Source organism: Lichenostomus cassidix, chromosome 2 (assembly GCF_008360975.1).
Source record: "Lichenostomus cassidix isolate B80296 chromosome 2, HeHo_3.0, whole genome shotgun sequence".
Lineage (NCBI taxonomy): Eukaryota > Metazoa > Chordata > Aves > Passeriformes > Meliphagidae > Lichenostomus > Lichenostomus cassidix.
Window position 1 is genome coordinate 15394487 of NC_139482.1, and position 209624 is coordinate 15604110.

A 209624-nucleotide genomic window follows, 5' to 3' on the forward strand; every position below is an offset into this window, starting at 1 on the left:
GATACAACTTGGATACCCATTCTGATTTGGCATGTCTTTCAATTTCTTTCAAAATCCTCTTCATATTCTGCAAGCTTACATTTTTTTAAAGCCTGTTTTTCCTTATACAGTAAAAGCACTTTAAGCTGAATATCAGCATGGGAGACTCAGTGAATATTTTTTTTTAATATAGTTAGTATTCAGGGCTGAATCATACACTGTCAGGTGTTTGAAAACAAAAAACTAGCAATAATTCTTACATGGTTATGCTGTTCAGTAACAGAAATCCTGCTATACATTTGTACTTCTCACTGCCTCATAGTAAGTGAGATTAATTGCTGTAACTGATGAACCCAAGGTACTTTTTGTTAAATACTGGTCCTTCTTCAAATATTGTTGCTAGCATGAGTGGAATGGATACTCCATTCCGGGGGAGCACAGGGCAAAAGAGGAGCTGCCTTTTTAGTAGAGACCACCATCTGTGGGAAGAGAGAAACACCCTTGTTAGCTTTGTCCGGGTAAAGTGATGTGAGACAGTTCAAACAAAGTAGTTAGAATGGTCATGGTTCCCTGCTGTAAGGTCGACTGAAGCAAGCTGAAAAAAAGAAAACCCAGTCCGTGCTGTCAGTCACAAGGAATGTGGTACTTGATTGCAGCCAGGTTATCTTTAATTGCAGGAGCTCAGGTGCAGCTGGAAGCAGTGTAGCTGCTGCACTACTGCCCTCAGTGAGGGTTGTTTTGCCCTGCCAAGAAGCAGTTGACCCTGTGGACACACTTAAAAAATCTGATATATTCTGGAGTCACTGGACTTGTTGGAAAAGTGTAACCTTATCCTGTTCTTGAAATTCAGTGAATTCTGTGTTTTAGTGACATGTTAGCTATGACTCCATGAGAAGGATATTTATTTAAAATCCTGTTCCCTTTAGTGGTTTTTCTCTGAAGCCTAAAGTGTTCTTACTTTAGATTCAAGTTGTTCAAGTTCAAATACCTGTGACCAAAAATAGAGATGCCCAAGTTCCACTGAAGCCCACAAGCCTGTAAGTTGTTGGTATTCATTGTGTAGTATACCAAGTTCCTGGTCAAATGCAGTCGTAATCCTTCAGTCAAGTTGCAAACTTTGTGGCTCCTCTTATTAGTTTAAGTGATTTTCATGAAGTGTTGCTTGCTCAGTTTGGAATGTACTTTCGGTTTTTTGTTTGTTTGTTTTTTAATGAAGTATTCCATTGAGGCTTCCTGTGGCACTCTGCCATACACATTCATGGTGTGCATGTGAGAATGTTTTCTTTGGAAATGTCAGAAGGAAACTACCTGTACAGCAGCAATTTAACTGAAACAAGATTTGGTTTTATGCCATTCTGGTTTTGCTTTTAAAAGTGTTTAAAAATGACACATATATAAATATATATATTTATATAGGATATATAAACAAGTGCTTCCAGTGAATTGATCACAAAGTACCTTACAAAGAATATCTTTATCCCCCTTGATTGACAGTGACACTTAGTAGTAATCTGTCCCAAATCAGGGACAGATCTGGGAATGGAGGTTTTGCTTTTTCAGCCTCAATTGAATGCTCTGACTTGGACTGGTTCCCAGGGATTCATGTCCTCTTGGGTGTTTTGACATAAACCGACAGGATTATGCATTCTCAACCTGTGTGTTGGGGGAAGGGATAGATATAACTGATTAGAGACACACTCTTTTGCTGTTACTTACTCCACATTGCACACAGCCTGCTGATGATGTTTAACCGTGTTACTTCTTACTCCATGGATATACCCTGCATGACAAAGTATCCCAAATAATGAGCAGCCACTCTCACTTTCCAGACCTGCTCTCTCCAAGCCTCTGCTCATGGGTGTTTGGGACCTGACTTTAGGAGATGGGGCAGAGGAACAGGAAGAACTTTTAATGATAGTTAAAATTCATAGATAGATTCATTACCTTTCAAAGCCTAAACTTTTTCAGAGATCTTGCTTTTATGGACCCTACTGTTTTATCAGGCTGCTTATTACCTCATACTAGTCCATGTAAGACTACCAGGTTTTCTAGACATGGAGGGTCCTTGATGTTTAAAGGTAGTGGGAGGTCTGAATTCTAGTCCATTTATAACAGCATACAGAACACATACAACAGCAGCAGGTTGTGAGGCAACCGTATTCCACCACAGCTTGTTTTGGATTAATGGATTGAAGTAGTATGGCAAGTGAGGAACTCCAGATATCTGCATGGATGGGGCTCTTCTAGAGTGAAAATAAGCTGGCTGGATGAATTCAGATTAAGAACTACTTTAACCTAGGACAGGTGGCACCTGACAGCAGTATTCTTATGTTTCACGTATCAAATATAAATATACACACTCATACATACATTAAAATGTATATATACATATCCTCAGCATTTTAATAAGTATAGAGAGTTCTTGGTAGAAAGCTGTCTAATACTGCAGTATTATCTGCCATTAGAAATGGCAGATAATTTAAACAGGTTGGATATTAACAACTTGTGTAAGGTTGTGTACCCTGTTTTTTCAGTAGCCCCCAGTCTTGCTTTCACATAAGCCATCATTTTTATCACCATCCTCATCTTCCTCCTGCAACAGCTTTTGTAGCCTTTATTTACTAGCTTCTTGCTTACTGTGTTTTTAGTTATTCTAAGCTGCTGACCAGGAACATGCTGGTCTTCTGACATGTGGTGGGTCAGAGATACTTTCGGTATCTTGATATTGTCCAGACAAGTTCTGGCACACTTGGGAAAATTGTTTGCAAAGATAAACAGATTTCATTCAGTTTGATAGCGCCCCAAAAATTATGGTTAGATGGGGTGATAATACTATATTGTAGAGAAACAACAGACACCTGATCTGAGACAAGTTTCAGGTTTTTTCCTAGAAAAAACCCATCCTAAAAAGACATGTAGGTCAAAGTGATGGATGGGAATGTCATCTTCCTGATATGCTATGGAGATTAAAGAACAGAAGTTTGTTTGTCAGTGAGAATAAATGCTGACTTTGCTTATAGTCTTCTGCAGATAAAGGTCTATATGAGATGCTGTAATTTAATTAGCATTAAGGCTATGTTTGGAGTGATATGAGTTTGTTCCAGAAATGTTTACTCTATGTTTGAGAAAAGATTATAACTTGAAACTAGGAAGAGGAAAAGGAGTAGAGTGCTGGATCTTGCAGATAATGATCTCATAGAGGAAGCTGTTACAGGTCACCTGTGCCTTCTTCAAAGCTCTGAGTGTGACCTGTGTTGCAAAATAATAAATATGTGCTAACACAGAGTGGAGTATGGCACAGTAAAGCTACTTGTAGAAAGTTATGTCAAGGCATTGTATGTATTCAGCAATTTTCTTTGCAATCCTGTTCCATGTAACAAACTAATCTATTCCCCACTAAGGTGTGCTAGAGATAAACAATGCAGATGCCTTTTTGTGCAGAGAGGAAGGAGAGGCAATTAAAAGTCTGCATGCTGTGAAATCTCTGAGTACCAATAGTGTCTGCCCAGACCTTTAGAATGTTTTAGGGAACAATTGGGTTTCCTACTGTCTGGGGTGACTGAACGCAAATAGTTTTTGAAAGAGGACAGTAGCTCAGTTCTTTTCACACTGGCTGAAGTCCTGCTGGTTTGCATAAAGGTTTCTATTTTTATTTACTGATAGCAAAGCCTTGGTGACAAAGTGGCTCCTCCAGATCAGACGCTGTTTTATTAGAGCCCATCATTTAATCTCTGACAAAGAAAGGGCAAACTTCTGATAATGTAGTGAAAGAACCTGGGGCAGGGCAGTATCTGGTATTGGCCTCCATCAAAGACAAGGAAAAGCACAAAAGGACAAAATTGCTGGCCATGGTCTGAATCAAATGGGGTTGCCTCAAAAAGTAGCAAGTGAGGGCTTTTCTTTCTTTTAACTTGCTCCTGCCTACATCATTATTGGGCTAAGTAAGAATTTTCTTTGAATAATAATAAATGGGATAATTTGCTTCAAGAAACACTAGTTCCACATGGGAGGCAGCTAAAGCTGCCCCATGGGAGCTTTATTTATTTTCTTCAACAAATTTTCATAATGCAAGTTCTAAAAGCGAGCAGCCATTTTAAGGAAAGGAGAAACAACAAAATGTTGTGTTTGCTTGTTATTCCAGACCTTTTATACTTCAGTAACTTTACTCCTATGTGCAGTTTCTTGGCTGCAAGCACTGCTTGTTCTAAACCTGGATTTTTGGTCTCAAACCTGTTCAGTCTAAAATTCTTCTTTTATTTTAGATAAGATTAGTAAAGCAGTATACATTGTTATTTATATTGTATGTATATTATATACATATTGAATATTACTTATATAAGTATGTTGTTACTTAGGTATGAAATTTATCTATAACTCTTAAGTAAAAGTTCTTTTCTATGGCTTAGTATGCCATGTATTATTTCATGTGTTATCACACCATTGTAGCTGGAGTGAGGCTTGGTTCTCAGACATTAAGATGGCCTTTGAACTTAGATTAGCTGATAAGCATTTTATAGTTTCAGGTGTTGGCAAAGTCAGAAGCAACCAAACATCAGGAATTGTAAGTTGACTTTGTAGATTTAAATTAAAACTTGCATATTGCCTTATATGAAACATGCCTTTGTTTCAAGTAACTTCTGCATCTGGTTGTGTGGTGGGACAGCACAGCCAAATGTTTTAAAGAGGTATCAAAAGCCATAGAACCATTTAAATTGGAAAGAACCTTCCAGATGGTCAAGTCCAACCATTAAGACAGAACTGCCAAGCCCACCACTAAACCATGTCCCTAAGTGCCACATCTGCATGTCTTTTAAATAAATATTAGCTGCTTGAGCTACTTGATGCTACCTCTGCTACATTGGGATTGTTACATTGGGAAGCTATGAGGTAATTTATAGTTAAAATAATCTCATTAGATCGAGCACATACCCCCTTAAACTAACCAAAGAAATTGTGCAGTGTTACTGGATTTCAAAATGTAAACTTCTGATTCTAGTGCTGTGGCCTGTATAAGAGCAAAGAAGGCAACAAAAAATAATTTAAAAATTCTGGAATGAGTTTTGAGATACTACTTAAATTTTAATAGGTACCCAAGGATTTTATACCACAAGACTCAGTGAAAGTTAATAGGTCTTGTACTGTGCTTGCTGTTTGCTCTGGTTTTTAAGATTCAGGATTCTTCATGCATTCTCAAAGGCCTGGCTCCTGAAATCAAGGCATTTTCTTTGTCCTTCTTCCTCCTACCTTCTGAAGTTACATTTCTGTTCCTTGTAAATAAAAGGCTGAAAGCACAAAAGCAACTAGAAAGGCTCAGAAATGCAAATACAAATAATTCTAAATATTTTTCATGATTTCACAAGCCTCACATGTTGTGCTTGGCCTGATGTGTGTCTTTTTCAGTGCCTGAAGATGATTAGGTCAAAGTCCTATTGAAAATTTCACACCATGTTATACTTCAATCAAGTCAGATGCAATGATAGCTTTAAGGAAGGCACTCATAATCCATGGCTATGGGATACGTCCTACTGGCTTCCTGTACATGAATATTTAAATTCCTCTATTAGTACTTTTAGCAACTACACCCAGCTTTCCACAGTCATTAAGGGTTACTCAGAATGGTCAGGGAAGCCCCTTCTGGTCCAGCCTCAACATGATCTGCAGATGTCAGGGAACAAGGTCTGGTTTGGAGACAGAACTCTGGAGCTTCCAGGCCAGCAGAAGCTGGAAGCCCTATGGGATGGCAGGGGAAGGAGGGCTACTGACACTTGGGAAAGAGTGCATGCAGCAGCAGTACATGGCCTGTCTTCTGCCAGAAGTATCAACCTGATGTGATGCTTCCCAGAATCAGGAATGTTAGAGGAACAAGCAATTTCAGGGCTGAAAGAGCGTCCAGGGGATCTCCAAACATCACAATAGATTTATCCCCTGCAAGTGAATACAGGAAAGGTAAATGGGAAGATTACTGAACAGAAGGGTTTTGTAGTGCTTGCAGAGCTTGCTTTGGAGTCTGAAAGGCCAAAAATATGATCATAACATCTAGCTGAAGACTGAAGATGGGATTTAGAAATGGAACAATTTATCAGACTGAAGCTAAAGATAGAAGTAAGTATGCTGTATAAAGGGTAAGATGAAGACATTTTAGTAAAACTAACCCTGAATGAGAGAAAATAAGCAGCTGACAACATCCAGAGGAATTTTCCCGAGAGGAGAACATCAGAAATGCCAGAATCGTCTAATTTTTCAAATTTTTCTGTTAAAACATATAAATTTAGTATCTAACATGAAGAATAATTTATCACAATAGAAATAATGAAATCCTCAGCAAAATGAGCATGAATTTTGATGCCATTCCACAATTATTTTTGACAAATGCTTTTAATTTGGCCCAAACAATAGCAAGGAGGCTTTGTGGGTATCATAATATGCAATCTAGACCTGAATGATTTGTTTCAGTCATCACAGAGAGAGGACAATAGAGGAAACATGACAAAAATATAGAAAACAATGAGTAGGGCTGCACATAATTTTGACTTTCCTATTTTTATAATAAATCTCTTTGTGGTTTGCTTAAAGTCTCAACTCCCAGATTCCTGTAGTAAATAATCTAAGATTTCATTACACAAAAACAAGTTTCTAATTTTAGCGATTGCAAAAAAAAGCTTATACAAAGCAAGAAGAGGAGCCAAAACACATCTTTTTAGGAGACAAATTTGTAAAGTTTTAACTCAAAAAGTAAAATCCACCTTTATTCTCAAAAAAATCCAAAGGCCTAAAGATTTGATATTGCTATTAGAGCTCAGGTCAGTATTTATAGTGTGTTGGTTGCTCAGACAGACATTGCAAAGCCTTGTATCTCATCCTTTTTCTTTCCTTAGCAACATTCTCTCAGAGTCTGGAAAATAACATGCCTCTGCCCTCTGTTTTATGTGCTTTTTCCTGCAGCAGATGCTGCCAAGCCCAGCGTCTGATTTCAGTTCTGATCTGGAATAACTCCAGGGGTGTGCACAAAGCCATCCTGCTTCTTCCCTCCTAACGGGGTGGTGGCAGGGAGGAGACTCCAGACTATTGTTCTCCCTCCTTGTGTCCCTCCTGCAGCAGCAGCCAACATTGTTCCTTTTTATTTACTTCCCCCTCTCTGTAAACCAGCAGGGCTTGCAGCAGAGGGATGCAGCTTTCCTCATTAGAGTAATTAGGCTGATTTATGAGAGAATGGCACAGTGAAGGAGAGCTTTCCTAATACAGTGTTCCCCACGGGAGGCTGGGCACCCACCCAGCTGCTGGCAGTGCAGTGCTGGGCCTCCCTGCCAGCTCGGACTGAGGCCCTCATCAACCTTTAATATCAGTGAAAATGGACAAATGCATGCAATAAACTTTTTTCCTTCTCGTGGTATTCTTCACAAGTTGTACGTTTGAAGTTAATATTAAAAGTCTAATTAAAGTAATAGAGGAGAGGGATCCTTCCTTAGTGTTAATCAAGTGGAAATTTTGGCTTATAAAATACTCCTCAAGCAGGTTTGCTGTCATTGGAACAGCAAGAGCTGGTAGGGCTTTGTTTCTCTCCTGCTCTGTGGAAGTTCTGTGTTACTTTTAAGAAAGGCTGATGTATGATAAGTTAGGAAATTTCCTTCTTCCAGGGAAAATGTTATGAATATCCTTTGTTCATCACATTTCCTTGGTATCTTCATGGCAAAATACAGTGTGTCCCTGGGAAGTCCTGCTGCACTTTGGAAGTCGCATTTAAAATGTACATAGACCTGTTTAAAAACACATTTAAGCCTTTAAAAATGTATTATACAAGCAAACAAAGAAAATATCATGGGCAACTCTGCCTGTTGCTTTTCTGCCAGGCACCAGGATCAAACTTGCAAAAGTTGCCAGCTGCCTGCATTTTCCAGTGCATTATTTGCAACCTTTATGAAAGAAATGTACCCATCACTTGTCTTCACTAACAGGATGGTATTTGTAGTGCCTGAAGGGCAATTAAATAATTTTGTAATCACCTCCAAAGTCTGTAAGGGTATATTTTGCCCAGAGCAGATTGATGGTGCTAGAGGCATGTTCAATAGCCCTTCACATTGCAAACTATGTAAAAATCCTTAGTGAACCCAAGGAACTGCCAGCAGAACCAAGCCAGAGAAGTGAAAACAGTAAAAGAATGTATTGCAGGTTACAAACTGACATGAAAAATCTTACTGCAATTGTAATCACCTCAAAATGCCTCATACCAGGAAAAAGCCCATAAGCATCCAACATTTTCTGCCACCTTCATGTTGTCTCAAATGCTCTCAAAACACTCTCAGCTGGAGTGTATTGCCTCTGTCTTTTGCATACATGGAAAAGCAGTGCAAGCCTGAGTTTCATTCATCCCATTCCCTCATGTAAGGCTTCACTGTATTTTTGGCTTACCAGACTGGCAATTCTGACTGGCACAAAGTTGATCTGTGTGGAAATATACCCTCCTTTTACAGACTTGCATTCCAGAAACCGAGCAAGAACATTCCTCTTCATTTTGTAAGATGGGAGAGAGGTGGGGAGGGCAACCCCTGAGACCTTTACAGCCAGAAGAAAAACTTTGGTGCTTATTGATACCTCATTACTCTGTGTTCATTACAAAACAGCATCTAAAACTGTATCGAAACCACAACTTTATTGCTCAGAGGTCACTGTTTTGAGAGGTAAATATGCAACCTGATTTTTCATGCCTCCAGACACAGTGATATCTCTGATGGTTATGGGGCATTGCCATGGGAAGAGCTCATGGTGTTGCTGTATGCAAGGGCAATCCATGGGGAAGAGACACAGCTATAAAATGGAGAAATGGTTAAAACACTGTGCAGTGTGCCTCTCCTAGACAATCATACTGTACTTGCTTTCCTTCTCAGAATTGCTGCCTTGGGGAGGTACCGAATTACCATTGCTATAAACTGTAATCAAGATCAGATGTGCAAAGAGAAAGGCCTTGCTCAAATATCAAAGGGGTATTAAACTGCCAAAACAGAGCAAGAGAGAGAAATCCTGAGGGAATCAGAGATGTAATTTATGACTGACCTTCATTTTAACTGGGAAACGTGTGCTCTTGAATGGCAATGCTCCCATGAATGCATGTTTTGTTTTGTTTCAGCTTACTGGGAATCTTTGCTGCAGCAGTATTGATCTAAGCTCCCAAACAATGAGGCAGGGACAAGGAATCACATATGCATTCCAGAAACATTTTTCTGCACTAAACCCGTCTCAGCAGTGACAGTGCCAGGCTTTGTCATCCCCTCTGCCACAGCGCTGCCTTCCGGGGCTCACTTCTTTGTGTTTGCATCATCGCTTGCCCAAATGACTCCACATTTTCTGCATTCTCATAACCCAGTTGTCTGGGAAAAAAAGCAAAATAACAACTCTTCAAGGGGATTTTTGCTGCCACAGGAGCAGTTGATGTCTGGATGAGCTCTCAGTCATTCAGAGTCCAAGCAATACCAGGAAAAACATATATTAAATCTTTGCAGTCAAATATAAAACACAGCACCACCATGCCTCAGCTTCCCGCATGCTGCCTCCCTTTTTGAATTTCACAGGGTAACATTTGGGGACCCAAATGCTTAAAAAAAGTTAGACTAAAATTTAGTTCCAAACTTGGCTTTGCAATGGACCCAAACTGCACACCAAACACTGGGGAAATTTAGATCCCCATTTCCATCTGTATTCTGTATTTCATGGCCCAGTTCCAGCCATAGTTTGAAACAAAGATGCTTAGCTGCTGTCAGTTGAAGTACAGTACTGGGTTCCCCTAGCTTCCCATCGGATATGCTGTATTAAAGCAAATACTCATTCACAACATCTCAGAATTATACTCTGAATTCTTTTTATGTTCCAGTTAAACATTTTGATGAAAAAGCATATTTTCTAAATTCTACCTTACAGTGAACTTGAGCTACAAGCAACAGGAGTGCTTAGAAGGAAAGGTGAAAAGAACAAGTTGTGAGGAAAGCCTGTAGAGTTGTCCATTCTGAAGAAACCTCACCAAGGTGTTAGCTAGTTGGAAGTTACACTTCTTGTCTGATAATCAGAAAAAGATATCTGTCATAAATGTCATAACTCCTTCACAGTTTCCCCTCTCAGCTTCCTCTGTGAACAGCTGTCAATATGTGTATGAAACGAAGTAAAAAACCCCCTACAGACAGGTTTGATGGGTGATTTAAACAAAGTGATCTTTTAAATGGAGCTTTTTCAGGTAAACCCCCTTTGGAGTTAATTGGATGAGAGTATTTGGGTTATTTTTCATCACTGCAAGATGTTGTTCTGCCACACAAAATATGTCCATTTTCAGTAAATACAGAGATGTCTGCAGCAAATTAACTTTGGAGTTTTGGAAACACAGATGGTATTTGTTGCACTTTCCCAAAGGGCTACATTTGCTCTAAAGAAAGCAGAGATTTTAGCTATTTTGTTATTTTTAGGGGTTTGTTCATCCCCATAATTTCCACTTCACTAAGAAGAGAGAAAATCTGATTTGCCGTTTATCTTCTACCAAGCAGGCAGATTAAACAATTCATTTTGTCACCCGCGCTGTGTTTCTGCCGCCTCAGGCATTTAATTCCAAGACTCAGTATGTTTGTAAGGGGGGCCAAGAAGATTCTGTACTCGACAGGGAAGTCTCGACGTTCGGCACATCCTGGGTAGACAGAAATCCCCTCGGCACGGTGTTTTTGTGCGCTTTGGCCCGGCCCGCCAGGAGGGGGCGGTCCTGGATTTGGGAAAAGGAACGTGAAACGTTTCATAGCAGCTTTTGCTAGAGCTCATGTTCATGATTGTCTTCATTCTTGGAATTTTCATCCCCATCATGTTGTAAGGCATTTAATTTAGGACACTCCCGGGAGGGCAGAATTCCTGCGACCTTTAGACAGAACGGGCAATGGAAGGGCAGAGCGTGCAGCAGGGCCTGCATCCATCCCACTTCATCACAGGAATTTAAGGGAGAGGGCTAGCTGGGAAGCCAGCTTCTCTTTGCTTCCCTCTAGAGTCGATGGACAGAGCCAGCTCCTCCGAAGAGTAATTCAGCATACACAGCTATCAAAAGTACCCCTCAGTTCATCATCCCCTGCTTCCAGGGGGAAAAGATTCAGATTTTTCAGGCAATAAAACACAACATGTTTTTTGTATATCCTTCACTGTGATGCTTAAGTCATTCAAAGCGAACACTGTGAAGTAAATCACTACTTTTTCACTTATCGTGTTAAAATACACACAAGATGGCTTAAAGATGTAACTTGCCAGTGACCACCTGTTAAGAAGTGAGAGAAACACTCTTGTGGCAGAACTGTCATTGATTGACTGGTAAAACATGCAAATTAATCCAGGGAGGAATTCAGAAACCTCTCAAGTGACAAATTCTTACTGAAAGTAGATCAAGTTCTTCTCTCCTGAATTACACATTTGACTTAACAGTGTTTATAATAAGCAAATGATGAGTTTGAGACAAATATGGGGGCAGAGCAGCAAACTGCTTCTGCTTGGCAGAGCAGCGGGACTTCCCTCCATGCCCTGAAGATTCCTTTGCTGTCTGGGATTCCTCTGGCCTTCCTGATTTGACACTTTCCTTGCTGTTTCTGGGATCATAGAAAACACATGTTAAATATTAATCTTTTACAACTCAGTTCCTGTAATACTGTATATGGCTTTAGGAACATTCATGGCCATAATCCTAACGGTGTTCAGCAGCCCAGTGAAATTGGTCTCTACTGCACAGGAAGTTTTAAAGTCCTGATGGGTGCCTACCTGCATGTGAAGGCACCTAAAATCCTTTCACAGTCTGGTTTTTGCTTTGGCCACTACCTATTTCATTCCTCCATCTGACTGATGACAGTGAAAAAGCATGAGTCAAATCAGGTTTTAAACCTGCAGACAGCCTTACTGCAGTATCTTGTGTTGTTCAAAGGATGGTCTTTTTCCACAGGTCCAGCATTCTTTTTCATTTGAGATTTTTCTACCTGTTATATCTTGTCTTCTTTTGTTATTTCTCTTTCTGAACAAATAAAGAGAACAACTGCTGACTTAGAGTCATTTTTAGTGACATCCTCAAAGAGCGGCATGGCATCCCTCAAATCCTTATCAATAACAACTCAGGGAGGCAATGCAGTAATCCACATGGATAGGAGAGAAAATGAGCTATCCCCAGAGCTGGTCCCAAAAACCATCAGCATCTCCCACTTCCTCCCCTGGAAAGCCACAGAGCAGCAGCTGTGAGACTGGCTGCAAGAACACAACCTACAGCTTCCAGTCAGCAAGAACGGGGCAGATCATCAGAAGTTAAACACAATTCTGAGCCAGTTCAGAAATGCTCTATTAGTGGAGCCTACACTGCAGATTTAGCTGTGAGCACCATTCAGGGGTCACACCAGAGGAGAGGAAGTCATGGACAAAAGGCCACTGCACAGAAATAGTCTAGACTCACATGCAAGTCCAAACATGCACAGAATATTCCATACTTGTTGCATCTGTCCTCTGCCTACCAAGATGGTGAGTTCAGCCACTTCCACATGGTTGCTCTTGAGGCCTCATGACAGTTTGCACAGCAGCCTCATTGTAGGTTCAGGCTTTCTTCCTACAGGCAGCACAACTCCAGGGGGAAGGGGTGGCTTCCAAGACATACTTGTGCCAGGCTTGATCTGTTAGTGCCATGATTTGTTTGGAATGATTGATGTTCACACAAAACTGAGCACTGCTGTCCTTTGTGGAGATGTAAATTACAAACCATTTTTCACTTGCCAGAGAGCTCTTCTGTCATACTGCATGTGACCCACAGTAGCACATACAGACACAAACTTTCTTTCCAAGGCAACTGGCAAGGAGTGCAACATCCTCATCCTGTTGTTCTGGACCTGTCCAGTTGTATCTTACACTTGTAAAACACCTCTTTTACAGATGTTTGCAGCTAAGCCACAAACTTCCATCTCTGCTGTATATCTCCTGCAAAACTGGATGGGTCTTCTGTTGGGTTGATCAGCAGTGTGTGGTGTATCAGGTAACAGTGAACTGCTCAGCAGGAAGGGGCTGTGCATGTTTCAACCCCAGGCAGCTCCCATACCTCCCAGCTGTAGCACAGATTCCCTGCCATGGGAGCAAAGCCATCCCATGTCACAAGGTCTCATCTCTCCTGGTGTCAGATTTCATTGTGTCCCACTGCAGAATAAACTGAAGCACTGCTGGTGTAGACTTGACTCTTGAGGAGGGTGGTTTCCTGTCTGATACTTACCTCGTGGGTAAGGTAAGTGTGCATTTGCCACCAGAAGCATTCATAAGAAAAAGAAAGCAGCACTTGGGCAAAATGACAATGGGAATTCAAAGAGGAAGCAGTCACTATTTGCTCATAACATCTGCAGAGCTTATTTTCTCTTTGTTGCCCAAATCAGGAAAATCTATTACAGTAGTTAGGAAAGGGAAATATTTCTTTCTGTTTCTAAGCATGTGAATCAGACTCCCCACTGGCAAAAGCTGCCCAGCATATTGTGTTCACTGATGTGTAGAGCCTCCAACTGTACACTGCACCAGAAGCAAAATGTGTGGCAGTACAGGAACCTGGGAAAGGGCCTAACAGGACAGGAACCTGAGCTACCTAAGCCCCAGCAAGCCCCTGCTTTGTGTAAGCCTTTGTTTTCCTTTTAAAAAAGGTGAATTGCAACAGTATTTCATTTCCTTTTTTACAAATGAAAGGTTTGGTGTTTTGAGGATGTGGCCAACTTCTGATGAATAATGTTTTGATGATGAGTGCAACCATTTGGGAACTGATAGAGATGGACAGAGAGATGGCAGGTATGGTGTCACGCCCTACTCCTTTCCAGGGAAGCAAGGGAATTTGAACAGAACAAATCTGAACAGAACAAAAATTGGCTGCAGTGACTTGTCAGGACTGCCCATGTTTCCTGGCCGGTTATGAAGGCTCTTGCAGCTCAGTGTGTAGCCACACTGGAATAGTGTTTGATGGAGCTCCAGCCTGTTCATGTCAAATGAGCTCAAGATAAATGCCAGCTCATGACAAGTATGAGTCTTTAATTTACTTCTTCACTTTGAAGTTAGTGGAAAAGACCTTCAAGGGATATTGGCAATTAACAAATTTATGTTAAAAGCATTTTACTTCTACAGCAGCATCTCTAAAGAAGCACTAATTGAAAAGAAGAGGGTTTGGGGTTTTTTTCTTTTCTCCTGGTCACTTCTGAGCATTTATAATATTCTTTCCACTTCCACTGTTTCCACCTTAACTTTGGGGGTTTTTTTGTTCTTGTGGTATGAGTCCATGACAGTAAGTATTGGACATAGCTAGGGGAATCTAAATTCACAGGGAATGCCAAATGAATTTCATATTTCACACTGAAGTCCTCCTTTAGGTATGCTTTGCCAATGTTTTACAGCTTTAAACCTGCCAGTCTCCACACCACAATAATCTCATCATATACCTTTAGGAATACTTTTGCCTACTGACCATAGGATAAAAGCTTCCTTTCATGAAGCTTGATATACATTGCCACAGATCTAGAAAGGATAAGCAATTTCACAAATTCTCATTTGAAAAATTCCTTTTTCTGCTTGTCTGTAAAGATCAAAGACACTAAAGCATGAGGCCACAGCCTCCAGCATTTAAAGGACCCACGGAAGTTTTTGATGCCAGAAATCCTATACCAAGGTGGAGTTACCTTTGCAATTACTTTCCATCCCCATAAAGGACTTTAAGCTTTGTCCTTTCAAGGAAAAAAAGCCTCTCTTGGTCCTTCTTCCTAGAGATCGTTCCAGGGAGAATTAATGTTTACATCTGTTTCTGACAAGTCTTCAAATCTGGTGGTGGGAAATACGGAAAGAGCAGCTCCCAGTACCACCATCATCAGATGGTCTCAGCAGACCAGGCATCCAGCCCTGAGCTTTGGCATGCAGTAGAGGACAACAAAAGGAAGTTGTTACAGTTGAGGCCAGAACTACCCAGTCCTGTTTGCAGGGGTAGAGAGGACTCTCAGGCTCACTACTTGGGTGGCAGGACAACTTCAGTGGGAGGGGTCCAAGAAAAACCTCTACATTTCTGAAACAAGCCCTGGGAGGAATCATAATGCATTAGCCCAAGAGACCAATCACAAAAGCCTGTTTATGTGCCTGAGTTTATGTGCACCTAAGCATCATTTGTATCCAAACTTCTATTACCACACTTGTCCAGAGATGCAGCCACCTTACCTAACTGAGCAGCTCCATGCTTTTTCCCACCTAAGACAGCAGCAACTGTGGCAACTTTCATTTCAAAACACACAGGTTTGTGTAACAGCATAGAGGCTGGGGCTCTTGCTCTGGAAATAAGCCACCACTTTAACTCCCTTCTCAGATGAAAAAAAACTAAGTCAACAGTTTCAATGACTGTAAGTCAGTAGGCTACAAAATTAGGTGGGAAGGGAACAAAGTCCATCTCCTTTTGAAACTAGGTCAGTGCAAGTCCAAGGGTGACATGGCTAGGAAGAGAGGAAATGTAATGAAGCCATTCTGTAGTCCATAAATTTGGAATTTAGCTAAGTGCAATCTCAAAGCAGAAGAGGTGTGTTAGTCACTGAGATGGCAGAGTAATATCAAGGCAAAAGAGGTATGGGAACTAGTCCCATAAGAATATATGAGGTCTTTGGTGACCAGAGTTCACCAACTCCTGACCTGAGTTCATTTTTCACTGACTGCATCCCCCTCCTGTTGCTTGTGGGCTCTGTTCGCAGCCCATTGTAACACTTTCAAGAAGAGTTAATGAAAATTTTCAGGTTACTAAAAACAAAGCCTGAGGCCAGATGTAAAATGAGCAAATAGATTTTCTAGGTCACATTGATCTTCATTTGCAGCTCTCAAATCTTAAAAATGAAATGCCTGAGAACTTGTCTCCAAAAAAAACATAATTAAGGAGGAAAAGTCTAAATGGCTTGTTATGGGGAAAATACTTAAAACGTCCTTCATGGAGCACTGCTGTATCTTTGGAATTTGAATGGTGTATTTCTTGCAAAAAAAGACTTATATTGTCAATGAGAAATCCTCTCCCAACCTGTACCTTCGTGGCACCAACATTCTTCAGCTGCTCCATTAGTTCTCATTCATGTGCTACTCATGAGTATGGAAAAGCGAAAAGGAGGCATGACAGATTTTCATCTTTTTTAGTCCCTGCTTGACTTCATATAACTATGAGCCCTGTCAGACCTTATTCTTCCTGGGAGCCTCTGGGTAATTCTGAAAAACTTTACAGTCCTCTCTTTGAACTTCTGCAATCATTTATGCTTCATTTTCTTTTAAAAACAGCAAATGGGAAATGAGTTGTCCTGTTCTGATTTCCTCCTGCCTGTTGTTTCTGAGGGAGGAGGCCCCTTTTCAGGGGGATGCAAAGTATGAGCTCCAAAACTGCCACTGCTTCTAATGGAGTGGAAGGACTGAGATCCAGGGAATCCTAGGAATATGCAGAATGCTCACTGTGAGGGTATTTGATGCAACATTCAGTACTCATACTGCTCAGAACAGTAGGTCTACTTTTCAAACACAGGTTTCTGAAGTACAGGGTTCACAAGTAATGCAGTAGAAACACTGCCTGCCTGTTATTTGCTCTGAAATTCTCAATTGCAGTTAGCCTGTGTCTTGAAAAATTCATTCTAGCTGAGACTGGGGTGTCAGATAAGGGATATGTTGCTTCAGTGCTGTGAGTCTGAGGCTCTTTCAGTCTTTATCTGTGGCAATGGGAGCACAGACAATGAAAGCTGTATCTATGACAGTTCCCTTATTGAAGTGCCAGGCTTGTTGTACCACCTGTAAAGTCATAGGGAAGAAACTCCCCATGTTTCTTTTTCTTTCCCTTCCTTTTAAGTACAGACATGTTTGAACCAAGACATTCCTGCTTCTCGTAGCTGCCAGCTGCTGAGCACAAGATTCAATGTTTTTCTTTTACTTGCTATAAAATGCTTAATCAAAGCCTTCCCTGCTCTGGTATAGCTGTTTCATTATTTATTAATGTGAAAATATGAATTACTGAACTTCAGCCTTGGCAGATAAGTGAAATTGGAATGAACTTTCAGCTCTTTGGTTTCAGAAGGTGAGTAAATCTCTGGTGGAGTATGCACACATGGTTGGAATAGTTCCCCTCGTTTACCCTGGCACAGCTCCACCGACTGCTGCTGCACTGCCCTGATTCACACTTCCAGCAGCAGGCAGTTAGAAACTCAGGGGCCTAAGACAGCTGTAACTTTTTCATATTACTTGTCCAGCGTACCTTTTAAAACAGAAAATTTAAAATAGTACGTGAAGAAAATGGTTGTTTTTCTCCTTGGCTATTAAGGGGGACTTGAGAGAGAGAGAGGGGAAGGAGCTATAAGTGGCGCGCTGAGGCTGACCCTGGAAGAAGAAATTAAATAACAGCATAAATATCCTTTGCCTCTTGAACCAAGTCACACACAGCATTTCTCATCTCTTACATAATGCCCTGGCAATAAGGAGCTCCTTTTAACCTGGTTTCCCTAGGAAATGGAGCATGTATGTTCACACCATCTGCCCATCACCTCTCCCCAGCCTTCCTCCTGCCACCTGCCACTTGTCCACTTCCTGGCTTGTTACAGAGAAAGTCCCAAAGTGAAACCTGGCAGCTGTGTCCGGGAGAGATTAATGCCTGGCCTCCTCAGCAGGACAAAGGGAACAGCACCCACTGGAGAGAAGGCTCCATCAACTGTAGCTGCACCAGGATGCCTCCAGCCTGCCAGAGGGGACCCCCAGGCACTTGCAGATGCCACAGGAAGGAGCCATGGCACTGGGGTGCAGGAAGGAACTGGGAGGGTAAGCGGGATGGGGGAGAGAAATCCATAGGAAACTGGCTTCTGTGAGCTTCACTGCACACAGCAGTGAAGCCTGACACCTGACAGGGGCTAAACTAAAGAGAATCCCTTAAATAGGCAGATGTGTTCTTTCCAAAATATCTGCTGGTAAAATAAATGAAGCCAGTTAAATTAAGCTTCCACGTTAGCATCCAGCAGTACAGCTCACTCTGATTTAGCAATCTGTTTAACTCCAGTCAGCAATGTAAAGCTAGCATTTTATAACTTAGGACGGCTGATTTAAGTGTTGTTTGACATACTGTCTGCTTTTAAAAACCAGGGAACACGAAGGTGTCTGCTCGCCTTTGGAAAAGGAAATAAATATTAACTTATCTGCACAATGTGTGAGCGGATCTAGCCCTGTTGCAGGAAACTCATTAATCTCACATGGAAAATAAATAAACCAGGAGAGAAAAGGATGGGTGGGATTTCAACTTCCTCTATTTCCGTAAATCGTTATTTTATATGAACAAGTGCACGCCAAAGGTTTTAAAGAGGAAAATTACTGCAGAGAACAAATAAGTTCATTGAATCTTTTAATAGCTTTGCAATGGAGGGATAATTTAGGGTGGCATTGGGAAAACTCACCTGTTAAATGCTGCCTGATAGTTCCTGCTATTAGACCACATTTTCCATTGCTGATGCCATTGTCAGTCTTGAGCCACCAGGGCTCACATTTTCCATGGCAGGTGTCTCCTTAAGGCTGGATATGTGTGATGCATGTGTGCTTGTATCAAGAATTGTCTCAGACTGTATATAAAAATTTCAGCCAAAATGGTTTTGCTCTTCAATAAGTATGAGAAAAAATGTGCTGTTTCCCTCACATTAAAAAGAATGGCAGCCTCATCTTTAGACAGTCCCAAAGGCCCCATACTTTGGAGGAAAAGCATGAAATTTGGCAGGAGTGCTTTAGCCACCCTGGAAATCCAGCTCAGCCTGGATGAATTAGGAGCCTCAGCAAGATCAGTTTGGTCTTGATAGAGTTTCACAGCTTGGTGTTTCAAAGATTCTGCCTTCAGTGATTCTGTGCTAGTCTGGGGTTGACTGAGGTGGTTTTCTTCACAAGTTTCTGGTTTACTCCTTTGGACCCTGCTGCTGCTTTGGGGAAACCCAGCAGAAATAATCACCCAAGGAAGAAATAGGCTGGAGAGGAGTCTGGACAGAGAGCACAGGGTAAGGGAAGAAGGCTGAGATGAGAAGCCAAAGATGGTGATACAGCACAGCTGCTGCAGGACAGGAATGTAGCAAAAGAGACGCTGAATGGGAGAAAGTGATCAGAGGGTCTGTGGCCACCATACCCACAGCCAATGACCAACATATGTGCCATAAGGTAAGACAGAGGTAGTTTTGTTTGCTGACAGGGATCAGCTGACAGAGTTTGACAGGAGCACTGACAGAGAATGACACAGTTTTGAGAGTTGCAGAAAGCATAGCTCAAGCTCATTTTCAATCATGGAAGGGTTGGACTTTTAAGAGAATTGGGAAATGGGTGTTTCACCCTTTACTTCCATAAAAATATGACTCTGCACCTGGAAAGAGCCGCTTGGTCAGTGGTGTTCTTGCACTCTCTTCACAGGTGGGAGATATTGTTGCTTAATGCCTTGGAAATTCAAATACTCACTGAGGTGCCTTTATATGGCTTTTTAAATGTTGGCCTTTCCCAAAGACAGACTTCTGTGACTAGAGTAGCCAGCACTTCCACACTCATCCATGTATTAGTCAACACCTTTCTGTATCTGCTCTCACATCATTTGCAAACTTAGAAAGGGGAAAAACAGAGCACTGAGTGACCACCAGTTCTCTCTCTGAGCCCAGCGGTTTATTCTCTGATCACTAAAGCAGTTTAAAACTGAGTAATTTGTATGACATTCACTGCCAAGAGGCACCTGTTTCTTCAGATTAATCCATATTCTTTGGTAATCTGGGATTACTAATAGCAGTAATTTCTAAATTCAAAATATTGCTATAAATATTCTTCTCTCAGGTTTTATGACAGCCAGACCATTATGTGCTAAGGACCCCGAAAGCCTTTCATCACAATCCAGAGTTATATTTCTATAAAGATGTAAAGCTTGGAAAAGCAGGTTTAGAATATTTATGAGAAACAAAGAATTTTTAATTTAACCTAAGAACTAGTGAGAATGCCAATTTATGGCCATAGGATGGGTGTGCCACTAATTCAGACAAATGTCTTCCTGATATGAATACAGGCTGGAAAAGCAAATTAAAGCCAAGCATGAAAGAGACACAGCTAGTCTTAGGAGAGTGCAGGAACATCTGCAATCAAATTAAAATAGCAAATAGCATATGACCACAGGACAGCTTTTTTACAGTATGTATTTGGCAGAGCAGGCAGGAGGTAGTTGAAATGCTGGTTTGGATGGCAAATACACAAAATTCAAATCTGAATCCATAAACTCCTGGTTTGTTAGTTGGCAGGCAGGAATTATATTTCAGGAATGCAGCTTGGGGGACATTGGGACAGCACAACACAGAAAGGAATGGACAGCACAACACAGAAAGGAAAGGACAGCACACATCATATGTAATAGTTCATCCCTGCTTTCACACTGGACAAAGAAATGGCAATGATACAACACTTTCTATGCCAAGTGTCTGTACTCTGATTCCCCCATTTTCTATCCATACAAAATTTTGATGGAAGCTTTTATAATGGTTTGGGTGCTGACAGACATTACTCTCTCCCCTGAACAGACTCCCTGACACCGAAGAGCTGAGCTCATATAGCTTTTCAGTGTGGGGTCACCAATTTTGATTTCTTTCTTCTCTCAGCTGCCTGTTTTTACAAAATTGAACTCACTTTTGATTATATTCAAATATCTTTGAGACCTGAGTCAATTCTGATTCAAACTTGGCAATAAATCCAACAATTCTTGGGAAGAGACAGACATCTAAGTCTTGGCTCTTTAGAAACTAAACAGAAAGGAAAAAAACAAACACAAAAAAGGGGGGGAAGAGGAAAGAAACTAGACATAAAAAGATCTCCTAATATTTTGTATGTACTGAGAATGTGAATTGGGTTAACCCAAGCACATCAAAGGCTAAAAGTCATTAGGATACCTTCAGATGTCTCTGCAAAATCCTCCTCCTCCGCATAGCTATTTCAAAAGCTTCAGCATACTGGAGGTTCTGCAGCTGTGGAGAGCAGTCCTTACACACACCGCATTTGTTTCCTGCATGCTGATGGGAGTGGAACTGCAAGAAGTAGTTTTGAAGTCTGAAGTACTGCAAACAGTGAATCATGGCTTCAATGGATCATCTGTCTGAAAGCCCTGTCTCAGCAATTTGTAGCTGTTTCTGACACTAGTGGACCATTACGAGCTTCTACTGCAATGAAACCTACCTCCCCAAAATACCACACAAGTCAGCCTAAACTCACATACTTGGATTTTGCAAACTGCAAAAAGGAGTCTTCTCCTTAATGCCTGGATATGCAGCATGAGCATGTAACATTCTCTGGATGTAGTTTAAATTAAGTGATATGGTTTCATTTACCAACTATTTTGGGGCAGGAAAAGGGATAAAAAAAGTTACTTATCTAGCTGGTTGTATATTACTACATTGGAATTAAGTTTTCTGTCTTTAATTTAGATGTTAAAAAATTAACTGAAATTAACTATACTCATTTTTGATCTCTCTCTTAAGGATCTCTGTGAACAATACATGATAGATGCATTGTGCTGACACCCACAACAGAAGAACTGAAAATTTTACTCAGGCGTGCATAACTCTTTGATTCAGACGTAAATGTTTCCTTATTTATTAAAAGTTGGCCAGGGGAAATCAAGAATTCTGGAGAAGAAATTATACATGTTTCTGATCATCTTGATATATGCCTGAAGAAGAAACTACTATTCCCCAAACAAAAAAAGGGTAATTAAAAGTTATGCTTTGTGACTTCAGAATTTGAAAAAAAAAATCATATGGTGTCTAATTAATGTCTATGTAAGTACTTTCATGTCTTTTCTCAGGAGTAAGATATTTATAGCCACATACAAAAACAAGAAAAAGACCTAAGGGAACACAAACAAAACCCCACCACCCAGCACCTTAACTGCAGCATCTGCAAGCCAGCAGTCATGGAATACTTGATGAAGTGCTTAAGGCTAGGAAGGCTGATAATGAGATTTCTTTTAAGTTCACAGCGCTGCACATTAAAGAGACATTGCCAACCTGATTCTGAAAGGGAATAACATTACATAGCAGAAACAGGCTGGTTTTTTTTTAATGGAAGAGCCCTTTTCATCACCTTTGGCTGGTGTCTTGAAAGACAAACAGGTTTAGTAAGCAGCATACTTGGTCCACAAGTTTTCCCTCACTATTTTTGCATTTTATTTGTATATTTGGTAACAATGCAGTTCTGATGCTGTGTCTGGAAAGTGCTCCAGAGTGGTTCTGAGCTCCCACTCGCTCAGTGGGCAAAAAGTTGTGATTCCCCAAGATAGTAACTTACACAGGATATACCAAAGTCCACCTGCACACAGTGACACTGACTGCACACAAAGTGCTGACACACGTACAGCATAAACAACCTGGAACCAGATAGTTCCACCTCTCTCTTTCTCTGGTCTGTTCAGTGGTAGAAACTACCACACTATTTGCTGCCAGATTAGATCTGGTATTTCTAGAACTACACAGGAATCATCACGTTGAAAAAAAAAAGTCAATCACTTTCTTTGTCTACCTTTCAAGTATTTTTATAAAACCAAAACATATTTTCTGGTGCAGAAGCCTTATACAGAGGGACTATAATGTTTCTTATAAAACAGTGTATGTGTAGTCCTATGCTTATCCCAACATAATTGCTTCCAGGAGTTTGTCTGCAAAAATGTCCTTGAACCCTTTCTGCTGGCCTTTCCCATTCTAGATGGCAGTGAAGTGGTAATGCCAGCATGTTCCAGATGCCTGCATGGACTAGGCCAAATTAACTTCCCTGTTTTTCTTATCTCCTGTAACTTTTTCTCAGCACCCCCTGTGAGGAGAAAGACTGTGAGCTGACAAACAGGTAGAACACATAAATGGATCTGTATTCAGAAAAAAATATATTCCAACAATATTAATATTGCACAATCAACCACTAAAACTTGACAAAGCTAATTTTGTAATTCTAACTTTTAGCATAGTTTTACTTACAACACTGCATATTTATTTTTTGGGCCTGGTGTGGGTATGAAACAATTTCTGAACCAAAAGTATCTCTTGTCTGCCAGATCCTTGTTCCCATTGTTGCAGAAGATGGAAAATGAATGGTGAATGACGACACAGGAGATTGCATGAAGAAATAGGATTGCTTTAGAACTATGGTAGCAGAATGCTGTCACTGGGGGAATGGACTCTGCTTCTGCTAGAGGGTTTCAACAGAGGAGCTCTTACTGTGCTAGCCCTTAATTTCATATCCCTTATTTTGGGTGCTGACTTGATAGCCTAGGATTTGATTTGCAGACATGCTGAACCCTGCTGAACCCATGCTGAACATGCTGAGGATGCAGAAACTGTGCTTTGAACATAAAAAGTGATATATAGCATTAGGTACTACCAGGAAAAAGATGGTAAAAATCACAAACTGAAATTAGAGGATACTTTTAATCTAGCCTAATATGCAGGTTTTACATCGTAATGCTGTAAACACTACAGAAACTGGAAAAGAAGTGTTATCCCTCTCTGTTCATCTCCACACCTATTTGATACTGCAAGGCTTGATGTCCACAACATGGCAAAACGCTGCTGAAGACAAAGGTGGCACTTCAAGAGCACTGCCCAGCACTCTCCTGAGCTGCAGCCATCAGTGTCTGGAAACAGCTCTTCTGGCAGGACAGGTGCCATCCACAGCACGCCCTGGTAAGGTCTCATGAGGGACATTTTGTCAGACTTCCAGATGGAACAAAACACCAACACCATCCCAATCACTATGTTAAAAAGGATTGTCAAGAGAATGAGAGAAATGTGGCTGACTTCAGCTCAGAGTAACCCCTGGTACCATTTTACCAGAGTTAGATCAGTCCATGGATGAAGCCTCCTATCATCCTTCCTCAAAGAGCATCAATGGCAACTGAGGTATTACTCTGTGGTAAACATTTCCAGTGGGCTGTGTGCAATAAAATAAGAGACTTTTGAATGCTGATGTAACCTGGTTGATCTTAAGTGACAGTAGATTGGCTCAGCCCAAATGGTGACATGTTGCTGCACAGAGACATGAGGACCAGGACCATGCATGGACCTGTGTGCCATCTGTGTGGCATAACAACCTTCTGCACACAGAAGCCTGGAGAGAACTGGAGTTTTTATTAAACACAGCCCCAAGGAAGAGGATCAACCTACCTTGAATACTCACAGTCATGCCCATACACCTTGGTCAGAGGAGGAAGATCAGGAACTATTTCCAAAATAAGTGCAAGGATCTACTCAAGAAAGCCGCGCTAATTATAAAAGTCATTATCTGCTATTTATTTGATGAATATTGTGATACATTTAATCTACAGAAGATTTCAACATTTTTATCTTGCCATAATTTATGATTGATAGATGAAAATCAATAAAAGCCATATTGTTATTTGAGATAGCCAGAATCTCTGCTCCTAATATCTGGAGTCAGAATGCGGCCAACAGCCCAACCACCAAACTGTGGCAAATAGAGAGCAAGTAAAAATCGCATTAAAACGGTCTAGAGGGTCCACCCTGGAAAAGATACACACAGAGCTGGTGACTTTGTTGACTTGCCCTGCCTGCACCAGTGTCACTTCCAGGAATGCCCAGTGTCAGCAAACCTACCCACTGAGGGCTCCCACATCCCTGCTAGAGCCAGTTGAGCAGGCATGGCAGAGACCCCTCTGACATTAGCCAGTTCAGCAGGCAAGTAGTGCAAGGGTGGATCCTGTGTCCAAAAAAGGGAGCTGCTCATGTCCTGGGCTCCCTCTTTTCTTCTCAGAGTGTACATTTACAGGTCTTTCACAAGAAGATGATAATTTGGCCAGTTTTTGTTTTGTTGCAGCTGTTGACTTATACGTTTTGTTCACCAACACTCATTAAAAACAAGCCCTTGTATTCAAATTCCAAGCTGAACCAAGCATTTATTCCACATCTCCTTGTCGAGGTATTCTGAACTCCCTCCTGACTCTCAGTCCTAGCTCTCTCTCATCTGGGACTGCTCACTCTGTTCACTTGCCAACGCCACCCACATCCACTGGTTTCTAGAGCCAGTGTCTTCCCTGGGACTGCATTCTCAGAACCTCTCCCCTCTTAATAGCAACTTCTCTATCAGTTTCCTTTTCTTGTGCCTCAGTTTCTTGAGGAGTTTGTTTCCCCCATCTTGTATTCACCTCTTCAGCCTTCAACCCCAATATTCTTCTTCTGGATCTTCAGTCTCTGCCAGTTATCATTTTCTTTTGTGGCTTCAAAACAGTATTCCTATCCTGTCAATCCTGAGTTTCTGCCCTCTCTGCAAGTCCCAGTTTTCACCCCACATGCTCCTACTTCCAGTTCAGCCTGTTGGTTCTCCACAGAAAGGCCTCAGATCTGTCTCTTGCACTGTTTGCCTCTGAAACAGACAGTTTCTTCCTTCACATTGCCTAGATGCCAGCAGAAAGGTCACTGAAAGTGCAGGAAAGTGTCCCTGCTCTCCATTCGTTGCTTGGCTCCGGCTCAGCATGTGGCAGCTGGAAACAACCATTATTGGGAAATTCTGTCTCTGTCGTGTAATCCTGGGCTGCACCATGTGTAGTGGCTTTGTATGGAGTGTGTATGCCCAGGCTAGGAGCTGACAGGGGCTGGAGAGCCTGATTAGAACTGTGGGAATGATGCACAAACAGGACTCTAGCTGTGAGAGTCCTGCTTGCTCTGGGACAATCTTAACCCTTAAGCAGTAGCAAGTCTCTCCATAAACTGAGACTTGAACTATTCTAAAATTTGGGCAAATGAGAGTAGATTGCCTTTGGTGCATGAAAAATCATATGACAAAGGTCTGCCTTGATCAATTTCCAAGCAAACTTTCTCTGTAAAAAGTTTAATTTTTTTCCTATTGAAAACCAATATACCCTCCATAAATATAATTTCAGAAATTAGTAAACCCTTTGGTTGATATTTTCCCCAGGCAAGAAAAATACCCACGTGATGCAGACAACCAGTATTGACTTTTCCAGTCTGAATCAGGGTAGCCTGGCAGAAACAGCTGAAAGCTGGGTCCTGCATTGGAAATAAACCCTATGTAACAGGCTACGTGGGCTCTTTAAAAACTCAGCAGAGCTGCTCACCCTACCTTGTGCATGTGTTGGGAATCAGCTGAAGGGCTGATTCCCATCAAGCAGATTTAAATAGGTTTCCAGCTTAGGGAGAGAAATCAATGTTTGTGTCTTAAGGGAGCTGTTCCTTCCTCTCACCCTTCCCTTATATGTGCACATACATACACAAAATAAAAGTCAGAACGGGGATAAAGGTATTCTCCAGGCAGGAAAAACCAATCCCCTACAGAGATAGAACAGCACTTCTGGCAGACCTGGACAGTACTAGAGTTTAAGTGAGTTGAAAATAAAAGACTTATAATGAGATTTTGCATTAGATTGGCTGGCTTGTGCTGGCAGGCAACAAGCACAGCCAGCCTGCTTACAACTCACTCTAGATGAGATAAGCAAAAATAGAAACCAAAGAGCCACAATCTGTTATCCAGCCTAGAGAGGTAAAAATATTGACTTGAGAAGACCACCATTCTCAGACAAAGTGACAGCTCTAAGTTGCAGCCACTTGCCTTCCTCTCAGTCAGATTCAGAAAGCATTAATCTTCCATTTGCAAAAACAGTAGAGCTCCCAATTCAGCCCCTCTCCAGAGCTGCCAGAGAGGAGTGTGAGCAGAGAGGAGTGTGGCGTTTGCCAGCTCTAGTCAGACTCAAGGTCCCTATTTCTGCTGATCCTGAGTGGCTTATGGTCCTGTTGGGTCTAAATCACCTTTCCCAGGCAGGAGCTCATGCCCAAGCACAGAGAAGGAGGTCTAGGAAGGCTGAGAAGCAATGACTGCTTCACCCAGGAAGGAAGAACAGGTTTGCCAGTGGATTTATACAGAAGGCACACATTGTCCACTTCTTCCTGGATGTGAGCTTTGCTGCAGCCTGAGCTCAAAGCATCTCTGCTTCTACTTAGGAAGAAGTAAATCTGAGACCATCACGCTACCACCTGCAAGGGATTCGCCTGTGCTTGAGTCATCCAGAGACAATGAATGAGCACAGATCAAAAGTGTTTGGCACTTAGCAGGAAGCTCCAAAGCTTGAGCTGTTGAAGCACTTTGGTAAAGACTAAGAACAGCATATTAAGAGTACATTTTACCATACCTTGTTAGGTGCAAGAGGAAGGGGTAGATCTTGCTAGGTCCTGGAGGAAAATTTATATTAAATTCTGGTGTCTTTCCTGGTACCTGGAGGAGTACCTGGCTCTTAGTTTTTGTCAGGCAATCCTAGTAAAGAGTAGTTAAACTATCTGATAGAGAACAAGTATGCTTAATAATGACTGGTACTAGCCGGATAGATAAAGAGTATGTTTTATCTTATATTACTTATCAGTAATAGGTGCTCATTTTTCAGTCTAGAAAATTCTCTCTACTATTCAGTAAATGCACAAGTGCTGGTGGTGCATCTCAGGCACTATGGCTCCTGTTCTGATATTACCCAATTTGCAGCTCCATACTAGCAACACTTGTGAACTGGGAGGGCAAAGTTAGCTCCAAAGCAACCCTCTTTCTCTCTGGAATAGACTGCCAGAAGCACTCAGCATCAGCTGTCCCATGAGAGAATTTTAAACTCAAAACATGTCGCAAGTGTATGCCAATTTGTGAAAAAATGCATCTGGCTCCATCTTCTTCATTAGTTAATGTGCTTTAGTGAGAATAATGCAGTTGCATATTGCCTGTTAATCTTGGTGTCATGGGTGTACCTGAGCAATGGCCTCTTTTCTAATGCATTTCCTAAAGGTTTAGCTCAGTACTTCAGCTGCACGTGATGAAAACTTAGGATATACTAAAGGGAGATCTGTTTTCTGTTCAGTTCCATACACTGCCCAAAGGGAATGGAGCAGCAAACTCCTTGCCTTTGCTCTGGGGAGGATTAGACAGGACTTAGTGGAGAAAATGTAAGCAAATGAGATCAGGCAATCAGCTAGCAAATTAAAATGGAATAACTGCTTATCTGACTATATTCTATTTTTCTTCATACTTCTGCCTGCCATTCAAAAACACATGTGTGGATCCCACTCCCCAGATTTTGACTTTGATCTCTGACCATCAGACTTCTCTTTAGTCTGTGAGTGGAAAACTAAAATGCAGATGCAGGATCACACTCATGGAACAGCACATTCTTGGCTTCCAGCCACATCCAAATTCATTAATAATAGTAGTTTTTGGTAACTGCCAGGAAAGATAAAGAAAGCAGTGACATTTTAACTGTCTTGCGATGCAAACAGTACACATTCCCAGGAGTTCAGCAAAGTAAAGTGGAAGCTTAATTAGGGATGATACATTCTAAACTTTGCATTCATTATGTCTTTAATTCTTTCACAACTCCACAAATCCTGAAGTTGTTTTGTAAGACACTTTAGCATCAGCATTTAAGTCATAAATATACCTTTTTTTTAAAGTATTGTAAACAACTGTATGCTTTTCTGCTTTCCAAAAACCATTTTAAAATACAATACTAATATTAAGGAAGTGTGGAGGACATGTCTGCTTTTGGTACAGGGCAGTTTGGTGGTGGTAGGTGGCTTAGTTAAGCAAATCCATACCATTAAACAATATGAAATAAGATACCAGTAGGTATGCCAGGGATCAGGAGGTGGCAGCAAAACTCTGAGGAGATATTTGGTTTCTGCATGTCAATAATAGAAGTATTTTAACTGCACACCAGATTGATAAATCATGTGGAATTCTAGTAAAAAAAAACAAGGGATGGCCAGACACTGATCATGCAATGACGAATCAATGGAGCCTAACAATATCCACCCAAGGGTGTTACGAGAGCTGGTGCATGTTGTTATGAGGCCACTCTCCTTAAGCTTTGAGAAGTTGTGGAGACTGCGGGCAACCCAGAAGACTGGAAGAAGACTAATGTCACACCCATCTATATGAACAACTTAAAGGAGGCTCCAAGAAATTATAGGCCATCAGTCTTACTTCAGTCCCTGGGAAAGTTATGGAACAAATCCTCCTGGGGCTATCAGATGAAGCATGTGGTTCGGAAAAGCCAGTACAGGTTCAAAGGCAAATAATGTTTGACAAATCTGATCACCTCCTACAACAAAGTAAGCTGTTCAGTTGATGTGGGATGAGCAGTGGACACTATCTAGGTGCCTTTCTCCAAGGCTCTTGATAGGGTTTCCCTCAGCCTCCTCCGAGAGAACAGAGGTGTTATGGTCTAGATAAGAGTCCACGCAGTGTGTGGGGAGCTGGCTGAGAGGCTGCACCCAGAGTGGGGTGACAAACAGCTCCTTTCCAAACGGGCAACCTGCCACAAGCAGGGCTTCCCATGGATCAATACTGGGCCCAGCACTGTTTAATATCTTCCTAAGTGATCTGGATGATGGGGTCAAGTGCACCCTGATGAAGTTTGCTTCCCCAAAACTGGGTGGGAAAGTGGACACTTTGGAATGAGAGTCACCCTGCAGGAAAACCTGGATAAGCTGGAAGAGTGAGCTACCAAGAACCTTATGAAGTTAACAAGGAAATGGGAAAGCAGAATCCGTGAGTGCAGCACAGGCTACCTGGCTGCTGGGGAGAAGCTCTGTGGGAAAGAATCCAGCCCAGGTTGGCAACCAGTTGAATATGAGCTTACAGTCTGCTGCTGTGGCAAAGAAGCAACCAAGACCTTGGTCATCAACAAAGACATTACCAGCAGAGATAAAGATGTCATCTCACTCTACTCAGCACTTGCCAGACTACACCTGGAAAAGTGGGTTCAGTTTTTGTTCCCCCTACACAAAAAAGATGTGGGCAGCTGGAGAAGGTCCAGAAAAGGGCCGCAAAGATGATCTGCTGCAGTTCGGGGTCTCTCGGCGGATGGTATAGCAGACCTTACCAGAGAGTGTCTCTGCCCAGCCCGGTCAGCACCCCAGTGCACCAAACCCTCTCTCAGAGCGCTGGTCACTGCATTTCTGCAGGCTGGGGAGCCACAGGCTAGCTCTGGTTTTGTCTGCTGTTCGCAGTACGATGGCAGTAAAGGAGGCGAGAAGGGTTTATGCACAGTGACCACGGGAGCTGTTTATTCACATGGTCCACCAGAGGCCAAAGACCTCCCAAGGGCAGAGACACCGAGATGCAAAGACCTCATGCAAAGACATTCCTGGTGCAAAGACACATCATGGTGGAGGGTCAGAGGTTTTCTATAGAGCCAGGGGGGTGGGAACAGCACATTGGCCCAGTGATCTCTGGGCACGGGGGCAGCACATGGGCAGAGTTAGGGTACAGGAACCAATAGGGAAAACCTGAGGGAGTGGCCAGGGCCATGTGGGCAGGGAGGACACATAAGGAAGAAAAGGGGTGGGGAAATACAGAACTCAGTATCAGGGGGCAGACTGCCACAGTGATCCAAGGGCTTGAAGCCTGCTGTGTGAGGAAACACTGAGAGAACTGGGCTTGCTCAGCCTTGAGAAAAGAAGGCTCAGGGGAGACCTTCAACACGTTTCAGTATTCAAAGGGTGGCTACAAAGACGATGGAGAATCAAATTTTAAAATGAGACACATGGAAAAGACAAGAGCTAATGAGTACAAGTTACTCCTGCAGAGATTCCAACTGGACACAAGAGGAATATTTTTCATGAGAAGAATCAACCTTTGGAATAATCTCCCCAGGAAAGTGGTGGATTCCCTAACTTTGGACACTTTAAAGATTAGTCTGGGCAGGGTGCTGGACCATCTGGTCTGGATGATGCTTTAACCAAGAAATGTTGGACCAGATGATCCTTGAGGTCTCTTCCAACCTGGTATTCTATGACTAACTCTATGAACAGCAAAATTTTACAAGGTGAAGAGAAAAAAAATTATGTATTTTAAGACTTTTGTAAATATAACAAAAGAAGAAAGTTAAAATTACCTTATGAGAAGCTAGAAAAAATTCCTAACCTAAACAAAGAAAAATAATGTTCAACATATTTCAATATTTATTCATATTAACGTATTCAAGCTCCATATGCCCTACATAAACATGACCAATTTCTACTGTATCAGTCAGAAATTTGGAATCTCTAGAGCACTTCTTTTCTTTAACAAACTAGAATTTTACTACGAGTTGCATCTGTAATAAGAAGACCAGGCAAATAACGTGTACATGTGAATATGCATGTTCTTTCAATAAAATAATTTGCATAATTCATTTACTATACCTAGATATACTTCAGAGCTTTGCTGAACAAAAAAATTCAGAAGGTTCTGCAATTATAATAGGAAAAAATGAGAAAACAAACTAAGTATGCCTTTAATAAATGAAACCATTTTAACATATTTTCCAGGATCCTCAGTTTGCAATGACTGAAACAGATATTTTGCTGGTTCCAATTCCATTCAGCCAGACCTTTGTGCTAGCCACAAGCCTGTCTGCTGGAAGACTATGAAGATGAAACACTAACACACACACACAAAAAGAGCAAGTATTTAAAATGCAACAGAAAAAGAAAAAATCTATCACTATTTTTTTACTTTCACCAACAATGTTGGAATTTGAGATGAAAAAAAGAATAATATCATTTATACTCATATCAGAGAAAAATCAGGGAAATAAACTTGGCTGGAGACAGCTTTTATAAGTGTTTTTTGAGCCAATCAAATAAATGTGTTTAAAAAATAAAAACCCAACCTGTTCTCTAGAAAATTTTCTAAATAAGCAAGTCTGGTAAACTCTTCAGTAAGTGTGATGTAACACAAACTGTGTGCCACAATCCAGAGAACACAGCTTGAATGCTGGGAACAGAGTGGGAGACACCTGAGATGGCTCTGTTAAATTATGCAAGAATCTCAGCTATGCACGGCAAAAGTGTCAGTGTCAGGAGGTGAATAACACCAAAGCAGTTTCTAAACACAACTAGACATATTTGAAGCAGGAGTTCTCAAACTGTCCCATAGGGCTGGCCACACTTTGAAGAGAAACTGGCACAGTTTCACTTCCCATTAATGATCATATAATATCTTCATGCCAAATACAGCAATTGCCTGCATGGAAAAATAATTTTAGGAAAGTATTTAATATGTTTTTAACTGCCTTGTAACAACAACTTAGCAACTGAAAAGAGAGATGCCAACACCTTGTGATGGGCTAAATCTTTAGAGACAACCAGGAAAATTCTGTGGGTGGAATGTGTACAGTGATATACAGACATGGTACTACCTGAGATGTCTTTCTACTGCTGCATCCCCCTGTAAGAGATGTAGGATCCTGCCTTTGCAGATTTCCAACCATGTCAGCAAGACAGAAGAAAATAACCCAGACATATCAGTCATATCTCAACTGTTTTGGGGACTAGTGTGTCTCAACAGCTTCTGAAGTGTCATATTTTTTCCTGCCATTTTCCACCTGAAAAACCTCTGGGAGGAAATGAAAATGAGCAGGTCATCCAACCTGCCTAAATCTACCTCCCTAACCATCTTTTTCTAGTCTGGCTCGTAGACTTTCAGACTTGGACTGGTTTAATGATTTTGAGATGTTTAGCTCCTAACCAAAGTCATGCTGAAGAATGTTCTTTGAAGATGGTTTGGAAAAACCTCCTGGGTCTGGAAAACGCACTGACCTGTGGAAAGCTCTTCATTCTCTCCTTAGTTTCATCACGCTTGCTGTTACTGAGTGTTCAGCTCACAGGAGCTGCTTTGGTTTGGATTTGTGGAGAATACGCCCTTTTTCAAAACCAACAGAGGGCTCAACTCACTCTTGCCAAATCCTACAATAGGAAAGGAAGGATAATACATGGATGGGTACAATGGCAATTCATCTTTCTGGCTTGAAGCCTTGTTTTGGAATTTTGTTTCTCAGTGTCTGTCAGCAGTTTCATCCTGGGGAATTTAAATTTCTCCAACAACAGCCTGACCTCAACTAAAAGTTTGCATATAAAGTATCAGAATTCAGAATTAATTTTTTAAAATTAATTTTCCAAATGAAGTTAAGTCTTAGAATATGAAAAAGTACTTGGGTGGTACTCAGCATAAGAAGAAAGAAATTATTACCTTGGCATTTGTTTAATCTTGTGAAACATTCCTTTAAAAGGACAGTGAGACAAATATTTAAAATGTGATCTTAAAACCCACAAAAAATATGTATTCATCCGGGAACTGAGCAACATTTGCTGTGTCTAGCATTTCTAGGCACTGTAATTACTCTACTGGCTTTAAGAATAATTTATTCAAAAACTAACCATGTATGGTTCAACAGGTTTCCTCTCAGGAATGCTTCATCTGCTGATACATCACAAAAGGAAGCACCCTGTCTTGTCTTTGAAGATACGGATAAAAAGGAAGTAATTGTTAATGATTTGCATATCTAAACAAAAAATGATTGACAACATAATGAAATAATGTAATCCTGTAGTGTGCCAAATATTGCAATTTTAAACTGAACAGGAACAAATGTCAAAGGAAGCTGAACGAGAGTAGTTGCATTATACACTACAGAACCATATGCCTAGTAATAAAAGACATGAGAGGAAACTGTAAGAAACTAGTCTTCTGGAACTGCTTGAGTATTTAAATGAATTTTTGGCACAATTAAGAACTTCATTCAAATTGCTACTTGAAGACAATGCGAAAATGCCCCTCCAAGTGCAGAATTAGAGCTGTCCAAAACCAGCTGTAATGACATATTTTGAGGAGATTAACCGGGAACTACTATCAGGACAGCATGCTGTAGACTAGGGAGCCCTTCTTCAGGCTGACAGTCCAGCACACTGAATGCCGAGTGTTGTGCACATTGGACAACACTGCCGTTGCAAATGCATGTATTTATAATACCAGGGTATTCCTTTGCTTGGAAAACACCGGAAGAATCTTTGGCATATTTTATTACATGAAAAATAAACCCATCAAATATAGATTAATTGAACGAGTAAAGTCTCATTCTTTCACAAACAGACAGGACTGCAGCTTCTTCTTCTGGGGAAGCCACCACTGTTCCTGCCACCTGCAAGCCCCGTCCATCTCTCAACCCCATCCCAACAGCCTTACTCGTCCCGCTCCTCACCCTGGCTCCCTCCTGAGCTCACCTCCTTCAGAAATCATTTCCTCGGTGTGGCTCGGGAGCTCCCTGCGGCAGGAGGCCATCAGCAAGTGCAGGATCTCAGGTCTGAGGCCCTGGAGCAGCACGGTGTTCCCCGGGCACGCAGCCCCGGGAGGTCCCGCAGCAGGGCGGGGAGCACAGCAGAGGCACGCAGACCCAGCCCGAGGCATCGTACGTGATGTTAACTTGAGGATTCAGAGTGAAACAAAACCGGAGGAAATAAAACCCAGTAGGAGAAGCAAACTGTTTTTCCACCGTACCTTTTAAGGAAATTTTTAGTAAACACTAGAGGAACATCGTCGCATTCGCACTAGATTATTTGGATTGCAGTGAAATAATGTGTTCACTGAGAGCACTCCGTGCATTAAACAGAAGGCATGGAGCTGACGAATTAATTAATTAGCTTTGTCATTGCTGCTTTCCGGGCTTGGACAAACAGCTGCTGCAGGTCACTGATGTTTCCCTGAGCACAGCCCTGATCGATGGTTTGAAACCTTTGCCTGCAGGTCTGAGGGCTCTGCTGTTAAAAAGGTCCAAAGAAGCGAGTTCATGTGTCCAGCAAGCAATTTTAACCAATTTTTAGAGAGGAAAATACGTGCATGCAAAGGTGTTCCAACTCAAGCATGCAAAGGCTTGACATACATTAGCATAATAAACAAAAATAGGAAGAAGCTTAACAGCACAAATGATAACTGTGTGGTGAGTTTCGCACTCCCTTTCCTGCAGAGCCCTAATGAATTTTTCGCAGCCTCGGCTCGCCGCGCCGGGAGGGGAACCAGCCCCGCGCCGGGAAGGGAACCAGCCCTGCGCCCGGAGGGGAATCAGCCCCGCGCCGGGAGGGAGCTCAGCCCCGCGCCGGGAGGGAATCAGCCCCGCGCCGGGAGGGAATCAGCCCCGCGCCGGGAGGGAGCTCAGCCCCGCGCCCTGAGGGGAACCAGCCCCGCACGGTGCCGGCACGGCCGGAGCTGCAGCCCAGCCCAGCCCAGCCCAGCCCAGCCCAGCCCCGCCACACGGCGTCACGCGCCCCCCGCGGGCGGGCCCTCCCTCCGCCGCGCCCCAATGGCGGCCCTGCCCGCGCGGCCCCTCCCGCCGCCGGCCAATGGCGCTCGGGCCCCGCGAGCGGGCGGGCCGTGGGCGCGCGGCCGTTGGGCTCCTCGGGCCCGCCCCGGTGGGCGGTGCGCGGCGCGCCCGGCCCGGCCCAGCGCGGCGGCGGCGATGCGGAGCCGGGGCGAGCGGAGCCGCGGGTAGACGGAGCCGAGTCGCGCCCGCCCGTCAGGCCCGGCCGCAGGTACGAGCAGCAGCCCCGCGGAGGTCCGGGAGCCGGCGAGGGTCGCGGCGGGGGGCTCCGAGGCGCCCGCGGGGCTGCGGTGCGCCGGAGGGATTTCCCGCGGGAGGGCTCGGTCGGCGAGAGAGGGGATGCGGCAGGTGCCGGACTGTGGCCGCCCGGTCCCGGGGCGCGGGGGGGCGCCGGTCCCAAGATGGCCCCCGCCCCCCGCCGCCGCCCCGGGGAGCCCCGGGAGCCTCCCCGTGCCCCGGGCTGCCTCGGGCGGGCGGCTCCGTGCGGGAGCGCCGGGCGCGGGAACCCCCCCGCGGGCAGGCCGGCCGTGCGGAGCGGAGCAGAGCGGAGCGGGCGGGGGAGCTCACGGTGGATCTAATCACGGCGAGTGCTCCGGCTTTTAAAACCTGCCGGGCTGCCGGGATTCGTTGCGCAGAGCTCCTTCTGGCGAGTAATGGATGTGACTGAGCCATTAAGGGACACCGCGCTGCGCAGCCGGGCTCTGGAGACCTATCAACTTCAGTTTATGGGGTATCGGGAACAGGAGGCGTTTTGATGAATTGCCTGGTAATAACTTAATTCACCTGTGAACCCGGCTCCTGTTAATGCCTACATTTAATCTGTGTGGAGCAATAAATACTTATTAATTTGGTGTGCTGCGTGTGGAGAACGTAGATGACTCTTGATGCTGGGAAGAGCAGTAGGTGCCTTTGCATGCCACTTGAGTGCTTTCACTTCTGATCTCCTAGCTTCATTTTGTTTTTTCTGTATTTATAACAACCTGCCTTTCTTTCTGCATTTCCAGATCTTTTAAATTGATTTGATTCCTTAAACAATTTGCCACATCTTTGCCTTTCTTTCCCTCTAAATAAACTGTAGAATAACTTCAGGGGCAATAGCTTTCAATGATCATAGAAGCAGAGAATTGTGAAGGTTGGAAGAATCTGTCAACACTATCGCTGTAATCCCTAAAGCACTAAACCATGTCACCCAGCACCAGAATTCTTCCCTTTGAAGAAGACTGAACAGTCTGGACAGTGGTGGTCAGCATCATTAGACTTCATGGCTATCTTTGTTAGCTGGATTCAGAATTTGTTTTTTACAGGTTTGTTTTTATAGGTTTTTTGGATGAGGTCTAGGATTCTTATTTTAAGTTTACTTGGATCAAGAGCTATATTATAATGAGGGATGTTGTTTTGTAGATGTTCATTTTAAAATATAGCAATTAGAATTTTGATATGAGTTGTTACCATCCTTCAGGTCCCTTTTATGCAGGGATGTTTATATCTTGGCCATATTTATAGAAATAGCTTACTTAATTTACTACTAGGTTGTTCACTTACTTGAAGTATTGTTTGTCCATTGATGTGGATGATCAAATCTGTAATCTCACTTAGAATTAACATTAGGATTTTGCTAGATGTCACTGTTTGGATTGAGTAAGATTTTTTGCATTTAGGGTGTGTGATTGCATGTAGCTTCTAAAAGCTGTCTTAAAGCAACAGTTAATTTAGTGTTTGGGATTTAATCGTGCAGAGCTAGGAAATGAGAGTCATCCATTTCAACTGTGCCAGTTTGTTCATCTGTATGAAAATGAGTAAAGCAGTAACCTAAATGCTGAGGAGTTGATTTAAATTACTTCAGACGTGGAATAGCTTTGGACTTTATTATGAATGTGTTTATATTTACATGTGTATACTTAAAAGGAGACAGGAAATCCCAGAGCTGTGGATTGCTGTCAACTGGCAAAGTACATCAAGGAATAGTTGCTCTGTGTTTACTCTATTCGTGTTCTCTTCTTTAGGCATCCACTAGCAGTACTTATTAGAAACAGGATACTGTGTCAGATGGACCTTGAACTTGAGTTAGTATTGCATTTTTGTGTTCATAATAAAATGTTTTCTGTGTAGAAGCATGTCATTAGGAAGTTAAATTTTAGATCAGACAGGTATCAGAGCTGTAAGTTTTTAAGAGTACAGTATAAAAGTCAATACCAGATACAGAAAAAGGAGGATAAGGAATGCATTATTACTTTGGAAGTTTATTTGCATTTTTGTAAACATTTTTAGGACATCCCAACACCTGATAGGAAATGGTCACAAGTATGTTTTCTAAGTGGCAACTTCCAGTCCTTTCCTGAGTGCCTTGTAGGAGTACTGTGCTTCTCACGAAGAAGATACTGAATCTGCTGCAATTCCCATCTCACGATGTTGCAATGTTGCCTTTCACTGAAACTCCAGCCTTAGTTCTGCTTTCATGCACTGAATCTCCCTTTTCTGTGTGGCAAGCACCTGGGCCACCTGTGAGCCTTTATTTATCTCTAGCATATGGAAGGGAGCAGAAGGGATCTATAAAAACTTGTTCAGTAGCATCTTCCCTCCAAACTGGTTCTTCTGTGTTAAGTTTTACTGTGGAACTTGCTATGATAATGAGTAAAAGCAGGAAAAATCCAGTTTTGCTGCTAGCAAAGTGTCTGTTAGTTGCCTTCTAGAGTATCTTTTGGAAAGTTGTTGCAGTGAGTTAAGCAAGTTTGACCATCTAGAACTACATGAATTATGTGTAGGAGTGATGAAAGCTTCCCACGTAGTTGTGCTAATGCAGTTTAATCCCAGGCTGTGTTGTATATGTTCTTCCTGACCTCATCTCCTTCTTGCTGCTGGTTTTTGTTTGTTAAGGAAAAGATGGAGTATATTAAATTGTGTCCTCCTAATTTTAGTCTTTGAAGTATAATAATATAGCTGAATTTATTTATACCTGCTTTCAGTGGATTGTGGGCATTTCTATCACAAGTGATATCATATACTTATCTAATACAGTACCTTTCCCTGTATAACAGAAATAGACAGGGCACAAACATTACTTAATGTACTTCAAATAACTTTTACACTGCAGTATCCTTAAAAGCACTTGACAGCCCAGACTACTAGCTCTGTCCCATGTCATGTTGGCCATATGGCAGATCTGAGAACAGCTCTGATGTTTTTGTATTTTACTGAACCATTTTGTATTTTACTGAACCATTTTTGCGCATTACCACAAGGTATTCAGTAAAGTTCTTTGACACAAATGAGTTTTCAAAGACAGCAATAAATGATAGATACTTTGACATGCTCTTTATTTTAGCTGGCAGTCTTGTATTTAGGGGAAAAGCAGCAGAAATAAAAAATAAGGCATGTCTGAATATGCACAAAACCTTGATGATCTTGAATATCTGCTTTTGTTATGCTTAACTACCAAGAACACAACTTGAATTTTCCCTCCACTTTGGTAGGCTAACAGATTCCATGTGTTCTTAAGCAGTGACATTAAGCAGACAGACTAGTCTTTAGGACTCTAGGTTTTGTCCTGAAAATGGTTGATTAATATACATTATGAATCATGGCTAGAATCAATCTTATCTCCCAGTTGTAAGCTCTGATGAAAAGATGAGCTGCTAATATAAAAGGGTTTATAGTGTCTTTAGTCTCTTGGGATCACATCTTGCTACAGTGGCAACATCCTTTTTTTTTTTTTGTCAGTGATGTAATGAGCCTGCAGCAAAAAGCTCACAAAATGAACTCATTGTTTATATCCTCAGTGACATCAGTATTTAAAGATAATCATTGAATCAGTCCATAAACTATAACTACAAACTATATTAAAGTGGAGTTATATTAAATATAATATAAATTGGAGATACGAGCACTTGTAGTTTGCAATGTGCAGAGGAGATGGTGACATCTGAACACGGAAGGAATAGGTTGCCTTGACTTTGTTCTGACTGTCAGGTGCTTCCCATGCATGCACCAGGGCTGCCATGTCCTGTTCCCCACGTGTGTTTTGTGGTCTGCTGCTCCAGCTCTGCAGTTTATTGCCAGGAGGAGATGTTGGGTGTTCCCAGTTTGTAGGAGGCACAGGCAGTGCATAATGCAGTGTTGACACTTGCTGAATGTTGGTGTGCACAGCTGGTTATGGTCTGGAGGTTATTGCCGGCTTTCAGAGCACAGTAATTAGCTAGCATGAAGCAAAGAAATGAGCCTCTTTACTACAGTCAAGAAGTCATGAGTGCTTAAGGGCTTTTTAATGTGGACTCATTCAGTGCAGTGGTAGAAGGCTTACACCTAAAGTTTTGTACCAGAACTTGCATATTGTTCATGTATAAAACATAGTTACTTGTCTGAAGTCTTACAGATGTTTATATGTAAGATAATGCTTACCTCTACCGGTTTTCAGATCATTATTTTGCTGAATTATAATTTTAAGACCAGTTTATTTTGGACAGGTGTGGAAGCAGAACAAATACGCAATTTGAAATCCTCTCTCTCCCCAGCTAAAAAAAGTCTTTTGACTTTTCTTGTTTCTGCAGGGCTTTATAGAGAATCAGATATTTGGAAGTTAACTACTTTAAATTTATTTTTCTAACATTTAGAATGAAAATATGTAGTATTTAAAATACTGACTAGAATGTCATATTACTATTACCCTTTCCCTTTTTTTTCAGACTCCATAGATTCTCAGTTTGGCAATCTGGAAAATGTGTTCTCTTAAGCCCCTGTTGAAGTGAAAACAGTTTCCAGGTAGGACTCCCTTGTGATGACTCTTGCTCTTTGTTTTCTGATAGTGAACTAGGCTGTTGCTTGTTTTCTACAGTCCTGAGCAATATGTGGATTAATATTAAAGACCAAGAATTATTTCATATCGTGCTTAATATAAATAAAACTGTGAAAGTGTTGTACCATTGTGTGGTGTAAGTATTGTGTGTTGTCCAATTGTGTGTTGCTTTATTGTCTTGCAAAAACAGCCTCTTTTTTGAGGCACGAATGACTAAATTTTCTTATGGTATTTCATCATGTATGATTGTAGAAGTTTTGAAAAAGCAGGGAAGTATTGCAAATGCAGCCAACAGTGAAGACTGACTGCAAAACATGTTGCATTATAAATTGTGTAACAAATTTAATAGTACAGTAAAACTGCTTCAGAGCTACTAATTGTGTCTCAGAACTTGAAAACATACACATCCATTTATAGAAAGAGCATAGAAACCCTTTATTGCTTTCATAATATTGAGCTTGGTTTAGCTAGTGAAGCTGTTCTGAGAGGAACAATGTAGTTTCAGATCCAAAATGCAGAGCTGCTGTTTCACAGACAATACGCCATGAATGCTATCTAAAGAAACAGACTTGACATTGCTAATTATATGTGAAAGTGAAGTATATTTGTTTCACACATTCGATGTAACTGAATCAGAAGCTTCAACTGGCATATGGAGAGAGGTTTTTTGTGTTTTTAGAAAACACCTTACAAGTTCAGCTGATAAAAAGCCTTGCTTATTTATCACAGTCCAGAAGAGTTGCAAAACAAGAACTAAATCTGGTCTAATTCTAAATCTGAAGAAACAGTCCTGAATTTTTTTCAGATGTTTGACAGATACAGTAATGAAGATGTTTCAATGGCATAACAGATCCTGTGATAGATGTTTTCAATGAATAGCTGTTCATGAGCAGTTAATTATCTCATTGTAATCTGGGTCATTTGGGAAGCTGTGAACACAGTTCACTTCTGTGTTAGGATTGCATCGTAAGTGAAATGTGCATGTGGAAGGGGGAATGCCAAAGCTGCATCATCTTGAAACTAACAAGGCTGGAGAAGTGACCAAAACCAACCTCTCACTGAGCAGCTTGCTGCCTAGTTAAGGTGAATGAAGGCAAAAGCTTAACGAAGGTGTGAAATCTCTACTCTAAATCATATCTAAAAATCCTTGCTCCTCCCCTAATGCTTTCCCTCCTACCAGCCCAAGGCAGTTAGTGCTGCTCCCACCAGGACAAACAGCAGCCCTTTGTTAGCTGCCTTGCCTGGGGCACACCCTGTCCTCCCATCGCTGCTGCTCTCTTGCCATCTGGGAATCCCAGAAACCCTGAAAGGAGCCGTTTGCTGCATGGTCTCCAAGGTTAACTAATTCAGTAAATCTAGGTTACCAACAGTACACATTGAGCTAACCTGTAACTTCAGTCCCAGCATTTAATTTCCTATGGTGATAGCAGCATCCAGTCTGTACCACAGAGCTTGTAGGCTTATTCAGAGATTGCTTCTCCAAGGATCCAAATCTGTGACTTTATTAAAATCAAAATTATACATGCTAGAAACTTTGTCTTGGTATTGAGATGACACTACAAGTACTAGAGCCCAACAAGTCTGAAAGGGCCCTGCTTGAGCTGCAGTGCGTGACTCCCTGCTTGGAAAGCTTGAGTGTTTGAAATACGATACAGACAGTGACTTGGACCACCTTCCAGCTGCCTCCACCAGTCTAAGCAAGGGTATCGAAATGGCAAGCAAACCTCAGAGGATAAAACTGTGAATGGCATGCTTTGAGCAGAGTGCTGAAGGGTGCCTTTGGTCCCTCATCTGACTGCTGTGAGAGTCATGTGTCTGTGCCGTGGGACCTGGCGCGACACCCTGGGTGCTTCCCAGGGAAGACTGGCTGGCTTCAAGAAATCTTGATTGTTAAAATGGAGCGCAAAAATCACGTGCAGCAGCTGAGTGCTGAGGCAAGATAGAAGTCAGTTGTCCAGCAAACACATTTTTTGATTGGGTGTAGAAAAGACAGATGTTTTCCCTTGTTTAGAATTATGGCTACAACTTGCAAATGGAGATAGTTGAATGCTGTTGTAGTCTCCGTCTGTTTGGAGATGCTGGAAGACAATGTTTCTAGTGGATGGGTGGGCATGCTGGCAGCCAGACTGAGGGAGAAAAGAAACTCAGTGTCTGGAAAGAGCAGACTTCTGGACTGCAACAGTGTGTTCCTGGGCATTTAGATGTGCAAAGTTCTGCTGTGAGTGTACAAAGATTCACAAAGCAGTTACTGGAGGAGGGAAGTTAAAAGTGGCTTACTGGGAGTTAAACAACCGGATTGACAGCTGGAGAAAGGTTGACTTTATTATACCAGCGGTAAAGGCTTTTGCTTCCTAGAAGCTATGGAAACTGTTTTCTGACACCACATAATGTATTAAAACATTATTTTAGCTCCTGATTTCATGACATAGACATCTGTTACTTAATGATGATAATGAAGTATCACTAGCCCTTCTCACTAGGGCTTTTTATTGAACTTGTTCTGACTGAAAAAAGTACAGAGAAACCTAACCAATACGTGTAATATGAAGATGGGTCATCTCAACCCATTAACTCTATGCCAGTAGCTCACTTCTGGCTCAACAAACTAAAGGTGGTGCTAGTTTTTTCTTGTGGTCCCAAACTAAAGCATCCTGTTGGAAGATATGTAGGCAAATTTTCTTTTAAACTGCTCTATGAATAGAGGCAGACAGCAATTGTAACACAATGTTTAATTCTGTAGCTTTGTTGTGTAGGTGGACATGTGTAATTGCTGGTGGCTGTTGAGTAAATGTCATTTCATTAATATTGAATTTATATTTTACTCCTCAGACTTTCAGCTTTGCCACACTATTTAATGAATTCCAGATAGCTGTTTTGACTTCTTATGGGTGATAGCACTTATATTTTAAAGAAAACAAGACATTCTGGTTTCTTTATCCAAGGACTAAGCTCACCATTTTAAGTGCTGCTACTTACATTAGGGAGTTAAACATCCCACCTTATTAATACATTTACTCCGTCTTCTCTAAAGCTTTCATTTGGCTTTGACATAGCATTAATATTTAAAATGTATGTATCAGTTCAGTAGACACATGCATTACTTATCAGAACACTGCAGCTTATTAAAACAAACCTCCTGTCATCACATGTGAAAGTCTAGAGTGACACATAGTGCCAGCAGGTGCATTATACATTTTCACAAGCTGGTCAATTGAAATGGTGGGTACTTCAGGAAGAAAAATCAAAAGTTGTGGATGCCCCATCCCTGGCAGTGTTCAAGGCTGGGTCAGATGAGGTTTTAAATAACCTGATCTAGTGGGGGGTATGCCTGCCTATAGCAGTGGAGTTAGAACAAGGTGATCTTTAAGGTCCCTTCCAAGCTAAACCATTCTATGATTCTATGAAAAAAACCCACCATCTTGGTAATACAAATGGAGTATCTCCAGATTCCTGATACGAAAACATGCACGCATATTGATATAGTCTGAGACTAACAGACTGTAGTAACAGGAAAATGTTAAGTAATTGGACCTTCTGAATCTATTTAGTCTGTTGTAACAGTTTCTACTGTGTCAGAGCAGCTAGCTACATGTTTTAATTGAGATTTCTTACATTTTCCCTCATTGTAAAGATCTAAGTAATAAATTTAGTTATCCTCAGCTGTCTAAAAACAAATCTCGTCTTGTGTGCAATACTTACGGTTAGCCATTTGTTTAGCTGCTAATTTACAGCTTATAAGGTCGCTCAGCAGTGGGATAAAAATAAGAGTGTGTCTTTCTTCCCGTGCCTGCACAGGCATGGTTGGAGTTGCTGCAGTCTGTAGGATTCCAGCACGCTCCTGTTGCTCCTGGCTCCCAGGCTACGAGGACAGTGTCCTCACCACAGAGGCCAGACGTCTTCATCCCTGTCCTTGCACTGGGATGCTTCTCATTCACTGGCAGGTCAAATTCAGATGCTGATTTCCCTTATTTTTAGGTGTGTATTTGAGAGGACAGTGAGCAAAGGACTAAACCTTCCCTTTGTGCCCTCTAATTAGTGCAGGCCTTATGACCCACATGCTGGCCATCGCACATGAGTGAAAACCATAGTGACACCTTCTTCCTCTTTCAAGCAGGGCTGGCTTTTGATTCTGCCTTAACAACTGTTAATTCTGTTTTTCATTATATCATCCCTGAGTAGTGGAAATTAGGAGACTGTATATCTTCCCCTGTATATATTTTGCTGCCTTTAGAAAGAAATAGATTTCTCTGTAGTTCTTGGAATGCTTTTTAGAGGCATTAAATAATATATTGTTCTGACTTAGTAAGTAATAATATGACCTTTTCTTCTTGAAAACTCATTCTTGAGTAGTATGCCAAGATGTTATCTCCCCACTTGAATGCCTGACTTGAGATATGAGATTTGATATGGGTGTGTGTGACAGGCACACACAGCCTGCCTTCCCAGTGGAGAAGTAAGAACATGCCACAGCCTGACTGAAAGCCTAATGTCTAATTATCTTGTGCTAAATCTTGTGATGTTTTTCACTATGTTGTAATAGGAAAGGTAATCCAAAATCCAGTGTTTACATGTTGCAGATCCACTCACAAATCTAGAAACTAGAAGTTGCAAACACATGGGACACTGTATTTTTCTCTTCTTTGTAGTTAGATAATTTTTTTTCAGGGGGTTGGACGTTTTCACACATAAACTCTTTCTCATATGCATGTCTACGATACATAAAAATTCTTCCATGATGTATTTATTTAAGTATGAGACAGTCCTCGCTGCAGTGAGACTGTGTGTGGGTATATGTGTGCATCTGCAGCTGTTACCAAGGGAAACATTTGACCTTGAGTTTCAGATGATTGTTGCTTCAATCACCTCTCACTAATGAGTCTTCCCCACCTTCCTCTTCAGTGAAACCTTTCTCAGGCCAGGGAAAAAAGCAAAAAGAGTGATGAGGTGAAGAAAGGAAAATGTCAGATGCTTGCCATTCTTTTAGTAGAATCAGCACATTTACTGAGAAATTTTTCCTGGACTTTTACTGGAAGGGAACAGAATTGTAGTCCTGGAAATAGTAAATCTAAAGGAAAAGCTCATCTCATCCACTGGATCCTGCAGGAATCTTGTAACAAAAGATGGATGGTAAAAACTTGAAATAAAAGCCTCTTTCTAAGGGGTTGTTCAGTTACCAGGTAAGGAGCTGGCTTCAGCCCTGACATGAATTGGTGTAGTGGTACCACTGTCCAGGTAAGTGGTTCCCAATCAGTAAGTTACATTGTCATGGGGCATAGTGTTTATTGTGTTTCCTTTTCTTTGTTAGACAATGCTGAAGAGAGAACAAACAGTACTGTCAGGCTCGCTTGGACTTCTCCTGGTAGTAGTTCCCTAAGTGATGCTGAGACGTTTCTGCCATGTAGCTAAACTGGGCTGTGTTCTGGCAGTCAGTGTGAGGCAGATTTCTTTCTCTGTTGCTGATGTCTTATCAGAGGATTCCTGATCTGACCTATTTTCACGGGAGTCTTTGGCTTATGACTTGGCATGGGATTGAACCAGCTCCCAGAATGTCCTATGTAGTTTTACAAACTTGGAATTAAATATAAATTAAGAAGGAGGAACCTTGCCAACAAAAACTGCAAGTTTGTGTGACTTTATCAGTCTGAGGCCTAGCATACACAGCTATACCTGAGATGCTGAGATCCCCATGTCATATTTCCAAGATAGTATTTCAGAAAGTATGTTTGAAAATAATAGACTAAAAAATGTCTGTGCTACTTGGGACACAGAATTCCTTTGCAGTCATTGCAGTGGCATAGCAAAATAATTCAGACTGCCTGGAAACTGGCCAGGGGTGGGTGTAGGAGAGTAATCAGAATATCTGAAAGGGAATTCTGTAAATTGTTTGTGGGTGCAGCTTGGAAGAAGCAGAAGACACAAAGCAAGAGTATTTTGAGATGGGTGCAATTCTTAAAATCTGTGTGTTTTCTTAGTGCTCTAATAGAAAGCTTTTCTATTTGAATGCTTTGCAGTGCTTACAGTGTTTCTGAAGAGTTCAGTTGCCTTTTTTAATGCTTACCTTAAGGGAAAGACTTTCTGTGATACAAAATACCCTTGCTGACTTTATTCCAGTTTAAGGTAAGTTTCTGCAAAAATTTAAGCAATTTGTGTATTTACAATTATTTAGAGGAATGAAACCCAGCTCAAATAGATTTCATCCTACAATTTATCTACTTTTGTATCAGACTGCTGAATGTGAAAATTTAATTGTCAGAGAGCATATATATTATATTGTTGCGGTTTTGTATTTTGCTATCTAATGTGGCAAAATAACCAAAACTGTCTACAGACAGTTAACTGAAATTTATCTTAGTAGTATCCATTATATCCCTTTCTGTATGTGATGAAGAGAAATGTAGCTAAAGTTGAGATGAGTATTCTCACTTCGTGGTACAAGGGAGATCATGAGGTGCTTATGAGGAGGCTGTACAGAGGCCAAGAAGCTGAAATCCATTTGTTACTTCCAGATGAAAATGATCAAAGACTTGAAGTGGAGTTGCAGCAAAGATTTAAAGTGGTCATTTGAGCTTGGCATCTGCTGCTAAGGACCAGTGTGCTGAGATTAGTAGGGTAGGTCAAGTAAAATGTGTCTGCTTATTCTCAGCAGGACTAATGGGAAGCCTTTTGTGGTATCTTTCAGCACACCATTTTGCAAACCTGTCTCAATTATGCAGTCATATGTCTAGAATATACTGTAAATCAGACCTGTAGGCTCTCATAGTGAACAAAAGAGTGAATACTGTTTTGATGACAGGGTTAAAAAGCACTGGTATTCTGTTATAAGCAGATGAACTAAAATGGTTGGAAAAGGCTGTGGTGTGATATAAACAAACTGAAAACGGATTGTAATGCTGTTTTGCAGCTACCATGCTCTGTGCTTCACTAAGAGAATAAAGCTAAGAAAAATACAGATTGAGATTCATTTACATGAACTGTACAGCTCAGACACTAATTTTATTCTTGTTCTGAAGAAACTTTTCCGTGGGTTTAACCACAATAGTTTTGCAAGGGATATATATTTGAATGTCAAGCAAGTTGAAAGGCTGGTATGCCTGAAAGTCTGTCTGCTCCTTCAAATTGCAAAGGTTAGTCCAATAGAACGTGTTATTCCTAGGACTGTTTGTATATAACCAATTGTCTTAGAATTTCATGATTGCTGTAGTTGTTCTGGTTAATGCTGGGAGGGCAAAAGCAGCTGTTGAACCTTTCAACAGCAAAGCCATTTTTGACTCCTCCTGCCTGAGATGAAGATAGTAAGGACTGTAGCAAATAAAGGGCTGTTGAGCATACTAGATGTCATATTGTTTGGGGTAAGATGATCTGCTGTGTGTGTGCAGAATGCTGGGGGTGCAGATCATAGGATTGCCTGGTTGCATGGAGACCAAATAACCTGAGCTCTCAGATTTATAAGTACTGCATGAGAGGTGGCTTTCTGCAGAGGCAGCATGAAATCATGAGAGGTGAGGTTGTGGGTCTGAGACAGTTTATGAAAAGATGCTCTGTGAAGTTTATTCATGGCAGTTTGTCCTGCTGTGGTGTTAATACTGGTTTTGCTTTCTGTGGTGTAATTATTCCGGGGTATTGCCTGACAGATGGTTATATCTTAGAGTTGTATCAGAATGATGTTATTTGCTTGACAGTTATTGTTCTCTTAGGAACGTGGGACAGGAAAAGACCTGCCTATTCATCAAGTTTATTTTCATGCTCTTGTAGGCTTTATGTCATACAGACATAGACATATGGAGCGCTGTCTTCAAAGCAGCTGAGCCTTTTCCCCTCACCATTTTAATTAGAAGCCTCTTCCAGTGCTAAATTCCTCAACATGATGAAGCTACTTACAGTGTTCAACCTAAATTTATTCATCATCAGTTGCTAACAATCTTGTGCCAAGATTGTCCTTTTATTTTAAGTAGATTTTTCTTGCTGTTGTATAATTATTTCAGTGTGTTTATACACAGACCTTTCTTTTCTGCTCAGCTTTATTTTTGTTAGGCTGAGGCCAAGTCCTTGCAGCCTCCCTCAGTTCTGTTGAAAGTAGAGCAAAATGAAGGAATGGGTAGTTGGAGACTTTTCAGCTTTCATGTAGCAGGTTTTTCCAGTTCCCTGAGAAGGGTGTGTCTTATTCTTTGTACTATTGCTGATAAAAGAAGTGAATAGTAGCTTCCTTGTTATTGCAGTGCACCAACAGAAACACAGATAGAAAATTTTGTATTTTAAACTCTGAAAATTGTCTTCAAGTGGCAAGATTGTTCAAGCAGTAGGGACTTGTGGTGTATCTGGTTCGGGAATGCTGGCAGTCGTATGAAAGTGGTGTTGAAAGGCAGGCAGATGTTTGATTGCTTCAAGTGCGTGGGTTCCATTTTGTGTATTTTGTGTTTTTCCTTAGGCTGTTAAATGTTCAGATCAGTGTTCTCTGGCTGATGTGTGCACAGACAAATTCTTTGTGCATTTTTAATGACTTACTGCTAAAATATGTGATCAAAGGAAAATCAGACCTGTTACAAAGGAATCAAAAACTGGAATTATGTTTAAATATTTTTCTGACTAATATTTATAGACACTTGCTACTTGTAAGGCTCTCAGTAAATCAGTGTGCTCTTCAGACATTTATATTTGAAAGATATTAATGGAAGATGCAAAAGGCAGATACATTTTTCAGAATTTAGCTACAAAAAATTAAGAAAAAATAATTTTAAAAAGCTTCAGTAGGAAGACCTGGCCTACTTTCTTCCTATTTAAAATCCTAAAGGCTATTGTGTTGGAAAAAATAAATACTGTTTAAAATGCAGTGGAAGATTTTATGTCCCAGGTTTAACAAAGAACATAAGCCTTGTAATGTTCAACACCACAGCTCATAATGATCAGGCTCCTGGCTAAGACAGTATGGAGGCAGATATCTAGGGACTGTATGATGATGAGATTCTGATTTCCTGATTACAATTTGAAATCTGTTACATGGAACACTGGTACAGTGAAGCTGGTTGGTAGGAAACCAGGGTATACCTTAGACATTCATATGATCCTTAACATTTATCAGAAAATAAATCCCATACCCTTTCTGCACTTTTCTCTTAGGAAGATGCTTTTGGTAGCTATCTTATATGTAGTAGACTAGCAGTTAATTAGATGATGAGTCCAAGAAGTAGGAGGCCTTGTTCCTAGGTCCTTCTCAACTGGAGGGATTTCAAGCCCACATTTTTCTCTTCTTCCCAGAGTGCCATAAGCCACTGGTTTGTGTGTAGGTAAGGGATCTACCCACCAGACTGCAGATTCAGACTTCTTGCCCACTGTCTTTGAGCCATCAAAGTGTGATTCTGACTTTGCTACAGAATCACTGAGTTGTTAAGGTTAGAAAATACCTCTGTGGTCATTGAGTCCAACCATTGACTCAGCACCACTGTGCTCACCACAAAACAATGTCCCCAAGTGCCACAGTTAGCTTCCTCAGGGAGGATATGGCAGTGCTGTGCAAAGTATCCTGCAGGTGATGTGTCAGGTATTCTCTTGAAACATGGATTCAGTTCCTCCAGGAGAGCAAATTGTGCTACTGGAGAGCAGGAGAATCAACATCTAAACAATTTGGTTTTATTCTGATTTAATATTCTTAGCAATTGTTTGAGCACTGTTTTCTACTTAATGTTTGACCAGAAAAGTTTTTAACATCTTGAGATACTGTAATAAGGAAGTGGAATAGTAATGGCTGTCATTGATCATATCACTTCTGGACATCAAATTTGAGTTGTTTCAATTCAGGGCTTTTTTTCTTCTTCCCATTTTCCTTTTTTTTTTAAACCCTTGTATGTATCTCTTTTTTTTTTCAAAGACAGACATTGTGATTTTGAATCTTGATACAGGAAAACAAAAGGGAATTTATAGCTGTTATGGTTTAAAATAAATAAAAGCTTTATTTTTTTTTCTTTTTTGTTTTTGAGTAGTGACATAACACTTCTGCAAAAAAAATTCTGTCTCTGTTCAGTTAAAGAAGGCAAGATTACAGTGAATGGAAGACCTCAGAAGGGGGTAACCTAGCTGGGAAACTTTCTGTTAAACTTCAAAATCATCCAAAACTTTTTCTTTGCCTTTTTCTATGTTGTTTTGGTTCCCTGTGTGACAACCCTCAAAAGTTAGGTTTCTACCTGGGCAAAGCTGTAATATGATAAAATTTAATCAATGTTGTCTCATAATGAGTTGCTTAGCTTGAAAGTGAAAAAAAAAGAAAAGAGAAAAATTGTCCTCAATGAAAAAGACAAAAATAATCATACTAAGTGCTGCATTTTAGTTTCAACCTGCTAAATCTTCTGTGTTTCTCAGTGTGGGATGATGGTTGCCTTCATGCATGAGTGACTTCTTTAAAAATACAATTCCTGGGTGCTATAAAGTAGAATTAATGAAAAACCATGTTGAACACTGGTATGATTGCACACTTTCAGGGTTGGTTGTGAAGCAGAAGGAAGCAATGTGTGCCCAGATGGCCATCATGGGATTATTTTTTGTGTCCTGTATTGTCTGGAATAGCAGTCCATACGACTGATCTGCAAGACATCTTACCTTAAAGTGATTTAGTTTTCATAGCTGGCACGGTTCACTGCAAGGAGCACATGTGCAGTGTCTGAGATACCTCAACACGGCACCTTCTGCCAAATTTCACTCATGTTTCCAAATGTAATATTATGCTTATGTCCTATCCTGTCTCTGGCACTGAATTAAAACAGCACCTGTTAATATTAAGAATAAATGAAGTTACTGTAATGTTGAGGATAAAGAGGTTTTGGTGAAAGAAAATTGGATATGAGATTTAGATTTCCTGCCTAATTAAATATTTCAAGTGGAGGTGTCCTACTTCAGTTTTATTTAGAAGTCAGAAAGCAATATTACAATGTTAGCACCCGCCTTTTCACTTAAATCTTCTTTCATGAGCTGATATCCACTGATAATCAGTTCAAATGCTTTTAAGGAATAACCTAAAACACTCTGGAACATCATTTTTGTTTTTGAGATAAATGGGTTTTTTTCAGAAGCTTGTTATTCCTCTGCATGTTGGCTGATTCTCATTTGCATTTAAATCGGCTTTAGCGGAGTTGTGTAGCTTATTGGTGTTCCTCTTCAGTCTGACAGCTGAAGAATAGCAGATGTAAGTATGAACATTAGGCTAAGGCTTGCATTACACAACCAAAAATCATTTGTTCTGGTACTCTGGAGTAGAAAGTTAAAACACAGATTTCTTTCTGCTTCAACCAGTGTACATTGCTGAGTTTTCTGGCTTCAGTTCTGCTTTTGGGTAGCATTGAAATTACTAAAAGCAGTGAACATCTATACTGGGGAATTTACTGCTAAGGGTAGTGCTATTGATGCACAGCTGTTTTTCTAACACCATAGCTGTCTTTCAGAATATTGTTTCAAAATAATGTGTTTTCTTTAAGACTGAAGAGTATCTTGAAAAAAAAAATCTGTTCTGGACTCTATAACTGAATTTCTCTGAAGAGTTGTAGATAAAGGACCATGATCATCTAAGCACTGTTCTGTTTGTCACGGGAAGAGAGAAATGGGGCAAGAAGATGATAGTAGCTTTATTAGGGTGTAGGCAAGGATATGACTGGGTAAGAGAATCCTCTCTATTGCTGCTCAGAATGAATGGTGTGTGGGTCCTTGGATGGGAAAGCAGGAATAGCTGGTTGTTAAGGACCAAGAGATCCAGAAGGATCTTAAAGAAGCTGGGCAGTGTCTACCTTGCACTGAGAAATGTGATTAACATGACAGATTCTCCAAAAGATTAATTGTGGAGGAAGTTGCCTGGGGAGCACTGAGATAATAGGGGGATAATGGTTGTGTTCCTTGATATGACAGTTCAATACTTATATTTCCTAGTGTCCACGATGAAAAGCACTTGAAACTATCAGAAAAGGAGCAGGAGAACTAGTGATTTTAGTTGAAGAACTAAAGTTGTTTTAGAAGTTCTTGTGAATGTGCATTACTTTCAGTGGAATTAATGGAGTAGAAAAAACCTGCCTTCACAATTTTATGTGATGATAGAAGTACCTTTCTTGTCTTCTTGGAAAACCAGGCTTGCTTCAGTTTGATATACTTGTGCCTGGGTGTGTCTTGTTCAAATGTCAGTCCTAACTTAGAAGCTACAGAGGCATCCTCCTCAATAAATCATTACTTGAAAGTAACACACACTAGGATTTTTTTTAAATTGAAGTGGATATTTTTGGACAGATACTATTTTAAGATTATTTTAATGGAAGGGCTTCCTCTTCCTATTTTTTCAGTTGCTTACTCACGAGTGATAATAGTAGATGAAAGCATTGCATTAGTTGATCTGTTGGGGTACAGAAAAAACAAGATAATGAACTGTAGTTTAGAGGGAAGTAAAAGCCGTTGTTTATTTGCCATGTTGTTAAGCCCAATGAAAAGCTAAAAAATAGTATTAGTAATAATAATATTAATAATTATCATTATATTTTTGTGCACAAACCTAACTTTAATTTAGAAAGGCTGAATTATTTGTGTGTTGTTTTCCTGGATCATCACTAGCACTTTCACCTTTTTATGTGTTTGGGATGCAGATTGCACAATAATTTGTTCAAGACTGAATTTTATGCATTACCATTTTAAGATTAATTATTCTGGCATTGTGTCACTAGCTAAAACTGTGGTGACATCAATTACAAAAATGTAAATTAAATTTTTATTGCCTTCAATGTCTGAATATATGTTGTCAACTTTTTAAAAAATAGTAGTGTTAAATTGTGTTGGGAAGTATTTTATTAATAGTATTACTGGTTTTCAAGTACATTATTTGAAACTCTTAACTTGTAATTTTAAAAAGCACATTGCTTTTTTGAATTATACAATTCATTACATAATGTCATTACCATTTCTAAAATTCCTTTTATGTCCTTTCATGATTTTCTGTGAATGATACCATTGTATGTCACTCACTTGAGCTCATAAACAGGAAAATATTTTCCAAATTCAGCATCATGGCAAAGCTATATTTAAGTCTTAGTCTCAAATCCTGTAGTGATATCTGTAGGATATATTCTTTCTTATGGAATAATATGGCACAATCTCTTTCATCAATGGCTGCAATGTATGTCTCTGTTCTTGTAATAAACAGCATCTGGTTGTGCTTCTCTCTGAAACACAGATCTGCTGCAAAGAATTTAAAAGACTATTGATTGTATCATGGCACTTTTTTTTTGTTCTGCAGAATCCCTCTTTCTAGGTGAGTTCTATACAGGTACCAGACCTCCCTTCAGAGTCCTTCACTTGTCTGCTCCTGTCCTGTCTGTCATTAAGTCACCAGTAATCTGCTGATAGTAGAGATCCACCTCCAGCCAGCCCTTAGTGACTGCCTTCAAGTCTCCAAGTGAATGGCTTGAAGCTTTCTCTTACAGAGTATCCTAAACCAGCAGGCAGCTTCACTCCAGCTTAGTGGTGACTTGTTTTCTGCAGTGGGGTGCTGAGGGGAGATTTCTGCTGTCCCTCGGTCGGAGCACAGAGCTGGGTGGTTGTGTTCTGACTGCTCAGAGCGTGCAGATACTTCGGATTCAAAGTAACCTTGCACTGTTTCATGGTTGCAGTTAAAACCCTCTTAGCTTTTTAAAGGCGGGCAATGTGTAGTTTGTTAGCCTTGAATTAGGTCTTAATCACCAGTAAAATTGAGAAGGAGTTACCTTGAAACTGTTGGCCTGTCCCGGGTTAATGATAAGACTCTCTCTCTTCCGAGAGCGAAGGGCCCCGACACCCCCTCCCCCACCCACAACAGAACCTCTCAGATGAAAGTGAAGAAAAAACTATTTATTTAACAAAACCACGCAGAGTGCCCTACAAGGCACAGGGGAAGGGGAAAAACAAGGTGAAAGGCAGTTATTCAACCTGAATAAAAAGTCCTTTTCTCAGACGCAGTCCCTCTCCTCCTCGCCCCCCACCCGGGGCCGGGTGGAGCTCCCTGGAGAGCTCTGCTGTCCTCTGGCCCTCCTGGGTCTCCGGGTGGCAAAGCAGATCGAAGAGAAGGGGTCCAAACGAGGAAAAAAAAGAAGAAGAATGGAAAAAACGGGAACAGAGCTCACTCCGACCCCCGTCCAGCACGCAGTCTCTGCCGAGCGACGAATCCTCCCCCGGAGCGAGGCTTGGGGAAAATGTTTTCAAAAAACCCCGCGTTTCTCTCTGCGGCTGGGTGCAGTTAAAGAGACAGGACCACACATTTTTCTTTCTTGGGCATATAAGCCAACGATAGGGGATAAAGGATTATCATATCATCAATCCAAGACATTCCACCCCTTATTCCATAGCGTTGGCTTAAGGCCCACCTTAACATCTTCCAACTTCAAACACACACATATATATATACACATATATACATATATACATATATACATATATACATATATACATATATACACATAACTATGTACAAATAATGTCACGAACGGTGAACGGTGGTATGTTGCCATCCCAACCTTACATGTGGCCTTCACCCAAAATTAAATTTCCCTGAGGGACACATTGTGTTTTTCCATCTTCCTGCATTATCCTCCAAGTACACCCTGGTCCCTGAGCAAAGACAACCCCACGGATGGGTTTGTCTTTATGTGAGGCAGAATCAATCCAGACAGTTTTCCCTAACAAGCCTCTGGCATGTACTGCTGGGACCTTATCTCCATCCACTGTATGTAGAAGCTCAGATTGGGCAGGACCTGCTCGGTTGATGGAGCCTCGGGTATTGACTAACCAGGTGGCCTCTGCTAAATGTCGCTCCCAATTCTTATAAGTTCCCCCACCCAATGCCTTTAGGGTGGTTTTTAACAATCCATTATACCGTTCCACTTTGCCAGCGGCTGGTGCATGATAGGGAATGTGGTACACCCACTCCATGCCATGGTCTCTAGCCCAGTTGTTTATGAGGCTATTTTTAAAATGAGTTCCGTTATCTGACTCAATTCTCTCAGGGGTACCATGCCTCCACAGGACTTGGTTCTCAAGGCCCAGGATGGTGTTACGAGCAGTGGCATGAGGCACAGGGTAGGTTTCCAGCCACCCAGTGGTGGCTTCTACCATTGTGAGCACATAGCGCTTGCCATGGCGGGTTTGAGGCAGTATGATGTAATCAATCTGCCAGGCCTCTCCATACTTATATTTTGACCACCTTCCACCATACCACAGGGGTTTCACCCGCTTGGCTTGCTTGATGGCAGCACATGTTTCACAGTCATGGATAACTTGAGAGATGCAGTCCATGGTTAGATCCACCCCTCGGTCTCGTGCCCACTTATAGGTGGCATCTCTGCCCTGATGGCCTGAGGCATCATGGGCCCATCGAGCTAAGAATAAATCTCCTTTATGCTGCCAATCCAAGTCTACCTGGGACACCTTTATCTTTGCAGCCTGATCTACCTGTTCGTTGTTTCGGTGTTCCTCATTAGCTCGACTCTTGGGGACATGGGCGTCTACATGGCGGACCTTCACAGGTAGTCTCTCTGCCCGACTAGCGATGTCTTTCCACTCTTCAGCTGCCCAAATTGGTTTCCCCTACGCTGCCAACCAGCCTTCTTCCACTTTTCCAGCCAACCCCACAGAGCATTGGCTACCATCCATGAATCAGTATAAAGGTAGAGCTTTGGCCATTTCTCTCTTTCAGCAATGTCCAGGGCTAACTGAACGGCTTTGAGCTCAGCGAATTGGCTCGATCCCCCCTCTTCTTCCCTAGCTTCTGCAACCCGTCGTGTGGGGCTCCACACAGCTGCTTACCATTTTCTTTTTGTCCCTACAAGACGACAGGAACCATCAGTGAAAAGAGCGTAGCGTGTTTCATCTGCTGGCAGTTGGTTGTATGGTGGGGCTTCCTCTGCACGGGTCACCTGTTCCAGCTCCTCTTCCTCAGTCAGACTAAAATTTTCACCTTCCGGCCAATTTGTAATTATTTCCAAAATCCCAGGGCGATTCAGATTTCCCATACGGGCACGCTGTGTGATAAGGGCAATCCATTTGCTCCATGTGCCATTGGTGGCATGATGAGTAGAGGGAACCTCTGCTTTAAACATCCACCCCAGCACCGGTAGTCGAGGTGCCAGGAGTTGTGCTTCTGTGCCAATTACCTCTGAGGCAGCTTGGACTCCTTCATATGCTGCTAGGATTTCTTTCTCTGTTGGGGTGTAGTTGGCTTCAGACCCTCTGTAACTTCGGCTCCAAAATCCCAGTGGTCGACCTCGGGTCTCACCAGGCACCTTCTGCCAAAGGCTCCAGGACAGGCCATGGCTCCCAGCTGCAGAGTAAAGCACATTCTTTACTTCTGGCCCTGTCCTGACTGGGCCTAGGGCTACTGCATGAGCAATCTCCTGCTTGATCTGGGTGAAGGCTTGCTGCTGTTCAGGGCCCCAATGGAAATAGTTCTTCTTGCGGGTTATGAGGTAGAGAGGACTCACGATCTGGCTGTACTCAGGGATGTGCATTCTCCAAAAGCCTATGGCACCTAGGAAAGCTTGCGTCTCCTTCTTGTTGGTTGGGGGGACATTGTGATGATTTTATTGATAACCTCAGTAGGAATCTGACGCCGTCCATCTTGCCACTTCACTCCTAGGAACTGGATCTCTTTGGCAGGCCCTTTGACTTTGCTCTTTTTTATAGCGAAACCGGCTTCCAGGAGAATCTGGATTACTTCCTTTCCTTTCTCAAATACTTCTTCTGCTGTGTCCCCACACACAATGATGTCATCAATGTATTGCAAATGTTCTGGAGCCCCACCCTTTTCTAGTGCAGCCTGGATCAGTCCATGGCAGATGGTGGGACTGTGTTTCCACCCCTGGGGCAATCGGTTCTAGGTGTACTGCACGCCCCTCCAGGTGAAAGCAAACTGAGGTCTGCACTCTGCTGCCAGAGGAATGGAGAAAAATGCATTTGCAATGTCAATAGTAGCATACCACTTTGCTGCCTTGGACTCTAGCTCATACTGGAGCTCCAGCATGTCTGGCACAGCAGCACTCAGAGGTTGAGTCACCTCATTCAAGGCACGATAGTCCACAGTCAATCTCCATTCTCCTTCAGATTTTCGCACAGGCCAGATGGGGCTGTTAAAGGATGAATGGGTCCTGCTGACCACCACTTGGCTCTCCAGCTCACGGATTAGTTTGTGAATGGGAATCACGGCATCACGAGTTGTCCGGTACTGTCGGCGGTGCACAATCGTGGTTGCAATTGGTACTTGTTGCTCTTCCCCTTTCAGGAGTCCTACTGCAGATGGGTTCTCTGACAGTCCAGGCAAGGTGTTCAATTGTTTTATGCCCTCTGTCTCCACAGCAGCTATCCCAAATGCCCACTTGAGTCCCTTTGGGTCTTTGAAATATCCATTTCGGAGGAAGTCTATACCAAAAATACATGGAGCCTCTGGGCCAGTCACAATGGAATGTTCTTTCCACTCTCTTCCAGTCAGGCTCACCTCAGCTTTCACGAGGGTCAAGTCTTGTGATCCTCCTGTAACGCCGGAAATAGAAATAGGTTCTGTCCCCACATGTCTCGATGGGATTATCGTGCATTGTGCACCAGTGTCAACTAAAGCCTCGTATTCTTGTGGCTCTGATGTGCCAGGCCACCGAATCCACACTGTCCAAAAAATTCGGTTTTCCCTGGCCTCTACCTGGCTAGAGGCAGGGCCCCACTAACCATGGTGGGTATTTGTGTTAGAGGTTCCTTCAACGGAATCAGACATATTGAGTAGAGCTACTTCCCTTCTGGTGGAGTTCCTTCTCTGAGTCTTGCCCTCCTTCAATTCACGCACTCGTCGTGCCAGGACAGCAGTGGGTTGTCCATCCCACCTGTTCATGTTTTCTCCACTGTCACACAGGAAATACCACAACTCATGTCGAGGGATATATCCAGTTCTCATAGCTGAGGAGCGTCTGCGTGGGGTAGCAGAACCTCTGGTCTGTACTGCTGAGATTTGGAGAAGGCTGTCTTTAATCTCTTTACTGAGTTTCTCATGATTCTTCTCTATCTTATCTTCTAGTTTCTGCAGATTTGTTTCCACAGCTGAGATTCTTGCATTCATTGGGCTATGCACGACATCTGCATACGCTCGGAGTTTCCTTGTCATATCACGCACAGTCTCATGCCCGTCATCTTGCTTCATAATGGCTAAAGCAGAAGCATACCCTGATGGCCCAAGCTTTAGGAGTTTCCGCCACATCACAGGTGTACATTCTATCCTATCTGGGTCTATAATCGGGTCTGGGTTTGCTATGTCCTCTGGGAAGACAATTTCTACCACTGCCATTTCTCTCAAGCGTTGAATCCCTTGTTCTATGGTTCTCCACTGGGTTTGTTGCGAATAGAGATCGTCAGGATGTAGGTATCTGTCCCTCGCAGCTCTGATAGCTCGTCTCCAGAGGCTGCTGCAGTCAGGCCCATCTCGTATAGTTTGGTTGATATCTGGGTCACGTGACACAGTCCCTAAATGCCTTGCCTCAGTAGCATCTAGAAGTGTAACATCGCCTGCAGCATCCCAAAGACGGACTAACCAACTAATCACAGATTCATCATCTCGTTGGACATAATCTTTTCTTAGGCTGTGAAGGTCTCTCACATTCATGGATTCAACAATGACCTCTGACTCAGTTGCTGGCCTTGAGGGTCCCTCCCCACTGTCATCTGGGCGATCAGTCTTAAATTGGGCTTTCCTGCTCCTTGTAATAGGAGCAACTGCCATTGGCTTAGGCTCCCTTACTTCCTGTTCTATAATATCTGACAGTGTACGATAAGCATATGCCAGGGCCCAACATATTGCACTGCAGTTGTCTCTGCACTTCTCTTTCAGATACTTCCCCACCTCAGCTGGTCTCGGGATTTGTCCAGGGGGAAATTCCCAGTCTATTGGATCAGAGAATTTCTTTAAAGTTTTACCTATGTCCTCCCATACTCCACACCATTCAAATTTCCACACATCTGGATTAGGTGCCTGCTCCTGCTCAGCCCCTCTGGACTTCTCAGCCCTCATTCTGGTAACACTGAACATCATATACACGGAAACTCCTAGGTAAAGCACCTGTACTACCAAGTTAATGGTCTCTTTAACATCCAGGGGAAACTGAATATTCTCAAAAGCTGATATACCAGATTTAAAGGGAAAGAGATGGGTGAGGAGCCAGGAAGCTTCACCCTCTACTTCTCTAACAGGTTGAGTAATATTACTAACAAAACTCCAAAACAGGTTACTAAAACTAGAGGAGGAAACTAACAGAGCATGTACATCTTTAACTGTTTCCCATACCTTCTTACAGATCGTCAGTATCACACACATTACTATAACAAGCCGGAGTCGTGTCCCTGATTGGTGGAAATTATACATTAGGGACAGGATTGCCCCTACCTGTTGGTAGGGAAACAAACCTATGTGCCAAACAGACAGTATTACATCAAACAACCTCCCATCAAACAGCATAGTGACTACTGATGGCTGTAATTCAATACCAAGCGATTAAAACCAGAATGCAATTATTAGGGTTTTTTTCTTCACTTTCTCTAACCCCACAAAAGGTGTAGAACAAGTAATCGAGGCCCCGTAAGTTGGGCGCCAAATATGTCCCGGGTTAATGATAAGACTCTCTCTCTTCCGAGAGCGAAGGGCCCCGACACCCCCTCCCCCACCCACAACAGAACCTCTCAGATGAAAGTGAAGAAAAAACTATTTATTTAACAAAACCACGCAGAGTGCCCTACAAGGCACAGGGGAAGGGGAAAAACAAGGTGAAAGGCAGTTATTCAACCTGAATAAAAAGTCCTTCTCTCAGACGCAGCCCCTCTCCTCCTCGCCCCCCACCCGGGGCCGGGTGGAGCTCCCCGGAGAGCTCTGCTGTCCTCTGGCCCTCCTGGGTCTCCGGGTGGCAAAGCAGATCGAAGAGAAGGGGTCCAAACGAGGAAAAAAGAAGAAGAATGGAAAAAACGGGAACAAAGCTCACTCCGACCCCTGTCCAGCACGCAGTCTCTGCCGAGCGACGAATCCTCCCCCGGAGCGAGGCTTGGGGAAAATGTTTTCAAAAAAACCCGCGTTTCTCTCTGCGGCTGGGTGCAGTTAAAGAGACAGGACCACACATTTTTTTTCTTTCTTGGGCATATAAGCCAACGATAGGGGATAAAGGATTATCATATCATCAATCCAAGACATGGCCAAATACACGATGTGTCCAACCCAAATCTTTCCTATTGAGATCTAAAGTCACAAGCTGCAGTGATAGTTACAGATGCTAAGGACTTAAGTGCCTGAATGTTTTCTTACATAGCACATAATTACTTTAGCAATGCAAATAACTTCCAAATTGAAATTAACTTGCTTTTTTCAAATAGGCAGGTTGATCAGGTGTAGAGAAAATAAACGAAGACATGATTGTACTAGGAACTATGATCATATAAGGCACAAGAAACTAAAACCAAACACAGGAATTTTCTAATTTGTTTTTGAACAGTCATAGAAAAATATCTTTTAGAAAAATATTTTTTTAGTGTGTATAAATTTATACCAATTTATACAGGAATTGGTCACAAATCTGACATAGGTAAATGTGTTGGACAGGTGAAAGAAGATGCATCCAGAGAAAGGGAGAAATAATCGTGTTTCTGTGTCTCCATTAATAAATTGGCAAAGATGAGACATTCCTGTTCAAAACAGAATGAAAATGGATCCAAGTGCATGTGCAGACTTATTGTGTATCATGATGTCTGTATATTAATAGAATTCAGAGAAAAAAGGGCAAACTCAATTTGCTAGTTTCAGTGAATAGATTTATTCAGCTTCCTATTGAGTAACTGCAGAAGGCATTTTTCATTTTAATGAGTATTCTGAATTCTTTATCTCTTGGTTTTCTCTGTTTCTCATTAGAAATTTGCTGTATTAAATGTGTTTCTTAGCATTTTTGTCAATATTGTATTTATTTCTAGATCAATTAAGAAGTGATTGTAATGTGCAGCTAGTAATGACTAGCTTAAGGAGGTATTGAGTTTGAAGGACTTTATTATGTGATGGAGAGTTGTGGTTTAATATGTAAACTTATTAAAATCTTCTTTCCTAAATGGGAAAACAGCTTATAGGAAGTGTCAAATGGCAGCTCCAGGGTTTTAAGTTAGATAGATCTTACGTGTGTCAGAACATGGTTTGTTTCAAAATAGCAATTTCCTTGTTATGACAGGAATAAAAGTACTCTGAAGAGAACGATTTTTGTAATAAATGATCTTGGCTGTTGCATTCTAGGGTGTTCACAAGCTACAGGTAAAGGTCTTGCATTTTCTTTGCTTTATTCAACAGATGTGCCAGGGAAAATGGACTTAGACATCTCAGCTTAAACATAATACTAAAATACTGGGGGCTTATATGTTTGTTTCACAGCTGATGACTGATTGTGACAACCTGTATGTTGTTATTCACTTTACAGTTTTTCTGATTGTGATCACTTTCATATGTGGTTTGGAGTTACTGCACTTGGCACTGTGATGCCATCTCTCATCCAGCTGTAAATGGTTTTGTTTCACTTTTGTCTGCGATAAGCCCAGAAAAATATGTATATGCACATCTTAGGCTTTACAATCATTATTTTCTTTTAACATACATTACTATGAAAGCTTGTTTTTTAATTGCACCATGAAGAAAATGCTTACTTTCGAGGTTTTGGTGTTAGTAAAATGCTTGGCTTAAAAAAAAAAGAGAGACCAGGGTAACTGCAGCAGTGTGGTGAGGCTGTGTATTCATTCTTTTTCCCTGATCAAGAAAGACAAAAGAGATACAGCATCTTGTAATCAGAAGTGGAGCATGTGTCCCTGTTCCATCACCTGCTGCAAGTCTCATGATGAGATGGGTGTTGAATTCTGTGACCCAATTATTGTGTATGGGCAGGTTGGGCCCTGCCTCCTACATGCTTGCTGAAATGCTGCAATGTTTCTGAATGTCTGTACAGGAAAAATAGAAATTGAAAAATCTATAGCCTGTTTCCAAAATCCCAGGCAGAATTATTTCCCACCAAAATTTTGTGAATGCTTGAACTTTTGTTTCTTTTCTTGGACTGATGTAATTCTAAACCTTCTGGGATTTTTAGCGACTGTAATGAAATGAGAGGTAACGGGGAGCATAGTGAAATGGCTTCTCCATTAAAGGAGAAAAAGAAGTAAAGAAACCAGTTTTGGGTTGGAATAGAGGTGCTTGAAGGAGGACATGAAAGATAATTATAAGCAGTGGGAGAAAATTTATAGGAAATTATTTATTCACTATTTCTGAGAATTTGGGGTACTAAACACAATGAGAAAAAAAAAGCTTTACAGTTGACATAAGTTATAGAACTTATTTTCACAACATATTGTGAAGAGTCAAAACAAAAAAAATGGGTTCAACAAAGAGCTTTACAAATCTGTCAGTGTTAGTGGTGATAGTCCAGAGTCAGTCTGACCCAAATGGATACTGTGCTGCTGGTTGATGGGGGAGGAAATAATTTTTACTTTTGTCATTTTCCGTGTATAGCAGATACTCTGTGCTGGCTCTCCTATTCTGTACTTCGTGGACTGTCACTGTGGCTAAATATTGAGTGGTTTGGGTGTTTCCTTACTTACTGTTTTTGTCTCCTCTTTGAAGTCGGCTGAAGAGCAGGAGGGTGGTGTCATGCCTTTGCCAGCAGTGGGGAAATGTCAGTTGGTGGGCTCGGGTCACCAGACGATTTTAGATTGTCAGTGACTTGCTTTCACACTGAGGATACAAAGCTGACTTTCTGTCTGTGTGCACATTATTCACAAATGGATCAAAAAGCAGCAAAACAGAGACAGAGTGGTGGCAGTGATGGCAGATACATTCTGGATTAGTAGAAATTTAAGTGACTGAAAATAAGTGCTAGATACTAATAATTTTATACTACAATAGAAGTTTTATACTACACTCCCTGGTGTTTTACTTTTCTAAACTTTCTTTTCCATAAAGTATCACTTCAGAGTGGTCAAAGAACAATTGAGATCAAATATTTCTACGTGGAATGGAATGGAAAAGTCAGTCATTCCTGGGTTCCAATTTGCCCTGGTAGGACTGAAAAGGCAGTTGTTGAGCATGCAAGAGGGTGACAAGCTTTTGCTCAGCCTTTCTTCTGTACACACCCTGTGATGGGAATCGGGGCAGGTGATTCCCAGGAAAGACCAGTAATTGTTGTTTTATTAGCTGTGGTTCAGACTTGATGGTGGCTAATGAGTGCCTAAACAGACACTGTGCGTGTCTTACACTCACTAAAATAATATTTTAATTATTGTTTTAAGAAATTTTCATTCCTACAGGCCAATTATGCCACCGATTTGTGACAAATGAATTTGACCTGAATGACAGCTGAGCCTCTCTGAACACCCAAATAAAACTACGTAGATGAAAACATTTAGAAAGTGTGGAGAAGTCTGGTGGGATCATTGGGTGAGGTGTACGTTTTTAGGATCTCAGCAGAACATTCTGTGGTGTTTCTATCAAATGCTAAAGCAAAGTTTTTTATATCATTACCTGAAATTACATGGAGTACAGAAAATTGGGACAGCTGCTTCTAAGGTACTAAGCAAAGTTATACCCTCCGAAATACTGGAATATGCCTGTGTGTTAAATTGAGCAAAGGAGTATTTTAATGCCTGGCATAGCAGTGAGAATGAAAAAGGGAGACATCTTTTCAATAATCAATGTTTGTATCTATTTTGTAAGGGTGATCATTCATCATGTAAAATGTTTTTGAGTGTACTTGAGATTGTCCTGCAGTATAAACATTGTGTTGACAGAAAAATCTCATTGTTCTGTTTAAGTAGCCTGCCCTCAATGCAATGTAGGAATCTCTTATTGCAGCTGAATTCTGAGCTTCCTGATTCTGCAGAAGGGTTGTTGCCTTAGTGGGGAGATACTTGATTCATGGTAAAACAACCATAAGTTCTGTTTTCATTCTACTGCATCTTCAACATCAAATAAAAATGCAGTGGAACATATGAAACATATGAATGTGGTTGAATGTAGGAGCAAAAGACATGCAGTAATTCTGTTCATACCAGGTATTTCTGATAGCTGGGAAGTGTTATCATTTGGGGAGGGGCAAAGTGGCAAGATATTTGTTCCTTTTTTGTGATGTTTTTAGAGAATTATTTAAAACAGAAAAAGTGTTGTATAGGATTATTTTAAACAGGAACATGATACAATTATTTTAGGAATTGTTTGTCAGTATATTTGTAGACGTTTCTGTCCCATGTTTACATAAGTAGTCTGATCCCGTCTTTAGGATGTAAACTGATCTGTCTGCTTCTGAAGCTAGAAGTGGTGCCTTTCATTTCTCCCACAGTTAACTGTGAAAGTATTTTTAAAAAGTGGATGATTTCACTCTTCTCAGAGAGGCTGACAATTTTTTTTTTACTTGACATCAGCAGTTGACTGGAAAACAAAATGCTTTCATACGCATCTTTGAAGCCAGGAGTGAACAAGTATGTTTCCTTCCTTCTAGAGAATTCAGGCTTCCGCTGTTGGTATTAAAACATGGAAACTGTAGCTTGAATGGAAACTCAGAATAGGGCATGATTTTTTTGTCTCTGTTACACGCTGGTAATTTAAAAAAGAAAGTATTTGTTGTTTGGATCATGTGAACTTCATGAACACAATAAGACATTTTGGTCCCTAGAAGGTGCATGGTAGGGTATTCCAAAAGCACTTAGAAACAGGGGAATTCCTAGTTTTACTTTGAAGTTTCTGTTGCAAATTCCCATCCTGTGATGGGAATGGGGACTGCAATAGGATTCCCGGAGGAGCCTCTGTTTCTCTATTTGTTACATGGTTCCATCTGGTGAATTAAGGAGCTTTTGAAGTAATAGCATAGAGTAAATTCCGTTTCTTAGTATTTTCCTCTACGGTGTTTCTTTCAATGTGTAAATCCAGTGTTGCTCCCTCAGGTCATCGTTAACTTGTTTGTGTATTTGGATTAACTAACTTGGCAGCCTCCCAACACCTCCTGCTGATTAACAAGAGCAAGTTTCACCTTGGGGTTTTTTTTCGGTCCTTTCATGACTTTACATGTGACATTCTTTCTGCTGATTGTCCATGACTGTTTTTTTCTGAGTGGTATTTTAAAGATGTGGTTTCTTGAGAGTGGGGAGAACAAATAAGGCAGCAGTTTATTGTGCCTAAACAAACTTTGATACAGATCTCCCTCTCCCTCTGGTGTTAGGTTGATTTGTGTCTTCTCTCCTGGATATACAGGATTTTCTCCTTTAGTTTGAGAAGATTTGCCTTTTTAGTACAAGGAGAGCTGTGGAGACTGAGAGACGTGTAGTAAAGTTTTGGAATGTCTATGTATTGTTTAGGAGTAGGCCAGGGAAATTTTGGTTTTTTATGTTTCAGATTATTCTGTGTTTCCCATATTCTGCTGAGCTGGTTTTGCATCCATGGCCTGCCAAAAATCTATGAGCTGAGAAGGCTTTTAAGGATACATAGTGGAGCCGGTAGTGCCGGTTTTTGCAGGGTCCAAGTGCAGTGCCCTCTCGCTGCTGTCCCTGTTCGTGGTGGTAAATGATTGCTGCTGGTTACTGAGCAGCAGCCACCAGGATTTGTGCAGGATTTCAGAAAGCCCCACTTTGTTCAGCTCATGAGCCATGGAGGTGTTGATCACTTGCCATGATAATGTATGTGGGTTTTGTATTAAGACTGCAGGAAGCTGTTTCTTTGCAACCAAATTTGAAAGAATATCACTAGAATAGTTGTCAGGTGCTCTAAAACGGAGCAGTTCTGAGATTTTTCACTTACAGCTTAATTGAGTTCATTTTGCATAAATGTTTTGATGCTCCTGCATGACACAACATGTCTCAATCTCAGTTACTGTCAAAGTTTTCAGACTGTAGTAAGACCAGGTTATTACAGGTGTCAAAGGTGTCTGGAAAGGGAAGGCTGGCAATCATTAAGGCATCAAAAACTGGAATGGAGAACTGCATTATGCTCCTGCTGCAGCTGGGGTGTTCTAATGAGCTTAATCACATTTTAATTAGTGTTTCTAGGTAATTAAAATTTTTCAAGAGATGATACTAAATAGATACACTTGAGTTTGAGTTTCCAGTGCGAGTCCTTGGAAGCTGGCTTCCAAATATCCTCTCTGTTCCACAGAGGCTTAAGTTCATCATGACTGTGCTGTTGTACATATAGGTGTTCATTAAAGTGCCCTGAAATGTTAGATCATCTCAAAAAGGGCAGTACAGATTAATCAGCACTCTTGACCTAAGCCCATCTGTGCCTTCCTTTCAAACTTGGGTATTAAGTACAGTGATACTCTCTTGCATGAATATTTTGGAAATGTATGAAAACTGTAAAACTACAGAATAGTACAGAGAACTTATGTAAATCAAATTTTGTAGTAACCAGAATTTGTAACAACTTGTTAGTATTTACTTGAAAATAAATTTCTAGGTTCTTATTTGCCCTGAAACATCTTGACTTCTTCTGAAGACATTAATTCCTTTTAGTTAATACCTAATTCCTTTTAGTTAATACCACTTTTTTCTCACAGAACTATACAATGTACTTCCATACATTTTTATATAAGCAGTTGGATAGCTTAACATGAATTTTCTTATTTTTTTACTTTTACTGGTAAGAACAAAAGGAAACTGTTAATTTTTTAATACTCTAATATTTTTGCTCCTAATTTCAGTGGAAGTAGCTAGGAAATCATTATTGAATTGAAAGAATAAAGTAATAAATAATTCTATATTTCAGTTAAAATTCAGATATGCATTCCTATGCTAACACTTATTAGTAAATATGCATATAGTTTCATTAAAAAGAAGAAATACTAACCTCCACGCCAATTTAGAGTAATACATCAAATTTGCCATCTTTTGCAAAAGTAGAACTAGCAGAGCTTCCTATCATGCTAACTTTTTCATTTGTGTAGAGGAAAATGAAAACAGCCATTCCTGTGTTGACGTTCTACTCAGTCACTTAGAATTTAGGCTAGTTATTTGAATTGAACTAGTTGAGTAATCTGAAATCAAGAAAATATTCTCTGCGTCTGTAAAAAGGCTGTGATACTGTCCCAGGTAGTACTTTGGAAAACTTGGTCCATTGGAACCTATTTCAATTGATTCTGTTGTTAGACTTTGAAATTTAGGCAATTATATTGTATGAATGTATTTAAAGGTTCTTATTATTTTTTAATTTGGGCCATGATTAGGTACTTAAAATAACAAGTGTCTTTTTGAAATGCACTTATCTTTAGATGTTTTTAAAGTGAGAATTAACTTGTAATGTTTCAGTATCTTTTGGTATATTGAGCAAGTGGTGTGGAAATGTAGAAGAAGCAAAAGGTCATCTGTCTTCAGAGCTGCACTTGGATGGTTTGCAGCAAATAAGGCCAATATGTAAGACAGTAAAGACAAATTGAATACTCAGTGAGCATGGATTGTCCATGCAGCGAGTGAGATGGGCCATATTTTGGGCAGTGTGAAAACAGGGAATGATTTTATGACTGTAAAATATGGACTTAGATGCAAGATAACTCAATGCTAACACAGAATGTAGATTGTTTCAAGGTATATTTGCTAGATTTTTATAGGAAGAGCCACCTTCCACTTCCAAACTAGCTTTTACAGTGAGATTAGATATTGCAAGTGTCTTCCAGCAAGGTTTGGAAATAAACCTGATAGCCAATTCTTTAGTCATACTTGCTTGCGCCTTGTTTTCAGGGATTCTTTTAGCTCTCAGTGAGTGCCAGGACAATTTTTTTCCCCATTAGTCTCATACCCTTCTCCTCCCCCTTGCACACATAAAGACTATTTTGCAGATTGCCTGAAACCCACAGGCAAGCGTGGGTTTATTTGGAGTTGAAAGATAAGAGCAGTGAAACATACATAACTGCTCATCTCAGAAAGTCCTGCTGAGCCACTTCCAAGAAGTATCTGGTTAGGTGTAGCAGGGTGGCTGCTTTCTGGTGTGTCAACCTCAAGAAGTGGTGGTTGGGCTGGTCACTGCTGGCATCTGGCTTCAGGAATCAAGCTGACCAGTTTGACTGGTGGGTTGTCAAACTCCTTAGGGGCCAAAAAGAAAAGGGAGGAAGGAGAGTGGTGGCTGGGGTGGCTGGCTCAAATTCGACCTATCTGCATGTATATCCAGTGTAGGAACAGCACATTTTTGTGCTTTTCATGGTTATGAACAACTTACTGAGTGCCTAGTTGGTGTATTTTATTATTTTATTCAGAGTTAAATGTACGGCTAGAGGCTTTGTTATTTCTATAGGCACTTCCCTCCCCCATTTTTTTAAGTTCCTCTTCATGCAGCAGTAATTTATTTTTCGAGTACTTGTGCATTTGCACATTGATAACTATTCCACAATCGCCTGTGACAGTAAATAATTTTTGACATACTGTAGATGTGGTGCATTTTGTATTAATAGTGATAGTGTTATCACAGGGTGTTCAGTGAGTCAGGTATTCTGCAAAACCCTGTTGTTCCTGTTGCCTGTGACTGTGGGGAGGTTAGAGGCTGAGCATGCCCAATGTGGTTATTCAATATTACTCAAGCATAGCAGTACAAAAGAAATTTTTTTTTTTTTTTAAATCAACTATCAGTGCTCTGATTTTGGCATTGTTTTCTAAACTAGATGTTCTAGTTCTGATGATTCCTTCAGTAAGTTTGTGCTTCATGAGGGCCTGAAGGAGTTTTGTGAGTACCCAGAAGGGGAGGAAGATTAGCAACTCTAGTTCATCTTCTTTTGTGACAATATGTAAGATACTTATTCATCACAGAAGCACACTCTATTAATCTTCAAAAACGCTCTATTTAATTATTTACATGTGCTTACTTGTATATTTTGTGTGATTAACCCGTGCGGTGGAGGTTGTTTGTTTTAATTTGGTTATTACCATTAATCTGTTTATTTCTCTGTACACTCTGCTTGAAATGGTGTGATGTGGTACTGAAGAAAAAAAGCTATTTAGTAAGCTGCATTTGTATCTACAAGCTGTGAAGTTATGAGTCTCTTATTTCTACTTGTTTTCACACCAGACAACACTGTGAAAAGAGTTTTCTTTCTTCTCTTTGCCAGCTTACTTTCTTAGCTAGTAGGGGCAGAGCAGAGGTAAGGATTGTAGAAGAGACTTTGATGACCAGAGGAGCTGACCTCAGAGAAGCACAACTTGGGCTTCAAGGATGTCTTGAGTAACAACATACTTAAAATGGAGTTATTTCAAGAGAAAATACTTTTTTTTTTTTTTAAATTTTCCTTAATGTGTGCTTGACATTTAAATGAGGATAAATTTCCTATTGAAAAATTAACTTGAATCTCTAAAGTTTTGGTCCATTTGACTAACAATAAAGATGACTGGATGTGTGTTGTTGTTCTCTGTGTTCAGTTGTTTCTTCCATTGGGCTCTTGGATTCAATTTAGACCACACTGAAAAGCTCTTCTAGAGAGCTTATGTGCTTCTGTACTTCCATTTCCTTGCCACTCCCTGTGGCTGCTGCTGGCTATATTCCTTTCACTTGAAAGGTGGTATTTTGTTTTGTTTCAAACTGGTGGGCTACATAATGATGAAATATCTTCTGGTATCCACTTAATAACTTACAGGGAATTAACTTCCAGGTCCTAATGTTTGTTTAAGCTAGTTTATAATGTTATGAGTAACAATTACAGTATTTGTGAAAATTAAGTTACATGTCAAAGCCCCCTTAGTATTCTTTAATCATACTGCCATACCTGAAACGAGCTGTGACAGTGATACTTTGGCAAATAATATACCATGAAAAATAGAGTTATACTCTAATATTTTCCACAAATCTGAAGCCTACTGATGAGTGAGAAAAGAGTATTTATGAAACTGCATGAAATTTATACTACATAATTATATTGCTATATGTAAGAGCTGACAGTGATGTGAAATTTGGCAGCAAATACTACTGCTGCTTTTGTGCTTCCTTTGATCTTTATGACTTTTCTTCCTCTCCTCCTTCACCACCCTAGTTGAAGGTCATAGAAGATGGAAAGGGAAAATTTTGAGCATCATTTTTCTCTATCATGAGACCAAATTTCCAGATTTTGTAAAAGAGACTATTACAGTTAGACTGATTTTGTCATTGATGAGCAGATTCTGCTGTAAATCAATTCTGTTTTCAAGCACAGAGCATTAGTTCAAGAATATTACAGTTGTCAAATTAGAAGTTACATAGACCAGATGGCTAATTGGTTGCTGGAATATGATGATGTTAGGCTTTATATTTCTGATTAAGCTGAGAGCTGTGTGGGAAATGCTAATACAGTCATCAGTAAGGAGCGGAAGAAATTTGCTTCGTTTCCTTTGAAAAGAAACACAGAATGTTGTCACTTTCACCATATGGAAAATGAAACTGTATTTCAGGGTTGATATATATCAAAGGATTGGTCAGGGAACCTGGAAGGCTGAGAATTTTGATCAAAATAAAAGAAAGAGATGTGAATTGGGAAACAAGTGCTTACCTGGAACTCAAACCATTTGAAGAGGCAAATATGTGATTTCCTATATACACCAAATTGTGTGTAGCATTTTTGACATTCTTCCCCTTCAAGTTAGCATGTGCTTTCTAGTGAGAAGTTATCACAGACTGACTTATTTCAATGGGTACAAATGTCTTGGTCATTCTTTACAAGACTTAGCAATAAAAATAAGAGCCAGCTCAATCCTGGACATTTTAACTGAATGAGAAACACAAGTTATCTCCAGGATTAAGGTGTATTAGTTCTTCAAAATGAAAAAGTTTAGTTAGTTCTTCAAAATAAAAAAAATAAATAAACCAGGCATTTGTCTATGTATGTTTGGTTTGAATAGAAGTTATTTAGAAATTTGCTACAGTTGTATCTTTTAAATATGTAATCAATTTTATTCAATGAATTTCCCCTCAACCTAGAAAATGTAACTGGTATCACAGTGATGCATCTAGGAAAACAAATGTGTTCTGATAGAGCTCACTATGAAAACTTGTGTTTTGTCCCCTCTGACTTTTTTGTGGTCTGCTCTTACTTTGAGTAGATACTTCCTTTATAGTATGGAAACAGACCACAAAATCTGTGAAATATTTTTCTTTTATCATGGTCAGAAAAGGAGAAAAAGAAGCACTTCATTAATAGCTATTCTGTATTGAAATATTAAAAAAAACCACAACCTTCATAAAAAGATGGATTGACAAAATGCAACTGTGGCAACATTCTGCAGTAACAAATTTCAAATATTTGGTTTAGTTGGTAATTCTCCAGTTTCCTAACTTTCTTAAAATTATCAAAATCCAGTGTCTTATTTCTTATAATTCTAGATTATCCAGTTTAGAAATAGGAAGAACACCTCTTTGTTGTTAAGAAATTCAGTGCGTTTTCATACCCATTGTGTTTATAGATCATGGAACTTCACTTCTTAAACAGTTTGCAGACAGTTTTTTCAGTTATGTTGTTTATGCAATGTGAAAATTATCACTTTTATAAGGAGGGGAAATAAAACTAATTTTAACAATTTTTTTAAACAATATCAGTCATATATAGTTAGAGCATTATATATCCTCAAGTTTCGTGTTAGATGATTCTTCTTAAACAATCAAATGCAGACCTGTGTGTGGCATGAGATGAGAACAGCTTTGTTATTTCCAAAGACAAGATGAAATCCATATTGACTTACTTGAAAAGTGCAGGAGCTCCCTCTCCTGGCTTAGAGTGATGTAAGTTGCAAGTTTCTGGGAACGTTTTCAATTCATCACATTTAAAAAATACCTCATTTGGAATACTTACCTGCAGAGATGTTTTCCGGGCATCTTGGACGTCATGGTAAAATTTGGTTTTGATGCCCATTTGGATTCTGGTCCAAGTGCAGTATCTGTGTTTCTCCCAGCTGCCTCTGTACCCCCATAGGTAGCAGATGTTCTCTCTTGTTGGTGTGGTAACGCTGGAATGGTCACAACAGCAACACTTAATGTACTCTAAGTTACAAATCCAGTATGGTCTCTTCATTGAGACCCACTTGTGCTTTTCACAGCTTTTAAGAGCAATGTGAGTCCTTGATAGTCACTTTGTATGAAGCCTTATAAATCATCATAAGTTTAGAAAGGAGAAGTTTAAAAAAATTGTAAAAAGCTTTACAGTTGATGTATATATTGTGATTCCTCCCCTCCCATCCATCTAGGGAGCAGTAGGAGAGAGGAGGCTTCCTCACTGTTTATTCATTCTCATTTCATAGACTCTTCAATGTTGCAGATCCTCAGAAAAATCAGATGGTTCTGTAGATACTTAAATTTGGTAGGATCTTTTATGCAACATCATTTTCGAGGGTAGGAACCTGACTGGAAAAGGTAGCACTGGAGACACATCTCTTACCTTAGCTATTAAAAAAAACCAAACAACAAACCAACGAAAAAACTCAGTTAATTTCTGAATTCTGAAAATGCAGAATGATTAAAAAATAAGTATTTAACTCATCTCTATCAGTGTTGTACCTTAAATCATCTATCAAAATAGGAGCCAAGAGTGCCAGATGAGCCCTGGCTGCTGTTCTGTGCCATATCTTAACATCTCAAGGATGCTCATGCAAGGAACACACATCAATAGGCACTCACAGAGACCAGTTACTTTGAAGTGACTTCAATTTTTCTACAATATATGTGTTAACTGAAGTAGCTTCACTTAGCTGAATCCAGTTACCTGCCTCTGTTTTTTTGGACTTGGTAGGTATTTTTAGCTTTTCAATTTAGAGGGAAGGTTGACCTGTGGTTACACCCTGTTACAGGAGCATAAAGGACTATATGAACATGTGGGAACAGTGCACATTCCTGAATTAACTTCTTCAGTGCTTTTAGGGAATTTTCAATGACAGCATCTCAAAGAAACATTTTACTGTAGAATAGTTTTGCATTGCATCATCAAAACTTCTGCATTCACAACATTTTGCAAAGCATTAGATTTTTTTAAGGTGTTTATGCACTTTAATTGAGCTACACTTGCTGGCACAGGTATGCTTGCTGCTTCACACAGCACCTTTGTAATTTCCCAGTAAACTTCAGGATATGTAATTTGGAGAGGACCAGAGAATAACAAAAAATGTCAAAGGTTCACTATCAAATTGCTTATACAGTTTCAAGCAAGAAAAAAAAGAGAAAAAGTACTTTGGTATTTCTAGCAAATGCCAAAATAGAATCAATGCAGTATTGTTCCCCTAGTTAAAATTCCGAAATCCAGGAAATGCAAACATTGAGTTTCCAACAGCAACATTAACTTGGACTCTTTGCATGTTCTGTGTTTTCCTGGTATACATTAAGACTTAAAGCAATGTATTAAGCTGTGAGTTAAACAAGAAAAACAGAAAAAAATTCTTCATGTAGGTAGTACTGCCAAGTTTAGTTCGGTTAGCATTTGTGTTTATTGACTTTTTATAATTTTAAATTATTTTCTTCATAAAGATTGAATATGATTTTTTTGGCCAAATGAAGTGAAATATGAGAGCTTGTTTTCACTGCAGTGTGAACTTAACATACAGTTTACTCCCTGCCTTAAATCTGACTCTTCTTCATCCAGCAGTATCTCAGATTTGAATTAACTGACTTTTGATCTTGAAAATATGACTTGAACCTCAGAGGCACTCTGATTACTGTGGGAATATAACTTAGGCTATATAGGTTGGCAAGACAGAACTTAGAATTAATTCCAGGTGATATCTTTTTTGCTAATTAAATTTGCACATAACTAAAGTGTGTAGAGTGACTCGACTCATAGAGTAAATCAAACTTAAAGGTGGACTCTAACTGTATCTCCTTTGACTTCTAATATATAATTTTGGAAATTATATATACTATTGGTTCCAGAGTTTTCAGAGAATTGCGGTTGACTATAAGTAACTCAGGACACTTGAAAGTCCTGCTCTGAGGGTGGTTCCATCCTGGAGATGGTACTGAGCTGCAGGCAGACAAATCTCCCTGTCTGAATGTTCCTGTCTGTGACTGCTTACATGTGCCTTTAGGCTTCTTGCCTGTGTGAACTCGGCTAATCCATGTTCTAGAAGAAAGAGAAGAGCCTTAAAGGAGATACTCGGGGAGTAGTAAAGCAAGGCAAGGATTTGCTGGTTAAAAATAGATTGGGAAACTACTTCTAGGTTTTGAAAGTGGTGGTGTGAAAGTCATTCACATTTTCACATGTGAAAAATGGTGTAAAGGTCATTAGGGCTGTGACAGTGGTGGGGTGGGAGCGGAAATGGAGACAGGAGAAAGTGAATACTGTAAGGGAAGTAAAAGTGAAGTGTCAGGAGATGGGAATATTTATAAAGAGAGGGGGTAAAAACCAAGCTGATTACTGAAGGTTCTTGGATTCATGACAAGAATAGTGAGTAGATCGCAGTATCATACAGGGAAAAGGTAAAATGATATAGATGGGAAGCAAGAAACTGCAAGGTGGAATTTGGACAGCAGGGCCTGAGAGGGGGAAGTTTCACTCCTCACTCCTGGAAAGAGGGAAATGGAGAAAATGATGATAATGAAAATAAAAATGGAAGGAAGAATGTGCTGGGTGACAAGTCATACAGTAGCTTTGATTCAATGGTGCTGCCAGAGTTTGCCAGGAGGGAAGAGGGATGGGTATGCAGCAAGAAGAGAACTTTTCAGTGGCATTTGGGAGTTAGATGGAATTGGAGAATTCAAGAATGAAGGATGGTCACAGGGAGCTTTCAAAGAAGACAGAAGAGTGCAAGAAGTGTCTGGTATGCTTGATGTACCAGCAGTGCAGAGGTACTGGAATCTGTCATTGCTTGGCTATTCACCTTTACCTTTCTTTTCTTTTTCAAACTTAAATCACAGAGAAGTTTGGCTTGCAAAGCTTGTAAACTGGTGAAAGTCAAACACAGACTTCCTTTGATGAGTTCTCTGTCCATGTGCAGTACTCTGTTTTTACTATGCACGTGTACACATGAGGAATATTTTTTGTTACTTACGCTAAAGATGCAGCTAAAAAATTACCACTTAATAAATCAAAATGTTTTTCAAAATTAAGCTGAAGATGTACTTTCCAGATTGCTCGTTTAATTTTAAAACTTCAGATTAAAAAAAGCAACCTGAAACTGATTAAAATGAAAACTATTGTCGTGAGGGTTTTTTTTATAAAAACATATGTTAAGTGGGGTGTATTCTGAATTTGTTCTCACAACAGCCCCCCCACTGTTCATTCATCCCTTCTCTTTACCCATCCTTTCCTCTATCAAAAAAATAAATCATCATTTTGACAGAAGAGGATGATGGAAAATTATGCTGAACAAAGGAGAAGTGTTCTGAAAAACAGTTAATCTGAAAGAGAAGGAGTGATCCAAAGTTCTGTAATGAAGTATGGAAGCATTGTAAAATATCTGTGCCTTATTTGGCTCAAGATTTTGAATTTGAAAAATAACATTCTGACATTGGAGGGGATATTTCTGAGTTTGAAATAATAATTTGAATACTTACATAATTGTGAGGATGATTTTTGGATATGTCTGTTTAACAGACTTTAGAATTGGTACATACATGTTTTGTTGGACTGTGAGATAAATAATGCCAGTTATGCTAATATGTGGCTAAACTATTTAAATCAATTAGCTATTGACTAGTTTATTTAGGACCTCCTTAATCCTGATTTTATTTCTATCACAGATTTTCCATCTACTTTTGTAAGTGTGGGACTAAACTGCATTATAATACTATTAAAATAGGAAGTATATTTCTAAAATGGGGGTTGCGGAGCCCCTTGGTACAAAACATTTTTAATTGTTTGTTAGAGAGTGTTGAGGATACTGGATGACTCATTGCAGCAGGTTTTGCTGAACTCTCATTTACAGAAAAATTGCCAGTTTTTTTAGTATTTTGGGGGTCAGTAAGGTTTATAATTTACTGTAGTTACTTACATTTTTCAAACAGACTGTCAGGAAACCATGCCAGAACAAAACTGTTTGTGCAGGTAATTAATGGAGAGGCTGTGGTACCTGCTGACAGCTATTTTCCAAGGAAAGGAATGGTTTGCAGCTTGGGGAAAAGTGTTAAAAGTGTGCCCAAACCAGTAACTCAAACTGAAAGAGCAACCTTTGATCTGAGACATAGTTTAGGTCACATTTTAATGAATAGCTTTATTAAACTAGTATATTAAACTAATATTATTCTGTCAGTTGGTACATTTTATTTGCAGAAAATTGGATCTGTCTAAGGGTATTGGACATCTACAACAGTGATGCTGTTTAAAATTAAACTGGTAGCTTTAGTGTGTTTATTTAAAGGAATGTTTTCATGCATTTAAAGGAACGTGTTCAATTCAAACACTGACATTAAAAATCTGAATCTGGACAGAGCTCACATAGGGGTTTTTGTGTTAAAGACAGGGAAGGTGCAGGTTGCAAAAAGTCTTGCCTCTGTTGTAATATTGCTACTTATTGAACATATTTCCCATGTAGCATGGCAGTGTTTCAGGCTGCAAGGAACTGTCTAAAACTTAAATTGCAATACACCATAATATAAAAGTTAATAATATTACAAATTTTTTATATCTTAATATATTCTTTATTTTATTTCTATTTTTTCTATGTTATATTGACTCATTGAAAGAATGTACTTCACAGTTGTATTTAGAGATATACAACTGTTATCTAAACCAATGGTATCTAGATAAATGGTCCCTCTCTTGGTGAAGAAATATTATGGGGGAAAACAGTCTGCAAAAGGAAAATTTTGATACCAATTTCAGTGTTGCTGCTGGAGTTGTTTAGGTACATAAGATCTTTCCATTGACACAGGATTACTCTCTTTAGGAGGAGAAACGTGTTTATTGATGGAGTTTTGAAGGAAGAAAATTGTATGCTGTGCTCTGTTCCTTCTCCCGCCTGTCTTGTGAGCCCTTTGAATAAACTAAGTCAAACATGAGAGGATCTCCTCCGCATATGAGCTTCTGATATGTTCTTGGAAATGTGTGGGCAGGTAGTGATTAAAGTTGTGTGTTTTCTGTTAATGATCCAGTGAGGGAAGTGTCTAGTGGGTGCTCATCCTTGAAGAGGAAGAGAATAAAATGATAAAGGTCCAAACATGTAGCCTAGACACCAGTCAGGATGGCCACTCACTGGAAATCTGCTTTGCTTCATTCTGGTGTTGATCAAACTGCTGGAAATAACCACCACAGACTAATGCGGTATTAATTTCTACTGTCGTAATGTTTTTCAGCACATGACTTCTTAAATACTCTCTCTTTTTAATCCTTATAGTCAAGGATTTTATCATTTAGATAATCTCTTTTTTTTTTCCACCTTTAAAAATCTTCCCTTAAGTAGAAAACAGAGAGATCTCTCCTCCGATGCTCAAGGGCTTTGCAGTCAAACTTGAGCCATGGAAGTACAAGGCACACTACAAAATAAAATTATTTCAGAAATACTTCTTTTTTCTGCACTGCTGTTTGTTAAAGATGTAACCACAAATGTATAAATTAAATGTCAAGCAGTTACACATTTTCAGTGGATTCCTAAGAGTATCTCAATTATTATCTACTCTTCTCAAAGCCTTTTAACAAAGTGAGGCTTTTTCTTACATCCCTGGGGTGTAACCTAAACAAAATGGATAGAACATTATATAGAAAAATACACAGAAGCCTTTAATTCTTCTTATGGCTGAAGATTGATATGATGGCAAGACCATGAGAAAGCTAGTGATGAAGGCAGCTGTCGGCCTTTAGAATTTGGGACTGTTCATGTGTCCTGTGTTGGCATATTAGTTAGTAACCTTTGGTAGTTGCCATAGATATTCCTGGGTTTTTTAAGTGGACTTCATTCAGAGAGATTTTTGCCATTTTTAAAATTTTCATTACACACACAGCTGAGTGAGTCAGAGGTAGCTTCTTGCTTCTGCAGCATCTTTGAAGTCCCATGACGTTTGTGCACCGTGTCCTCTCTGCAGTAATTCAAGCTGAAGCTTTTTTGAAGGTTCCTGTTGCCAGCAAGTGTGTACTGCCTACAGGGGCGTCTGAGCGGCTTTGGAAGGCAGTCAGGAGCCACAGGCAAGTTCCAGTAGCCTGTCGGAGACTGGGTGATTGAGGAGGTGAAACCTTCTTCAGAAGAGTTTAAGAATTCTCTAGATCCCATTACATTACAACTTCCAAAAGGGTAGACCACCATTTTCAATTCCGATTTCGTCTACCAAAACAGATTTACTTCTCCCAGTCTAGAAAACCTCCCTTGGCAATTTCCTGTGCTCACTAGGTTTTGGAGACTTGTATACATGTCTGTAGTCACTCAATTACTTGAGGCCCCATAATGAATACAAGACTGACTGGCTGTCAAATTTCCTGTCTCCACATGAAATCTCTATCTGGTAGTTCAAATACCATTTGCAGGCATTCTGGTTTAGTCCCAGAGATCAAGGTTATAGTCATCATAATTGTAGTATCCTTTAGAAAAATAGGTTGAATGTTTCTTGTATCAAACAAGCTGGTTTTATGTGTGCCATCCCCACCCTGCCCACCTCCTGATTTGTAGCATGGTTCATATTTTTTATGTTTTTATCTGTCTTAAATTAATCTAAAGTCTTTAGTCTGCTTTTTAAATGTGAAGAAAATCAATTTGTATTCATTAAAGTGCCAAAATATTGAGTAACTTTTCAAATACCCTTTCAGAAATAAATATCATGGAGTTTATTGAGGTTTGTGTGGGGAGTCTGAGGCAGAACCGAGTCTTCATGTGTTCAGTCTCCAAATGCATGGTGCTTGCCATCAACACAAATTCGAATCAGCTTTCCTACCTCATCTTTTGTCAGAAAATGAACTTGACTGAAATGAAGTGTATGCATGACTAACAGAGTCACTTCAATTGCAAAGCAATAGCGGCTGCTAGAAAGGAGCTCCTAAAGCTGCAATGGCATGCAAGGCTGTTCATCTTGGCTCTCCAGCTGCCTCCCACCTGCTAGCTTCATCTGCCGGCCTCTGCCCTTTCCTACCAGCCCTGTATTGACAGCGTGGGTGATCGGGAGCAAGATTTATCCCCTTACCCTTGGTAAGGGGCCTCTGTTAGTGTGGGATGTGCAGAAAAACGGTTCCCTTGGAAAGCCTTATTTCTGTAATGTTGCAGTTTCGGAAGGTGCTTCTGGGAGGTTTCTGCCCCACTCCTCGCTTTGTGTACCCGGGGCATGTGTCACCCTGGTAAATTGTGTCACCCTGGTAGATTGTGTCACTGTGTCCGGTTTGGTGACCGTGAAGTGTCTGGGAGCTGTCGGAAGACAGGGGAGCATTTCTGTGCTTTTTGCAGCCATCGAGGCTTACTTTTTCCTTAATACCTGCCGTTCAACCAGAACGCCGTAAAATATAGATGTCTTCCATTATGCACACACAGGCAGAATTAATTAAAATTACCCATTTTGTTATTTAATTTTATTCCACTATTTACGTTTTTATGTAAACAATTCAAAGCAGAGGCAAGGCGGGCGCCTTGCGCGGAGCTGTTGCGCGGCGCGGCCGGCAGGGGGCAGGCGGGAGCCGCGCGGGAGGCGCAGTTTCGGCCGGCGGCTGCCAGCAGAACCCGATCCGGTGCGATCTATAGAAGCAAGGTACGGCTGGAATAATGAAATCTCAAAAATAAGCCCTTTTTAAAGGCTGCTTGTAACAGTCCTGCTGGGTATTGTAAATGCCTCAGGTGCACTTGATACTGCTGTTACGTTCCTGGCCCTGGCTCCTAATTTTTATGGAAAGATGGATTGAACTTCAATTTAGGAATATTCGGTAATCCCTCTCAGGACATACTGGAACAGCTGGTATTTCTGTGTTGCGGCAAATCGATTCCATACAGCAGTCAGCAATGCCTATGGCTGGGCTCCGGCAAAAACTTCCAAAGCATTTTAAACAAAGTGAGCCAAAGAAAATAGCATCATCACTGCAAAAATGTAGCTTAATTTGCACGTTAGGAAAAAAAAAAATCCCCATTCCAGCAAAATATTAAGCATTTTACTGGTAAGGATTTCATCAGGTCATTTATTTTTCATTAATATATATTTAGGATCTGGGGGGAATAACTTTATGCTGTGTATAAGTTTCTTAAATAATGAGGAGATTGATTTTTTTTTTGTACTGAATGATTTACTGTGAAATAAAAAAAAAATAAAGAAACTGATGGAGTTGAAATACATCGCATGTATGCAGATCAACAAGATTTTCCGCGTTTTGCAGTGAGTTCTTTTTAAGGAACCTGAATTTCTGATTACCAGTGATGTGCTTACAATGAGAATGCCTTGTTTGGTTGATTTTGGGGTTTTTTTCTTTTTTTTTTTCTTTTAATAGATGAAAGTACTCCATTAATAATCAATAATTTTGTTTTTTAATCAATTTATAACACATGTTAAAGCAAAAATGCCTCCATCCTTCGTAGGGCTGCCGTGGTGTGCTCACGCTGGGGACTGTCAGACTGTCACTGAGTTTGGGACAGGACTCCTCCTTTATGTGTTAAACAGAAAACAAGCAGAATTAATGTAAAGTGAATATGTTCCTTCTTAATTGGTACAATGTGTCCTTGGCTATGATGTCTTTTTTTTTTTTCTTTTTTAAACTGTACCCTGGCTAGCTTTGCATATAGATGTTTTACAGCTCTTGTCATCATAAGATGAGCTTTCACTATGGAATACCTAATTTCCTTATCCGTATTTTAAATTTCAAGGTAATGGATTTCTGTGCTGATTTGATGATTGTCAAAATATTTTTTTTACTGATTTTTTTTTTTACTGAAGACTTACTTTTTTCTTAATAAACTTCTATAACTAAAAAAACCCTAAACCCCATAACAATCTGAATAGATAGGCTTTTAAGTTTTTATTTAGTTCTTTTCATCATGGAGGAAGTTTTCCTGGGAGGTGACTTCTGCTGTAATTTGCCTTCTTAACAAAACCACCCAGATTCACTGGGTAAATGCTTAGGGGACATAAAAAACCCTATACTTAAAAAAGTTGCCAGACTATTTAAACTATAGGCTTAACAAGTAGCTTTTGTCTAATAATTGATTTTAAAAGTAATAAACAAAATCTTGTGGATCGCCCTTAATATGTTGCAATACTTTTAGCAATGTGGGGATTTTTTTTTTTTTTGAAAAACAAAGTTTTGAACAGCATACAGTGTTTACAGCACCTGTATATCACTCTTCCACAAGACTGTTGCCAAGTTAAAATGGGTCCAAAATATGCACTTTAAGAGCCAAGATGACTTCAAAAGTCATTCTGATTAATATGAATGTGTTTTAAAAAAACAACAAAAAGCAAACCAGCAACAGCAGCAGCAAAATGCTCTTCTATCTGTTTATTTTCTTTTTCTAAAGCAGAACTATGCTGCTTTCTTTCTTCAAGGGTCCTTTTTGTTTACTGAAATCTGGAAAAAGCCTCTTATTTTCTGCTAGCTTTTACTCCCCCCTCTCCCTTCCTTCTCCCTGCAAACACATCAGTCCCTATGTTGCTTTAAGTAGACATTTGCTGTCTTAACTCTGAATTTCTTTTCGTATGTTTGCGTTCCAGTTTCATATTTTAACTTAACTTGAATTCAAATGCATTCATTTATATTTGAAATTAGTTTTAGCTTTTATGTGCTCTGAATTTTCCTCTAGAAGTGGTTAAAAGAAAGACCCCAAATTTACTATCAGTAGACCTGTACAATTATTAAAAAACACTGACTTTGTAGTAATGAATCACAGAAAAATTCCTTACATGGTAATGGCTCCATCAACTCCACAAAGCAAACTGCTATTTACCTTAGAAAAGTATTTGTTCCAGTCCTACTTTCTACAGCTTCAGTTAAAATTTAGATTAGATTTCCAGATTACAAATAAAAATCTTAAATTACCTGAAAACAGTTGAAAGGAAGTTAAATAGAAACACTGAATAAATTACCGTGCTAGTAAGCAATTTTACTTTCCTGAGATAAGTAGTAGCAAAATTTGAATGACCTCAGTTATTCACAGTTTTAATAAAATACCCCTAGTCTTTCTTTTCAAAATGCCTGACATGCTGCAGTTAAAGAGTATAATTTACACAACCTAAATGTGTTAAACTATCCTCAGTGCAGAATGGGATTATAGGCTAGACTGAAGAAAACACAACTTGTTTCACCTGGGGAAACAAAAATCTTAACAGTCGTAAATATATGCAAAAGACTTTGTTTTAAGAATCTTTAATTAAAACTTATTTCATGTTAATTATTGGATTTGGTTACCTGCAGTAATTTATAGTTTAACCGTGTTCTTAATTGTAAAATTCTGTTTCTGTTCTTTCTAGAAGCTGAGAGATAACATAAATCTTTGTGGACAACTTGGCTGCAAGCAGTTAAACTGAAATAAACTTCTGCCTTCTGGCTGCAGTGCTGGTTTGGGGTTTCTGTGTGACGCTCTGCAGACTGAATCATGCCAGCGTTATCAACTGGATCTGGAAGTGACACAGGTACACCAGCCAAGGAGGGGGCCTGCTTCCTCCACAGCTTATTTGTTAAGTCTATATTTCAAGAAATCGTCAAATAAGAAAATTAATTATGGTCTCAACAGATTCTTAATTTAAGACTTAAAACACAGCTTTTTCTCTCTGAGCTTAATTTAGATGTATGAAACACCACAGATGAAATAGACTAATTTTGAAAAGTCCCTCCACAACCTTCTTCCCCTCCATCCCCAACCTCCAGAAAAGAACAGCTCCAAACATATATAATATATGGATCTGAAGAATTTGGATTCACCTCCGAGCATGGTTCCTACAATGTGAACTTGAAAAAGGCAGAGGAGGAGAAAAAAAAGATGATATCATGCATGCCTTAATATTTGCAGCAGTCTAGACTATCCCCTCTGTGAGTTACAGTTATCAGTAGAGTTATTTCTGAACACAGACTATTCGGTTTTGACAACTCTATAACAAATTAGGAGAAGAAAAATAGTGTCTCAAGTTCTGTTCCTTCACTTGCCTTCCACGTCAGAGCCCAGTTGCTGTCACTGACTACAGGCAGTGGGATTGCAGATATGTAGTTTTCCATAGTTTTCACCTTCTTTGTGGCAATATTAGGTTATATTCAGAGGTTGTATTTCATCTTCTTGTTATGCTGACATTCTCCCTCTCCAACAGTTTTTTTGTCCGTTTGGGATAAGTAAAGCTAGTATTTTTGCTTGAGAGTGTTCGTTAAAAAAGGGTGATCCAGCTGATGTTTCAATACAATACAGAAAGATCCCTGCTTTTCACCCCTGTGCCACACAGTTTTATGCACAAGAAGTAACAGCAGGATTTGGAAAATTAGGAGGGAGATTTCAAGTCAGGAATCCAAAAATACATGTATAAGTATGTATATAGGAAACTGCATTTGATTCTTATTTTTAATAGAGTGTACAGTGCAGTGATTTTGTTTTCCCCACACATAAAATTTATCTTAGATGACAATATTAATCTTTACAATTAGGGTGTCTCTTTGTTTATTTGTTGCCATGGGGAAGGAGGTTTGTGTTTGGTTTAATATGCTTTTTCGTCTCCCTATTCCTGTGTTTAAGGGATTTGACTACGACTTTGCCAAGCCCTATCTCTGCATACCTTTCTTTTCTCTCCCTCCCCTCATGAAAATAAGTGAGTTGAAGCTGTTCAGTGTGCTAAAGCTGATGTGTCAGGGTCTACTCTGGGCTAATTTTCCACTCTGGACCTTTGCTTTCTTTATCATGCTCCCTTTTGTGTCCTTTCAAAACCTGCCTTAATTTTTTTTTTAATTATTACTTGTTTTTTTTTAAAGGATTCTTAATATGTCCAAAAGTAATAGTCATGGTTTGTCCCATTTTATTAATACAGTCAGATAAAATGCAGCCTAACCTATTTTTGTGTCTGTTAGATGCTGGGTGAAATAAAAGTAAACCTGGATTTAAAAGGAAATGAAATAATTCCGTGAGGACTTGTAAATAGAAAAGGATCATCTGTGAATATTGGAAGCTGCCATGTCATAGACAGTTGTACACTCAGTCACTAGTATGGGAGCATTAATGATTTAAAATATTTTTTTATAAATTGGAAGCATCAGACTGCTGTCAAAAGCCAGTAAGAGCTCATGATGGGCCATATTTGATCAGACTAAATGGTTATCTGATTGTGTTCATTTTACTTTGCTTTTGCTTTGTCAACAGCCTTTACTAAAAGTGGCACCATGTACTTGCAGCTGCTTTGTTCATACATGTTCTTCATATACCTGCTTTTGTCATACCATGGTTTATCCTATAACTGCTTCTGAACAAAACCCGTGCCTCTTAAATCTGTTTTGAGGGGCATTTACCAGGCTGTAAGCTATGATAAATCAAAGTCGTGGCTACACTATTTTCAGTCTTTTAAAAAACTGTTTGTTTTAATTTATTCAGATTGATATAGTGCCTTTTAAATTAATCTTATACCTTACCACTTTGATCTGGCTTCACTAACTTAAAGACAGAGGACAAAGGCTTATGTGCAGATGCTTCTTTCTCTTCCACTCTCCATTAGCCACTTAGAAAACCTATTTTTATATATAATAATAATTTAAAAGCTGCTCATTATGTATAACGTCTGTGTGACTATAAACCCTTAAGGTTTATAGTTCTGACAGCGTCAAGTCAAAATTATTTTAAAGCAACCAGTGTGAATGGAAGGCTGAGCTCATGCCTCGGGCTGGGTCAGAAGCTTTCAATAGTTTCTGTTTTGCAAAGGTCTGCTTGCTTTCCCTCTGTGTGCAAGCCCATCAAATAGATTTTTTGAAGACTGAGCAAGAAGACTAGCATTTTTGCAGGTAAAGCAAAACTGTGAGATCTGGCATTCACTTATCTGGTATATTTAGGAAGGTGTAAAATTGCAGTTCTGGCTTCACTGTAGTAGATGGCAGCTTTGTTGCTGACTTTGGTGGAGCCAAGATGACATCATTATGCTTTAAGTGTTGTTCTAATGTGAAAAACATCGTAAACTTGTTGCAGATTTCTTTCCTCTGTATCAAGCTTGCTTAACTGAAAAGTTTAAAAAGGCTTTTCTGTTTATTCTCAAAAATCAGTGCATGAATGTGCAAAGCAGACTTCATGTTTTCGATTTGTGTATTGTCAGTAGGAAAATCACACTTATGGGCCAAGTTTAGGCACGAAGTAAAACTGTGTGAGATTGCTTATATACAGTGAAAGTCAGAAGCAGTTCATGGTTTTGAATATTGTAAATTATAGCAAATGTGCAAGGGTTTACATTTGTTTCTCCTTGAGGACATAAAGGAACAAGCAGTGTGCCAGATAGTGGAGTTTTCTCAGTATTACAAGCCTGCAAAACTGAATATAAAAATATATATATTTTTAATTAAAAAAAAAACCCAAGACATTTGTTACCAACCAACTCATAAGTTCACGTGACCTTTAAAATATTTCCGTTTTCTGTGTTTTCATCTCTGTTTGTAATAATACTAAATAGATATGTGAAATCTGTTCTAAATATTAGGTATTTTTTCAAACTGCATTTATAGTAGTGTATTCTGTGATTCTTTAAGAATTAATCTTGACGTCTGAAGGTGCATGCTGTTGATGTGGATATGGTGAATGCTGGTAGAAATACTTTGCTAGGATAGTCCGTATGGATTTACCTCCCAGAGTTGAGAGACCACGTGCAATGTGAAGTTCAAAGATGATTTTGCAGTCACCTGAACACAAAAAGATGCTATCTTGCTTTTATTGTTTTCATATAGATGTCTTCTCTTTATTTACTACTATATTAATGCATTTTAATCAGCTTGTCGGTTTCAACGTGATGTTTTCTAAGAAGGTTTGGTAATGAAAAGAATAAGAAGGTGGACGAAAGAATTAATAATATGAAGAAAAAGCTGAGTAGTTGGCTAAGCTGAAAGGGGGACATCAGAAACATCTATAATGGAAGAAGGACAAATTAATCTGAAGTACTAAAATTTTTATTTTAGCATTTTAACCCAGCTTTCAGTATTAGGGGGGAGATAGAAATCAGAGATTTCTATTTTTACAGCATGTTTAAAAAATGTAGCAAAATAAAATGAGGGCCAAAGACCTGGGCTCATTGTTACGAGATGAAGAGATAGGGAATTTAGGAGGGTGATGAAGGAAAGATTTTTGGGAGTAGCTCTTCTGTTGGAGGTTGCCAGGGCAGAGGCTTGCAGGGTCATCAGTTCCTGCTCCAAACTGCCTTTGCTTCCCCACTGGTGTCCTGTGGTGGAAACTGAGCACAGGGAAGGCTTTCACTCACCTGCTTTACTCCCTTGGTTATGACTGAGGCACAGGTGTGCTGCAGCCAGTGTAGTACGTAAATGCTTTGGCTGCTTCATAATTTCAAGGCTACTTAAATTCCTCAGCATGCTGAAATGCATAGATATGGTTAGATATTAATGAAAATTAATATGATAGCCGAGGCAAAATTTATACTGAATTAATAAATACAGCAAATATTTTTCCTTGTATTCTTCATTTTTCTCCGTCTCCATCTGCCAGAGGCATTAAATGGCTTCTAGGCTAGCATCAATTTGAAAGATTTGGGAAAGTTTGAGACATATGGCTAGCTTTAATTGCAATCTGATTTAATTTTAAAAAATATAACTTACTGGTGTTGGAAAGGGTATTTATTTTGGTATCAACATATTTATGGTGACTTGGAAAATTCGTTCGAAGTGAAATGAAATTTCTCTAAACTGTTCTGTTTTGTGTTAATATTTTATATTATGCTAGACTGATTCACCAGTGTGGAATTAGAAAATGTGTGTAAGTATATTTACTGATGGTAAACTCTTCAAAACTGTTACAGTTTTTGGACACAAGTTTACATTCAAATGGTCTGGCAGCCGAAACAGCTTTTACCCCCCTTGTTTTTTTTGGTGAGCAGTGTAGTTTTGTAGTAGCCTATAGTGTTTCTAACCAGAGGCTCCGTTACATATGGCTCTGTTTGTTGGACCAAAAGCTGTAGTTACACCAGTTATTGACAGTTTAGTGATGCCAGGTGTCCTTTTGCTGAGAGCAGACTGCCGTGCTGTCCTGCTCAAATGTAGCTCTGCCAGCATCCAGCTTAGCCAGCAGAGCCTACATATTGTGTGCATTTGGTGTCAGATGGAAGGTTCTGTGGCTTCTCAGCCCCATATCACATCAAGTCTTGGCTGATTTAAAGAGCTAAACCTGTTAATCGGAAGGCAGTTTATTACTGGTAATGAGAAGCTTCCCTGCGAACTGTTAGTTCCCTGTTGTGAAATCCAGGGGTTCAAAAATTATTTTCCTTTTTTAATAACACATTGGTTTAGAAAAAAACCACAACAATACACAAAAAACACCTCAAAGCAACATATTAGTCTTATAGATAAACCATGAAATAATTTAATTATTTCAAATAGTTTACTTTCCTAAAATTACTTTCAAGATAGGTGATCATCTAATCATGAGATCATCTAATTCCAAACCCCCTGCTGTGAGCATGAATATCTGTCACTAGACCAGGTTGCTTAGAGCCCCATCCAGCCTGGCCTTGGATGCTGCCAGGGTTGGAACAGCTGCAGCTTCTGGAAACAGCCTGTTCCAGTGCCTCACCAATCTCACCACAAAGAATGCCTTCCGTATACTAGCCTAAATTTCCCCTCTTTCAGTTTGAACCCATTACTCCTTGTCTTATCACTGCAGTTCCTTACAAAGAGTTCCTCTTTAGCCTTCCTTGTAGGCCCCCTTTAGATATTGGAAATTTGCTATGAGGTCTTTGTGCACACTTCTCCAGGCTGAACAGCCCCTACGTTCTGTCTGTCAATGCTCTTTAAATCTGTGTATATTCCTATATTTTTCTATAAACTTTTATACCAGGTGTATGTGGCTGTATATTTATGACTGATGTAATGGCATAATTTGCTTTTAGTGCTAATTTATAAATTAGAAGGTCCTGCAGTGAATCACAAGTCTGAAATAATAACTGACTTGATTTCAGGCATCAGTACTGCCTAGAATTGTAGGACCTTTTCTACTCTCATGACACGTATATCCTGTATCAGATACATGATTAGCATGTACCTAGACCATGAGAGGTTAAGATACATGGTAATCAAATGGTGTTTCCATTACTCTTCGACCCAACTGAGTTGAAAAGAGTCTTGATTTCTATTGTTAGAAGTCTTTATTCAGACCCTTAATGAGATACTGTGTCCTCCTTTCACAGATGTAAAATGCTATATTTAGTATTCCTTGCTGCCCTCCCCACTGCCAGGTCTCTTATAACCTCACAAACTGTGGCTGAAGAGTTAAACATGGCCAGTGTGCCCAGTGCCTTCCTAGTGCTGGAATGAGTTCTTTCCTGACTGCCTGCCAGGTACTTGCTATTGCCTTCTCTAGGGCTGGTGAAGATCTAGATAGAAATACTAAAGACTTGCCAAGGTGATGTCTATGGAAAGGACCAGTCAATTAGTCAAGGTTATTCAAGGTGCCATAGTATGCAAGCTTCATTGGAGAAGCCAGGATGGTTGTTTTTTTTAAAGGAATATCAAATTTTTGTATGAATTTTCCACAAGCTGCTTGTTAATTTGTCCTTGATGGGTCACTTTAAATCAGTTTTATGTGTGTGTTATTCTTGCAGATAATAGGTGAGCTTTTGAATACTCATAAGAGTACGTTTTATGAACTTTGAAAATATCCATGTTGACACAGTGTCTAGTAACTACATTTTTAAGGGGTTTGGATTTTGAAACAGCTTTGATGAGCCGTACAAGCAAGAACTTTGCAGCAACAGTCTTGCCCTGTATGGATGCAAATAGGGATCAACTCTTTAACTTGCATCAGAACGTTAACGGTATGTGGTATGTTAAATCTGAAATACACATGTTGAGACAAATCCTAAAAGACCAATAACTGTTTCAAACAACTGCGTATTCTTTAGCTCCAGGAGCCAAGTTCCAAAACTGAAGACTTTTCCATTTTGAAGGAAATAATATTTTTAAAAGTGATGGGTTTAAATGATTGCTTGTTCAACATTTTCTGTCATAACATTGTTTTAAGGTGGGCTAACAAATTTGCTGGAGCTTGGAGGAATAAAAATTAGGTACAACTTTTAAGTTAAAATAGTATTGTCCTTATGAATATGCAGTCTTGTTCTTTGAGGATACAGCAAAATTCTTTTTTTCATTAGAAAAAATATACAACATTGGTATTTCTATTGCTCTGCCATCTGTAAGGATTCCAGCATTTTACTTTTTTTGTGAATTAGCAAATAAATCAAAACAGATATTTTTCCCAAGATGCTGATTACTTGCATGTCGTGATCATCTAGTTACTCAGTGCTCTGTAACTTTGAAAATTAATTTTTTTTCATAGAAACAGTAAGCTGCAAAATTTTAAAAAAGTTGCTTACTGGAATGAGTTAATCCATCTTGCTCTGCAAAGAAAAATTATTAGTCTTTAACTTTTTGTAATGTCAGCAAGCTCATATATTCAGTGGAATTACTTAAGAGAGCGTAAAAAAGAATTATTTGTAGCACATAAATTTAAGTACGTAGTGGTCTTTTTACAGCTGGAGTCTGATAGGACAGTGCAGTGTGTCCATCCTAATACACAGACAAACTGCATACATTTTTATTTGAACCTGTGCATAAATACTAATCTCAGATTTCAGAGTGAAATAATTTTCAGTATTTGATGTTAGTGACTGATTTTGTTATTCACCAGCAAGGATGTCAGTATAAATGTTTCTACTGCAATGCTGTTTGCTTGCCTGTAAGGCAAATGTCTGAGCCTTCGTAGAACTGTAAAGTGCAGTTCAAATGTGAAAAATGTCAGCTTGTTATAAATGGCAGCAAATGGTGCTGATTATTTTACCTTTGACAAAGTGGAAAATTTAAAGGTTGGTTTGTCCCGTTTTATTAATACAATAAATTTTTACAGTGTTGTTCTGGGCCTTTAGGTATATGTTCTTTAGTGTTTATTATCCCTCAGTTGTTGTAAAAATTCTAGATTCGAAGTCTGGCATCATTGTTCAGAATGCTAATTCAGGAAATTAATTAGCATATGAAAGCAAAGGCACATCTATGTTTCCATTTCTTTCCTTACGCTAACCAAAACAAAGTTGGTGTTTTCTTGTAATATGCAAGAGTGATGGAACGCAGAGACCATATTTTTTATCATTTAGCACTAGTTTATAGCTTCCACAGACTTGTCCTAATAATGAAGCTATGAAGGATATGACAAGAATGGTGATATTAAATTTCTCTAGACTAACAGTAAATTTTTCCATTCTGATGTCAAGAATGTAGAGCATCTGGAATCTGCAGTGTGAGTGGTTCAGTACGGGAAAAGTTTCATCAATTGCTTAGCCATTTATTCTCCTCCTAGGAACAAGCAGTCTTCTATAGAATATAACACTACAAAGGAAGCAATTTTCTAAAACTGGAAAAATCTTTTATGTCCTGTTGTTTCTGATTTAAAAGGTTTCCATTGCTTCTTACTCTTAAATTGGATTGCACGTGCAAATCTAGCGTACACGTTTTTAAATTCTACATTTTGGTCTTCAGATCAAATAAAACTAAGTTGTATTACTTAAGTTTAGAAAAAACTGAAGATGCTCGGAAGACAGGAACTGCTTAAATGTGTTGAAAGAAAAAGTTGAAATTTATCTTTTACCCTGTTAAGCAGGGACAGTGCTGAGTTTTCAAACATAGCTGGATTTCCCCTTGAAATTACCGGAGTTTTTCCGGTAATTTTTGTAATGCTACAAGCCTTATTCTGCAGCCATTTTGTCTTATTTGTTCTTGCAACGAGTCCGAAAACTTCAGAGTAGTTTCTCTATACATGACAGACTGTTTTAAATTTTAGTTTTAGATTGTGTATATGGGTTTAGATTATATATATGTGTGTAGCTTATATGGAATATTTCTGTAGGTAAGGCTATCCAGTCAATGGATTTTAATTCCCTATGTCACTGTTCTTGAATGAACTAAATTCTACGAAAAATTTATTGTTTGTCCAGTGTTAATTTATTGCTTTTAAATTTCTTTATTCTTGAATAAGGTAATCAGATTTGATAGACTCTATAAGTACCTTCAAACAGCCTCCTCCTCCTTCCACTCTTACAACAATTTTATTATTATATTCCTATGGGCAATGCTTGTCTCCTTTTAGTAGGACTTTCATGCCATAGGGTTTTACTAAGTTCATGGAAGTGTTAGATACTGTACCTCATTTATATTGCATGAATATAAATAGCAGCATGCTGGTATCTAAAATAGGAGCTTCCTCATTTATCTAGAACTGACTCCTGCTACTGCCACTTGATTATGTGACCTTGTTTAACATGGCAAGGTGCCCTTTTTCCTCCTGTTCCACTAATTTGGGAATGTTCAGGTGTGATTACACTGTGATGGGGTTTGGGGTTCTTTTCCCCCCCAGAGCTATAGGAATGACCAGACTTACTTTCCCTCTTAAAATTGCATAATCATCTTGCATCTCCATGTTTAATTGCATTGTTAGGCTTTTTTTATGTATGCTTAGGTCTTCTGGGACCTTTGAATAAATGATCTACTTTTAAAAACCAAAATAAAGAAGTTTTTCGTGTGTAGGTCATGTTTACTTTACTGAATTTTGACACCTGAAATATTTTGATACTAGTAAATTCCAGTGGGTGCATGATTCCTTTTAAATACAAATGCTGGTTAAACTTAAGCAAACTAGACTAAAAAAAAAAAAACAAGAGCCTAAGTAGAATAACAACAGTGTATAATAAAAGCAATTTTTAATTTATTTTATTTTTTTTGCAAGACACTCCACAGAGTGCTGCCAACATCAGGCATTAAAAAACAACAGGATTTATTTTTTAAAAAAACAACTTCTTGATACAGTTTTTTAAAAGCTCTAGGTTATGTTTATTTACATTGTGGGCACCATTCAAAAAAATGTGAGTTCTGTGCATGTCATGTGACTCAAGAAGGTGGGACTTCAAGAAAAACATCAAAATTGAGACCAAGAGCACAATCAAGGCCTGGCAGGCAGTGGTAGCTTTCAGCTCAGAGGTGCTGATACACCTCATTCCAGGGCTTATGTGATGAATATGCATTTTTAATGTGCAAAACAATCTGTATTTTAGAGGGTATCACTGTGAATATACAAAAAGTTAAGTTTTGGTGTTAGAAGTAATCAGAAGTGTTCAGTATGGCATCACTTCAGACTACATAATTGCTACTGAAACAATTAAAAAAAATAAAAAAAAGTGGTTTTAACAGTCTGGCAGTACTAAAACCAGTGATAAACTTGCATTTTTTCCATGGCCTTTGGCTCTGACTTCTAGAACCACCTGAGATACTATTTGGAAGTTTTGGATGAGGTTTGAAGTTGACCTGAAGCACTCTACTATGGAATTCAAATTACTTCTATTGCTGCATGGCAGCACCCCTGTGAGATCTTACAGGGCTGCAGGGATTTGAGCTGCTGCCCTTCACGTGTAGGAAAGACACATGTGACAATTTGTCGGATTTGGTAATTAAAATTAGGCTAACATGTAGCTGCCAATGTGGTGGTGACAACTTCATTACCAGTAACTTGGCAAATTATTTTGTTGCTGTCCATATTACAAAAGCACTTTCCTTTATATGCCATTTTCTAGTAAAGTCACATGCCAGCCACAATTTTCACTGTTTCTTCACAATGCAATGACTAACAAAAACTCATTTCATGTAATTTAAAAACAAGTAAGAATCATGTTTTATTTAGAGATGTGTGCAGAAGATACACATACTGTATTTCTTAATATATAAAAATCAAAATGCCCATCTGAAAATTTTTGATTCTGTGGTGCTGCTGTGCACCACAGAAGGAACAAGAAAAAAGGTAAACCTTTACAGGTGCTACCACCTTCTTCTGCTATTACCTTCTGTAGCTGAATCAGGTGATCTGGAATGAAACAAATTTAACTTTAGACACGTTCTACATCTTTGTCTTCTGTTCTCCCCAGGTTAATACACTAAATCCTCCTTCTGCCTGATTTTTACTTGGCTCCTTGATTGAGTTGTTTTTTTTAATTCCTGGCTACACAGCGTTCAGTTTCAGGAGGAGTCTGAAGAGCAAGAGCGTGGTGTTCTCCAGCACGCTGCATGGCACAGTCCTCAGTTTCCACTGCTGCAGAGAAGGGCCAGATTCTCATTTCCTTCTGGCTGCAAGCTATAAACACTGGACTCTAGAGCCAAAGCAGGGAAGAACTAGAAACATGGCTATGATATTGGATAAAATCAGTCAGCACCTGTCTAACTGTCTCCACTTCCCCCGGAGAGTTGCACAGATTGGGTGCATTGCTGTTGAAGCTGTAGTAGTGCACTAGGGACATGGACACCCATTTCCCTGGAGGGGGCAATTCAGGGCTATAGAAATGAGTAAAACCTGCAGAAACTTTTGACCTGGATGTGGAAACCTTCATGTTTGTTAGCACCTGCAGGGTTCGGCAGTCCCGGAGTGCTGGCAGGCAGGGTTTTTCTCTGGGAGTTTTGTGTGTAAAACCCAAGTTTTATTATGGGCAGATTTGGTCTCCCCCTGTGTCACTAATAGTTAATCCATCAGGAAATGCAAACTTTCATTTTATTTTTCTCTAGGGATTTGATTATCAAAGCTTTGAGGAGCGAGTTACAAGGATAGAGTAATTTTATATTTGATTACATGTGCAATTTAAGCAGATCTGATGGATCAAGGAAAAGAAAGCTTACTCTGTTACATGTCTTTTATTTGAAGGAAGTGGCTGAAGTTGCTCTTTTTTTCTTTTGAATGACACACATGAATTGTTCCTAAGCAGTTATGCCATAGTGCAAGCTTACACTGAAAATTTCTATTCCATTTTCTGAAAACCTTCAGGTTATTTTGAGGTAAATAGTGGCCAAGTGTAAAGAATTTTTAAAATTTTCTAAATGAAAGAAATGAAGAAGTGTTTTCTAATTCTTAATTTTTTCTTTAATTTTCTAAAATTAAATAAAAGAAATTCTTTAATTTTCTAAATGAAAATGTTTTCATAAATTATGTAGTAAAGCTAACCATTTTTGCTAAGTTCTGAAGTTCTAATAGTCTGAGAAGTTGGAGCCACAAGTCCCATTCAGACCTCTTTTCTCTGGCTGTCAGCTCAATCACTGATTGTACCTTCTAGGCAAAGCTTTATAGTGTTTTTTTCTGCCTGCAAAGTTGCAGTGGTTTGAATTCTACCTTCTTTTGCAGTATTTCTGAAGTGGATGGATGAACAGATTTAGATAAAAGAAAAATTCTAAGAGAAATGAATGTGAACCACCAAAAAATGCTTGGAGCATAAAAAGAATGCATCTGGAAAAAGGTTTTTTTTTCCAGAATATTTTACCGAGAGGCAGTAAAAAGATGAAAATGTAAATAATCAGAACCCAAAGGTGCTGTATGTAATGTTGAAAGGGATATGTAATGCCTGGAAAGGTTGTGAAATTATGTTTACTAATAAATATTCTAAAGCAAAAGTTTTAGGGAGATAATGCGCATAATAAGAATAGGTAACCTGTAATTTACAACAATGTTCTTTTACCAGTAGAATATGTCGTAAATCTGTTCTTGTGATGAACAGCAGCACTTACCCAGACTAAAAATAATAACAGGACCGTGTATCTTGGATCCCAGGAGACTATTGGTGTTTTTGTAGACAGCAGACAGGAGAAAAAGGCATTTTGTCCTTTTTACCCCAAGTAATCCCACTGGAAAATTAAACATGTGCTATGAATTGATATCAACTCATGCCAGGTTACCTCCCTAAAGAGGACTGCTGCAAACACTGTTGCTACATTTCTTGGACAGCACTTTGATGGCCTGTGTGCACTATGGATATTTTATGCTGTACGCTACTGTGGAACAGTGTGCTACTGTCTGCCCCTCGGAGACTGCTGCTGAGGTGTGCCACAAATAACTGAGAACAGCAATTGCTTTAACCCTACAGAAAATATCAAATACCTGCAAATTAAAAATGTTACTGAAATATTTCTGTGTGCGTGTGTGTCTGGGAAAACTGTGTTGGCTTTGTTTTTAAAAGTTTAATCCTGCAAAACAGAGAAGTTGCTTTTGTATTCCTGTGGATACTTGCTGAACACGGGATTGAAAAAAATGTTAAGCAATATATTAGCAAGAAATATTTAGAGAAACCACGAACCTTTTTTTAATGGACCACCCTATCCAGTTTCTGTTCTTTTAAGGAAGTTTTTCCTATTCATGACTCATTTCACTCTTTGGCTAACATCAAGGGAAATGGAATAACGATTAAGCAAAGGAATGTATGTTTTTTTCTGGGTTTGTCCTTTTTTCAAAACCTTTATGAATTTTCTGCATAACCTTGTGTAAATATATATGGATGTAGAAGCTTGACAACTGTGACAAGGTAAAAAGTACACTGCTGATACTTTTTTCTTAGTAATTTTTTCTAAATGTTCCTTTTGGTTCTACAAGTTAATGTTACGCTGGATACTCCAGACTCCCTATTCAGTTAAAATGACATGCTCCAGGCAGCCAATTACACAGAACTGTTAAGTGAAATTAATGAGATCACCCTAGATTACACTTTGTGTTTTATTTTCATTTTATAGGTCTGTACGAGCTGCTGGCTGCATTGCCAGCCCAGCTGCAGCCACATGTGGACAGCCAGGAAGACCTGACCTTCCTCTGGGATATGTTTGGTGAAAAAAGCCTTCATTCACTGGTGAAGGTAAACCACATTTAAGTCAGATTCTCTTTGAGAAGAGCATATGGAAAAATGTTTTGAGCGCCATCTAGTAAACCAGTGACCAAACTGTTGCTCAGTGAAAACAAAACAGCCTTGTTTTAACTCTGTTTCTGTCAGGGTGGAAGTTGTTAAATAAGGTTTTACCAAAAATACATAGATGATTTCATTTAAGAGTGATGTTTTGGCAGTGTAATGCTAATGCAACAAACATATGTTGTTTGCCCTTGTTTAGAAAAAAAAAAGAGTACGGAATAGTAGCAGGAAATCTGACACTTCTTTATGGTCAACATTCAAGACCTGGAGTTTAGCTTAAATAAATAAATGTTCACAGCAAAAATTAGAAGGAATATATTTTCTGAGGTCAAGTATGGCAAGAGTTCAGTAGCCACATTAATTTAAAATAATTTCCTTTAACAAAGTCAACTGAAATTCTAGTAAGCTGTTTCTTTTATTGGCTTGTCTCCATTTAATATTGTGTTTTGCTCATAAATATGCTGGACTAAAGCACAGCCTAAAATAAATTGGATGAATACTTGAGTAAAGTATTGTGCTACAAAAAGGATCAGCAACAAGAAATCAAAGCATGACGTGGGAGTACGCAGAGCTACCCCAATAATCTTGAAATTGCGTATAGCAGAAAAATGGGACCAATCAGGTTAAAAATATTCCACTCCTTCAAAATGGTAAGTATGTCTTCAGTCCCCAGTACAGAGCTAATTCAAGCTGGAAGGAAATTCTGTGGTCTCAAATGAGTCAGTAGGTGGTAGTAACCCATGCCATGAATATATCCAGACTTGTACAGAATTTGTTACCCATGTCAATTACTGATCTAGAGGAAGCTTAAAATTGGGATTATTTTTAAGTAGGTTTGAAAGAATCACATTTTCCCATTTCTGTCAGCTATTTTACTCTGGAAAAAGATGTAATAATGTTGATACTTGGTGATACTTTTCAAAATATCTGAGAATTTACATATAAAAGTAAATATAAGCGCTTTCTGGCAGTTGACACACAAAAGCAACAAACAGTGGAACAGTGCTTGGCAGTACTTGCTTGCCTAAAGAATTTCATCAAAGCTTCTGAAGTTCCCAGACTGCTAGTGGCTTTGCTGCAGCTGTCTGTGCAGGTGGCTCAGAGGATCACTGTAAGGGGAATACCAGTCGTCTTTCTGATACAGGCTGACACTGCTGTGCATCTAAGCAAAATGTTAGGTCAGTTGCTAAATTAGTTTTCTTTCTGGTTTGGGAATTAAAGAAGCCTGGCTAGAAAATGAGTGTGGATCTGTGAAACATTGACACTTCAGCATTTGCTCTAATTTTCTACTGAGGTAAAACCTAAAACTTTTCAAACTCCTTCTCTTACTGCCTTTTGCCCCCTTGTTCCTTCCAAAAGAAGACAGCAGTAACTGGTTTACTCACTTGGAGAATGCTCTCTGTTTGGCTTTCCTAACGGCTGTCCTGGTTGCGTGCCCTGGTTACCATGTTGTTTGTTATTGCAGGGTGGATTGGACTTTCTGACTTTAACAGAAAAGAAATATGAGAAAAGGGATCAGTGAATGGTCACTTTATTTCAATTACAACAAAAAGGCAGTGAAATATTCCAACCATCTTCATTATTTGTCTTGTGCTCTGTAGGTCCAAATATTAAACATACATGTAACTGACCCTGTGGATGCTTCTTTTAATGTCCTATTAAGCCTCACACTATCTTAAAATAGATTTCATTCTTAAAATCTTGAAGCTACATCTTTAGTGTTCACTAGTTGCCCTTCTTTAATACAATATATTAATTCCATTTGAGAGACAAATTTTTTTACAAGAATTGAAACTATTGAGGGCATCCAGTCTGAGCCAGTGCATGTCACAGGCTATCAAACCTCACCTTTGACTTCTGTGGAGCTCAGGTATATAAAGCAGGGTATGAAGAGCTTTCAAAATGTTACCTAGTTCATATACCTGCCTCAAGATGGGCTTAACTGTATGTGAAACTCATGGTATTTGTTTGACCTTTAATGCATTTCTAGGATTGTTCAGTATCCTGTCAAGTTTCAGAGAAGACAGTCCATAGCTTTTGTGGAAGAGACCGTAGGAGCAGGAGAATGAACCCCATCTGCCATAGTTTTTCTCTGTTACAAAACTTCAGGAGTGCCAAATCTTTCTTTCTGCGTTCTGGTGTCTTACTTGAAAGACTGTTTTTCCTAGCAATAACTTCTTAAAGTTAACTGTACTTGCAAAGAAAAGTGCTTTTAATTCCACAGACGGAGAATGATGACACATATTTTGTAATAAAGAAAAGAATAAGAAGGGAAAAAATGTGTGCTGGCTTTGAGCCAAAGATGTTGCGGTCTTGGTATGTGGCAATTTAGGAAGAAAATGAGCATGGGTATACTACTAATTAACACTGATATTCTCTATTTTAACACAATGCTTAATAAAAATTGATACACTGATCTTCTTACTTTACTGTTTAATAATTTCATATATTATAAAAGAGCTATTTTCCTAAGTTATAAAATGGATAAAATGGTTCAAAATAATTGAAAGACTTAAGTCTAAAAGGAACTTTCTATTTTTTCTACAGATATTCTAAATTTTATGGGTATTTAATTACTCTGTTTTTTTCTTCATGGTTATATACTATAGCATATGGTTTGCTATTCTGGCTCTCTTAATATTGAAAAGAAAGAAAGAAGATTAAAAAAAAGCCCCAAACCTTGTCTTGGAGTTCACTTCATTCAGTATTTTTGGACAGAAATCTCTTTGAGAACTTGGATCAGCCTGAGCTGTTCTAAGAAGTCAGAAATGGAAAAGTTGTATTAGATCATCCAGTCCATTCCCCTGCAAATACTGGATTGTTCCCTACATTACATTCCTATTGTAGTAAGTAAAACCAGCAAACACTGATGCAACTGTTCTTGCTGTCCCTTTTCTCCACAAAGGAATCTGTTGATTAGATTTCAGTTTACAAAGTGCAGAGAAGAGGGAACCCACAACGGTTGTTGACAGTTTGGAAGAGAAAACTGGTTCTGGATAGTGTTTAAAATTTGTTTCTGCTTCCCTCAATTTGTTACTTCCTTGTCTGCTTACGTGATTCTCAAATTTTACCAAAACCCTTCAGCTCTCTCATTCCTTTTTATATAACAGAGATCCCATTAATTCCATGGAGATTTATAGAATAGAAACATGAAGGGAAGATCCTTCAGGGTAATTATGAGCACTGACGTAGCCGATACCTGAAATAGTACACATGTGCTCAGCTTGGATATTTTTTAGAAAGGATAAATAAAGATCTGCTCTAACTACTCCTTTGGATTATTTTTAGAGGAGCTGCAAGAATTTCCATGTGCATTTGCTTGCTGTTAGTGCACCAGACACGTTTTACTGTTTGTCTGTTTAGCTCCAGGATGAAGCTTCCACTCTCACTGTTGCCTTTAAACATTTCTGGTTGTGGATGTAATGCTCAAGAATTGAGTAAACTTTTCTGTTGCACAGCTACCAAAGTATTTCATAACCAATTGCAGTTTACTGATTGTTTTTGGCCAACTCAATACTGTACTTTCCGTTATGAAAAAGAACCCACAGCAAATGGTGTTGCTCTTTCTCTTGATAGGGAAGAGTTTGTACGTTCAAAAAGCTGTGAAAAAAGGCACTAGAAAAGAAAACTACTGCAAAAGTAAGGAACATTGGTGAATCAAGTCTGATTTTATTGTAACTGCATAGTCTTTTGGTAGCTGCCCCTGCAAAACTTTATTTTGTGCTAATTTTCTTAGTTTCACCTGGATAGGATTTGACTTGAAGTTCTAAGAAAGTGTCTTTTCTATGTGCTAGAGTTTGACCATGTATATTTCTAAGAACATATAAAAAATAAACTGGTCAAGTATATCCTGGTGAAATTTCTTTGGTGGGTAAATTGAATTACATGATTGGGTAGCCCAGATTTTACAGTCATTGTGGTATAGAAGCATTGGAAATTTTCGGGGTGTGTACTAAGATTTTTCAATATGTAAATGTACGCTGTTACAGTATACTGTGGTTCCTTTTTTGGCAATAAGAAAAATAAAAATAGTATTTACAAAAACTAAGTTGACTAAGGCAAATAAAAGAGATTGATTTGACACATCCTTGGTAATAAAATCAGCTACCTGCAGATTATATGCTTCAGTCTGGACTAGAATGTGGGAAGAGATGTGCAGGTTTTTTTGGTGTTTGTGAAAGCTGATTTGGTGCAGCTTACCCCGACCCTGTGATGTGTCAGCTGTTCTGCAGCCAGGATCCAGGTGTGTGCTGCCCAGATCATGTGCATTCACCTCCTGTGTCATACATCCAAATGGCGAATGCTCCTGTCTGGGCACAAGTGTAGGCATCCAAAGATTTAGATCTTCTTGCCATGAGAACATAGAGAAAATGGACTTCAGAGTACATCAGTTGTATGTCACAACTGATTGTTCTGAATGTATTGTTCTATATTTTTGGTGGGGATGACCCATAGTCCAAGGGAATGACATCTCTGAGTGTGCCTGAAAAGGTGATGGTGGCTGAGGAGGATGTATTAGATAGTGTGAGACCTGAGCATGATACGTGAGATAGAATGAAGGTTGGAAATCGTACTGAGAATAGAGGTGGCTTTCTGCATGGAAGGCTGACGATGGAATATGTTGACAACTTCTGCACTTCAGGTTTAAAACTGACATTGAAATACCTTTTACTGGACATACAAAATTTGCTCACTTTCTCATTGCTTTGTACTTCATGTATACTTTCTCTAGAACTATTTATACAATATTCACAATTTATTGTTCAATTTGTCTATTTTCTACAGGTCTCAAGACTTTTTCCCCCCTATTAATCATTATATAGAAAGGAAGAGAGCAGAGTGTGTTTGTGAGGGGATTTCGGTGGATGTTTGCCCTTGTTAAGGCAATGGTGAGAGCGGTTTCTGATCTCAGGGCAGACAAAACCAGCCACCTCAGGAGTTCTGAGGAGCTCCATCACCAAGAACAGCAAACCTGGAAAATGCGCTAGAAGAGAAAGCGGAACTGGGGTTTTGTACCTAACCTCAGTTATCTAACAGAGTGAGAGGGTTATGGTCTTGGGGGAAAGCATTGGAGAGATACATGGACCACCTTGGAGTGGGTGGAATCATTGAAACTGAGAGCTCAATTACAAAAATACTTCTTTGATACTTGAAGTCCTTAAGGTTCTTTATTGCTGAGTTCTTAACCATATTTATTTTTAAAAAGCCGTGCCTCCCCAGTAAAGGGAATAGGCTGCAGTTCTCTAAATTCATGTGGAGGTCTAAAGTGCTGTTTGCTTTGGAGATGGGAAAAATGAAGGAAAAGGCAGTTTGAGTAAGCATTTACCACCTGGACATCTGGAGGAGGAGGTGTGAGTGTGGAGGAGGTGGTTGACAGCCAGTAACAATTCATGGCCAATGAAAATTAGTTGTTCTTCATGCTCTAGAGGAGAATCAAGCCAGGTTGCTTCATGTGTTGTAGTTTACATCTTTCAGTCAGAGAAAGCAAGCAAAGCCTCCTCATGGCAGAAGTGATTCTTCTTGTAATGCAGACTGTCCATACAGCACACAGATGTGATCCCTTGTTCTAGTTTGGAAACTTTTGCTATTTCTGGCAAGAGGAGAAGGAATTTACTATACTTGAAGTAATTAATAATGATAAAGTACATAATAGGTGGCAGTTATTTGTCATTCTTTAAATCCAGATCATCAGAGATCGAGGAAATCTTTATTTTGTAAGGATGTCATTGTTCAGTGAAAGTCTTATTGAAACAGGTTTGGTCCAGTCTTCCCTTAATTCCTCTTGGTAAAACATGATACAGTTTTCAGCTCTACAGAACTACCTACCAGCTGGTAGTGGGGAGTATGTGACAGTATTAGGATCCTGAAGTTGCAAAGATGTATTAAAGCTGCACAGAAGAAATTTAAGACTTTTTTCTCATTATTTTTCTCATTTTCTGGAGAGAAGGTTGATCTCCAGTTAATTTTTGAAGCTTCCTGCTTGGGTTGTATATACAGAATATATATGAAGGAGTGCTAGAATTTCAGTATTCTAATCCAAAGTGTTTGTAGGTAGTGGTCTAATTCATATACCAAAATATGAACTTGCTCCATGCTTTCTGCTTACCTAAAGCTGAAAATTACTGGGAAAATAATGCTCTCTAAGAAAGCCTCTTGATGACTGACAATAGGTTGCATTTGAATTTAGAGTAATTAACACTGAAGCAATGAGTCATTTTGCTTCCATCAAAAGTACTACATTCAAAAAAAGTGTAATGCAAGGTGTTATTCCTCATGAAATACCACATAAACTTAAAGTGCTACTTTTGAAGCCAAAGGATTTTTTTGAGACTTGCTCAATTGCCAGCAACTGAAATCTGTAAGTAAAGAGATCACTCTTAGCTGGAGGCAGTCAGCTGCCTTTAAACTTAATTTCCATGGGAACAGTGATCAGATTAATCAAAATAAGGTAATTGAAGTTTTATAGAAAATAGTACAGGATCTTTATTCAGGCTGATATTGTTTCCATGAAAACATTAGGAAAAAAGGTAGCTAGCAGCCAGGCATTGAGCAAATGATTGCTTCTCTTGTTGAGATTGAGATAGTTTCTGGTCACTGTGTGTTGAACCCTTTGACTTGTTTCTGCTTTTGTAGTATAAAAATGCAGTGCATCAGGTAATAACCAGGCAAAAATAAGCAAAATAAAAATGGATTCCTTTTGAAATAATAGCTAAATCCCCCAACCTTTCACATTTCCTCTCTGAATAAAGACAAAGTTGCTTTTGCATGTGTGTTCACTCTTGTATACTTATGCTTATTTTTGCCTTCAATAAAGTGAAAAAATGCACCTCCATTTTATTCTGGCATAGCTTTGGATGGTGTAGCCTTGTTTGTAGGAGAATGCAAGTTAGGGCCAAGTGGATGGAATAATGCAGTTGTGAAATATGGATCCTATGTGATGGTTCAACTAAAAATATTTGTTATAATTGTAGCTAGTATATTGTTTACTTGGAAGCAGACAGCTGGTGGACATAAATAATAATTTTGTCCTTCTATTTGGAGTCTGTTGAATGGACTGTCCTGTGGTAAATACTTTGTTTGTGGGGTTTTTTTCATATATTTTCATTGTGTACTTTTTGGTAGAAGTTTAACCAAATATCTAGTGTTAACTTCTTTGTCAGGAGTTTAGACATTTGATGTCTCTGATGTAGTTTCTACATCAGAGCTGCTAATGTGTTTAGTAATAGGCACTTGCAACTTTTCCTCTAGATTTTTATGAGGAAGTCCTGTTCCTGTCAACTCCTCTTTCAGCCCACTTTCTTAAAAATAATAATAAAAAACCAAAGATCAGATCCCAAAAGGATCAAATTGTCTTGTTGACAGTTTAGTCTCATAAAAGCTGTAGAAATTAGGTTGGTATAAGAAGTCTCTACAGGTGGGTGTACCAACAAACTTTTGAAATTAAAAATAAAGCAGATAAGCTTATTAAATCAGGGGTGTGAAGTGTTTGTCTTTGAGTATTTCACTTGAAACTTGTGAATAAATCAGTGCTTTGGAATGTGAAAAAACTTTGGTTTAGGTTAAAGTCCAGACAGAGGCTTTTTTTTGGATCAGTGGTAATTGATTTAAAGTTTCTGCTGGGAAAGCTCCAAAGAGTAGCAGAAATCTAGCCAAAATGTACTCGACATAAAAGAAGTAAATCAATCCTTCTAAGATAAATAGTTTGTAATTTCATTGTTACCAAGGGGGCAGTGTACCAACCTGGTGACCAAACTGGTACAGCAGTTCAAAGAGAAGTTTTAGAACTGAAATCTATACTCGTACCCAGATTTTTCTTGTCTTACAAAGCTTGTGCAGTATTTACTTAACCAAAGTGATACATTTTTTGTCTATGATACTGAGACTAATGAAAGGTCTCATAAGCTACTCAGTAATAGTCTGATAAATCCAAGACATCCAAGGATAATGTAATTTTAAACTGTTTTTCTACAGTGTTCTTTTTCCTTGGACCAGAAGTTCTGTGGCAGTACATGTGAGGGAGTGCTTAAAACAATTTTTTTTGTTACTGTCTTGGACTGTTTTCCTTTTAAGAACAGAAAGTCGTAACTACCCAAACCAGCCTCTACAGTGTGAAAACATTGTAAGAGTTAAGAAGGATGGGATGTGATAATTACAAAATCTTTCTGAAGCATGGAAACTGATAAAATAAGATTTAATAAAAATCTTACTTTCAAGATTCGACAAAAATGCCTGCCAGTGTTTCCTACCAGCAGGTTTTGTTACTGCTTATATTAGCTTTCCTTTTTATTTTTGGAAGTCTTGGTTCTATCCTTTGTCCAGCTAATCCTTGTGAAGTTAATTTGTAGTGTTTACTAATATTTGTTAATGTTACACACATGTTCAGTGTTTTTCCTTGGTGTGAAATACAGGTATGCAAACATGGGTTTTACTCATCTTTTCTTTTTCTGTTCTTCAGTCTTGCTCTAAACACTTAAAAAAAACCCCAAACCAACCCTTTTTTCAGTTCTCTCTATTATAGTTTGTTTTTTCCTTTTTGAAGCATGGGAAGAAGAGAGCACCATAGTATGCTAGCTGTGCACTATTCCTTTAGACTTCCCTGTGGCACTGTTTGTATAGCAAACCCCAGTAGTGCAACAAGACAGGGAATGGGGGTTATGGTCAGTTCATCCCCTGAGGCTTCTCCTGCTGCTCAGGGAGAGGAGTTGTTCCCCTGCTGCACCGTGGGGTCCCTCCTATGGGAGACAGTTCTCCATGAACTTCTCCGACATGAGTCCATCTCACGGGAAACAGCTGCCTGTGAACTGCTGTAATGTGAGTCCCTCCCCCAGGCAACAGTCCTCCCAAAACTGCTGCAGCATGGGCACTCTTCCATGGGATGCTGTCCTCCTAAGACAGGCTGCTCCAGCCTGGAAGCAAGGGCCCCCTCTCTCCATGGGTCTCCCACTGGATCACAGCCTCCTACAGGCATCCACCTGCTCTGGCATGGGCTCCTCCATGGGCTGCAGGTGCATCACTGAGTCCCCTGTGGATCCCATGGGCTGCAGGGGCACAGCTGCTCCACCATGGTCTGCAACACAACCTGCAGAGAATTCTCAGCTCTGGCTCCTGGATTGCCTCCTGCCCCTCCTTCTGCACTGACCTTGGTGTCTGCATAGCTGTTCTTCTTACATGCTCTTCTCTGGCTGGAATTAAAACTGCACCACAGCCTTTGTTTTGATTTCTTCTTAAATCTGATATCACAGAGGCATTACCACCATCTCTCATTGGCCCAGCCTTGGCCAGTGGCATGTCCATCTTTGGAGCCATCAGGGATTGGCTCTGCTGGACACGGGGAAAGCTTCTGGCAGCTTCTCACAGAAGCCACCTCTGTGTCCCCCCCACTACCAAAGACCAGGCCATGCAAAACCAATACAGCAAGTCAAGGATGAGTAATTTATTATGGACAAGTGCTGTAACTTAACTGTGCCTTTAATGCAATAGCAAAACCTGAATGTACAGGTTCACTTTGACATAACATCTCCAGTATGGTGACATAGTCTGTTTCTGTGCTACAGAAAAAAGGGTTTCCTGCTTTCTTGCTCCACCTTTCTTTCTGAGGCACCAGTGGTGTAAAAAAAGTTTTCTTATTCCTGTGATGATGTTGAATCATCTGAAGTTAGAGCTGTCTTGGATTTGTTTTCAAAAACCTGGTGCCTCAGTGGGCCATTTAGAGTTGCACGTGAACACCTTGTGGTCTGGTATTTTGCATATCTTCCCCTGCTCCCTAAGACCAGTTTTTCCCTCAGTGTGTTCTCTCATTATGTCTGCAGGCTTCTTCTCTTTCTTATCTACTGAATGAGGATTGGATTAATTCCTTGTCTCAGGAAAATTAAGACAGTAAGTGTATGAAGAGGAAACATTTGTATGCCATGTTAACGTGGCTGTATAAATTTTTAGGGGAAACATTGCTTTCACCTAGTTTGCATGTATTTGCAAAGTTACACTATTTCATTACACGCAAACAAAGTGATACTCCATCAGTGCTGGAATTGAGGATGTTTTGAGGTTTGCCAAATGTAGCAAATACCAGGACAGAAAGACTCCTCTGTCTTGGCTGCAGAGGTGCAGTCTGGTGCACTGAGAAATGGATGTAGCCACTGCTGAGCACCTGCACCAGTAGCCAATTGACCAGAAAGGCAACCACAGACAGAGCAGTGCTTCAGCCAACACAAGCACCAATTGCACTTGTATGAAAAAAAAGCAGGCAGCCTGGTTCCATTTCTCCTCTCCAGCTGATCAAGGCACTGCTGAAATCACACACCTTTTTGCTCTCCAGATTTCTAATCGGATCTATGTTTGTAGATTCCTCAAATACCAGCCCAGGTGCTAAGTCTAGCACAATAGCCATGCCTGGGCCCCAGGCCATTTACCCAACCACCTGTTAACACTGTGAGCCCTTCCAGATAAAGGTCTCCTCTTATTTGCTGGCTATGCCATTAGGGAAATACAAACATACTCTTTTCATCGTTTTCTAGTCTTGGATCTCACACAGAGAGACATATACCTCTCTACATTATTATCAATAAAATAATATTTGATTTTGACTTCTGGATTCCATTGCATATTTTAATTTCATTATATGTGATTCACACACTGTACTAGATGCATCAGTATAACCCTCTTGATCCTTCTGCTAGTCAGTGCTTCAGAACTGTTTGTTTCAGAGAATGTTAATGCAAAGTAGGCACTTTGTGCTCCCTCCTTCAGTTTTAGGTTGTTTTCCCTCTGATTTCTGTCCTGCTGCTTTTCTCCTTCTCTCTGCTTCATAGAGCACTAAAATGAAATCATTACTCCTCAGAGGAGAAGGTTTTGGACCTTGGAGCCACTGACTCTTTTCTGCCCCAGTGGCTCAGGTACAGTGTCACTCTCTGTGTAGAACATGGTATTTACCAAGTGGTGAGCATGGTGGGGGGTGAACAGTCTTAATTTGTCCGTTGAAAATTAAATCTGTATTGTCTACCTATCTCTTTCTAATTTTTCTCGTTGACTTTTGCTAGCAATCATAACCTGCACAAGGTAATTCCAGTGATTTCAATTATTCTCAAACATGACTGCCTCGATTATTTTGATGAGTAAGAGTTAAGAAACACCCCAGTCCTGCCAGCTATAAATGCTAGGGATTATGTATGGAATAGCCTTGAGTACTGCTTTACATTTACTATGGATATCATCTTCATAAAGTATTTTCAATTTTAATGTGCTTTACAGATTGGGTTTCATGGAAAAGAGCAGTTTTTGTTGAGATTTAGTGATTAAATAAGCCAGTAATGACACTGCAGACATACACAGCTTTAATCAGGATCAAACCATAAATCAGGGTGCAATTTAGAATTTCAAAGTTTCAGACATTCTAGGAAAAAAGTAACCCATGATTGTCATCATGTTAATTGGCATCCGAAATACTAAGCTGATCACACTGAAGTTTAGTGTATCATTAAGGCTAACTACAAATCATACCATAGCACGTGCCAAGCAACAAAGCATTTGTAATTGTGTGCCTATGTGCTTTCATCTAGAAACATCCCTTTTCCACCAATTGCTAACTAATAATCTGACCACGTTTTATGATTATCTTCGCCCAAAGGGGAAGCAATATATTCCTTTTGTGGTATGTCAGGAAACCATTGAGGAACACCTATGTGTAGCTTGATCACATGTTCTGTTCTGCTTCTGCTCTTTCTCTCTGTGTTTTCTGAATATGTATATATTTTTTAAACTTATTAGAACTGGATTATTTTCTATTTATTTTTCTACTGCTAAATGAATTTCAGTATGAAAGCCCTTTAATTCCCTTTGTGTTATGTGCATTTATTATCCCTTCATAATCATTCTGTCATGGCTTCTCTGTGGGAATGCCATCCTAGTTTTTATTTATTTCAGCTTTTCTACCGATTTAATTATGTAGGCAAGAGTCACCTCTCGTACACTTGAGGTTGATCATGCAAAGATGTGTATGGTTAAAATGCTTCACTGTATTTTGATTGAGCTGGGGGAACTCAACTGAGTTAAGATGGATCATTATTTTTAATCTCTTATTCTGTCAAGGGTATATTGACCTTTTTGCACAATAGAAGAGGAAATGTGTTGCTTTTTGGTTTTGTTAATGTTATAATTCATGGCCTAAAAATGTAAAACAGAATATCCCTGGTTAATGATACTTCTTGCTGATATTATTTAAATTTTTGCTGGTTTCATATTCAAATGCAGTGTAAATCAGGATAGGTCATGCTACTTAATATTTTGGTCAAATCCTACTTGAAGAAAGGGGACTGGAGTTGGGGAACAGTTCCAGGTTGGAAACTGTCAGGAAATCTCTTGGCATCCCAGTAGTTAATATTTTTGTGTTGCTAGTCTGTATATTTATAGATCCTTATTCCAAGATTGAAATTGCTGAATTTATCCCTATATTCTTTTTTGATAATGGTAGGAGTATTAACGCAGCTGCCTTATCTTTGTTACTCTTGTCTCCTCATTAGGCAATTTCTGCTGTTTTCTACCAGCTTTCCAAAATTCAAAGATATGGTGTGGCTGTAATTTTGTACACCTGTGCAAATACATTTGTGTTACCCCTTCCAATATAAAAATAAATTTATATGTTTGCTTTGATTTGAAGCTTCCTGTGAAATGGGTTTGCATGTTTGGATGATTTAGTGCAAAACCTGAAGTGCACTGCTCTGAAAAGGTACAGGAAAATGGCAGTAAATCTCTCCTAAATTACTGCAGTTTTCTTCCAATATTTTGTCATTATTTTTCATATTTCTCTATATCATACAGCACACATTGCACTTAAGTGTTGGTGTTTCTCCATCCTCTACAGGGAAGGTTGAGAATTAGTTCTATCCTTTAACACTATTGTAATTTTCTGGTTGAACTTGGGACATTTTACTCCTAACATCTCTCTGTCCTTTAAACAAAATTCAGATGCTGTCTTAATGTCTTTTTAAATTAAAAGTCTTGCTTAAATCTTGCTTGTTGATATTAATTACTTTATTAGAATCTCTTTTCTCTTTGTTTTGATTTCCATGCAGTTTAAATTGTAGCCTGGTACCTGGCAGTGTGCAGACCTCAGCAGCTTCTCTTCTTACACTGTGTGCCTTCTGAAGTACTCACTGCAAGTCCTCCATTGCTGATTTTTATTGATCCTAACTTTGCCCCTCCTATTTACATATTTTCTCCATGTTTTTAAATTTTTCTTCACCTACTTTTGCTATTATTCCCAGGGAAAAAAAAAGTGTCTGTGTTTGTCCCTCATTGTCCAAGGCCTGTTTGATATGTTGTGATCTGCTTGGAAGGTTGTGCTACCAATCACCTCTTTTAGAAACAACAGATCATGTGCATGCAAAGCATGTCTTCATAGGCATTCTTTGCTTTCATGGCCATGGTTTCATTAAAAAACATGCAAGGAAATGTTTAATTTTACCCTGGTGACTTGTCCTAATACTCTTACGTAGGTACTTCATTTTACAAACAAAACAAAACTTAAAAAACTTAAAAAACAAAACAAAACTGTTTTGTTTTACTTTGTTTTTTAACATGGACTGTATGCAGGCAGGGGTAGAAGGGAATGGTGGTGCTTTTAGCTCTCTTGCCTGTTGGCAGAGGCTGTAGAGACTTTGCCTGGTGCATTTAAGCACCCTCATGTGTGGCTGCTTTCTGTTTGTCAGTCTGTCTTGCCTCAGGTTGATGTATGGGGGAGTCTGCCTCTGATGACTTTTACATTTGAAATTCTTCAGCGCTGTTTATTTGCATGACTTAAGTCTCCTGCAGTTTTAAATGCAGAATTGACTAAAAATCCATTTCTAGATTTCATATTTGAAAAATGGCATAAATGGGTAAGGTTAGTCCTTAGTATCTGCTTATGGTTGGCTTCTTTTAAATTAATTACTTTGAACATTTCAACAGTATTTAATCTGTTATTTCGTTAGTGTTGTGGGTCGGGATCCAGTGTTTGTGGGATTTTGATGGAGTTTTAGCAGAAGTTGTGTTTACAGCATAATTCTACTCAGATGATGGAGGCCCTAAATAAAAGGGTTTTTTTCATTTTTTGATGCTTCAGAATAGCTTACTTTAAAAAGCGTTTAAAGTAAGCGTTTAAAGTTGATTTTTCTTGAGGCATGTGATAGGGAAGCAAAAGAGTAAGAATAGAAAATGTAATTAAATTGTAATTGTGTTTTGCATGTGTATGAATGCCTAAAATATTGGGGTTTTTATTCCTATCAATAAATTTTCATATGTACAGACATGCAGTTTTCAATGTCAGCGTTTTTCTTAAAATGTAATTTATAGAGGAATTACATAGTGCTGTGAATTAAAATTCCAGAGTTCAGGTTGGCTTGTTTGGTGGCTTTTTAGTTGAGTTTGTTTTGGTGGTGGAGGTTTTTTTGTGTTGTTGTTGATTTTTGTCTTTACATCTGAGTTTTATTACTTACTTGACCTGTGCTGTATCATAACATGTTACACAGGATGTAGGAAAAGCAGAAGAGTGAGCTGCATATTTCTCACATCGCATAAATTGTACTGACCCCACTAGATGGTGCTAATTGATAAATGTATGTCTGTGTATATTTATATATATGTATTTCATTTTAGCTGTAAGCATAGCTATCCATGCCTGTGAATGAAGTTTGGGTTTTGAATGGGTTAATTCTGTACCAATGAGCTGTACAAGGAACCCGAATAGAATTCAGGATTGGATTAACTTGCATTGAGTGCAGACTGTAAGGATAATGTTTACTGTACTAAGCAGGAATAAACCAAATGTTTCATGATTTACAGTTAGCAGTCTCTGCTTGAATAGTAAAACTGAAAAAGCCCAATTCCATGTCAAAGTGTCTCAGCCTGTGTGCAGCAAATCCTGTCATCTTCAATTAATATTTAATTGGCATTTCTCTAGGATCTTAGTTCTGTGGAGAATGGAGTTTGCTGAAAAAAGCAAAGTCAGTTATCTGACAAACAGATAGTTTAGCTGTTGTTCCTGTTAGAGTTGTGTTTGCTTGGTGAGCTGGATTAAGAAAATTTTTTCCTTTAGATTTATATTGTTAACAGAACAGTGAAAATCAATTGCTTTTGGAAAAACGTCTGGAAATTTTATTTTGTATAATGACATAAAAATAAAAGCATCAGTTTGAATTTGTGATGTTTAAAAACAGTAGTATCAGAAGAAATGAAGTTTGCAAAGCAGAATGTTTACATGTAAAACATACTTGTGGGCAAATTAGATCCTTTAAACGTTTATGTAAGTGTAGGTGTTTTCTGAAAGAAAACATTGAGACATTTGAGGCATTATTGAGACAAGTATTAAGTCTAGGCACACATTTGTTTTGTTTCTAGCCTCTAAATCAAATCCTAAACTTAGCCTTCAAGGAAGTCTGTTAGCAGTGAACTGGGGACCTGCTCTTACAACATAGTGTTCGTATAATTTTTTAGCAGATTTCCAAAGACATTTCTAATCTTTCAGTTCTGTCTCACATTAAAGTTTGTTCTTCAGCTGCTTTTATTTGACAAAGCAGGACCATACAGTTGTTCATTTAAAACACGTCCTGTTACCTTTTTATTTGGAAAAGTGCTGTATTAATTTAATTTAGTTTAATTTTTTTAAACATGCTATCTCCATATTCTTAGCAAGTTACCTGTTCGGTCCTCTGATTTGAGCTTTGGGAGCAATGCAACATGAATGGGTATTAGTATTGGCACAGAAAGTATTGTAAATTTTTGTTTGAATTCACTTTATGGCTATTTCTTTGCTAATCAACATACCAGCATAAAGCAGGTATGGACATAACGGGCTATTGGTTTGAGTTTTTTTAAATTGCTGAATCAGATAATCAAATTCGATCACCAGTCATGAAACGTTCAGGATTGCCGTTTTCCCAGATGACCCTCAGCAATAAGATGACAGTTGTTGCTAGAATGTTTTCTGCTTATAAGGATTTCAGATAATGATAGTTTCTAAAACTCAGTGAGCTGTTGATGGGATCTTTGTTCTTTACATTCCAGCAGCACCCAGACCTTTTTCTCCTTTCTTTCTTTCCTTTTGTCAGACTTTCTCTTCCAGACTTTCTTTCCTTTTCTCATTCATATTTATTATGTATAATTATGTTTGTCTATTTTAGATAATTTTTTTCTTTGAACTATTCAAATCTGATATTAAAGATCAAAGAATTATTATATTCTTCTGATTTTTCTAAGGGAAAAATCCTCCTCTCAAATTCATAAAGATCTTTGTATTTAAATACTGGACCTCAAAGGGAGAAACAGAAACATTATATTTGTGCTGCTTAAAAAAAGTTTGCCGTAAAGCCAAAGAAATTTTTATATTTCTTCAAATCTGACCAATACCAAGACTTAGTTTTTAATTTCTGATGTAGATCAATGCTTTGAATTATTTTTATACATAACAATTCAAATTAGTTAGGCATACATTTTGCAGTTATGTTGCATTACTTAGACACACTGAGGGGATACCTAAAAAGGAAATATTTTAGTGAGAAAAAATGGAAGATTTCCTTAAAGAAAAAACAAAACCCCAAGTTTATTTTTAAAAAGTAGGGTTGAAATAATTGAGACGTGTATATATTTTTTCTGATAATTTTTAGTTCATTAGTGTCTCGAATTAAATGTTTTTCCTCAAGTTTTATATTTAGAGTCATAGTATAAACAGCTGTTTCATAATTGCAGTAAAGATTGTTTCCATTTCTGTTTCATTACAACTGCGTAACTTTACTGTGTTCTCTTTCTTGAAACTGAAGGGCTTCAGTGGGAGTTATAATTCTTTCTTGATTGTATTAAATATTCTGTAAGTAAAAGTATATTTTAAAGTAACAGAGAAATAAAGATTTCCTGATATATTTGACATATAAAAAAATATTGCAATTGGTCATAAGCATATCACTATCAGTAACTCAAATACCAAAAGATGTAAGCTTACAATACTTTTTTTCTGAAGACATGTCATTTTAGTGATATTGGTTTGAAAATCAAATACATTTTTTGTCTGTGATTAGTCATTGTCTTCACTTTGGTGATGAGGAAACTGATGCTTAGTTCCTTTGGTAATATGCTTTAAAATCTTTGGATAAAAAATGGTGTTATAATTCTGAGTATTGTTACCATTCACCCTTGCAGTCTTTTCATATGACTTTGACAGTTTTTCTGTATGCATGTTCAGTTTGCTGCATTTGCAGTACTGCACACAATTTCCTGAGAGTTGAGTCAGGATCTTTAAGGAAACATTTGGTATCTTGTGTTGTGAATGATGAACTCCTAATGTTTTCTTAATAAAAGGAGGAGAGAGAAATAGATACTTAGGTGAGCCCGCCTCAAATTCTGTCTTTCATTTAAATCTGAATGCTTCAGTTTGAGAAGTGTTTTTATTAAAGTAATAATACTGAGGAGAGGAGGAAGGAGGATCAAGGTGGGAATGTGTAGGAAGAAGGGCCTTAAACTGGAAAGAGCAGTTTGAGACCTGGAATCCTGAGCTCAGCATTGCTCTTATGAAATATTTCCCTCAAACTTGTACCAATTTTAACATGTGCTTACACAGCTCAGTGTGTGCTTTTGGAGAAAAGATTTGCTATACTTTTATCATATTCTGACTGGTGGTATTCAGACTGGGACACAATGGCTTTACTCCTCAGATTTTTTTTGAAAATGTATTTATGAAGGGTAGAGCATTAAAATTGTAGGGATCTTTCAGCATCCACAGACTGCAGTTTGAAGACTGCTTGTTTCAAAGAAAAAAAAGTGTGAAGTTCCGTTCTTTCTGTTCAAGGACTTCATGTCCTTAGCTCACACAAGAGAGTTTCATTCAAATTTGAAATTGTTCTGATGCTCCTTCCTTTGGAAATGGGGTTAAAAGTACAGAAAAACAATTTTGAAAATACTGTATACAGTAGCCATGTAGACTGTTTGGCTCTAAAGGGGCAGGGAAATTTATTTTGGAGCAAGTGCAACTTGTTGAGCTTTGGTCTGAACTTCCTCTGTCTATCTAGGGACCCTTTTCCTATAAGCAAAGTCATCAAAACCTTTGCTTATTACTGACAAAAAAAGGCCCATTTGAATGAAGTCTGTGAAATCTCGTATAATAGGACCTTTATTTTATTGTATAAGGAACAATGAATTCAAAGTGAATTTTTTTTAAAAGCAAAATAAACATTTTTAGAAACTCTGCATGAATAACTGGGTTTGTAGCCAGTATTTAATCTGTTTTGCTTAACATTGCAAAAATAAAATAGCAAATGCTATTACCATATTACCTCCTTTTAGCAACAAATGGAGAAGGAGAATTGCCATCCTTTATTGTGTGTGGGGGAAAACATAGTGACAAAGAACAAGGAAAAGGCTGAGGTATTCAATGCTTTCTTTGCCTCAGTCTTTACCAGTAAGACCAGTTGTGCTGGAAGACAGGCACAGGGATCAGAATGAACCCCCATAATCCTTGAGGAAATGGTGAGTGACCTGCTACAACACTTAGACACACACAAGTCTATGGGGCCAGAGGGGATCCACCCAAGAGTACTGAGGGAGCTGGCAGAGGTGCTCTCAAAGCCCCTTGTCATCAGTTGCCATCAGCCCTGGCTGACTGGAGAGGTCCCATTTGACTGAAAGTCCACAAATGTGACACCCATCTGCAAGAGGGGCTGGAAAGAAGATCTGTGGAACTACAGGCCTATTGGCCTGATCTCGGTGCTGAGGAAGGTCATGGAGCTGATTGTCATGAGTGCCCTCACGGGGCAGGTATAGGACAACCCAGGGGATAAGGCCCAACCAGCATGGGTTGAGGAAAGGCAGACCCTGGTTGACCAGCCTGATCTGCTGTGACAAGGGGACTCACATACTGGATGAGAGAGTCTGTGGATATGTCTACTTGAACATGAGTGAAACCTTTGGCACTATTTCCCACAGCATTTTCCTGGCTTGGATAGATGTGCTCTTTGCTGGGCAAAAAGCTGTCAGGATGGCCAGGCTCAGAGTGTTGGTGAATGGAGTGACATCCAGCTGTCACTGGTCACCAGTGGGGCTCCCCAGGGCTTAATATCAGGGCCAGTCCTGTTTAATATTTTAATCAATGATCTGGATGAGGGGATTGAGGGCACCCTCAGTCAGTTTGCAGAGACACCAAGCTGGGTGGGAGTGTTGATCTGCTGGAGTGCAAGAAGGCTCTGCAGAGGGATCTGGACAGGCTGAATCCATGGGCTGAGGCCAGTGGTACAAGGTTCAACAAGGCCGAGTGCCAGACCCTAGCCTTGGGTCACAACAACCCCTGCTGTGCTACAGGCTGGGGGAACAGTAGTTGGAAAACTGCCTGGCAGAAAAGGACCTGGGAGTGCTGGTTGACAGCAGCTGAACATGAGCCAGGGAGTGCCCAGGTGGCCAAGAGGCCGATGGCATCCTGGCCTGGCTCAGCAATAGAGTGGCCAGCAGGACTAGGGCAGTGATTGTCCCCCTGTACTGGGCACTGGTGAGGCCGTGTCTCAAATCCTGTATTCAGTTCTGGGCTCATCAGATCTGGAAGGACACTGAGGTGCTGGAGCATGTCTAGAGAAGGGCAGTGGAGCTGGTGAAGGGTCTGGAGCAGAAGTCTGATGAGGAGCAGCCGAGGGAGCTTGGGGGTGTTTAGCCTGGAGAAAAGGAGGCTCAGGGAAGACCTTATCACTCTCTACAACTGCTGGAGAGGAGGCTGTAGCCAGGTGGGGTCAGTCTTTTTTCCCAAGTATCAAGCAATAGGACAAGAGGAAATGGCCTCAGGTTATGCTAGGGGATGTTTAGATGGGATTTTAGAAAAATTGTCTTCACTGAAGGGGTGGTCCAGCATTGGAACAGGCTGCCCAGTGAAGTGGTTGAGTCACCATCCCTGAAGTATGTAAAATACACATAGATGTGGCACTTAGGGACATGGATTAGTGGTGGACTTGTCAGTGCTGGCTTAATGGTTGGACTTGGTTTTAATGGCTCTCTTTGATTTTCAGCTCAAGGGAAGTCATGGTATATGAACATAATAGAGGCATTTATTAATTTTCTTTTGTATTCTTTGGTGATTCTAGCATGAAGACAGGAAATTCTAAATTAGAGATACTAGACATAGATCTATGTGAATTATAGATTCTAATTACAAATCTATATTTCTATTATACAGAAATACTGTAAGACATAGATTGGCAGGCATATCCCATTGTTCATGAAGGACATGTTTGTTAAAAATGTCAGTAGTAGGTACTTAACAGATACTGAAGTACTTTTTCTAATAAAACCAAATGTGATGGGGAGGTAAAATTTAAGAACACAGTGTATATACCACGGAGAAGCAAAGGGCAGGATCACCATGTTTATCAGTTGGTCACTCAGTGTCTATCTTGATTTTCCCAACACAGAGAGAGTAGAAGAGATGCTTTTTCATTTCACAATGAAAATCAAGAGATGGGTCCTTACAGACTTGAGACTTCGATAAGACTTCTTTAGGACAAAATCAAATCTGACAATGCCCTTGTGACTGTGTCAGGTTAAGTCTCAGAGCTGCTTCATCTGTGAAACTGCTTCAAATAAACTCCTGAGTGCAGGTGTTCTTCCTGAAGCATTGAATTTTCTCTGTCTTCATCATCTTCTTTAGATGCTGCCCTGCTAATCAAGGTCAGTCAAGGGCAAGGGACAGACAAGTTACGTAATAAGGCACAGTGCTAAATGATTGACAAGAAAACCCTGAAACCACAGACTTAAAATCGACGGAGAATAGAATTTTACCATACAACTTACTGCAGTGTGCACAAGCATTTATTCTGTCTTGAAATTTCTGGCTAAACAATAGAAACCAGTTATTTATAAACTATTTATAAATGAGACTGGAATGACTAATAATTCATATTACCAGAATTTTAGCAAGGCTCATTTTTGTCCCTGACAAAATCAATACATAAGTTGAGTTTGCCAATTGAGAAAGTTGCCTCCTTTCCCCCAAGGTTCCTTTCTTTAATTTATAGCATGCTGTGCTTCTTTTATTGGCTTTAACAATATAATTCATAATAATCACATGATATTTGCCATCACTGTTAACTGGGCACTTCCGTTGTTACACCTCTGTCGCACATATAAGCACTTCATAACCAAGTTCTTGCTGAATCAAATTTCAAGCAGCAAGTGTTTGCTGAGAGTCTGACTTGAAGCTGTGGCCTCTCCAAGCATCACTGCTGATTTGCACTGATTGCACCTGATTTCAAATAATGTAACTTTGTACATCTGTTGATAGCACACTATTATATAATTTTTACAAAACATAACCTGACAAGAAAAATGCCCTTAAATGGGATCTATTATCACATTTTTAAACTTAGAAAATTACTGTAATTGTGCATACAGTTCCGAAAACTTAATTCTGAAAATGCAATGCTATTAGAAATTTCTGGAGGAATTCTGTTTTGAATATAGGCTGTTCTGATTGCTGGGTAAAGGACACTTTTTAAGTGTCATCCAGGACGTCCTGGTCTCTTAGCAACCTTATCTTTAAGGACTGAACAGTGCTAGTGTAGATTTAGATTGAACATAAGGAAGAAATTTTTTATGATGGACACGGTAAGACACTGAAACAGAGAAGTTGTAGATGCCCCTCTTTGTAAGTGTTCAGTGTAAGGCTGAATAAGACTGTAAGCAGCTTGATCTAGTGAAAGGTACCCCTGCCCATGGCAAGGGGTATAGACTAAACGATCTTTGAAGGTCAAACCATTCTGTGCTTGGAGTTTGGTTTGCATTCTTTTAACACAACTGCAGAAATTTTGGTAACCTCAAAGCACTTTGGTCCCAATATGCATGTTTAATTGTTGGCTTTTTTCAAATAATGGGCTTCAAGTACAGATATGATGGGTAGAAAGAGTGTTGGAGATTTTTTTTGTTTCCTGAGTTTTGCTGTAGCACAAAATTGAACTGACATTTTGTAGGATTTTGGTAACAGGCTTCTTTTCCTGTGATACCTCTAACGTTCCTTGCAGTGTTAACATGAGTGAGTTTAATCTTCAATGGATATAATGTTTTAAGATGACAGAAATTAACAAAATCCTGTCCAGTTTAGTCTTAGGCCTCCTTTTTCAAATGCTATTGAAATCTCCAGTTATGACCCTTGTCCACTCCTCAAAAAGTCAACCCTTGTCAATTGCTCAAACACCCTTTAGCAGCAGATGAGCTAAGGCTCCAGCTAAGGAGCTTGGGTTTCTATCCAATTTAGATGCCCTGTTGGTTATTTCCTTGTTCTAGGTAGTTGTGAGGGGTAGAAACAAGTGCTGCAGGGGGAATCACCACCACCAGCTGCCCAATGCCCATCCAGTCTCCAAACAATATCTGCTTTGGAAAAACATGACTCTATGTAGTGTGAAATATCCCTTTGGTCAGTTTGGGTCAGCTGTCCCAGCTGTGTCCTCTCCCAGACTCTTGGCCACCCCCAGCCTACTCCCTGCAGGGAACAGAGCAAGAGCAGAGGTGGCCTTGATACTGCACAAGCCCTGTGCAAAAATAGCTGAAGCCTTGCGCTGTCATCAGCACAGTTTTGGCCACAGATCTAGAGCACAGCACTCTACAGGCTGCTCTGAAGAAAATTAACTCTGTCCAACCAAGCCCCCTGCAGCAGTTTATACTTGACAGTCTGCAGGCTTTCTGATATATTAGTGATTTCATGCTATACTGACAAAAAAAACCTTTTAATTCTTTATTATAGTGCAAGTTTATAGTTCTTTCATTAGGGTTATCTGACATGTTCTGAATTTCTTCTAAATACTATTAGCTGTTCAGGCAGAAATATTTCCATGTCATTAGCCTGCATTTGAATTGTTAGGAAATTCATGATTCTGCTTTTTGGAAAAATGGCTTAAAGGGGAATTGCTCATCTGTTGTGCTAAACCTTTTTGCTGTGGAAAATTGGGCTAGATTTGAGATCTCTGAGTATCTGTTTTTAAGCCTTCAGAGGCTTGCTTTGATTCTTGTAACATTCTTTCAGAGGCCTTTCTGCACTGTGCAATCACTTAATTTATATTTGAGGCAATTTAATGTTACTGCAGGGATTGAAATACTCATTGCAAACTTTGAGTAGTTAGTGATGATTTACTCATTTCTATTTTGTCTTTTCTAAAATACATAATGCTATTTTCTTAACAGTATTCTATGTCTCTTAACTGCAATTCAATTGGTATGACTAGAATGTTATTTAAAGGCTGTGTTCTTAGTTTTCCTACACCTTGGGTTCATCATGGCATTATACTGCAGAGTTGTTCATGTATTTAAGTTCATTAGTGTACCAAAGCTGCAATAATAACTATAGGAAGGTTTGGAAACAAATGAGTAATTTTGCATTCAGTGTGTATTTCTGTGCAGTGTAAATAGGCTTACGGACAACCACTGAGTGATGAAGATAAAGAGTTGGCTAATTTTCCTGTTACTTTCGTCTGATACAGTAGGGTTCTGGAAGGAGAAAAGAAGGGAATTAGATTAGCTGCTAATGAGTATTCAGGCAAGACTAAGGATAGTCCAGAGGAAAAACCCAGAAATATATATGATTAGATCCTTAGTGCCAATTCTTCTGTTGCATTAAACAAAGGTAATGTTGCATTGTTTCATGCATGCACATAATAAAATGAACTTTCAGGTATCTTATCTTTATGCTGAGTGATAGCTCATCCCATAAAATAAAACCTAAGGAAGGGAATGTTTCTATAACTCATAGGAGGCTATAAACTCTGATGTTTCTCAAAAGGTGAAGCACTCTGGTCCAAAATTGCTGTCTGCCCCAGAATGATGGTCAGTGCAAATTTCTCACAAGATCCTCTTCAGCATCTCCTGTCAGGAAGGTGTCATTACTATAAAAAAAGCTCTTACCCAGGGGTGTTGACATGTCTGAGTAGTTGGTGACACCCCTGCATGGTCGGCAGAACATTTTTATGCTATGTGTGTGACAGTTCTTCTCTTTTATGTGCTGATATGGCTCACTGATGGCCAGTGGTTTTTGGGTTACGAGTGTTTGCATATTGTATTCTTACATATGCTTACTCTTTACATATGCCAACTATTCTATCAAAAAGACAAAGTTTGTCTCCTGGTAACTCTTTAGACCTTTGGTGCCTGCTTATCCCACTCTCCTATTTTCAGTCATACGGTATTTGAACTGTACATGGAAATGAAGAAATCTGAAAGGAGAAATTAAGCTTATTTTTATAGGACTCTTTGCTCAAGATTTTTATTTTTCTGACTTGGAAAGCTCCTCATGGCTTTTGAAATAGTCCAGGCTGAGGACGCTGCTCTGCTTTATTATAGAAAGCTTAATTCAGTCTCTCTGGGAAAATCCAGAAACAATTTCTCTTGCTTACAAGTGTGCCAAAAATTGTATAAATTTGCAAATGATTATTTTTCCCTCTTGGGGCATAACTTCTACAATCTACAAGAGTAGATTGTCAGTTTTTGCAGAACCTCATAAATCTTCCTACCCTACAGTGAAAAGAATAGGTAGTCATAAAAAAAGACCAACAAAAAAAATAGCCCAACAACTTAGTCATCTGTTCAGCAGAACAGCTTTTTATGTTTTATTTACAATATATAATTCTTGCTTTAACAGACTTGGTCTCATCTGTGAAGAGATTTTCAGCATCAAGGCTTTACATGCAAACGTCAGAAGAACTTTAAACAGATGTACTATATTTCCTATTTTTAAGCACAATACAGTTCTATATTTTCCATACGTTGTATAAGTTTCTAGTAGAGAGAAGGCAGTGGTATTAAAGTTACTGGACATCCGGTATTGCTGCACAATGTAAGCTAAAGTTGCCTTTTGTATTAAATAAAATTCTTTAGATTGAAGCTCAAACAGATGGTTGCAAATACGATACATCATATCTTGAGTAGGTGAATGCTCTCTTCTACTTTTGAATCCACTCTTATGCTTCTCTCAAAGTGTTTCAGGATGGTTTTAATTTCTGTTACAGTATAATTTCATTGAGTGAAGTTTGTAGAGGGGAGCAGTATTTGCACCACCTTGTCCTGTTTTGCTTTTAATGTCTATGGTTACTTCACATTATTCATTTTCATCAATGTAGTCACTTAATCTAGGTATTCAGATTTCAAATTCTACTTGTGTAAGAATTTGAAATTTGGAAATGTAGTGCTAGGTGTGCTTGCATTAGCATGATTTACAAATTTCATGTTTGGGAAAATAATTAACTGAAGGACCGTGCGGAGAGGTTGCCAAAGCATATGACTATGTGCACAGCAGTTTTTCTAAAGGTGCTTGTCATAAAGGCTGTCATTCATTATCCTGAAGTGTGGCAATTCAAAGGCCACCATGTTTGCAAACATGATCTGTCATCCTTGAAAGACAACAGAGATGACCTAGTACCCAGTGAGTAGGGAATTGCAAGTGCTGTGCCCATCTTCAAAAGAGGCCTAAAAATACAACATGAAGAACTAGAGGCCAGTCAGCACTACTGTGATCTGTGGGGGAAATTATGGAACAAAGCATCTTGGAACACATCTCTAGACACAAGGAGGGAAGGAGTTGCCTGAAAATGCATTTTTGCCTCACTGAAGTTTTTGCTTTATCAGTGGACTTGCACCAAATCTCCTGTCTTACTGCATTCAGAAAGCTATTATATATAAGTGCTGTATACATTATGGATAAATTACTTATCCAGAAGTTAGAGGTGTGAGGTAACTGTTTTTATGATGTATATGATAATTTTATACTAATATGAAAGGTAATCCTTGTATTGCACATTGATTGTGTCTTCGTGTACAGACCAGTGCTTTTTAATTTCCGTAGGTACATCCTTTCAATAACAAAGATGTGAAAGACAGATGTTGTCATCTAATGATCTGATTCAAAAAGTAGATTCAACTAACAAGGCAAACTAAAATAAAATCAGTTATTTGGAGGAAAAAACCCATTCTGTATTGAATCCTGAATGGAAGTGTGCTGAAGTTGCAGTGTCTGTTACCAAAGACCATGAAATGTTTATCTCTAGAATCACTCGTGGTTCTAGCACAGTAAGTTAATAAAGTTTTCAACCTGATGTAGCAAAAGCAAGTATCAAGAACTGTTCAATTTTGCTGCATACTTGTTTAGCTTCTGGGTTTTTTCTCTAGTACTCCTCCATAATCAAATAAAACCTTAATTATTGTCCTTAAATGCTTAACTGGATTCCAACATCCACTCTTAGGAAAAGAAAAATTTGTTTTCAGTCATTTGCTGGCTATAGACAAAGCCAATAGCTTGTTAAAGTTACACTGTGCCACATCTTGAAAACCTAATTTTTGTTGCATGAATTTACAATTGTATAACATTTTTCTCAAAGGTGGGTTAAGCAAGACTGTCTCTCCATCTTTTTGTTTGGTTGATTTTTTCCTTTTTCCTTTTTTTAATTTCACTGGTAAAGATATGTACAAGTTGCCCAGGTAAAAGCAGCTTCATCGGCAGTGGCACTTCTGTTTTCTTCGAGAAACTAGGAGGTGGCATAGGCAACTGCTTCTGACCTCAGAGCTGGTGGAAGCTCAGTCTGGATAAAATCAAAATGTTGGCTGAAACAATCAAAAAATTATGGATTTGAGACTTTCTGATTTACTGTTCCTTTTAGTTGTTCAAGTTCACAGTATAAGTAAACCACAAATTTCTGCCAAAGTCAGGGAGCTGCAACTCCTTGTTTTGTTTAGTTTCTCTGCTTTTTGAGCTAGAAATATGAAGTTGTCCAGTCCCTTACAGTTTTGTGAAATCCAGTATGAATTAGTCTGAGTAATTACTGAATAAACAATGTCTACATAAGCTATGTAAAATTCAAATTCATGTTCTGGAGACAATAGTGCTTTGCATGGAGTTTCCAGATGAGAACAAATTAGTTTACAACTTAGAAATTAAATGATTGTAGTGCCTTCATGCTTCACCACGGTATGTCAGAACTTCAGCATTCTTTAACCAATGGCATACTGAAATAATCTTACCAAGATTGCAGAACTGATGAAGGAATCGATCAATTCTTAGACCTTGCTATGCCATGTTGTATTGTTATGCTCTTTACTTTGGGGAACATATAGTCTTAATGAGGAAAAACAGATGTGGAATTAGGGTTATGAAGCACAGCAGAAGACAGGAAAAATGGCAAGCACAAGTGTCACTGACATGGCATTATCTTGTTATGGACATAGTTGTGGAAGTTCAGCTTAAATTAAAAAAGAATGGGCTTGAAATTAAAGAGTGAGGGAGTCCTAGGCAGTGAGAGGAGTGAGTGCTGCTGGCAGAGGAATAAGCAGAGAAAAGCAAATGTGGAAGAAGGGGGAAGGCTGGAGGGAACCCTTGGTGCAAAATGGGTGTGATCTGGTCAACTCTGAACAGTTTTAAGGGTGCAGAGGTGTTTGGTTGCTCTTTAAAGCTGTCCCTGCTGCCTGGCATCTGTCCCGCTGCTCCCTCAGCAGCGTGCTGGGGAGTGCTAGGATATCCCTGGGGATCCTGTTTCCCACTCCACAGCCTCTGCCAGACCTTGTCCTCCCCTCCTTGCCAAGCACAGAAGTCCCTGATTTAGCTCCTTTTGCAGCTCCTCCAGCCATCTCAAGTTTATGCCTCCTTCAGAGCAGCAGAACTAAAACAGAAGTCTAAGAATGGGTACATTTGAATTAGTTCAGACTACTGTTGTCTTCTTTTTTTAGATTTTAATTAGTATTTGTATATCCATGTATCTTCTGGAAAATAATGTCAATAAAGTTAAATGTTCAATAAAGTCCTGTATGCTATTCTGAAATAGCTTTAAAGAAACTTGTTAGAAGTCTTAAAATACTTTGGGTCTTGAAAGCATTCATACAGGAAAAAATCTAAATTTTGAAATGCATAACTTGTGGAGGAGGAAACAGGGTGGCTGTTTAAATGGTGCTGTATCCTTTCCCTTTCTGAAAAAACTATAGCACAGTGCATCTTTAATGTTGATAACTTGCCATTAAAAACCCTAAGTTGCTGAAGGACCGCCTCGTTCTTTCAGATGTGTTAGAATTCATATTAGCACTACTTTCCCCTTGTTTCTGAATTATTTTAATGATGGCAGCTGCTCCACCAAGTTGTCTGTCAAGATGTGGGTGGCAGGCTATTATTTCACTTCATAAATCATAATTTACAGGGGGTTTTATATCCATCTTGGGGATAAACACTTTATGCTTTGTGTTTTCAGCAGCAATATAAAATGTAATTGATACTTGAAGCAATATGTTAGAAATATGGGCAGAGAAAGCCAGGAGAGAAAAATCACAAATGTTTAGTTTTTCTGTGGGTTGGTCTGCATACTGAGCATTTTTTCCATCTGATTTCATATTCTTAGCACTTCAACAGAGGATGATGATGAATTGCATTTACATGATTGCTGCCTGTAGGTTACTATAAGGATGTTTAGTTACAGACAGTCAACAGACTCAACAGGGTTCTTTTGTACCATTTTTCATGCTACTAAATAAACTTATCACTTTGTACTATTGTCTTCCAGATTCATGAAAAACTGCATTATTATGAAAAACAGAACCCAGTGCCCATACTCCATGGTGCAGCAGCCTTGGCAGATGATGTAAGTGTCCCCTGCTGAGATCACTGGTACCAAGTCTCCCAAAAAACTGACTGCAAGCAGAACTCTTCGTAGTGCAGACATATGAATGTAATCCTCTGAGCTGAAATCATAAGAAGCTGCAAAGGTTTCCAAAGGTTCTGTCATCACTGGGCTTGTTGCTGATATTACTTTGATTTTTATTCACTTGCATGTTATAAAAACATTGCATCTAGATAGCCTCTTGTTCTGCTTTAGTAAGTAAGCAATAAAAATTACAGGTTCAAACTCTACTGGGAGGGGAAAAGCTGTCAACTATTAGTGTTTTGACAAAGTCACAGACAAGAGGAATGCTTTGGAAAAATAAAGACAAATGAGATAGCAGCATTGCTGAAAGAACATGAGAAACGACAAATATTACAGAAATGAAGCATATGAAATGCCTAGGATGGAGGCTTGTTAAAAAAAAAATCAAAACTATTTAAGAAAAAGTACAGTAGTGATTTATTGATTTTGGAGCTTTCCAAATTACCTTCATAACCAAAAAATAAATTGTAAAAGTGGTCAGCATTGATGGAGTAGTTAATTTCCTGTTACTATAATTTTTATTTTAAAGAAAAAAAATCCTGCCTGCCATTTCTTGCTATTTGGTTAATTCTAGGATTCAGATGAATTGTGAACACACCTGTATAAACTATGACTGAACCTGAAGTAGGCCAGAATAGAGAAATGTTTAATAAATTGTGGTTTAGGTGAAATCCAGAAATCTTTGTTGCAACTGATGATGTCATGTTGCTTTTTGGAAAAGGCAATATGTATTAGGATCCATTTCAAATGCAGCATGTTTGAAACTTTACATGCTTTATAGATGTTTTAAAATCTTAACTATCTACTTATATAACTGATAGATCTTGATTTTAAATTTTACAAATGATTAAATGTTGTGAATTGAGATTGGTAGCATTTTAACAAAAACCGAAAACTTATTTGAAGACTGTTGAAAAAAGGATACATGGTAATTTAATCATGTTTCAGTAGGAGGAGAGCTATATTCTGTAACATACAAACTCTAATACTACATTAGCCTTGACATCAGGCATATATTAATAATATTTTTTTAACCTTCACATAGCTCTGAATAATGTTGATAGTAATTTTGAAAATTAGAAAGCTGCTTGAAATTCTCTTCATTAAGTTCTTGCTGACATATTAATAATCCTTGCTAATATTTGTGTTATGGATCTCTGGGTTCAAATTCTTAATAAGAATAATTTCTCTTTTTTAGATGCAAAACTTAGTTTTTGATACTTTCAGAAATGCTGAGCAATCTCATTCTTTGTTCAGGCCCATTTAAAATGTATAGTTTTGGAAATCTTCAAATTAAAGTTCTCTGCCACTCCTTAGTTGAGAGAGGTTGTGGCTTTTAACCCTATGAATGTATTATTACGTACATTTGGTAGTGTTTTTTAAGTGTACATATTGGGACACGATTGCCTCTAGATATCTACCTACTTTATATGTACAGCTTCTTTTTACACATACTCTTGCTGGTTCTTCATTAATTATGTGTAGCTGAACTGCAGATTTTATGGACACTGTCCCATAGGGTAAGGATGTCGTTTGGTGGCTGAAGTCAGGCTAGCACACCACAGGATGTTTTGATAGTTATCAGCAAATTCTGAGGAAGCAAATTTATATGCAGTGAGCTTTGTAGCTCCAAAACTCATTAAGTTTCAGGATTAAAATGCTATTCATTTTTTGGCATGTTTGTCTGACTGGTTGTCAGCTTCAGGGATTTAAGAGCACGTTGGTATAATAAAACACGCTTTCATTTCAATAGGCTTAAAATTAATGTTTTCTCTTCCTACTGATAGTAACTGTTCTATAGTTAAAGGAGGAGACATTCTTATTAGCAAGTAGATATTTCCTGGTTGATTTAAACCTCAAATTTGAGGTGTTGCTGTATCATACCTAAAACTGTTTAAGGAGTGTGTTTTTATTCTCTTGTTATTTTTTAAAGCAGTTTGAGAAGTAAGAATTGTGGCAAGGCTTTTCTAAACATTTTCATATTCCTAGCTGCCATACCTTCTCTTTCCTCTCCCCCAGGGGCTTTTAGGCTGAATTTCCCATCATACATTCTGTTTGCCTCTTATTTTGGAGTAACAGTGTCTGACTTAGGGCTCAGTGATCTAAACATCTGTTGTGGTTCCAGCCAGGACAGGGTTAATTTTTTGCACTAGTCAGGAGGGTGCATGGCTGGGACATGGAAGTTGTTCCATACCACCTCATGTCATTTCTAGGAGTGGGGGAAAGGGACTCTCTTCTGGGAAGAAAGGGTTATTTCCAATCTAGAAGAGGGGTGGAGGGAGCTGTCCAGTATTGTCTATTATCAGGGAGTTTTTCTATGGGAGTGATTTCTTTTCTTACACCTTTTGTTATTAGTATTGTTGCTGTTACTGTACATTCTCTTATCTCATCGCTGTTCCCAGTAAATTGTTTTTATCTCATCCTGTGATCTTTGCCTTTTGTGCTTCCAGTTGGAGGGTGAAGGGAAAGTGATGTGTGGTTTTAGTGGGAGTACTAAATTGGAGAATACCATTCCTGAACCACGACAATGTCACTGGCAGGATAGGTATATGCAGCAGATAAGGTCTCTAGGTTGTTCGAAAGTCTGTTCTGGAAAAGGAAGTTTCAGAACTTTCTCCAGAAGCTTTAAAGGCCAGTCCCTGGTGCTCCCCAGCTTGCCAGCCTCACTCACATCTGGCCCTCTCCTTTGCTTTTCTTCCCCTCTCTGTAGTGGCAGCTTTTCATAAAGAGCTTGTTGAAATGTTATGGTTCCTTCAAGAGATCATAGAGGAGGTTTTCAGACAGCTTTTCCTGCAGTCTTTAGCATAGGAGGAGATCTGCATGGTGTCGGTATGTCCGAAGTATGCCATGGAGCTTGTATTGCTCTGGTGGCTGTTTCAAATCTCAGCACTTTAACAACAACAACTAAAAATCAAGTCTGAAAGAACTTAGCAGATATCTGTTTGCTAATCTGAAAACGACTTCATCTTTCAATCTTTGTTTTCCTCCTCTTCTATCAAAAGGGGTTAAATGTGCCCTAAAACTTCCATGAAAATATTTGGAAAACAATATAAATCACGAGGGACACCAAGTTTTAAATTACTTTAGCTCTGAAAAATATATCTGAAAAATATTTTCTAAATTATGAGATTAAAATACCTGTTAGCAGTAACCAAATATTTTTTCTGATTCTCACCGTTCTAAACCTTATGAACGTGCATTTGCACCATCAAAGCAAACACCAGTTCTGCTGGAGTTAATAGATGCTTGTGCACAGTTCATCTGAGAGAGACATGATGAAATGGGAATTCTTCTGAGTGGTTACTTGTCTTCATCAGTGAAACATGAATGAATAGATTTTATTTTTCAGTGACAAGCAATATAAACTAAAGAATGAGTTAAAAAGAGAACTAAGGGTAACCTACATCATATACCTGCTGTCATTCCAATCACAGAATATTTTCAACTTTGCAGAGCTTTTCCATAGAAGATCCAGACTCAATTACAGTCAGATTACCTCAATATTTGGCTTTTTATCTGAAAATATTTCATTCTGACCTTTTCTACAGAGATTGTTTTCTAACCTTTGGTATTAAGACACATATATTGTTAATATTAGCACCCAGGTACTTGCTGGATGTTTTTAGCTATGAACTATAGTTAAAAGTCTGTAGGATGGTAGGTGATGAATTTTTGTTACTTTGTTTAATTTGAAGAAAAAGGAAAAAAGGTATTCAATCCATGTCTGATGTCTATAATGGCTTCTAGATTTGTCTATTATATATAATTATGCAAAATACACATCTCTCCATTTATCTTGAAAATGTATACAAAGTGAAAGTACAAATTCAAAATTAGACTAGACAAATAAAATTACTTGCTGCAAATAGCCAATCTTTCTTTGAGACATTTTTATGATACTGATTTAATGCAAAGAAAATAAGTGATTATCTGAAATCACATTTTGCATTATGAGCCATTTAGCTTCAGAATTTTGAACCAAAGCTCAGTGTTGTGAAATGTATTTTAGCTTTTCCTTCTTCTGGAAAAATAGTTTGAGTCTGAAATCCTGCAGTAAAATATGCCTCTTGAGTCCAAATTAGTTGAGAATGGCATGATAAGAAAAACCCAAGACATGAGCCAAATAGCCGTGGGATTAAATGTTAAACTACTGCTCTATTGTTCAACAAGCCACAATTTTGTAGTATAACCAAACATAAATTACTGATCTTGTTGTTAGAACATAGTTTGTACATTTTACAGGCTTGAATTGCTGATGACCTGTTATAAATTATATTATGATTAACCAGCTTCACGTTTAACAGGCTCCTTCCAGTGTATGTGTAAACATAATAAAAGGTTCAGATTGCTTGCACTGTAGGGGCACTTTGCTTTCTTATCCCAGTCCTAAACAGCACAGCTACTGTGGGTTTTTGGAAGCAGTGTGGATTTCACCACCTCATTCGAAACTGTTTTTTATAGACAGTGTCAAAGTTTGATCCAGTCATTTTTACAAGCAGCTCTTTGTCTGCACGCAAAGGACCATTCACTTAAATGAAGTGCTGGGATTTGCCCCCTTTGCTATAAATCAGAATGTGATCTGGCTGCACCCTTGCCAGAAATGATTACTTGTGTTAAACTGAGCCAAAAGGCCTGGCTTAAATCTGGTCCGCTGAGGGCCAGAAACAGAAGCGCAGTGATTGATGGCGTTTTCCTTCATGCTGGCTTCTGTTTGAACATGCTGGAAAGCAATAACCTTGAACAAGATAGATTCTGGGTTGTCACGGATGCACGGGGTAAAACAACTCTTTGCTAATGGTCTTTGTGTTGATTCCATCTCCCACCCAGCTGGCTGAGGAGCTGCAGAGCAAACCACTGAGCAGTGAGATCAGAGAGCTGTTGAAACTCCTTGCAAAACCCAATCTCAAGGTGAGGATGAGTTGCACCTGCAAAGTGCCTTCTGCATGGGTGTGTGCATCTGCTTCCTTGGGCTGTGTGTGGGTTTGTCTGCTTTAGCAAGTATGTGTGCTGTTTAAGAAGGTGTGCAGTGTTAATCACAAATACTTTCCATGAAGAAACACATTTAATGTTACCTATAAATTATTATGCTGTTACTCATACTTATAAAAGGAATCACTTATTTGCAAGGGATATTAAAAAAAGTAGATACTTAATTTTTTTCTGTTGCTATCTTTTAATGCATGTGGTTAATAAATTTGTTACAGTTATGCTTTTACTAAAAGATTGTCAGTCATATCATTGATTTAACTGCACCATGCATAAGTAGTGCAGCCTGGTACTTGGGACAAAAGGATGGATAATGTTTTGAAAAACATCTAATTTTGAAAACCTTCTGCAAAAGTCCTGGGGTTCTCTGTGGTGTTTTTGAGGAATTTTATGCCTTTTATCTGACAGTAGGCTATAAAACCATTGAATCAGAGGCTGGATGGAGGTTGTCTGGTTCAACATGCTGCTTGAAGCAGGGTCAACAGTGACTCCAGAGCAGGTTGCTCAGGGCTTTCTCCTATCAGGTCTTGGAAATGCCTGGGAACAGACATTCTACAAATACTCTGTGTGGCCTCTTCTAAATCCTAATTACTCTCCTTGTGAAAATTGTTTCCTTATATCCAGTCAGAACCTCCCCTGTGTATCAGTGTTGATGCACAGGATCATATTTCCATTGTTAAGAGAAAGAAGACCTTAGTGCTCTAGATGCATATTGTAATGGTAATTAAATGCAGCAGTTGATAAGTTGAAATGAAAACTGCAGAGTGGAAAGGAGCCCCTTTTACGAAAGTTGCCCTTGTATCTTACCTGTAAAACACTGATCCCAAAACCTGAGAAACTATGGTATCTTCAAAGTGCTACAAAATTTTTAAGATCAATTACACCTGCTTTTTGAAGATTTTTGCCCTGTTGGTTTTTCCATAGTTTGTAAAGAGACAAGCTGTTTTTCTTTGAAGGAGTGAGTAATGCCAAAGGCATATTAGAAGTGGAAATGTTGGTGCATGAAATTGCAGAGATCCTAAGCTTCACTGTACGTATTTCCTTAGTGCCTGTCCACGTGTGCTTCATGCTTCTGAAACTTTGGTGAGTTGAGTCTGAAGACAGCTCAATTGCCACAACTGCATCTCTCCCTCTCCTTTTCTTGCTTTCACTCACTCACTCACTCACTCACTCACTCACTCACTCACTCACTCTTGCTGTCTGTTCCTTGGTAGCAGTGAAAGGCAATGTGATAATCTTAGTGGGATTTCAGGGAAACAAGTGCCTTCCCCTCAGAGTGGTTAATATGATTCAGCAACTGCAGTAAGCTAGCAAATGTCTTTCTTGGCTGAAGGGGGAGATGGCCAGCTGCAGGGTGCCAAGCCCTTTGCATGGCCCAACTGCCTAATCCTGCACATGGAGCACATTTCCCTGCCCTGCAGGGACCTTGCAGGTGTTCTTGTGAGGTAGGGATAAGAACTGATGGTATGCAAGATCCCTTTGCCTGTCCCATTGTCTTCTTCCCCTGCCATGTCATGGCAAACATGCCTCAGAGAGATGGTAAATTGTCACTGCTCCCTCCTCCATCACATTGACCAGGTGACTGTACTGCATTCAGTCAGAGGCTGGAGCTGAGATTCTTCTCTTAATCTCCTCTGCTCTCTCTTGGACAGAAAAGGAAAGGAAGGATGTTTCTGGGACTCAGTACTTCCAGTTCTTCCCCAGAGATGTCCTGTTCCCTTCAGTTGCGTCTGAGCTTATGCTGTACATTGCATAGGTTTTTCCAGCCCTTTGCAATTAGGTTGATGGCTAGAGAGGGTTTCTTTGTTTCATTCTACATTTCTGGGGCAAAACGATGGCTAGAACAGCTCTTTTTCACATGTCTGAAATTACTTGGGATAACTGATCTATCTTTTCCAATGCTGTTCCATAGACTTTACGTAAAAACATATGGGGCTTAATTTGGGATTGACTAATGGTGGCTGTACATTATTTTGCTGGGAAAATTTCCTCTCCTGACCAGGTTTATAACTGCAGTGTTAGCTGGAGCCAGGAGAGCTTCCACTTTCCTACAGCTCTGCTCTAATGTTTATGGCAATGGTGAAGGATGGTTAGGATTAGTTTACTGCAGTACATGTCTGCCTCAACAAGTCTGATGATGTAAGAGGACAAGTCTAGCAGGGTGTTTATAACTTTGCAGGTTTAGTTAATGGGCAAAAAAAGGCTGGGAGAGGTTTCTAATAATGTCTGATTAGATAAATATTTCTATATTTTAATTCTGTATTACAAAATTCTTTTGTTAAATACATTTCTGAGTGTTTGCATCTGATGAGTAAAACTTTGACAAGTTTGTGGTGCTTGTCATTTTCATTCACAGAGAAGTTTTCTAAAGAAGGTCGTTTCTCTGAGGCAGTTATATTTATCGGACCTGAGATTTTCAAAATGCCCTAAAAGTAATTCCAAGGTTTTGTCAGGTGCATTTTCTTCTGAAAAAAAATTTTAAAAATTGGGCATGTCTAGTCTTCTAAAAACTGCACGAAGTATCCAGTTACAGAGTGGGTTTTTTTTCCCTGCTCTCAAATGTGGCATCACTTACGGTCATTAAATGAACTAATAATGGTTGTGGTTTATCTTTTCTGATTAAAACAGAACTCTGGAAGTAGAACAGAGCACGTAGCTCTGGGAAATCAAGTGGATTTGTTTAACTGTGTGTTAGACATTTCATTTGCGTTCTGGATTTAAAATATAATTGTGGAGCCCTGTGGACACAGGCCAGCCACACTTATTATTTTTAATTTCCAGCACTGAATAAGGACTTGGAGTTTGCATTCTTTAATCTTGCTTTACCTTGTTAAAGGTATCAAGAAGTAGAATAGTATTTCCATACCCTAGAACCTAAATCCAGTTGAATATAATATTTCATTTTTAAGCAGACCAGAAATTAGCTCTTTGAAACAGAATTATAGAATAACCCGAGTTGAAATGGACCCACAAGGATCATCATAGTCCAACTCCTGATCCTGCACTGGACACTGGAAGAATCACACTATGAGCCTGACAGCATTGACCAAATATTTCTTCAACTGTCAGGCTTGGTGCTGTGACCACTTCCATGGGGAGCCTGTTCTAGTGCCCAGCCACCCTCTGGTATCCAGCCTGAACCTCCCCTGACACACCTTCAGGCCATTCCCTCATGTCCTATCTCTGGTCACCACAGAGAAGAAATCAGTGTCTGCCCCTCCTCTTCCCCTCACGAGGAAGCTGTTACTGCAATGAGGTCTCCCCTCAGTCTCCTCTTCCCCAGGCTGAACAGACCAAGTGACCTCAGCTGCTCCTCATATGGCTTCACCTCCAGACCTTTCACCACACAGAAACTGCACTTTCAGAAATTGAAAATACATTTACAGAGACTAGGGCAGGCAGACCCAAGCCTGATCTGCTGGCGTTTCAAATCACCCAAACACTCCCTCCCTTAGGTCCAAACACCATCCCAACCAGAGCTACACAGCGCTGCCCGCAGGCTGGCCTGGCCTAACCATGAATATCTATAAGTTTTTTATCTTCAAGATATACATTTTACTGCAATTTAATAAAACAACCAAACAAACACCCACTCACCTCACAGTTATAAGAAACACAAATACAACAATGTAAGTTTCAATACATTTACTTCTGGTTATTTACCATCATTTTAACTTTGACATGTTAAACTCTTAAGCTGTTTTTTAACATGAATACTGGAATATATAGGTGGTATATACACGTGGAAATGGAATTTCTGATTTAAGAGAAGACACTCCAGTGAGTGCTTTTGTACAAAGTATGAATAGCATAAAGAAAAAAGTATTCTCAACTTCAGTGGTTTATAATTTGGCAGATTAAAGGAACTTATATGACAGCAAAAAGAATGTCTTTAAAGAGGAGAGTTGTACAGAATTCTGAAAAAAATGACAAAAATTTTAAACAGTATGATGCATCAGGCAGGCATCAGTGCGATTGACAGAGGTGCCTTTATAGAAATTTGGGGTTTTTATGAATCTAGAAGTATTGCTATTGAGAGCACTAAGCTTTTTTTTTAAAAAAAATTAATATGTTATCTACAGACAAAATATTTTTCATTGTTATGCAATTGTGTAAATGGGAACATGTAATTGGAAGACTAAGATTCAAGATGTTAACGCAAAGTATACCTGAAAGGCAGTTTAATTTTGGCTATTGAATGAACATGTCACAATCAAGGTAGCAAAATGGTTTTGTCTGTTAGTAGAGATGGAGATGGGAAGAAGCAAAGCAGTCACTGGAGTTACTCTGTCAGCCACAGGGCAGAACTCCAGTGAGGAACACTGTAAGAAAGGAGATGTACATATGACAGATGATCAGGCTAAGAATGAAAGACTTTAAAGCTTCCAAATTCTCTTCCACATTTAATTAAAAACTATCTTGAACAAATAGGTTTCAGTTCCTTTTCTAACAAGCTGGAAAAAGCTGTGTTCTTTTTAGGATGGTGCCCTAACAGAAGAGCATAATTGTTACCTATTTTTAAAATTATTTGAAAAATTGAAACAAATATGATAGGAATTACCATTTTAGACACATTGTATTGCTGTGTTTGTATAAAAAAAAGACACTAAAAAAATGAATTCTCTTTTAGTCCATTGAACAATGTTATCCCAATTATATTAACTTTGAGACAGGCTTGGGATATATTATTTGGATCTAAACAGCTTTTAACTTTGTGCTTATAACAGCAGTTATGTTTGTGATTATTACATATCAAAATAAGCAATTTACCATTGAAGTTAATCTGTTTTAGGGTAAATTCAGTGTGTTTTAAATTAATATAAAATATGTCCTTTGTGGTCCTTGGTGTAAAGAGCAGAACAATAATTATTTCAAAAGTTAGTGCCACTCTGCTAAAACTATTCTGAAGAATGTTTATACCTTTATGACCCAGAGGAAATTAAGCTGTTCCAATGGTGGTTCTGCCTGTTTCAGTGGAGTTCATCTTCTGTTTATGTGTGCTGGAAGGTTTGCCGGCTGCTAGTCTGAAACATAAACCAGGTACCTAAACAAGGGCACCAGGCAGGACTGTGAATGAGTTCAGTGCCTCATTCTGGTGCACCAGAATGTAAAGTATTTGGGTCACGTTGGGGCACTGTACCTGTAGCCATAGAGGGAGCAAGACATGGACATGCAGTATTTTTCTTGTCTTTTCTTTTATTACCATAGAATGAACAGAATTTTGGAAGTAACTTTAAGATAACTTGCAGAGTGAAGGGAAAACTGCTCTTATAAGACTGGGAATGCTACTGTTCTTACAAATACAGATTCTTTGTTTTAAGTTGGGGGAGGAGGTGGTTAATTGCTTTCAAATGGCAAAGATGCATACACCAGTGAATTACAAGTCAGATTTATACTTGCTGTTTTATTTGCAATTCACTTGACTTTCAATTTCACAAAATAATTTGCATTTGTAAATATTTTCATTGAATTTCACCTCTTTGGCTTTCCTTCAGAATAGAACCACAAGTTAAACAAAACTAAAACTGCAGATAATGAAGCCAGAGCACTTTGTTCTTCATATACATGCTTCCTGTATTTTTTTAGGTTTCTTTAAAAAAAGAAATAGTTACTCTTTGAGCATTAAGCATACCTTTAATGTTGTCCTGTCCTGTTTTGGTTTTCTTGTATTTACTGGGAAGTTTGTAAATTCCACCCTTTATTTCATAAACAACTGCTGATACAATCATTCCTGCTATCTGAGGTCTACTGGGTTTGCATAGTGGCCTAATAGACTGTTCAGATCAACGTGTGGCTTGTTCTCTTAAAAAAGCAAACATTTTAAGCCTTTATCAGCAGAGCCTTCTAAAGCTGCCTTACAGTCACTGGTGAAAATCAACAATATAAATTACTGTCCAGGAGACTGAGGGCTTTTTTCCTACAAGAACTTTAACATACAAAGCACTGAAAGAAAATATTGTGCTATTATAATATAAAACAAAATCCATTTTTGCTTTGAAAAGTTCATGAAGCATTTCATGTAGCATGTAATTAAAAAAAAATAAAATTAATCTAAACTTTGTCTTCTTTCCAACATTTCCTTTGTAATTAGACCTGCTGAAGATTTTCCGTCAGGGCTTTTTCAGTGAGCTATGGGTTTTCTGCAAAGTCAACATTTTCCACTGGAAATGGTTGGTATTTGCCTACAACTGTTCAGGTTTTGCATCTGAAGAACTCAAATACAGATTTCAGGTCCATTAAGATCTGAGCTGCATTTGGATTGCTACTGTATCCTATGCACTTGGGGGACCTTTTGGCCCTGTCCTGTTAGAGATCTATCTTCCCAGATGTACCAATGTTTTCTACTTTTGCACATGTCCTGGGAGACTGTTCTCTTCTTTATGAAATGTTTGTGCTCACAAATGGTAACACAAATGACAATATCTGTTTAGGAAGCATAATTTCCCGTGATCATTAGCTATTTACTCATCAGTGGTCTGTAAGATTGGTAGGAGTGGTTATAGGAATTGTGTTCATATATTAAGAGATTTTACTATACAAATTACTTTAGATTTATTATTATGGTGAGCTGAAGTACAGTGTGTACTTCATATGTCAACTGAAAAGTTACCTACTTAATCCTCACTTGCAAAATCAGATGCCATTAATTTGTAAACATGCAAGAATGTGCTTGATTTTTGCTGGTATGCTGTGAAATACCAGCAGAGAGGTAGAAATACTTATTTTTCCCCTCCAAGTAATAGATGCACATGGCTGCAACAATCAGCAAAGACCACAGCATTGATGTTTTGATAACACTGGTTGATGGATAGCCCATAGATGTTCTGAGCACACCAGCCATGAAGCAGAGAGGACAGTGCTGGGGGACTTATACTGGCAAATTACTGAAATCTTTCTGCCCAGTGTTTCATTCGTGCCTTTAAACTATTTGCCACTTCGGGAAGCTATCCATCACATATTTTGGCAACCAGTTGGAGAAAAAATGTTTTTATTTGTAACTCTTTTCAGCTTTAGGCCTTGACTTCCGATTTCCATTTCTGCTTGCATCCATAATTCATTAAAAAAAATTTTTGTAGAAAACTCTTCTGAGTAAGAAGAGCTGGGAAAATACATTGCTGTCTTTATTTTTGGAATGTTCGTGTTCCTGGGATGGAGTAAGTAAAACAAAAATGTAATGGCAAAATAATCCTTTTAAAAACAGCAAAAAAAGCCTTGATTTTTCACATCTGTCAGGCAGAGAAAATCAGAAAGCAGTTGTGGCACAGTCTAATTGTTGTAGGAACTGACATATAACAATATACAACATATTAGAAGCATAGATACAAAATGGTAGAAAGGAGGTGAAAGAATATACTGCATGACTATATTTAAGTAACAACCATTGTGTTACTCTGGAAATGTTCTCAGGTCCATCTGGTGATAAATCGGCTCATGTCCCGTGCAGAGCTTGTCTGTCGATCTTAGACATATGGAGATGAGAATGCTCACTAGCAGCCAACACATAATAAACAAAGTGATAGATAACATAAACAAAAGTGAAGCCAGGCAGGTTGGCAGCAGAAAATATAAAATTTGAAAAGTAAATCAAAGAAATTCTTTGGTTATATATACAAACTTTCCGACATGAGGGAACCAACTCTCACCCACCTAAGAGTGTTGAATTGCATACATGTAACTACAGCATTCAGATACAGAACTTAAAAGTTGACAATACTGCTAAAGCTGGAAATATAGGAGGAGGAAAAAATAATGATAGATAAGATCACATCCCTTTCAAGTAGTAATTCTATTCATCTACAGAAAATGGACTACTGAAAAGGAGAAACTGCACAACATGAAGCAAGTAGTCCCTTTTTTAGATGTCATCTTTCTATGCTGCTTTTTCCTTCAGTAGTGTTTCTTCTTTGCATTTGCTGGACCATACTGTATTTGAACTCTCCATTCAACATTCATCTTTTCTACTTCATTTTTAGTTAGGTTCCCATGTAGTATGAATTTACTCGAGTTCAACTCTAGTTGAATTTAAGACCTCTGTATCATAGATGACTATGTGTTACTGTTTTCTGGAGGAATTAAGTTTATTCAGAGTGTTTTAACCTTTTGCATCAGTAGATTTTTTTTCTCTTAAGGACTTCAGACATCATGTCAATGTCAAATAAAGGCTGGGTCATTCCTAAAGACACTTCTTCAGAAAAGGCAGCCACATCCTCAGCCTTTGCTTTCTTTACTTTATATCTTCATATGTTTTTTTTGGGGTGTCTTTGGATGGTTTTAAACCAGGAAAAGATGCATGCTACCACTGGAGACACTTAATATTCTCGGGAAGCTGCCACGTTTTCAAAAAAGGAATTGATTAAGGATTGCCAGGATACTGAAAGAGTGCTGCTGTCTTGACGTTTTCCGCTCTGAAAACCATCTATTTGTGCACTTGGAAGTTACTTAAACAGGGCTTAAAGCTTCAAGGACACTTTAGCTACATGAATCATGTTGAGAATGTAAAACAGACTGTTCAAATTCTTCACTATTGATTTAAAATCAGAGCCTTTTTTGCTGTTATCCACAACTGAGGGAAAACATCGGGCTGTCATCTGGAAGGGTATTAACACCTTTACCAGATGACATGGATGGACAGACTGCGTGTTTCTGTGAACAATGAGAACAGTTTGACTTGGGAAGCATCTCCAGGGGCTGTGAACATTGAGCCAGAGGAAGCAGGAGTCTGAAGATGCAGAAAGTTCATTTTTTTGTTGGCTGATGCTGTCTGGCTACCAGCTGCAGGTAAACCCATCAGTTCAGACTGGTGAATCTGAAATCAAGAAATAGCATTTTCAGGCAAGGAAATTACCCTTTTGTGAAAGGAAGTTCACATAGTCATGAATAAAGTCCGCCTAGTAAAGAGGAAAAAGTAATATATACTGAATATTGATCCAGCTGAGATCTGCTGTGCTAAGAACATTAGTCTGTGGTAGATATTAAGAACGCAAAGCCACACATGTATGCAGTATGTGTTATTATTTTGAATCACTGCTGTGACCCAGCTGCATCAGATTGGAAGAGAAAGGGATTTAATTGCCAGCTGGACAGGCTTGAACTAGAGGGCAACTCTGGTTTAAGTACAGGTGGGACACTTGCAAGCATGGAATGTTATTTTCTCCTTTGTACGTATGTTACTGCTGTCTTCTCATACAGTGTATAATTTCTGGATTGTTTTAAAGAATATACAAGAAAATATATCATTTGAAGGATGGAATGAAGTCAATTAACGCAGATTTTTTACCTCTTAATTAGTACACGCATTGGTTTCCTGATTATGAACACAAAATTGTGCTTAATTTAAAGGACCTTATTTCATTTTTCTTACCATCCCTGTCAAAGTTTTTTTTCTTATGTTGATTCAATAGTGTGAGTGATCCTCAGTAGCAAAAGCAAACTGATTTAACTGGAAGTTGACTGATTTCTTTAACATTATGTACTCTATATATTAAACTTGGGAATTTTGTACAGAATAGAAAATCCCAGATTTCTGTTGGAAAGTGATTAGATTGATTCAGCATCAGAAAGAATACTACTACTTCTCTGCTTCATACGTGATTACTGTAGCTTGTAAAAAATGTTAATTTTGCTCTTACTCCAGGCATCCTCTGGCTGCTTCAGCAGCATAACTGAGTTTCTCCTGCCTGTAGTTTTATTGCTTGCTTCTGCTTCTGGATTGTACTTCATGCTTTAGCCAAGATGTGATTGTTCTTATCTGCTAGTTGAGACGCCTGTTCCCACCTGCTCTTTTGTTCCCTTGTTAATGCTTATCTTGCCTTGGGATTAGGGTTGCACATTTTCCCTTAGCAGTCAGTGTTGGTGGTGAAGAGACTGCCGTGTGCTGCTGATTTCTGATGGCTGCTTTACTGTACATTGGCCTGAGTCTGTATGCCATCACCATAATGCTTCAGCTTTCTGCAGGTTTATTCTACTGTTTTCTAAATTCTTGCACATTTGGCTTTTTTGACTGCTATGCTTCACCTTCCATTCTGATGCTCTTAATGATCTTCCCATCAGTGGGTTCAGTCTCCTCTCAGCTCTTTCAGCTTTTCTTCTTTGGTATCTGTTGCTGGATGACATCACTCACATTATTTTAATTTCGTGCAAGTTACTAGTAAATTAATCTTTCCAATCTTGAGTAATTTTCTCTGCCAACATTTTCATCCTTTTTTTATTTCTTCTGTAACCTTATCTCAAAGGAAAACATAATATGGCTAGAGCTCTCTGGAGGATGAGCTCTGCCAGGTGAGTTCAGGGGCACATTGCTGTGGTTGCTGATAAAGTTACTTTTCTCCTCAAGCGAAACTTCTGTGCCAGCCTCAGTGGCAGCTACTGGCACCATGGCAAAGCAAAGAGGTGGGAAAGTGTGTGTGTCTCACCTGATGGAGTTCAAGCTGAACTGCCAGAGAAGGTGGCTGGTGCTAATGATCCAAGCTGTGCAGCGGGACAGCACAGTCATGGGCCATTTTGTTCCATTTTGCTGACGGTGCTGCCAGGGCAGTAATGTGCTCCAGAGGCAGAGTCGCCAGCGGCTGGGCTGGCAGTGTCACACTGCTGCAGCTGTTGGCTCTAGTAAAGGTTCCTTTAAGTCACTACAAAGTTTCTGTCGATGACTATTCACTGTTTAATGTTCTAATAATGTTTTTTTCTAAGTACTATTAGGAAAGAGGCTGCTTTTGTTTCTTTGCCCATTCTGTTTCACTTCTTTAACTTACCATTTTCTGAAATGCTTTTCTAGACTGCTAAACACAAAGTATCTATGAAAAATAAAGCTTAGATGGAGATTCTTTTAAATAATGAGAATTAAAACAATAAGGAGCTGTGTTATTGAATCAGGGGCTACTGGTGTATTTTTACTCTTGCTATTTTACTCTCTTATCTCAAAATATAAAGAGAAGCAAAAAATAATATGAAATTTGTCATTGTTTCAGAAGAGCAAAAATGTAGTCAGTCCAGTTAAGTGATACACATTTTTCAAAATGTAGAACTGTTTTCATTAATAACATTCTCAATTTAAATAAGCATTTAAAGTTTCAGGACAGTTTAAGAAAAAGAACTTATAACATTTCCAATGTCAGATTTTCTTTGTGTAAGTTGATAGTGTAAAATTTCAATTTATAAACTGTGAAATGATCAGTGATAGTTTTAATATGAAAAATACAGCACTAGTTATTAGACATTTCAGAGGTCTGATGAAAGTATTCATTTCCAGCTAGATCATGTCTAAGAATTTAGCTGAACATCAATATTTATATTTAGGTAGTGCAGGAGTTTGAATCATACCTTCTTTCAAGTTCTAAATATGGACCATGTTTACATTAGTGAATCATAAGCATAGAACTTAGAGCTGAAATAAAATCTTTTTCTCCAGAGATGCTTAAATATACATCACCCAAATCTTGGATCCTATATACATAGTTCTGAAGAGCTGTGTATTTGAAAACAAAACCAAAGCATTAAAAAAATAAAATAATTGGTCTGCACTTCTTGCAATTTCCTGTGAGAGTTAAAAAATCAGTGTCATGGAAATGAATCAGTTCTTCACTTCTTACGTACAAAAAGAGAACATTGCTGCCTTTACATTAGCTTGTGCATTTACTGCGTAATTATTCTGGGTAAATCTTGTTCATCTTAGGATGCAAGTTGTTCTTCTTGGCACTTGCAATTTGTTTGTTTTTAAATAAAGTCCCAACCTTCTCTATACACATCTAGTCTGATACAGTTTTTCAGGCTATATTATTTGAGTAGTAAAAAGATTCTGCTGAAGAAACATCTGTTTACTCTGTGAATACAGTAGTTTCTCCTTGTAATCAAAACACAAGGAAGTGCTCTCAAGTACAGACTGATCACTTCTAGCTGAACACATTAAGTCAAATCAAAATGGCTTTTAAAGTTTTGTTTGCAAATTAATTATTGCCCAAGTTATTGCCCAAAGTCTGTGCTGATGTGTATTTCAAGAGCAACTACAGTGGACAGAGAGTACTGTGTTAAAAGAAGCATTGATGGAAGGCAAGAAAGAAAGAAACTTTAGCATGTTCACTGTACATCACAAACAAGTTTGTGATGACAGAAGCTCTTCTTAAAGCTTTACTGAGAAAAGACACATTGTTTCTGGCATTTCTGCTCTTACCTGAAGTACATGTCTTTGCACCGAGATAAAGTAGTGCTGGAGTCTGAGGAAAGGATTTTATGTTGCTAACTGTAGTACATTGTGGTTTAATGTGTTTTTTGGGATAAGAAAGGAATGGGTTGATAAGTTCCAGTTGCTGTGAGTGAAGGAAAACATCATAAATACCAGGCATTGATAGGTATTGGTTTGTAGCACTTGGGATGCATCATTGTTTTGCATGTGGTGTTCAGGAGCCTGATCTGGCAGTTGGAGCAGGGAAGTGTCTTATTTGCACTGGTGGCATAATTTGGTGTAGATGTGGACAGAATCTGCTTTGCAAGTTGTATTGTCAAGGATAGGTTCTTTTGAACATGTTTTAAGTGTCTGCCTTTTACTCTGGAAATGGTGCTTTATATTATTTTCATCTGTTTTCTCTATCTGCCTGATTGTTTTTAAACTGCAATATAGAACCTCATTAAATTGAACCAGTCCATGAATGTGCCCTAGCTTTATGTGGAAAAATGTAATTGCAGAAGACTAGTTTTAGAAGTCTTAACTGTAAGTAGCCTGAAGTAAAAGCAAACACTACTTTTGTTTTAGTGCATCTTTGATATTTCACATACATCTTAAGAGGACTGCATGTGATTGCATGGCTTTTACATATGTAATGCATCACAGTAAACATTTCCAGGAGGATCCATAATTGCCAGCCAGAGGTTTTTAGCTCAGATCTAAAGTAAAACTGATCTTTCATTGGAGGGAGATAGTAATTTCTGATGGTAAGTAGTACAAATTCATAACTGTGTATTGGTAAGAAAACCAGAAATAATTGGTGTGTTGAAGTGTTTTTATCAAATGGTACAATATGCACAAAATTAAGTAAAATAATAGTAATTTATCATGAAGCAAGCACGATCTTCCTCTGTGTTTATTTTGTTGAAGCCCTAAGTTTAAATTTAAACTTCAGAATTCAAAGATTACCATATGCTCTTTGCCTACAACTTTTGACATAGTAGCTTGTAGCATTGCCTGGAAATTGTTTTCTGCTGTTAAAAGTTTCCTCCATTCAGAAAAAATAATCCTGGAATAGCATAATGGAAGTGTCATGCTTTTAAAAAGCGTTTGTGTTATCCTTGAGAACATAGAGTTTCTGGTCATTCATGTATTCAGTCAAATACTGTCCACCTATTACTAAACAGCAAGGAAATTGGCATCAGACAAATGTAGCCATTTTCTGTCCCTTAATAAGAAAGGCTGTTAGATATTCATGTATTGAGAGGAAACTACTTGAAAACAGAAGCAACTAAAAGCAGTAGATAGAATTATATATATGGCTGTTGGTGTTATTTGTTTTACAATGTACAGTTTTCACTACAAAAGTTAAAGCATTGCTTGACAATTCTTCACCAGTTTAAAAGGTGTTATAGATAATGAAGACTTTTCAAAATAGAAAAGAACTTAAGGAGTTCTGTGTCTAGAAAGAAGAGTGAATTTTATGTTACCACCGAGACTTTTTTGAGCCTTGGGAGAATGAGCTTTCTAATTTCCTTTGGTTTTTAAGATTTTTTATTTCCTGAAAGTTCATAAATGATTTTATTTTTAAGATGGAACCTTTCATCAATCTTTGTTAGGCTTTTCTTTGAAAAATCTATTTTTTAAGCTATGCATGAACTGGAGAAACAGAGAAAGAAAGGAGGCAAGAAAGACATGCAGCAGGTGGTTGATAAGCACCTGCCTGAACCAAATTGTTTCAGTAGTATGTTCCTCAATCTCAGTTCTAAATTCCATAATTAATTAAAAATTCCTAAGATAATTTGAGGCTCATATGAAAGAGATCTAGTAACCAGGTAAACTTTTAGAGCTCCTGTGAAGGGAATGGTTGGGCAACAGCTTCATGTCATACATCTTGTGCTTGAACAGAAGTCTTGGAAAGTGCTTTTTTAAAAAAAATTGTTTTATCGGCCTGCCTACTGTATCAAATAAACATTTTACTTAGGGCAAGTATAATTATTTATTTACTTTTAGAGACTAAGGTTTTCTACTGTTCATAGTTCTTGTAATTTCAAGTTAGTGTGCAAAGCACATGATACTTTTGTGTGTATGAAGACACTGTTCTCTGTCCACAATTTACTAGTTGTACTCATTCTGTATATGGAAACATATTCTTTATGGAGTTGTTTCATCAGTTTGAAATGTTTTAAAATTGCATACAGAAATTATATGCAATCTACTTGCATCACGGTAGAAGAATCAGGGTATAAATAATGCCTTTTCTTTGCCTTCCCTAAACTTTCCAGATGCCCGATAATATACTGACTGTTAATGTTTCCAGGCTTTGCTGTCTGTACATGATACTGTTGCTCAGAAGAACTATGACCCTGTCTTACCCCCCATGCCTGATGATATTGATGAAGAAGAAGATTCAGTTAAAATAATCAGGCTCGTCAAAAACCGGGAACCATTGGTAGGTAACCCTGTCTTTTGGTTTGGGGTTTGTGTCTGCAGGCAGGGTGGGGAGTGCTCAGATTATGAACGTGAGTGGGTGATACTAACTTGAAATGTGGGTAGACAGACATTACACATGATTATTCGTAACATTAAGTAATACACTTGTGACTTCCATTCACAGTCATTATTAGTAAAGCATATGAAATTAATAAGATGATTTTGATCATCATGGTGTTTAAGCATTATATATGTGGGTCAGTCTGAGCATTTAGATAAAATATATATTTGTCTTTTATCTTGAATTCAAATCATGAACTTACTTTAAAATGAGAGACAGAGAATGAATCCCTAAAGAAATCTTGACCTGTGTTGTGAACTGTGCCTGTTAGCATTCATGTAAAAAAAACATGACCTTTCAATACACTGAAAAGAAAGCATGAAAACATATTTTAAAATACTTGAATTGAAATCTGGGTAAATTTAAGATGTCTGTTGTTGTACTTTGCATTATGAATACTAGAAAGTTAATATCTTCATGGGGATATCTGGAAAAATGAAAGGACTAAACCTAGGTTGTATTACAAGAATATTGAAATGCTTTACTGATTTGGTTATTTTTATTTGCTGTAGAGAGGGAGTCATCTTGTATAAAATTTAACTATGCTCTTTTTCTCCTGCAAATGAGTAAGAGCTTTATTTTATGTTATACTGAGGATTTGTTTTAATGGACAGCAATCCTGGAGAAATACCTGCAAACTTACTTTGAGAAAGTCAGTATTCTGTACTTGAGATGACAGTAGGAGAGTGCTACTTCTCTTAGACATACAGGGGTAGTTTGTCCTACAGTAAATATCTTACTATCACTCTAATTCTTGATGGATTTGTGGCATCAATAAACAAGAAATGAGTTTTCTTATTGACTGACTGTAGGTGCCCGTGGGCATAATTACAAGTTTGACCATATGGAAAGTTCTTACTTTGTTTTATCATAGTAAATATTTTTTCCTCAAATATTTAAATCACAGCTTTAAGCTTTTTACATTTTTTAATCAAAGAAATTATTTGAGGAAGAAAACAAGCTTGCTTTAGGATTTAATATCAGAAAGATTATTCATTCTGGAAGGTATGTGGAAATTTGAACATACAGTATGAAATGAAGTCTAATTGAGCAGTTTATTTTTACTGTTAATGAAAACACCCTTTTTAAAAAAAATTGTCACAAAAAACTTAATAAAATCTTAACTTACGTAGTTTCATGTTACAAACATAGTTTGTTACTAAGACTTAGGCGTTAAACACCATAAGTTAATAGTATCTCAAAATGGATTGGAATAGAGTAATTGGAATATAGTAATTTTAAAACTCAGATATTTTCTGAAAACTTCTATGAAATATATACATTGTGTATTGGCTTTTGAGATCTTAAGCTCTCTTAAAGGGACAAAACCAGTTGCTTAAGCCAAAGGTTATTCTTGGACTGTTCTTCAAATTCCACTCTTGCCTCCTCATTCCGGTGGGACATTGAGCTCTTCCAGATACCTGTGTGTCTATTTAAGCCCAGCTGGCAGCTCGGCCCCCCACAGCTGCTCACTCATTTTCCCCTGTGGGATGGGGGAGAGAATCGGAAGGATGAACTTGAGAAAACTCGTGGGTTGAGACAGACAGTTCAATAGGTAAAGCAAAAGTTGCATGTGCAAGCAAAGCGAAATAAGGAACTCGTTCACCACTTCCCCTGGGCAGGCAGGTGTTCAGCCATCCCCAGGACAGCAGGGCTTCATCACTTGTAATTGTGTCTTGGGAAGACAAAAACCATCACTACAAACATCCCCCCTTCCTTTTTCTTGCTCCAGTTTTGTTGCTGAGCATGACAGCATGTGGTGTAGGGTATCCCTCTCATCAGGTGGGGTCAGCTGTCCCAGCCGTGTCCCTCTCAGCTCCTTGTGCATCCCCAGCCTCCTCACTGGTGGGCTGAGGAGCAGAAAAGGCCTTGACACTGTGCAAGCACTGCTCAACAATAGCTAAATTATCCCTGTGCTATCAACAGTGTTTTCATCACAAATCTAAAGCATAGCACCACAGGAGCTACCATGGAGGAAATTAACCCTATCCCAGCCAAAACCTGTACAATCCCTTAAATCCACACTTGGCACAACTCTTGTGCTACAGAGGTAACAGAGAGGGGGTTTTAGATCTTTTATTAGATATGACAGCAGCCATGGAAAATATAAAACATGTGAGCAAACTAATTTCTTTAGTTTAAGACTGCTTTTTTAATTTATCAAAGTCTAAACAGCCTTACAATGGAATCTGTTGTAGACCTTTTATTAGGAGGAGGCAAAGGGTGGGAGCTAATTGCAGCATACAAGTACTTGAGAGTGGGGAGCTCACAAGGAGAATAAAGTCAAACTCCTCAGCAGTGAAAGATGCTAAAACACAGGGCAGTAGTTACAAGGTGCAGCCCTGGGAGGTTTAGACTAAGAATTAACAGGAAGTATTCATTAGTTGGGAAGTCCAGCACTGGAGCCAACTAACTGGACATGTGGAGTCTCCAGCATTTCTACAGTTGTACTTCATCTGTGTGGGAAAGTTGTATTTTTGATTTTCCTAGATTCTGAGCCTATCTTGAGGTTTTATTTTTGTTAGAGAAGAGCTTCTGGTGAGTTCTGTTACTTGTTCTCCAGGAAGAGTTCAAAGAATAGAGTTTAGTGTCCTCCTCCTCTTCCATAATGCACCTTCAATCCATTTTAACATTATTCATCTTCATGTCAAACATTAATTTGTGTCAGATTTATAGTGACTTATTATGACACCCTCACCACAAAACATAACAAGCCTATTATTTGTGTCTTTGTCTTCCCTCATTTTTTTTATCCTTAGGTGGGAATGAGAAGAAACATACACAGTAATTCAGATAAGGTCTTACCAAATGTGCTATGGCAGAATAACTAAAGACAGGCTTGTACTACTTACATTAGATCTACTGTGTTTATGCTTCCCAAAGTTATTTTACTAAAGGAAGATTCATCATGGTCTCTGTTTACTAAACTAATTATAATTTCATTTACTATTTATTTCCATGTCTTTTTAATGGCTTTTCCTTCAGAACATGCTCTGAAGTCTTGGATATTGTTAGTATAGATCAAAGAGCCTCTACTAGTTCTGTTTATTGATTCACTACTCTCCAGTCAAAAAGTCTGACTTCCACTTGCAACATTATATCAGAAGTCTAGAAGCAACTGAGCTTGAGGTTGGAGGTGCTATACAATATTTTTACTGGGATAGAAATTGTCTGGTTTCTTGACTTGAAGGTACTGAGCTCTTTGAACTTTTTTTCACTCCAGACACAGTCTCATATTCTATTTGTACCCAAGCAGTGGAGATTGTTTCCCTGCAGAGCTGTGAGCTTTATGTCAGTTAGGTACCCTGGACATTCTGAGTTGCATTTCCTTTGGATGGCTTTCAAGAGTACTCACTGTGAAGCAATTAGGCACTCTCTTAACTTCTTTGGAATATACCTAGTGACCATTTTTTATAAAACTGCACCACGTTTCCTCTCGTGCTCCTGTTCGTGCTTTTCTCTGAGTTAAGCACCTCACTGATGTTCTGAGACGGGGTTAATCATATATTAATGAAGCCTGAGTTCCCAGGAGTAATAATTTCAAAAGAGAGGGAAACACATGGTTTGTAGGAAGGCCTTCTGTTTGCCAGATTTCATCAATTCAGAAGTCAGTGCTGAACTTTCCCCTGGTTTTTTGAGAGAGGTGTTTTAAACTTTTTTGTTGATCCTTTCACAGTAGTGGGTTTGGGATTTTTTTAATGCTCTTCTAGCAAATGCTCTTCCCATAGTGTCTCCCTCAAGTGAGGCAAAATTGTGTTGGGGTGTTTTATTTTAACAAAGAAATTTGGAACATCTCTGAACCTTACACAGAGAGCAGTAGAAACATCTCTTTTCAGAAACAATCCAGAATTCACCTCTCTGTAATTGGGGTTTTTATCAGAGAGCTTAGAGAGTTTTTACTTAGGCCTAACTCTGCAAGGCTTTTTCAGCCCCAGCCCTGTTCCTGGTTAGCATTCCTGATATCCAAGATAAATAACCACACTACCAGGAGTTTAGTACCTGGCTTCTTACTACTTCCAGCTTCCAAATATGATGCTCCAGGTTTGTTATAGCTGTTACTCTGAATAGGATGCTTCTTCACTTTAAGATGGTTGCTTCTGTGTCACAAAGATTCATTTCACATAAATCTGTCCATTTGAAAATTAACCTCTATGCCATGCCATGTCTAGAGTCAAGAGAAAAATAGGCAGCTCCAGAGAGTGAACCAAGCCATCTATTTAAGATTCCTGACTTGATGCAAGGATGATTCCTTCTTCAGAGCTACACAAGTAGCCTGGACACCTAGCTTGAACTAAACACCTGATTTCCATAGCTGAATTTGGTTGAAATGAATTTTGGTGATTTAAAGGAATAATTTATGTGTTCTGTCCATGCAGACACTACAGCTTTCACTTACCTCACACTCTTAGTCCCTATAGCTCAGTTCATATTAGTGGATGAACCTAGCTGGTTTTTTGGTGAGATCAGTTTGGATGTAGGGTTAGCTTTGGTCTATGTAGTCTACATATAAGTGGACATCAACTTTTAAATAACTCCTCACTGTAAGATAAGTAACTGATGCTCTTATTTGCACTTTCAATAGAGAATGAATTAAAATAAGGCTTATTGAAGTACTTATTTTCATTTATCTGTCTGCATGTTCTTTTGTTTAAAAGAGAGGCATGCAAAAATATTACTGATGTTTCAAATTCTCTTATTAGTGATTTATTTTACAGACTAGTCTTTCTTTCTTTAAAAATAAAGACTTAAAATGCTTCTATTCTTGAACCAGCAGATAAATGGATGAACTAATAAAGCTCAGATCTGTGAAACCATGAGCAATGCTTACCAGTGAGTGGTACTACATTAAAAATGGGGGAGGGAGAAAGCAACTTAAAACAGTGAAAGAGCGTTGCTGAAGGAGCTTGTATTATTTTTAGTGCTTTTGTATGGTATACCTTTAAGCATTTTCTCAGTCTGATCACCATATGGCTCCCAAACTCCTTATTTTTCCCTTTAAAAGTATTTTAAACTGAGCTATGCTATTACATCTGTATATGTCTCATTTAGGGTAACTTACACTTTTGGCTCACAACACTGAAAATATTTTCCAGCTCTCAAGGTCCAGTCTAACCTTCTTCCATTTTTAAAGCTCTAAATGAGGAGCTGCACTGCACATGTAACTGAAAGTACTGGAGCTGAACATCTTATAAGGAGAATTTCTTGCCAGATTATATATACCTCATAGTTTAAGCAGGGCTGGCAGCAATACAAGAGAATCTGCTTTTTCAGAAAATCAACTCTTCAGGTTTTCAGAAAGAAATCCACTTGTATTTGATGATTTATTTTTTAAGAGTTCTAAATTGGGAGGGATGTGGAATTTGTAGAATCTTCTTTTGAATTTGTGTACTAAAGGTACAAATACATAAACTCAAATAGTGTTTATCATGGACCTACCCATTGCAAACTTGGGTTAATTAATTTTCCTGTCACCTTGAACTTGTTTTTGTCCTTTGTTTGAAAATTCCGATTTATCTATTATCTTCACGGGGCCATCTTGCAGATCAGTTAATCTGTGTTAGGAAAATTAGCTTTATGCCAGTAGTGATAATCACTTAGAGCATGAAGTGACTGTTCCACTTGGACAAGAGCCTTATTGTTACTTCCAGATGCTGTCTGGGTCAATAGTGTGGTCTTTGATTGCAAACAGCTTTTTTTCTAGGATCTGTCTAAAAAGCCCAGCAAAGTGAAGTACCACTTTCCAGACATCAGCACAGGGCTCGGGTAGTGGGTGATCACAGGGGAGGCTGTCAGTCATTGCTTACCTTTTGCATTTGGTGGCATTTAATGGTGTTGACTTCTAGGTAAAAGGCATCAAGCCTTGCTGATGAAGACTTTGTCCTTGATTAATTAGGAGAGCCTGAATACGTATGGACAGTAATGGAAATGTCCAATATTTATATTTGCCTCTAGCATCCTAATGCTGCTTTTTTTTTCTGTTCGGTGGATATATTCAGAAAAAAAAAACCAAATCAAAAACCTTTTTACTTTAAAACAGATTAAACATTCCAAGTATTAATAATAAACTTCAAATTAGTAGCTGTTACTGCAAGGTCAGAACTTAATATTGAGATATAAGCTAGGGGGCTTAAGGCTGTTTAATATACTCCTCATGGCATGCAGTTCTTTTTGCACAGAAGTCTAGTCATGAGTTTTTTAAGTGAGATTAGCTGCAGCTAAATTTATATTTTTGAAACTCTCAGACTAATTTGAAACTGTAGTACAAACAAATGCATGCTGATATAATTACATAATAAACAATACGTAAGAATAAGGCTGGCAAATTGCAGAATTACTTTGCTTATAGACAGATTTTCATACTCGTAAATTTAGGATGTAAAATTAAATGCAAAAACGTACCACAGCAATTCTGCTGTGGAGTGCTGACTGCTGCTGAAGTTTCAGCCAAAGTGAGTAGCGACTGTTTTAATGTTTCTCTATTTGCAATAAATGCAACTTGCATATAAAAACCACAAATTATTCTCCTGCTTTTTATCGTCATGACCTGTGCTGTATTTCCGTCTTAAGATGGTAAAGGGAAACAAGTTTAGTTACAGTCAGTGAAATTGTTAACAGTAGAAAAATCTCAGCTCTATTATTTGTACAATTTTCAGCTTTAAGTTCATGAAACACTTAAAATTTGAAGTAGTGATAAACATAATGTTCATGTTTATTCTAGACAGATATACCTAGGTGGCTATAAAAGCCATTGAATTGTTCAAGGAACTTGCTTAAAAAGTACTTATGTATCTTACTCCAAGCACAACACTTCTCTGGTGGAAGGAAATTTTAACCAGTGATGGCAGAGTGCATGTAGCACTCAGGGGTGAAGTAATACTGTTCATTCACTAATCGCAAATATGGAAATTTTCAGAAAGCTGACTTGCCTGGCTGAGTCCTTAGTATCTGTGTTGATTAGCAAAGTTAGAGCTATTGCAGGTAACTAGTTAGATTAATATGGTAAAGTAATCATGTGCAGTTAAAAACCTGACAGACAAGGCGTGCTTTTTTTCTGTTGTTTTTTAAAAATACTGGATCAAATAACCTTTTTGGAGGTGATTTTGCAATACGGCTTATCTAGTTAAAATCCCCATTGATGTTCCATGGATTCTGTCTCTGAGAACAGGGCCAGCATTTCCTCCCTTGCTCCCCCAGTTCTGCCTGAAAGGACTGGCACTGCAGCTGAGGCAGCAGCTCTGTGTCTCCGTGTCCCTTCTCACTTGTCACTGCTGCTGCCTGCTGCTTCCCCATCACCTTGTGCCCCTTTTCAGTGCACCCTTGCAGTTCTTGCTACAAAGGCATTTTTCTGACCTAGACAGCAGTTCATTGGAAATTTCACCACATAATATCATTTTACCTCAGTGCCCTGTGCTGTCTGTGCATAATGTATGAAAACAGCCATGACTAACTCAGGAAATGTCCCCCTCCTCTGCATTTCTGTCCTATGAGTATTCCAGGTGAGCCCCAACATTCAGGGGCCCTTCTCAAATTTATGTTTGTTTATTGAGAACACTGTAAAGCAAAAGGATGATCAGTGGGTGCACAGCCAGTTCTGAGCATAAAATGCAACATTTATGAACACTGATACACCTTCTGTACCTGTGTTGGAAATGAGATTTTGGTGACCCATGGTATACCCTTAGTATGTAATGTGGCCTATTTTATTGTAGGAACAACAATTTATCAATTTGCAGAAGTAGTTTAGTACAATTTTAGCAACAGACTCAAGTAGGGTATACTGCAGTTAACATTAAATTGAAAAGCAAACTTTTTCCATCATTATCCTTTGTTCTTTAAACCCGTGTACTCACTGAATGCATGAGTTACTTCTGATTGAAAAAGAAGACACATTTTAAGAGGAGATAAACAGAGTAACATATTTTGTATATTCTTTTCATAAGCAAGTATCATTTCTGGCTTATTAGCATATTAATCCAATGTCATCTTTTTGCAGTTTTACATAGCAAATCTTTTTTAGTGTAGTGTATTAAAATTATGCTGAGATTAATCAAATAACCTTTTTTTCCTCTTTTTTTGTTGGTTCCTTTTTTTTTTACTCAAGGGAGCTACTATTAAAAGGGATGAGCATACTGGTGCAATTGTGGTGGCCAGGATAATGCGTGGAGGAGCTGCAGATAGAAGTGGTAAGGTGTTGCTGTTTGGCACTAGCCATTCAAGTTCTAGAACTCAGAGCAAGAGGAGATAAAATGGCATATTTTGTAGAAAATAAATACATCACTATCACAAACAGAAGGTTTGGGTTCTGGACAGTTTTCCAAAGTGATATTTTAATACTGCTGAAACTATACTGTTTTTTTTTCCCTAATTCAGTTGCAACAAGGTATCTTTGAGTGAGTGGATACTGAGGGCATTTTATATATCTATAATGGTTTGTGTCCAGTTGGTGACATCCACTTATAAGTCATAGAATATGCTCAATTGGAAGGAACCCCTCAGGATCATCAAGTCCTACTCCTGTCCCTGTGCCAGACACCCCAAGAATCACACCGTGATGGGATTTGCCAACCTGCTGATGGAGGGACTCAGGGTGCTGGCATTATTTTATGTTCGGACATCCATTTGGAGTTTCAGCTGGCAGGTCCCAAAATGACAGTACATCCTTGACTGTCATTGTTTAGTTTGGGGTACTCAGTGTCTGCAAAAACTTAAGCAAGAAGTCCTGAATCATGCCATAAAGTGTCTCTTTTCACTGAAGAAAATCTAGGACAGCTGTGTTTCACTCTTAGATGCAGTAATGAAGTAAAGATGATAGATAGATAAATAGATAGATAGATAGATAGATACAGACACAGACAGACATATGCATATACATACACATATACATACATACATAAATTAGCAAACGTGTGCCACAAATTGGTACTCTCAGCCTAAATGATCTTTGCACTACTTGCAGCTGTGTAGCAGTAAGAAAGTAGTATGAGTAGAAAAAGAATTGGCACAGATATTTTTCGAACATCTGCATTAAAGTCTGGAAAAGTTGTAGAGAAGATACTAATTTTTAGGAGGAAGACAGGTTAACCAACCACTGTATCAAAGTTATCTGAGAGGACAGTAGCTGTTATATTTACCGTATATTCCTGGTTTTAAGTTAGAGCTTAAAGTGTATGAACAGGGGAGAAACAAGCTAAATGTTAATGACAGTTTTTCTGTGATACATAGCTACAGTTTCACAAGTTCTCTTTTTCTTCTGTAGGTCTTATTCATGTTGGTGATGAACTGAGGGAGGTCAATGGGATTCCCGTAGATGATAAAAAGCCTGAAGAAATAATACACATTTTGGTAAATACCAAACATTCTAAAATTAATTTAGGAGAGTCAAGAAAAAGTAATTAGACTTATGATCTCTACTGTATTTTTTAGAAAAAAGTATGTTCTACTATAATGTCTTTTCTTCCAGTGCCATCATTTATAAACCTGTCATTTCTCTTAGAGTGATTTTCCACACACTACATATATACACAATTATAGATTACTTGTAAAGAGTTAAGGACAATAATATGGCCATAAATATGTTGCAGAGTGTTGCAGACTTCAGTTTATAATCTACAGTTTTTATGGCCTACCATGATCTGTTGAAATCAAACTATTTAAAATGTATTCATTAATAACTCACTAATAACTAATTGTCAGTCCATATGACAATTCATAATACAGGTACTAGATAGACTGTATAACTGGTGTACTAAGATTTTATTTGACATTGATTTACAGTATATAGCCATATATAGCCATATAAATTATTCTGTCTGCTCTCTTCTAGACTTCACAGTCTCTAAAGCCAGGCTGATTTCTCATTATTGAATTATTGCAAATTAAGTAATTTAGACTTTTTCAGAAATATTTAATATTTTTACATCAAAGAAATTGATGAGGGTCATGACAGCTCTGTTATTCATGCTGTAGGCATTTCTAGATACATAAATACTTTGCTGCCCTGCTGAATTGAGCAGCTGTCTCAGTTTTGGTTCAGTAACCAGGATGATTCATTTCAAGTGCTAGCCTGCTGATATGCATTCTTGCTTTACGGTTTCGTGTTCCCTACAGAACCATAGTTTCCTTCAAAAATTAATATTCAAAAATGTCAAGAAACAAAATACCACCAGAAAAGGTGTGAACAATTTCCCCATTTACCTTTTTGAGGCACAGTATAAACATCAAAAGCCAGTTAGAGCTTGTTTCAAAAGTAACAAAATTATTGATTCCAGTCCTACGGCGGGTGAAATAAGACCTGGGCTGCTGCCTGTCAAACAGTGAGCCTTGGATTGCAGACATGCCGGCAGAAGAATGTCTCACTTGGTAGTGGACAGGCCTGTTTCCATTTTGCTTAAATCGTTGGCTGTCTGTTGCACTCTGCTCATTTTATGAAACTTGTCGGCTGCATGCAATAGTAGCAGAGCCCCCAGCTGATTAGCACTTCTTTCAATAGCAAAATGTCACTGAGGCAGTGGGAATATATTGTGGTTAATAAGTAAAGTGCAGCCAGACACACTTTAAGTGGGATATAGGGAAAGATGAATGGATGAGGTGGTTGATGATGGCTAACTTGTTTTAAGATTTATAGTGGAGGGCTTTTTTTCCATTTAGTACACGTAGTCTATTCAAATATGTTTTTCTTTTCTAGTTTCTTAAAGTTGCCAAGTGAATAAATTCCCCCCCAGTAGCTCTATATGATAAATATGGCACAAGCCTGTTTGAATTTTTCTATTTCTTTTTTTTTTGAAAAATGAAATGTTAGTTCGATTTTTCCAGGGATGTCCAAACTGTGCCAGGAGTCAAGCAGTTGCTTCTAACATGCATGCATTTTAGCTGTAGCATTTTCTCCTGCCTTCAGTACAGAACTGGGACCTCTGAACCATGCATGTCCCGGGTTTTAATGGTCCATCTGCCCCACCAGAGAAGCAAATAAACCCAAGCATTTCAAGTGGGTGTTTTAATTTTTGTAATACAAATTTTGTTTAAGTGAAGTTGTCAAACTCCTGAGAGCTTGGGAGAGGATAGACTCATTATACTTCTTCTAATTAATTTGAATTTCTTTATCTTCTAAGATTTCTTTGAAATGTATAGCTTAATTCTCAATGCATTTTCTTTTTGAATGTTCACCAGGCTCAGTCTCAAGGAGCAATTACATTTAAAATTATACCCAGTGTGAAGGAAGAAATGCCAATGAAGGAAGGCAAGGTAAGCAAGGCTATTTCAGAAGCTATTGCAGTGAGTGTTATGCTGAGGATATATATTTTTTGCTTGGATGACAGAACCAGGAATGTGATTTATGCCTGTGGACTGAATTTTTGTGGCATGACAATATATAGCACACTGTACACTTCAATACACAGGTGCTGAATTTATGAGTGGGTGTAACATGGTTCTTAAGCCTGGACTCTCAACTGTGTAGTTGACAGGTAATCTTCCACCTTCTGCAAGGACCTGTCTTGGTTCCAAGTACTCTTTCCATCATACATGAGTTAGAAGACACTCAATAGCATCTTGGTTCAACAGTATCTTCTCTGTTACTCGTATGGGCACACTGTGCACCTACAAAGTCCTGCTTGCCTTGAGTCACAGAGCCTTTACTCCGTTGAGACTGCAGTTGCAGAAGCAATGAGTTGAACATTCCCATATGAACTTCCAATGCTAGACATCCACAATGATGTTTTGCAGCAGTAAATGCTTACATTATTTAGTTCAGTGGTTTTGAACAGTAGAAACAGAAAAGAGCGATACCTTTGTATTGCATTTTATACTTTGTTTCTAAAGGCAAAACATGGTTTGTTTCAGATGTTTATCAGAGCTTTATTTGACTATGATCCTAATGAAGATAAAGCAATTCCTTGTAAAGAAGCTGGACTTGCTTTCAGAAAAGGAGATGTCCTTCAGATCATGAGCCAGGATGATGCAACCTGGTGGCAAGCCAAACATGAAGGTGATGCCAATCCCAGAGCAGGCTTGATCCCTTCAAAGCATTTCCAGGAGAGGTGAGCTACTGAGAAGCATAATTTCATTATTTTTTTTGTAGTAAGAGAAGAGACTTATTGCTGAGTTGTTAAGTTAGCATAGTTGGCATGTGTAATGCTAACAGATTACGTGGGTACAATAAATGTGCATCTGCAGAAGGGCAGCTGAACTTGGAAACATGTTGCTGAAATACTCTGGATTTCCTTATTTCTCTGGCCAGAATTAATAATGACAAAAACTGATAGAATAACACTGATCCAGATTGAAAGAAAAAACATATGGGAAAAAGCACATCAGTATCTGCATTCACACTGATGTACTATGCAGGAGTAAGAACTGCAGCAGGTTTTGGAGAGCTCACAAAAATTTTGGCAAGATTTAATTTTTTAAACTTGTGAATAGATTGCATTGCTTTAAGTTAATTTCTTTTAAAATCTTCTGGGTATTTTGCAATAGTCTCCTGATATTAAGTGTTTATTAATCCCAAATTTGAAGTGAAAATTGAGGAGTTTGTATCTTTCCCCCACCACCTCCCATTTTATAGGAGATTTGCACTAAGAAGACCAGAAGTGCAGATTCAGCCACTGAAAATTTCCAACAGAAAATCATGTAAGTCTGTTAACCTGGAATAGAAATGACACTCCACATCTCTAACCTTATAAAATAGCAGTTTGTTTCAATTATAGGATGCATTTCTCCTGAGCACGACAGCTTCTTGATCCCATTGTATCAGTAGGAAAATAGATATAAACAATGTCATTAAAAGCAGTTAGAAACTTTCCCAGCCCCCTGACTTTGTTTTTGAAGCACTGACCCCAATTAATATTTTGATACATAATATTTGAAAGGTTAAAGAGTGTTCTTTTCATCAAAGAGCTCAACAGTTTATATAATTTGGACTGCATCAACACAGTGAAATTTATATTGAGAATAAGACAAAAGGTTTGACAATCTCCCCTTCTCTCCACCGTATAGTTGGTGATCTTTTGTGTCTCATGAAACAGTACAATTTTTTAAAAGTCAGAACATTCAGCTCATTGATACACATTCATGGAATCACTTCTTAATGTTTTTTAAAAAACTCATCCTTATTAGTCTCTGTTTTTAAATACAGTAGATGCACAATATAAGAAAAATAACATCTAAGAAAGTGCATACATTGAAACAAATATTTTCTCTTCACTGGAATTTACATCAACATCTGTTTAAAGTATTGTTGCATATTTTACTTGACCTGCTATGTCTTTCAGTTGTACAGACTCATAACAAAGTACGCAATAAATGAAACTATCACGCTTCATTAGGATCTAAATCCTAATACAATCATGATTTTGAGTTCAACTAGAAGTATTCAGAAAGTGGTCTAATATTTCCAACCTTTCATTATCTAACATTGAAACCAAAAGTATAGATATTATGGCAAACAGTGGATATTGGCACACTAAGTGCCAAACTAAATGCTTTTAAAACGTCTCACCAAGGTTTCTATTGCAATTTTCCTAACTTCTTGTTGTGGTTGGTGTGTTCTGAAGCTTGACAATTTCTGTTATTTTTCTAATAATCTGCATTTTCTATCTTTCATTCCATTTCACTGTTTGATTGTGTGCCCTAATGCTATTGTTACCTCCAAAGCCCTTGATTAGCTTTGTAATTACAGTGACAGACATTACAATTGCACCATAGCTTTTCTATTTACATAGATCTTAGAAACAAGAAGGAGCTCCTCCAGCTTGTAGTAAATCTGTTGTTTTTCTAGGTTCTAGGTCAAGTTGCTCTGCCCCAGTTTTGGAAAAGTGTCTGATCCCAGGGTATAGCTATTTCCCTCTGCCCACTGTTCTTGAATCTGGATAATACACTCAACAAGAGCCTTCAATTAAGGTGGCACTGGTGCTTTTGAAGAGGTAAATCAGCTGCTGCAGCAACACTGTATGAATCCTTTTATAATGGACTGCATCTTTCTAGTGACCTTCAAGTGAAAGGTTTTACAAGATGCATCTCACCTTTCCAAATAGGCAGCCTGAACTTGATTGGGAATTGCCAAAATTACAAGCCAAAGAAGACCCACAGTATGATGTCTACTGTTATCTCGGCTTTTTCCACTGGCTGCCTTAACTAGCTTAAACAGGGGAGAAGGGTTCCTCTCTTCCTTCCCTTTCCTTTAAAACATGACAGAGTGTGAGGGTCCAGCAGTATGCCTATTACTGTTCTCTTTTGGAATTTTTTTGAGTAAAGCAAGCTCCAGCTAAATACCATCTGGAAGGCAGTGGTGCCTCTTGGAGGAGGAAAGACTGCAGCGTACTGTAGGTTTGTCATTCTCTCTCCCTTTTTTCTTAAGACAATCTGCTGCTGTATCTGCCAGATTTTCATGGGAGCAGGGGAAGTGCTGTTCTGAGTAGAGATTTATCCCTTCATTCAAAGACTAAACATGTTTTTAGTGCTGGGAGGGAATTCAGATCCTTCGTAGAGAAGACATTTTAAAGATCAGAATTCAGCTGTAGAAAAAAAACATGACTAGGATGTTGCTCAAGTTGCTTTCCAGAAAGCCTTCCACTTGCTTGGATTTTCAAGATTCTGGTGGGAAACTCTGCACCTTGGTGATCTTTCTAAAGTTAATCAGCTTTTTCATGTTACCAAGCATAGCAGTGAAGCTGTGACATGTGGAGGCCTTGTCTGTATTTGTGCACAGCAGTCATCTTGCCAAAAGTGGGAGATGCTGGAAAATCATGCATTGCTGAGCTGAACAAAGAGCATTCTGACAGTACCAGAAACATGTAAGGAAGGTGACACAGAGAATAGAAAACTGGAAAGAACTGCTGGGTTCAATTTTTTTTTTTTTAAGCCCATGTATGAAGGTGGGAAATTGATAACGCTTGGTTTCTTCAGGTTCCTTTTTAATCCTTCAGCTTAATATAGGGGTTTCTATTGCTTGGGACGATAATTGTATGGGGAAACATGTTCTGTAGATCATCCTGAACTTGCTGTGTGTTGAGAGGCTGCTTGCTAGTGCAGTGGGTCCCATCCAATTGAGTGACCTGAATTTCCTTAACAGTTTGGATGAAAAGGGCAATTTGCCAGTTGATATTCTTACGGCTTCAAAAAGGATGAAAACTTTTTGACTTCAGGAGAGCTGCTGAGAGAAGTCCCTTTCCTGACAGGACTGGGAGTTGCACTAGGAAGCTTTCTTGACACATGCTGTGTAGCTGTGGATGTTGGTCTGCTCTGTTCAGTCAACTCATTCCACAAATCCCATGTTTTGTAACGAGGAAGAAATCTTGATACATACCTTCATTTTTAATAGGGAGAATCAAGGAAAAGTACTCTGTTTTCTTGAATACCCAAAAAATGTGAGTCGGCTCTAGTTTCTTAGGTGGGCTTCCAGGGTGGTAATATGCTTCTACTTGAAAATTAATCTAAAAATCAGTTAAAATCATATTATATGCAAGAAGTATCCTGTAACTTCTTTTTTTCCTTTATTCTCAAGCCAGTCCTGGAACTGGAAAGGACATTTGACATCTGAAACAGTCAACAACTGTTTTTGCTTTGATAATTGAATATATTTCAAAACCTGAAAGGAGATAGATTGGATTACTTTTGGGAAGCCTTATTTCTGTTTCCTATTTTGAATTTTTCACTCTTTTCAGCATAGCAGTGCATGTAGTTGCTATCTTTACACATATTTGTGTATCATACATTTGGAAGCAAAATAAAAGTGGGCTTTTTTGGTGATGCTGGAATGCATACCCACATTAAGGAAAGAGTAAAAAATACTTCCTACAAAACTTTTTCTGAAAGAATTATTTGCACTGAAATAGACAAACCCAATCTAGTTCTAAGTTACTAAAAGGACCAATTTTTAATGGAAATGCCAATTCTTATTTTCACTTTAATAACCAAGTGAACTGATCCATTGTTTCTGTGTGTGAATACACATGCCTATCCCAGCATTTAGCCCATTTCTTGAAAGCTTAAACAGAGTAATTCTCACAGTGTACCTGTTAAAGTGAAAAACATTTAAGGTGTCATGTGTACACTGGAGGAGGGAGCCTAACAGTGTATACTCCATATTGAAAGGTAAGTGAAATCACACTTTTTTGTGTGCAAATAGAGAAGATGCACAGTTTGATGGTATCTGGGACTGAGGCTGAAGGAAACTGGCAATGTAGGTGGAGCCTGTGCTGACAAGGGGAAGATGTAGAAAAAGTGAGAATAAAAAAAATAAAGGGAGAAGGGAGAAAGTGAAATTTCTTTATTGAGGACGAAGAAAAGGAGAAGGTATTGCAACAAGGGCAATGGCAGAGCAGATCAACAATAAGCCCATAAGCCCCATTAAGCAAAAACCCCACAGAGGATGGGCTTTGAAATTATTAGATTAATGCAATTAATAGTATTATGCAGGAGCATTGCTATAGTCACTGTTTGCCCTGAGGTTCAGTTGCTTGTTGATTCTATTTAAATAAAATATTATTATATTTATTTTGTAAAAATCTTTGAAACAGTGAATGCAAAAAATTACTGACAAGAACTCTGGCCTGATTTCTTTTGCTGTTGTTGGTAGAAAACCTTTGTAAGTTCAACAGTAATGTTTGATGCATGAGATAAGTGGTTGTTAGATGTTCTGACCTGCTGATAAGATTGATAATGTTAATTCCCAGGCTCAGGGTTAGTGCAGAAGTGGTGGAGGAATAACAAACCACTGAAGTATTTTCAGCATTTTTTTCAATACTTAGCAGCAATGACTTTTCAGCAAAAAGCAGTTTTGTACATTAATATTGTGGAGAAATTTTACTGGGGAAAAAAATTGTAAGAACAAGCATCATAGAAAAAAAAAGAGAAAAATGGAATGAAAGTAAAGGAACAGAGTTGCATGAGGCTGTGTGAGTAGGACTAACCCTGCACGTGCTGATATGGTGAAAGTGTCATATACCTGAGTGGGTGTGAGAGACCTCTCTGGAATATAGAGGGAGGTACTGTAGGTTTGACTGCCCAGTGCAATTCGCTTGCGTGTGTCTGAGCTTGTAAGCCACTGCTGCATGCCAGCTCTGCAGAAACCTTCTCACTTGGTATTCCTCAGTAATACTTAACAGCTTTAGTGGGTCACCTTAGCTTGGACAGGTTTGTGAGCCAGAGCTGGCTCTGTGAGTTCTCCTGTTGCCACATGCTGACTAAATTGGAGTGACATGAGACTTTGTACAGGGAGGAATTATTTATTTAATAGCTCCCAGTCTGTTAACTTCAATACAAAGACTACTCATGCTCTGACAGTAACAGATATTGCCAGCAGGTCAATTTGGTCATTCTTGCATGTGTATCTTACTTTAATTGGTAGGCAAAAGTGATATCCTGTTTTTTTAAGGAAAAAAGGTTCTTTGAATAACAACCAAAAACTTACTAGTCTGCAGTTGTTATAAACTGCAATAATCAGCCAAGAAATTATATTCCTTCAGCATAATTTTGCTTTCACAGTGGTTACTGTGTTTATTCTCATGTTATGTATGTGTTGTCTCTGGTATGAAAATTACTGGTAACTTTATCTTTTATACTAGTGTAGCCTGTAAGCTCTGTTAACTTGTACACTGAATTCATATGTGTGTGTGTATATCCATACCCTGTGTGTACAGTTTAATATGTGTGTGTAGCATATATGACAGAGTTGTTCAGAGATGTCTTTTCCATGAAAATACATTTGTTCTCTATATTTAATGCTAAATGTAAATACTTAGTGTGACACAGCCATCCCCATATAGTTTTTCTAAGGCCTAAAACCCATTTTACTTTCAATTTTGATTTACCATATGTGATTGGCATTGTATGAGCAAGACGAAAGACTTAACTGCAGCCAAATGGTGTTCATTCAAACAAGATGTAACCCAGTTTACCCATAGTTGAGTATCTTTTGAATTGAAGATTGTGTTCTGCCAACAAAAAAATTTAAACAGGCTAAAAGAATAAATGCTTTGTACCACTTGTATTTGAACACCAAACATTCAGGATAAATGTATAGCAGGACTTTTTTTGCTTATCATAATTTCTGCACAATCTTAACTCTACCTTTCTTCTCAGTATTTTTCTGTGTTCATATTTGAAACCTGATTGCCCACCTGCAGGTAGTTACAAGTATAAACAAAAGATAAACCAGACCTATAGAGTTAAATTAACACATTAGCATTTTCGTTCAGAAATCTCCTGTCCTTACAAATCTTAACTTCCTGCTACCACAGAGAAATTAAGGAAACCTGAAGCTGGAGGACATTTGAGTCAAGGTCACATGAGACAGAACTGGAAATGGATCTGTCCTTCACTGCAAGACTATCCTTCTTCATTTTCCAGATTATCTTCATAGATATACTGTTATCTGATGGTTTTATGAGAGAATTAAATTAGATCATCTTAAATTTCCTATTGCATGAACATATATATAATTCAATCTACAAAACTCCCTATGATAAAAACCTGCAAAACAGTATAAATGCTGATTGCTATGTGGGGGTGTTCATCACTGAAAAATCAAGAGTGTTTCATGTATTACTGTAATGCAGACCATCGTATGTCACAATTTCTTGCTTACTAAAGTAAAGTATAGTTTAAGGAATAATGCAACTTGTTTGTGATAAGAAACTAGAAATGAGCTGCTGGATCTAATTTTAGATTGAGAAACATTTAAGTAAAATTGCTTGGTGGAAATATTTTTGAAAAAAGTCAACAAAAGCTAAAAATCTTAAGCTGGTGCTGGACTGTTCCAAAGAGTTGAGAATGTTCCTGGAAGTGGCTCTGGTTTCGAGCTTCCTAAGTACTATAATTTAGGTGAGGCCCCCAAAACCAAATCTTGATTACATTTCAGTTCAAAAACACAGTGTATGTGTTACTGGTTTTCACTGTTATAGTTTAGCATTATTGGCTATGCTGAAATCTTTCTAAAATTAATAAAAGCACCTACTTCCTAAGCTTCCATTGCACTTGTGTTTCCTATTTCTTTTTTCCCATTTGGCTTGTTACAGTTTTGTTGTCGTTTCATAAACCTTTTTCATGACTATTTTCTTTGGAACTTCCTCTCCCTTCTTACCACAATACATATAATTGATTGTATTTCTTCTTTTCTCAGTGTTTTATTTGTTCTATGTTGCCTTATGGTTTGGGTCTGGTTTTTTCTTTCGTTTTGTCATTGCTTTTATTTTCCTACTTCCCATCAGATATCCTTCTCTTTAGTCTTTGACCTCTTTTGGTCTTTGTCCCTTCCAGATGAAGACCTCTATTTCCTTCCTCAGCCCACTTCAATTCAGTGAAACTGTATTGGCCCCAATTTTTCGTGTCTCAAAACTTCAGAACTTAGGGCACACACTTGCTGCACACAGGCAAATATTTCAGATGCAAAGAGCTGTATTTAGTAGTGAATCAAAATACAAAGTTTCCTTGCAAGTAACCACTGACTTTACTAGAGATCGGAATAGCCCTGCTAAAGTTCCTTGTAAAGTTCAAACTGGGAGCTACATGTTGATGACTGTTTACAGATGCATTATGGTAAGAAAACCCAGTGATTTCCAAGATCTTTTCATTACAGACTGTTACTTTCAACCTTAAGAATAGCCCAAGAAAGTTAAGAGCAGTATTAAGAAGAAAGACTTTCAACAAAACACAAAAAGTTCAGAACTCCTTCACTTCATCTCAGCGTTAAACCTCAGCTTGAAGATGTTTTGACTTGTGCTCTCTGGGATCAGCTGACTCACTTGGGAATCCTAATGTCTTTCATTTATGGATAAGTGTGTTCCCTTTCCTGGCAGTGGTATCCCAGAAGCCTGGATTCCTTGCAGTTCCTCTCAGCCCTGATGCTGTAACTCCACCATCTCCCACACCTGCAGGACTCCTGTGAGGTCTGCAGTGCTCAGGGTTGAGCAAGTGTACATCTGTACAGACCTCTGTCCATGTGTCCATACAGACCTCCCTAGCTCCTGGTCTGGTATTTCACATTCATAAATGAGGACTTACCTGTTACCAGTGTTAAAATACTAGACAGTATTTTAAAATGCACACTCACTAGTTAAGTGAAATAACTTCGCTGAATTCAGGAGACTTTTACAATGTATTTATGTAAACTGGCTTTGAGCATTAGTGACATGTTTTCAGGAGATACGTTGCGGTCTATTGAAAGTCATGGAAATATAGAAAAAATTGTCACGCATCACAGAGAAGGAGAAAATAATTAGTACCTGGAAGCCAGCCTGCCATTCTAGATCCAGCTTTAGGGCATTTTTCAAGAACTGAGAGCTTTTAAGGTCAAGAGAGGAAAATGGATCCAACATTTTCAACTCACAAAACTGTGTACACTCTTTTAAGGCACCAGATATAGTCAACCAAGCAGTGCTCACCTTAGAGGACTTCCCAGCTTACTTAAACTATGGTTGCCTTGACCATAGAAATAAACTTTAAATAAGATTCAGAAAAGTCTTCCAAACTGATATTTTAAAATATAAGTCCTCAAGAAAAATGGTACCAAGAAATGATTGTACAAAACCGTATTTTTCCTGTGGCAGAAGAGACTCTCATGTACATTTCATGACATGAAATGAAAAGAGCTTTTCCATGTGTTCATAAATGCAGGAGAATTTTGACCTAGCCTTTGTTTTGTACATTAGTTATACGTAAAAGGTTGTAAAATAGCTCTTGAATAATATTTCACGTTCTGAGAAAAGACATGCGTTGTGGAAAGTCTTTGAAATAATTATATTTTAGGCCTATTTATCCACATTCTAAAGGAAATTTGAATTATAGGTAGATTGTAAAACCTCTCTATAAATCTTAACCTTAGTATATAATATCTTTGTGAACAAAAATTCATTATATTATTCTTGCTTTTCTGTATAACTCCAAAGATGATTATAAAAATGTATGTTTTCTACTATCAAGGCAGCAGAAATTTGTTGATTAACTGTAGGTACGGAGAAAGTCTTAAGTAGATCTATTATATAAAGATAACATTAGAGAAAAGATTACAAGAGTATATAAATTCTTTCAGCATGTTTTTGGCTGCAATTTTAGAGTTTAAAAAAAAGAAAAAAAAGGAAGAAAAAAAAAAGCCATAACCTAAAAACCTCTTCAAAATCCATCTCCAGAGATCCAAGGGCAGTCCCATCTGTTACTCTAAGTGCAGAAAAATACTGAGATCATGGTCATGGTAGTGATTCTTAGAAATTCTAGGTTAAGACTGATTAATTGGAACTAACAAACTTTGCATTTAATACCAAAGAGATCTTCCATGAGAACTGGGTAATGTTACTGCTACCAAATGAATAGTGGAAGAATCTTATATTGGAATTTTAAAGTGCACATAGTATTTCAATGCCTTTTTACATCCTTTTCTAAGTGTAGTTAAACTCACTACTGGTATGTTGGTGTATGCCTCAATATAATAGGTGCTGTCAAGAGAATTTGAGAGTAGCTTACATACCTGATTTTTTTTCCTATTTATGAAGTATTAAACAATAATACTTTGTCTTTTTGGCTGTTCTAAGATGAGGAAGCGGTTGAGTGTGGTAGGTGCATTTTTCTTCTTCAATTTAACTTTTCTTTCTTAAGTTATGTTTTCACTCCATTTAATGATTTCCTTTCCTATTTTTCCTTTGTGCTTCTCAGAGGAAATTGAAGGTACATGTATAAAAGTTTCCCTGAATAGCCCAATAATTTTATTTAGAGAACATGTGTTTAGAATTAAATTGAATATAGTCCAATGTTTCTAAGAGATGTTATACATATGATGCTTTTATATTGCCACCAAATACATTGAGTCACTTTTTAAAGTAGATAAAAAATCCAGAATATTCCTGGTTGCTTCATTTAATGATCAGTAATTTGAACTATTGTTTTAAACTGCTTTCTCACTCTTGAACTTCTGGAAGATATGTATAGAAAAGTACTATGATAGAATAGTAGTAGCAGCACTTGGGTGGGCTGGGATGGGAAGAGATGGTTCTGAGTTAATTACATGGCCATGGGAGGTCTTGAGTTTCTAATTAATAGTGACAGACTATTTCTCTGAGATGGTAGAAAGTTCATCTATGTGGTGTCATCGTTAGTTTTCCCTCTGAATGTAGCCAGTTACTGTTCTGTTTGCAGCATATGTTAAAGTAATAGCAGCTGATCTCTTGTGTTTTTTCTGTTTGGGTTTTTTTGTTGTTTTTTTTTTAACTTAAGAGGCTTTTGTTTATGAAAGCATTAGAAATTGTAGCTCATATTTTTCATCAAAGGGCCTCTGGCATGTAAAAATACACTTTATAGCTATTTTATATTAAATGAGAGGATGTGTTTTTGATCAAAAACCTTTCTGTCTAATCCAGTGAGCCAAAACTTAAAGCTAAAGTCTGATAATGTGTAGTTTACAAAAAAGCTTGATTTACATCAAATTGTTTTGCTTTCTTTTAGTGGCATATTTTCTATTAACTGATCAAATGTGAATAATACAGTGTTAGAATTCTTTTTAGAATGGTTGTTGTCATCACAACTTTTGCTTGAAAAGGTAAAAAGATCAGTGTGCATGCTGCAAAATCCAAGAATATCTCCAGCTAAAATATAAAACAATAAATATTGTTTTATGTTTTTAAGAAAATGGCTTATTGAAGGCTTTTTAATGTTATGCTTTGTACAGTTGTCATTTTAAAAATAATTTCTTCTGTATTTTTTGCTGGGCTTCTAACTATTCTGCTTTATTTCTTGGCTCTTATTCTGTATGCTTTTACACTTCGTCCAGAAGATGCTGAATGTGCTGGTCACAACAGTGGATCCTATCTAGGTGAGCAATTGGTTACAAAAGACAATTTTGTTCCTTTCTTTCAGCTTCTTTTCCCTGGAGCTACTGTGTCCACTTTGCTTTTGGGGGTAATCTGCATACAAATGTCCTTACTCTGCATGACAAATGCATGGATATTACAGTTTTAAACATGGCTCATTGGATTTGACATAAAGGGTTTATGTAGTGTATGCCTTTTCCTGGTTAAACGTAGGCTACTAAAATACTGGTTTGATTTTAAAGTCAAAATTTTTATAGTACATGAAGTAAGCAATATGTTTAATGAAACAAAAAGGTTACTGTATCATAAAAAATTTGATTAATTCTTTAAAGACACTTCCAAGGTTTTATTCAAGTTTTGTGTACACATTTTTTCTTTGTACATGTCTATCTAACCATTTTGGGAGGATTCAGTGAGAATACAGTGCAAATTCGCAGGCACTGGTTCTTTTTCCACATTGCAAAATATAATAAGTCATAATAACTCAGTAGCTTAAATTTAGCTTTAAAGCTAATCTGAGCTCAATGTATCATTGTGGGGAGCAGGGAAGAGGAGGGGGAAGTGTCCTTTGGCTTCAGTTTCAAGATTCCAAATTTCAAACAAAAGTAACATTTAAAAAAGGTGAATGTTCCATGATACGTTTCAACTTTTTAATTTGTGCCATTTTGAAAGCTATGTAAAAATATTTTAGTTGAAACTGTCCAGAATTCCTGCCAGCTGAAGGCTGGCTGGAGCAGATTTTGTGGCAACCAGCCTTTTTCCCAAGACTTTCATCCTCCTACTACAAGAGAAGAGGAAGAAACTTGTCAAGGTACTTTAGTACATGCAAGCCATTGGGCTCACTGAAACATCCTAGACCGGGGCTGTAAAATGGAGTTGGTTTTCACATTGTGCTTTAGTGGTTTTAAATGTGGTATATAAACTACATCAGGTACACACAGACTACATCATTGAAATAACTTTGACCTTTTTACAGAACCTTAGTGTGGTATAATTCCATCACATGTTTGTGGAACTCGTGGTCATCTGATCAAGCTGAAAAAACTTCTTACTTTTGTTAAGTAATCAACTCAGTTAATGTTGAATTGTAATTATACTGAAAGATTGAGTATGTTTGGAAAATGATAATTTAGTTGTGATTCCAGATGAAATTAATTTTCCTTATCAACTAATTTCTTTGAAACAGGAACAACATCCCCCCGCCATCTTTTCTTTCTGTATGCAAATACATATTGCAAGAATTGTTAGGGTGAGGCTACCTGGTTTTGAAATCAGATTTTAGTGGGCTGCTGCTTCACTTGAGAATGAAGGTAGCAAAATAGAATCCACCTTTTCTTGGTGCTGTAGCCTTTTTCAGTGAAACATTTTGATCCATAGTTACCAAAAAGACTTTGCTGTCTTATGAAGGAGGTGTCTTGAGGAAGAAGCTGCTGTTGTCCCAGTGCGAAAAACAAAAAAGGTGGAGTGGAGTTTACTTAGACGAAACTTTACAAAATTATTGGAGAATTACTAAGTGCCATTCAGGCAATGGTTTCTTTCTTGAGAGCTTCCATGTAGTGGCATGCTGCCATCAATCCAGAGGTGGTGCCTTCAGCCTTCTCATGCTGGGTATGTGCTCTTGGAATGAGATGTCAGAGAGGACGGTCAGAAGGCAATAAAACTAATGGGAGAATCAGTTTTGGGGTAAGGACACAAGCGTATTCACTGGTTCTGAATAAGTAGGATTACTTTCTCCTAAATAATTTTTCAGTTGCATTTTCTTAAGGAACAAACAGCTTTGTTTTGCATTTTCTTAAGGAACAAACAACTTTCTGGGCTGGGCAAATGCCATTGCTCAAAGTGTGATGATATGAAAAGAAACTTGCTGACCAGCTGCAGAAAGGACACTGAATTCTTACTTAGATGCTGTGCAAGATTTAAAACTCGGATCGTCTATAAGGCAAAGGAGTCCTAGGCAAAGACACTTTGTAAACACTCTTAGGTGCATGGGAATCAATACCAAATCTAACTGCTGCAGTCCACTTTTCTGCTTAGGAAGACTTCTTTTCCAGTCCTCTGAGCATATATTCCTTCAATCCCAAGGACAGTGAAGACCTTCAAAGATTTTTTTTTTCTGCCTGTTACTTTTTGGGAGAGTAGAAAAGTGCATATGATTCTTGAAAACAACTTATTCAGAATGTCCACCTGTGTTTTGCAGCCCTGTTTTTTGAAGTCAATGCTGAGCATCTCACTTTTTTGAGTGCATGTGCTGTTAAAACATATGAGAAGCACTTACAGCACTCGATTACTAGGAAACAGTCTCTAGGCACATCTCTTAATTCTTACAGCATAAATTCTTGATACTACATAGTACATTGAACAAAAACCCAAACCTAGAACATTGTCACTGAAGGGATTGGATCACAAGTTCAGGGTGTTTTAGTGACACCTGAGAAACTGCCTATACGTTGTAACCTGTTCCAAGAGCAAGGTAGATTGAAATATAGTTTAATCGCTGATGAACAATTTGATCTGTATTACCCTGTATGTATTTACACATGTGGACAGTTAGTCTGAGGTGTGATGGTAAATCATTCACATATCAAATTTCTAGAAACAGTTTTCCAAGTATGGATACACCAGTTGCTTCTTAAAACAAAAATTACTGAGTCATGTTTCAAACTGCTCTTGATAATTTGTAACCAAATCAAGTGAACTGCAGCAATGCTAATATAATTAATGAATTTTCAGTTGATCTTATGGCTCATTAGGGGTCTAGCACTTTGCATCCATATATAAATATATGGCTCTGGCACTTCAAGCTGTGAACCAGATTATTCTGTGAACATCTGACCCTCTCTGAAAGGATATGTGCTTCAGACACATGCAAGGTGGTCATGAAGAGCGCAGGAATAGAGTGTTCAGAATGCACAATGTCTGAACCATTTGGAGTCAAATATTTTATGTCTGGGGTTATACTGCTATTAATTTGAACCCTCTCCTCTGAAGTGACTCAGATAAATTTAATGATTTTTCACCAAATTTTAATATTTAAGTCACAGTATAGTATCGTATGTTTCTGCTGTAATTTCCTGAGGAATTGCTGAGGAAAATGTTAGGAGTTTGCCTTTGCCAAGCTTAAATTCTAGTTACATTGCTTGAACCTTTATGAACATACAGTAAATATAGAGGAATATCATCTGTTTACTAGTCTCAATTTCATCTTTAAAATCCAGACATAATCTAAATTTTTATTAACCCTGTCTAAATGTGCAAGCTGGGAATCAGTCCAGAAGCAAACAGGGTAAGAAGTCTGCTCTGTGTGCAGTTCCTGTGTAACAATAGAAATCCTCAGTATACGAGCCAGTGTAAAAAAATACCAATATTTTGGGGGAAAAAGCATATCCAGAAATATCTTATAAAAATATTATGTTCATACAAACCTAGATAATGACCATGGTACCAAACTTAGTTTTTTCAGTAATCTGAAAACAATGGGTGCTCTTAGATGCATTTACAATTATATAGAAATTGTTCACTCTAAGACAAAATGAAATTCAGTGAAGAACATACATAATTTAAATATGTGCTTAAGCACTTATTTTAATGAATGAAAATTAACAAAAGCCTGTGTAAGTGCTTTATAACATTCTGGAGCCTTACTTGTGAATTTATGAAGCATGCATGCATTTATATTTTATTATTTCCTGTTAGTGTAGTTTCTCTGAATTTGAGAAATTAACTTTCTCATTCTTTTACTATATTTGGATTGAAACTTACACAACATAGTTGCAATCTACTTATTCAGAATTATGTCATTAAATGTAAATAAACACAGCTATTTATGTCAGCATCCCTTTAAAATATTGTAAGAGAGGCAGGTTCACATATTGCCTGTTTTCAGTTTGGATTTCTGTGTGAGGCCCCAGGGGATTTCTCTCTGTAAGTGTAAGGATGTTGTTCTAAGATGATGAAATGTATACTGCTACTGCTTAAAAAAATAATCAAACTTTTCTACTAAGGTGTTTTCTTCATTCTAAGAGATCTAAGTGGTTTCTCTTGGATTGTTGGGCCTTAATTAAGTTTATTGGTGATGATTTTTTTCTTTTTTCGTATTGAGAAGTATTATAACTTTTGAAGACATCAGTAGGTTGAGAACATTTGTTCTTAATATTTTCTTCCCAGAGCCTGCTCTTATTTCACCAAATCTGTTACATTCCAGCAGTAGTTTATGGGTTTGCATGTTCAGTAAGCTTCTAGTCGTGTAGCTGTAACCAGTGAGCTGGTGCAAGCTTCTCAGTGTTCAGGAGATTATGTCGTTTTAGTGACAGAATTTTCCCTTTTTATTTTATAGTCTGCATACTTGGCAACTAAGGTTAATCTCTGCTGATATCCATATTCCACAGACTGTGTAGCCTGCAGTTCCTTTCATATTCATCAAGTTTATATTATGAAATATTCTAGGCAAGCAATGCTTTTTCCTTTAGTTCTTTATAAAAATTTACTTTTAACCTAAAGCATTTCATAGAAACTTTTCTGTTGCATATTATTAATGGGTTTGGTTCTCTGCAGTAGTTGTCTCTATGATTTTACTGATGCTCTATTGTTAATTTAAATATATGAAGTTTGGCTTTCATGTTTTCAAAACTATAAAATACATTAACATTAGTAGAATATTTTTTGCTTTCTCATAAACGTTTTTATTCCTTACAAGTACAATATTGTTTCAGTTCAGCTTAACGTTTTTGTGCTGTCATAGTTGCCCAACATAAAATGCAATTACAAACGCAGACATTCAATAGAAAATATTTACTAGCATTTCTATAAAATAGCTTCTAGATCACAGTACAGTTAAGCCAAGTATAAGAGGACGTAAAATGGCAGATGATGAGTGATGAAGAATGGAGATGCTTTCAGGAATGCAGCAGCAGTATCCTAAAAGTGTTGGATATGTTTGAAACAGTCTCATCCTTCTTTCTTGGAACTGTACGTTTTCCATGGGTTTGAATATTGTTTAAAGCAAGCTTTTTTGAGTGTCTGTATGGTACAGTATTCAGATGGACTTTGAGAAACAGTTTAAAAAACTTTCAAATTGACAATAGTCCTAAAGTGGCAAGCAAACAGCATATCACAAACTTTTAATAGTCAGTAGTTTTACAGAGCATCTTCCCCAGCACACTGCAGAAAAGTCAGCCTTACTCTGCTTTCTGTCTTTGTCTCACATTTGCTCTTTTTAATTAGTATATTTATTATTTGTAATGTCTAAGTCCTGGTTGAACTTCGTGTTGAGCTTTCTTAATATACAGAACAATATTACTATTTTCATTTTACCAATGAGTTTCAGTGGCAAAAATACCAAATATTTTATTCAAGGAAATGCATGTTAGCAGTGGAATCATATCACCTGAGTCTTCGTTATCTTTTCCATGGAGCCTGTAAAAGTGACAAGGGACAAATCAGCCTGAAGACAGTGCAGAAAGATTTTGTCCTTTTTGAAGAAATTAAAGGAATGAAAATTCTTAAATAATCCACCACCTGGTAGTTTGGTAATGAAATCTGAATAAATTGGTTGGAGAAAAGATGAACAAGTTACAAATGTTCTTACTAAAACCTAAAAGCAGGGATTGAATTGATATGAAGATTTTGCAGAAAAAATATTTTTGCTTAAAGATTGTACAGTTCAACATCTAAGTGGAGGTTGAGAAGCTGCTGATAATGGCATTTTGAGACAACTGATCAGGGGCATGGAGCTCTTTTTAATTGTAAGGTTGACACCAAACTGGAATGGAGACCATTGATTTAGCATCATTTGATCATTGTCCTTATTTTCACCTTTTCCAGATATGTAGATTCTTGGTCTGGTAACAAAGCTCCTAATTTTGTAAACCATTTAGTAGTCAGTGATGAAGAACTTTTTTTTTCCTCTATTTCTTGTTCTTCCATAAAATGATTATACAGGAAAAAAAGAAAACAAACCAACAAACAGAATAATTTTCTGGTTTTTGGGCAACTCTTTTTGTTGGTTTGGTTTTTTTTTTTTGTTTGTTTTGTTTTTTTAATCAGGAGCATTTTAGATGAGGCCTTGGGAAACTTGTGACTCACTTCATGTGTTGGTAGTCTGCATTAAAAGCTACTTTCTGTATTAAAAGCTACTTTTAACCTTTCTTTATATAGCTGTCTATACACTTAGGCATAGTTATGAGCAAGAGAACACCCTTGTGTCATGATGGACTTCACCATAGGGCAGGCAAGATCTCCCAGGCCCTCTTGTGGGTGTGTAAGCTCTCCAACAGGGCATTTCTATTTCTGCCTGCAGTCACTTCAGTGTTAGTGTTTTTTAAATAATAAATAGCATAACCCAGTTTATTTCATTATGTTCTCATGTCTCATATTTTGATCTTTTTTCTATGCCAGATGACCTCCTACTTAGTCTAGACTATACTGTACTTCATAAAAATATCATCTGCCCTTTCTTCTCCTTCGTCATAAATTTTCATTTTACTCATTTGTATTTTGAATATGAATAGGTTGACATCATGGTATTCTCAAAGAAACTTTTCTTCACCTTTTGTGTGTATGCTTGTGTTATAGATTCCCATAAGTATAGGGGCTCACATCAATTACATAATGTGGTTAACATCCTCTGTGATCCAGGTTCTATGAAGATTTATACTCAGTGAAACTGTGTGTGTGTGCAAAATGCTAAGCCTGTAAAACTAAGCCTTGTAGCATTTCTCTTCAGATCTGGTTCTAAATATTTGCAGAACTGAATCTTGAACTTGCACAATATTACCTTTGAAGAAGAAATTGTAATATGATTACTTGTCAAACACCTAATCATAAGTGCTGTTACAAGAATATGAAAACATTTTGCTGAAAATCTGGGGTCACCAAAAGTTTCCACATTTACTGTCCTATGAAGTGTTCTGGGGGAAAAAAACCCAACTTTTCCAGTATTTAAAGTATAGTTTGTATTTTACTCTACTACCACCAGATAGTGAAGTCAGCTGTGTAGTCTTTGCAGTCTTTCCTATAGTTCCTTACAGAACAAAAGTGGTGTTGTGGAGATACCAGTAAAGTGTAATGTAATGCAATATGAAGGATTTATTTGAAAAACTCTAAGGTAAACATTAAGAGAGGTTTTTTGTGCTGTACTGCTTGAAAATGCCTATGATTTTCTCCTTTGACAGTGCTTAAAAGCTATGTGAAATTTCAGGTCTTCTCTAGAAGGCACTGTAGATGTCACAGTATTGATGCAATTATAAATATGGATTTAACAGCAGTATTAACTTTTAATTTTATAATATGGGTACTGTTTTGTCTAAGATGTTTGTAGTATTTTGTGATTTAACTATGAGTGCTTGGATTGACTATTAAATATATACAGGAAAGGTTTAATGCACTTTTTTAATATACTATCAGCATGGAGCTAAGCACGACAGAATTGTTCAAGGAGTTAATTCTCATTAACCCTCTCAACCACCAGATGTGTTTCTATCATATATTGTATTTGATGTCTGTGTGCCATGGTGATTTAATAGACATGCATTAGATGTGGTGTGAGAGTCCAGCTTGCATGAATTGCCTTGTGTATATATATTAATTTATAAGATACTCAAATTGTCTAAATATATTAACAGTTTATTGCAATTCTGTTTTGCAGTTTGTTGTTGCAAGAGTTATGCTTTTTATTGGTAATCTTAATTTTGCAGTTTAAATAGGTACCTGATATCATTAAAAACATAGGAAATGTCACTCTTATGCTGGCTTATTACACATATAATACATTTTTTATTCCATGCTCCAATCCTTGAATATTTGGAAGAGACTGTTTTCAAATGTTTTAAGAAGACTTATTTTCTTACTTTGAAAAAACCCTGTTCTTACTGCAGCTGGTTTTAGAAGAAGCTTTCGTCTTAGCAGAAAAGACAAAAAAACAAACAAGTCCATGTATGAATGCAAGAAGAGTGATCAGTATGATACAGCAGATATCCCAACCTATGAAGAAGTTGCAAAATATAGACGACAACCTAATGACAAATACAGGCTTGTTGTTTTGGTTGGTAAGTTCTTTTCTTTGCTTTTGACCTGGTAAAACAGAGACCTGCTGATTAGCACAATGCTTACAACAAAGTCATTTGGATTGGAAGGGATCTCAGGAGGTCACCTGGTCCATCTCCCCACTGAGCAAGATTAACACTAAATTCAGAGCAGGTTGCTGATGCAGTAACTTTGGGACCCTGTCTTCCCCTCATGCCCTGTCTTGTCTGCCCACCTCACACCTCAGTAAAGAGCTGCCTCCATCTTTTCAGTGATTATCAGAAGAGTGCTCATGGGTCCCCCTGAAGGCATCTCTTCCCCAAGCTAGGCAAGCCCAATTCCCTCAGTCTCTCACAGGTCATTTGCTTCAGCTCCTGACCATCTTGGAGGCTCTCTAATGTCTTTGATCAACAGTCTTGTAGTGCAGGGCTCGTTGTGGACAGAGTATTCCTCACAGTGTCTGACAAGTGCTGAGTGAAGGGGAAGAATCATTCCCCTCTATCTATGGTCCAGGCTCTTGCTGATACAGCCCAATGTCCTGTAACCTTCATTGCTGCCAGCGAGTGCTGGGGACTCATGCTTAGCTCTGCCCTTTTGGACCCCCAGGTCCTTGTCATCCAGCCAGTCAGTCCCCAGCCTGTAATGCAGGACTTTGTCCTCATCAAGTTTCACAAAGTTCTGCCAGCCTATGCCTCTAGCCCTCAGGATGGAAGCCCTGTCCTTGAGCAAGTCACTTGTATCACCCACCTTGGCACTGGCAAGCTTTGTAAGAGCCCATTCTGTGTCATTGGTGTGGATGTGAAACAGAGTATGTCCCAGGGAACTCCTCTTGCAATGAGTATAGAACACAGACCAGTAACCCCTTCCCTTTGAACATGCTCCAGTTTTTCACCTGTCTAGTACTCCACATTTCTAGACAGGATGTCCCAACTTGCATATAAGGATGCTTTAGGAGATTGTATTTAAGGCTTTCCTAAACCAAGGGGAGATTATATTAAAATACAACTACCATGGTTACAAGTCCAAATGCGGCAGTCAAGCTGTACTAAAACTTAAAAGAATTATGTTGATATTCTGCTTTTAGAGAACAAACAATATATCTTAGAGATCAATCAATATATCTATGTGAAGAAAAAAAGAAGAAAAGAAAAGAACAGGATAAATACCTGAGTTCAATGAAGACAGACAATAAAATGGAAACAAAACCACCTACTGCATTAGAAAAAGTAAATGGACAAGTAGTGAGAAAGGTGGATGCAAGGTGGACCTCTGTAGGCCAAGTATGAATGTAAGCATAGCTGCAGAAGACTCAACATACTATCCTTAGTCAGCTTTCTGTTCTGTAATCTGTCACTGCCATGGCTTCCTCACAGCATTTATTGTATAATCAAAATGCATTGCTTTAGTCTCCCAAAAAGAGGGAAAGTGCATTATCTTAAGCTTTTCAAAGACAGCAATTGGAGTACCAATGAGTAATGAGTAACTGTTGCCACCAGTAATGTCTCATTGCTTGTTGTTTCTTTGGAAGTAACACGCAGGCTGGTGCTTCATTAGTAAAATTTCGTCTATTCTGAAAGCATCAGAAGAGAGAAACATGACCCTCTGTCAGGGACTGTTAGGAACTGTTGAGTGCCTCTGTTTTTATATCGCTCATATGCAAGGGAACATTAAATTTAGTTTTTAATAAACAGTTTTGTCACTCTCCGGCACTAAAAATCAGCCACCTACTGGTGTGATCACTGTGAGATTGTGGGCTATATACAACAAGTAATAACATGGTTGAGTTGATTTTACAGTTACATCAACAGAGTGTAGTGCAAAAGTGTGATAAGTAGACTTTTTATAACAAATTGCATATGTCTGATCCAAGGAATGCCTAGAGATTCCATTTGATTTTTGTTGTAATAAATCAAATGAAGAAAGAGTGCTTTTTCAGTAACAAAAGCAATTCAGAAATTTATTGCAGACTTCAGTAATTCTAATGTTTTTCTCTGGATATTAAGAGCAGCTTAAGTCTGGCCAATACCATAAAAATGTCTTGGGTAAAATGTGGAAAAACTAGCAGAGCTAAGCAATACAGGTATAGTAGAAGTGAACACATTTTAAAAGCTTTTTGTGTGCCAGTAGCAGCATTCCATATAATGCATTGAATATAATTTGGATAGTAGTACCAGGAAAGAAAGTGGCATATAATTAATTTATAGGTGTAATTGGTGGGGGCACTAGATGTCTGTTTTATTATGCTAGGTCTAAAAGTGTAGTTTACTGTTTAAAAGGGGGCATTTAAGTTTGGTTTTGCTCTTTTTTAGGGGGAGGGAGTTTGACAACTTTGAAACAAATTTCACTTCACTTCGAGTTGGGCTAGTCTAATTTAAAGAACATGAATTGCACACACAGTAATTTAGTGCCATGTAGTGTGATACACACTACTCTCACGTTTAGCTCAGTGTAGTAGTTTGTCAAAATTTTACCTTGTCTGCAAATGTAAGTTCATGAATAACACCCTGCAAATCCCTGGGGCTAAAATAACCTCATCTGAAGCAGTAATGATACAAACATTTCTATGTGCTTTCAATTGTGAGTATTGTGATGAGTCTGCTAAAAACAAAATTATCCAATATTATGTCGCCAGTCAGCTTCTAGCAACTTACTGTTCCCAAACTGCCAAGAAATCCTTAAAGTATTCCATCACAAATATTTCCTGCATCCTAAGTATTGTGCCTCACAGTCTTATCAGACAAAGGCAGAATATTTTATTACAGCATATATTATTACGACCCTAGAATTTTCATTTATATTAATGAGGGATAATTCCTTCTCACAAAGTCTTCTGCTGTAGTTAATGGTAAGAGCCAGAGTAGCATAAATTTTATTTCCTTAGAGTTAGAATGAATGTGCTGCACACAATAACTTTATCTAGCATAGTTTCAGCTAAGTCAGAGCTTTCTGAAGGGGCAGTGCTAGGATAAAGTGAAGTTGTCAGTAACAAACCATGGGCACTTGTCCCTCAGAACACACACTGCTCTGTGCATGCAGTGTGATCCCCAGAGGTGTGCAGAGCCTTTCAGGTGCTGTGGTCACCCATGGTGATGCCTCTGTCCAAAGTGGGCAGTGGTGGAAGCAAGCACCAGAGGTGTGTAACCATAAAGGAGAAGTTGTTATTGGTGTCTGACACGATCAGAAAAGTCTCTGTCTCTGAATGTGGCTGTCAGTACTTCTCATAAAGATGTGCTTCTGGTCACTACTGTGAACAAAAGGTATCTGGGACTGGAAAAGCTTTCTATTTGTTGTATTGCTTAGATTTTTTTTTTTCAAATCCATCACCTCTGGTTTTATCATGAAGGAGTTATGATGAGGCCAGGTCTGTTTCAGAGGAGAGGAGGATGAAATAAATGGGGCTTTTAACTCTCTAAGTCCCCTGACTTAGCTTTAGCATGTTCAGTAGTGGCTTGCAGAGTCTTAACTGATCTGCAGCAGTATTGCAGGAAAGTCGCCTACCATAGCCATGGTACTTTCAGTAAACTAACTGGACAATGAAGAAAGAGACCTAGAATTGCTATGTCATTAAACCTTCCTGACTGAAGGCATGGGAAGGTCAGCAAGGTTCAAGAACAAATACATAGGATGTGACACAGAGGCTAGCCTTGCCCATGAGAACACCCATATGAACTCACTGTTCCTACTTCAGTGAACAGTAGATCTCAAAGTACACTCCCACTGCTTATTAAAATATACTGAAACACAAAATAATGTAGTTGTCCTTTCCTACCACAGTGAGCTACAGTCAAACATGCATGTGCAGTCATTGTACTATAGTGTACTAGGAACTGAGCCACAGAGCCTTTCTCAAGGCATGTCTCCTACCGGATCCTTATGATCCCAGAAGGGATACTATCACCTAACTCACAAAATCTTTCCTGACAGACTACTTTCCTTTTCTTTCCTTTCAAAAAGACTGCTAGGAGCTCACTATGTGTCTATGGGTGAAGAATGGCTGGTTGGGTTAATCCTCCTGAGACCTAAACTTACATCAGACAGTTTTTTCAGTTTTCTTCAGACATGTCTGAGTAGTTCAAAATTTAGTGCAAGTTTTACTGATTGGCAGTTTAATTCTGTAAATGTCCCTCAATAAAGTGAGATAGGCATGTAGTCCACTTGTTCAAGATGTGACCATTAACATGACTAAACATGCAACAGCAAGCAGCACAAATCTTCCTTTAAAAAAGTAAACAAAATATCTCTAAATCTGTCATCATAACTGTAAATATTGCTTCCTAGGGTGATTTATAGTGAAACAAAACTACACTAGTCATGGATCCTGCATGCATTATGTTTGACTATAAGGATCTGGATTGTTCTTTTAAATCCTGACACTTTATTCTGTTTTTGAGTTCAAATTGTGTTCAGATTCATAACTATTAGAAACTGACATCTTTCTGTGTTGCATCAAAATGAAAAGAACATTTAGAAGGGAACTGTATATTACATTTGGGAGACGTAGTGTGAAAATCCACGTAATGGATGGCTTTGCTGAGCTGGAATCAGCCTTCAGTGTCCACATACTACACTTATGAGAACTCTGTGAAGACAGCACTGAAAAAGAAGAATCTATACCTTTCAGTAGTTCAATTTAAAGATGATTTTTAAATGGTAATCTGGAAGGGGAGACAGTAGTATTGAAGTTGTGGTCTGGAAACAGAGTTCAGCTAAGTTTCCAAAGCATGTGTCACAGGAAGTGAAGCCTGGATTCTTTATATATATAAATAGAGCTAAAAGCATACTGTTGATTTGACAGCATGTATGCTGAGAAAATAATATTTGTGTAGATTTGATGGGAAAGATTTTTTGCTTAAAAGTAATAGAGTGATTTTTTAGAATTGAATTCCATTTGGTTCGGTTTACTTACTTGGATATATTAAGAGTTTTAATTACTTTTCCTGTAAAAATCCATATTTGCTTTAAATATCTAAACTATTACAACAAGGAAAAAAATGATAAGTAATGCCATTATCTACATAACACATTGCTGTCCTCTGCAGACATGCACCAGTAGAGGCTGCTGTACACCATATTAAATAAACATTTATACATACTGATAGATTAATTTACAGGAAGGTCAGAGATGGAACTTGAAATGTAGTTCTGTGTTTAACTGATGTGAACACAAAGAAATTTTAGAAGTAGAAACTAAGATTTTACAGGAAGACCACAGTCTGGGGGTAGCAGTAAAGTAGCAAGCACTTGCTTTGCATCATCATGTGTTTCAGCTCCAGACAGGGTGTATGGTCATTTTTACAAATAGGCACCTGAAGGTACTGAAGCATCAGTCTGCTCTTGGACTCTGACTAGTAATTAACAATTACAACACTATTTCATTGGAATGTTTATTAGGTTTTGTATCTTCAGTATTTAAAATGTCTTTTTTACGAAGCTCTCCATAGATAAATTTGTCACTTTTACTAGATGTGCAAGAATTTTCCTAACAACCAGAGGTATTATCCTTGCATTACTTGGGATGTGGTTCCAATGACTCATTCTCCTTTGCCTTCTGCTGTTGACCTGGCTGTGTGGAAATGAAGGCTCTCCACTGTCAGAAACATAGGAACATGGAGAGCTGAGCTCCCTTCACACTCAGCACCTTGGCCCTGTCACCAAGGTGGGCAGCAGGCTGGAGCCCTGCATGAGGGGCTTCTGGGGACAGACAGCAAGTGCCTGTGGAGCCTTGGAGACCTTACAGGACAGAGTGTCCTCACTGAGACCTAAGGCACCACTGGTAACCAGCTAAGAGTTAGGGACAGCCCAAAAGCCAAGAGGAATGTCTGCTCAGTAGCTTCTAGTACAGCAGTACTCAAGTGGAGGTGGAGGAGACGGGTCAAAAAAGTTCCATGCAGTCTTTGTTTCTTCCTGCCATCCTCTTTCCAAGAGTGGTCTCTCTTTGGCAGTCGCATGGAGAAGGAAACATTTGCTTTGGACCAGTTCAGACAGCAGGCAGGAGACAAGCGCAGTTTAAAAGAAAATCAACAACAAAGAAAGAAACCCACACATCCCAAATGGGTTGTGACCTGGCAAGTGCTGCCCTTCCTTCCTCTCTCCATGCAATGCCACCCTCACACAGTCGAAAGGTGGCTGGTGACAGCTGCAGCCAGCCAGGAGCTGGGCAGTGTTCCTGCCTGCCTGCAGCAGGGGCTGGAAGGAGCAGTGCTTCCAGGGCATGAGAAGGTGGAAGCAGTTGTCCCCAGGGGCATCTGGTGCAGGAGAGGGATGCAGCAGCAGGAGGGAGCAAGGCCATGTTGACACACAGTGCAGAGGCTTTGGGGACACTTTGCACATGCCAGCTGGGGTCCTCTAGTCTGCAAGATGGGGGGATATTCTGGCAAAATAAACAGCCAAACCAGTTTTTCTTTTCTGCAAAGCTACAGGTTAGGATGTAGGGGTTTGTAATAGGGCTGAGATGGGGATGGGTGCACGCTAAGGGTAGTTGCTGTAGAAAAGAAAGTTAGCTTTGCTGGCAACATTTTTTCACTGATCTTTCCTCAGTAATAAAGGCAGAGCAGAGTAACTGCCAACTACATCCCCTGAAATTTGTCAGCACTGTATATTCTAGGAGAGGCTGGAACCATGGGCGTTTCCAAATGACTGATTAAAAGGCAGTAATGTCACAGCTATGTGCTGTGTAGTCTTATCTTGGAGCATAGTTGCACCTGAAGACAAGAGGCAGCTGGCTGTTGCGAAACAGGACAATTTTTTCTTCCAGGTCCTGTAGGGGTTGGACTGAATGAACTTAAACGGAAGTTGCTAATCAGTGATACCCAGCACTACGGGGTGACAGTGCCACGTAAGTAAAAATGCACTTCTATTCTTTAGTGATATATTTGCATTATTAGCCTTTATTATTGTATTGCCTTTAAGGTAATTTCAGATTTGGGCCTCTAAATGCATGCTTGGCATCCAAATTACTTTTCTAATTTTTAAAAGTGCTGCTGCAGTTCTGTATTAAATAGCATTGATTAAACTGATAGGACATTTTGGCTCAGAGGCATTGCAATACACTTTCAGTACAAGTTTAGCATGATTGATATCAGTGAGGTTTAGTAAATGAAATTCAGCTGAAAAGCACCCTGGATTTGACTGTAAAGCAGTAAAATGTACTCTGTTACCAATGCTTGCATTCAGCAAACTGGCCTTTATCTATTAGGCTGAGAAATGAAGACTGATGATAAACAGTTTAATCCAATGAATAAATTAATTATATCCCTTTGATTAGCTTTAGAACAGTTGATTTGGGGGTGTTTTTTCTACTTTCTCCTATCTGAACAAGTAGTGTGTTTTTTATAAAGTTGAATAACATTGTGCTCTATTAACTTCTAAAATACTTTATTGGGTTTTCTTTAATATGGAGAATTCAACAGTTTTAGACTTCCATTTCTTGCTTTGCTTTCTACTTGTACCTTCTGGAGGGATCCTTCAAAAATAGGGGTCCAACATTCTGAATTCAGGAGATAGTGTTACAGATTTTTTGCAAATGCAGATATTCTGTAAAGTGTATATATATATGAATGAATTTGCTAAGTAGAAAAATTAATGCATTTGATTTGGCAAGTAATTTTTTTTGCATGTATTTGCTGCAACTGGGTACTGAAAGCAACAACAACAAAAAAGCCAGATGTTCCCAAAATATTTAACACATTGAAGTATATGCAATCATTTGCCCAAAACTATTTCTCTAAGAATTGCCAGTATTCATCAAGCTGCCTTCTCTCTTTTCTCTTCCAAATTTGCGGTTATAATTTAAAACAAACATGTAAAGGAATCCCTCTCTCTGAAATACAGTAAGTCAGGACTTGGAGAGAGAACTGGGGTTCCTGTCTTGGAAATGTTCCTCATCATGTCAGCCTAAGAAGGAGAGTATTATATCAAATGGCATTTAAGACTCTGTTGCTGCAAGCAGGTTTTGTATGTCCATATGGGATGGAGAGTACATGATGCTGTAATATTCAACTTGTTTGAAATAGGATGTTTTAGTGGATTCATTAACCATAAGTGGCAACCCTACAAATAAGTTTCATTTATTAGCAAAACCCTTATACCTACTTGGGGGAAAGTAAGAAGTGCAAATAATACAAGGCTACTGAAAGAAAACGGAGTTCTATTTTGATTACCAGAAAAAGAAAAGCACTAAAACATAAAGTTCACACCCGATTTTTTTATTACCATGCTTCACATACCATAGCTGCAAGTGTTGCTAATGAACATAACATTTTATAAATCAGGATGGTGTGCTTTCTTACCCTTTATGGTCTCATATGCTAATAAGTTTAACAAGAGGCAAGGCTGGGGTAATTGTTATGGACTGCTGCTCCTTTTATTATTCAGCTGTCCTCATTTTATTGGATTTTTCCACTAGTTAATAAAAAATGATAATCTGATACTTATCCAATAGGTTTTTTTCCTGCTTTTCCTGCATGCATTTAGAACTCAATCCTGTCATGTGCTTGTGTGCTGCCTACCAGATCCAGAGCAGCCTTATGTGCTTCAGAAGTGAGGGAACAGCTATGCTTAGTATTGCACAAAGAGTTTGTACTTTTCAGTTTTTCCTGAACTGGTTTGCATTATATTGTTTTGTGCATATTTTCCTTTTTTTTTTTTTTTTAATATGATGAAACTGCAGACACTACCCGTCCGAGGAGAAGCCAAGAAAGTGATGGTGTCGAATACATTTTCATTTCCAAGCACTTGTTTGAGACAGACGTACAGAATAACAAGTATGTTTAAGAGATTTTTAACTAGAACTGCAGTTAAAACAATGGCTTTATTATAAAATGGGGCTGGTTGTTATTTTAGATAATAAGTCAAAGTGAATGTAAGTTGCAGTGATTTGAAGATGTGTTAAAATTACATTTTGTTATATAAGCAGCTGGCAAAAAACACAGAGCAAAAAAAAAAAGCAGTACGTGCAAACACAACGGTTTCTAAGCTTCCACGTAGTTTCAGTACCTCAGCTTCTCAAGGAGACACTGAAATTATAGGTGCTTAGGATGGGGGAGCATTCTTTTAATAGAGCATCTTCTGTCATAGCAGTAAAGCATTACAGCTCTAGGGAAGGGGGGTGTGGAAGTGCTGCAGACGTGCCTGAGTCAATGTTTGCATAGTTCTGCTCTCTTTCAGGCCAGGCACTTCCTCTGCTTTTGAATTTAGAGATCTACAGTGAAGCCCCTGCCTGTACACCCTCCAGAAAGTAAACTGAAATGAAGAGACAGTGGTAGCATCGTGCTCTCCAGCAGCCTGTAAAATTCTGTAGCTTGAAATTCTGCCCCAGTTTCAGAGGGCAAAAGTGTATTAGACACAAAGCTGTGGGTTTTATTGAAACTTCAAACTGTGCTTTGCTTTTCTGGCAAATAGCGCTTGTACTTTTATAGCAAATAACCAGCCGCCTCGGTTCCACCAGCACCGTCACTCCTCCTCTTCTGAGACAGAGAATTTGGATATTCTGTAGTGTGCAATGAAATTTCAGTAGTTTCTATTGTTTAGCTTATCCACTGTTTTATTGCATTGCATTAGTTCAGAAAAAGAGGTGATGGAAAACATTAGTGGGCTGTTGGACTACAGTACTTTTTTCTCTTTAACTGTAATACAAGCAGGTGTTACTGATTTGAAAGTGGTAAAGTAGAAGATTTCTTAAAATTGACATGCTGAAGTACTTGACAGCATTTCCTTTATAAAACACGGTAAAACTCTCATGTAAAGTAGAATATTTTTGCTCCTGTATTAAATCTTATAAAGCAAACTGGTAAGTTTTTTTCTGGAGAAAATGAAAATTATTCCAGTTGTTTTCCCCTTCTGCCACAGGTTTATCGAGTATGGCGAGTATAAGAACAACTACTATGGCACAAGTTTAGACTCTGTTCGATCAGTTCTAGCTAAAAACAAAGTTTGTTTGTTGGATGTGCAACCTCATGTAAGTAAGCATGTCTTCTGAACTCTTGTACTTCCCCATATTGCATGTTGGAATTCCAGGAAAAAAATACTTCTGAAAAGGTGTACTTTATCCCACACTGAATGACTTGAGTGGGTTTGCTGGGTACCTTTGTCTCAGCAAGGCTCTCTGAAAGGAGATAAATATACAGCCATTGAATAAGGGAATTGGAAGCCTGCAGCAAAATACCAAAGATGTAATTACAGAATGCTCCTATATTTCTGTTCATCTTTCTGTTAGTTTGGGCAAGAAATTGTCTCTAAAACTTTGTTTTCACAATAGCTTTGAGTTATCACCCAGTCCAGCAACTCTCTCTCACATGTTTCACTAGACTGTTCCTGCCAGGGGTTTCCATGCAGGGTGGACATGAGTCAAGGAATGCACTTATGTGATGTTGGCTGGATAATTGTTAAGAACATTTCTCCCTAAACCACTTTTTCTTGCATTGACCTTGTCTTTCAACCCCGCTGAACAGCTCAACTGGGAATTTTTTTGCTCCTAATAACCACAGTGCTTTCAGGAGCTGGACTAGGTTGTTTAAACCCAGCCAAACCATTTCTTCTCCAAGGGTGGCCAGTGTATGGCTTCTGAACCCTGGCAGCTTGTGTGTAGCTCCTGGGGCAGTTTTGGATGCACAGCTGTGCCCTGGGAGCAGAGCAAGTGCTGCACTGGCAGACGAGTGGGCAGGGAAGCCATACCCTGTGCCGGGGAGGAGGGGAGCTGATGAGACCATTGCCTGTCCTACACAGCCCCATGTTCCTGCAAATCCTCTTGGGAGCCCAAGCTTGTGAACCATTCTGCGATCCCACTCTCCACTGTGGGATTTTCCTGTGGACCCTGGCTGTGTGGATAGGATAGAAAGTTTCTGACCATCCATACTACCACCCTGTGCTGCAACTGAATCACAGACCTGCCTCCAACACCACACATAACTCACTCAGGAAGACTGAACAGCGGGGAGCTGGTTGGTGGGCACACAGTATTGAAGAGAAAAATCACTGACCTTTTGTGAACAAGTGACATAGACACCTTTTTCTGCTACTTTTCATGGGTACCAAAAGGGTTAATCTTGCTAAAATGGGTTGAACTTTTCCTCCTCCCCTGAATAGCTGCTGTTCCCTTCCATCCTTGCTGCCAGTGGCACTGGTGTGCACAACTCAGCCTCTGCCAGACTGATGGGGATTACCAGCAGCCATGTGGGAATCAAGACCAATGATCACCCTTGGAGAAATTGTTTTCTTACCTTTCTGAAAATTGTCCTTACATGAATCAGTGCTGGTCAGCAGAGCAGGATGGCAGTAAATGAAAAATACCTGCCTAGAAGTGTTTTATGGGTTTATTTTGGTCAGTGGGGAGTTAATTTTATTACAGTAAATCCCATTGTGCAAAATAAACTAATTAATTTAAAACTTTCCTCTTCCCAGACAGTGAAACACTTACGGACATATGAGTTTAAACCATTTGTTATATTTATAAAGCCTCCATCACTTGACCGTTTGAGAGAGACCAGAAAAAATGCCAAGATTATTTCAAGTAAAGATGATAAGGGAACTGCAAAGCCCTTTACAGTAAGTATAATTAGACATAATAAAACATGGGAACCTGTTAAGAGCTTTGTTGTTGCAGTTACCATGAAAATAAAGGTGATCACTGCATCTCATTGACAGCACTTGTCAGGGTTTACACCAGTATCTTGGTGTTTCCTAGCCTCTCTCACATTACACATTTACTGTGATGTTTTCATTGTTTGATATGTTTATGGGTATTTACAATTTCCATGGTACTCTGATTTTATGTCAATGAAGAACCCTCACAGTGCAAGCATATCTTTGTGAGAGATAGTGCTGTGAATTTCCCTTAAAAATTTGCACCTGGGCTTAGATGTTTCTGTTCAAATGTAATAATTTATTTGTTTTATCAACTGTATTAAGGGGTCTAAATTTAGATGGAAGTTCAAATATAAAGAATCAATTAAAAAAGTAAATGCTGCTTTAATAAAAAGCTCTTACTTGTGGATAAGAGAAACAGAGGGTTTTTTAAATGTTATAGGAAAATGAACACTACAAAAAAGAAAAATCTAAGCAAGTAGCAAATACTATTTGTCAATAGTCAGAAAAAATTCAGATGACCCAACATTAACATACTTGCTTCCTTGTAATATAATGAAATCATATTTTCTTTGAAGCTACAACAAAGTTGATAATCCTTAGGCTGTTTATCTGTATTTACAGTGTGTATAATTTTTCCTGATTCAGATGTTATTTAGGATTTTTTAGGTTTGGTTTCAAAGTGAGTCATGGATATGGTCACAGACTGTATCTGTGTAAAATGTGCATTTGAAATAGTTTGGAAATTACATGCTGTACGAAAATGTTGGTTTGTGGTATATAAAAAGTAAGAGGAGTTTGTTTTTAAGAGCAACCTTCAGAACATTGCCTAGTTAAGACAGGTTTAATCTCTCAAAGTTACTTAAACAAATCACTAAGATTTGTTCCCTTCCCAGACATGAAGGTCCCTTCCCACTCAGCCAGATCAAACAAGGCATAGAATGATGACTCCTAGCAAGCTCTTAAAAGAAAAAAGGCTGTGCTGTAATACACGGTGTGCTAATAGCAAACTGAGACTAACATAATGAAACTTTAAATGTATCATCAAAGTAAACAGCTAGAAACATTTTCCACTGGTGCTGCTAACAAAAAATGTCTCTGTAATTACCATGCAGTGACTAATTGTGTCACTGCAAGGGGAGAGGTGAAAGAATTGCCTGTTGAGCAGAGTCAACTCATCAGAATACTTATTGTCTGAGATCACTTGTAATGGTAATTTCTATTTTGTTTTTAAATTAGAATTACAGTTTCCATCTCCTGATGAGATAAGAAATAAGCAATTAGACCATATTTAGTACAGAATGTGTTCATGCAGTGTTGCTCTGGACTGGCTGTGCACTGATCTTTATTGCACTGATCTTACTAGGAAGAAGATTTTCACGAAATGATTAAATCTGCCCATGTGATGGAGAGCCAGTATGGCCACCTGTTTGACAAGGTGATAGTCAACGATGACCTCGCTACAGCCTACAGTGAGCTTAAAACAACTTTTGACAGGTTGGAGACCGAGACCTTCTGGGTTCCTGTCAGCTGGCTGCACTCATAGCAATGTTCTAAGTAGACAAAACCTCTGCTGTTGTAACAGCATCTAAACCTGGGGCATGGTTAGGCTTTACTCAATGGCCATTTTCTTGGGAGGAGGGCTTTTAACTCTACTGAGCAGCAGGTATACTCTTCATGCACTTGGAACTGGTCTTGTTTTCCTGTGTCTTCAATTCTCCTGCCCACAGTTTGGGGCAGAACACTCAGATTAAACCAGAGATTTACTGTGCTCCGTAAAGTGAGCTAATACTAATGTAGCAAAACTGCCAAACACCTCTTTGTCATCATCTGTGTGTTTCCAAGGTGAGCGTTTTTAACAGAGTTTTGCAGAAGATACAAATAAATGCTGGAGATCAGCACTTCAGTGGTTTTAAGCATAACTGTTCCCATAAAGAGCACATCAGCACTTGGAAGTTATTGCCCTTTGAGTGCTTGAGAGAACTGAAACAGGCAAAAGTGACCAACATTTTTATGAGGAAGACATCATAGTTTTAATTATGTATCAATGTGTTTTTACTTTTCTAGACGTGAACCTTGTTTTACATGTACAGACTGATTCTAGTATTCCTTTGCAATTACATAGTCATGGAAAGAAATATGTATTCAGTGGCTCAATTGTGAAACACTCAGCTGTGAGCATGCATGGATTGAAAATATTTCCACTCATGCTCTGTGGCACAACAAAGAAAAGTCGTAGGAATAATTATTTAAATAGGAAAAAATGTGAGTTCGTGTGTATTTAACTTCAAAGTCTTTGGGATTAAACTTCTGTAAAGTCAGTGGCAAAGTGATATGAATAGCAACAAAGTAGAGAATAATCTTTTTTGCCCCTTTAAATCAATGTAAAATATTTTTGGCACTCTTTAGAACAATTTTCCCATCAGGAATTTTCAAACAGTGAGGAAACCTTGGACATCTGAGAAGCAGTTGAAAGAGATTATTTTTATTGTTATGTAGTGATACTTTTTAGTAGTGTAACGTATTTTGTCTCCACTCAAAAATAATTTAATGCTGTAGAGTTCACTGTAAAAAACCTCCTTGTCACTGGTCAGACAGTTAGAAACCCCATTTTAAGATTTGATGTGTCAGTGTAAGAAAATGTATATTAGAGGATGTATTTTTAATATAGATAATTTGATATTTTTCTTTATTTACTACTGATATGCAGGAAATGAGTACAGATGTAAAGACCAAGTAACACCTGTGTGTTGTGTTGTGAATATGTCTTGTAAGTACAGAATGTGTATAGGAACTTGCTGACTTCAGATCATCCCATCTGTGGCATTCAAACAGGAAACCATTATTCCATGTTAATCTGTAAGGAGGATACAGCTCTCTTGTTTAAAGAAAAAAGAATTTAGTGAAACTTTATATATTTATGAAAGGGTTGAAAAGGGATGTTAAGTTTTTAAATTTCTTGTCAATGTGATCATTTATTAAAGGGATTACTAAGTCTGTAATTTGAAACAGTCTCTGTAAATGGAGCTCAACATTCCATGTAAATATTTTATTTCAGTTCATATGCTGATAAAGCCATCAGATTTTGCAGTTTTATTCTAAATGTGTATTTAATGTGTGAGCCATTGCATTTGGCTTAGAGTCTTATAAAACAAATGAAATGCAAGAAACAACAGCAAAATCCCTGGGAGTCTGGGAATGTTTATGCAAGAGTTACAGATGTACTGAGTCCCAGGATGGATACACACTCTGCTTGAACAGCTCTACTGTAACTTCTGTCAAATTTCACCATTTTCCTGGTGGACTGAAATGTTTTTGTAACATAAATAGGAATTTGTTGATTAAATTAATTGCATAGAGATTATTTGAGTTAAGAAAACATTTTCTATTTTTTTTAAATTACTGAAAATCAAACTATTTTTCAGGGGATACGGAATTCAGCGGGTCAGTTTGCCTTTGCCTGTGAGATGCTGAGTGCTTTCACCATCTCTTAAAATCAGGAGGACACTCAGCATCTCTCAGGATCTGGCCATCTCCAGCAGGAGGGGCTTTAGTCCTCACTAAAACACTGTTAACACTGCTTCTAACCTGGGCTGTCTTGGACATGGGGGTACAGTCACGCTCCCATAAGGGACCTGCTTTTCTCTTTATGAAGTAGATGCTAGAATAATCTGCAAACTCCCTGGTAGAGACAGTTCTGGCTGTCCTGCAGGCTGTTTTTCCTGTCCTTTTGAAACTAATTTAATTCCCATTCCTGGGTCGGTGTGGTCTAGGAGGATCTTGTGCACAGCTTTGCTGTCCTGGGCAGCAGTAACCAGAGTGGGGCTTTGCTGCATTCCCAGAGACACTGACCCTCTGAGCCACAGCACTATCCTGGCAGGAGTCTCCCAGGCCCATGGCTGCCTGCCCTGTGTCTGAGCCAGGAGCTAATTCCTGAATAGTAACACCTGCAAAAGAAAGAGAATCTCAGAAACATAGATCCAACCAACAGAGTAAAATGTGCACAGGGTCTTTGAGGAGTCAGAAATGGTTTTAATTGCATTACTAAATTGCTCTTGAAAAATCAACATTATTGCAGTGTTAGCTTCAAAAGCCCTTCACGAGGCAGGCAGAGATGACAGGAGGTCTAAGCAGGAGAAATGTCTTAGCCCAACAGTTTCAACAGGACAGGAGCCTGCTTATCATGATGGATGCTGAGCCTGTGTGTTGAACTATTCTGGGATACCAGGGGGAACAGGGGGGTGGATTGTTCCTTTGACTCCTAAGAATTTGGGAACGAAGACAACTAAACATGTTTTCAATATTCCACATATTCAAGTTGTGCTGTGTGGGTTTTTAGAGAAATGTATGTTTTGACAGTCAAGTCCAGATGTTTTTATTGTGTTCTAGCTGTTTGCCGTAGTCAGACAAAGGGTAGTATTTTGTAATATTTTACCAAACTCTATACTTGAATTCACCATCAGGTCCTTGGTTGATGTCTTACCTGAAATCTGATCTTACCTTCTTATGCAAAACAATAAATTATTGATATACCACGGAAGGTGTTTTTTTCTTTATTATAAATTGCACCATACATATCACAGACTCACAGAATGGTTTGTGTGGGAAGGGACCGTAAAGATCATCTCATTCCAAACCCCTCACCATTGGCAGGAACACTTTCACTAGACCAGGTTACTCAGAGCCCCATCCAATCTGGCCTTGAACACTGCCAGGGATGGGGCATCCACAGTGTCTCTGGACAAGCTGTTCCAGTGTCTAACCCCCTTCACAGTAAAGAATTTCTTCCTAATACCTAATCTAAACCCACCCACCTTCAGCTTAAAGCCATTCCCCCTTTTTCCATCGCTACATTCCCTTGTTAAAAGTCCTTCTCCAATTCTCTTGTAGCCCCCTTTAGGTACTGAAAGGTGCTATAAGATGTCCTCAGAGCCTTCTCTTCTCCAGGATGAACAAAATTACTTAAAAAGGTAAAAGGCCTAAACAGTAAGTTATTTCATGGGACTCTCTATTAGCTGTAATGCTCCAATTATCTTAAATGGAAAAACAAAGCACCCTAGAACAAGGACAACAATTCTTAATATTTCATTTTTGTTGCCAGACTCTCCTTCAGAATTGATGTTTACCCTTTCCTGTAGCTCACCCCATAATAAACCACTTTCTTTCTGAGGGGAAAAGCTTGTGTCAGTGGATCAAACTGAAATATCAGCTCATCTGGGCTTGCAAAGTCTCAGAGTGTTGTATGAGTTTTGACTCTGAGTCTTTCGTGGGACACATACACTTCTAGGCCACTCACAAGTCCCATGGGAGGTTGTGCTCATTTGTAGGACTTAAAGAAAGTAATACTTGAACTGAATGACTTTTTGCATTGTGTTATGCCTTTTCCAGAAAAAAGAAAAAGCCTAACACACACTAGGATTAGAGAGAAGACTTTTAAGCCCCTTCTGTTTTGTTTCAGTGCACTATTCTGCATTTCCCACATGTACTTCGGTTCAGGTTTCTACTGTGTGTGGAGAATTTTTCTTCAGTAAAGCTCATATTTGGCTTTTGTGAGATTGTTTCAAAGGATGAATAGTTTCTTCAGAGATCTGAAGTTAAAGTTATAATCTAGTCTATTTTTGCTACTGCTCGCTCTACAGTCTTTTCCCCACAGGATTAAGAGTTTTCTGTGTATCAGTGCTTAAAGTCATTTGTACTTGAAATTTGCCCAAGGTCCTTCTGCTCTCAGAGTCATTAAGTATTTATCATATATTACCATGATTAATGTATGATACCAAGCATTTAACAGAAAAATGTCTGAACACCAAATTAAAGGAAGACAGTAGGTGTATTTGTTGTTTAAGAATTCTGACACTAGATAACAGTTGAAGATTTCAGCAGAAAAACACACAAAACCATTTGGAAACAGTTAAAGTCTGGTCTTAAATTTTGTCTTATGTTAAATGGCAGTACAAATGAGAGAATTTGGAGTACTAGACAGCTGGAGACTTTTCCTTCTTGATATCTGTGTCTGAAATACAAGTTGGATATTTGGAAGATTGTATGGAATGATTTTACATCTCTATAATAAAATACTATGGCATTTTGTGTAGCTGACATCCAGCATTTGAACAAAGAGGGTAAATATCTATGATTATTGAAACTTTGCTTCTGTTTCAGTTGTACACTTATGTCTGTTTAAACAAATTTTTAAGGACTCAGTGGCACAAAGCTGCCAGCTACACATTTCAGTATGTGGAGAAAAATATCCTCAGGATTTCCAAAAGGGTTCAAATGGCACAAATGGTATCTGAAAACGTGTTGATAAGAAATAAATAGAAAAAATTAGGTCACAATTTCTTTTGTAATTAGATCTGTTTCTTTTCAGTAGCTGTATTAATATTCAAAAATTGAATATGCTAAAAAACCCCAGAAGGCATCTGATGATTTTCAAGTGAAATTTTGTGTTTTAACAAAGATGTTACAAGCTTTCTATAGGATTATACACAGGCTTCATAGAAACTTTGGGTACATATTCTAAAAGGATCTGTGAGTATGGCAGAGATGAACTGAGAATGTTACAAATGCAAGTACTACCCTGAAAATGCATCTTCAGTTTTGTAAATCACTGAGCAGGTCAGAGAGCTGGCTGCAAATGTGCTGTGGTTTCTATTCCCTCCTTGGTAAATACAAATATGCATCAGTAAATCTTCATGGGTAAACAAAGCTAAAATTGGCCAAATTATGGAGCTGAAATGTAGTATTCAGAAGGAGAAGAAGTACTCCAGATCCTGTGATATTGGCCAAGATGCTGCTATACTTTCTTCTAACTTCATTAACTTTTGCAGCAAGAGTACAGCGATCACAGCTCTAAATCAAAATTACCAAACTGTGTTTAGTCATTCACAATTTCATTCTTTGTTTTCCTCTTCACCCTTGTACAGCTTCAATTTAGTAATTCAGTCATACAAGAAGGGGACAAGGGATAATTAACTGATCTTGAAAAATAGTGAGACATCAAAAATTTGATACAAGGACAGTTTTACCTCCTTCCTAATGGATGCTAGGGTGGTGTGTTCCTGAAACAGAAGTGAGAGCTAGTGTTTTTTTCCAGATGGAGAGCACCTAAAAAGGGTTTTGTCCCATGACAATGGAATTGCTCTGAGAGGTCCCCGTGGCCTGTTTCATGCACGAGAGCAGCGTGTGGTAAAGAAGACCAGGAGCAATTCTAAATTTTATGCAGCCAGTGTTGGCTTCAGGGGTTCTTGTTTAAGGCAATGGCCATTGGGGGCAGTTCTTGTTTTCTGTATGACCTCTGAACATTTACTGGCATTCCTCTCCCTTTTCTAGGCTTGCATTAATGGCTTGCTTTTAAGCAACTATGGTTCCCTAAAATTGGTCTTAACCTCAGGTAGTGGGAGTCATGTTTCATGATCAGGCCCACATTCATGCTGGGGCAGTTGCCCAGATGGGTTGAGACCACTCTACAGAGCTTTCCATGCCCTGTATGGGTTATCCTTCCCCACTAAACCTATTTTGATGCAGCTTCTGCAGCTCTGTCCCCACATACAGACTGGCCTGTGTTAGGCACCAAATGAACATGGAACAAAGATGTAGTCCCAGGTTCAAAGGAGCTCACTGAAAGAAGTGAGAGAGACGGCAGAGCAGAGCAGTGGGAAGGTACAAAGAGATGCACTGAGCACAGCTCTTCCTACCAGCTGGCACCAGAGGCAGTGCTGCCTAATGGGGCATTCAGATCTGGGATTCAGCATCTCACAGAAGGATCAGGGGTTAGAGCTCCCTGGCAGGGAGGGCTTCAGCCCTTGCTGTGTAGTGCCCAGGCACAGCTGAGGGCTTGCAGAAGCCTGGCTCTGGCAGCTTGACTGCAGGAGGGAATTAGCTGTGTGTGTATGAGCTGTGCTCTGCCTCCTTCCTGCAGAGCCAGAACAGCAGGTCTGGTCTTGTCCTGTTTGCCTGCCTGGTGCCAATGAAGGCAGGAATGCTCCAAGTCCCGTGTGCAGTCCTGGCACAGTAAGGCACTTTAAGGCCTTACTACTGACTGCAAGGCACTAAAGGAGTTTTCTTGTTTGGTTGTGGTTTTTTCATTGTTGTTGTTGAAAACTGGCTTGAAAGCTTTGTTATTATTGGTGCTATCTGGATAGTATGAAAGAGCAGTCTCAGTTATTGGCCCTGCTGGGTTGTTATTCCAGATGTTTTTCTTTACACAGCTGTTAAGCAGGAAGTAGAACCAAAACCAAAGATTGATTTGAACCATTGTTTTGTCAAAAACCAGAACTGAACCTGAATTATTGTCTTCTTTTTACTTCATTGAATTCAGATCATCATTGGCCACAGCTGGATTCAACCCCAGCTCAAACCACACTGAAAACAGCCCAGAGCCTGGCCACACTTTTGAGTAGGTGAGACTTTGGAGGCCAAGAGCCTGCATCTTGTCATGAGTGCAGCTGATGTTACCTTCAAGCCAAAGGCAGCTTTTACTGAGCATGTGTGCACATGTACATATTGTTATGTATTTATCAAGTGCTTTAGTGTACACCAATTTATTTTAATGAAAAAAGCAGGCTTATGTTACATAATTGGGAGATTAAGGGCAGACTGAAGAAAAAAGTCTACTTAGAGAATACCAAAGTTTTAGCGAATAGAGGTATAGTTTTACTCCAGCAGGACTCACACATCTCAGGAAACTTAGAATTTTACATTTCTTATATACTGGTTTGCCCCTATTTTCCAAAAGTCAAAAGAGCTTGATTGAATGCAGACTACAAACTTGTTCGCGACAAACCTAGTTAAACATGAAATCTTGTGGGATTAGCTTAATTGTTCCCTAAATGAAAAGGCTACTTTGTACACAGACTACAATTTTATGCTTGCCAGATAAAGAAATGTGAACCTGTCCAGAGACACAGGATTTTGTCTGTGCAGGAGTATCACTAGGCCAACTGTCTTGCCTTTTATGCGATATTGTGGTGTAAAACATCACTCCACTGGTTTCATTTTACAGAAAATAGTCTCTGTGGTGGTACCCTGTGGGAACTGAAGTATCAAGTTCTATTTTCCCTTCAAAAATCCAACTCCATTCGTACCCTGCTCCTGACACTGCTCTCCCCATGACTGTCAGCCAGCGCGGGGCTCGGGGGATGCTGCGGCAGGCAGGGGAGCTGCAGGGAACCTAATCCAAGCAAAGCAGGAGGTGCCACTCTTTGCCACGGTAGAAGCTGCCTTAGGTAACAGCACAGTGTTTGAAATGAGGGATAGTATCTCTGATAAGATTACAGGGTAACTAAGTAAATGAGAAAAACATTTTATTATTTCATTTTTAATTTTCAGAGGATTATGTGACACTTCTGATTATCAGACATTATTGCTCTGACTGCAAAGTCTTCTGTTTCTCTTTGGCTTCCCTACTGCCTCCTTGAAAGTAAGGGTTGCTGTAATTAAAGACTTTATTTGTTATATAAATGTAACCATAAAACATGTGGAGTTCCTATCTTCCAAAGCTACCAGACCAAGCAAATAAAGACAAAATTTCTGCAAGTGTTCTCAAGTGACCTATTCTGTTTAATCTCGTTTCCTTTCTTCCTAACCAGTCTTCCCAAAAAGCCTCTCCATGTCAGGGGCCAATAGTTTAACGAAGGCAATGTGAAGCAGAAAGGAGAGGCTGGCTAGGAACCACTGGAAGGGAGAAGCTGGGGCACTGCTGGGCTCTGAACACCAGCAGGTCTCCGAGTTTGCACAAAAGTGAGCAACCTATGGGTGAAAACAGCATGGGAAGATGACCAGAGCAGCAAGATGTCATTTTCTCTCTCTCCTCTATAATAAGGAGCCATTACCACCCCTGGGCCCTTCGCTTACATGCATTTAGCAGGGAGCAGTTATTTTACCTCTGTGCCAGGTGACACTCCAATGTGTAGTTCTCTATTACCTCATGGCAGACTCTGTGTATGCTTCCCCTTCACAGTGTCACTGAACGTAGCTCTTGAGTTTGTGGTCTCCAGAAATCATTTTCTGAAAGTCCGACGAGTCCAACCAGTCCCGAGATGGGTGTGGTTGATGTGTCTGTGTATCTCTGACCAGGTGGTTACACTTTTAATCCTGAGCCTCCTTCACATTCACCTACTTTGTACCAGAGGGGTGGTGGGGCTGTTATTAGCTCTGCTGCCACTGGCAGAATGTGGTGCATTTATACAGCTGGTGTTTGTTATTGTCCCTGCAACCACATTTGAGTACCCCCAGCGAGACACTCAAGCTCAGATTTTCTGCAGGAACTCCTGCGTCGCTCCCAGCTACACTAATTTGTCTGTCACAAGGTGTAAGTGGAAAACACAAGAGGCCAGATTCTCTCTAAATCAGAGTGAGCTCTGCAGGGAGGCAATGCTACTGCTCTGCTCCCCTCACAGCTCCACTTACAGCAGTGGTAACTTGGCTTGGGCTCATGAGCATCATGTAAAATCCTTATGGGTCCTCACGGTTCAAGTGCTCAGGATTGATGATTCTTTCTTCTCTTTTAGCATCTTGTGAATAACTTAGATTTTTTTTCATGCTAATGCAACTCCCTCTCTTCCTGGTAAATTGCCTCATTTTGTGCTATTGGAAAGTGCTTAGTCTGGATTGCTTCACTGTGAGTACCTAATGGCTGCTGCTGTTTTCTGTATCATGTGTTTGGGACAAGGGTGAAATATCAGCAGAGAGCTGACACCACTTCAATCCCTAAAGGAGTGATAGTAGGAACTCCTCCTGCAGTTAGCCTCAAATGACTTTCATCTGTACCACTTGAGCACACAGGGTTGTTCCTGCAGTTTAACAGTGTGGCACAGATGAGATGACACTGGATGAACACGATAAATACACAGTGCTAGTGAAGTTAGAACAGTTTCATTTTTATTTTAACACTTTCAGAGTTTTACCTCTTGTCTTTTTGTGCCTGGGAAATCAGTAATGCCTGTGCTCTGAAGACCCTGTAATCTAATGCCAAGTTTTGCTGACTTTTACAGTTGAACCTTAGTCCTCATTTCATGTGTGGTCCCTTTGACTTCTGTAACACTCCTCACAATGGGGTTGGCAGCTCTTACCCTGGAACCAAGATGATTACTTCTCTGGGCTCAGGGTCTGGCTTTGAGATAAGATGCAATCAGGAAGGATGATAAATATTTCAGCAAGTAATCAAATGTGTGAGAGCTGTCTGGTTATTATCTTTGGATTAGTATCTGAGATTAGTATCTGGGAGCAAACTTCAATGCAAATGCATCAAAGTCCCGTCAAACGTGTGGTAGTAAATATGTGTGGCTGATAAATCTATTGACTCTTTGTCTAAATTATTTAATGGAAATCATGGGACTACATTAGATGGCCCTGCCCTTTGCGGCTCAGCTGTCCTTCCGACATTTCATTTCTTTTACACCTACAATGTGGTCATGATAAATCTTTTCACACACTTTCAAGTAACATCCCAAGTGCTCTCAAAATGGAGGCAGCAATTCATTGCTGTCACTTTAGGCAATTATTACTGAAATCTACAAAGCAGTGTTTCAGAATAATTAACCTCGGTTAACCTTAAGCCTTGAAAGATTTTCTAGTGTTGCTCAGCAGCCTGTGAGCTGCCAGTGGTACATTTGTACCCTCAGAGCTGTCACAAGTTCGCAAACCCCGCTGAGTGAGCTCGGTCTGCTTTACTGATTTCGGCTCACGCAAAGGCACAGCACTGCACAGTTCAACTTGTAAACGGCGTGTCTTGGGGGTTTTTGTTATTATATTTCTGTGTAATACTTTCCAAACTCTACTTTATTGTATTTTGCAGTTAAAAAACCACCTGGATATTCCTTTTCACTTCTTTTTTTTTTTTTTTTTTTTTGAGACTATCTCTAAGCTGCCTTGCATGTTTTTGTAATGTGTAAGACAGACTCAGACAGAGGCTTTAGAAGACTTGTGCAGCTGGTAGCTTTTTGATGATTTTATTTCACAATTCTTTGGAAATAAATGTGGGTACTAACAAGAACAATGAGTAAAATGTCTGTTGTACAAAATATAAGTGATCTGTTCTACAAAAACACAAACACTTTTGTCAGTTCAATTACACCTGTGCATCATTCTACTTTAGCAGACTAAAAATAGTAAAGTCTAATGGATGTATCGTAAGGACAAAAATGTTTTGATCCAAAGAAACATCATAAATCCTTTATACTAGAACTTTTGGTGAATGTTTTAAGGACTAGGAGATTGGCATATGTACCATCCTGCAAGGTGATTAAAATGAACAGTGTAAAGCTGAAGTGACAGTACTGAACTACATGGAGATAAATGCATGGGAAGAGGAAGAGCTAGTTCGTGGGAATGGCAAGACTGCAATGCATGGGAACATTTACAACCTTCTCCAAGTGGGAAAGCTGGTTATGGGGAATCTCTCTAAATATCTTCTTTCACAGTAAGTAAAATCTTATTTATTTATCTCAAGTAAAACATTCATTGTTTGCTCTGCTGGAAGAAAAATGATAGCCATGATGAGTTGAAAGAGTATAGCCAGTTTCAATCAGCATCTAAGGTCTTCATGAAGCAGTGAAGCACTGAGTGCTAGAAGGGGATAATCAGTTTTATACATTTTAAAATTAATGCGAAATGCTACTCTCCCACTTACGCTGTACAGCCTGGGTTTTAGAATGTCAAGAAAGTATTTGACATTTACAAGAGACTGCAGGCATTAATACAAATCATTTTTATCCATTTATGCATTTTAACCACCACGCTGAGTGAATTGTTGGCTCTGTGCAATTAGCCTCTGTGCTTCTTGACAATATAACCACAGATTTTCACAAATTCTATTAATAATGCAAGGTGGAAGCTCTGTTCTCCAAGTCTGCTGTTTTGCTTCTAGAAAAACATTTACTTTTTTTACAAACCTGATATAAATAGGCCAGCTGACAAGTATTCCAAAAGAACAGAATATGCTTGGAATAGTGAGATTTGAACTGACGTATTTTTGGCAATAAAAAAGTTATACAAGCTGTATTTGTCTGAAAAATTAAAAATAGGAGCCTTTGTCATATATGGCAAGAGAGGCCAGGTTGAGTCATGATTGATGTCACTTGAAAGAATACTTTAAGCTTAGAAAATGACATCAGAATCATCAGAATTTGGTGAGATTTAGAGCGGTTCCTGAAGCCAGGGTGCTGGGGATTCGGGAAGATACTTTGTGGATGATACACAGCACACTGCCAGACATCATCTGAACAGAAGCCAGGAGTTACGGTACTTTCAGATTACATTTCTGAATGATGGGTATAATTTGTTTTAATAACATTCATTTTTAGTTAAATGCATGTTTTTGGTCTTTTAGTTTTGGTGCAACCCCCCCATTTCAGGCTGGAAGAGCAGTCTGTCACTGCCTGACCTCTCCCCTTACTCACTTACATGACAAGTTTCCAAGAGCAGTCAGGAGTGCTTTCCTTATTACCACGAGTCTGCAAATACAGCAGGATCTCTTTCCATTTACTCTTCTCCAGTTTTAGTGCTCAATTCCTGCTGACTTTACTACTGAGCATTTATAAGTCAGACTGTAACAGTACATGTGTATGTTAGAAGTATTTCTTTTAGCTCCCAGGCTAAAACTACACTTTGTCTGTCTGTCTGCTACTGCTGGTGTTAAAATGGAAGTAGCAAAACAGAAAAGGCACTTGGATTTCGCTTTATTAAAGATAACCAATAAATTGTGCGGAGCCAGGTCACGGAGAGGCTGAGCAGAGCTTTTGCTGTGCGGAGTAGTGAACCTCCTTGGAATCGTTTCTTACATTTCTCCTTTGATTTGCCACATATAGCAAGCCTTTACTCCTTAAAGTAATTTTAGTGTGAAAATTAGAATATTTAATCTAAGTACACAATGCTACTTTTGAACTGGTTAGGTCTGTTTTGCTTTGAAATAGCTTTTAAACATGAAGAGAAAGTAAACTGCAAATCACATTTCTAAGTAGACTTGTACTTGCATTCAGCAGCAGCATGTTTTGTTCCTAAAAATGATAGATATTAGTGAAAAAGAGAGTTGTACAGTTGCTTGGCTGCGTGCCTTCAACAATATGCATAATCAGTTTTCATAACTCCAATGAGTTCATTCCAGGAAAATAAAAAGTTCATCCCGCAAGCAGCTCGGTGGGTAAAGCGAGTGTGTGTGTCAGTTAAGAGCTGCCGTTATCTGCCGTTTAGATTTGCACGTTGTGCTCGTTCCTGTTCTGTTCGAAGAGCCAAGTGGTGGATGAATTATTCCTGGTATTCCTGACTTTTACTTCAAGCCAATAAACACCTGTGTGGGACTGGTCTGCCAGAGCCATTCCGTGAAACATCTGGGCATGCTCCAGCCCTGGGGCTACTGGCGTTCAAAACAGTTTTCCCTGATCCTGCCGCGCGCTGCAGCTGCAATCGGGCCTGATTACGCGCAGGAATTGGATCAGGAATCCCATCACTCCCATGCACCCACCTCTCCTGGTGGTAGAGGAGGCAGACAAAACGACAAAGGCTCTGGTAGATTATGTGAGTGGCGAGGCAGAGGGAGCTGTGTGTGATTCCTTTGAGCAAAGGCAGTTTTCCATGGCTCTCCTGTGTTGTGTAGCGCACAGAAAGGACCCACGCTGGAGGAGGAATCACGGTGTAGTAAAACTGACTGTGCTCTGTACAACCTGTACTTTGTTGCAGCTGTTGGAAGGACAGAGTGAATGAAGCAGACAACTGCAGAGAACATGTTTTCATGATTAAGGCATGAGTGCAGCTCTGGGGAACAGAGTCGTATCCCTGCCTTTGCCACAGATTTCCTGTGTGATACGAGTCTCTTTGCACATGTGCTTGTTAACTGTGTTTTTCGTGGTGCTTGCTATGGAGGAGTGTAATTTGTAGAAGTGACACTGCAAACTGTAGGCAGTGGGAGCTGTGCTGTGCTGAACACTGAGAAACCAGGCACCCTGCATCCCAATGAGGCAGGCAAGCAAAGTGGAGGAAGGGATTACAAAGATAAATCTTGATGCATTCAATTTTCGTGTTTGAGGAACAGCTTGAAAGGGCTTGTCCTTCTTAAACTTGTCCCTTCCTGTGCCTAAAATAAGAATAGCAAATTTCTAGCTAAATACAAGTGCAGTATTGGTGAGCAATTGCTGAGTTTAAGACACATCTGCTAAACTGGGAAATAGTAAAGTTAGTGTTTAGCACTTGTCTGGCCTTATCTGTTTTTCTTCTTTATCTTTTTAAATGTACATGTTATTGCATCACTGAGCAGTCACTGAAGAAGTCCCTATTAAAGAAATATTGTGAATACATGTATGCTTTTACTGGCTATATACAAAGTTCGAGACTCAGTAACTTCTGTGTTTCCCCACAGTCTTAAGATGTGAAACAAAAGCTTAACAGTACCACTAAAAGGAATAAAAATACTGCACTGTTCTGCTGGTAAAAGTTGAAAAAGACATCAGGACAATTTATGGGAAGATACTTCTAGAAGTGCAGTTACTCTTCTGCTCACAGACAAAATAAAATATGATGGTTTGTGTATTGTGGATCTTATACATCACAGATTACGTGAAAAAATGTATAGCCTTTTGTATGTAAGCCATCCTTATATCAAGACAGGCGAAAGCATATGTGAAAGGGAACAATGAGAAGAGGAAAGCATATAACTTCACAGATTTCTGTAGTATAGTTTTGTCAGCTTAGATATTGTCATTCCTTGATGTTGTAATCCAGTGACGAGGACAATTGGTTTTTTAGAAGTGCTATTTATTTTACCATATTTTATTAGAAAACCCTTCTATTCCCCCACTGATTAATCACAGATTTTTAAAACAATACATTTGGAAGTGCCTGTTTTATGTAACTGGAAGAGGTATGCTCCATTCCACCAGGGGTGTTATTTACATATGTGACTAGAAAAATACAGATTTTTTAAACTTCAGTAATCACAAACGCATACTACAATGGAAACCCAGCTATTTTCTACATTTTGTTCATTTGAGATGTAACCTATATTTTTGTTGGAATACGGCTCATACACTCAGGATGTACACAAGGCACCAAAAGTGGAATTCAGGCAATCCAAATCCGTAAAACTGATTCAGAAACCTCTGCTTTACTGACTGTAAAACCTGAATTCACTTGGCGCCATTGTTTTGGTCCTGTCAGTCTGCTAAAGTGTCAAAGCTCAGGTTTCTGTGAGTACATCGAGCTCTCAATTTCTACCTGCAGCTTCTTTTTACCCCACTAAAAGACAAGTCTGGACTAGGTTCCTTGAGGTGTTCGCTTCAATCCAGGTGCCTGGAGCCCACCTACCACTGACTGACACCACTGGGTGCTTCCAGGATGGATCTCACTCCTGTCCTGGGCTCACAGGTACTTGGCAATTGCCCATGACCTTGTGGAGTTGTCCAGTAAAGTGGTGAGTTACAGAGGACCTGGGTTCCTTCATGCTTCAGAGTCCCTGCCTGACTGTGCAAAGCTTCAGCCTGTTTTATACAAGGATATCCCACTGGACAGGGATTGGGGCTCCATGAGGAGCCCTGGGAGAGTGCCTCAGAACCCCACATCCACCCCAGGCTACTAAGAGAAGTGGAGGGGTTCTGAAACCCCTCTACACTCACCATTCCTGTTTGGCAGACTCAAGAGATGAGCACAGCATGTCTGTGTGTACAGTGCAGCATGTTCACAGAATCAGAAAGCTGTAAAATGTTTTGAAATTCATTTGAGTATGGTCTGCTCTCAGTCTCAAATACAGCATATATAATTATCACCAAAAGTGGACATGAAAAAAATCACCTGATCATCCTTTACTGTTATCAGTATAGCAGACAACATCAAGTATTTTAATTACTGTATTCTACTTCTGTAGAGAATAAAATAAAGCTGGGTTTAATTGTAAAGTCTCAATAGAGTGAGATTGCAAACAATTTCCCCCCCTGAAGATTCTACTCAATCATTCCCCATGTGGAGTATTTAATTCCAGTTTTGCTTACTTTAAACCAAACGGAATTTTTGTACTGAATTAGAACAACTAAGTCCTTCCACGCAGAAAACTACTGAGCTCACTGAATATTTTTCTGTCGTGGTGCCAAACCATACAGTAATCATACTGAGGATATGGATGGAAGAAAGGTTGCTCTGCACAGTAATTCCATATAGGAATCACTATTGATTACAGTGAGGCTACTTTATGGGTAGTGGTAAATTATGAGGTTTCTCTTGTAAGTGAGAACATTGATTTACATGAGTAATGCAAAGGCTCACACGTAAACTGAACTCAAACTTTAACTGTCAGCCGTAACACATCTATTTATACCACAGATCTGTGCTTAGCTATTTATATTTAATTACAATCAGTTGTGGTGCCTCCATTTTCTGTGTTTACCCAGAGAATCACATTTCTGAGGTCAAATGGAATGACAGTTATACTGTAGTTATTTGAAAACATGCTTAAGTTGTACATTCTGCCTGTATCTGAGGACTGAATTTCTGCAGAAGAAAGGATGGGTATGATTCCTCAATCCTTCCTTACATGAATAAAATTTCACACACATCAGTTTTAGTCAGGGCATATCAATGCTGCACAACACGGTGCTGTGGAGAGATACCCAGAGCAGCTCAAAAGGAGCCAGCTTGGGTAGCTGGAAGCAGTTTAACCACATTGCTTAATGCTGCACACTGTCTAATTTACCCTGGTTTTTAGCAAAGTAAATTAGCTTTGACAAAGCACTGCACAAATAGGCTACCCTGCTCCCAGTCCATGAGCCAGCTTTGGCACCGACTTCTACGTCAGACTTACACTACAGTATAGCACAGCTAGGAGCAGATGCAAAAGTCTGCTTGTATAAAAATGTGCAGATTCAGATCCTCAAATTTTATTCTGCACTTACTCATTTTAATGGCATAAAATGTTTTTAATTCTTAAATGTCACTGCTTAAAATTCAGTGGTATTACTGAACCAGAACATTAAAAGACTACAACACCACTATAAATGAATCACTAAAGCACATCAGTTTAGGCTTGCCATGCTCAAATATGCTTTTATTATTTATTTTACTTATTTATTGACAGCAGTAGCAATTGGTAGTAGATTGCTCATTGTAGTAGATTTATTCAGTCTCTTGAGCCTAATTTCTTCTGACCCCTGGCATTCCTATTTCCAGCATAAAAGGCATTACCAAAATCCTAACAAATCACAAACCTTTCACATTGAAATCTCAGAAAAAAGGGTCATTAATATACCTAAAGTATGTTTTAGAATGTCACAGGACCTAGATTTTTTTTTACAAAGTTTTACCACCTGTTTTCTGACAGTAGGGTTGATAGACCAAATCTTTCCTCCCATGAAATCAATGACAGAAATCCATCAATGACAATGGGTGTACTTACCAAAGTCTTGCCATGTACAATTTTCCAGTAGGGACAGAATCTCTTTTCATCTCTCAGAAATTATTTCAAACTTCCTAATAAGACAGTCTTTTGGCATCATAATCAGCAACCTTTTCAATACCAAAGCAATACATGCTAACTTGATATTCCAGGAAAAAATGATGTTCAAACTATTCAATGTTATTCTTCACAAATCCAAACAGAGCACATATACATGAATTTTGAAAAAGTGGCCTTCTTCAGCCCCCAAAGTTGAAGGCTGGCTGAAAATCAACAGCTCTTGTAATAATCTGACATTTTAATTTATGCATAAATTGGATAGAAAAACAAGTTTTAAAAACTAGATAGTTTAAATCTCTATCTCTGCTTGAGCTAAAATATAAAGACGTAACAGCTACATGCAACTCCTTCTACAGTAAAATAACTAACTACCTAACTGTGGCAGAGCTCCAGATTCTCTAGAAGAACCTTAATGACCCTAAATTTAAATTAAAATACTTGAATGTATACAGTTATTACCAGAAAGAGAAATGGAAAAAATCAGAGGAAAAATGTACCCATATGGAGGACTCTAATATCCATGGCACAGATCTTGAGAACAATACCAGAAAATTGGCTGAATTAACTGTATCAGAATGTACACTATGCAAGAAGACATGTATATGCAACACGCATTTCTGCTTCTCTCAATAAAAATAATTTTGATAAAAAGGCAACTTTCCTCCCCAAATTGAAGTTCTGCTGTAAAAGGATTTGGACTGGAGCTATAATCCCTGTTCTCATCCACACAGGACTTCATTTTCATCCAAGTTGAGTGAAGATGTCAGATTCATCAGACATCTTCTGTGGACTTAGAATTGTTTTTTTTTTATTTTGCTTTGTTTAATAGCTCGCACAGTGCAATCACTGTGAAGAACAAATTTAGATAAATATATTATTTTTCTACCAGGCACTGGATTAATGCTCAACCTTGCAACATCCAACTGTTGCTCCATATTAATTTTACAGCCAATTGCTGCTCAAACCCTGTAGCGATTTGGCTTCATTCTGATCTCCACTCCTCTCACAATTTCACATTTTCCCATATAATATTACTGTACCACCATAAATGATAGAAGCAGTCTCTTCAAAACCAGTGATTGCTCCAAGGTGCTTAAATTTCTGCCTTGAAATGACCTACAAAAAAGCGAAAACGCCCTGATGTCAGTCTTGGCTTTCTTTCTGATTATATAACAGGGGAAAAATGATACAGACTTTTTTTTTTTTAAATGTTAGTTTTCTAAAAACTATGCAGGGAATTATCCAGAATTACTATTGGTGATTACCTAAGGAATGAAATGGGGCTACCACAGTAATAAGTGGGAGCTGAATAACTTAAAAGTGTTTTAACCTTCTCTCTAACTATGTAGTGTCTTTCTCACGTTTGTATTCGCACATCTTGTGAGAATCTGCTCTTCAAGAAACAGTCACACTCTCTCTCCCGATTAATATCACTACATTACAGTCCAAAATACTTTCCACCAATACTTCTCATTTTTCCTCTAGGAAAAGAAATTCATAACTGGAGACTACTTATGACATTCTATTTCTAATTTTAAAACAATCTCCTTTTCACACTCCCACCACAAAACAAACAGCCCAATCCTTTCTCTCTTTTTTCTCTTGAAAATGGAAGCAATTTATAGAAACTACTAAGAAAGCAAAAGGCATTTGAGCACGTCAGTAGCATTCACTTGCAAAGGGTTTATGTTTGAGAGGTAAAAACACTGTCCTCAATACAGTACAAGACACACTGCAGTATTGCTTTTAATATCAAATTATTGCAAATACCTGGCTCCACAAACTAAACCTATAACTAAGAAATCTAACTAGCATTTTTTCTGCATACATTTAAAAAGAATTCTCAGTTTGTATTTTTATTCACCGGAAAGTCAAATTCCTTTCTAAATTGCAAAGGTGCACAGTGCTTCTGGATACACCTAACTTACAGTAATTTGCAGAGTTACTACTTAGTACATTGCATTTGGCACACACTATTTTGGGTACATATCCTTGGTTTGATTTGCTTTTGTTTTGTTTTGATTGAATCTCTACTAGTTCAGAGAAAATTATCACTGCTAAAATTCTGTTCATTTTTAGAATATAAATTAAAACACCTGATCTGATTTACACTGAAGCCTTAAAAGGCTGCTATACCCTTCAGAATGCTGCAGAGAAACTGTATTAACTTTGTAGTTATAATCCACTCATAAAGCCAATTCAACTCACCAATGGGCAAGATTTAAAAGACATTATGTAGTTTCCATTGATTGAAGTGCTAAACTATTAATGTCAGAACAATTAACTAGTTCTAGAAAAAGCATTTTATCAAAATATCAAAATGCATAAATATTCTTTCTCTCTGGAAAAAAACAGGCAAAATATGTTTTTTTTTTAATGCAGGGAAGAATCAAATGTAAAAATAAAGAGAATTAGCCATTAGTGCTTTCTGTGTGTAAGGGTTGTACCAGTACAGGAACAAATCAAAGTGGCTCATTGAGTCAATACTTTGGTGACTCCTCCTGTAAAAGTCAGCAGTTTAAAAAAATTCAAAATTTACTAATATACTTAGATAAATCTACTTCAGAATAGCTTTCTCCAAAGCTTTCTCTTTCAGTGTTATTATGCATGCAGGGATTTTTTTGGTGTTTTTTTTTCTTTAAAGACATTTCAAGGGAAAATATTACGTAGAGGGAACTGAGGTTGAAGATGCAAAAAGACAATGTAGGAATTAAAAAGTAAAATCTTTAAATGTAATTATTTCCCTCTTAAACATTACAAACCCAGGAAAAATAGCCTAAGTTTCACTGACACAAAATCCCACCATCTTAAGACCCCTGACAACCTGACCTGCTTTTTTTTCTGATGCTACAAAAAACCCAATGAATAAATTTACTGCATCTTTCAAAATTACAGTCTTCTAACCTATTATTCCAAGTATTATTATGACACAGTTGCAGGCATCTACTTATTACATCAGACTAATTATTTCTTTCAAATTATACTAAAACATATTCAAAAATCCTGGATAGTAGTCAAGGGAAATTAACAAAATGGAATAAATGGCCATATACAAATAGAAGGAAGTCTAGTAACACAGTAAATATTCTGAAATATAATATTTTTTACTGATAGAAACTTATTAAATGACATTCAGCCTTGGACTGTAAAACAAGAATCCCATATGGAAGCCATTTCTAAAACAGAACAGCAGAATCTCTGTTATTGTCATTGTTCAGGAAATAACTGCACAGATATTGTCAATCCATCACTCATTAACCAAAATATTGTTCTTTATTTTCTTTGAAGATTTTTGAGTAACTTTCACTTTGCCAGACACACATGCACACCCTTGCACACCTCTTCCCCTTGCACAGAGTCCCACTTGAAAAGTAGTCTTTTCTGTTTCTTAATTTCTAGGCCCACGAGAGTGTATTGCACAATGTCCAAGCCATAAAAATCCTCACTGCAAATAATCTGGCATTTTTTGAAGCACATAATTATTCAGAAAACAAGATGTAAGTAGGAGTTCACAATACAGAAATCAAGAGACTGGGTGAAAAATCAGTAGTCCTTTTCTTTCTAAAGATTAAGCTGTAAACATTGTTTTATGTAAAATCTTGCTAAAGAAATCAACAGATTCATCACATCTTCTGCTTCGTTTTCCATTCTCATGTACATCACCTCTTAGGCTGAAACCCTGCCTTTCTACATAGCACTACTCCCCAATTAAAAAAAAAACCCAAACACACAAAAAACCCACAACACAACAAACAACAATAGATTACCAGAAATCAAGATGCATAAAAATGTTTGTTAACAACTCCAGGCACCTAAATGGTGCATTTGCGCTGATACAAAATGAAATAAAAGCAGCACAAATGGATTTTTTTATTTCTCTTGTTAAAGCTTTTACAACAAAATGGTAGGACTTTGTTTTGTTTTGTGAATGCCAAAAATAGGTAAATTTTGCAAGAAAGGCAAGCTAATGAAGACTAAAAGGAAATTGCCTTTTTTTTTTCCTGCTGATTCTCAACTTGTCTGACAAACTGACCATGAAGCTGATCAGCTAAACTGCTGTTTAACAGAAGGAGCAGCCGGTATGATTGACCTTTTTTATTTTATGTAAGCCTCTAAAATTTTTTTTATAGTGGGTGTTACTGTTCTGCTTCAACAGCAATAATTTACACCCTCTTCTATAATAATGTGAGGAAAAATATACATGAAGAATTGCTTGCACATTCTGGCTGCAACTTTGAAACTGTAAAAAAATTTCCAATTGCCTTACTCTCCATGTTAACAAATTCTTCATATTCCCCATTTCTTTGTGCCAGTAACAAATGATCTCATCTTTTGTAACTGGCAAACATCTCACCTACTGTTTTATAGAATGTCTTTTACATTTGAAATATAAAAATAACAGAGAAAAAAAATCACTTGTACATAACCGTACTACTACTAGTTTACAGAATTAGCTAAACGTGGTGCAAATGCCATCTCTGGGTGGACCCAGTTCCTAAGAAAGCCGGTTTTGACAACACATTACAGCTTTATAGCCTGGAATTTTTGTGCACACTGATTTTGGGGCACCAAGAGAGTACTTTTATATTTCTCTAACTGATTACTTTACTTAACACTTTAGCTTTCAGGCAAAATTTTCTTCCACGACATCCATTTATACTCTTGTACTACCTAAGTGAGGGAGTGACTAAGTACTTATTCTTTAGTGATAGCTGATGTAAGGAAGCAAGATTCCTTGTCATCCAGCAAGATATGCCCGAAGGCAAACAAGGGGATCATGCAGAGCTCAAAT

General features: G+C 38.6%; 1 protein-coding gene and 1 long non-coding RNA gene across 6 annotated transcripts; one reads left to right on the forward strand and one right to left on the reverse strand.

The window, feature by feature from the left end:
* Positions 1-4914: 4914 nt before the first annotated feature.
* On the reverse strand, positions 4915-34898 carry LOC146440849 (uncharacterized). 2 transcript variants are annotated; one of them, XR_014849698.1, is made up of 4 exons: positions 34050-34898; positions 33207-33283; positions 32589-32735; positions 4915-5261 (listed from the first exon to the last, which is right to left on the reverse strand). It is a non-coding gene; the product is annotated as an uncharacterized LOC146440849 (long non-coding RNA). The 2 variants fall into 2 exon arrangements; XR_014849697.1 differs by lacking the exon at positions 4915-5261 and adding an exon at positions 31306-31412.
* A 327-nt stretch (positions 34899-35225) lies between these two features.
* MPP7 (MAGUK p55 scaffold protein 7) lies at positions 35226-189763 on the forward strand. Of its 4 annotated transcripts, none has more exons than XM_085050447.1 (19): positions 35226-35351; positions 39820-39895; positions 82219-82380; positions 95495-95613; positions 124179-124256; positions 129147-129227; positions 143780-143911; positions 152115-152196; positions 153270-153355; positions 155180-155254; positions 155852-156048; positions 156573-156637; positions 166767-166805; positions 174675-174845; positions 181577-181657; positions 183491-183584; positions 184669-184777; positions 186220-186363; positions 187769-189763. In XM_085050447.1, the coding sequence occupies exons 3-19, from the start codon at positions 82344-82346 to the stop codon at positions 187946-187948; spliced, it is 1770 nt and encodes a 589-aa protein (XP_084906573.1). In that variant the 5' UTR covers positions 35226-35351; positions 39820-39895; positions 82219-82343; the 3' UTR covers positions 187949-189763. The 4 variants fall into 4 exon arrangements, with proteins under 4 accessions (XP_084906573.1, XP_084906574.1, XP_084906576.1 ...); XM_085050448.1 differs by having other exon boundaries at positions 82222-82380; XM_085050450.1 differs by lacking the exon at positions 166767-166805.
* The last annotated feature ends 19861 nt before the right edge of the window (positions 189764-209624 follow it).

What these genes read in the sequence shown, in the direction of transcription:
- MPP7 (XM_085050447.1), top strand. Translation starts at nt 82,344, where the DNA reads ATGCCAGCGTTATCAACTGGATCTGGAAGTGACACAG. An exon ending in TCAAAAACCGGGAACCATTG is followed by an intron (nt 143,912 to 152,114) that starts GTAGGTAACCCT and finishes TTTTTACTCAAG; the next exon opens with GGAGCTACTATTAAAAGGGA. An exon ending in TCAAAGCATTTCCAGGAGAG is followed by an intron (nt 156,049 to 156,572) that starts GTGAGCTACTGA and finishes CCCATTTTATAG; the next exon opens with GAGATTTGCACTAAGAAGAC.